Source organism: Salvelinus namaycush, chromosome 30 (assembly GCF_016432855.1).
Source record: "Salvelinus namaycush isolate Seneca chromosome 30, SaNama_1.0, whole genome shotgun sequence".
In the NCBI taxonomy this organism is placed as follows: domain Eukaryota; kingdom Metazoa; phylum Chordata; class Actinopteri; order Salmoniformes; family Salmonidae; genus Salvelinus; species Salvelinus namaycush.
In genome coordinates, this window is record NC_052336.1 from 14597484 (window position 1) to 14831486 (window position 234003).

The following is a 234003-nucleotide window of genomic DNA, read 5'->3' on the forward strand; positions in this document are numbered from 1 at the left end:
GCTAAATATTCTCTCTGATGCTAAGAGGCAGGCCTTTAAAATATTACTTCCCAGAGCCCAAGACTTGATTCATCCAGCCATGCATGCACTGTCGAAGTCATAGTAAACTCCATGTATGCTATTTTTTCTCATTTGAGTTGTGTTCTGATTAATGGGGGGGTCACTGATGAATTTTCTATCACAAAAAGGTTCCTCGCCCCCAAAAAGTTTGAGAACCCCACTTCTAATGAAGAAAAGTTCGGTGTGCGATCAAAATGATAAATTGAAGATCATCCGTTGAACAAATAATCTGTCCCTACCAGACTATTATGTTTTGTTTCCACAGTAAGAAAAGTCAAGAGAAGAGACATGACACTTATGGATAATAGAAAATACTGCTGAATATTGAAAATATCAAATCTCTGTAGCCAGTGATCATCAGTAGCATATGCATACTGGATGTAGATACTTAGAGGAGTTCAAATGCTTTGGTATTATACAGTTAAAAACATTTATCCAATTTAGTACATTTTGTGAATCTTTCTCAGCTGAATTTTTTTCTTGGTAGAATAGTAGTATTTGCCTGGCTGCAGTCTGATAGGCCTACATCACCAGGTATATCTATATAGTTATATATATTATCTATATAATCACAGTGAAATCAAGTTGGGAAAATGCATTAAAAAATGTGCAGTTTGGTAAGACACTGCATCTAGGTTTAAAAATACCCCCAAACAAGGCTAACACTACTTGTTTGTGTCATGTTTTGTCTTTTGATTATCATGTCTTGTCCCTGTGCTTCCCTTCCATTTGTCTCCCTCTGCTGGTCTTAGTAGGTTCTTTCCCTCTCTCTTCCCCTCCCTCTCTTCCTCTCTCGCTCTCTCTCTATCGTTCCGTTCCTGCTCCCAGCTGTTCCTCATTCTCCTAACTACCTCATTTAATCTTTCACACCTGTCCCCTATTTTGCCCTCTGATTAGAGTTCCTATTTCTCCCTCTGTTTTCCGCTTCTGTCCTTGTCGGATCTTTGTTTGATGTTTGCTGTTCCGTGTCCTGGTTCCGCCCTGTCGTGTTTTTGCCTTCATCAGATGCTGCGTGTGAGCAGGCGTCCTGGTTCCGCCCTGTCGTGTTTTTGCCTTCATCAGATGCTGCGTGTGAGCAGGTGTCATCTAAGATATATCCAGGAGTACCGTTTTGTTTAAGTTTGGAATAAAGACTCTGTTTTTGTTAAGTCGCTTTTGGGTCCTCATTCATCTGCATAACAGAAAGATCCGACCAGTATGGACCCAGCGACTACGGATTCTCGCAACACTGCCATCGGGATCCAGGGAGCAATGCTCGGCAGACACGAGCAGGAATTGTCTGCTGCTCGTCATGCCGTTGAGACCCTGGCCGCTCAGGTTTCCAACCTCTCAGGACAGTTTCAGAGTCTTCGTCTCGTGCCACCTGTTACTTCCTGGTCTTCCGAGTCTTCGGAACCTAGGGTTAATAACCCACCATGTTACTCTGGGCAACCCACTGAGTGCCGCTCCTTTCTGACCCAGTGTGATATTGTGTTTTCTCTCCAGCCCAACACATACTCACGAGAGAGAGCTCGGATCGCCTACGTCATATCACTCCTTACTGGTCGGGCTCGGGAGTGGGGCACAGCTATCTGGGAGGCAAGGGCTGAGTGTACTAACGATTATCAGAGCTTTAAAGAGGAGATGATACGGGTTTTTGATCGTTCAGTTTTTGGGAAGGAGGCTTCCAGGGTCCTGGCTTCCCTATGTCAAGGTGATCGATCCATAACGGATTACTCTATAGAGTTTCGCACTCTTGCTGCATCCAGTGACTGGAACGAGCCGGCGTTGCTCGCTCGTTTTCTGGAGGGACTTCACGCTGAGGTTAAGGATGAGATTCTCTCCCGGGAGGTTCCTTCCAGCATGGACTCTTTGATTGCACTCGCCATCCGCATAGAACGACGGGTAGATCTTCGTCACCGAGCTCGTGGAAGAGAGCTCGCGTTAACGGTGTTTCCCCTCTCCGCATCTCAACCATCTTCTCCCATCAGCTCAGAGACTGAGCCCATGCAGCTGGGAGGTATTCGCATCTCGACTAAGGAGAGGGAACGGAGAATCACCAACCGCCTTTGTCTCTATTGCGGTTCTGCTGGACATTTTGTCATGTCATGTCCAGTAAAAGGCCAGAGCTCATCAGTAAGCGGAGGGCTACTGGTGAGCGCTACTACTCAGGTCTCTCCATCAAGATCCTGTACTACCTTGTCGGTCCATCTACGCTGGACCGGTTCGGCTGCTTCCTGCAGTGCCTTGATAGACTCTGGGGCTGAGGGTTGTTTTATGGACGAAGCATGGGCTCGGAAACATGACATTCCTCTCAGACAGTTAGGGAAGCCCACGCCCATGTTCGCCTTAGATGGTAGTCTTCTCCCCAGTATCAGATGTGAGACACTACCTTTAACCCTCACAGTATCTGGTAACCACAGTGAGACCATTTCCTTTTTGATTTTTCGTTCACCTTTTACACCTGTTGTTTTGGGTCATCCCTGGCTAGTATGTCATAATCCTTCTATTAATTGGTCTAGTAATTCTATCCTATCCTGGAACGTTTCTTGTCATGTGAAGTGTTTAATGTCTGCTATCCCTCCTGTGTCTTCTGTCCCCTCTACTCAGGAGGAACCTGGTGACTTGACAGGAGTGCCGGAGGAATATCATGATCTGCGCACGGTCTTCAGTCGGTCCAGAGCCAGCTCCCTTCCTCCTCACCGGTCGTATGATTGTTGTATTGATCTCCTTCCGGGGACCACTCCCCCTCGGGGTAGACTTTACTCTCTGTCGGCTCCCGAACGTAAGGCTCTCGAGGATTATCTGTCTGTTTCTCTCAACGCCGGTACCGTGGTGCCTTCTTCCTCTCCCGCCGGAGCGGGGTTTTTCTTTGTTAAGAAGAAGGACGGTACTCTGCGCCCCTGTGTGGATTATCGAGGGCTGAATGACATAACGGTTAAGAATCGTTATCCGCTTCCCCTTATGTCGTCAGCCTTCGAGATGCTGCAGGGAGCCAGGTTCTTTACTAAGTTGGACCTTCGTAACGCTTACCATCTCGTACGCATCAGAGAGGGGGACGAGTGGAAAACGGCGTTTAACACTCCGTTAGGGCATTTTGAATACCGGGTTCTGCCGTTCGGTCTCTCTAATGCTCCAGCGGTCTTTCAGGCATTAGTCAATGATGTACTGAGAGACATGCTGAACATCTTTGTTTTCGTTTACCTTGACGATATCCTGATTTTTTTCACCGTCACTCGAGATTCATGTTCAGCACGTTCGACGTGTACTCCAGCGCCTTTTAGAGAATTGTCTCTACGTGAAGGCTGAGAAGTGCGCCTTTCATGTCTCCTCTGTCACTTTTCTTGGTTCTGTTATTTCCGCTGAAGGCATTCAGATGGATCCCGCTAAGGTCCAGGCTGTCAGCGATTGGCCCGTCCCTAAGTCACGTGTCGAGTTGCAGCGCTTTCTCGGTTTCGCTAATTTCTATCGGCGTTTCATTCGTAATTTCGGTCAAGTGGCTGCCCCTCTCACAGCTCTGACTTCTGTCAAGACTTGCTTTAAGTGGTCCGGTTCCGCCCAGGGAGCTTTTGATCTCCTCAAGAAGCGTTTTACATCCGCTCCTATCCTTGTTACTCCTGACGTCACTAAACAATTTATTGTCGAGGTTGACGCTTCAGAGGTGGGCGTGGGAGCCATTCTGTCCCAGCGCTTCCAGTCTGACGATAAGGTTCATCCTTGCGCTTACTTTTCTCATCGCCTGTCGCCATCGGAACGCAACTATGATGTGGGTAACCGCGAACTGCTCGCTATCCGCTTAGCCATAGGCGAATGGCGACAGTGGTTGGAGGGGGCGACCGTTCCTTTTGTCGTTTGGACTGACCATAAGAACCTTGAGTACATCCGTTCTGCCAAACGACTTAATGCACGTCAAGCTCGTTGGGCGTTGTTTTTCGCTCGTTTCGAGTTCGTGATTTCCTATCGCCCGGGGAATAAGAACACCAAGCCTGATGCCTTATCCCGTCTCTTTAGTTCTTCTGTGGTTTCTACCGACCCCGAGGGGATTCTCCCTGAAGGGCGTGTTGTCGGGTTGACTGTCTGGGGAATTGAGAGACAGGTAAAGCAAGCGCTCACTCACACTGCGTCGCCGCGCGCTTGTCCTAGTAACCTTCTGTTTGTTCCTGTCCCTACTCGTCTGGCTGTTCTTCAGTGGGCTCATTCTGCCAAGTTAGCTGGCCACCCCGGTGTTCGGGGTACGCTTGCTTCTATTCGCCAGCGGTTTTGGTGGCCTACTCAGGAGCGGGACACGCGCCGTTTCGTGGCTGCTTGTTCGGACTGCGCGCAGACTAAGTCAGGTAACTCTCCTCCTGCCGGTCGTCTCAGACCGCTTCCCATTCCTTCTCGACCATGGTCTCACATCGCCTTAGACTTTATTACCGGTCTGCCTTCGTCTGCGGGGAAGACTGTGATTCTTACGGTTATCGATAGGTTCTCTAAGGCGGCACATTTCATTCCCCTCGCTAAGCTTCCTTCCGCTAAGGAGACGGCACAAATCATCATTGAGAATGTGTTCAGAATTCATGGCCTCCCGTTAGACGCCGTTTCAGACAGAGGTCCGCAATTCACGTCACAGTTTTGGAGGGAGTTCTGTCGTTTGATCGGTGCTTCCGTCAGTCTCTCTTCCGGGTTTCATCCCCAGTCTAACGGTCAAGCAGAAAGGGCCAATCAGTCGATTGGTCGCATTTTACGCAGCCTTTCGTTTCGAAACCCTGCGTCTTGGGCAGAACAGCTCCCCTGGGCTGAGTACGCTCACAACTCGCTTCCTTCGTCTGCTACAGGGCTATCTCCGTTTCAGAGTAGTCTTGGTTACCAGCCTCCTCTGTTCTCGTCCCAGCTCGCCGAGTCCAGCGTTCCCTCCGCTCAGGCTTTTGTCCAACGTTGTGAGCGCACTTGGAGGAGGGTCAGGTCTGCACTTTGCCGTTACAGGGCGCAGACTGTGAGAGCCGCCAATAAACGTAGGATTAAGAGTCCTAGGTATTGTCGCGGTCAGAGAGTGTGGCTTTCCACTCGTAACCTTCCCCTTACGACAGCTTCTCGCAAGTTGACTCCGCGGTTCATTGGTCCGTTCCGTGTCTCTCAGGTCGTCAATCCTGTCGCTGTGCGACTGCGTCTTCCGCGACATCTTCGTCGCGTCCACCCTGTCTTCCATGTCTCTTGTGTCAAGCCTTTTCTTCGCGCTCCCGTTCGTCTTCCCTCCCCCCCTCCCGTCCTTGTCGAGGGCGCACCTATTTACAAGGTACGGAAGATCATGGACATGCGTTCTCGGGGACGTGGTCACCAGTACTTAGTGGATTGGGAGGGTTACGGTCCTGAGGAGAGGAGTTGGGTTCCATCTCGGGACGTGCTGGACCGTTCGTTGATTAATGATTTCCTCCGTTGCCGCCAGGGTTCCTCCTCGAGTGCGCCAGGAGGCGCTCGGTGAGTGGGGGGGTACTGTCATGTTTTGTCTTTTGATTATCATGTCTTGTCCCTGTGCTTCCCTTCCATTTGTCTCCCTCTGCTGGTCTTAGTAGGTTCTTTCCCTCTCTCTTCCCCTCCCTCTCTTCCTCTCTCGCTCTCTCTCTATCGTTCCGTTCCTGCTCCCAGCTGTTCCTCATTCTCCTAACTACCTCATTTAATCTTTCACACCTGTCCCCTATTTTGCCCTCTGATTAGAGTTCCTATTTCTCCCTCTGTTTTCCGCTTCTGTCCTTGTCGGATCTTTGTTTGATGTTTGCTGTTCCGTGTCCTGGTTCCGCCCTGTCGTGTTTTTGCCTTCATCAGATGCTGCGTGTGAGCAGGCGTCCTGGTTCCGCCCTGTCGTGTTTTTGCCTTCATCAGATGCTGCGTGTGAGCAGGTGTCATCTAAGATATATCCAGGAGTACCGTTTTGTTTAAGTTTGGAATAAAGACTCTGTTTTTGTTAAGTCGCTTTTGGGTCCTCATTCATCTGCATAACAGTTTGGATGTGGCCCACCTTGAGTAGAATACTGTAGGTCAAGCTTTAGCCTTGGTATTATGCTGTCCATTGTCCACTCAATGGGCCTCTACTGTATATCCACTCATTACTTTTCTGAAATCCAGACTGACACCTGTTGGACAAACTAACCATAGTCGACTATGCTACTCATCACCAATGTGTAAAATGTATAATTGAATGTAGCTCTCATTAATGACGTTTGTAGACCTATTTAAAGGGCCTACATGGCAACTGGCAATATGTGGGAAGATTTTATAAAAATAACAGGAAACCCAAAGTTTATAACAGGCTAAAATGGATAACGTCAGAGTGTTGATGTTGCTAATCCATACCTTGTCATAGATCATATTCAGACCTTAAGATTTTTCACTTACCAGTGCATCAATGCAAACTTGCATGGAGTGCATCAATTGTTTTATGTTAATTCAATTATAAATATGGGACCCAATCATGCTTGCCTCAGAACCAGAGAAACCTGGATTGGAGCCCCAGCTGGGTTACCCCCGGATGTGCTACACTAGTGGGCGGCAGGCCTAATGAAAATAACCATGCATCACATTACCAGATATTCTTTGGTATTATGCAGAGAACACCCATTAACCCATTAAATGAGTGCTCTGACATTCGATTGGACATTAGTTTGGACATATTTTGCAACTGTTCATACAATATACCACTTTGGCACTTTGGAACTGCTTTGATATTTGAACATGCAGATTTAATGTAGCCTAGCCCATTCAAACCACAGGTGGCCCATTTATATGGAAACAGTCAGTCACAAAATGTGAAATAAGTCAAGCGGTATGAATACTTTCTGAAGGCACTGTAAAGCATTCATACCCTTGACTTATTCCACATTTTGTTGTGTTACAGCCTGAATTCAAAATGGATTAAATATATTTTTTTCTCTCACCCATAATGACAAAGTGAAATCTCCACAGAGGAATAGAGCTCTGTCAGAGTGACCATTGGGTTCTTGGTCACCTCCCTGACCAATACCCTTCTCACCTGATTGCTCAGTTTGGCTGGGCAACCAGCTCTAGGAAGAGTCTTGGTGGTTCCAAACGACTTCCATTTAAGAATGATGGAGGCGACTGTGTTCTTTGGGACCTTCAATGCTGCATAAATGTTTTGGTACCCTTCCCCAGATCTGTGCCTCGAACACAATCCTGTCTCGGGGCTCTACGGACAATTCTTTCGATCTCATGGCTTGGTTTTTGCTCTGACATGCACTGTCAACTGTGTGACCTTATATAGACAGGTGTGTTCCTTTCCAAATCAGGTCCAATCAATTGAGTTTACCACATGTGGACTCCAATCAAGTTGTAGAAACATCTCAAGGATTATCAATGGAAACAGGATGCACTTGAGCTCAATTATGAGTCTCATAGCAAAGGGTCTGAATACTTGTGGAAATAAGCTATTTCTGTTTTTCATATTTAGTAAATTTGCTCAAATTTGAACCTGAACCTGTTTTCGCCTTCATTATTATGGGGTATTGTGTGTAGATTGCTGAGGAATTTGTTTTATTTAATAAATTTTTGAATAGGGCTGTAACGTAACAAAATGTGGAAAAAGTCAAGGGGTCTGAATACTGAATACTCACCATTGCAGTAGGTAGCAGAATACACATATAAGTGTTGCAAACGCCATTATACCGAAGAAGAAGTGCATGAGAAAGCAAGTGAATGTTTTGTGTCTGGAATGTATGGTCAATGAAATGGTGGAGCATTTGTCGCATTTATATCTGGGGAAGGGTATAAAACAATGTATAGAGTGTTGGGCTTCATGGGAGAGTTGACAGACACTCCTGAGAAAAAGGCACATGACAGCACGCCTGGAGTTTGCAAAAAGGCACATGAAAGACTGTATTAAACTATTTGGCCTGAATGCAAAGCGCTGTTTGGAGAAAAACAGGCACAGCTCATCACCCGTCTTAACACCATCCCTACCATGAAGCATGGTGGTGGTAGGATCATGCTATGGGGATGCTTGTCATTTGGCAGGGACTGGGAGACTGGTAAGGATAGAGAGAACAATGAATGGAGCCAAATACAGGCAAATCCTTGATGGAACCTGCTTCAGAGTGCAAACGACCTTAGACTGGGGGCGAAGATTTACGTTCCAGCAGAACATTGACCCCAAGCATACAGCCAAAGCAATGCTGGAATGGCTTTAGCAGAAGAATGTGAAAGTCCTTGAGTGGCCCAGCCAAACTTGAATCCCATTGAAAATCTGTGGAAGACTTGAAGATTGCTGTTCACCACCGCTCCCCATCTAACTTAACAAAGCTTGCAAAATCTGCAAGGAAGAATGGGAGAAAATCCCCAAATCCAGATGTGTAAAGCTGATACAGACACCCAAGATAACGCAAAGTTGAAATGCAGCAAAAGGTGCTTCTACAAAGTATTGACTCAGGTGTACGAATACTTATGTAAATTAGATTTATGTATTTAATTTTCAATACATTTGCTAGCATTTCTAAAAAAAAAAATCACTTTGTCATTATGGGGTATTGTGTACAGATGGTTGAGAAAATATATTTTGAATATAGGTTGTAACACAACAAAATGTGTTATAAGTCTAGGGGTATGAGTACTTTCTGAAGGCACTGTGTATATAAAAATATAAACACAACATGCAACAATTTCAAAGATTTTACTGAGTTACAGTTCATAGAAGGAAATCAGTCAATTTAAATAAATTCATTAGGCCCTAATTTATGGATTTCACAAGACTGGGCAGGGGCGCAGCCATGGGTGGGCCCCACTGGGGAGCCAGGCCCAGCCAATAAAAACGAGTTTTCCCACACAAAATGGCTTTATTACAGACAGAAATGCCTGTGATGACAGAAGAACGCTATCTGCCCCAATGCATAGTGACAACTGTAAAGTTTGGTGGAGGAGGTTAATGATCTGGGGCTGTTTGTCATGGTTCAGGTTAGGCCCCTTAGTTGCAGTGAAGGGAAATCTTAATGCTACAGCAAACAATGACATTCTAAACGATTCTGTGTTTCCAACTTTGTGGCAACAGTTTGTGGAAGGCCCTTTCCTGTTTCAATATGACAATGCCCCTGTGCACAAAGCGAGGTCCATACAGAAATGGTTTGTCGAGATTGTGTGTGGAAGAACTTGATTGGCCTGCACAGACCCCTAACCTCAACCCCATCGAACACCTTTGGAATGAATTGGAATGACAACTGCGAGCCAAGCCTGATCACCCAACATCAATGACCGACCTCACTAATGCTCTTGTGGCTGAATGGAAGCAAGTCCCCGCAGCAATGTTACAACATCTAGTGGAAAGAAGAAAAGTGGAGGTTATTATAGCAGCAAAAGGGGGACCAACTCCATAACAATGCCCATGATTTTGGAATGAGATGTTCGACAAGCAGGTGTCCACATACTTTTGGTCATGTAGTATACCGTATATATACAATATATACACTACCAATCAAAAGTTTGGACACACCTACTCATTCAAGGGTTTTTCTTTATTTTTACTATTTTCTACATTGTAGAATAATACTGAAGACATCGAAACTATGAAATAACACATATGGAATCATGTAGTAACCAAAAATGTGTTAAACAAATCAAAATATATTTTATATTTGAGATTCTTCAAAGTAGCCACCTTTTGCCTTGATGGCAGCTTTGCTCACGCTTGGCATTCTCTCAACCAGCTTCATGAGGTAGTCACTTGGAATGCATTTCAATTAACAGATGTGCTTTGTTAAAAGTTAATTTGTGGAATTTCTTTCCTTCTTAATGCGTTTGAGCCAATCAGTTGTGTTGTGACAAGGTAGGGGTGGTATACAGAAGATAGCCCTATTGATAAGAAATAAACAATTTCAAATACAATTTAATTTAAACTTCCTCTATCGGTTGTCTGTGCGGTTGGTCATTTTGTGTGTTGTAATTTGAGAGAAAACATCCACAGAAAAGTATTATTAAACAAACCTTTCCAAACGCTGGTACTCCCATTGACATTTCTATTACCTGGCACATGCGCAAAAATATACATGTAAACACCTGCAAGACTTCAGTTAGTACGCATGCATTGTGTGCACGTTCTTCCGTCTTGTGCGTATGCTTCAGGTGATGAGAAAGAAAACCGCGATAGCTAACACGGAGACACAAGTTTTGAAGCCGGTTTAATAATACTTTCCTGAGGATATTTTGTCATACATATCTACCCACAAAAGGACAAAATCAGTGGACAACAGGTAGAGTAAATTCAAATGGAATTTCATTCAATATTTGTGACAGACAGGGGACCTATAGGTTGTATGTGACTATATTGTCAAAGGGACAGCATAGGAACGTTGTGACTAAGTGCTACAGTGCTTTCACAGGATTTGTTAGGTAGTTGCCGACGAGTTCACAACTGACCAAAAACAAGTTGTGGAATAGTGGTGAGGTTTTAATGGGTGTAGGGTTAGTTGGTAGGCGGAAACACATGGCTAGATAAGATAAATAGATGGCCTCACACTCCAGTACAATAGGTGGCGGTGTATGCACCCTTCAGTTGGTTGTGATCCTCCAATACACATTTCAAGAAGAAGAATTAAGCTGATCTGCTTAAAACGTGGACAGATTTTGGGCGGTGTTTGTTTGCGAACCGCCATTATAAAATAGAAGGAGATTTTGGGCGGAGTAAACCCTTTCGCTTCGCTTCTTCCTCTTTTTTGTCACTAGGTACCACTTCCACAAAGTCATAAACCATGCCTATTTATATAATTTATCTTCTTAAAATGTGATGTTAAACCAAACTGCCAACTCTAACTAATTGTTGTTTTCATGGATTTTAAAGATATAGCTAATTTTGAGGCAGTGGTAACCTTCCTCTCAGCAAACCCCAAATTTCCCATCAGCCACCACAACATTCACAGGCGCTCCATAGAAGGTATTTCTCATTTTGTACTAAGGACTAACCACTCAGTTAAACGTTAGATTAAAAGGTAAGTGGACTCTGACCTTGACCACTAGTATACTTAGAATGTTGGTATTGTTGAATAGCATTTAAACATCTCTTAGTACTACTGCATCAGAGAAAATGAAGTTGGAACAAAGAGATCGATGTTGTGTTGTCGCGCCAGACGCCATGATTGGTTGCCCACACTGTAGCTATTAATGGCTGACTAGCAGAGTTAGCTAGCTACTGTAGTGAGCTAAAATAGATGGCAACTGGACGTTTTGGTAGATAACTAGAGTATCGCTACTTAACTATGTGGTGTTCTGCATTGTATTTCCAGCTTTTTGATGTAGCTAGCTATGGGTTTTCGACGGGATATAAGCAAGAGGTCCATTAACTAAATAGTCGCGCGGGCGCACGGCTATGAGGAATCAACGTTTCCAGTTTCCTAGCTTTTCCTACTAGCTAGTTAGCCAGGTACGCAAACCATGTTAGCTAACGTTAGCTCGCAGCTAGCTGAAGAAAACATAGCTAACTTCGTTTGACTAACTAGCTAGTTAACAGTTTGTTTCTAGCTAACATTAATGTAACTCATACATTTTTCAGCTTCACAATGTCCGAGCTTTTTATGGAATGTGAGGAAGAGGAGCTGGAGCCGTGGCAGAGACAGACACCAGAAGATAATTTGTTAGGCGACGGTAAACATGATGATGATGACGACGATGAACCTATATTTGTTGGGGAGCTTAGTACTTCAAAGGGCACCATTAACACCAGGCCAAGTATGTTTTCTTCTCTTGGTATGGTTCAGTTAATGTTAGGTCTCCGACACTGTTGTCTGTTTTCTCTAGTTTGCATACACAATATCCTTCCATTGGATGATTTTCCCTTAGTTGCTCTACAAAGTTGGTAAATGTGATTATCAATATAGATTGTGTTGCTTTGAAAAGGAACCACTCTTGTTAATGTATCTGACCTGTCTTTGAAGCAAACAACCAAAGAAATGTGAAGACCACCCCAGTTCAAAGTGGCGGAGTTGGGAGACCAAGAGCCTCTAGGATGACAATGACACACAACTCCCCCCAAGCTCATATCACTCGGGGTCCAGTTCCACAGAACATCATAATTCCAGGGAAAGGGTTGAACAATGCACCTCGACCCTTAACAGCAGTACCACCACAGCCCATCATTATCAACAACCAGGTATATTGTGTTTTGCTTTAGCTATATCCCTTATTTCACTTTGCTATACATTGCAAAAAAAACGCACATTACATTTGAGCCATTGAGCAGAGACTCTTATCCAGAGCAACTTACAATTACTGCATTAATCTTAAAATAGCTAGGTGAGACAACCACAGATCAGTTGTAGTAAGTACATGCTCCCTCAATAAAGTAGTTATCAGCAAAGTCAGTGCTAGTAGGAAAATGCAGATTTTTCCATGATTGTGGTGCTGGGACAGAAGAGCTTTGACTGGGCACCTGTTTAGTTATAGAGATGTAACTTGGTTGTAATGGTGTTGGTGCAATGTTTTAATAAAAACGGTTTGGCTTTTTTCTTAGGGTTACATTATGACCACACCACAGTTACCGGCCAACTCAGCTTTCCTCGCTTCCCTTGGGAAACAGTATCCCCCTGGGACATCTTTCACTGTGGTTCCAGGTAAAAAATTGAAATATTACATCCTAACTTGTTAGCAGGCAAGCAATAAAACATAGCACACTTTTATATTTCAGAGCGGACTAATAATTGGAAATGAATTTAGTGAATCTATGCCCTCAAGTAAACTTTTTGCCGTGTTTCATATTTGTAATGTGTTTTTTCAGCAGGCCAGCAGCACATTCTGCAGCAGGTGACTCCAGGGAAGCCTTTACCTGGGGTTATCCACAGGCCTCAAGTGCACATGATCCACAACAACGTAGTGACCTTGTCCAATGTGCAGGGCCCTGCTGCATTGTCTTCCCAGCCCAACCGCTCAAATTCTACCAACCTCCAGATTGTGTCCCCAGTTATTCAAGCCAAAGGCAACAGCTGGGGTAAGCCAAAATATCTTACTTGTTTGACCCAGAGATATTCCTGGCCAGGTCACGTGGTCAGGAAAACTCCTGACCCTCTGTGTGACCTCATGATCTGAAGATAGCATGTGACTTGTGATAATAAGTATGAATCTTTTTTTCTCCCCTTAAACAGACTATGGCAAACGAGGTTTACCTCAAGACCAAAACAGCACAGCTAAAAAAGCTAAGCAGGACATAGGTAGGGGTTTCCTTACATCAGTTGCATGTTCTGTTATTAGCTAGATTCATTAGCACTGTTACTTTTTTATTTTTACAACTGAAATTTTGTTTTTGCAGGGTCTCCCCACGCCCAGGAGATATTAGAGAATGGGGCACGTTTTTGTAAAAAATGTCCAAAGTGTAAATTTGATTTCTACCAACAAGTTGTCATGAAAGATCACATGGTGGTGAGTTCAGTCATTCTAAAATGCATGCCTTTAGCTATGACACATGGTTTTACATAAATATTCTATAACGCAACTATTCAGGGCTTGACATTAACTTTTTAGCTGCTTGTACTTCGGACAAGGAGGACAGATTTTTTTTGCTGTCCCAAAAAAAGGCTAACACCATTTTTACATCATTGTATGATGCAATGAACTACTATTCAAAATAAATATATATATATATATATATATATATTTTTTACCATAAAAAATATACTTTTTGCTGGGCTACATTCTGCCTATTCGTGTCTTTGCATATTAATTTGTGTCTCAAAATACACCACTGCCCCTTTTAAGGCTAACCTTGAGGATAGTTGGCCATCCTTGGTAGCCTATAAAATATGGCAACGTTACAATTACAACCAAATACTTTTTATGTCTTTTTATATATTAAAGGGTGTCCCTGGGACGATAAAACATGTATGCGGTTCAAAACAGACCCTGGGACAGTTCTGGGATGACATCCAAAAATACAACCGCTGCACTTTTTTTTGTTTGTTGTTGAAGCAATGAGGCTGATGCAACAGATCAGACCGTTTTGCTTAAAATGTTGTTAGTTGGCCTCCCGGGTGGCGCAGTGGTCTAAGGCACTGCATCTCAGTGCTAGCTGTGCCACCAGAGACTCTGGGTTCGAGCCCAGGCTCTGTCGCAGCCGGCCGCGACCGGGAGGCCCATGTGGCGGCGCACAATTGGCCTAGTGTCGTCCGGGTTAGGGAGGGTCTGGCCGGCAGGGTAGCGACTCCTGTGGCGGGCCGGGCGCAGTGCACGCTGACCAGGTCGCTAGGTGTACGGTGTTTCCTCCGACACATTGGTGCGGCTGGCTTCCGGGTTGGATGTGCGCTGTGTTGAAAAGCGGTTGTGTTTTGGGGGACGCATGGCTCTCGACCTTCACCGCTCCCGAGTCCGTACGGGAGTTGTAGCGATGCGACAAGACAGTAACTACTAACAATTGGATACAACGAAATTGGAAAGGGGGGGCTAAAAAAAGAAATAAACAATGTTAGTTTTATTTCTTCATATTATAAGCTCATGGCTGTAGGCTATGTGCAAATGTTCCAACATGCGATTAGTGAGAACACCTTTTTCAAAAGCGCTCCACATGTGCGAGCGGTTTCATATGACAGATGAAAATATCTGTTAGAAATTAAGAAATGAGATCTAAAGATGTATAAACTGGCATGATTTACTCATGACTAATATTATGCCTTTGGCTGTTGGAAAATAATATTGATTTGAAAACTAATAGAACATGAGAAATTCTGGTTTCAACATTTCTGTGGTCATATTTTGCCTAGGCTAGACTACTTTGGAACAAGGTAAGACATGCTTAATTGTTTAAAACCTGGACATGAAACGTCCAGGTTTTAAACAATTAAGTTTATTGTGAAATAGTTTCAAAATGTTGGCCCCCTCCGCTCAGATTCAAGGTGAGTGATGTGCAGTGCGCAACATGCACTGTCTTTCACTCTCCGGTCTTGTGACCATTTGATCTGAACAAAGTGCCTTGAGTATGTTGACAGAATCAAGCCTTCAGACATTAATGTTAATTATCCTTCATTATATTTGTCAAACATGACTGCCGTTTAGCCTGTATTTAATGTAATTAAAATTCTCATTAACGTTTGCCTACATTTTCTGCCGCCTCCCTCATGTCAGTATCGGTCTGGACATGAGGCTGTATCCAATATGCATACAGTGGGGCAAAAAAGTATTTAGTCAGCCACCAATTGTGCAAGTTCTCCCACTTAAAAAGATGAGAGGCCTGTAATTTTCTTCATAGGTACGCTTCAACTATGACAGACAAAATGAGGGGGGAAAATCCAGAAAATCACATTGTAGGATTTTTTATGAATTTATTTGCAAATTATGGTGGAAAATAAGTATTTGGTCACCTACAAACAAGCAAGATTTCTGGCTCTCACAGACCTGTAACTTCTTCTTTAAGAGGCTCCTCTGTCCTCCACTCGTTACCTGTATTAATGGCACCTGTTTGAACTTGTTATCAGTATAAAAGACACCTGTCCACAACCTCAAACAGTCACACTCCAAACTCCATTATGGCCAAGACCAAAGAGCTGTCAAAGGACACCAGAAACAAAATTGTAGACCTGCACCAGGCTGGGAAGACTGAATCTGCAATAGGTAAGCAGCTTGGTTTGAAGAAATCAACTGTGGGAGCAATTATTAGGAAATGGAAGACATACAAGACCACTGATAATCTCCCTCGATCTGGGGCTCCACGTAAGATCTCACCCCGTGGGGTCAAAATGATCACAAGAACGGTGAGCAAAAATCCCAGAACCACACGGGGGGACCTAGTGAATGACCTGCAGAGAGCTGGGACCAAAGTAACAAAGCCTACCATCAGTAACACACTACGCCGCCAGGGACTCAAATCCTGCAGTGCCAGACGTGTCCCCCTGCTTAAGCCAGTACATGTCCAGGCCCGTCTGAAGTTTGCTAGAGAGCATTTGGATGATCTAGAAGAAGATTGGGAGAATGTCAGATGAAACCAAAATAGAACTTTTTGGTAAAAACTCAACTCGTCGTGTTTGGAGGACAAAGAATGCTGAGTTGCATCCAAAGAACACCATACCTACTGTGAAGCATGGGGGTGGAAACATCATGCTTTGGGGCTGTTTTTCTGCAAAGGGACCAGGACGACTGATCCGTGTAAAGGAAAGAATGAATGGGGCCATGTATCGTGAGATTTTGAGTGAAAACCTCCTTCCATCAGCAAGGGCATTGAAGATGAAACGTGGCTGGGTCTTTCAGCATGACAATGATCCCAAACACACCGCCCGGGCAACGGAGTGGCTTCGTAAGAAGCATTTCAAGGTCCTGGAGTGGCCTAGCCAGTCTCCAGATCTCAACCCCATAGAAAATCTTTGGAGGGAGTTGAAAGTCTGTGTTGCCCAGCAACAGCCCCAAAACATCACTGCTCTAGAGGAGATCTGTATGGAGAAATGGGCCAAAATACCAGCAACAGTGTGTGAAAACCTTGTGAAGACTTACAGAAAACGTTTGACCTCTGTCATTGCCAACAAAGGGTATATAACAAAGTATTGAGAAACTTTTGTTATTGACCAAATACTTATTTTCCACCATAATTTGCAAATAAATTCATTAAAAATCCTACAATGTGATTTTCTGGATTTTTTTTTCTCATTTTGTCTGTCATAGGTGAAGTGTACCTATGATGAAAATTACAGGCCTCATCTTTTTAAGTGGGGGAACTTGCACAATTGGTGGCTGACAATACTTTTTTGCCCCACTGTATCAATTACACTTTGACGTGCAGACCTTTTATTTATATGTGTGTATATATATATATATATTTGAAAATTATTTCAGTGTTTGCTTCTCACATCTAATTCTGATCGGCATAATTATTTGATTTGTGATAGATTTGTTGTCCAAATGGACAAGTAAAAACGTTGTTCTTGTCCCAAATATATATTTTTTTACTTGTCCCGAACAAGAGGACAAGCGTTAATGTCGAGCCTTGCTATTAGTGCATGAACCAGAGCCTTTTTTAAGGCATTAAAAAAAAAAAAAACTACAATATCAACTCTGCAGATTGTAATTTGTCAGCCTATTTTAATTTAAATTACTTTAATTCCAGAAATGTTGTCCTCACCTGTTGGAGTGTGTCTTCCCCTCAACCCCGAAGTCTACTTACCTTTTTGCAAGCAAGCGCATCATGCTTGTCACAGACTTCTACTATGGTAGATTTGAGGGAGACAAACTAAAATTGCAGCAGCAGAAGACCCCATTTACCTATAAGTGCCAGAGCTGTTTGAAAGTACTCAAGAACAATGTCAGGTAACTACAGGAGACTTTGCTTGCTATGCAGGTCTGCTTTTGTTTTCAATAAGCCACTGTATTCCTGAATAATACGATTATGGCGAAAAGTGTCTACTGCACAAAATGTGTTTTGTATAAACAAGGTCATTTTCTAATCTAAGGAACTTTTATATCCTATTTGTCCAGTGGTATAATGAAAACAATACATTTGGCATTTCACGTGTTTACATTACACAATTACTGTCACCAATAAGCAGATTGGTGGACATATCTTCTATATTTATATGAACTGCTAAATGTTATTGGTAATGGATGGATACATCAACCAGCCTTTCGTCAATACTTCACCCCAAATGTCTACTGTACTGTTTTGGTGCATGGAAATGGTGTTCATGAACAAGTGTTAAATGAGCCCTCTGCCCATGGAGAGTGATTAACTTCGATGTGAAGAGAGGAGATCCAATGTGTTTCAGCCCTCATCACAGTTTTCTCCCTCAGATGGATGACATTATCAACTCATATTCCCACTTGGGGCCAGAGATGAATAATGGCTGCTAGTTTGGATAGTGTAAGAACTGCTCCTTTGATTAAATAACTTTGCTTCAGAACGTTGCAAGAAAAGCCTCTGTAAGCTCCTTTTAATGGGCAGACGCATTTGTACTGAACCCAGTCTGGCAGCAGAGGTCATAGTTGGTCTGCATAAAAATCCCTATTAGGGGAGCTGAGGTAACAGACTGTGCTGGCTGAAAAATGGGCCTTGCCTGCCTTGTCAGTGCATCGGTTATATGTAGAGGTCGTGCGGCTCGGTGCAGCCGTGGAACACCACATCATTAAGCCAAACAAAAAGCTGTGCGTAATTGGCGGTATTATAATGGCAATTATGCATGCTTAGGAAGGAGTGGTTGCTAATTTCTTTTTTTAAACCATGGGGATCCGAAGCGCAGGTTTGGTGTTGCACATAGGCCACGATCTGTTGAAGTGTTGTTGAATACGGCTTCACTGTAATTTGGCTCAGTACATTACGTTTTTCTTTTTCCAAATGGTTGAAGTAGGTTAGTTATTTATGCATGTATGTATGCATATTTTTTATTATTTAAAGAAACGTCTGACTACAAAGCTAATGAGCTTTTACAATATATTCACAAACATTTTAATGAAATTTGCTCTGAGCGACTGGATAGTAGTTACACATTTTTCTCTTTTTTAATAGCTTGTTTAAAAATAACATTACATTTTACAATGCAAAAAACAAAGATAAATGGCAAAGCTCACACCTATCTTTGTTTCTTTGGCATTTGTGGTTTCTGACGCTACATTGCTATTGCTGTCTTATCTTGCACTTTGCGGGACTCTTGTAGGTTCATGAACCACATGAAGCACCATCTGGAGCTAGAGAAGCAGAACAGTGAGAGCTGGGAAAGCCACACTACCTGTCAACACTGCTACCGGCAGTACTCAACCCCATTCCAGCTGCAGTGCCACGTCGAGAGTGCCCACAGCATGGTTGAATCTTCAAGTAGGCATACCAGTCAATAGCAACCAACATGAAACTTCAGTGAAACCATACATTTCACCTTAACGTATTGAACACCATCTCAAGCAATCATACATTGTACATAACTTAATTTATTTAACTATAATCAATCTGTCCTTAACAAGTTGGGCCCATTTTTAGTAATTTGTTCTTGTTTTGTAGCCAATTGCAAGATATGTGAATTAGCCTTTGAGTCTGAGCAAGTGCTCCTGGAACACATGAAGGACAATCACAAGCCTGGAGAGATGCCATATGTCTGCCAGGTAAATTTTGTTTATCAATCATGTTTTTATATTAGTCTGTTCACAAAGAAAAGTTATTCACAGTTGATAGTAGAGATGCCCTGGCACTACAATCAGGAATTGAAACATGTAATTCAAATTATTGAAGGGATTTGACTTGCAGTCTTCCTGAACCTTTTATGATTCAAACTAATACTTTAATTGTCTCCTTCCAGGTGTGCAACTACAGGTCTTCATTCTTTACCGATGTGGACACACACTTCCGTACGGTGCATGAAAACACAAAGGATCTCCTTTGTCCTTTCTGCCTTAAAGTTCTTAAAAGTGGTCATGTCTACATGCAGCACTATATGAAGCATCAGGTAAGAAGTTTAGTTATATTGGGTACTTTTCTATTAAATATGTGCAACAATCCATGATCAATAAATATGTTGATTGGGTCATTTTTGATTGATGGGGCTCATGTTCTGACTGACCTGGCACACATTGTAATTTCCTGTCAGTTTCCTGATGGTTCAGCCTCTTAATAAAGCAGTGAATGCTGCAAATAGTTTTTCTCAGTTTGACTTTTAAAGCTGGCTGAATTAAAAAAAAAAAAAAAAATGAACACTTGTGTTACCCTATTGGCTTTCATTCTGAGGTTGGATTGATTTGGTTGTCTGCTGAACACCTTGCTGTAATACATAACTGTCTTACAGCAATGTCTGCTTCCTTTCACCTGCCTAACGGGCTCTCTGGCAAAAAACAAAACAAATCAACTCCACAAATCACTGTATGTAGCCATAGAACAAAGAAATAGCTAAACCTATTATCTATCTATATGCAGTCTTGTGTTATCTTGACTCGTGCTTTTCTATTGTACTTGTTTTGTCAATTCGCCAGAAAAAAGGAATTAATCGTTGCGGGAAATGCAGGCTGAATTTCCTCACCTACAAGGAGCGAGTGGATCACAAGACTCAGCACCATAAGACTTTCCAAAAACCCAAAGCTCTGGAGGGCCTTCCTCCTGGAACCAAGGTTTAACTCTTCTTATTTAGTCTAGGAAAACATGTCAATAGCGCTGTACCAAGTATCTACAATATAGATAAAGTCAATGGCAACCGCAATAAATCCTCATTTGAAAGCAAGTTCTATTACAAACGTTTAAATAACGGCATGAATTCAGATAATCTTAATTTGATCCTCTTTTTTTCTTTTTTTAATATTACATTTTTCAGGTGACTATCCGGGCCTCTCTGACAGGGCCATCGCCCAGTTCCGCTCGTGCTGCTGACAAATCCAGTGTCAGTGTCATACCAGAGGTCCCAGGCATGAAGGCAGCCAATGTAAAAGCTCAGAGCCGTACATCTACCACACAGGGCAGCAGTGGGGGGAAAGGCAAGGGCGCAGTGAGCAAAAAGCTCCTCAAGCAGCAGAAGAACAACTATGTGTTGCAGAGTCTCAGGTCGGTACATCACTCAGTCAACTTGTTTTTTTCCTCATGATGCAAACTACATATTTTCTGTTATAGAAACTAAACTATGGTCAGGGACGATTTCTTTTCATGGTTGGTTATGAACAGGGCTCTACATTCAAACGTTTCATTGGTAGCACTGGTGTTCTCAACTTCAAGTTAGGAGCTAATGAGGTTACATGACTGAACATCAGGAAACAAATGCCTGCGAGTGGTTTTGGAACAGCTTGTGAAATGGTTCATGAATGTATAACCAATTCACAATAGAACATTGTGCTGGTAATATGGGTTGTATCTTTTTACCAGTTTGTGCTAGAAACAATGTGTTTTCGGTGTAGTGATCAGTGTAACCATGACAGTAACGAATATGTGCTTGCTTTTATGTCTAGTTCACTCAAACAACGGTACGGCGAAGCCTAATCATTACAACAATTATTATCTGGGAGATTGTATTTATAGTCGCAAGGTGCTCCCAAAATAAAATGTCAGGTCGCACAGCAAAATATTTAGGGGCATATGTGACCAAAATGGTCGCACTTCAGAGCCCTGGTTATCAATATATTACACCAATCAAGTAACTTGTATGTTTAATAATGCACCTCAGAATGTTTTACTGAAGGTAATAGTACTTCAGATATAAATGAAATAATGATGCCTTAATTAGTTCTCTACTTTTTTAGTACTGGAGAAAAACGACACACCTGCATTGAGTGCTACTCGGAGATTCATGACTTCTATAGTCACTATCCCATGGTTGCCATTTGTGGTGCATGCAAGTATCGGACGAGTTGCAAAACTTCATTTGGAAACCACATGATAAGGTAAAAGCTCCTTGAGCATCAGATTCATAACGCATATATATACTGAGTGTACAAAACTTTAGGAACACCCCTACAAGGTGTCAAACGTTCCACAGGGATGCTGACCCATGTTGACTCCAATGCTTCCCACAGTTGTCAAGTTGGCTGAATGTTCTTTGGGTGGTGGACCATTCTTGATACACATGGGAAATTGTGCGTGGAAAAACCCAGCAGTGTGCAGTTCTTGACAAACTGGTTCGCCCTACTACCATACACTGTTCAAAGGCACTTAAATATTTTTTTGCCCAGTCACCCTCTGAATGGGGCACACACACAATCTGTCTCAATTGCCTCAAAGCTTAAAAATCCTTCTTAAACCGGTCTCCTCCCCTTCATCTACACTGATTTGAAGTGGATTTAACAAGTGACATCAATAAAGGATCATAGCATTTACCTGGTCAGTCTGTCATGGAAAGAGTAGGTGTTCTTAATGTTTTGTGAACAGTGTGTATGTCCATTTTTACATTTTAGTCATTTAGCAGACGCTCTTATCCAGAGCGACTTACAGAAAGAAGTAAGTAGGGTTAAGTGCCTTGCTCGAGCACATCGACAGATTTTTCACCTAGTCGGCTCAGGGAGGATGTTTTTTATTGTTTATATTATAAACTATAAAAAATAAAGTCAGTCTGAATCACCCTGAGGAAGGAACAGTGATGCCAAAACGTTGGTAAATACCCATTAAATTGCTGGGAGTTTATACATGGAGTGTGTGACTTTATTTGGATAGTTTATAGTTTATTCGCCGTTAGTCAGCACCTCCACACAAACTATTTTTTCTGGGTGTGTGCCAGCTCATGTTTTTTAATCCATATTAAATATATACAAATATATTTTTGTCAGGTTCCATAGTGCCATCTCAAAAGAGAGATTCCGGAAAATGAGGAAAATCCCAGTTGTCCTAAGGTACGTGTCCCTAACTAAAAAAATCTGGTCTCAAATCAATTCTTTAATGTTGCCATTGTTCTGCACTTTCGTTTTTGGTAATGACTTATTTATGTAGTGTTGCATTTTCACCAAATATTACCAAAATTAAGTACCGTGCTAGGTTATTCTATTCCATTAGGTTCATTATGAATCACATTTTACTTGCTGTCTTGCAGGAATTTAACCCTTGTCTGTCTGAACTGTGACTTCCTGGCTGATGCGCATGGAACTGACCTCATGAGCAAGCATTTGATTGACAGACCACACCACGTCTGTAAGGTCATACTAGAGAAAGGTATAAGGTTTATCACATTCTTCACAACCAGATGCTTAGGCGTCGCATTTTGTTCATATAATAAAACCTGTCTGCATGTCACGTTTTTCTTGTCTTGTAGGAGAAGGTGGTGCTGTAGATGACGGCATTAGAGGGTGAGTAGCTACTCTTCCAATGCAGCAGATAACGAGAACATCCTAAAATAAAAGTAACACCCCTCATAGTGTTGTAATGACAATCTCAGAATTTGATCAAGTACTTGTGAGACTTCCAACTCCCTGACCTATGAGTTTGGAAGCATCCATTATTTTGAGAAATCTTTACCATATACTTTTTACATTAAGCTAATTGGGATGCATATTAAGTGGATTTTTTTTTAAAGACCTTCGCAAATGCAAGTGGGAGCTTTGGCCTTAATTAATACCAGAGAACATTGCTTAATTAATGTGTGCCTAAAGTTGGGTCATTTTGTCATTGGGAAGCTGCTGAAATGAAAGGTCATTGTTGAATCTCTTTTGCAAGAATATCCTCGTCTTGTTTTATTCCTTTGAGAAGCCAAACGCACTAACCATACACATGAGATCAAGTTCAAATGTAATAATTTCATAAATATGTTGTTCCTCCTGAGATTTTAATTTGTACAATTCAATGTTAATTGATATTTATGCTAAATGCCTGTTCGTTTGAAGAATGATTTGTCTGGACAAGGACATTGGTCCTTTTGCTTCATGATTAATTTAACTTTTTTTTTTTAAATAACTATTTGGATACTAATTCTGTGCTGATAAGCCAGTCTTAATTATGCTCTGAAAATGAATTTGAAGTTTTCATTACCATATTCTAACGCTATCTCCAAAGTAGTTTTATTAAAAGGGCTCTACGTTTAATGGATTTGTCGTGATTCTCTTTTGTTCTGTTTCAGAAATAAGCAAGGGATCTCTGCTCTGATGTTCCCTGATATCCAGGTACTACTCTAGCTGGATTGTACCTGAGAAACACACATGTTTGATTTTGAACTGTTTCCTCAACCTAGCACCTCTTTTTATTTTTACATAGAATGCTGAAACTGCCACAGTGAGTGGTGCTTTTGACCAATTCCACAGGTAATTTAAGGATGGTCCACACAAAATAGAACCTAGAAATATTTTTCCCATCTTGGATGGAGTCGATTAGATTGATTTGGTACGTGTCCCCCCCCCCTTTCTTTCACAGCGTTCCCAGATTGGTGGAGACCTCTGATGGCTTGTGTATCACCCCAGCTGCTGAAAGAAGGGATGGGCCAGAGGTAATGCATGTTCAGACCCAAGAGTCAGGAAGAGGTGCTGTAATTCTACTAGACAAAGACGATGCAGCAGTTAACCAGCTAGGAGAGGCAGAAGTGCAAGGGCTTCCACATATCTCTACAGTGGATCAGAGCCAGGGAGTCACACAGGCTACAGAGCTAGAAACACCCATGGAAAGTTCAGTTGAGGAAGAACAGTCTTTGCAGTCAGGTCCCATGGAAAGCTCAGTTGAGGGGGAGCAGAGGGAGGAGCGGGCTTTGCAGTCAGCGACCAGGTCCCCCACTAGTTCTGTGGCCTGTGAGTTAGATGGGGAGACGGTGCGTTTGCATGAGTCATTAAGCAAACTGGAATCTGTGAGCTTTGACGACAGTAAGGTCAGCGCTTCCCTGGAGACCATCCCCTTAAAGGTTGTAGACCAAGAGGTGAAAGATATCGTGGAAGCAAAGGACATCTCATCCTCTCAAAGTCCAGCTGTCATCCCGCATCAGAGGGCAGACGACAAAGACATTCCCTCCAGTCCTGAAACACTGAAGGGATCGGCATCCTCGGAGTAGTGAGAAGTGGACCGGATGTATTTTTAAGAATACTGCATACCATTGAAATGTATTTCTCTTCCCCATTTTCTTAAACTTGACTGTCCTTGACCAGATGGAGATGAGCTGAGATGTGCTATGTGTTTATTAGATTTGGCATTTGGAAAAACATGTATCATTTTTTTCTAACATTAGTGCAAGATTTGACTTCCGTCTGTCAAACTTACAATTTGGTTGTAAGCTTTCAATGAAAGTGAAAATGGTACACTGTGAATAATTTGACTTTCTGTAGTGTCGAAAAATACAAAATCTGAATGTTTATGCTTTCCTTGATCTGAACCTGTACTCAAGTGTGAAAAATCCTTGAAATATCTTAACTATCCTTCCACTGGTAGATATAGGCCTTTTGTTTATTTTGAATACCTCCTCCACTTCCATTGACATTTCATAGGTGCTTTTGTGTATTTTTAATATACTATAATCCATCACTTTCGCTTTGATCATCTGTATGTCTGTAGTTTGAGAGCAGTCCAATGGACTTGAATCATCGAGGGAGTTTGATTCAAAGGAACTGTGGCGCACCGGTCTATGGCCCGTCACGTGAACAGGCAAAAGCAGTGGGGGGGTGCCCTTCTCAAATCGCACAGTAGTCTGCGCCGCTCGGTCATGTTGTCAACAGGGCAGCATGGTGTATCGTAAAGAAACACTTTGCCATAACTTGTTTGAAAATTCAAGCATTTTTTTCATTGGGAAGGAAGATGGTGTTTTGATCAAAAGCAATCACTTTTTCATTTGAAACCAGTATCCTACTCAATACTCCATGTGCTTAACCTACGTCAGAGATGACTTTGCCATCAGCCAGAGCGGGACACTTGGCTCGAAAAAGAATGCAATGACTTTTCACCCAGTGCAAACTCCTCCCACTGTGGGCAACCAGGTAATCTAATCCCCTCAGTGTTTCCATTGCAGTCGTGCTAACATGTAAATAAACTTTGGTAATACAGTATGAAATCTGCTATTGAGACTTGATTAAGAACGGACTGTCCATGCTCATTATGGTTGAGAGAGGTGATCAACTGTAGGCTCATCACTGCCCAGCTTACATGAAAAGTAATGAAATGCATTGATTACCCAGTTACCTCACAAATAGTTGTTAGAAATTAGCATCTTGATAGGTTTAACACTGACAGGAGTGTTGACTTGGCACTGAAATGTCTTCACTTTTGCTATGAATGTGATCATTGTGCCATCTTGTGTTTGGTACATTTTCAGCTGATGGGGAGGTTGAGGATGCAAAAAGCTTGAGGGAGAAGGGTGACATGAGTTGATGTGTAAACAAGCTATAGATGGATTAAATTTTTTTGACAGGTGACAGCAAAGGTGTCGCTCTTGGCCAGCATGTGCAGATAATACATACAGAATTATCCCAAGCAGTGAAGCTAGACTGTTTTCTTGCATCCTTAAAATAGACAAGAATGGGGAAGTAATAATGTCTAATTATTCTGTTTTATTATATCCTGTGTGTAACATCAATTCACCAGAATTGCTTGATAGTTTGTCTTGTGATCAATGGATTGTACTGTACCAGTATTGGAGGACATGACAGTGCAGAAAGGGTACACCACTACAGTAGTAGTAAACTAAAACCTAGATTTATCTGTTTCCTTTGTGGGATCCTCCAGACTGTATGTCACTGTTCAATCTTTATTTACTTTCTTGAGGGAAATTTAACAAAAACAAAATGAGAGCAGAGACTAAATTCGTTCAGATATTATTTCAGCATCTCCTTTACTGACGGGGCACAGTAGGCCCAAAAACAATACTCCGTTGTCACCTCAGGCTAAGTCGTTTTGAAGATTTATGGATGAGGTCTCAGAGGGAGGCACACTTCTGTCAAATTTCAGGGCACCTCGAGGAGCAATGCCACCTTGTGAAGTGAGAACACCTCACGTATGCACAGCCCCCACCCCCAGTAATTTCTATCTGTATTTGTTTGCAAGTGTTCCAAATGTCAGCTAATGATGCTCAATGGGAACAAGCTTTATAGAATGGCTGACAGTATATGACAGTTTCAACCAAGGAGCAAGAGACTTTGAAAAGTGAAACTCAAAGATTGTCTCCCTTTTGACTGCTATGCATATGCAAATCCTGTAAAACCTTCAAAGTCAATTCTGGATGTTGATGCCAGTACCACTGCATTTTTTCATTGTTCCCCTCTAATCAGGGACTGATTTAGACCTGGGAGCAATTAATTATCAGAACAGAAAACCAGCAGGCTCCGGACCTCAGAGTAAGAGTTGAATAACCTTTCTGTAAAGGCAAGATAAAAAGAAAATTACAGGCTTCTGAGTTTGTTTTATGGTCCCTGCATCATTGTGAAAAGGATTTTTTTTTAAATGGCCTTTGGATCACCTGAAATCAAGTGATATCATGACCCCATAATTTTTCAGGCTTCAAGGACATATACCTTCAGAAAGTATACCCCTTGATGTATTCCTCATTTGTTTTATTTTACAGCCTGAATTCAAAATGGATTAAAAACAATATTCTCACTCATCTACACACAATACCCCATAATGACAGTGAAAACATTTTTTGAATTTTTTGTAAATGTATTAAATGAAATACAGATATCTAATTCACACCCCTGAGTCAATACTTTGTAGAAGCACATTTGGCAGTGATTACAGCTGTCTTTCCGGGTAAGTCTCTTAAGAGCTTTCCTCACCTGGATTGTGCAACATTTGCCCATTTTATTTTCTAAATTCTTCAAGCTCTGTCAAATTGGTTGTTGATCATTGCTAGACAACCAATTTCAGGTCTTGCCATAGATTTTCAAGTAGATTTATGTCAAAACTGTTAACTCAGCCACTCAGGAACATTCACTCCAGTGTAAATCTGGCTTTGTGTTTAATATTATTGTCCTGCTGAAAGGTGAATTAATCTTCCAGTGTCTGGTGGAAAGCAGACTGAAGCAGGTTTTCCTCTAGAATTTTGTCCGTGCTTAGCTCCATTCCTTTTCTATCTTGAAAAACTCCCCAGTCCTTAACAATTACAAGCATACCCATATCATGATACAGCCACCACTGTTCTTGAAAATATGGAGAGTGGTACTCAGTAAAGTGTTGTATTGGATTTGCCCGAAACATAACACTTTGCATTGAGAAGGAAAGTTAATTGCTTTACCACATTTTTTGTTCTATTACTTTAGTGCCTTGTTGCAAACAGGATGCATGTCAATTAGGTTAGTATTGTGGAGTAACTACAATGTTGCTGATCCATCCTCAGTTTTCTCGGGGCTTGCTGATAATTGGATGTGTGGGCTACAGAGATATGGTAGTGATTTAAAAAAATCATGTTTAAACATTATTATGGCAAACAGAGTGAGTCCATGCAATTTGTGACTTGTTAAGCATATTTTTACTCCTGAACTTGTTTTGTCTTGCCATAACAAAGGATTTGAATACTTATTGACTCAAGACATTTCAGTTTTTAATTTTTCATTAATTTGTAAACATTTCGAAAAACAATTCAACTTTTATGTGTGTAGGCCAGTGACAAAAAAATCGAAATGTAATCTATATTACATTTAGGCTGTACAACAAAATTGAGTAATTCAAGGAGTGTGAATACTTTAAGGGATTGTAATATAATACTTTGACAGCTTTACTGACAATAACTCTGTCCCCAGCATCGATCAAATTATAACTTTTTTTATATACCAGTAATCTGAAATCAAGTAATATCAGGCCCACCCTTAAGGACCTGCCAATTGGACAAATTATTTTAGAAAAGTATTCAGAGTTAATTAGACCGGGGTAATCCTATTATTGTCCTTTTTTAAATTAAACTACAAAATACATAGATATCCATTGTACAAACTATATTGTATTTAGATAGTTTGGAGGGGGTGTCATAGCATGGGAGAGAATTGGGACTTGTGTGTGGATGGATAGGTGGGTGATATGTTGTCTGATGTTTGTGATTAACTATTGTGTCAATAATTTAACTGATTCTGCACAGTACCTGTAACGTTAGGGAAGACAGGAGGACCAAGCAGACTTTTTAACCAATTACGTTCAAGTTTATTGTTAGGCACAAAGTTACCAAGACGACTGGAAGCAAAACAAATGGAGCAAAGTGATTATTAATTTTTTGACTGGTGAAACATACAAATCAACGAGAGGCTTGCAACAGCTCCACGCAATGATGGTAAATAACTTGGTTGTCGATTATGTTTTCCATGAAAATGTTCTAGCTATTCGATGGTTAACGACGTTAGCTAACTTTAGTTAATTTACCTAGCTAGCTCTAAGGTTCCCAAACTTCAAACTTGTTTGCGTCGGGGACCACTTTTGTGATAGCCTCCTCAGAATATCAGAACACAACTCCTACTTTACAGTGCGATTAAAAAAACAAACAGGATACAAGCAGTTTTACTATAACTGCAATGCACAAGTCTCGGTCACTGGGAAATAACATTTAAGACTCTTTTGGCATCAGATAAAATGTTGCCATTTTAGAGTAAATTTCCTGCAATTCTACACATTTTGCCTTGAGGCAGAGAGAATATTTCAGTTGTAAAGCTTAAATTACAGTGCATTATGTTCAAAACAACATTTGAGGAATGCAAGAAGAATCCAGTTGAACAAATTGATCATTGATGGAGCACTGTGGATACTATATCCCTGTGCCTCCCAGGCACACGTGCATCTGGTTAAGGATCTGACCTTTTTCAATTTTCGCCAAAAATGACATACCCAAATCTAACTGCCTGTAGCTCAGGACCTGAAGCAAGGATATGCATATTATTGATACCATTTGAAAAGTTAACACTTTGAAGTTTGTGGAAATGTGAAATTAATGTAGGAGAATAAAACACATTCGATCTGGTAAAAGATAATACAAACAAAAAACATGCGCTGATGGAATTTAGAATTTGGCCACTAGATGGCAGCAGTGTGTGTGTGCAAAGTTTCAGATTGATCCAGTGTAGCATTGCAATACTGCACAGTATTTTGTATCAAGTCTGCCCAAATGTGCCGAATTGGTCAATTGATACATTTCAACTACATAACTATAGAGAACATACAACATTTAAGTTTACACACTCCCAGAAATGTCATACATGATGGATCATTAGCTTATACACTAACTTTCACACATCTAGATGGCCGGGCGGGGTGGGTGGAGCCAGAGACAGCAGGGGTTCAAACTTCAAACAGTAGAACCCAGTTCCTACATTTGAATATAAAAATGTATTTTATTATCAAAACCATGATACATTTGATCTGAGACCTTCAGGATGACAAATCAGAGCAAGACTGAATGTAAGTACATTATTTACCTTTCAGATGTGAATGTATCAAACCATTTGCCGTGATAAGTTGTTGTGCACTCCTCAAATAGCATGGTATTTTTTCACTGTAATGGCTACTGTAAATTGGACAATGCAGTTAGATTAACAAGAATTTAAGCTTTCTGCCCATATAAGACATGTTTATGTCCTGGAAAGTTTTCTGTAATTTACAACGTCATGCTAATCACATTAGCGCACGTTAGCTCAACTGTCCCAGTATAGGGACAACGATCCCGTAGAGGATTTATTAAGAACATCAATAGCGATTCATGATATTATATTATATTGCACCCTCAACTTACACAGATCCCTTGTCTAAAATTGGTTGATTCTGTGGGTGCTAGTAATATTTATTAAAATGACCCCACTTTGAAAACCCCTGACCTAGCTGTTAGTGCTAAGTAAGCCAGGCTTTCCCGGGCTAGAAGGGACATCTGAGACTTGAACCAAAACACTTGTTGGTTGTGCTTTTTGTGAATACATATTTTTCTCTGACATTAGCGTCTGGAGGCTGATATTGCTCGTAAGATGAAGAGCGACCATGAGCGGGCCTCTGTGGAGCAGGAGAAGCAAGACCATAAGCGCTACGAGGAGGTGGTGCAGTACCAGCAGGAGCTGGAACAGCAGCTGGAGGAGAAAGAGCACAAGAGACAGGAGGCTTATGAGGAGTTCCTCAAGGAGAAACTCATGGTTGACGAAATCATCAGGCAGATCTATGAGGAGGATCAAATGTGAGTGGAGTGGCAGTCTGTTTTCACAATTTGTCTTAAGTTTCCTGCTTGATCAAGTGATCAGTATATAATGAAATCAAATTACCTTATTTGCAGGGAGAGGCAGTTAAGACAGGAGAAGATAACAGCCACTCAAAGGTACATAGGAGTTCAAGAGCCAGCAGACTGAGTGGAGACTGATGGAGCGGGAGAAGATGGAGGCTAAGAGCAGACGCATCCTGAAATTTGCCGGTTACCAGCAGCTAAGGAGAAGAGCAGAATGGAGAAAGTCAGAACGAGGGCAGGCAAAAGAACACCTTCACCAGATGGTAAGAGGGAGAAAAGTCACTTAATTTGCAAAACACTTGGCTATGTTCATATTTAAGAATATGTTCTAGTCTTTTTTTGTGTACAAAGTGAGAAATTATTACAACAATATTGATGGCTGTTGAGGAATGTCTTCTAGCTCACTGAGAAGATTGAAATGGAGAGGCAGCAGCGTGACGAGATTGAGCGTGTTCGTGGAGAGCTTTGTCAGAAGGAGCAAGCCGAGGCTGCAAGGCAGAAACAAATCGTAAGCAAGCATATTCACATTTTATAATTTCCTAAATTTCCAAACCGCCTTTAGAGGATTCAACCCTTTTTAAACAGGTTAACAGGAAGATATGGAGAAGAGAATCAGACAGAGGCTGGAGTTGCAGCAGACCTGCCAAGAGCAAATAGCCTTCAAGGAAATGCGGAGGCAGGCTGAGAAGGTGGAGGAGGAGGCCTTCAGGCAGATGATGATGGCCAAGTTTGCTGAGGACGACCGCATAGAGCAGATGAATGCGCAGAAACTTCGCATGAAGCAGCTTGAGCACAAGAGGGCTGTGGAGAAACTGCTGGAGGACAGGAGCCAGCAGTACCTGGCTGACAAGGTACAGTATATTGCTCTAATCATGAACACACTTGTGCACTCTTTATCAACATCAAAGTGGTGTTATTGTAACTGAAGCTTTTCTGTTTAACACTGTTTTGTCTGCCTCAGAGGTAGGTACCTTAAGGAACATTTGTTGAATGTAAAGTTTGATCTCTCTTCCCAAGGAACATGAGGCTGAAGAAAGAGCAATGGAACAGAAGAGGGAGACATTGCGTCGACAGATCATTGAGGAGGAAAGGTAGACTTCTCAAACTCCATGCCACAAAACTACTGGGCTATCTACCTAAGGTAAAGGAGAGGAGGTTGTCTTAGTTTTTAGTTCTACTGCAAGTGTTTTCTTTCAACTCTGGTAAACTCTGGTCCAAAATCTTAAAAAAAAACAACTTTTGATGCAATGTTGCTCCAGCAAGATTCCACTTTTGAAACTGACTGTTATTCTCAAATGTTAAGGGCATATTCTGGGAAGATGACCTTGAACACTTTGATGAGGACTTCAGAAGCAATTTCCAAAAGCGCCAGGCTGACATCTTTGATGAAGAGGGCTGGGGAGATGATGAATAACCACTTTCTATACTACACCACTAGATGGCATTATTGGGTAGATGCTGTCTGGTGTATCAAATGGTGGATTTCTTATGGCGATGGTGTACTCAAATGTATTAAGTTGCAATGACTAATTTGTATCCCACTAGCTGCATATCACAACACCATAAATCCTATCATGGAGGTGCAGCAATTTTCAGTTGAAGTCATTTGGTAATTTAAAAAAAACACAATTTCCTTTATTAGGTAATGATGCAACTACAGTTTAAATTGATTTAACCCATTATTGTAATAAAATGTTAAACTTTTAAAATCCAACTGCATTACAAATATATTCTGTATAAATGAGCAATGCATACATACACATAACTTCCACACAATGTCAAAGGCCACATAATTAATGTTGTAGCTAACCATAAGAATACATTCAAGGCAAGCACGATTGTATTACATACATTTTTCAGTATTGCTTTATGATTTCCCCCAGTCAAGAGCTTTCATGAATTCCTCTTCTGTAAATGACAACATCTTGGCAGCTTCAAAATGCATCTGCTCAAGCAAGAGGAAAAATATGTCAGTTTGATAATGAGAAATATCAATAATGATACTGCCTTGTATTAATCACTTGCATTTAATATGAAGACTTACTTTTTGCCTTTTCAGTATATCAATCAATTTGAGCTGTTTTTTAAAACCCACTATCAGTTCAGCTTTTTGCTTTTCCAGCTTCTTGTTTTCAGCTTTAAATGTTTCTATTTTTTTATGCTCCTGGTCTGCTGTGTCCTTTTGGAAAGGATAAACATAAAACTATTTAACCTGGGTTATGCAACAAGTGACAGAAGCCAAATTTGAATACCAAACTCTGAACTATACTAATAGCATGGTACTATCTATCAATACAATTTACAGTGTAAATTATGATTGATGTGATCACTAAATGCACTGGTGGTGTGGTTTAATATACCTTGCTCATCTGCTTGATCTTGGTCAGTTGTGTCTTGGACCTCTCAACTTCCTCCAAGGCTCTGTTCAGTCTTACCTCTATGGCACTGTGATTGGTTGCTGCCTGTTTTTGTGCTCTCTTCAAACCCTCGATTTCCTTTGTTAAACACACAGAGGGGGACAAGCTAATTCAGTAAAAGCATTTTGTGTAATGTTTTTATAGCGCACCAACACACATTTTCAAAAGCACTGTAATGATAATGGTAATATTTGGTTAGATATCTACAAAAACGGACTGTCATCACAGTTACTTATTAACTTTATATTTCAGAAATGAAATGCTAATAGTTAATTTAAACCGATAATTGTTGTGACTAAGCAATAGGAAGCCATCAACCATTCATTCTTCTTTTCTTTGTGAGTGGACATACACGAAGTGTACAAAACATTTTGGAACGCCTGCTCTTTCCATGACACTGACCAGGTCCCTTGCTTTTTTTCAAACTTTACTAACGACATGCCACTGGCTTTGAGTAAGGCCAGTGTGTCTAAGTATGCGGATGACTCAACACTATACACGTCAGCTACTACAGCGACTGAAATGTCTGCAACACTTAAAGAGCTGCAGTTAGTTTCAGAATGGGTAACAAGGAATAAGCTAGTCCTAAATATTTCCAAAACATTGTATTTGGGACAAATCATTCACTAAACCCTAAACCTCAACGTCTCCGAATGAATAATGTGGAAATTGAGCAAGTTGAGGTGACTAAACTGTCATGGTCAAAACATATTGATACAACAGTAGCTAAGATGGGGGGGGGGGGCACAAAGAGGGACTTGGGAATATTGTAGTTGGCTCAGAACAGGACAGCACGGCTGGTCCTTAAAAGTACACGGAAAGCAATCATTAATGACATGCATGTCAATCTCTCATGGCTCAAAGTGGAAGAGAGATTGACTTCATCATTAGTTGTTTTTGTAAGAGGTTTTGACAACCTCAATGTACCAAGCTGTCCGTTTAAAATACTAGCACACAGCTCAGACACTCATGCCACCAGAGGTCTCTTCACTGTCCCCAAGTCCAGAACAGACTATGGGAGGTGCACAGTACTACATAGAGCCATGACTACATGGAACTCAATTCCACATCAGATAACTGATGCAAACAGTAGAATCAGATTTAAAAAGCATGTCAAAATACACCTTATGGAGCAACGGGGACTGTGAAGAGACACACAAAGGTACAGACACATGCAACGCACACATTGTGATATTGTTGTATGGTGGTATTGAACATTTTGTGTTGTGGATATGTGGTGGTCTAGGGATGTTATATGATGTACTGTTTTATCTTTAGCACATTCAGTACAAACATAGTTCACTGTTTTATATTTTGTTTTATATGTAATGTAGGTGCTTTGGTGTGTTTGGACCCCAGGAATAGTAGCTGCTGCCTTGGCAACAGCTAATGTGGATTCATAATAAATACAACACAAAAATACCAGGTGAATCCAGGTGAAATGGTCCACTAGCCAATGTATATCCAGCCACCTTGACACAACTGTGGGAAGCATTGGAATCAACATGGGCCAGCATCCCTGTGGAACGCTTTCGACACCTTGTAGAGTCCATGCCCTGACGAGTTGAGGCGATTCTGATGGCAAAAGGGGGTGCAACTCAATATTAGGAAGGTGTTCCTAATGTTTTGTACATTCAGTGTATGTCTCTGTTGTGATCCCTCCCAGTGGGAAATATTATACAACCATGTTTTACTCCACCCCTAGTCAAGGCGAGGGAAATGTCGCTGTGGGATTTCTCTGAATTCCAAAGATATCTGTCACATGAGCGCCGCACTATCGCCAGCTGCAGGAGAGGTTCACCTTACAGGCTGATCATGTTAATGAGACCATGCCAGACATTCCCCTGCTGAGGGGTTGATTTCATCCTTCATTAACAACCTTGTCTAAGCTGTATAACGTCCCCCTCCCCATTCAGCAATAAGACATTAACAGCTATCTCAACTGCTGTCTACACACGTCTAGGTTTCTCTCAGTCACTGTTCATGGACTTTCATGGTTACAATATGTGCTGTTTAATATTACCAAAATGACTAACTAGAAAGAGAATCAATGTAATAACTTTTATCCTTGACACCCACCTTCTGTAGAGCAGTTACTTGTTGCTGGAGCCCATCACCTTTTCTGTTTGACTCCTCCGCTAAAGCTCTGTGTTTCTCTATCTGGGTTTGCTGAATGTTTGTGGTCTTCTGTAGTCTAGCTCGATCCTCCTCCACCTCCTTTATGTTGGTGCTTAAACTACTGTTTGCATCATCCTAGAACAAATAAATGTTTTATACTTGTTTCAATGTTACATTTTACTCAAAAATATAGCTAATTTCCATCTCTCATATTTCTATCATTACCTTTTTGTTGCACTCATATGATAGCCGGTTAAATTCTTCTTGCATTACACAAAGTTTTGCTTTGAGAAAACGGATTTGAGCATCTAAAACAGAGCACACACAAAAAATATTATACTATAGTTACATAAAGAATTATATAATTTTTAGGATATCCGAGATGATATCATTTTAAGGATATGCGAGAAGCTCAAACTAAGAAGGCTGAAACAATTGATATTCTGGAACTCTGATAAATAACTTTGTTATGTTTTTGCAAAGATCCATTCTTGTGCTCTAGATGTGAATGTGTGAGAAAGACACAGAAAGTGTAATAAATGAAATCAGAATTCACCTGATCCCATCTCATCCCCAACACTGGGCATGATATCTTCCATAAGATTGTCATGAGTATCTCCATCATCCAGCTTCCCCTCAATGTTACGTATTGTTTTAGCCAAGGAAAAATCCACAAAATCTTCAAGAACCGCAACATCCTCAATTGCAGCTGCCTTTGTTGTTCTGAAATAAAATAACAAATAAACAAAATACAACTCAAACAAAAAATTGAAAAAGTCAAACATAAGGAACTGATATCCACAATGCTGGACACTCATTAAGCCATAACCTTTCACAATCTTCTAATGTTTCCAATAGATATTTGTGTGAACGTTTGTGATAAGGATAACATTCTTACTGTGCTTTTCTCTCGTTTCCAGGTCTGTTTTGTGAATTGGATTTTGATGTGACCCTTTTCTTTGGCATTACCTGAGCAATGAAAATATGATTTAGGGAGAATTTCAATTGCATTTCCTTGATTCCTCGCCTTCTTCTCAAGACCCATTGGATGAGAAGGTCAGAGGTCCCTCCCCTCTGACCTTCTCATTCAATGGGTTTTGAAAAGGCGGTGAGGGGAGAGGACGGAGGAATCAAGGAAATGAAATTGAGATTCCTCCCCAGTTTTACTAACTGATTGCATTACCTTTGCGTCTCTGAGATGTTACATTTTACCTATCAAACTGAATTGAATACTGCACCTTAGTAGTGGGCTTCATAACTGAAGATTCCAGCATGTTCACATTCCTAAAGACAAATACATTTGTATTATAGGCTGTTCTCATATATTCTTATCCAGTCTACTACACTGAAATGCTATACGTTTAAAGCAATGCAATATTTTATTACTTGAAATCCTCCTCCTCAATGTCAACATCAAGGTGGAAAGAGATTGGCTTTGACAAGACTTCATTTTGGTCACTCTGAAAAAATAGAATGTTTAAATAAAACAAATATGTCTAAAAATGAATGTTTTATGTTGTTTTGAAGAGTGTCAATTGGTCAGGTAGCTAGCTTAAACCACTTACCATAACCTGTTCTGCTTGCCTTACTAGTTCGGCTGTTTTTGCCTCCAGCTCTGCATTTATACGTCTGGAATGGGAGAAATATTATTTATTTTATTGCTATAGCCATCTGGTTACAGCATCTCATATGATACAGTCTACATTGACTCAATAGGTGTTTGGCAATGGGTACAGATGTTTGGGCAAGGAACCTTACTTGTATTCCTCCTCTTTAGCAAGTAGGTCTATCGTGGATGGTTTCTTTGAGGGGACAGAGGCTGGACGTCTCACAGATTTTCCTCCTTGAGACCTTTCTGCCTTGGATGACATGGATCTTTTGGTCTAAATAAACAAATGTAGTAAGTTAGGTAGCTAATTACAAATATAGTAGTTGTTGGTTATTTTAGTCAACAGGCATATAACATTTCAAAGGAACAACGCTTTCGTTGAAAGTCAGGCTGCGTATAATATAGTTTTAGCTAGCATGCTAACTATCTAGCTAGCAGTTAGCTAATTTAGATCTTAAACAGCGATATAGCTAGGACACATAAAGGTGGCTATAGCTAGTTAGTTATTCTTGTATTTAACTTGTGAATGGGTATGTTAACGTTTTTTTAGCAGTATAATACTGTAGCTAGTTGTTTGAAACAATACATTGACTCACGTCATGGATTCTTCTTTCAGACATTTTGTTGTGCTGAATCTGGCGGGTGGCGTTGCGGTTGCATAGCAACAAGTCGTGGCTAAATGTTTTTTTCTGTTGTGCAACCAAAGGCGGAGGAACACGCACTTTTGCTGTGTCGCTGTTTTCCACAATCTTGACTTTGAGACATTTAGCAAAAATATGATGTTAGGGCCCATTGTGGACTAATGAACACATTCATTTGAGTTGTTTGCTAAACATAAAATGTGAAAAGCTGAAATGTGCAAATGTGTAGGGGGACAGTCTTTACTAAGGCTAACATATTCGCTACATGTCTACACATGGAGCATAATGCCATTGACATATTCATGTGTTTACCATTGATTGTAAATAATTGCATTTAAATGAAATAGAAATGTCTAACTGTTATCTTACAAACTCATTGGATTATTGAAGACCACGTCCATAGTACTGCTCATTCATACATTTTTATAAAGCATTTTTACTGTGGGCATTTAAGCCAAATGTTGCCATTAGGCACACAGTACTTGGCTGCTCACCACCGCTGTGTAAAAAAAAAAAAAAAAGTTTTAAAAAAGCACGTAATTCTTCACTAGTGTACGCGGGGGCGCTTGACAGCAGCAGGAGCAGCAGCATTACATTACCGTTCTCCTAGCAGTTGGATATTATGCTGGCAGAACGATCGCGCATTCTTTTCTTCAAAATAAGAGTTCCCCTGCAAAGACATGCTAAACTGTGAATATAGATTTTTTTTAACGTATTTTGTATTTATACCAGCATTTATTTTGAACGTTTGTACAAGTACTGGTATGTTGAAAGCTATTCTTTTGGCTATATTTAAAGAAATGGTGACACCTTACTTCACCCACTCCTTTCACTGCAACTCAATACACGGTGGGATACTTATTGGCTTGTAGAGAGATCTTTTATACCTGTCTCAGCTAAAGTGGGGTTGGAAATACTCAGTAGGGTGTAATTTTGGAGGGGGACTGTGTCGCACGGCCTGCTGCAGGCTTTTCACTCCACTCCTACATAGCCCCCAATGCAATATACTGTAATAGACTGTTCATGGGATACATATTGGCTTGTAGAGAGAGAGAACAAGGACAGGAAAAAAACGTTTGTGGAAAAAAATATATATAATCAAGGCTTCATTGTTCCCTAATACTAATAGTAAAGGACCAGTGCACTACTTTTTGTGATTTTAAAATTGTAATTAAATAGTATTCCAATTTTTCAGTGGGTGCTGCAGCACCCCTACTTCCTGTGTATGTACAACACAGTCCCACTCCAAAACTAACCATATTTGGTTAATAGAGACCCTACTGAGTATTTCCCATCCCACTTTAGCTGAGACAGATAGAAAAGTTTTCTCTCTACAAGCCAATATGTTTCCTATGTACAATCTATTACAGTATATTGCTATGGAGGAGACGGCGTGAAAAGCCAGCAGAGTAGGCCGTGCGACACAGTCCCCCTCCAAAACGACACATATTTGGTTAGTAGAGACAACAAAAATGTTTTCAGCGTAAACATCTTTTGAATAAGTTATCCACATTGCAAAGTTTTGAAATGCGGGCTTTTATTTAGAAGGTTTCCTCATTAACATACAAAGTGACGTCACTGTTCGTGCTGCTAGCAGAATACTAGTTAGCATCACAAACACTTCCACCACTAGTGTTTGCAAACGCACGGGTCGTCCCAAAAGGCTGCGACAGAATCCTGGTGAAAGCGTGCATTTTGTATTCCTCTGTACTTTTTTTTTTTTTTTTTTTTTATAAATACATGTCTGTGCATGGTGTTCGAAATTAACTGTCCAACCATGTTTTCCCGGCACAGTTTCTACCTTCGAACTGAGGCCACGTATATCGCAAATGAGAACGGGTGGGTCCGTAATGTACAGTAGGAAAATAACTGCTTTCTCGAGGTCCAGGTTGAGGCCTGCATGTTAAAGATCCCCTTCCTCCCATCCTGAATCTCATCGTGATGACTGAGGATCAACAACAACATGATCAGCACCCGAAGCTGGGCTCTGGAATAAGCACCTTACCATCCCTAGTTCCTGGACTGCAAGGGACTGAGGCCAGTGCGTTGCAGCTCAAAATAAAGAATTCCATCTGGTAAGAGGACCATTAGCTAGCATTGTGCTACTTTGATTGCTAGCCAGATAGCTAGCTTAGTTAACAAACATTAGTTGAGCCAGCTCCATATGTTTTGCCATTATAGTGTGGCTACATCTAGCTAGCTAGCCCAGATATTTAATTAGCCAGCTCATTACTAACTTGCAGCTACTGAGTGTGTTGCCTCCTTCGCCCATTTTCATAAACGTAAACATGTCAACCTTTGTGATTGGCGTTGACAATATGACAATTTTTACAGTTTTTCGTGATTTTCCTGGTACCAAGAGCTAATATTGTTTACTATAAATTGTCGGACACATCTTCATGACATTAGCAATAAGTTATCGCTGCCTTTTTCGTTGTGGTGGACAGGTTTCGACTAAAACGGTCAAAATGGGTGATTATTAACAACCCGGGTGCTGCAAGAAACCTCGCGGTTGGTAACTAACATTAGCGAGCTGGGCCACTAAGGTATATATGGGCTGGACTTGTGCAAGGTTTCCGTATCCTCATTAGTGCACGCACTCTAGCCAATTTGCGTAATTTCGGGAAAACAATAGTATGTAGCTAGTACGCTTGCCCGCGTTATAACGAAGTTAGTTTATGGGAGAAAGTGCAGGCGTGCACAACTGGCTAACTGGGTTGAAAACCACAATCATTATTTTTTTTTGCATGTCTCGACATGTATTTTAAATCCATGGCGGTATAAATGACTATGGTAATAATAGCACAGCCTGCCCTGCACCTTAGCATATCTTCAGCAATAATAATGACCTGCATGTTGTATCATTACAAACCTGCAAAATATTATAAGCCTACATTCAACATGAATCTCTTCACATATCTGTAGGTAAAGATTGTTGCACTCATTCCTCAGTCAGTTTCCAGAATTATATGCTCAATTTGCACACTGCATAATATGGTGATTTTACTTTTATGCACGTTTCACCTGTTGTCTTATACTTTGGTTTCATATAGAAACTCCCTACATTAATTATGAAGTATCATCAGGAACCATAATATGTTAATAGATGTGGTTTGCTTTTTGCATTTGAACTGTTGTTGACTGATGTTTCAGATAATCATACTTAAATGTTAATTGTCTAACTTTATATCACCGTATTATGTGGTACATAATCATTCAGAACCGACTTGTGATTTGTCTTGGTTGCAATATTGTGTAAATAGTTTTAGATTATATATAGTGGCATGTCAGGAACTGAAGCACACAGACTGTTTGTCTGTCAAATTACAACATTGGGAAAGTCATGACTGGCACTTTATTTTAAAACATTTCTAATATAATGGGCATCATATGAAAAATATAGAACCACTTCAAATCAAATTTTATTTGTCACATACACATGGTTAGCAGATGTTAATGCGAGTGTAGCGAAATGCTTGTGCTTCTAGTTCCGACAATGCAGTAATAACCAACGAGTAATCTAACCTAACAATTCCACAACTACTACCTTATACACACAAGTGTAAAGGGATAAAGAATATGTACATAAAGATATATGAATGAGTGATGGTACAGAACGGCATAGGCAAGATGCAGTAGATGGTATCGAGTACAGTATATACATATGAGATGAGTAATGTCGGGTATGTAGACATTATATTAAGTGGCATTGTTTAAAGTGGCTAGTGATACATGTATTACATAAAGATGGCAAGATGCAGTAGGTGGTATAGAGTACAGTATATACATATGAGATACGTAATGTAGGGTATGTAAACATTATATTAAGTGGCATTGTTTAAAGTGGCTAGTGATACATTTTTACATAAATTTCCATCAATTCCCATTATTAAAGTGGCTGGAGTTGAGTCAGTAGGTTGGCAGCAGCCACTAAATGTTAGTGGTGGCTGTTTAACAGTCTGATGGCCTTGAGATAGAAGCTGTTTTTCAGTCTCTCGGCCCCTGCTTTGATGCACCTGTACTGACCTCGCCTTCTGGATGATAGCGGGGTGAACAGGCAGTGGCTCGGGTGGTTGTTGTCCTTGATGATCTTTATGGCCTTCCTGTGACATCGGGTGGTGTAGGTGTCCTGGAGGGCAGGTAGTTTGCCACCGGTGATGCGTTGTGCAGACCTCACTACCCTCTGGAGAGCCTTACGGTTGTGGGCGGAGCAGTTGTCGTACCAGGCGGTGATACAGCCCGACAGGATGCTCTCGATTGTGCATCTGTAGAAGTTTGTGAGTGCTTTTGGTGACAAGCTGAATTTCTTCAGCCTCCTGAGGTTGAAGAGGCGCTGCTGCGCCTTCTTCACCACGCTGTCTGTGTGGGTGGAACATTTCAGTTTGTCCGTGATGTGTACACCGAGGAACTTAAAACTTACTACCCTCTCCACTACTGTCCCGTCGATGTGGATAGGGGGGTGCTCCCTCTGCTGTTTCCTGAAGTCAGCAATCATCTCCTTTGTTTTGTTGAGGTAACATGTAACCATAGCCTAGTCATAAATTGCAAAATGCAACCATTAACATAGGCTTATGTTAATCATCGGAAAATACGCTACAGTATATTTCTTGATTCTCTGCACAGTAATCTGCTGTAAAGCCAGTGTCCCCCAGTGCTACCCCTGAACCAGTGGGAAGGAATGTGGCTACGGATGACATGGATCCATACGTGGGATGTCAATACATTGACTTGATGTTTTATGGTCAACATCAGAAATTGTTATGGAATAGGCCAAATACATTTAAAACATGGAAATAATTGTTTTGCTTTTTCCTGTTTTATTACAGGGGAAGTGTTGGAACTCCCTTTATGAGATGACAAACTAATGTAGTAGAATTTTGAAATACCATGGAAGATTTTGTAATGGCCATTTCCATGTTATAGGACCCATGAGCACCAACATGTGAAGTTCATAGGAGCACATCAAATGAAGGTTGAGTCTATATATTTTTAATTAAGGCATATAGCTTTTTAAAAACAATTTTCCATCCTAAATTTAGGAATAAGCAAAGCCTTTGATTTCAGGTCAAACAATGGTGTCTTAGAAAACATGTTTTTTTATTTTAAAAATTACCTTTATTTAACTAGGCAAGTCAGTTAAGAACAAATTCTTATTGACAATGATGGCCTACCCAGGCCAAACCCTCCCCTAACCCGGACGTCTTCCAGAAGTCTTAAAAGCTATTAGAATAACATTAAAACACAATATTGTTGAAGTTAAGACCCTTGCCAACTAATATCAACTTTTTGTATTTAATTTTGCTGAAATTATTTGCCTTCTGTAAGTTTAAGAAATATTGCCTAGTGACTTGTCATTCTTTTACAAAAAAACACACGTATTTAAAATGTCATTATGTTACAAAATCTGTAACAGAATGGCTGAAAAATCAATAACAGAACGACTGCAATTGAATTGGATAAAATGGGAAATGATAGTAGTCACAAACCACAGTTGGTTCACCTGCTACTGTCCTTCCTTCCACTGACATACTGTTATGTTCAGCTCATAATTGTGAAAAGTCTAGACAACCCCTCTCTCTTTCACTCTCTCTCCAGTTAATGTCATCTCTCCTGGCTCTTACTGACACCTACCTAATAAGCCCCCTCTGTTTCCATTTACTGTAACCAGCGTCCTCAACCACTGAGCACCGGACGTGCATGAACGTTGAAAAGTAGTTGAATTTTAGACGTTTCACAAGTTTAGACAGCACATTGCAGTACAGTAAAGAAAAGTCACGTCTATATCAATACAAAACAGCACTGTACAGAGATTAAAGCAAACTAGAGTACAGTATAATGTACTGAACGCTACTTTACTGTGCTCTACTATGATGTCCAAACTTGAGAGACTTATATGATTGGTTCAGATTTGGTCTGGTCCGTACCAACCAAATGTGGTCTTGTTTGGGGGGAGCGTATTGGCTATTATTCTAATGTGTAAAATAATACCCAAACATGCAAATGAGGATATTGCATTTTTATACCTTTTTGTGTACCTGTTCAAGATACATCGCAATGAATACATCACATATCCATAATTATTAGGGATGTGCATCTTTCCCTCTCAAGACGAGTCTATGTATCTAGATCCTTTTGTATATATAGTGTATGTGGACACCCCTTCAAATGAGTGGATTCGGCTATTTCAGCCACACCCGTTGCTGACAGGTGTATAAAATCGAGCACACAGCCATGCAATCTCCATAGATAAACATTGGCAGTAGAATGGCCTTACTGAAGAGCTCAGTGGCTTTCAACATGGCACTGTCATAGGATGCCACCTTTCCAACAAGTCAGTTTGTCAAATTTCTGCCCTGCTAAAGCTGCCCCGGTCAACTGTGAATTACTGTTATTGTGTAGTGGAAATGTTTTGAAGCAACAACGGCTCAGCCGCCAAGTGGTAGGCCACACAAGCTCACAGAACAGGTTCAGAATAGGCCCCTTAGTTCCAGTGAAGGGAAATCTTAACGCTACTGCATACAATGACTTTCTAGACAATTCCGTGCTTCCAACTTTGTGGCAGCAGTTGGGGAAGGCCCTTTCCTCTTTCAGCATGGCAATTCCCCTGTGCACAAGGCAAAGTCTACAGTCGTGGCCAAAAGTTTTGAGAATTACACAAATATTAATTTTCACACAGTTTGCTGCTTCAGTGTCTTTAGATATTTTAGTCAGATGTTACTATGGAATACTGAAGTATTATTACAAGCATTTCATAAGTGTCAAATACTTTTATTGACAATTACATGAAGTTGATGCAAAGAGTCAATATTTGCAGTGTTGACCCTTCTTTTTCAAGACCTCTGCAATCCGCCCTAGCATGCTGTCAATTAACTTCTGGGCCACATCCTGACTGATGGCAGCCCATTCTTGCATAATCAATGCTTGGAGTTTGTCAGAATTTGTGGGTTTTTGTTTGTCTACCCCCACCTCTTGAGGATTGACCACAAGTTCTCAATGGGATTAAGTTCTGGGGAGTTTCCTGGCCATGGACCCAAAATATTGATGTTTTGTTCTCCGAGCCACTTAGTTATCACTTTTGCCTTATGGCAAGGTGCTCCATCATGCTGGAAAGGCATTGTTCATCACCAAACTGTTCCTGGGGGGTTGGGAGAAGGTGTTCTCGGAGGATGTGTTGGTACCATTCTTTATTCATGGCTGTGTTCTTAGGCAAAATTGTGAGTGAGCCCACTCCCTTGGCTGAGAAGCACCCCCACACATGAATGGTCTCAGGATGCTTTACTGTTGGCATGACACAGGACTGATGGTAGCGCTCACCTTGTCTTCTCTGGACAAGCTTTTTTCCGGATGCCCCAAACAATCGGAAAGGGGATTCATCAGAGAAAATGACTTTTCAGCAGTCCAATCCCTGTTCCTTTTGCAGAATATCAGTCTGTCCCTGATGTTTTTCCTGGAGAGAAGTGGCATCTTTGCTGCCCTTCTTGACACCAGGCCATCCTCCAAAAGTCTTCGCCTCACTGTGCATGCAGATGCACTCACACCTGCCTGCTGCCATTCCTGAGCAAGCTCTGTACTGGTGGTGCCCCGATCCTGCAGCTGAATCAACTTTAGGAGACGGTCTTGGCTCTTGCTGGACTTTCTTGGGAGCTCGGAAGCCTTCTTCACAACAATTGAACCGCTCTCCTTGAAGTTTCTTGATGATCCGATAAATGGTTGATTTAGGTGCAATCTTACTGGCAGCAATATCCTTGCCTGTGAAGCCCTTTTTGTGCAAAGCAATGATGACGGCACGTGTTTCCTTGCAGGTAACCATGGTTGACAGAGGAAGAACAATGATTCCAAGCACCACCCTCCTTTTGAAGCTTCCAGTCTGTTATTCGAACTCAATCAGCATGACAGAGTAATCTCCAGCCTTGTCCTCGTCATCACTCACACCTTTGTTAACCTCTTGGTGCACGGATCCCTTTACCTTCAACGGGATCATTTTCGTAAACAACCGCTGAATTGCAGAGCGCCAAATTAAAAAATAATTACTAAAAATATTTATTTTCATGAAATCACAAGTGAAATATACCAAAACACAGCTTAGCTTGTTGTTAATCAACCTATCGTGTCAGATTTTGAAAATATGCTTTACAGCGAAAGCAATCCAAGCGTTTGAGTTTATCGATCACTAGACAGAACATTACGAACAGCTAGCAGCAATGTAGATTGGTCACGAAAGCTAGAAAAGCAATACAATTATTCGCTTACCTTTGATCTTCAGATGTTTGCACTCACAAGACTCCCAGTTACACAATAAATGTTCCTTTTGTTCGATAAAGATTATTTTTATATTAAAAAAAACTCCATTTGTTTGGCGCGTTATGTTCAGTATTCCACAGCCTTAGGCATGTCATCAAGGGTTGACAAAAATTCCAAATAGTATCCGTAAAGTTCGTAGAACAGTTGAAGTGTACCTATGATAAAAATTACAGACCTCTACATGCTTTGTAAGTAGGAAAACCTGCAAAATCGGCAGTGTATCAAATACTTGTTCTCCCCACTGTGTGTGTGTGTGTATATATATATATTATATACACTGCTCAAAAAAATAAAGGGAACACTTAAACAACACAATGTAACTCCAAGTCAATCACACTTCTGTGAAATCAAACTGTCCACTTAGGAAGCAACACTGATTGACAATAAATTTCACATGCTGTTGTGCAAATGGAATAGGCAAAAGGTGGAAATTATAGGCAATTAGCAAGACACCCCCCAAAAAGGAGTGATTCTGCAGGTGGTGACCACAGACCACTTCTCAGTTCCTATGCTTCCTGGCTGATGTTTTGGTCACTTTTGAATGCTGGCGGTGCTCTCACTCTAGTGGTAGCATGAGACGGAGTCTACAACCCACACAAGTGGCTCAGGTAGTGCAGTTCATCCAGGATGGCACATCAATGCGAGCTGTGGCAAGAAGGTTTGCTGTGTCTGTCAGCGTAGTGTCCAGAGCATGGAGGCGCTACCAGGAGACAGGCCAGTACATCAGGAGACGTGGAGGAGGCCGTAGGAGGGCAACAACCCAGCAGCAGGACCGCTACCTCCGCCTTTGTGCAAGGAGGTGCACTGCCAGAGCCCTGCAAAATGACCTCCAGCAGGCCACAAATGTGCATGTGTCAGCATATGGTCTCACAAAGGGTCTGAGGATCTCATCTCGGTACCTATTGGCAGTCAGGCTACCTCTGGCGAGCACATGGAGGGCTGTGCGGCCCCACAAAGAAATGCCACCCCACACCATGACTGACCCATCGCCAAACCGGTCATGCTGGAGGATGTTGCAGGCAGCAGAACGTTCTCCACGGCGTCTCCAGACTCTGTCACGTCTGTCACATGTGCTCATGTGCTCAGTGTGAACCTGCTTTCATCTGTGAAGAGCACAGGGCGCCAGTGGCGAATTTGCCAATCTTGGTGTTCTCTGGCAAATGCCAAACGTCCTGCACGGTGTTGGGCTGTAAGCACAACCCCCACCTGTGGACGTCGGGCCCTCATACCACCCTCATGGAGTCTGTTTCTGACCGTTTGAGCAGACACATGCACATTTGTGGCCTGCTGGAGGTCATTTTGCAGGGCTCTGGCAGTGCACCTCCTTGCACAAAGGCGGAGGTAGCGGTCCTGCTGCTGGGTTGTTGCCCTCCTACGGCCTCCTCCACGTCTCCTGATGTACTGGCCTGTCTCCTGGTAGCGCCTCCATGCTCTGGACACTACGCTGACAGACACAGCAAACCTTTTTGCCACAGCTCGCATTGATGTGCCATCCTGGATGAACTGCACTACCTGAGCCACTTGTGTGGGTTGTAGACTCCGTCTCATGCTACCACTAGAGTGAGAGCACTGCCAGCATTCAAAAGTGACCAAAACATCAGCCAGGAAGCATAGGAACTGAGAAGTGGTCTGTGGTCACCACCTGCAGAATCACTCCTTTTTGGGGGGTGTCTTGCTAATTGCCTATAATTTCCACCTTTTGTCTATTCCATTTGCACAACAGCATGTGGAATTTATTGTCAATCAGTGTTGCTTCCTAAGTGGACAGTTTGATTTCACAGAAGTGTGATTGACTTGGAGTTACATTGTGTTGTTTAAGTGTTCCCTTTATTTTTTTGAGCAGTGTATATATATATATATTTTTTTTTTTCTCCAATATTTATATTTTGTCTTTTTAATTTATTTAATATTTTTTAATTTGTTTATTTAAAGTGCATTATGTGCCATGTAAAAAAAGCGAACGTTTAATACATCACTGGGGCTAAGCTGCCAGCCATCCAGGACCTCTACACAAGGCGGTGTCAGAGGAAGGCCCTAGAAATTGTCAAAGACCCCCAGCCACCCCAATCATAGACTGTTCTCTCTACTACTGCATGGCAAGTGGTACCGGAGTGTCAAGTCTAGGACAAAAAGGCTTCTCAACAGTTTTTACCCCCAAGCCATAAGACTCTTAAACTGGTCACCTATCTCGCGTTGGTCAGAGCAAAAGAAATGTGTGAACCATTAATTTGTAACATTTTAAATCAGTTTTTTGACCGATGCATGCTACATTTGGATCAATTTGGGGTCCGAGGACTGATGCACTCATCTTAAACATTTGAATATACATATTGGTGAATCGTTACATCCCTAATAATTATGCATTTCTGTATTGTACAGATCAGGGACCCATGATGTCATTCTGTTATCAGGTGTTAATCCACTTCACTTACTGTAGTTCAATAACCAAAGAGTTTGTTTTTTTTTGTTGCTCAGTGTCATCATAGTTGACACCCCATTCTTTCTACTGACTTTTTTGAATCATAATTCAGAGCAGATTTTTAAGAGTTTTTGGAGAACTTGGTCACAGTTTTCAACTATCATTATGTTACAAAACTTCACATCTGCACTGTTCTTCAAGTAAATGTGTTTTTGTAACATTGTTAGTGGAAATTGTTGAACATCCTTGTGCATAGAGTTGTATGGTTTGTTTAACTTTGCAATCAATGGTTTTTCTTTGGCATGCATATTAAGGTGTAAAATCTGTCTCAGCATCATTCTGTTACCATGGAATTGCCCTAATGTTAATCTACAGGTTAGAGTCCTGAATGGTGCACATTACACATGACTGGGTGAGTACAGCCTGAGTGATAGATGATACCTATGATCTACATTTGGAGAGCTGGCACAAAAGTAAACACTGCCTCCCATTGAAAAGATCTGTCCTTGGCTTGGTTCTGGTGGTGCTGGACTGCCCTTTGGAAAGTTATGATGAGAGCTTTGCATGTCTCTCGAGTCAGTGGGAGACTGAGGATTGATTTGGCAGTTTTTATACTGAACAAAAATATAAACGCAACATGTAAAGTGGTGGTCATGCCTCCCGAGTGGCACGGTGGTCTAAGGCACTGATGTGCTACTAGAGATTCTGGGTTCGAATCCAAACTCTGTCGCAGCCGGCCGCGACCGGGAGACCCATGGGGCAGCGCACAATTAGCCGAGCGTCGTCCGGGATAGGGGAGGGTTTCGCCGCCAGGGATGTCCTTGTCCCATCGTGCACTAGCGACTCCTGTGGCGGGCCGGGCGCTGCACATGCTGACACGGTCGCCAGGTGTACGGCGTTTCCTCCGACACATTGGTGCGGCTGGCTACCGGGTTAACCTCACTAGGGTATGTGGGACACTAGCGTGGGACGCCACCTCGTCAACAGCCAGTGAAACTGCAGGGCGCCAAATTCAAAACAACAGAAATCCCATAATTAAAATTCATCAAACATGCAAGTATTTTACACCATTCTAAAGATACACTTGTTGTAAATCCAGCCACAGTGTCCGATTTCAAAAAGGCTTCACAACGAAAGCACACCAAACGATTATGTTAGGTCAGAGCCAAGTCACAGAAAAACACAGACATTTTTCCAGCCAAAAAGAGGAGTCACAAAAAGCAGAAATAGATCAAATTAATCACTAACCTTTGATCTTCATCAGATGACACTCATAGGACTTCATGTTACACAATACATGTATGTTTTGTTCGGTAAAGTTCATATTTATATCCAAAAATCTCAGTTTACATTGGCGCGTTATGTTCAGTAGTTCCAAAACATCCGGTGATTTTGCAGAGAGCCACATCAATTTACAGAAATACTCATAATAAACATTGCTAAAAGATACAACTGTTATGCATGGAATTTAAGATCCACTTCTCCTTAATGCAACCGCTGTGTCAGATTTCAAAAAAAGTTTACAGAAAAAGCACACCATGCAATAATCTGAGTACAGCGCTCAGACACAAAACCAAGCCATACAGATATCCGCCATGTTGTGGAGTCAACAGAAGCCAGAAATAGCATTATAAATATTCACTTACCTTTGATGATCTTCATCAGAATGCACTCCCAGGAATCCCAGTTCCACAATAAATGTTTGATTTATTCGATAGTCCATCATTTATGTCCAAATACCTCCTTTTTGTTTGCGAGTTTAGTTCACAATCCAAACTCATGAGGCGCGGGCAAGTCCAGGCGAAAGTTCAGACAAACTCAAATTACAGTTCGTAGAAACATGTCAAACGAAGTATAGAATCAATCTTTAGTATGTTTTTATCATAAATCTTCAATACTGTTCCAACCGGAGAATTCCTTTTGTCTGTAGAAATGCAATGGAGCGCAAGCTAACTCTCACGTGAACACGCGTGGTCAACTCATGCCACTCTGGCAGACCTCTGACTCATTAAGCTCCCATTCCCCCCTCCTTCACAGTAGAAGCATCAAACAAGGTTCTAAAGACTGTTGACATCTAGTGGAAGCCTTAGGAAGTGAAATATGACCCCATAGACACTGTATATTTGATAGGCAATAACTTGAAAAACTACAAACCTCAGATTTCCCACTTCCTGGTTTGATTTTTTTCTCAGGTTGTTGCCTGCCATATGAGTTCTGTTATACTCAGACATCATTCAAACAGTTTTAGAAACTTCAGAGTGTTTTCTATCCAAATCTACTAATAATATGCATATTCTAGCTTTTATGGCTGAGTAGCAGGCAGTTTAATTTGGGCACGCTTTTCATCCAAAATTCTGAATGCTGCCCCCTACCCTAGTGAAGTTAAGTGGGTATTGTTTGAAGAAGCAGTGCAGCTTGGTTGTGTTTCGGAGGACGGAGGACGCATGACTCTCGACCTTTGCCTCTCCCGAGTCCGTACGGGAGTTGCAGCGATGAGACAAGACTGTAACTACCAATTGGATACCACGAAATTGGGGAGAAAAAGGGGTTAAAAAAAAAAATATCCCAGGAAAATTTCCATACACACACAGCTTTGTTTCTCTGAAATGTTATGCACAAAATGTATATCCCAGTTAGTGAGTATTTCTCCTTTGCCAAGATAATCCATCCACCTGACGTGTGGTATATCAAGAAGCTGATTAAACAGCTTGATCTTTACACTGGTGCACCTTGTGCTGGGGACAAAAAAAGGCCACTCAAAAATATGCAGTTTTGTCACAAAACCCAATGCCACAAATGTCAAGTTTTGAGGGAGTGTGCAATTGGCATGGTGACTTCAGGAATGTCCACCAGAGCTGTTGCCAGAGAATGTAATGATAATTTCTCTAGCATAAGCAGCCTCCAACTTTGTTTTAGAGAATTTTGCAGTATGTCCAACTGGCCTCAGAACTGCGGACCACGTGTATGGTATCGTGTGGGCGAGCAGTTTGCTGATGTCAATGTTGTAAACAGAATGCCCCATGGTGGGGTTATGGTATGGGCAGGCATAAGCTACAGACAACAAACACCAATTGCATTTTATCGATGACAATTTGAATGCATTGAGATACCGTGACGAGCGCTAGAGCTGCTTGCTTTTTCATGACTCTTGTCTCCTTTTCGGCCAGAAATACAACATCTTAGGAGAAAGAGTGAGATTTGAATTTGTGAATTTTTCCTTGTGAACCAGCTGAGTAAGATATAGTACATCGGATTCAAATTCAGGCAAATAAGGCTGCAATACATTAGTTCAATCTGCCCTTTAAAGGATCACCACTTTATTTTAAGAATGTGAAATGTCAGAATATTAGTAGAGTGATTTATTTCAGCTTTTATTTCTTTCATCACATTCCCAGTAGGTCAGAAGTTTACATACACTCAATTAGTATTTGGTAGCATTGCCTTTAAATTGTTTAACTTGGGTCAAATGTTTCGGGTACCCTTCCACAAGCTTCCCACAATAAGATGGGTGAATTTTGGCCCATTCCTCCTGACAGAGCTGGTGTAACTGAGTCAGGTTTGTAGGCCTCCTTGCTCACACATGCTTTTTCAGTTCTACCCACAAATGTTCTAAATGATTGAGGTCAGGGCTTTGTGATGGCCACTCCAATAGCTTGACTTTGTTGTCCTTAAGCCATTTTGCCACAACTTTGGGAGTATGCTTGAGGTCATTGTCCATTTGGAAGACCCATGTGCGTCCAAGCTTTAACTTCCTGCCTGATGTCTTGAGATGTTGCTTCAAAATATCCACATAATTTTCCTGCCTCACGATGCCATCTATTTTGTGAAGTGCACCAGTCCCTCCTGCAGCAAAGCACCCAGGGGAACATGATGCTGCCACCCCCGTACTTCACGGTTGGGATGGTGTTCTTCGGCTTGCAAGCGTCCCCCTCTTGCCTCCAAACATAACAATGGTCATTATGGCCAAACAGTTCTATTTTTGTTTCATCAAACCAGAGGATATTTCTCCAAAAAGTACGATCTTTGTCCCCATGTGCAGTTGCAAACCGTAGTCTGGCTTTTTTATGGCGGTTTTGGAGCTGTGGTTTCTTCCTTGCTGAGCAGCCTTTCAGGTTATGTCGACATAGGACTCGTTTTACTGTGGATATAGATACTGTTGTACCTGTTTCCTCCAGCATCTTCACACGGTCCTTTGCTGTGGTTCTGGGATTGATTTTCACTTTTCGCACCAAAGGACATTAATCTCTAGGAAACAGAACGCGTCTCCTTCCTGAGCGTATGACGGCTGCGTGGTCCCATGGTGTTTATACTTGTGTACTATTGTTTGTACAGATGTACGTGGTACCTTTCAGGCGTTTGGAAATTTCTCCCAAGGATGAACCAGACTTGTGGAGGTCTACAATTTTTTTCTGAGGTCTTGGCTGATTTCTTTTGATTTTCCCATGATGTCAAGCAAAGAGGCACTGAGTTTGAAGGTAGGCCTTGAAATACATCCACAGGTGCACCTCCAATTGACTCAAATGATGTCAATTAGCCTATCAGAAGCTTCTAAAGCCATGACATGATTTTCTGGAATTTTCCAAGCTGTTTAAAGACACAGTCAACTTAGTGTATGTAAACTTCTGACCCACTGGAATTGTGATACAGTGATATAATCTTTCTGTACACAATTGTTAGAATAATTACTTGTCATGCACGAAGTAGATGTCCTAACCGGCTTGCCAAAACTATAGTTTGTTAACAAGAAATTTGTGGAGTGGTTGAAAAACGAGTTTTAATGACTCCAACCTAAGTGTATGTAAACTTCCGACTTCAACTGTATGGATGATTTATAAAGCCAGGCACATTTAACAGTTAGGCTATTGATTATAAACCTAATTAGGTTGGTTTCCTCTACTCACTTTTCTTTAGACAATTAGGTAAGCGCTGTTTTTTCATATCCTATCTCCACTGCTGCCTCTGCTGCATTGTTTTCATCACCAATATACTGGTTAATTTAGCTATTATGCACATAGCAACATGGTCTAAGAAAAGGCGCCAATTCAACAGTGCACTAATATTTCAGAACCGCGGAAAGCGACTGCTATCAAACGCGGGAGAAAGCGCATTTGATATAAAATAATATTTTTCTTAGTGTTGCACCGTTGTCCTTAACCATATGCAATTTCAGTAACACATGTCTTAGAGTGATGGACTGTTACGGCCTGCACAATGGATTAGTCCACTCAGACACGCGCAAATCGGGCAGTTGTCTTGTACCCCATGTTTTTAGTGTTTGTCACTGCTCGACTAAAGAAATCTTGGTCGACCAACAGCCTATCGACTAAACAATCGACCAGTCGACTAAATGGGGTCAGCCCTAAATATTGCTAAAGTTAATGTAACAAAATATTGTTTTCTGAAGTCCTCGTTAAAGCAGTTGGGAGACTCTGGAGTGGAGCGAAGGGATGTCATGTGGTAGCTCTATTTAACAGTTGACCTACTGTCTTTAAACCTCTGTGAAAGTTATGTTCAATCTGATTATAGGCCAATTGTCTACTTATGAACTGTAACTCCCAGTTGTAGTAGTGCTGCTCCACACTCAATTTGGTGGCTGTTCTGATGGTATGTCAGGCTTCAGTTTAAAAGATTCACCATCACCACTCTAGTGGAAGAATATGAGATAAGAGAGGTTCAGAGAGGCTCGCCGTTGGAGGGTCTCCCCACATTGATAATTCAGAATAGAACAGCTTTGGTGCTTCAGCCTTCCCCAGTGTCAGGCTATACTGTCTGCGGTCGCTGAGGTTTAGAGGTGAATGTCAGGCAATCCAATTTCTGAAGCGGCCATATTGAGGGAGGGTGGCAGACAGTGAGCAGCCAGGGCTGCCCCTTTCTGCCAGCTCTGACTGTTTACGTTCAATAGGGAGGAGTGCAGGAGGTGCCAGCTGGGGGGGTGGGGGAGTCTGCTCTGCTGCCTTTGGAAATCAGGGTGCTTTTCAGGAAAAAACCATACACACAGTCCCTATTAATGTAACATTTTAGTGTTTATTATTTCATAAGATGTGAATTATTTGAACATGTCAGGTCATATTACCAGTTATCTTTTTCGAATGTTGATTTCTGTTTTGACTTAGGCTCTTATCTCTCTCAATGTTTCAGAATGATTTATTAAAAGGCTGAAATAAGACCTGTTGTGTGGTAGATGTAGGCACATTAGTTGATGATCATTCAAGGGTTTCTGAACTGGGTAACTAAGGGTAATTCAATACATGCAGCAGTTAGCTGCTTAGTGCAAAAAGGTTTTTGTGAGACAAAATCCTGCAAATATATACAATCAATCATGTAAATCTCAAGCTGTGGCGGTTGGTGCATGCCACTAAATAAACTAATAGAATTAAATCAGACATGTTGAAGTTTACCTCAGTGACCTGGTGCAGCTTGGATATAGATGAATGAGGCCAACAGGCAGTGTGAGGGGGTTCATCACTCAGAGCTGAACTCTACTGCCAGCCCAGGGTTCAACAGGATGTGTTTAGAAACCAAACTTCCTCAGTCTCAACGTACGTACAGTCTCAACATAGGTACATTGCATGGCAATGGGTCCATGTTTCACATGAAAATCACCAAACTCAGAATTTAGGGACAGGGAGGGATGGCTTTTCTAGAGGAATACAAAACAGACTCCACTCTGACCCACAGGAATGTTATTTTTATGTTTTTTTTTTGTTGTTTTTTTAGGTCAGAGGAATCTGTGCCATTTTTATACTGCAGGTTGATTTACCCCTAAACCCACTTTGTAATGCCAGTCATCAACATTATTGTGTACCCTGCTAAGTGAGGTTCTTGTCCAGACTAAGTGATTCTAGACAGAGCTTGTTAGGTCATGCTCAGTCAGGGGCTCTGTGTGACCAGAACTGGGGCATAATTGCTGCAGAACATTTTAAAACTGGAGTGATGTGCAGTAAGGAGCCGGCAGGGAGAATCTAAATCCTGTCTTTCCCCTCCCAGCTCCCCACAGCAACAATGACTTAACGAGGCGCTCTCTCGGTACCTGCCTGGCCTTACCTAGAAACAGCTTAATGAGAGGAACATGGCAGACCTGCTTATTATCAACACTGAGAAATCCTGGCCTCACCTAGTAACAGTCCGTTAAAGCTTTACTTTCTCTGTCACAGCTAATAACAGTCTCCTGATTCTGATCTGCCCGGAGTAACCTAGTAACAGCCCCTCAGTCTGACCTGGTACCATATCACACAGCAACAACCTGACATCTGAACCTGACTTTTACTTTTACTTAACAAATAAGTAAGTCCTAGGTTCTGCCCCTTCATTGTAATAGATGATCAAATAGAAGTAGCCTGCCTCATGATGACCAGTTCATGCATTGATTCTTAGTTGTATGAGAGGACATTGCATGAGAGCCAAGTTACCATCTCCTACTATGTTATCCAGGTAAACTGACCTGAAAGTGGGCTGTGCCACACAGAGGGATTTACCATGTGGTTCAATTGGAGAAGTGTCATGGACCACACACCTCTTGAGCTGCAGAATGTGTAGGCACAGGCACACTGAGAGTGAGAGAAAGTATTTTCAATTCTGCATCTCTCAATTAACATTTTGAGTTGTGTTGTGGTTCACACCAATGTCTAGGCCTTGCCTCACGTGACATTTCTGAAGGCTATGGAGAGGAAATTGGGTCAATTCAGGCTATGGGAGTAGATGTGTGTTGTTTTTGAGTGGGCGGACTCAGCAAGGGGCCACGAGAATCTCTGACTGTAAAAGCATTAGCAGCCTCTTCGCTCACTTCACTGTGAGGAACTGTAGCAGGTTGGCTGTGAACGATTATAACCAACAGTCAGTGAGTCCGTTTTCTCTCTTTGATTTTAACTGTCTGTCAGAGAGCTTGTCTGTCTCTTATAGGTCCTTTGACTAATATGCTGTGGGATAATTGAATGATTGGTTGACTTTCCTTTCTGTGTTTCTAGCAGTATGATATTGCCTTGAGGTCAAGTCAGGTTTTACAGTACTTTTTATATGGATTAGGCCTAGATACCGGTTTGTACTGGATTGAAGTCCCCTCAATGACTGTCACAGACTTTCTGAGGGAGGTGTTATTAATAGGCATTGAGTGCTATAGGACATTTATGTATTGTCTGTCTCCATTTTTACATATGACAACGTGTTCCTAGGATATATTGGTTACGACCAGGGAGAAGCTGGTGGGAGGGTTGTCTCATGCCTTACGTTACAATGATTTATTAATAAATCCGGTGTATGCATGGTGCTCACGTTACACTTGCGTCATACTAATTTGTCTTATGTTTCTCTTTTTTTCAGTAAATCTGTACAGTCAAAGGTGGACAGTATTTTGGTGAGTCTTCCTTGTCATAAAGCCTTTAACCACAATGTATGCTCTGTTCATAATTGTTACACTTCCCCCCAATGTTTAAGGTAGGTTTTTGACTTGAGTAAGGTAAGGTCAATTTTAGGTTTCTGAAATGTAATCTCTGTGCTTATCTCACCTCTTCGCCAGTGTCGTGAGACTATGTTAGAGGATGAAGAGAAGCAGCATTGCCATCTACTGTCTGTAGTATTTTAACAGGTGGTCCCATGTTTGACTTATTTATACCACACTTGATGTCAGAGCTGAAAGTAGCCCTGTTATGAAACAGCCATTGCTGACCATAAAATACTGCTCAGTCCTGTTGAATGATCTCACTGAAACTCCACTAACCCATTTAAGCTTACTTAATGAGTCTTATAGTTATACTACACAGTAGAGGTCGACCGATTAATCGGAATGGCCGATTAATTAGGGCTGATTTCAAGTTTTCATAGCAATCGGAAATCGGTATTTTTGGACATCGATTTGGCCGATTTAAAAAAAAAAAAAATTAAATATATATATATTTTTATTATATATATATATTTTTTACACCTTTTAACTAGGCAAGTCAGTTAAGAACACATTCTTATTTTCAATGACGGCCTAGGAACGGTGGGTAAACTGCCTTGTTCAGGGGCAGAACGACAGATTTTTACCTTGTCAGCTTGGGGATTCAATCTTGCAACCTTACTGTTAACGTGTCCAACGCTCTAACCACCTGCTTTACATTGCACTCCACGAGGAGCCTGCCTGTTACTCAAATGCAGTAAGAAGCCAATGTAAGTTGCTAGCTAGCATTAAACTTATCTTATAAAAAACAATCAATCATAATCACTAGTTAACTACACATGGTTGATGATATTACTAGTTTATCTAGCGTGTCCTGCGTTGCATATAATCTATGCGGTGCGCATTCGCGAAAAGGACTGTCGTTGCTCCGTGTACCTAAGCATAAACATCAATGCCTTTCTTAAAATCAATACACAAGTATATATTTTTAAACCTGCATATTTAGTTAATATTGCCTGCTAACATTCATTTATTTTAACTAGGGAAAATGTGTCACTTCTCTTGCAACAGAGTCAGGGTATATGCAGCAGTTTGGGCCGCCTGGCTCGTTGCGAACTGTGTGAAGACTATTTCTTCCTAACAAAGACAGCCAACTGCGCCAAACGGGGGATGATTTAACAAAAGCGCATTTGCGAAAAAAGCACAATCGTTGCACGACTGTACCTAACTATAAACATCAATGCCTTTCTTAAAATCTATACACAGAAGTATATATTTTTAAACCTGCATATTTAGCTAAAAGAAATCCAGGTTAGCAGGCAATATTAACCAGGTGAAATTGTGTCACTTCTCTTGCGTTCATTGCACGCAGAGTCAGGGTATATGCAACAGTTTGGGCCGCCTGGCTCGTTGCGAACTAATTTGCCAGAATTTTACGTAATTATTACATAACATTGAAGGTTGTGCAATGTAACAGGAATATTTAGACTTATGGATGCCACCCGTTTAGATAAATTACGGAACGGTTCCGTATTTCACTGAAAGAATAAACGTTTAGTTTTCGAGATGATAGTTTCCGGATTGGACCATATTAATGACCTACGGCTTGTATTTCTGCGTGTTATTATGTTATAATTAAGTCTATGATTTGATAGAGCAGTCTGACTGAGCGGTGGTAGGCAGCAGCAGGCTCGTAAGCATTCATTCAAACAGCACTTTCGTGCGTTTTGCCAGCAGCTCTTCGCAATGCTTCAAGCATTGCGCTGTTTATGACTTCAAGCCTATCAACTCCCGAGATTAGGCTGGTGTAACCGATGTGAAATGGCTAGCTAGTTAGCGGGGTGCGCGCTAATAGCGTTTCAAACGTCACTCGCTCTGAGACTTGGAGTAGTTGTTCCCCTTGCTCTGCATGGGTAACGCTGCTTCGAGGGCGGCTGTTGTCGATGTGTTCCTGGTTCGAGCCCAGGTAGGAGCAAGGAGAGGGACGGAAGCTATACTGTTACACTAGCAATAATAAAGTGCCTATAAGAACATCCAATAATCAAAGGTATATGAAATACAAATGGTATAGAGAGAAATAGTCCTATAATTCCTATAATAACTACAACCTAAAACTTCTTACCTGGGAATATTGAAGACTCATGTTAAAAGGAACCACCAGCTTTCATATGTTCTCATGTTCTGAGCAAGGAACTTAAACGTTAGCTTTTTTACATGGCACATATTGCACTTTTACTTTCTTCTCCAACACTTTTGTTTTTGCATTATTTAAACCAAATTGAACATGTTTCATTATTTATTGAGGCTAAATTGATTTTATTGATGTATTATATTAAGTTAAAATAAGTGTTCATTCAATATTGTTGTAATTGTCATTATTACAAATAAAAAAATTAAATCGGCCGATTAATCGGTATCGGCTTTTGTTGGTCCTCCAATAATCGGTATCGGCGTTGAAAAATCATAATCGGTCGACCTCTACTACACAGTATTTGGCTCGTAATGGTCTCCAGAAGATGGGATGAAACGATTTACCTCTGTGCTTGGTGTTGTAACCAAAACAGTGGTCATGTCCCTTTGTCATCACCTTATATTTTTAGACCTTTGTGGTTTTTTTCTCATAGGTTCTGGCCTTCAACTGAAATTCAGTCAACCCCGGTGTGATTGAACATACATTATCATCTAAAGCCCAACTTGACATACTTGAACATAACTCATCTGCAGCACATGGCTTACCTGAAAGTTCAAGATGTTTACGTGTGTTCACGTGAGGATTTGGCCCTATGTACTGTAATTGAGCAAGTATAGAAATATTTGGCCTGTCAATAGAGATGGGTGCTATACAACACTGAGGTATGATCCAGTGCATTGCCACCAGGAGAGGCAGGAGACTGAGCAGAGGTCAAGGCTACACTCTAGTTACTCTGGGAAACCTGTGTTTACTCAATACTGCAGGCTGGGCTTCAGCTTGTCAGAGGTATCTTACCAAGAGGTATGTTGAGGATAGACGGCTATACCTGTCAAAGCAATCAAATCACCCACCACCGCTGCCACATTGTAGCCTGCGTTTTGCACTCAGGCTACACATATAAGGAGGTCAACGGGTGTTTGTCCTCATTGACCTGCCTTGCCTCTCCTCCTCAGTGAAAGAGGACCCCAGTGGTTAACGTCCTGTTTCGTGTAGTGCCAAATCCAGAATCCCTGGAGCCCTAAAGTTTCACACAAATCTCCATGTTTGTGGCGGGTGCCAGAGTTAGCAATACACGCATGAGCTCCAGTCAGCTCCCGTACTCCAGTCAGCTCCCGTACTCCAGTCAGCTCCCGTACTTCAGTCAGCTTTACGGTGCTAAATGTTGCAATCTCAAACAATACCTTGCATCAGCTGCGCTCATTAAAGGTTAATGCCTTCAGTTGTATTCCACAAGGGTCTTGTGTTTTTCAATTCCGACAGACTTTGTTTTCTTTGCCTCTTAAGGATTTCTAGAGGACATGGGAAAGCACTAGTCTCTAATATTAACCACTCTCAATCAATAATGAAACTTGTGTTGATACACTGTGGTTGTTTCCTGCCTCAGACTGTGTTTTATGGAGTTGTGAGAATGGTCTCTGGGGAGAGGTGGCCGTTTTTAGTCTTTCAGTGGAGTAATCCATCTCTGTGTGTTGAATCACTAATGCCCAGCCCACGCTCCACTAGTAATGTCTTTAGTAATATTACTAGTCTTCCACCATCAGGGTCTGCATGATGCATCTCTTTCTGGTGTCTGGCCTCATATCAAACTGGTTCTGTTCAGATGTCCTCAGTTATAGCTGCCCTTTGTGTGAATATTCATTTGCTGTAGAGCTTTGGGTTTAGTTGGAAGACTCCGAGGTTAGTGGTTCTTAGAGAGAGAGAACACAAAGTAGATCATGTACAGTAGCAGGCCAATGTAACCAGAGGCTTAACCTGTTAATTACCAATTATATCTCCATGTGTGTTATCGTTTCCTCTAATAGCTTTCAGTTTCTCTGAGCCTCAACACAACCAATCTGGGTTCCTCTCACGTCTACTTCATTCTCCTAGATGGTATCAGGCTCGGTAATAAAGTTGTCGGGCTGACGCCATAGCTCAGCTTTGCCGACACATAGCGTAGCTAGTTGTGTAACTGCCATTTATGAACTTGTCTTTCATCCAACAAAAAGCTATAGTGTTGTTGTTGGCGTGAGAATACAACCAGGCTATAACTGTTCTGTTGATGTTGTTGGTACCGAAGGGACTGATATACTATTAGGGATGGTGGTGGATGGGTATTTAACCTTGGCCGTGTGAAGGTGCAGGGGAGTGTATACTGTCTGCTGACACTGACTCATTTAGGATTGTCATCCAAGTGTGGACCCTTGCCCCTCTGAAGGGTGCTGTAGTTTGTAGGGTCTTCAGACCCAGGCCAGTCAAAGTCCAAATTAATTTCAGAGATGTAAGGTCTATAAGTGGCTGAAGTTGAATGACTACAGAAGCAGGGCTGGGCGACCTATATGGAATTCATTTGAATGTATGTTTTAACGCAATGTTTTCAGTTTTTATGAGCATTTGTCTTTTTTGGTCTCGTCTCCTTCGATCCTTCTGTGCTGTGTGCACTGTGCACCTTCCCACTCACACACAGACACCAAGCCCCTCCCCCTGCCTCTCACAACAACAAAGCCGAATGATCATTTCAACCTCTCTGACAACAAGTAGTTTCAACTTTCTATTTGCATTTGAGGTTTGGTCCAACAATTGGTCGATTCTCCTTCTAACGATAACCTTTTCTGTCTCAACTCCCAAAATTTAGAACAGAGCAGACCCTGCTAAAATGAGAGTATCAATGAACATAATTGTGGAAAATGAATGCTCAGTTTTTGTTGTGCGTGGCATTGCGGTACCACCTACTGCTAGCAGCATTTTAATACTGTTATGTGCTAGCTGTCTAGTCTGGGTTTTAAAAATGTTCTACGATGTGATTATTTCTCTCACTATCACTTGCGTGATGGGATAAAACTTTCATACTGAACTAATTACCAGCGGTAATGAAGGTAAACCATGGCCAACAGTGAGGAATCTTGTACACCCAAGCAGTGATGACTACTGGTATCCATATACAGAGGTGGGTAGGTTACTTTCTAAGTGTAATCCATTAGTTACTAGTTTTCGGGCGCCCAAAAATACTGATTTCCGATTGTTATGAAAACTTGGAAGTCGACCTCTAATCTCAACCCCATAGAAAATCTTTGGAGGGAGTTGAAAGTCCGTGTTGCCCAGCAACAGCCCCAAAACATCACTGCTCTAGAGGAGATCTGCATGGAGGAATGGGCCAAAAATACCAGCAACAGTGTGTGAAAACCTTGTGAAGACTTACAGAAAACGTTTGACCTCTGTCATTGCCAACAAAGGGTATATAACAAAGTATTGAGAAACTTTTGTTATTGACCAAATACTTATTTTCCACCATAATTTGCAAATAAATTCATTAAAAATCCTACAATGTGATTTTCTGGATTTTTTTCTCCTCATTTTGTCTGTCATAGTTGAAGTGTACCTATGATGAAAATTACAGGCCTCTCATCTTTTTAAGTGGGAGAACTTGCACAATTGGTGGCTGACTAAATACTTTTTTGCCCCACTGTATTAGCCAGCCCTACTCTGTTTCTGATTTTGTCGTCATGGAGAACTGATTGGGCTCATTGATTGGAGTGAAAAATAAATGCTGCGCTCATGGAATGGCATGCTTTGAGCACTACTGAAGATAAAAAAGCCCCACTTGTATTCCATAGGCTTGGATCCGCACTGTGTAGCTGTTGCAAGAGCACATTTTTCACTCTGTCCTCTGGTTTTAAAAAAAAAGATTGATAGTCAGCTTAAACTTCTTGTATTCAACTGTTATTGTGTTCAAATACACCTTTTAGATTTGTGAACAGCCATCCACAACAACCACAATCCGTAAGGCACAAATAGCTAAATGAGAGAGCTGCAGTGTGATTCACATCAATACGCTATGTAGATATCAATAATAAGGGATATCCGTATCGCCGTAGACTAAACCACTGCTGTCATCCTTACCTCCAAGTGTTTATTCAAGTTGGATAATATTTGGATGCTGACAGCAGTCGCACCATCAGAAGACAGCTTGGACTGTAGCCTACAAAAGTCTATTCCTGCTCTTTTCCCGCGATCCATCAAACACATTTGGTGTGTCATCATAGTGGTCTCTGACTTGTAGTCAGACTCGCTCAGGTGGAACAAACTTGAACTTGCACCTTTTTTCAATGCTGATTTGAATGTCATATAGAAAACAGGTGTCAAGTTTTTTCCCACAAATGTTCTTTCTGAATTTTTAAAAGTAATCATCTAGTTTTTCAAAAGTATCTAATCTGATTACAATATTTTTTGCTGGTAACGGATTACAGTTACTGTTTTTTTGTAATCCGTGACTCCCCAACCCTGTCCATATAAATATAGTTGAGAATTTGTATTGGACTTTGATTGTAGTCTATGGTTTGTAGAGTATTTGAAAAACATTGACTTGTCCTTACTTCCACTTTGGAAGTGTGCTGTGTGAAGTAGTGGGGCTTGTCTGGCAGCAGCAGGGTGTGATGTCCTGTGCTCTGCCAGTGAAGGACCAATAGTAGTCATGGCTCCTTTGTCTGACAGAGGGTGTGTAACGTAGCCCAGCGTGTCTGTCTACTCTCTTCCACTCCATGAGACTCTCCTTCTAAAATGGAGTCCAGTTGGCTCCACGACGTCTGTCTGTGAGCCATTTTTATTTACCCCCCCCTCCAATCGCTAACGCTGCTCAGTGGCTGATAACTTTAGCCATTGGTGAGCTCCCGTTCCCCTAGCAACAAAGAGGCGAATAGAAAAGACAGAGGGGCGTATACTTCTATTCTTAGAAACCAATAGAACGGGGTGGGGAGCTGTGTGTGTGTGTGTACGTATGCAGTGTGTGTACGCTGTGGCTATGTTTGACGGGGGCTGCTGACCACACCGCTAGCAGAGGCCAGTCCAGGAGAAAGGGTTAACGACAGGGGATTTCAGTTTATCTCAGTCTGCCGGCGCTGCGCACAAACACATCCCCCCCCAGAACCGACTATGGCTGTCTGGCTCTGTGCACTCATGCCGTTAAGACACACTTGTCAGCATCTCTGTGTTTGTCCCCTCCCTGCTATGGCACCCAGAGCTTCTCTTTATGGTCATGTGTTGGGTGTTTAGCTCTTTTCCATAATGTTGGTGTCAGAGATGCTGCTCTGGACATTTGGGCAGTTTTGACTGTCCACTGCAGTCTGCACCACAATGTAAAGCACTGGTCCGGTGGTCTGATGTTCCCTAGCGTTGGTGTCCTACAGCAGACACCATGAAAACAAAAGCTTGTTTACGTGAGCTTAACTGCCCGCTCCGCTCTGCTAGCCCCCGGATTAGGTATTCCTCGGATTATTGCTACCTCCGATGACTTCCTCTATGGGGGGGTTGGTTGGGTCATTGAAATGCCATGGGACTGTCTGTATCCCTTCTGCTTTTAGATGTTGTTGTCGTGATCCATCAATCGGTATTGAAATAGTGCATTGCACTCACAGCTTCATATTAAATAAACATTAATTTAAGTGTTTGCCTCTAAATTGTTTTTGTAAAAAAGATAACAATTAGGTGCTAGAAAAAACAATCGTACTACATGTTGGTTACTGTTTTCAAACAGTGAATATTGTGTAGTAGACAGAGGCACCATGGCCCCTTCAGCTCATCAAGAATCCAGAATGTGATGTGTGAGCCTGCTCCTCCCCCTGCAGGGCCCTCCCTCTCCGTGTTGGAGAGTTGTGCCTGGAGCCAAAGTCTCTCATCTGCCGCCGCCTACTCCAGCAGAATTTAAATCCCCCCTGCCCCGCCCTATCGTCTTCCTTATTCCCTTTGAAACAGCGTGGTGGAGAGGACTGTTTCCGTTTGTAGCTCTGGGCCCAGCCATCCTCCAAACACTGAACTGGGTTGGGTTCAACTGGCACCCACCATCCATTGTAGTATTGGGGTAGAGAAAGGGTGAGATAGAGATTGTGCTTTGTTTATTTTTCGCGTCTGTCTATTAGCCAATGTGTTTCACAGCTGAGCTTAGCAATGTGTATTTATTATGGATCCAAAGCTTTTTACTATTGTTCTTTGTCATTTATCTTTGTTTCATAGTGTAGTTTCTTCTTTTTATTCAGTTTAGTCACATGATATCTCAATTTGCAATACGTTTGCCAATCGGTTGTGCAGCCAGACTTATTTGCCATTCCTTTTGCCTCCTCCCTCTCAACCATACAATTTTTCAATTCCCCATCAATCCACGTTGATTTAACTGTGTGTGTGTGTGTGTGTGTGTGTGTGTGTGTGTGCCAGCACGTTTCAAAGCTTGTGTTTATGTGTGATTAAGAGGGAGGTGAAAGCGAGAAACCGGCAGTGAATAAGAGTTCAAGCGTGATCCAGTGCTTGCTTGCTTGTTTGTTAACTGTTGTAAGTTGTACTTATCTGTGGCATATGTGGCCACTTGCTGTTGCATTAGTTGTATTTCTGTTGGTGCACTGCCCAGGCGGGGAGTGGAGGTGGTCACTGAGCAGTGGAGATCAGATCATGGCGTAACACAGCCCTAAAGCCCCTCTGTCACGACATCTGTGAGACCCAGTGCTGCACGTGCCCCACCCCAAAACCCTGCATACACAAATACTAAATTTAGGCTACCTCATCTCCTCTGTTTTGGTGGGGAATTTTTGGCATGCCTTCCAAAGTCTCTCAGTGAAATTGCTTCCAAATACTTAAACCATCATCTCAGTTAATGTTTGTTAATGTTTTGTAAAACATATCATAGACTTGGGTAGCTGGGCTACAGCCCTAAGGCATCTGTCTGTGTGACACCCTAATCATCTGCATTCACATGGAAAAGTCTGCCTCCAGCATTATTTGACTAACTGCAAATAACTGTCTAAAAAGACATAGAAAGTAATGAACTTTAAAATGCATTTTGTTCCACCCCCAAAGACTGTCTGTTTGTTAGGTTAGCAGGTATCAGTGTTTTAAAGTTAGTTCACTGTCCCATGGTAGCTGCAACAACCCCCTCTGGATATTGCAGGGCACCATCACCTCATATTTATCCTCATGTTCCTTCAAGGTCTTCTGTTAGGGGGTTTTCCCACATAGTCCTCTTTAAAAGAACAGATATCATGTCTCATGTTGTCTTCTCACACTTCAAACCCCACAATCTCTTAGCCTGTAGATCACATTTCAAACATATAATCTGAACATAACTCCACACACATTTTGGTATTTCTGTGCATCCTCGACAAGCGCTAAAATCAATATCCCAAAAAGGAAAACCAATATCCAAAAACGGCATGTTTTTTCTGCGAACCTGCACATCATCTACTCTCTTTTGTGGCGCTAATGTAAGGGTTTATGGCAGGGGAAACAGTGTTGCAGTAGTCTAGTGTGTGGTGCGGGGATTTTAGTGTTGGCGTTGCCCTAAAAAATGGAACCGGACTGTCGGATTTCTAGAGAACCGAACTCAGACCACCTTTCGAGATGGTCTCAGGTCGCTTCAGGGACTCTTTTGAGGGGCCTGCGTTCCTTTGGAGTGTTCACACTGCACCAAAAATGTTAAGTGAACTGCGCCAATTTTTTTTGTTGTTGTTGCTAAAAGGGACCAAGTGTGAGAACATCCTTAGGAGCTCTCAATGCACACACACACACACACACACTAACCCTCTCCCCTCGATGGAAACATTTGTTTGATCTCATTAAGAGATTTCCTCATGGCTTTTGTCATTGTGGCAGGGATGAGGGACCCCCTGTGTTGATCTTTAACACCCTGTGGTATTTACTGCACACATGTTTTAGAAACATTCAGAATCCAAGAGGTTTAATGTTTTTTTGTAATTTTGTTTATCCTGACACTTGTCCACATTGATCTTAGCTCGAGCACCGTTTATCAGGATGCATCCAGGATCCTTCTGAACGAGACCTCACCAAGATCGGTGGTTCTCTCTGCCGCAACTTCCACCCCTTTCCTTCTCTTCACGGATTTTGTAATCTCCTTTACATCCCTAATCTCATTTGCAGGATCATCCGTGTTTTTGTTTTCCTGTGGGGGGGGTGTTTGTTCCTGAACATTGTTGTCTTTTAGGGTGTTTTTACACTTTTTGAGCAATAGTTCGAATCAGTTTGATTATTTGTTACAATGTATTTTTTTCATTTGGTCCGGTTGGTTTCACATTGTCAAATGAACTAAAACTCCTAAACAAAAATATGTGTCCATGCACAAAATGTGTTTATTGGACAAAAAATGTGGTGTTCTATGCGTTCCCAGGTGTGGATAGTGTTCAAACTAGTCCAACCAAACTAAAGAGGGTTGTTTGAAATGGTTGTTTTAGGTTTCACTGGAACTGAATAGTCTTTGTCTTAGATTTCATAACTTTTTTTATTAAAAATGTTACGCTGATGGTGCCTCAAGGCCGACATAGTACAACTAAACACTTAGCTTTCTGTGTTACTACAGCAGAAACAATGAGAGCACCAGACTTCACTCAGTGGAGAATAGACTAAGAATGGATCATTTAAACAGGAAACGTTTCTGTATTATTCATGCTCTTCAAACTGGAGTAGAAGGCAACCTGTCAGCTTTTGTGGAATGTATCTTGGTGGATTATTGTAGTAGTGAGAATGAAAAGAAGCATTTCCTTTCTCATGAACTGGACTGCCAGTCTGAGAGAGACATCAGTAGAGCATGTTAAATCAGTGGAGTGATAAAGACACTACCATGAACACTACTACTACTCACAGGGATGACCGAACGTAACTCTTTTTTTGCACTTGAATTATTTTTTTTGCCTGTTTGTTAGCAATGCACTGATATGACCTTTTTGGCCGATATCCGATATTTTCCTTGCCCAAAAAAACGATACCGATATTTGAATTTTTTGCTGCCTTTCAAGCATTCTAGTACAGTTAACACACACACACAGACGCAGCGGTTTAAGGCACTGCATCTCAGTGCAAAAGGCGTGACTACAGTCCCTGGTTCGAATCCAGGCTGTAGCACATTCGGCTGTGATTGGGAGTCTCATAGGGCGGTGCACAATTGGCCCAGCGTTGTCCGGGCCGTCATTGTAAATAATAATTTGTTCTTAACTGGCTTGCCTAGTTAAATAAAGGTTACACACACCACACTGACCAAAAAGTTATTTTGTTGGCATTTACTTGTATTCCCATTACCAGTAAAACATAATCAAAACCTTTTTCTTTCACTTACTTGCTGTGCTCTTTCGTTGTTCATTTGTTAAGTTGTTTCATTCTCAACCAGGATTTCTATGGAACACCGTTTGGGTCTTTGCATGTCAAATAACACTATTTGACCAGAATATGACTGCACGTCACATAATAATTTAACACGTTCACAAATTTTTTTGACGTAGTTATTACACATTGATTACACTATCACTCGTATTTCATATGTCGCAACGATTCATCCATATGTATGCTATGATGCAGGTAAAGGTGTCTCGCGCACCTACAGTGCTGGTCATTAAAAAAAAAGCTAGCCAGCTCATGGATGCAAACAATGTTCTTCCCCAAAAACATAGCAAAACGACGTCTGTTTCAGTAGCTAGGTGTCATTTAAAATGACCCTAATTTGTACTACAGTTCTTATTTGATTAATAGTGGTTGGACCCATGTGAAGCTAGCCACAATAAGGATTAGCCACAATAGTGGACTTTGCGGTTAGCCTTCAAAATAAAAGTATGGCATAATTCTACTATTTGTATACATTTCCATCACTGTCAATGACACTTATTTTGAAGGCAAACCGCAAATTCCACTATTGTGCCTAATCCTTATTGTGGCTAGCTTCACAACACGTAACCTGGTCCATTCGAGCCTCAAAAGCCAGATAAGCAGCCAGCTAGCTTCATAACGTTAAATTTCAATAGGCGAACAAAAAGTGGCAACCTAGCTAATACTTACAAGGATTCCTAAATCATTGCTAAGAATAATGAACATGACTGCAGTTTCTACTGGTCATTGTTTTCACACTGGTTGTATTGGTGCTAGCTAGGTACCAAGCTAAAGCTCGATACCCCAGAAGTTGCGATCGAACAAATGATGCTTTATTACCAATGCGGTATTACATACACATCGTTCATGGCCGGCGTTTGCTTGTTTGCAGACTTTTTTTGTACAGCTTTGACACTGCTACCTTATCTTTTTTGACACGCAAAGATCCAAAGGGCATTCCATAGTATGTATGTATGTATGCCGTGAAGCTAATAGCATCGACACTATTACTGTGTAACTCCGGTAGGGCAACATCTGAAAAATAGCGCACTTGGTAGTGTACCGGTGCTCGACCAGTTGGCAAAAGCCAACATCACCCACGACAGAGAACGGTTGATTGTCAAGGACAATAATTTCCATTCTTGGCTTTAATGGGTTTCGTCTTTGAGTTGTCTCGCTGAAATGTTCTTACTCTTTCAAAAGACTGCTGGACTTGCTGACTGCTCGATCCACACAGCAGACATTGTGGGCTAGGTTAGGAATGCTGTGTGGCACGTGTAGCGCCAAATTTAACGTGGAGCGTCATTACGTCATGTACCTACGTTATATAGGTATGCACGGTAGCTTTGACATCGTTTTTTAACATCGGCGTTAAACTAGACATCTGGCCGATACCGATGTTGGCATTTTTAGCTATTATTGGCCGATTCCGATATGTTCACCGATATATCGTGCATCCCTACTGTTTGTTATTAAATCCCTCTTCCCTGTGCTCCGCTTTTACAGCAAGATGTGGAGACGTTTACAGACATCGAGAAACTCTACCTCTACCTTAAGTTGCCTTCTGGTCCCAGCAACAGTGAAAAAAGGTAATTGATCATTCTTTCATTTGATTGAACATTGTTTGTTTTGTGTCATGTCTGCATGCAGTTCCACGCCATTTGCACATGACTTAGCCTAATGTTGTTCATCTACCCCGTTATCCATTAGCCTAGTAGCATAATATAGATGTTCTGCACCCTATCCTATCCCCACATGCTACAATGGTTGTCAACATTAGCTTGGACTGTGGTTACGTCAAACTCTGCTCGTTATGCCATACTCTCTCCCTTAGAGAGCAAATAGGCTTTGGCTGTAATTTTTTTTTTTTAAATAAAATAAAATCATTGCATTGATTGATTTGATATTGAATTCCCACTTAGGACTACCAGTAAGGGGGGTGGGAGGGTGTGTGTGTGTTCAAACATTCTCTCTTCAATAGCAAATAAGCTTGGGTATTTTTGTTTTAATTGTTGCGTTAGTTGATTTGATAATGATTTCCCACATATGACTATCACCTGTGTGTGTGTGTGTGTTCTGATTGAAAGTCCTTACTTAATAACTTATTAATAACATCTTTCCTCAACCTTTCATGTTTTACCTTTTTGCAAAATATGTGTAGATTTAAGCCTTGTCTTCTCTCTAATGTATATTTGATCTGTGACGCACACATACACACGCACGCTTAATTCCAAATGACCCAAGCCCCTACTCCCTAGGAATGTGTGTAGATCTGAGACGATTGGATATGTATTAGGCCTAAGGAATACTGTAATAGCTTTCCTTCTGATAGGCTAAGATGAATTTCCCCACATTGTTTGAACTTATCCAATCCTCTCATCTACAGAAGTGTCCAGGGGCAGTGGCTTGAAGTTAGTTTAGCATCAGGTGACAAACACACTGCTCATTGATGTTGTCAATATCATGCCTTGATTGAAAAGCAATGATCAATTCCTACTTGTTCTCCACATCTAATCCTCATCACCTCAACACCTCAACTCCCCAACACTCCACACGATGCCCATCAGGACTGAGAGAGGGTCTGCCAGTCCTGGAGAACTGTCATGGTACATAAACCTCTCTCACTTACAACACAGAGACATGGGGGTGATGTGTGTTGGTTGAGTTTGAAAAATGGGGCGGGAAAGGTAGATCTGACAGTAAATGTTTTTTGTGATTGTATTGTAAATAACCTATTTTCTCCTGCTTTCTCTAGCAGTGATCAGAGCTCCATGTCATCAAGCCGCACTCAGCAGATGCACGCGTTCAACTGGATTCGCAGTCACCTAGAGGAACACCCAGAAACCTCTCTGCCCAAACAGGAGGTCTATGACGAGTACAAGTGGGTATCTGACTGTGAGAAAGGGGACATAGGGAAGTGTGAAGCCAATGGGGCTTTGCCCAGCTCGGGTCATTTTCAAAGCAATAGCACTGTTAAATACAAAAAAAAAAACTGTCATCCTGTTTTGATGTTCTGGAAAGGGACACCGCACCAATTTAGAAACATATTGATAGCACTGTGTACAGGTATTTTAGGGAGTTTGGAATACCTGATAGCTTAAATTCCATACCGGGTGGAAATGGATGGATTTACTTTTGAATTTGATTTCCATGAGCACTTGACTTCTAAGAGGTTTCACAAGAACAAGGTACACATTTGTATGGCTGTTTTATTTTATGACATGAGATACATGTTATGAAAGTACATAACATTTGGCATTTGGCTGTTACTAAATAAATAAGCCTTTAACATACACTGCCAGCTATGAAGGATCTACATACTGCCAGCCAACGCACCAATATAAATAGATGCAGAAAGCATGGGGAAAGATGTGCACCATGTGTTGGTAACACTAGAACGGAAAGTCTGAAATGCTATGTGACTGTTACGTAACACACAGTTTGACGTACTCATTCACTGCAAATGAAAGTACTAATAATGTTTCAGATTTCTTTGGAAAAGGCTTCACCCAGATGTCACTGTTTTGATGTGACTGTTTGATATTATTATTTGATATTTAACATAGTTTATTTGGTTTTACTGAGATTTCCAATACCTTGTTTATCTGAACTTTACTTCCCCTGTCCAACAAATGTTTACTGTCTGTTTGTCTGTGTCTGTCTGCCTCTTGTTTGTTTCAGGAGCTATTGTGACAATCTCTGCTACCACCCACTGAGTGCAGCGGACTTTGGAAAGATCATGAAAAATGTATTTCCAAACATGAAGGCACGTCGACTTGGTATGAGAGGCAAATCAAAATATCCTTCACTGGAATGGTTTGTAGCGAACAATCTGGCCTCTCTGGACTCTGGTCGAGGAACATCTGTTGTCTCAGATCATGGAGCCTCTAAATATAGAACTGAAATTAAATCAAATAAAGCGGCCTCTGCCTGGAGAGCAGTATAGTAGGACAGAGACACTTAGGGGAATCACTCTGTTCTTGACCTTCAGGAAACAATTTGTGAAATGTCTTTTCAATGTCTTTTCCATGAGATCACGACTCTTGACTTAGCAAAGCTACAGTCTCCAATGAGATTAGCGTCTGTTAAATTAGTCAAGTGACAAGTGACAAGTGACTTCGTTCTTATTTTGTTGAGGTGGAGTTCGAAAAAAGAATAACATAAAATACTTGCGTTTGAATGCAATTTTTATTTTCAAGCTGAGCCTTTCTGAAATAGACCTTGTTTTTATATGACGGTTGCAATAGCAACTGAAACTCAATATGAGCGCCCAAGTCAAATCAGACCAAATCAGAACATCTTGAGCGGTGGCTTGCGTAGTAATCTATATCTCCCTTTTTAAATGAATTATTTTCTGTTTACAAAGTTAATACACACTCTACAAAGGTACAAGTTAATTCAAGATCACACTCTTGGACCTATTTGTCTGTATTTTATTATTTGTTTTGTGTGAGAGAAAATTAGTCATACATAACTGTGCTAAAACTCTGAGTAGCTCTTTGCCTGGTTGTGTGAGACACCTAAGTGTATGGAAGTGTTCAGCAGGGAGCACCTGCTGTCACACTCTCACACACCAGCATCTGATAAAAGGCTAGCTCTCAGCACAAATCCACAGCGCCTTATTTTGGCAGTGGAATTGGTCACATCTCGAAAGGTTGGAGGGGGAAGAGAAGGTTCAGTGGGAGTGTGACAGGCCTGAGGGGCTGAGGGATTAGTAGTGGAGTGACTAGCAACTGATGCTGGTTGGGACATAGGTCGCAGTTGTAAATGAGAACTTGTTCTCAACTGGGCCAACCTGGTTAAATAAAGGTGAAATAAATAAAAAAAATACCCGTCTCAGCTTCAGGTGAGAAGGCTCTTCCTCAGATCTGTCTGTGAGTGACAACTGACCTGCCCTGAGGCACTTTTCTTACCCTATCCTGTGGAGCAATCCCAGTCTCTTATGGCTAGAATGGTCCCTGAAGCACTAATGCCCGGCTCTTTACAGACAAACAACCAACACATTTTAGCACCTCCATAAATTAATTCTTAAATGTTTGACCGTTCAGTGTTTTTTACCTTAACCCCTGCTCACGTACTGCTATAGTGGACTGAGGAAGAAAGCCTTTGTCCACATGCCATCTTTACCCAACCTGGAGTTACATAAAACAGGGGACGGGGTAAGTTGTCTGTCTGCCTTCCTCTCTCAAGGTCTTTACCTTACTTATTTTCTTGAAAATCTATTTAAATAAGAAATGTTTGCCTAACTGTAGTCCAACCATAACATAACTTTCATTAATTGAATGTGTTAAGAAAAGGACTACATTTTGAGGCTTCATATTGAACTAAAAGTAATACAGGGATATGTACGACTATAATTCCTAACGCCTGTATATGTGCCTATGTTGTGCTTCAGTGTGAGGTGCTGGAGGCCTCAGGTCAGCTGTGCAGTGCGGAGGAGGAGGTGCGCTCTGCGGCCTGTGGCCTGGTGTGTGAGTGGGCCCAGAAGGTGCTGAGCCGCCAGTTTGATGCTGTGGAGGACCTGGCTCGCTTCCTCCTCAACAGCCACTACATCGGCACCAAATCTGTGGCAGCCCTTACTGTCATGACTGGTACACCAACAGGTGACAATACAGTGCATCCGCAAAGTATTCAGACCGCTTGAATTTTTCCACATTTTGTTACGTTACAGCCTTATTTTAAAATGACAAAGGAAAAACAGGTTTTTAGGAATTTTTGCAAATGTATTAAAAATAAAAAAAACTGATTACATTTACATAAGTATTCAAACCCTTTACTTAGTACTTTGTTGAATCACCTTTTGGCAGCGATTACAGCCTTGGGTCTTCTTGGATATGACGCTACAAGCTTGGCACACCTTTATTTGGGGAGTTTATCCCATTCTTCTCTGCAGATCCTCTCAAGCTCTGTCAGGTTGAATGGGGAGCGTCGCTGCAATGCTATTTTCAGGTCTCCAGAGATGTTTGATCGGGTTCAAGTCCGGGCTCTGGCTGGGCCACACAATGACTTTCAGAGACTTGTCCCAAAGCCACTCCTGCATTGTCTTGGCTGTGTGCTTAGGGCCGTTGTCCTGTTGGAAGGTGAACCTTCGGCCCAGTCTGAGGTCCTGAGCGCTCTGGAGCAGGTTTTCATCAAGGAGCTCTCTGTACTTTGCGCCGTTCATCTTTCCCTCAATGCTAAATACTTATGTAAATAAGGTATTTCTGTTTTTTATTTTTAATACAAAAATGTGTATAAACCTGTTTTTGCTTTGCCATTTTAGAATACGGCTGTAACGTAACAAAATATGTGAAAAGTTAAGGGCTCTGAATGTGCACTGTATGTGTTAATAGTCAAACTTCACTTGTCCTTTCACTGCAGTGAAAGGTGAAATGTTTCCATCTAGTGGCAGATACTTCTCATTGACCTGCTATAGTGCATTTACATACCACCTCCTGTGAGTCCCTAAAAGCCATCCCACTAGGCACAGACGTCAATTCAACGTCTTTTCCACATTGGTTCAACGTCATTTCATTGAAATGATGTGGAAACAACATTGATTCAACCAGTTTATGCCCAGTGGGATAGTTACGCTTTCTTCAAAATAGAAGCTGCTCTGCCTAGGAGGACCATGACAATTTGTTAACCCAAAATATGTGTTCACCTGTTTCTGTCTTCCTCTGTCTCCTCTCTTTAGGAGTTAAAATGCCACTGCCATCCTCAGCATTCGGACCAACAGCTGAAGCCCACTCCTTCCAGTCCCAAGTGAAGACCCTGCCCTCTCCCTCCATCGATGCCAAGCAGCAGCTCCAGCGGAAGATCCAGAAGAAGCAGCAGGAGCAGATGCTGCACTCCCCCCTCCCCGGAGAGGCTCAGGCCAGGCGGGCTGACGGGGGCACGCCTGGGGTCGGCTCCATTACCTGTAGAAGCCCAGCCCTGCTCTCCCCACATCCCACCATTGGCATTATGGTAGCTGCAGTCCCCAGCCCCATCACGGTAAGCCAAGCTTGTATTCTACTTCTGTGTTTGTCTAAGCTTACTCTATATATCCCACTGTCTTTGCAGTGTTCCTGTTACGAATCTATACAAGCGATAACTTTGTGTTGCCTATATCACATGTGCAACAGAAGCTATTCATAACTGGAGTTATGAAAGTGTTGCATAATTTTACAGTTGAAGTCGGAAGTTAACATACACTTAGGTTGGAGTCATTAAAACTTGTTTTTCAACCACTCCACAAATGTATTGTTAACCTCTCTGGGATATGTGGGACAGTAGCGTCCCACCTGGCCAACATCCAGTGAAAATGCAGAGCGCCAAATTCAAATAAATTACTATAAAAAAAATAACTTTCATGAAATCACACATTCAATATACCAAATTAAAGCTACACTTGTTGTGAATCCAGCCAACGTGTCAGATTTCAAAAATGCTTTACGGCGAAAGCAAACATTGCTATTATCTGAGGATAGCACCGCAGCTAACAATCACAGACCATCATATTTCAACCCTCCCGGCGCGACACAAAACTAGAGAAATAAAGATATAATTCATGCCTTACCTTTGACGAGCTTCTTCTGTTGGCGCTCCAATATGTCCCATAAACATCACAAATGGTCCTTTTGTACGATTCATTCCGTCGATATATATCCAAAATGTCCATTTATTTGGCGCGTTTGATCCAGAAAAACACCGGTTCCAACTCGCTCAACATGACTACAAAATGTACCTGTAAGCTTTGTCCAAACATTTGAAACTACTTTTGTAATATTTCTTTAGGTATTTTTTTTAACGTAAATAATCGATAAAATTGAAGACGGGATGATCTGTGTTCAATACCGGAGGAAAACAATGTGTAGCATGCTTTCTGGTCACGCGCCTCTAACAAACAGTACACTTCACTGGAGCCTCATTCTGAACATGGCTACTTCTTCATTTCTCAAAGGAAAAACCTCAACCAATTTCTAAAGACGGTCCCTTAGAAATCTGGATTCCCAATGAAAACCCATTGAAAAGAGAGTGACCTCAAAAAAAACTAAATCTGGTTTGTCCTCGGGGTTTTGCCTGCCAAATAAGTTCTGTTATAGTCACAGACATGATTCAAAAAGTTTTAGAAACTTCAGAGTGTTTTCTATCCAATACTAATAATAATATGCATATATTAGCATCTGGGACTGAGTAGGAGGCAGTTTACTCTGGGCATGCTTTTCATCCAAACATGAAAATGCTGCCCCCTATCCATAAGAAGTTTTAAACGGCTTGGAAAATTCCAGAAAATGATGTCATAACTTTAGAAGCTTCTGATAGGCTAATTGACATAATTTGAGTCAATTGGAGGTGTACCTGTGGATGTATTACAAGGCCTACCTTCAAACTCAGTGCCTTGACATCATGGGAAAATCAAAAGAAAGACCTCAGAAAATAAATTGTAGACCTCCAAGTCTGGTTCATCCTTGGGAGCAATTTCCAAATGCCTGACGGTACCACATTCATCTGTTCAAACAATAGTATGCAAGTATAAACTAGAGGTCGACCGATTAATCGGAATGGCCGATTTAATTAGGGCCGATTTCAAGTTTTCGCAACAATCGGAAATCTGTATTTTTGGACACGGATTTGGCCGATTCTTAAAATATATATATATATATTTTTACAACTTTATTTAACGGCCTAGGAACGGTGGGTAAACTGCCTTCAGGGGCAGAACGACAGATGTTTACCTTGTCAGCTCGGGGATTCAATCTTGCAACCTTACAGTTAACTAGTCCAACGCTCTAACCACCTGCCTCTCATTGCACTCCATGAGGAGCCTGCCTGTTACGCGAATGCAGTAAGAAGCCAAGGTAAGTTGCTTGCTAACATTAAACTTATCTTATAAAAAACATTTAATCAATCAATAATAATCACTAGTTAACTACACATGGTTGATGATATTACTAGTTTATCTAGTGTGTCCTGCGTTGCATATAATCGATGCGGTGCGCATTCGCGGAAAAAGGACTGTCGTTGCTCCAACGTGTACCTAAGCATAAACATCAATGCCTTTCTTAAAATCAATACACAAGTATATATTTTTAAACCTGCATATTTAGATAAAATAAATCCAGGTTAGCAGGCAATATTAACCAGGTGAAATTGTGTCACTTGCGTTCATTGCACGCAGAGTCAGGGTATATGCGATAATAATAAACGTCTTGTTTTCGAAATGATAGTTTCCGGATTCGACCATATATGACCAAAGGCTTGTATTTCTGTGTGTTATTATGTTATAATTAAGTCTATGATTTGATATTTGATAGAGGCGTCTGACTGAGCGATGGTAGGCAGCAGCAGGCTCGTAAGCATTCATTCAAACAGCACTTTCGTGCGTTTTCCAGCAGCTCGTCGCTGTGCTTCAAGCATTGCGCTGTTTTTGACTTCAAGCCTATCAACTCCCGAGATTAGGCTGGTGTAACCGATGTGAAATGGCTAGCTAGTTAGCGGGGTGCGCGCTAATAGCGTTTCAAAAGTCACTCGCTCTGAGACTTGGAGTAGTTGTTCCCCTTGCTCTGCATGGGTAACGCTGCTTCGAGGGCGGCTGTTGTCGATGTGTTCCTGGTTCGAGCCCAGGTAGGAGCGAGGAGAGGTACGGAAGCTATACTGTTACACTAGCAATAATAAAGTGCCTATAAGAACATCCAATAATCAAAGTTATATGAAATACAAATGGTATAGAGAGAAATAGTCCTATAATTCCTATAATAACTACAACCTAAAACTTCTTACCTGGGAATATTGAAGACTCATGTTAAAAGGAACCACCAGCTTTCATATGTTCTCATGTTCTGAGCAAGGAACTTAAACGTTAGCTTTTTTACATGGCACATATTGCACTTTTACTTTCTTCTCCAACACTTTTGTTTTTGTATTATTTAAACCAAATTGAACATGTTTCATTATTTATTTGAGGCTAAATTGATTTTTATTGATGTATTATATTAAGTTAAAATAAGTGTTCGTTCAGTATTGTTGTAATTGTCATTATTACAAATACATTTAAAAAATCGGCCGATTTAATCGGTATCGGCTTTTTTTGGTCCTCCAAGTATCGGTATCGGCGTTGAAAAATCATAATCGGTCGACCTCTAGTATAAACACCATGGGACCACGCAGCCGTCATACCGGTCAGGAAGGAGACGCGTTCTGTCTCCTAGAGATGAACGTACTTTGGTGCGAAAAGTGCAAATCAGTCCCAGAACAACAACAAAGGACCTTGTGAAGATGCTGGAGGAAACTGGTACAAAAGTATCTATATCCACAGTAAAACGAGTCCTATATCGACATAACCTGAAAGGCCGCTCAGCAAGGAAGAAGCCACTGCTCCAAAACCGCCATAAAAAAGCCAGACTACAGTTTGCAACTGCACATGGGGACAAAGATCGTACTTTTTGGAGAAATGTCCTCTGGTCTGATGAAACAAAAATAGAACTGTTTGGCCATAATGACCATCGTTATGTTTGGAGGAAAAAGGAGGATGCTTGCAACCCGAAGAACACCATCCCAACCGTGAAGCACGGGGGTGGCAGCATCATGTTGTGGGGGTGCTTTGATGCAGGAGGGACTGGTGCACTTCACAAAATAGATGGCTTCATGAGAAAGGAAAAATATGTGGATATATTGAAGCAACATCTCAAGACATCAGTCAGGAAGTTAAAGCTTGGTCGCAAATGGGTCTTCCAAATGGACAATGACCCCAAGCATACTTCCAAAGTTGTGGCAAAATGGCTTAAGGACAACAAAGTCAAGGTATTGGAGTGGCCATCACAAAGCCCTGACCTCAATCTTATAGAACATTTGTGGGTAGAACTGAAAAAGCATGTGTGAGCAAGGAGGCCTACAAACCTGACTCAGCTACCCCAGCTCTGTCAGGAGGAATGGGCCAAAATTCACCCAACTTATTGTGGGAAGCTTGTGGAAGGCTACCCAAAATGTTTGACCCAAGTTAAACAATTTAAAGGCAATGCTACCAAATACTAATTGAGTGTATGTAAACTTCTGACCCACTGGGAATGTGATGGAAGAAATAAAATCTGAAATAAATGAATCTCTCTACTATTATTCTGACATTTCACATTCTTAAAATAAAGTGATGATCCTAACGGACCTAAAACAGGGAATTTTTACTCAGATTAAATGTCAGGAATTATGAAAAACTGAGTATAAATGTATTTGGCTAAGGTGTATGTAAACTTCCGACTTCAACTGTACATCTTATTAATACTTTTTTGTGTCATGTTTTGCTATGCTGTATATGTAGGTACAAAGGAGCAGGCAGCTGATGTCCCCCAGTCCTGTGGGAACATCGGAGGGCAAGATTCTGCCTGTCAACTTCCAAGTGGTGACCCAGTCAATGCAGCCTGTCAAGTGTCCCAAGACCCCTCAGAATATCCCAGCCAGCCCTGTGGGGGACCGCTCTTCTCGCCACCGCTATGCCCAGATCCTGCCTAAACCCTCAGCCACCAGCGCCATCACCCTGCGCTCGCCCCCCACCCTGCTCATCACCAACAGCCCCATCAAGACCGTGATGCAGCCCACACCCCACATCAGCTCTGTCAACGTGGTCAAGATGACCACCATATCCCTGGCTCCCAACTGCAGCACTACAACCACCCTAACCAACACCACCTTAAGGCCTGCCTCTGCTGGCATGGGCAGCACTGTAGCCCTGGAGGAGAGCAGACCCAGCCCACGGGCCAGGAGTGGCTCTGCAGCCCCCATCCTGTCCCCCTTAGCCAGGTCAGGCCGGGCCACCACCACCCCTACCATCGACATCAAGATGATGGTGGGTGAAGCCATAAGTGAGGGCAGTCCGGCCCTGGGTGCTAGCAGGCTTACTATAACTCAGGAAGCTGCAGGGGGCCAGAGGGCTGGAGGAGCTATACCAAGAGCTGCCAGTGTGCCCATGCCTCACACTAAAGGCTCCCTGGGACCGGAGGCAATGACTGGAACCAATTGCAATGGCAAGTCCTCTTTGCGCAACAACACTGTGGCAGCTACAGCTGGTAGCAATAATAACACCAATAACGAAAGTACTTCATATTTGACAGTCTCCAATCAGAATACCAGCACCACTCTGTCACCCAATGGCGGCACTGTTGCCACATCACTCATCACCTCCAAGAGCCCCAGGAAGCGCCCAGGCGTCGGCCCAGAGTCTTATCCCACGCCTGTCAAAAGGGTCTTCATCTCCCAGCAACCTCTTGGGGGCTCCGATGGTTACAGACATGGGATTGGTGCAGGAGTGAAGAAACTCCCCAGGGTAGGAACCCCAGTCAGACCTGAAAGTGCACCAGCCATCGGAAAAGTTACTTTGAAACTGAACTCTACTGTCCCAACTCGAATTCTGTCACTCTCTGATTCCCCCATCGGAACCAGAGGCTTCCAGACTGTTGTCAAGCCACAGATCTCCGTGCAGGGAAGAGACACTCTGACCACCAAGGACACTAGCAGCATCGGCAACGTTAGTGCCCCGGCTGGTCATGCACGAATTCAGCACCAGCAGCACATGACGGGTAACATGCAAGGCATGCCCAACAGCTCTGCCCTACTGGAGCAGTCTGCTGTGAGTGACCTGAGGAACACCATGTGGGTTGGGGGCCAGCTGGAGGGAGGTAAGCAACAGCAGCAGCAGGCCTACGCCCAGCAGATCACAGACCACAAGCAGGCATCCACACCGGTCATGGAGCCCCTGGCCATGTTGGGCCAGGCCCCAGCCTCTAGCCAGCTCTCCATGCAGACAGACATGGACTACTTCCATTTCAATGATGACGATATGACCCAGGACAGCATTGTGGAGGAGCTGGTGCAGATGGAGGAGCAGATGAAGCTCAACAGCAGTCTGCAGGCCTTCGGAGCTGACGTGACGCTGCAAGGCCATCAGTCTGTAATACAGGGCAACATGATGTCCTCCAACCAGACAGTGACCCATTACTACCAATCAGTACACAGCAGCACCACCCCTGTCCACACCCCCACCCCAACTCCCACCCCCACATCCACCTCTGAGATGATGGGAGGAGGCCAGGGCCTGACTAGGGAGAGCCCCTGCTCCCGCATGGCCCCCACCACCCCGGTGGACAGTGCCCTGGGGAGCAGCCGACACACCCCCATCGGCACTCCACACTCCAACTGCAGCGGCAGCGTGCCCCCCAGCCCTGTGGAGTGCAGGAATCCCTTTGCCTTCACTCCCATTAACTCCAGCATTACAGGCTACCACGACGGCAGCATTGTCTCCAGCAGCCCCGTCAAGCCCATGCAGAGGCCCATGGCTACTCACCCAGACAAGGCCAAACTGGAGTGGATGAACAATGGTTACAACAACAGCGGGGGGAACTCCATCAACGGCATCAGTATCCTCCCCAGCTATCAGGACCTGGTCGACGACCACTTCCGAAAGCCCCATGCCTTCGCCATCCCTGGCCAGTCCTATCAGTCTCAGACGAGGCACCACGACGGACACTACGGCCGCCTGACACCCATCTCTCCGGTGCAGCAGCAGGCAGCCAGTATGGCCAACCTGAACAAGCAGGAGGGCTTTGCTGTGCCCGCCCCTCTGGACAACAAGACCATCAGCACATCCTCAGCAGGCGGGACCTTCCGCTGTCGTAGTGTGAGCCCTGCCGTGCGCCAGCAAAACCTGAGTGGCAACCAGGGTCTGCAGAACATCCCCCGAACAGTGGTGTCCCCCTTCACCTCCCCCGTGACCCCCGAGATGATCAACATCTTCGCCAACAGCCATGGGGACGTCAGCAGCATGGCACAGAGGAGCCAGTCTGTGCCTGTCAACGTGATGATGCAGACGGAGGTGCTGCCCATGCAGGGCCAGACCAACAGCAAAAATATCACCAACGTGCTCCTGAGCAAGATGGATGGGGACAGTGACGACGCGGTGCGGGGCCTGGGTATCAACAGCCTGCCGTCCAACTACACAGCCCGCTTGAACCTCACCCACATCTTAGAGACCACTCCCAGCTTCCCCAGCAGTGCCAACCATCAGACTCTGATGACTTCCAACACTCAGAATGCGTACGAGTTTCAGAAGGCCGGTTACCTCATGAAGAACTCTAGGAACGAACAGATGATTCTCTCAGCAGGTGACAGCCAAGCACAATCAGCTACTGGAGAACAGCAGCATCAGCAGAGCCAGCCTATGCTGCTGGCCCAGAACCTTCAGCAGCAACAACAACAGCTGCAGCTAGATTTCAGCACCACCGTTAAAGACCTCTTAGCAGACGGCTGCCTTACTCCTGGCAATAGGCTCGTGGGACAGGTGTCAGAACTCAACGCTGTGGGGTCTGATTTTCGACTGACCTCTGATCTTTCCAATAGCATCAATGACCTGAACAATTTGGACACAAACCTTCTGTTTGACCCCAATCAGCAGCAGGGACAATATGAAGACTCTACACTGGAGGAACTGAAGAATGATCCGCTGTTCCAGCAGATTTGCAGCGAGACTGCGAATTCCAATGGATTTGATTGGCTGGAAAGTAAAGACCAGCCCACAGTCGGGTTAATGGGTTAATATGGGCTCTGCTTTTATTTCATGAAGGTAAAATGGTTTGTTTATACCTATTGTTTTGTTAAAATCTTCTTTGTAATTATTCACATTGACATTGTATAGCACACTGCAACACTCTGGATACAATGACTTTTGTCCAGTCTGTGCCAGGCTGAACAGAAATGATCACTCTTATAAATATGCTGGTTTTCTCTCACAGCTCATCGCTGGTGCTGACTCATCCATTTCTCCCTCTTCAGACATCATAAAGTCATTCAAGAGCATTTAAATCAAGACCGTAGAATAACAATAACATTATTTTTACATTTTCAGAAGGACAGGATATAAAGAGATAAAGATCTCTTAAAGATTACCAAACATCTATCTGTAGACTATCATTTTGGATAATGATTTTGTTCAGGAGCTGTTGACTAAAACAAGAGGTTTGGCAAATAATTGGCAACTGTTCCTCCCTCTGTAAATAGTTTTACTTCCATTGAGGTAGATCTGAAGATAGACTTTATCAGACAAATCATTTGGAATTGCTTTAGAAGCATACTGTTGTGCAAGAACATTAAATGGGGTGTATGCTCACCTAATATGCCCCTGTACCTCTCAATGAAGAGTTGAGATGCCTTGAGACGGCATTTGCAGTAGCATGCACTGGTACTAATGTTTCTCATTGCCGTTTCAAGTCTTCTTAAGGATTGCAGGTGCAAGATATACCAAAATCAATCAATGGCTAAAAAAAAATCCCCCATAATCTGTAAATAAAAATGTATCGTTGGTCTACTTAAAGAACCATGTTTTATGTATTTCCACACTGAGGTTGGAATAATACTGTGAAAATGATAATGCCCTTTTAGTGTAGGAGCTGTTTGAAAAGACTGCCTGAAATTTCAGCCTGTTTAGGTGAGATGGAGTTTTGGCCTGCATGGTGACATCACCTGGCAGTATATGTATTTAATAGACCAATAAGAATGAGTTCCAAACCTTCTGCCAATAACAGCTAGTTTTTAGGTTTCCCCTCCCTACTCAATCCTAGCAAAATTCTTGCTTGAGAATTTGTTTGTTGCTAAGAAGCTATTTTTGTTACTTTTTGACCATTGTTTTCAATTAAATCACAGTAAGGTACTTAATTTTTACCCAGAAACAAATTATTTGATATTGAGATAAAAACAGCTGCGTTCGACCTTTAACATACACTGTTTGCAATGATCTTGAGGCAAACTAGTTCCATTCTGTCAGAATTTGGATTTTTACAAGTAGGAAAACGGCAGCTGTTTGAAAAAGAATCTGTTTGACTACAGAATATTATTCAAACTATAGATTTAAAGGTCAAGATATGCTGTCTGTATACTAAACTTGTCAGAAGATGTCTGACTGTCCGTTTTGCTGAAATGTTATGCAAACTTTACAAATAAGATATTGACCACTCAAATTCCAGTGTGCATGGTACAAAAAATGTAGGCTATTAAATCGAGATTTGAATTTGGTTGATGTACTATGTCTTTTCCCCTTTTCAAATTTCCCCTCATGTCCCAGTAGTTAATGCACTTTGAGTACAGTGAAACTGAGAGCAGGCAGCTGAAAAACAACAGATGTTATCTGCTAATATTGTCATTTTTTAGGCTTGCTTCACACACATTTTGCCCTGAATGCTGACATTCTTACTGTAGTTGAGCTCCCCTGTCCTTAGTGTCGAAAGGATTGCTTTGTTTGGAATCGTATATGTTTATAAGACTTAAAACAATGATAGAGACCTGTAATGGGGATAGCTTGCACTTTAGTGACTGCAGAACTAAAGGAAATGGGCTTTAAGATGGAGCTCAAAGGACAGTTAAATCTTGTATTTAAACAGTATAATGCAGAAGATGCCCCTTTTCAAGACTTGTGTAGGGCACTGGTGGGGATTGTTTTATTTACGTTCTTTGTGACTATTTGGCGGTTATCATTTTAATTAACAGAAATATATTGATTTAAGGAAGTGGAGGAATATATGAATAGGAATTTAACCTTATAACACCCCTATACCAAAGTGTATTGACTGGAGATGACCCTGCCCTGTTTCAGTCGTGTATCTATTTGGGGGGAAATTACTATTCTGGTTCTGATTTATTTTAACACTATGCATTTTTTACTTATCAAAGCGGCTGCTACTGTCAAAGTAGGCTACTGCAGGTTTATGTAAATGTATGTCGTTTTTCCCTTTTTTTAAATTTGTTTCATGTTACATACATTCAGCAAAAAATGTGATGGATATGAAGTAATTTAGATTATGAAATTTCATAGTTTTCCTTCTACTGTAAATGTAAGAAGTTTCAAGGATTTTGAAAAAAATATTATGCCATTAGATATTCAGTCCTTCCTATAAAAAGGCACAAAAGTGCATATTTTACCGTCATACATTGAAAGCTATTCCCCTTACATTAGTCTAGATCCAGTAGAAAATACAGTATTATGGAATACTGTAATACAGAATTACATAAACATTTGTATAAATTGTAATTTTCTTCCCCTTGAATAAAGTTCATTAATGCACTGCATTTTATTCTAACAGTGAAGGGACGTGTTTCACCTGGAGACAAAAAAAGGCATTTAGTGGTAAAGTACGGGTCATCTATTACAGGTTTAAATAGCTTATAGTGAAGAACAGTGTGTGAATAAGGAATGCAACTCATAAAGGGAATAGCTAATTGGCCAGATCCTGTGGTTTTATGAGCGTTTAATCTTCTGAGCCTTATATCCATACCAAAGAGTAACTGATTAGTGTGAGGGGAAAAAAGCATTAAATAGGCTTTTTTTAGAAGAACCCACAAATAACCCAGTCATTTGCCTATTTGCCTGACATCAGTCAAATACCTTTATATATGGCCATTTGGAATTGTCCTTCTTTCAGGTGGGATGGTTGAAAATAATTTGAGGAAATTGTGAAACTGGCAACTGATCTGTAGCACTGGAAAACATGCTGAAAACCACACTACTGTTCTGGTTTATAAAAACCAATGTAGCAGGACAATATTGGGGTTAATTCAGTTGACTGTTGTAAGTGTTCCTCTCATTTTGAACCCCACAGTTTGTACATATGAAAGCTCTGACACTGTATTGTTATAACTTAAGCTGGTTCTGTGCACCGGCACCCTCTGAAATGCTATATTGGTGATTTTGGATCAGGAGCCAGCTAAACTGTGCTTGTGTGTTTGGCCGCTGGCACCCTTTCTTGTACAGATAATGCTGTGTTTGTTTTTTTCTTAACTTGGTGTTTTTTGTTTGCTTCCTGAGATTTATATTGGTTGGCTTTTTACAGAAGACGTCTGCTTCGAGTGAGAAAATAGCATGGGTATTTAAAAAAAAAAGTATTAGCTATGCAACCTGGTAATATATATCTTTCTCTGACAGATTTTGTGCCCAGAACATTGCAATGGACATCCGAATGTCATGGTTAAAATTTCAACAAGCTTTGAAGGTTCATGTTATTGCACTAAACATTTAATGAACCAAGGCATTGGCACCTCTTTTAGGACAAATGCATTAATTGAAGCCACCCAAATATATTTTTTTAAGAGCTTAACTAAGTGAAAAAATAATTGAAATGTTAATCAAAAAATATGAGAACGATAATTGTCTTGTGTAGCAATGTACATTAATCTCAATGAGATACATTTTTTTTTTACTTCATTCTCATGAGAATATGAAACTCAATTTAAAGAAACAATTTTAACAGAAATATTCTCAAATAAATCATTCACCATGTTAAATGATATGTGTGCATGTTTGTAGAATTCTATTGTACAGAGTATTTGTAACCACTTTGCTGTAATTCAGGATTGGTCCTGTCAATCTGAACAGAAAGGTATAGCGACTCACAAGTTACTTGCATTGTTTGACGTTTACTAATTCAGATTAATATTTGTTCTGTATGTTCAGGTTTTGAATCCGTTCTGTTTATTTAGGTGTTTTTACTTTTTTTATGTAACTCTGAAGTTTTTTTTTTCTTTCTCCAGAAACCATTGAAAATAAGCACTGATGTTTGTACTTAAATGAAGACAAACCCTGTCTGTTCTTTAAGTGCACAGGGGCAGCTGAGTCCTGTACTTTTCACAGACCTGGTATAAGGTCCATTTAATCCTTGTTGTTGTCTAGTGTACAGCAGACCGTAGAGTAATTTGATAAAGTTGCTTTAGCATTTCAGCAAAGTTTCTTCTCTTTTTTTTAATTGAAAGTGCTCACTGATGTTGAGATTTTTTTAAAGGGTTTTTAAAACCAATAAACTTTTTTTTAAAGTATTTGAATATCTTGGTTTCAATTGTTGTTTTTCCACTCTACATCCATTTATATTACGTTCACTTAGCTAGAATCTTCTGGTTTGGTCCCACAAAGGTTTCATCCCCAGAGCTGACTGAAGTGATGATTCAAATAAATATGTATTTACTTTACTGTTAATCCCACTTTTGGTATTCAGTGTCCTTTTCCTCACCGTAGCTTAAGTTATTCAATATGAAGCTAAAAAGATATGGCGTGCCAAACACCACATTCCATAGATCCTATATCTATTCTAGTTGATTAAGTCGCATGAGTGTGGAAGACCATGGTTTGAACTGATCTTCTCAAATCCTGTTCCATAGGGGTTATAGAAAATGTTACAGTACCACAAAATGAATGAAACCGCACTTGTGGGAAGTGTATTCACAATTTCAAATTATGTTATTTGTACGTTTTAGGATTTTAGATGTGAATGTGGTAATGATGTTCCAGAGAGTGACTAATCTGTATACAGTCTGATGCAGCTCATGATAGGGAAACAATGCACATTTGGCATCATTCGCACCATCTGTCTGAGATTTCAAGCCTGCTGATAAGAGCTGGCTAGTAGAAGAGCAGGACAAAATGTCTGCTTCTAGTCTTTGTAAATTGCTTATCGCCCCAATGCTAATTCATATACACTGAGTGTACAGAACATGGCAGACTGACCAGGTGAATCCAGGTGAGAGCTATGATCCCTTATTGATGTCACTTGTTAAATCCACTTCAATCAGTGTAGATGAAGGGGAGGAGACATGTTAAAGAAGGATTTTTAAGCCTTGAGACAATTGAGACATGGTTTGTGTGCCATTCAGAGGGTGAATGGGCAAGACAAAAGATTTAAGTGCCTTTGAACAGGGTATGGTAGTCGGTGCCAGGCGCACCAGTTTGAGTGTCAAGAACTGCAATGCTGTTGGTTTTTTTCATGCTCAACAGTTTCCCATGTGTATCAAGAATGGTCCATCACCCACAGGACATCCAGCCAACTTGACACAACTGTGGAAAGCATTGGAATCAACATGGGCCAGCATCCCTGTAGAACGCTTTCGACACCTTGTAGAGTCCATGCCCCGACAAATTGAGGCTGTCCTGATGGCAAAAGGGGATGCAACTCAATATTAGGAAGGTGTTCCTAATATTTTGTACACTCAGTTCTATTGTAAAAATGGTGAGAGGAGAGATTACCATTTGGCTTAAAGAGCTTGTCTGCAAAAACATTCTCCAAATTAAAATGTTCTGCTGGTGAGAATGTTCCATTATGTAATGAACAGACTACTGTGCAACAGCAAACTGTGTAATTGGTCTGGTAAATACAATGTCCCACTCCATTGTCTGTTTTTGGAGTTGTTAACTAGCTGATACTGAACTGAGAATCATCTAAAATTCCCAATGATGTGGTAGTTCAGTGATTTTGTAAATGTGTGGTAATTGAGGGAGAACAGCTGAATCGAGGCTTGAACCCAGGGCAAGTGAACTAGCCCAAGATCTTTTGGTAGAGGACATATCCTCCCATTTATTATACAGTGCACTTATCGTACTCCTTTCTAAACAGAAACTGGCTGAAGTTGAGAGCTAATGTTACATTTTACAATGCTGCCGCCTTGATTTTATCAAGATGATCATTGTAGAACACTTGCTGAATTAAAAAAGTATAGTCCAAGTCCAATATTTTTTACTGATTTTAATTTCTTGACTTTTTGTACAGGTTCCAGCGAGGGACGGCATGAACAAAAATACTTCTAAGCAAGGTCAGTTGGATCAGGTATCTTTGAATGTGAACAACATCCTATCGTCCATCTCATGGGATGTGGATTAGCCTGTGTGTCATTCAGCCGGTTTCTTAAATTATGATAACGAAGTAATGCTTGTCTCAAGGTAACCCATTCAAAGATGCTAACTACCTTTAGCTCCTATTGACTATAGTATCTTCTGGCCGGGGGAGTTTTGTTAAAAGCCCAGACGCGTGCGGTACGGTTTTGTTAACATATCAGCGAGAAATGATACTTTTTTTAATGGGTAAATTACTACACACCTTTATAGGGTTAGGGTTCCCACACGGCCGTATTTGCATGTTACAGCGCTTGTTTCCGAAAACATTCAATTTGATTTGTCACATGCGCCGAATACAACAGGTGAAGACTACAGTGAAACGCTTACTTACGTGTCCTTTCCCAACAATGAAAGTTAAAAAGTAAGAAAAAATTGTTAAATAAAATATAGTAACACAATAGAATGACAATAACGAGGTTATATACAAGGAATACCGGTGCCGTGGTATGAGGTAGTTGAGGTAATATGTAGAGTACTAGTCAAAAGTTTGGACACACCTACTCATTCAAGGGTTTTTCTTTATTTTTACTATTTTCTACATTGTAGAATAATAGTGAAGACATCAAAACTATGAAATAACACACATGTAATGTAGTTACAAAAAAAGTGTTAAACAAATCAAAATATATTTTAGATTCTTCAAAGTAGCCACCCTTTGCCTTGATGACAGCTTTGCACACTCTTGGCATTCTCTCAACAACAAAAAAATCTCAAAAAGATGATGCAGCACTCGATCACTCTCCTTGGTCAAATTGCTCTTACACACCCTGGAGGTGTGTTGGGTCATTGTCCTGTTGAAAAACAAATGATAGTCCCACTTAGCGCTAACCAGATGGGATGGCGTATCGCTGCAGAATGCTGTGGTAGCCATGCTGGTTAAGTGTGCCTTGAATTCTAAATAAATCACAGACAGTGTCACCAACAAAGCACCATCACACCTCCTCCATACTTCACGGTGGGAACCACACATGCGCAGATCATCCGTTCACCTACTCTGCGTCTCATAAAGAGACAGCGCCTAGAACCAAAAATCTCAAATTTGGAGTCATCAGACCAAAGAACAGATTTCCACTGGGCTAATGTCCATTGCTCGTGTTTCTTGGCCCAAGCAAGTCTCTTCTTATTATTGGTGTCCTTTGGTAGTGGTTTCTTTGCAGCAATTTGACCATGAAGGCCTGATTCACATAGTCTCCTCTGAACAGTTGATGTTGAGATGTGTCTGTTACTTGAACTCTGTGCAGCATTTATTTGGGCATCGATTTTTGAAGCTGGTAACTCTAATGACATTATCCTCTGCAGGTAACTGGGTCTTCCTTTCCTGTGGCGGTCCTCATGAGAGCCAGTTTCATCATAGCGCTTGATGGTTTTTGCGACTGCACTTGAAGTAACTTTCAAAGTTCTTGAAATACAAAAAAAAGAAAAAAAAGGAAAGGAAAGAATTTGTGGAATTTCTTTAACTTTCAACAAGGCACACCTGTTAATTGAAATGCATTCCAGGTGACTACCTCATGAAGCTGGTTGAGAGAATGTCAAGAGTGTGCAAAGCTGTCATCAAGGCAATGAGTGGCTACTTTGAAGAACCTCAAATATTAAATACATTTAGATTTGTTTTACACTTTTTTGGTTACATGATTCCATGTGTTATTTCATAGTTTTGATGTCTTCACTATTATTCTACAATGTAGAAAATAGTAAAAATAAAGAAAAACCCTTGAATGAGTAGGTGTGTCCAAACTTTTGACTGGTATTGTACATGTAGGTAGGGGTAAAAGTGACTAGGCAATCAGGATAGATAATAACAGAGTAGCAGAAGTGTATGTGTCTGTGGTGTCAAAAATATGCATATGTGTTGTGTGTGTGAGCGATTTGTAGTTTTTGTGTGTTGGAGTGTCCGTGTAGTATGTGTAAGTGTGTGGGTAGAGTTCATTGTGTTTGCATAGAGGAAGTGCAAGAGCGTAAGTGCAACAACAACAAAAAAGGGCGGGATGCAAATAGTCCGAGTAGTCATTTGAGTAACTGTTCAGCAGTCTTATGGCTGGGGGTAGAAGCTGTTCAGGAACCTTTTGTTCCCAGACTCGGTGCTGCGGTTCGGCTTGCCGTGCGGTAGCAGATGGAACAGTCTACTACACTTGGGTGGCTGTAGTCTTTGACCATTTTTAGGATCTGAGAGCCCATGCCAAATCTTTTCAGCCTTCTGAGGGGGAAGAGGTGTTGTGCCCTCTTCACGACTGTGCAGTGGTCGAAAAAGTACCCAATTGTCATTTAAAAAAATACTACTTAAGTATACGTTTTTTTTAATCAAAAGTAAATGTAATTGCTAAAATATACTAAGTATCAAAAGTAAAAGTATAAATCATTTCAAATATCTTATTAAGCAAACCAGACTGCACCATTTTTTACATTTACAGATAGCCAGGAGCACACCAACACTCAGACATCATTTACAAATGAAGCATGTGTGTTTAGTCCGCCAGATCAGAGGCAGTAGGGATGACCAGGGATGTTCTCTTGATAAGTGCATGCATTGGACCATTTTCTGTTCCTGCTAAGCATTCAAATGTAACAAGTGGATGTCAGGGAAAATATATGGAGTAAATTTAGGAATGTAGTGAAGTAAAAGTTGTCAAAAAAATAAATAGTAAAGTACAGATACCCCCAAAATGACTTAAGTAGTACTTCAAATAATTTTTTACTCAAGTTCTTTACACCACTGCAACTGTGTTTGGACCATGATAGGTCACACCCCTGAAAGGCCCCCGTGTCGAGGGTCAGTGTGGCGGATGTGCTGTTGCCTACCCTCACCACCTGGGGACGGCCCAACAGGATGTCCAGGATCCAGTTGCAGAGGTTGGTGCTCAGTCCCAGGGTCCTTAGCTTAGTGATGAGCCTGGAGGGCACTATGGTGTTCAACGCTGAGCTGTAGTCAATAAACAGCATTCTCACGTAGGTATTCCTTTTGTCCAGGTGGGAAAGGGCAGTGTGGAGTGCAATAGAGATTGCGTCATCTGTGGATCTGTTGGGGTGGTATGCAAATGTGCAGTGGATGTCTGGGATGATGGTGTTGATGTGAGCCATGACCAGCCTTTCAAAACATTTCATGGCTACAGATGTGAGTGCTATGAAGCAATAGTCATTTAGACTGGTTAGCTTGGCATTCTTGGGCACAGGGACTATGGTGGTCTGCTTGAAGGTATTACAGACTGGGTCAGGGAGAGGTTGCCAGCTGTTCAGCGCATTCTCTCAGTACGAGTCCTGGTAATCCGTCTGGCCTTGTGAATTTTAACCTGTTTAAAGGTCTTACTCACATTGGCTATGGCGAGTGTGATCACACAGTCATCCAGAACAGCTGGTGCTCTCATGCATGGTTCAGTCTAGCCCTTGATCATGACTCTCAGTTCCATTACACAGTCATTGGATGAAGGCGTCTTCTGTAGAGGGGAGTTTTGTTAAGAGCTGCGGTGCTCGGTCTGAACATAAACACAATCTCTTGCGGTACGGTTTTGGAAGCATAAGGACCTCATCTTTCATATCAGAGAAATTATAAAAAAAATGAAAAAAAGTTCAATTGAAACACTTTCATAGTGTTAGTGTTCCCACACTGCCATATTTCCATGTTACAGTGCTTGTTTACGGAAAACAGACGGAAGTGGACTACCTGTGCTAATTAGCTACAGTATCTGCATCTCCGAACACCTGTGTGTAAATGGAAGACAGTCGCCACAAATGTGTTGTCACTGAAAAATACTGTCGGCTGCAACAGTGTTAAAACAGTGTACAGAGAAGTGTGTATTTTGATTTGTGAAATTATTTTATTGTGATATGAAAGCAGAGGGATTTATGTTTCTACAACTGTACCACAATTGAGAATCAATACACGTTTAGATGGAGTATTTGGCTGTTTTGCTGCCAGAGCCAATTCGGCTCTGAACAGAACATGTAAGGAAGGTCCTGGGACTATAAGGAGTAAAGTTAGGCTCCTTTTGTCAATATTGGGCTAGTCTCAGTGGTTTGTAAAATGATGCAACATTACAATATTTGAAATGGGTACATTACTTGTCCTGGTCTGCAATGGAAGTGAAGATGCAAAACTATTAATTACAACCATTTGCACTAACCACCGGATGTTATGTGATAGCTGTTTTGTGTCAACATTTTATAAACATTGTACATTACGTTATCGTGAAATTACTACGTAGGGGTGGAGGCGTGGTAGCAGAGGAGCCAGGATCCTGTTGGTGGAGAACGAGGCACGACACATTTGAACATTTTAACTAGAATTGTGTTTGGTACAGTTCATTAGTTAGTGAAAGGTGAATTGGCGGAAGAGCACCTACAGCGTTATCATTCTGTACATTTTACTTTAATCGAGCTACAGGACAACTACGGCGCTGAGGATATGAGTATGGCCGCACTTCCCGAGGTCCGCGGACTAATGACTGATGAGGTAAATATTTAGCTAACGCTAGCTAACTAGCTAGCTAATTAACTAACTGGCTACGTGGGCAGACAAATTCCGTTATATCCAAGTGTTTAGCTAAATTGTCATTACATTTCTTTGGTTATTGTCAACCAAGCTGTCAGAGATGGACAGTCAAGTCCCAACATACCAATATCCATTTTATCTAAGCAACTAGCCAGCTAGCTACCTAACATTAGTTAGCATGTGTAACAATTGACGGTCACTGAGTACGTCATCAGCTATCTTGTAGCTGTCATCGTTGTAAAGGCCTACTGTTGATCAATTAGCTAGCTAACACACTCTTTTTTTGACCACCTATTGATAATACAATATATTAATTGAATTATCAACTAACCATGTCAGTTGGCTATAAACTCAGAGAGCATTGCCCAAAGGAGTCATGTGAGTTATTATCACGTCATTATTCATGTGGCCTTAATTGATCTTGAATGTTTGAGATCAAATAAGTATCCACGTGGAAAACCACACTTTATATTCCTGTGAGTCATTTACAGTAAGTGCCATTTATGTAGCTAACATCAGACCCCTTGACCTTTTCCAAATTTTGTTACTTTACAGCCTTATTCTAAAATGGATGAAAAAAACATTAAAACTCAGCAATCTACACACAATAACCCATAATGACAAAGCAAAAACAGGTTATTAGATATTTTTGCAAATGTATTAAAATAAAAAACAGAAACCTTATTTACATAAGTATTCAGACCCTTTGAGGTCGAAGGAATTTTCGGTAGAGCTCAGAGTCAGCAATGTGTCGTGGCACAGATCTGGGGAAGAGTACCAAAAAATGTCTGCAGCATTGAAGGTCCCCAAGAACACCGTGACCTCCATTCTTAAATGGAAGAAGTTTGGAACCATCAAGACTTGTCCTAGAGCTAGCTGCCCTGCCAAACTGAGCAATCGGGGGAGAAGGGCCTTGGTCAGGGAGGTGAACCCGATGGTCACTGAAAGAGCTCCAGAGTTCCTCTGTGGAGATGGTTGTCCTTCTGGATAGTTCTCCCATCTCTGCAGCACTCCACAAATCAGGCCTTTATGGTAGTGACCAGACGGAAGCCACTCCTCAGTAAAAGGCACATGATAGTTTGCCAAATGGCACCTAAAGGAATCTGACTATGAGAAACAAGATTGGCAATGTACATGGCAATGTACCGTGAGATCCTTGAAAACCTGCTCAGGACCTCAGACTGGGGCAAAGGTTCACCTTCCAACAGCACAACAACCCTAAGCACACAGCCAAGACATCGCAGGAGTGGCTTCAGGATAAGTCTCTGAATGTCCTTGAGTGGCCCAACCAGAGCCCGGACTTGAACCCGATCTAACATCTCTGGAGAGACCTGAAAATAGCTGTGCCGCGACGCTCTCCATCCAACCTCGCAGTGCTCGAGAGGATCTGAAGAGAAGATTGGGAGAAACTCCCCAAAAACAGGTGTGCCAAGCTTGTAGCGTCATACCCAAGAAGACTCAAGTCTGTAATCACAGAAAGTGATGCTTCAACAAAGTCCTGAGTAAAGGGACTGAATACTTATGTAAATGTGATATTTCAGTTTTTTATTTTTAAGACATTAGCAAAAATTTCTAAAAATCTGCTTTTGCTTTGACATTATGGGGTATTTTGTGTAGATTGATGAGGGGGAAAAACGATTTAATATTTTAGAATAAGGCTGTAACGTAACAAAATGTGGAAAAAGTCACTTTGTACTGTAAGCAGCTAATAATGTGATTTATGTCCTTGTGTTTTTTTCCCAGAATGAGGCTAGAATTCTGAGAGTGAAAGTCATAGCTGGAATTGGTTTGGCCAAGAAAGATATCCTTGGAGCCAGGTCAGTCTTGATTTTGAAGAAAATATGTCTTCAAATTGTTAATCCAATCTATCAGTATCACTTAAACAAATTCAGGAGATTGTTTTTTTAATGGTATTATAGCGAACGGTGGGACAGAGAAGTTAACCTCATATTAGCGAGGATAGCGTCACTGACACCAATTTAAAGAACAGCGGTACAGGGAAGCGAACCTGGGTCATTGGTGTGAAATGCAAAAACCCTATGGATTGCACCCATAGGGTTAACCCACTTGGTTGGAATTGTAACCAGGCTCATATTAGCGAGGATTGCTTCAGTATCTTTGTATAATTCTGGTGTCTCATGTTACCAAAATACGGTGTCCTATCTTTGGTACACTCCCTTTTTAGGAAACTCATGCTTTTGTTCATGTTATACCATAAAATAGAAAATTCTGATTCTACATGATCCTTAGTGTGGACTGTGGACCCTTCCTAACTTATTGGACTCCTAAATCATCTATTACAGTTCTGTGTGCTGTTTTGCCCAAAACACATCTAGAGTTTATAAGCAGGTCTATTGCTCCAATCATTTTACACATCTACCCACTTCATTATAAACAGCAAACTGATTGTCAGTTTATACTGTAAACACTTGGTAATGAACCCATGTGTGTGGAACGTTTTTTATTTAGTCAACATTGTGGACCTAGTGGTGTGCATGCGCATACTATACTATATGGTTGTTGAAGGCGCTGTGCATTTAGAAAAACAAACTTATTTGCCTAATACTTATTGAATACTATTAATCAAACTTGAGCGCAAAACCCTGAGACTTGCAAAATCATCTTCAAACTGTGCTGTTCCACAGACGGAAAATGGTTGCTGTGGTCCTGTTTTGCATTGTTGAATGGAAAGTTCAGCACCATAGCAGTGGGTTGAAAGACGGCCTTGAAGACACCTTGTGTACCCACTTCAAAATATGATATTCTTATTCATATCAAGTAGGCTTATGGCATCTTCCATGCGTTCCTTAAATTGTTCAATTTTTCCTTAAACTCTCTTTAGACCGTAATGTAACTGTCCTGTGCAACCTTAAGATGGCGCTATAATCAGGAGTTCTGTGCCCTTGCATACAGTAGATGCTCCAGAATCTCCAGGCTCCTTTCCCCTAAATAGCCCACCATCATTTCCCCTCAAGTCAGCACTGCCGAATAAACACTTTTTTTCTTCACATGTCCATTGTAAAAGATCAGTCGTTTTTTTTCAGTGCGACTATTTATGGTTCTGATGACATCATTGGTTTGTGCTCCATATGGCCTGTGGGATAAAACTGTTACATGCTGAGGATGTTCCCTCGTTTGATCTTTGGGCACACCAAGGGACAGAGACATCAAGTTAAGCTTTGTATTTTCATTTTCTACCACAGTGATCCATATACAAGAGTGTCCCTTTATGACCCTGTCAATGGAGAACTAACAAGTCTTCAGACTAAAACAATTAAAAAGGTGAGTAACTGCGCTATCTGAATAAGTACGGAGCGTTTATTTGTTTGTTTTGTAAGTATCCTATTTACATTTTAAATGCATTGTCATTTCCAGACATTGGATCCGAAGTGGAATGAGGAATTCTTTTTCAGGGTAAGTCAAATGTATGGTTAAAAGAGCATTGTGAATTCTTGTGAATGTGTGTGTGGTTTCTGTTTTACCCAGGGCTCTGAGAACATTTAAGACTCAACCTTTCTATTTTTTTATTTCTCTTTATCTCATCTCTTTTTGCTGCATGCCTCCATGTCGTATGGACAATTAACTGGAGCCTTATTTCCCAGCCCTAATGGCTCAGTAATATGTTCCCTATTAGTGTTTGAAGCTTCTCCAGATTCTCACTGGGAGGTTAACATTTCACAAACAGCAAGTTAAAAGTCAGAACGCGAAACATTTTATGTTCATGTCTGCAGACATGGGTGTTTTTTAAAAAACAAAACATTTTTTTACAATGTTTATGGGTGTCTGTACATAATGAGCACCAACAGGAAGTCCTCCACTGTGTTGGGCATTGTGATTGGTCAGTAAGACCCACACACCATCCTGTGAGTATTGTTGCCCCTGGCTCCTATCTTGGGCATGTAAACACAGCTTGATTAAATGTTGAACTGAGGGTGTGAAACAGAGCCTCAGTGAGTCAGCTGGTGTTGACGTGAGTCCTTGCTCTGAGGTTTTTGTGTGGAGAGCTGCGTATAGCAAGGTCCTTCTGTCCTGATTTGTTTTTCATTTGGTTGATCCTCTCTGGTGGAGGAGCAGACATAAATATTCACAACACTTTTTTAGTAGCTATGGGAGCACAGATATGAATTTGAATTGTTAGTGTACCTTGAGACCTGAAGTTCAAGGGCACAATTCAAAAGCTGGAACTTTTGCTGACGGAGGTTGAATTTGTTATTTCAACAAAAATACTTTGAAAAGAGTAGGTTGTTTGGGTGGTGGTTTCCTAAGCTTATTGTGGTTGCAAAAATGTAATCTTGATGGAGAAAACCACATTTTCTGCATGTGGAGAAAAAGCAGAGAGCTGAGTAACTTCTACCTGCATCTGGATGTACCACAAAGCAGGAGACTTGGCCCATCTCGCCAGTAGACCGAGGGAGGTATTTGAAATGTTTTCATTTCTCTGGCCCTGGACATTGAGCAGGAAGCTTTTGCCTGTGTATATATAGTTGCACACATTCACTAAAATATCCAGTATGTTTAAGCCTTAGACACTCATTAGCCATGTCTAGAAATGATGGCAGTGTTGCACAATGTCTCATTGCCCTGGACAATGATTCAACACTCTCCCAGTCATCTGAAATGTTAAAAACAATCACGTCACCATGCCAGTTGAGATTTCTCCATCTCCTACAGTCTATTCAGGGCTTTTCTCCATCATGGTTTCTTGGTACAGTAAATCAGTACCTTGGACGTATACAGCTGTTGTAACACTAACAGCTCACTGCACTTTGTAGTACTTGTCCCTATTGTGAATATTATTATGTTTATACCTGCCCTGGAACTCTATATAGAACCTTCTTGATAAAATAACGTGTTCAAACCCATGTCAAAATATATTTTTAAACACCTGATTCCCTAGCCTATCTCTTATCTTTATATTTTGATTGTTCTTTTGAAGTTAATCATATCATAAAGTAAACAAGTTATATTTCACGAACGCACTCTCCCATATACTCTACAGGAGTTGCGGCCTATTTGGCCCACCTTACCAACGTGGCGGTGTCAATAATGGCTTCACTTAGCAAGAGGGCCCGTTTTAACAGAAACACATTTAATTTTCCAGTGGTCATGAAATGCCTGAGGGCGGTGACTTCAGTTACAATGCCCCTGTGCGCCCCTTCCCAGCTCTGTCGGGTGGATTTCTGACGTATTTTAGTTATAGATCATTCTCTCTGTTTTAAGCATTGAGAGGAAATACACCTATGTTTTGAAAATATTTCTGAGAAGTATTTATGTACAAAAAAATGGTATTGTTAGTTCTGTGTTAAATGGGATGGGTTTTGTAATTAAAGCTGGGTGTCAGCAGATGGAGGATCAAATTAGCTTTCATTAGTCCAGTCAGCGATGGATTGAAATAGTAGCCATGTTTGGTGCGAAACCTACTAGTTTTCAAGGACCTGTTTGTGCTTTGTCTTAGCCCTGTGGTATTCTGGCTGGTTGGCTATCTTTGCTTGTGAGTGGAGCTTGATTTTAGCTTTGACAGCTGACATTGGTCACCAGCCATTTGTGGTGCTGAGGACTGTGCTATTGGGGAGTGGGCTTCCTCCAAATATCAATCAATCAAATGTATTTATAAAGCCCTTCTAACATCAGCTTATGTCACAAAGTGCTGTACAGAAACCCAACCTAAAACCCCAATAGCACAGTCCTCTCCTCTTCTACATGATCCTTAGTGTGGACTGTGGACCCTTCCTAACTTATTGGACTCCTAAATCATCTATTACAGTTCTGTGTGCTGTTTTGCCCAAAACACATCTAGAGTTTATAAGCAGGTCTATTGCTCCACTCATTTTACACATCTACCCACTTCATTATAAACAGCAAACTGATTGTCAGTTTATACTGTAAACACTTGGTAATGAACCCATGTGTGTGGAACGTTTTTTATTTAGTCAACATTGTGGACCTAGTGGTGTGCATGCGCATACTATACTATATGGTTGTTGAAGGCGCTGTGCATTTAGAAAAACAAACTTATTTGCCTAATACTTATTGAATACTATTAATCAAACTTGAGCGCAAAAACCTGAGACTTGCAAAATCATCTTCAAACTGTGCTGTTCCACAGACGGAAAATGGTTGCTGTGGTCCTGTTTTGCATTGTTGAATGGAAAGTTTAGCTCCATAGCAGTGGGTTGAAAGACGGCCTTGAAGACACCTTGTGTACCCACTTCAAAATATGATATTCTTATTCATATCAAGTAGGCTTATGTCAGCCTAAAACCCCAATAGCACAGTCCTAAACCCCCAGACTTTGTGAAAATTTATATTTGTGTCATTCTCAAAACTTTTGGTCACGACTAGAAGCACGGCGGCTAGAAAAAACACCCTAGATAGGCCAGAACCTAGGAAGAAACCTAGAGAGGAACCAGGCTATGAGGGGTGGCCAGTCCTCTTCTGGCTGTGCCGGGTGGAGATTATAACAGAACATGGCCAAGATGTTCAAATGTTCATAGATGACCAGCAGGGTCAAATAATAATAATCACAGTGGTTGTCGAGGGTGCAACAGGTCAGCACCTCAGGAGTAAATGTCAGTTGGATTTTCATAGCTGATCATTCAGAGTATCTCTACCGCTGCTGCTGTCTCTAGATAGTTGAAAACAGCAGGTCTGAGACAGGTAGCATGCCCGGTGAACAAGTCAGGGTTCCATAGCCGCAGGCAGAACAGTTGGAACTGGAGCAGCAGCACGGCCAGATGGACTGGGGACAGCAAGGAGTCATCAGGCCAGGTAGTCCTGAGGCATGGTCCTAGGGCTCAGGTCCTCTGAGAAAGAGAAAAAGAGAGAGCGAATTAGAGAGCATACTTAAATTCACACAGGACACCGGATAAGACAGGAGAAATAATCCAGATAAAACAGACTGACCCTAGCCCCCCGACACACAAACTACTGCAGCATACATACTGGAGGCTGAGACAGGAGGGGTCAGGAGACACTGTGGCACCATCCGACGATACCCCCGGACAGGGCCAAACAGGCAGGATATAACCCCACCCACTTTGCCAAAGCACAGCCCCCACACCACTAGAGGGTTATCTTCAACCACCAAATTACCATCCTGAGACAAGGCCGAGTATAGCCCACAAAGATCTCCGCCACGGCACAACCCAAGGGGGGGTGGCGCCAACCCGGACAGGAAGATCACATCAGTGACTCAACCCACTCAAGTGACGCACCCCTCCTAGGGACGGCATGGAAGGGCACCAGTAAGCCAGTGACTCAGCCCCTAATAGGGTTAGAGGCAGAGAATCCCAGTGGAGAGAGGGGAACCGGCCAGGCAGTGACAGCAAGGGTGGTTCGTTGCTCCAGTGCCTTTCTGTTCACCTTCACACTCCTGGGCCAGACTACACTCAATCATCGGACCTACTGAAGAGATGAGTCTTCAATAAAGACTTAAAGGTTGAGCCCGAGTCTGCGTCTCTCACATGGGTAGGCAGACCATTCCATAAAAATGGAGCTCTATAGGAGAAAGCCCTGCCTTCAGCTGTTTGCTTAGAAATTCTAGGGAGAGTAAGGAGGCCTGCGTCTTGTGACCGTAGTGTACGTGTAGGTATGTATGGCAGGACCAAATCGGAAAGATAGGTAGGAGCAAGCCCATGTAATGCTTTGTAGGTTAGCAGTAAAACCTTGAAATCAGCCTATGCCTTAACAGGAAACCAGTGTAGAGAGGCTAGCACTGGAGTAATATGATCACATTTTTTGGTTGTAGTCAAGATTCTAGCAGCCGTTTTTAGCACTAGTTTCTGATTTTTGCAATGTTACGTAGATGGAAAAAAGCTGTCCTTGAAACAATCTTGATATGTTTGTCAAAAGAGAGATCAGGGTCCAGAGTAACTTCACCGTTTTATTTGAGACGACTGTACAACCATCAAGATTAATTGTCAGATTCAACAGAAGATCTCTTAAATAGAAATCAGAAGCTTGATGCTAGCCTGAGTTTGTCCGCATAGACAACTCATGTTTTACAGACCCCTCAAAACATGGCTGGGCTCGTTCTTACTCAAATCTGGTCATGACTCAATCATGACTCAATGCATAAACACTCACCTTATTTACAGTAGGAAGTGCTTGGGATGTTTTTGCAAGTACAAATATATTTTCTGGTCCTCCTTAGCCATTTTAAAAAGAATGAATACACAGAAGCTCCATATGCAGTCTGGTCCGCTGAGCAATGGCACACCTTTCCCTTTGTCCTATTGTACCTTCATTTTGACTAGACCAGGTATTTCCAAACAGGTGTACGTGCAATGCCGTCGGGGGTACGCCAATAATTATTTTTATTTTTTTACCAATTCTTAATTTTCAAACAGTCCATTTATATTTTCCAATGGGGCTATACATTTGGGTGTGTTTTTTTTCTCACCTGAGTAGCCTCGTTTCCCTGCCAAAAATAAAATGAAACCATCCAGTGTTCAGCGAAATAACAACACAATGTCAAATACAGGTAGCCATGTCAAATAATTAACATCCAATCACATTAACCTCTCTCACGGGAATTCCACTAACTGTTTGTATGTAGCCAAACGTAGCTGCTGCTCATTCCATTTGCTCGAAAATTGATAAATGGTATAAAAAAAAGTAGACCTTTATTTAACTAGGCAAGTCAGTTAAGAACATATTCTTATTTTCAATGACGGCCTAGGAACAGTGGGTTAACTGCCTTGTTCAGGGGCAGAACGTCAGATTTGATCTTGCAACCTTTCGGTTACTAGTCCAACGCTCTAACCACGAGGCTACCTGCCGCCCCACATAACAGCTCTACTGGTAGTAGTACTGCTACTACAAGCAGTACTACACGAGCACATCCAATGCTAGCATCAGTAATTCTAAATTTGTTGTTAGCCCAGCTAGCATGGACACTGACAGTTGTGAATCTGATGCAGCCGAAGAGCTACTGCCCCCCTTACCCGGGAAAGCACCGAAAAGACAGGGACGTTGGACCATCGAATAGATGGCAAATATGATAAGAACTACATTGATTTGGGGTTCACTTATATTGGGAGTAATGCCTGTTATATGTGCAAAAGTACTATCTGACAACTCGATGAAACCTTCACTCTTGCGCAGACATTTAGAAACAAAACATTCCAATTTGAAAAATAAGCCACAGGAGTTTTTTGAACAAGATTTAAGATGACTATAAAAGCAACAGATACCATTAATAAGAAGGGTCAAGAAGCGTCTTATATGGTGAACTACCGAATGGCTAGGACAGGCAAGCCCCATACTATTGTGGAGGACTTTATTCTTCCTGCTGCTGCAGATATGGCTGGGACAATGCTGGGGGAAAAGGCAATAAAAACAACACTGTTTCACAACATCAGTGACATGGCATGAGATGTTTTGAAACAATTACTGCTTCGCATACAAGCCAGTGAATTCTATGCGTTACAGCTGGATGAGTCAACAGACGTGGCGGGCCTGGCACAGCTCCTGGTATATGTCCGTTACGTTTATGGCGGGTCAATTAAGGAAGACATCCTCTTCTGGAAACAAGGACAACAGGAAAGGATATGTTTAAAGTACTGGACAGCTTTGTGACATCAAATAGACTTTGGTGGTCAAGATGTGTTGGTATCTGTACTAATGGCACAAAAGCCATGACAGGGAAACATAGTGGAGTGGTAATGCGCGTGCAAGCAGTTGCTCCCGACACCACTTGGGTACACTGCAGCATCCACCGAGAGGCACTTGCTGCCAAAGGAATGCCTGACCGCTTGAAAGACGATTTGGACACTACAGTGAAAATGGTTAACTTGGTTAAAGCAAGGCCCCTGAACTATTTTCTGCACTATGCAATGATATGGGCAGCGACCATGTAACGCTTTTACAACGTACAAAAGTGGGCTGGTTATCAAGGGGCAAAGTATTGACACTTTTTTTAAATTGATAGACGAGCTTAAAGTTTTCTTTTCTAACCTGAATGATCTGAATCTAGGATTACAGACTCCGCAACTATATTCAATGTGCGGGACAAAATTGAGGCTATGATTAACAAGTTGGAGCTCTTCTCTGTCTGCATTAACAAGGACAACACACAGGTCTTTCCATCATTGTAGGATTTTTTGTTTGCAAATGAACTCAAGTTTACGGACAAAGTCAAATGTGATATAGCGAAGCACCTGAGTGAGTTGGGTGCGCAATTCTGCATGTACTTTCCTGAAACGAATGACACAAACTGGATTCGTTATCCTTTTCATGCCCTGCCTCCAGTCTACTTACCAATATCTGAACGAGAGAGCCTCATCAAAATTGCAACAAGCGGTTCTGTGAAAATTGAATTTAATCAGAAGCCACTGCCAGATTTCTGGATTGGGCTGCGCTCAGAGTATCCTGCCTTGGCAAATCATGCTGTTAAGACACTGATGCCATTTGCAACCACGTACCTATGTGAGAGTGGATTTTCGGCCCTCACTAGCATGAAAACTAAATACAGGCACAGACTATGTGTGGAAAATGATTTGACTGAGACTCTCTCCAATACAACCCAACATTGCAGCGTTATGTGCATCCTTTCAAGCACACCCTTCTCATTAACCTGTGGTGCGTTATACACAGTTTTCGATTAACAAATAAGGTTTTATATTTAAGATGGTTAAATGAAGAGGAAAATTATTGATAATTATTTGTTCCCTGGTCCTATAAGAGCTCTGTCACTTCCCACGAGCAGGGTTGTGACACAAACTCACTCATTCTTATGTTTAATAAATGTATCGTTTAGTTTGTGTGTGTGGCAGGCTTACAATGATTGCAAAAAACAACATTTGAGAGTGTGCTGACACTGGTGCTAGAAGGGGGTACGCAGCTGGAGGTTGAATGTTTGAAGGGGTACAGGACTATAAAAAGTTTAGGAACCACTGGTCTAGACGATGTCGCCGGTGTTGATGTTCTTATTTCTATGTGGATTTTCTTTTGACTTTAATCAGTTTGCTTTGAATCTTCACCTAGTTGTGAGACCTCTTAGGAAATTGCTCAGGAGATGTTTCCACTGCCTCTCTGTGGGTGTTTGTGACAGAATTGCTATGCTGTATAGCCTAACTGTTTTCATGGTATGTGAGCTCTGAGCAACATGAGGTCAAATGTCATGTTTCCACATACCAACGCATTGTGTTGGCCACAACAGAGATGTTTAGAGGGTACACCCAATTCTAAAGAAACATTCAATTTGAACTTAGAAACCAATAGTAAACAGGTCGAGTTCTATACCTAATGAAGGTAAACGATTTGTTGTGATTGACAGATACTGGGGTTCTTCAGACTATACCATGTTGGGGAAATTAAGTTGTTGTTGATTTAATTTGTTGATGTTCTTGGACCCATTTATTGAAGTCGATTATTTTCTCTTTCAGGTTCATCCCAGGAAGCATCGGCTGTTGCTGGAGGTGTTTGATGAGAATCGTCTGGTAAGTCATTACGATATTCCTTCAGTATGTCCAGGCCTGTGGTTTTGACACTGCCACCACCGCTGCTGACTCACTTTACTGGAAGTGGAAATGATCTTGAAGGCACAGACATAGTGATAGTTATTATAATCCTGTACATATGTTTTACCGTTTAGCACTTTATGCATCTAGTCCCCCTATTTGGAGGTTCATAAGTATTTGGACAAATTCACTTATGTGTATTAAACTAATCCGAGGTTAAGTATTTGGTCCCATATTCCTAGCACGCAATGATGACATCAAGCTTGTGACTCTACAAACTTGTTGGATGCATTTGCAGTTTGTTTTGGTTGTGTTTCAGATTATGTTGTGCCAAATAGAAATGAATGGTAAGTAATGTATTATCATTTTGAAGTCACTTTTATTGTAAATAAGAATCGAATATGTTTCTGAACACTTCTACATCAACCCCTTACACTCGTGGAAATTGGCCTATATGGATACGGCCAAATTGAAATAAAGAACAATGAAAAGCATTTGCATGACCATGTTAGCAATTGAAAGAGAACACTTTGGAGATTATGGGGAAATGATCAAGCCAAAGGTGAGGACACAACAGTTCACCTGACACAAGACTGAATCCAAACATTACACTGTTGATTTTATGTGCATTTTACATTTACTGTACATTTTTCACAGCCTTTTTCAATAACGAAAATCTGAAAATACTCTGGATACATGCAGTAACATAATAAGAATATTCGTTGGCATTTTGGAGTAGGTGCAAGATATAAAAAAATTATTACAAGGGTTTGAATGAGAGGTCAGACTGGTGTTTCCAAGTGGCCACACACCACTCCAAACTGCACAGTTCCTAAGTCACTTCATTGCACTTTTATGATATAGTTCAAGGAAAGAGCCCTCAACTATAAGGTCCTTTTTTGAGCTCTCCTGGCTTTTCCATTGAGGAACTGAAGCAAGCACACTTGTAGTTGTTTGTTTGGAACACAGCCCTGTGTCCCAACTATCACACATTATGGTTGTATACGCAATCCGAAAACGTTCCATTTATAAATCGCAATCTGGGACAGAGGGCATCATTTGAAAGCTGATTCTATTGCCAACATGTTATAAAGTTGTAAAATATGATCTTAGTGTTAGGCTTTCAAAAGGCACTTCAGACGTTGTAATTTTGGTGCACAGAATGGAGTCATGGGTGCATTTAAGTGTGTGTTCTGCGGCAAATGTTCTTCACAATACGACAAACAGGCTCATTGTGTCCAGGACAACCCAGGGTATAACGCATGTCATCCTGTAACTGTGGATCAAACATATAATGATCATAAACGTTGATAATGTAAATGACATGAGTTTTCAGATATGAACATGTGAAGTGCACATTTGGACTGTTGAGTGTGTGGTTTGCTTGTATAACATCAAAGTTTAATCCTCAATGGTTCAACTTTCAGAACACATCAACGACTCCTGATTTACAGCATTATCCTCACTCAGACAACAAATGTGCAAAAGTAGCCCAATTACTGGGAGGGACGGGGGCATCTGCTTGTCTCGTGCAGCCCTGTGAACTGGAAAAGCTGAGCTCTGACGTCATGTGTAGCATGTTACTGTACAGCCACTGGTTTCCAATTTTGGCGCTTGTCAATTACAAAATCTGCCATTTTCAACAAGTGGAAAGGGTTATTGTGGATGAATGAATCGTGAATGAGAAAGTTACAAAGGCATAAATATAATACCCCCCAAAGTATGTATTGGGGGTATGATGTTTGTGCCTCTAACGTTCTCACTCATCATTATTCATGATTCATTCATGATTATCCATAATCATGGTAGCATCCACATTAATGCTGAAGTGTTCGGAAACATATTCTATTCTTATTTACAATGAAAGTGACTCCAGAATGACACAATACATTGTTTACCATTCATTTCTATTGGGAACAACATAATCTGAAACACAACCAAAACAAATTACAAATGCATCCAACAAGTTTGAAGAGTCACAAGTGTGATGTGGTCATTGCGTGCGAGGAATATGGGACCATGTATTACACTTTTCACTAATTTAATACAGAATTGAATTTGTCCAAATACTTGACACCTTCAAATGGGGGGACAAGATATATGAAGTGCTTTAATTTCTAAACGGTAAAATGGATATGTATGAAAATAAACTCAAATGAAAGGTAACATTTTGTGCTGTCGCCTCAAATTAAACATTTGAGCTCAAATCCAAAATGCTGGAGTATAGAGCCAAATTAAAAGTTTCAGCTTCACTGTGCAAAAAAGTATGTAGGGGAGTGTAAATGTGGTGTGTTATCACTTGATTCATTCTGACAATGGTCAGAATAACGTTTACTCCACGAATAGGACTAGTTTATATTCAAGTACGCCAACACTGACTAGGCCTACCTGTTTGTATTGCTACCTTCCAGGTGTATTTGGCTTTCATTTGGTTATTTCTGGTCTCTGTAATTGTCACATCCACATATTTTGAATGACCCAGTTACCTCTATTTCATGAGGTCTACTGACCAGCATCAAGCAGTGAATGCCAGTTGCACGTATGACCTACAATACATAAAGGATGGTATGTTTGTGTGCATGTTGCTGCCTCAGTCACATTTAGTCTAGATCTAGGTTGTTAGCATTGGTGTTTTGCCCAGAAGTACAGACCTTTGTTTTAACTTGTCATGAATACTATTATACCTTTTTTTAATAGCAATTTGTCTCCATTAAATCCAGGTATTGGAAATAGAATATCCCCTTGGGTCTTATTAAGAGTGAAAGGTAGGCTATCTGGTTCTGAATACATTAAACTAACTCAAGTATGACCAAGCAGTGATTTGTTTTAGTAGTGTTATGGTTTGCCAACGGCCACATAGCTGAATACTTATGTGGGGCTAACTAACCACAGCTCTGGCCTAGCTGCTGTTGATTGCATGGAGTGACAGGAGTACTGCTGACTGAGACCCAGGATAGTCTCCCTTTTAGTTCTAAGTGTGTAAAGTTGTGCAAACATGGGGCCTCGTCCAAACTTTAGGCCTGACTCAGACTTTCATGTAAATTATAATTTATTGATGTCAATAGATTTGCGCAGATCTTAACATACTGTACATGTATACAATATATCAGTGTTGATACTTTAGTGGCTCCTGAGATTTCCTGATACCCCCATGCCCATCACAGGTTGTTGTGGGAATAGTCACTATGTGGCACGTGGTGGGACGTGGGCACCCTGACTGCGTCAGTCTCAACTGGTGAGTCATTATCACATCCAGCCTGTGCCACTTTCATAGCATTACAGTATGGAACTGACCTGCTGCAGGCCAGGCTGACAGTAATGCCCCAGAATAGCCCCAGCCTCACACAATAGCTTTTGGTTGATATGGAGTGGAATGTCAATGACAGCATAGCGGGAATTAAACCAGCTACTGGCTGTTACACGAGGTGTCGAATGACAGGTGATGCCGCATATATCCCTTTGTTTTTCAAAGCTGCTTTATACATGAAATTAAGCTCTCTATAGTTGCATACTTATGTGCCGAGCTACTGAAGGAATGAAGTTTGTTTGTAGTAGGTGTGAATGTTTAAATGTTAAAATGAAGTTGGGATCGATCATGTTAAGAAAAATCGCCAAGCGATAAACACATTCTTTTGTTATTTTTTTCCTCCCACAAAATTCAAATCACAGTGCAGTTACCACAAAACATATTATTTTCTGTAGACGGTAGGCTATAAAGGCCTGGGGAAAGTTAGGAAGAGTCGAACTTTATGAATTTTTATTGTTTTAATGGAAAGTTACATGTTTTTCATTTGTCACATCCCTAGTTTGTAGATAATTTTTTATTACATTTTCCAGCCCTTTGTTCTTTTTCAGTTCTTCGTTTTTGTACAGTGCCATCAGCTGAAGCTTTCATGTCTTTATCCGCGCTTCAAAGTGCTGCCGAGGGACTCAAGCATTCAGTTATTGAGCTTGCTGACTTTTACAGTTTAATAACTACCAGTATCTTCCCTACATATTTCCCCGGCCACGGTGGTTTCCCCGTATGGATGCTATTCGTTTTTCTGCACCTTACATGTGGAACAATCTCCAAAACACCCTGAAATTGGGGGAATTGGTGCCTCTAGGGCTTTTCAGACTGCTGTTAGGGGACCCTTCATTAATGAAGTTATTTGTATTTTATGATTGCATTGTGTGTAAGGTTTTGTGTGGATTCGTTTTTTATGATGAACGTGTATATTGTGCTTTTTTGTATAGATATGTATATTTTTATCTACAGGGCTCATCTGTCACAATAGTAATACAAAAAAAGTGTGTGTGTCACCCATTCCTCAGTTTCATATAGAATTTTGCTGAAACTCATTCCTCTTGATTTCCTGTAATTCAATACCAGTGGGTAAAAATATGTGTGGGGGCACAGCGCAGGAGAAACATTAGAAGCATAGCTGCTGCTGGGAGCCAGTAGCGCCAGAGTCTTGAGTGCGTGACCTGAAACAGAAATGAACAGTTCTCCAGTCTGAGATGCCGAAGAGATTCCTGTGTTCTTGTTTCTAGTGAGGCGACCAGGAGGACTGGGGCTTTTGGAAGAGGCAGGGGGGTGTCGGACACGGTTTGTCTATATTTCAGAAGGCACAGTTGCAACAAGGCTGAGGTTTGGCTGGAATGGGAGTTCTGCCCTTTAAAGCCTTGGTGCAGTTCTCTGTGACTGGGTTGAGTTCAGCTCCATAAAGAGGCAGACCACTGGGGTTACTTCAGTCTGAGGGGCTTGTGCGTTTGGGTCGTGGTTCCACAGAAGAGTGCCTGACCTCCCCTGACTACTAGCCTTACAGAGCAGCCCTGAGAGGAATGTAGGTTGTCACCAGAGCTATTTTGGCTATGTGCAGCCGCTAATGATTGTAATCACAGAGCAGAACGGGACTCTGAGAAGTTGCATTGCCGCCGTTCGTTTTTCCTCCTCAGCAGGTCTCTTGCCATGCCACGCTCACTACTGTCTCCCAGGGATTAGAGCGTTAGACGAATGGCACGTCGGCTCCGCTTGCACTTTGCGTCGAGAAGAAGCAACACAGATCCTCTGTCAGAGAGCCTGAGCAGCCATGGTGAGGAGAGCGGTCTCTGTGTGTCAACCCGCAGCCCCACAGAGAGCCTAGCGCACAGCTCTGTCCAAATGAAGGTGATTCCAGGGCAGTTAGCCTTGGCTTTGCCTCCCCTGTCCCCGGAGTACGGTAATTTACAGCGCTACTCATCCGTATTTATACCCAAGGTGAACACCGGCAGCGTCAGCAAGAAGAGTACTCTGCAGATCTCCCTGCAGCCCCGTGGCAAGCTGAATGGAGAGCTGGAGAACAGCACTGAGGGCGGGGAGCCAGGGGTCGGCGAGGTGGGAGCAGGCAGTGGCTCAGACGGGTTATCCTGTAGCAGCAGCACGGCCAGCGACGCAGGCTACTGCAGCAGCAGCAGCATCTTTGAGCCAGAGCTCCCAGATCAGCGTAGGGCATCCCATGAGAGGAGTCTGCCCCGTAGGAAAGCCAGGGTCCCCCTGAGACGCTGCTCCTCCCTGGTCATATTTCCAAAGAGCCCCTGTAATACACCACCAGCCTCCCCGGTCAGCCCTGTGGCTCTACCCGCCCTGCCTCCAACCAGGGGCTCCTACCAGACTTCTCACCAGCTCCAGTTGTCCCCCAGTGAGCCCCCGCAGGAGGACGAGACGGGTACCTTGAAAGCGTCCATCGCCACGGCGATGAACGGCCTGCGACTCTCTAAGAGCAGCTTTCCGTCAGCGGAGTTCAGAGACGCCAGGCCCATGGTGCATTTTAACATTCCGCTTCCGGATAAACCTAAAGGTAAAATGGAGGAGTGTGAGAAGACTGACCACTCGGCTACCTTAGACCGACCGTGTCGCGACAAGGCCGACCACTCTGCAAATTTAGACCAACACTCCAGTGTGCTACTGCACTTTGCCCAACAGCGACCAATGTCTGGGAAGGCATCTATAAACAGAACAACAGTCAATGTTGAATGTCCTGAATCTCCAACCCAGGCCCCTCAGTCGGAGGGTGAATGTGGCCCTCGCCACATTAAGCTGTTTCGCAGCACCTCGGCTTGCTTTCTCCCCTCAACTAAACTTTCAGAGAGGAGCCACAGTGCTGGTCTCGCAGACAATGGAAATGGACAGGAAAACCATTGTCATCACGCCTTACAAAGGAGCTTTTCTCTGGAAGTCCCCTACCATAATACTGGTATTTCATGTCACGTTTCCAACCAAAAACTATCTAACTCTCCACATGTGCACATCCATGTGTCCCACGGCTATGGGGCAAGGGTCTCTAGCCCTGTCATTGATGTTAACACTAACCACAAAGGGGATCACATACAAAAGAGCCCTGCAAGAAAGACCATGGTGAGTTTTTTTCCTTCACTGGGTGAGGTAGGATAGGAGTTTAGCAAGGCTGAGAATAGAGAGAAATTAGGCCTATGCTTTGGCCAAATGAAGTAGAACGGGTGGTACATTTATTGGTTAACTTATAGAATTGATGTTTTCAACTGTAGTGTGATAGTGTATTGGCTCATTGTGGTTGGTCTGTATTTGTACCATTTCACTTCTAACCTCAATAAATAGAGATTGTGGTGTTCACTAAGTGGGCTATTTATGTTGTACTTATGTTCGTCACCCATAAGATGGCGTATCTGAAATGCTCCATTAGATTCCATTTTAAATATATTGTGCTGTTTAGTAAAGCAGTAAACCTACTCTCTAAGAGAGATGGCTGAGAGTTTGTGTGTAACTTTCAGTGATGTCCATTTGATAATGCTACCTCCTTAATTGCTCAGTCTGTACCCTACATGTTGCTCTGTTTACTTAGCCTTTGGGCTCCCTGCGAGCAAGCAGGAGCTAAGTTCAGTAACTGAGAAGACAGCTACAGCTAAGTCATGCGAGCCCAATGTGGACAAACATTCAAAGGTTTTCAGTTGTATAACAGTAAACCATTAACATACTTGCACCCAGAAAAATGCTAAAAGAGAAAGAAAAGAAAGCCTCCCTCATGCGATACTTGTCTGCGGCGGCCTTGTTTGTGTTTGTGTACACACGTGCTTTGGTTAAGAGGGGTTCTCTGTTTTTATTATTCTATTAACGCTTTGAGTAATCAGTTTAAGTATTTACCCCTGACTAAATTTAGTTGTGGGAAAAGCAAGGCCCCCCCCCCTCTCGCTATAAATAAAGCTCCTCTGAAATATTCCCCCCGACTCCAGATAGTCTGGCCCGCTGTTGCACTGGCCAGCCCTATGAATTCAAATTGAACAACGTGATACTAGAGTAACGCTCAGTTATGCCAGCCATCCGCAGGCCTGGGGATCATGTTATGTAGGTAGATGGTGTTTGGAGACGGAGCCTTTTACAGTAAAAGGATGGTGTGTTCCCTTCCTCGCGGGTCCCCCTGCTAGACCGTGTTTGTAAAGCATCATGTGTCAGTCCTTCTCCCTCTCTATCACTCATGTTCCCTCCCTCCCTTGCTCCATCTCCCTCTTTGCATTTAGCAGCTTGTCAAGTAAGAGCTGCACCAGCAATTAGCCAAAGCTGCTACCTTTATAACAGCTGAACTCTTATATAATCTCATTTAGGACATGAGATACCCTCCACTGCATACCTCTTACTTAAGCCCAGCAGGTCATAAGCATCTGTGCTCCTGTTTTATGACTTATTTTAATCCAGTGATTGCCTCTTAGTGAAGCTCCTCTGGAAACATAATCTGAATAACAGTTGCAAGACATGTTTATTACATTTATTCCACAGGACACTTTTGTTGACATTTTTGACTGGTATATTCTACTTTTATTAGCTCCAATCAGTACTGTTGCCAGGCAAGGACTTGTGCTATTTAAAGAGGGCTGACTGATGCCATATGTTCCTGTATTTTGACGCTGTTAGTTTCAAAGTAAGAGTTATCTCTGATGTAGAGAACTAGATACTCAAAACGCTGGTGTATGTGGAGCCTGTCAGTGGAGCGGGAAGAGAAGGTAGACAAAAGCGTGCTGCCAGAATTGTGCGTATGTGTTTTAGCCACGCGGTGAGAGCTTTGGAGTCAGAGGCGAGCCCTCATGGCCTCCACTGTGGCTACATCTCCTCCCTCCTTACTTACATTCTCTCTCTCTCTCCGTCTTTCCCACTATCTTCTTCCCTCTGCCTCTCTGTGTTCCTTGCCCATTTCTTGTGAGCTGACCAGATGCCTTTTGGACATTGACAAGGCTAAGTACCATCTTGATATGAGCCCTGATACCTCACTGAGCCTGATAAGTGACCATTTCTCCTGATCAGTCGATACACCTTAACCCCTATTTGAGCAAAAGAGTAGCAGCCCCAGAATCATGATCAGCAGCTCAGTGTTGTGGCCAAACACAGAGGATAAACAAGACACCAAGCACAAGAATGAAGGAAAGGAGAATGAGATGAATGACAGTCTCATAATGTAAACATTGAATCTCCCTAATCATGACGATCAGTCCCCAGGCAGTGAAGTTCAACAGAGCTCAAAGGTCATGCTCATTTTTTGCATCACATCTGAGTGTTGTCCTGGATGATGAAAGAATTACCTGCTTTTCCTTCCAAGGTCGTGTAAAGATACTGTACAGTAGCAGAGCTGTTGGCAAACAACACTGTTTTCCAGGACCAAGCTGGTTAACTACAGTAATCAGACTCTATCGATAATGAATAGCAGGTGACCGCATCTGTTGTTCCCTCTAATTTCTGCAGCACTGAGCAAATTTAAGGTCTGCTGAGAGCAAACTTCAATGTTGTGAAAATTCTGTGCAACTTCCGTTGTGAACACTGAGGTTGTACACCCTTTAATTTACTATTTTAATAGTGACCAGGTAGGCTACTGTGACTATTTGATAATCTAGCCCTACCAGGGTGGCCTACCATAAAAAAAACTATGAAGAAAAGGCATCACATAACATTTTAACATGGAAATAGCGGTTTTATCATTCAGCCTACAGAAGCAGCCAATGTGTGGTGTTCAATGTAGGCCTACATTCCTTGAGACTTTTGAAAAAAACATGCAAGCTTGACATTAACCTGTTTATCCACTTGTCCTTCAGACGAGGAGGTGACTGAACATTTTGTTTGATGCAAGAAACCACTTTACTTTATAAAATATATTATTATCCCCATACCGTTATTACAGAGAATCAGACAAATTATGCTACCCTCTGCCTATTGGCTACTTAGCTTATTCACGCCTGTTTTAAAATACAACACTGGCCATTTAAGACAAAAAAAAAGCTCTTTCCCTAACTCGCTTTTCAAAGATGACTAGAAAGGTTCACATTTTGTGCTCTTGTAGGAAGCAATCACTCCCACATTTCTGACTACAAATTAGCTATAAATTGGCTAATAAATCACTAACTAGCAAAGAATATGGCCAAATGTACACACGTGGCTACATGCAGCTCTCGCTTTGATCTCAAAACAAGCGCATAATAATCGTTCATGCTGTAAAACAGTCCAGTTCAATGTGAATGGCACAAATCCGTATATGGCAATGGTCGATTTGCATATAGGCCTACTGCATCTCTGATTGGTTATGGCGCACGTAGAGTGCAGGGCTGAGTCGTGCCTGCCAATGCAATAGAAATCCTACTCCGATGTGCTCTGCCAACAAAATCTCTTGCGTAGTTAGTTTTGCATACTAATTCTTGTGTAATTCATTATGTTGCATTGGAAGTGGCTATTCAATCACAATTCCCATAGTAAAGGCTAACGTTGATAGTGATAAATTACGGGGAGTTCTCTAGAAAGTTGAGTGAAGTTCTATCTCGCGCCTCTCTGTGCAGAGAGTTGCTTGGCAGTTCCGGGGGCACAGTTTAGAGGGAACATTGACCGCATGTATGTTTTTGTGTCCTTTTTTTGTTGCATCAGAGCACCAGAACAGATTTTTTTCTAAATTGCCTTAGTAAACCAAAATGATCTGTCAAAATTGTGTAATTTGTTCCCTCTGAACTCTTACCTTTTTTTTATCTGGCCTGGGATCTTATCGAGATCTGATGCAAAAATACAAATGTGTACAAGACCACTTGCCTTGATGGATTTAGCTTCAGTAGAGAGAATAAATACAAAGTGAGTAGAGAGTATGGATACAGTTTTTAAGATGGAAAAGGATTATGTGATTCGTCTTGTTTTCCATGTTGAGAGGCACTCTTAATGTCCATGGATGCGTGTATGGACGTTTGAGCAGTACAGTATGCCTGGCTGACCCAGTTTTTGTGCAAGCTGTGGTTTAGGGAGCTGCTACAGGAAGGGGTTTTGTTTTGTGGCTGCAGAGCAGGTGCATCCAGACCAGAGGACCCCGCATGCAGACCCAGCTCTGTCCACCTCTGAGGTGGTTTGTTGGCAGGAAGACTCCCTCCATGGAGGAGAAAATTGTCTTCTCCTGCACAGACCATTAACTTACTCCTTGCAGTTGAAACACTTGGCCAAGGCCATCCTTTCCCTTACATAACCATCACAACTGAGGCTTAAAAACAGAGGCTAATTGCAAAGCATTCTTCAACTTAATACATATATTTTTTTACATACCGGTAAGTGGATGTTTTATCTGATAAACCTCATCAAAACAAATCACTCTGGCCTTTCTCTACCCTATAATGGGAAAGGTCTGTTCAGTAGGAGCTGCACTTACTCAGAATTCTACACAGCTTTTTCATTGTTTTCTATTTTCTTTATTGAACTTATCTTTTTTTGAAGGACATTCTTTATGACAAGATAATATATCCACCACACCGGGGCTCCAGAGACCGAGAGAGAGAGAGAATTCCTCTACTTTGTGGTTTGACCTTAATTTTTAACATTTTATGTGTTTTCCTGAGAGAACCAGGGCATGGAAGAAGAGGAAGACTGAGTAATATAGTCTAGTACTTTCACATTTTGGATGGACTGTTTACTGCTCTGTTTTTGTAGAGGCCTTCATACATTTGTGTTTGAAAACCAGATCAGACAAGACAAGAAATCTACATTTAGAAAACAATATACCTTTTGAAGTGGACTAAATGTTTGCCTCTGCACATACAGTATGAACCTTGTTTCTCACCAGTTATAATAATTGTTTTATCCTTTATGTATCCCATTAAATTCTGAGATATTTGAATGACTGGTCAATTGGAGTGTATTTGAGCCAAGCTAGGTCATGGCAATAACAAATGTTCATGTTTTTTATTTTTGAGTGAAGAAATCCGAGATCTTACTTGACAGTTTGAAAGTTACCCATTTTTAAAATCCAAACTTATTTCACCAGCTGGAAACTGTTTTAAAAAATAGTTTTGTTCCAACAACAAAACCTCTAAGTTGGCTTACTTTTGCCTGGCTTTTTGTCTAGTGGCTTTGAATCCATCATACACTTCCTCTCTTTTTGAATACAATTACAATGCCGTACATCCAATATTTGGAAATAGAAATAATGATGATGACTTCGTAAAGATTTGAAAACTTGAGAAAATAACATTATCATTGCTATGACCTGGTCAGAAATACACTATATACAGTTGAAGTCGGAAGTTTACATACACTTGGTTTGGGATCATTAAAACTCATTTTTCAACCACTCCGCAAATTTCTTGTTAACAAACTATAGTTTTGGCAAGTCGGTTAGGACATCTACTTTGTGCATGACACAAGTAATTTTTCCAACAATTGTTTACAGACAGATTATTTCACTTATAATTCACTATCACAATTCCAGTGGGTCAGAAGTTTACATACACTAAGTTGACTGTGCCTTTAAACAGCTTGGGAAAATCCAGAAAAGGATGTCATGGCTTTAGAAGCTTCTGATAGGCTAATTTACATAATTTGAGTCAATTGGAGCTGTACCTGTGGATGTATTTCAAGGCCTACCTTCAAACGCGCAGTGCCTCTTTGCTTGACATCATGACAAATCAAAGGAAAAAAAGTCTGGTTTATCCTTGGGAGCAATTTCCAAATGCCTGAAGGTACCATATTCATCTGTACAAACAATTGTACGCAAGTATAAACACCATGGGACCACGCATCCGTCATACCGCTCAGGAAGGAGACGTGTTCTGTCTCTTAGAGATGAACATACTTTGGTGTGAAAAGTGCAAATCAATCCCAGAACAACATCAAAATACCTTGTGAAGATGCTGGAGGAAACGGGTACAAAAGTATCTATATCCACAGTAAAAACGAGTCCAATTTCGACACAACCTGAAAGGCCGCTCAGCAAGGAAAAAGCCACTGCTCCGTAACCACCATAAAAAAGCCAGACTGTGGTTTGCAACTGCACATGGGGACAAAGATCGTACTTTTTGGAGAACTGTCCTCTGGTCTGATGAAACAAAAATAGAACTGTTTGGTCATAATGACCATCGTTATGTTTGGAGGTAAAAGGGGGAGTCTTGCAAGCCGGAGAACACCATCCCAATCGTGAAGCACGGGGGTGGCAGCATCATGCTGTGGGGGTGCTTTGCTGCAGGAGGGATTGGTGCACTTCACAAAATAGAGGGCATCATGAGGCAGGAAAATTCTGTGGATATATTGAAGCAACATCTCAAGACATCAGTCAGGAAGTTAAAGCTTGGTCGCAAATGGGTCTTCCAAATGGACAATGACCCCAAGCATACTTCCAAAGTTGTGGCAAAATGGCTTAAGGACAACAAAGTCAAGGTATTGGAGTGGCCATCACAAAGCCCTGACCTCAATCCTATAGAACATTTGTGGGCAGACCTGAAAAGGCGTGTGCGAGCAAGGAGGCCTACAAACCTGACTCAGTTACATCAGCTCTGTCAGGAGGAATGGGCCAAAATTCACCCATCTTATTGTGGGAAGCTTGTGGAAGGCTACCCAAAATGTTTGACCCAAGTTAAACAATTTAAAGGCAATGCTACCAAATACTAATTGAGTGTATGTCTGACATTTCACATTCTTAAAATATAGTGTTGATCCTAACTGACCTAATGTCAGGAATTGTGAAAAACTGAGTTTAAATGTATTTGGCTAAGGTGTATGTAAACTTCCGACTTCAACTGTATACAAAAGTATGAGGACACGCTTAAAATGAGTGGATTAGGCTATTTCAGCAACACCCTTTTTCTGACACGTGTATAAAATCGAGCACACAGCCATGCAATCTCCATAGACAAACATTGGCAGTATATGGCCTTACTGAAGAGGTCAGTGACTTTCAATGTGGCACCGTCATAGGATGCCACCTTTCCAACAAGTCAGTTCATCAAATTTCTGCCCTGCTAGAGCTGCCCCAGTCAATTGTAAGTGCTGTTATTGTGAAGTGGAAACGTCTAGGAGCAATAACGGCTCAGCCGCGAAGTGTTAGGCCACACGAGCTCACAGAACATGACTGCTGAGTGCTGAAGCGTATAGTGCGAAATAATTGTGTGCCCTCGGTTGCAACACTCACTACCGAGTTCCAAACTACTTCTGGAAGCAAGGTCAGCACAAGAACTGTTCTTCGGAAACTTAATGAAATGGGTTTCCATGGCCGAGCAGCTGGAGACGAGACTAAGATCACTATGAGCAATGCCAAGCGTTGACTGGAATGGTGTCAAGCTCACTGCCATTGAACTCTGGAGCAGTGGAAACTCGTTCTCTGGTGTGATGAATCACGCTTCAACATCTGGCAGTCCGATGGGTTTGGCGGATGCCAGGAGAACGCTACCTGCCCGAATGCATAGTCCCAACTGTAAAGTTTTTTATGGTTCGGTCAAGGCCCATTAGTTCCAGTGAAGGGAAATCTTAACTCTACAACATACAATAACATTCTAGATTATTCTGCGCTTCCTTCTTCTTAGCAACAGTTGGGAAAGGCTCTTTACTGTTTCAGCATGACAATGCCCTGTGCACAAAGCAAAGTCCATACACAAATGGTTTGTCGATCGGTGTGGAAGAACTTTGACTGGCCTGCACAGAGCCCTGACCTCAATCCCATCGAACACCTTTGGGATGAATTGGAACGCCGACTTCGAGCCAGGCTTAATCGCCCAACATCAGTGCCCGACCTCACTAATGCTCTTGTGGCTGAATGGAAGCAAGTCCCCACAACAATGTTCCAACATCTAGTGGAAAGTCTTCCCAGAAGAGTAGAGGCTATTATTGCAGCAAAGGGGGGGACTAACTCCATATTATCAAATCAAATGTTATTAGTCACATGCTCCGAATACAACAGGTGTAGACCTTACAGTGAAATGCTTACTTACGAGCCCCTAACCAACAATGCAGTTTACAAAAATATGGATAAGAAATAAAAGTAACAAGTAATTGCAGAGCAGCAGTAAAATAACAATAGCAAGACTATATACAGGGGGGTACCAGTAGAGTCAATGTGCGGGGGCACCGGTTAGTTGAGGTAATATGTACATGTAGGTAGAGTTATTAAAGTGACTATGCATAGATCATAACAACAGAGAGAGAGCAAAGCAAATAGTTTGGGTAGCCATTTGATTAGGCGTTCAGGAGTCTTATGGCTTGGGGGAAGAAGCTGTTTAGAAGCCTCTTGGACCTAGAGTTGGCGCTCCGGTACCGCTTGCCGTGTGGTAGCAGAGATAACAGGTTATGACTAGGGTGGCTGGAGTCTTTGACAATTTTTAGGGCCTTCCTCTGACACCGCCGGTATAGAAGTCCTGGATGGCAGGAAGCTTGGCCCCAGTAGTGTACTGGGCCGTTCGCACTAACATCTGTAGTGCCTTGCGGTCGGAGGCCGAGCAGTTGCCATACCAGGCAGTGATGCAACCAGTGAGGATGCTCTCACTGGTGCAGCTGTAGAACCTTTTGAGGATCTGAGGACCCATGCCAAATCTTTTCAGTCTCCTGAAGGGGAATAGGTTTTGTCGTACCCTCTTCATGACTGTCTTGGTGTGTTAGTTTGTTGGTGATGTATACACCAAGAAACTTGAAGCTCTCAACCTGCTCCACTGCAGCCCCATCGATGAGAATGGCGGCGTGCTCTGTCCTCTTTTTCCTGTAGTCCACAATCATCTCCTTTGTCTTGATCACATTGAGGGAGAGGTTGTTGTCCTGGCACCACATGGCCAGGTCTCTGACCTCCATATAGGCTGTCTCATTGTTGTCGGTGTTCAGACCTACCATTGTTGTGTCATCGGCAAACTTAATGATGGTGTTGGAGTCGTGCCTGGCCGTTCAGTCATGAGTGAACAGGGAGTACAGGAGGGGACTGAGCACGTACCCCGGCGGGGCCCCTGTGTTGATGATCAGCGTGGTTGATGTTGTTACCTACCCTCACCACCTGGGGGTGGCCCGTCAGGAGGTCCAGGATCCAGTTGCAGAGAGAGGTGTTTAGTCCCAGTGTCCTTAGCTTATTGATGATCTTTGAGGGCACTATGGCGTTGAACGCTGAGCTGTAATCAATGAATAGCATTCTCACATAGGTGTTCCGTTTATCCAGGTGGAAAAGGGCAGTGTGGAGTGCAATAGAGATTGCATCATCTGTGATCTGTTGGTGCAGTACGCAAATTGGAATGGGTCTAGGATTTCTGGGTTAATGGTGTTGATGTGAACCATGACCAGCCTTTCAAAGCACTTCATGGCTACAGACGTGAGTGTTATGGGTCATTAGTCATTTAGGCAGGTTACCTTAGTGTTCTTGGGCACAGGCACTATGGTGGTCTGCTTAAAACATGTTGGTATTACAGACTCAGACAGGGAGAGGTTGAAAATGTCAGTGAAGACACTTGCCAGTTGGCCAGCGCATGCTCGCAGTACACGTCCTGGTAATTCGTCTGGCCATGCGGCCTTGTGAATGTTGACCTGTTTAAAGGTTTTACTCACATCGGCTGCGGAGAGCGTGATCACAGTCTTCCGGAGAAGCTGGTGCTGTCATGCATGTTTCAGTGTTATTTGCTCAAAGAAAGCATAGAAGTAGTTTAGCTCGTCTGGTAGACTCGTGTCACTGGGCAGCTCTCGGCTGTGATTCCCTTTGTAGTCTGTAGTGGTATGCAAGCCCAACCACATCCGACGAGCGTCAGAGCCGGTGTAGTACGATTAGATCTTAGTCCTGTATTGACACGTTGGAGGGCATAGCGGGATTTCTTATAAGCTTCCGGGTTAGAGTCCCGCTCCTTGAAAGCGGAAGCTCTAGCCTTTAGCTCAGTGCGAATGTTGCCTGTAATCCATGGCAGTGTGGATGTTGCCTGTAATCCATGGCTTCTGTTTGGGGTATGTACGTATAGTCACTGTGTGGATGACGTCGTCGACGCACTTTCTGATGAAGCCAATGACTGATGTGATGTACTCCTCAATGCCATCGGAGGAACCTCGGAACATATTCTGGTCTACAAGCAAAACAGTCCTGTAGTTTAGCATCTGCTTCATCTGAACACTTTTTTTATTGATCTAGTCACTGGTGCTTCCTGATGTAATTTTTGCTTGTAAGCAGGAATCAGAAGGATAGAATTATGGTCAGATTTGCCAAATGGAGAGCGAGGGAGAGCTTTGTATGTGTCACTGTGTGTGGAGTTAAAGTGGTCCAGTTTTTATTTTAAAAAAATTCTGTTTTCACATTTAACATGCTGATAGAAATTTAGTAAAACGGATTTAAGTTTCCCTGGATTTAAGTCCCCGGTTACTAGGAGCGCCGCCTCTAGGTGATCATTTTCTTGTTTGCTTATGGCGGAATACAGTTAATTCAATGCTGTCTTAGTGCCAGCCTCTGACTGTGGTGGTATGTAAACAGCTACGAAAAATACAGATGAAAACTCTAGGTAGATAGTGTGGTCTACAGCTTATCATGAGATACTCTACCTCAGGCGAGCAATAGCTCGAGACTTCCTTAGATATTGTGCACCAGCTGTTATTTACAAAAATACATAGTCCGCCGCCCCTTGCCTTACCAGACTCCGCTGTTCTATCCTGCCGGTACAGCGTATAACCAGCCAGCTGTATGTTGATAGTGTCTTCGTTCAGCCACGACTCCGTGAAGCATAAGATATTACAGTTTTGAATGTCCCGTTGGTAGTTTAATCTTGCGCGTAGGTCATAGATTTTATTCTCCAAAGATTGCACGTTTGCTAGCAGAATGGAAGGAAGTGGGCGTTTATTCGATCTCCTATATTATTCTCAGAAGGCAGCCCGCCCTCAGGCCCCTTTTTTCCGCCGCCTCTTCACGCAAATCACGGGGATCTGGGCCTGTTCCAGAGAAAGCCGTATATCGTTCGCGTTGGGCACGTCAGACTCGTTAAAGGAAAAAAAGGTTTCTACCAGTCTGTGGTGAGCAATCGCAGTCCTGATGTCCAGAAGTTATTTTCGGTGATAAGAGATGGTAGCGGCAACATTATGTACAAAAATAAGTTACAAACAACGCAAAGGAACAAGGAAAAAACACAATCGGTTGGGGACACGTAAAACGTCTGCCTTCTCCGGCGCCATTTTACGCAATTAATACTCATAATGAGATGTTCCACGAGCAGGTGTCCACATGCTTTTGGTCTGTAGTGCATTTAAAAACCTTTTTGGGATTGGGTTGATAGATTTACATGGAAATTAAGTTTATTTTCACCAGAAACCAGTCTTGCTCCCATACATCTCTGACTTGATCAATCACACACTCCACTCTTGGTCATTTTGATATGGCTGGTTTGACAGTTCTTTGAGTGATGTAAGTAAGCATGTGATTAATCCCTTAATGAGTCCCCTATGTGATGTTCCTGAGAGAATGTCACAGAGCTCAGAGTAGCACCTTCACAGGCTGTACATTGTGTCCCACAACCTGGACTCTCCAAAGCCTGCTTGTCTTGGCTTCACTGCCAAGGAAAGGCATGAGGAAGGAATGAGAGGAGGAGGGGAACAGTCTATATCCGTTCAATTGAACCGTCTCCATACCACTGCAGGGCAGTTTGAAGTGCCAAGGGTGTTTATTTGGTCACACAAGACTGTGTTTTCAGCTGTTGTTGATGTTGGGAGGTGGGTGATGTATGTTGCGTAGGAACATGTTACAGTAACTGCGTTATAGCAGTGGTCACATTGGAGCCTGTCTCTAGAGACATCACTCAGTCAGAATCACCTTTTCTAGAATAGACACTGCTCCACAACTACATATTAAGACGTCTAATGCTCTAGCTATACTGTGGGCTGATAACCCCTGAATTATTCAATCCACATGTCTAATACAGTGGTTTCAAAACATGGGGTGGGATCCCCTGAAATTGAAATGGGGTCCCCTGAGAAAATCTGCACTCTTATCAAACAAATGAATAACCTTTTTCTCTTCAAATGGGTGTAGAACACAACCTTTTCATGTCAACCTCTTACAAGAACCTCTTACAATATTAGAATGCAGTTTCATGTAATTATTATGTGTTGGGACAGCCTGTGGGATGTAAAATAGGGAATATGAATACACAGCATTTAATCACTTTGTGATTTTGGCAATGAAGCCCTTTATCTACTTCCCCCTGAGTCACATTAACTCATGGATACCATTTTTATGTCTCTGCATCCAGTATAAAGGAAGTTATAGCTAGTTTCGTGAGCCAATGCCAACTAGCGTTAGTGCAATAACTGGAGGTATATACTAGCATGCTAGCACTGCAGTTATATAGACTTCCAGTCATTGCGCAAACACTGGTTAGAAATTGCGCTTACATTAGTCAGCAACTTCCTTCAAAATGCACACAGAGACGTACAAATGCTATCCATGAGTTCATCTGACTCTGAGTAAGTGGATAAAGGGCTTCATTGCTAGAATCCTGACGTTTCCCTTTAACTAGATATAATTTTTCCACGTAGGGTCCCCAGCATTTTCTGATGTCAATTTGGGGTTGTGTGCAGTGCCATTTTTGGAACACCTTGTCTAATAGAACTATGTGTATAATGTGCCAATAAATACATTTACAACTAAATCATCCATGAGGGCTGGTGGCACGTGCTGTAAAGGTGACTGTATCATAGAAAATTATTATCTATCTAGGCCAGTCATGTGGTATACACTGTGTGTGTGTGTGTGTGTGTGTGTGTGTGTGTGTGTGTGTGTGTGTGTGTGTGTGTGTGTGTGTGTGTGTGTGTGTGTGTGTGTGTGTGTGTGTGTGTGTGTGTGTGTGTGTGTGTGTGTGTGTGACATACATTTTGCACTTGAGAGGTAGGTAGGTGTGTGCGTGCGAGCCGGCAAACATGCCCGATACATTGTAACCACTCCCTTTTTTGATGGACTGACTCATGAATGACTACTGTACATGACTCCCCATTACAATCTCTTATATCCTTCCACAGACACGTGATGACTTTCTGGGGCAGGTGGATGTACCATTACACCAGATACCGGTGAGCCTAGTGCAAGGAAATTGTTTATTTAGCGCTTGCATAATGTATGTGGAAACCAATTCTCCTAAATCAACATGTTTCCAATCCCACGTCTAAAGGAGTAGGATAGTCTCTGCTGTTTGGTGTTCCATGTTCTCCTTTAGATATAATTTGTTGGAGATCTGTACACTTTACATAGTTATCTTCACCCATGAACTGTCATAGGCGCACTCATGTAAACATAAACACCCTCATGTCAGAGTCCGTTCCACAACGTTGTCCATAGTTACGGAAATACAGTCGTCCATGTTTGTTACTTTTTCCTACCTTTACATGGCATCTGTCCACTGTCTATACAGGACTTGTTTACTGTTGATATATTATACAGTTACTGCATGTGTAGATGTTATACAGCAAATATCTTTATAGAGCATTTCAACTGTTTTTAAATAGTTTATTTTTTATTTATTTTTCAGACAGAAAATCCTAACATTGAAAGGCCATACACATTCAAGGATTTTCTACTTCACCCGAGAAGGTTTGCATTATTTCATGATTATTCAAGCTGCTTATCCTTCCTGGTTTAACATGGATTTACTTTGTGACATTTTCCTTTACATTTTTATCACATTCAGCATTGCATAAATTAATTTGAATAATATCTTGAGTTCCATTCCAGTGAGTTTGCCTAACATTCAATACCTTTCTTTCCTGAGGTGTATAATTTAGCTCAAATAGCTACATGAAGTACATATTGGTTTTACCTTGGAGAAAGCTCAATTTCATGTTTGAGTCAGTCACAATGATAAATTGTTTGAATTACATTTATTGTGTATTTGATGCACCTAAGAGGCTCACATTACTCTCATTTAGAAAGTGCACTGTTTTCCATGTCATTTTTTTTGTTAAGTGTTTACTTTTTCTTTTGATGTAGTCACAAATCCAGGGTCAAGGGTCATCTCCGTCTGAAGATGACCTACCTACCCAAAAACAACTCAGAGGATGCTGCAGAACAGACTGAAGACATGGATGTAAGACCGCCACCCACCCAACCTACCCCTGTCGTCCTGCCCTCTGACCCCCTGATATTGAATATTCCCACGCCGTCACCCCCCTCCTCCTTTGATTAGACTGTGTCTAATCTACGTGCCTTGGCTGTTGCTCAGTCGGCGTGCTTCAGTATATACATGTAACAGCATATTGGTGCTCAGAGCCAGGAGAAAAGACACCAGGCTTGTTTTACCAGTGTCAAGCCAAGATGGCTGATTGCTTGCCATCTCCCTCCTGATGTAGTTATTGATAAAACCAGCCTGTCATCATTCTTGAACATGCTTAATGTAAACAGTGGCTAGGAACATCATGTCCAAAAGGCCAATCTATATTTGTCTCACCATGGGTCCATGGCCTTTGATGAATATGCTGACATCTTCCTTAGAATGATTTGAAGCCAAACTTCAATAAATTATGAGTCCCTATGATTGCCACTGAATTTTCTGAGTAGTGGCCAAGACCTTGTTTGACTTGAACAAACGTATGTATAGGATTTGGGCAATGTTGACATCTGCATGTGCCGTGTTGTGTAACAGTTGTTTTTGTTGTGCAGCCTAGCTGGGAGTTTCTAGAGGGCCAGGACATGTCCGGTCCCAGGCACAACCACCTGCTGCCTGCAATGCCCCCTGGCTGGGAGGAGAGGCAGGACAACCTGGGCAGGACCTACTATGTCAACCACGAAACCAGGACGACACAGTGGCACAGGCCCATAGTACAGTAAGTCTGGGGTTCTCCTGTCATGTCCTTTATTCTGACAGCTTGAACTTAATCTAGCACTATTTCAACACAATGGTAGTATTGGAATACAGTAACGCCTGGTTGGTCAAGAGATGTAAAGTTGACTGTGAGTATGTATGTGTGTTTCCCTGTGTAGAGACAGCCAGGTGGAGGCAGAGCAAAGGCAGAACATCCACATGGAGGCCCAGCACGCCTTCACCGCCCGCAGGCAGATCTCTGACCAAGAGGACTCCAACGACAGACAAGAGTCTCCTGAGGTAACTTTCAAGTCAATCGAAATTCAATTAATGTATTGAAAAATTCACATTAAAGTTAAATGACACTTTAAGTTCATAAATGGAATTAGTTATTCTCCTGAAATGGAGACGAGACTCTGTTATATCCTTTTGCGGTCTCTGGTACGATTATCAAACAACCGTACGTGGTGTGCGGTCCAACTATACGACCTACCTAAGGTATATAGGCCCAGACCTAAACTCAGCAAAAAAAAGAAACGTCCCTTTTTCAGGACCCTGTCTTTCAAAGAAAATTAGTAAAAATCTAAATAACTTCACAGATCTTCATTGTAAAGGGTTTAAACACAGTTTCCCATGCTTGTTCAATGAACCATAAACAACTAATGAACATGCACCTGTGGAACGGCCGTTAAGACACTAACAGCTTACAGACGATAGGCAATTAAGGTCACAGTTATGAAAACTTAGGACACTAAAGAGGACTTCCTACTTACTCTGAAAAACACCAAAAGAAAGATGCCCAGGGTCCCTGCTCATTTGTGTGAACGTGCCTTAGGCATGCTGCAAGGAGGCATGAGGACTGCAGATTTGGCCAGGGCAATAAATTGCAATGTCCGTACTGTGACAGCACTACAGGGAGACAGGACGGACAGCTGATCGTCCTCGCAGTGGCAGACCACGTGTAACAACACCTGCACAGGATCGGTACATCTGAACATCACACCTGCGGGACAGGTACAGGATGACAACAACAACTGCCCGAGTTACACCAGGAACGCACAATCCCTTCATCAGTGCTCAGACTGTCCGCAATAGGCTGAGAGAGGCTGGACTGGGGGCTTGTAGGCCTGTTGTAAGGCAGGTCCTCACCAGACATCACCGGCAACAACGTCGCCTATGGGCACAAACCCACCGTCGCTGGACCAGATAGGACTGTCAAAAAGTGCTCTTCAATGACGAGTCGTGTTTTTTTCTCACCAGGGGGGATGGTCAGATTCACGTTTATTGTCGAAGGAATGAGCGTAACACTGAGGCCTGTACTCTGGAGCAGGATTGATTTGGAGATGGAGGGTCCGTCATGGTCTGGGGCGGTGTGTCACAGCATCATCGGACTGAGCTTGTTGTCATTGTAGGCAATCTCAACGCTGTGCATTACAGGGAAGACATCCTCCCTCATGTGGTACCCTTCCTGCAGGCTCATCCTGACATGACCCTCCAGCATGACAATGCCACCAGCCATACTGCTCATTCTGTGCGTGATCTCGTGCAGATATGTCCAGATATATGTCCGGAAACTTGCAGGTGTCTTGGTGGAAGAGTGGGGTAACATTTCACAGCAAGAACTGGCAAATCTGGTGCAGTCATTGAGGAGGAGATGCACTGCAGTTCTTAATGCAGCTGGTGGCCACACCAGATATTGACTGTTACTTTAGATTTTGACCCCCCCTTTGTTCAGGGACACATTATTCCATTTCTGTTAGTCACATGTCTGTGGAACATGTTCAGTTTGTCTCAATTGTTGAATCTTGTTATGTTCATACAAATATTTACACATGTTTGCTGAAAATAAACGCAGTTGAGGATGTTTCTTTTTTTGCTGAGTTTATAAGGACAATATCTTACGACCATGTGTTCTGGTCCTAGCCCCTCTCTTTAGAGGCTGCTAACCGAGCAAATGACTAAATGTCAGGATAGTTCAGAGTGGCCCTTAACAAGATCAAGTTCAGGATCAGGGTGTTCCTCAAAGTCCCCCCAAAAAGTTGCCCTACTGAAGTCATATCACATGTCAGTTTTGTGTAATAACGTCACTCTGTGCCAGAACAAGCAGGCCAGAACTGTTTTCTTAGCTTATAGCCAGATAAGAAGACAGTGACGTAACACTATCAAGACATCCTTCAGAACAGATGGGTAACTCTTCATGTGTCTTGTTTCCTGTCTGCTCCAGAGCTGGGAAATCATGACAGAGGATGAGTCCACCTTGTACAACAGCCAGCGCTCCCCCCCTCCACCCCATTCCCCCCTGGAGTTTCACTCCTTCTGTGATGAGCTCAGTCGCCTCCAGGCCTCGGGTGCCACATCCGGCAACCGACGTACCTCCCTCCAGGTGAATAATTTACTGGCCAGCGCTGACCAGGCTCCCGTTACTAATCGACCGACACCCAAAGCCTCCTGCGGATACGCGTCCTACACAGTTCCAAGAAGGGACTGAAACACACGTTATATCTTGTGTTATAACAACACAGCTATAATCAGTCCCTCCAGGATTTCGCTGAGATTTCTTGTGATATGCAAAAATTCTTGATTTTGCTACATCAATTCTAACATTTTACATGGCAATATGCAAAGTTTTTATCTGTGTGGCTTGATTGAACCATAATATCTAGTAAACGTGCACTGCTGATTGGTTGAAATTGTAAGTCCTTGCATAATATTGTTGATTAAAAAAAAACATTTCAAATGCAATTAAGTAATCTTGGAGGGATTGTAATATTTTAGTGTAAAACGGGTATTAGTGCCTGTCTATAGCTGGAGAAAATGTGCCTATTAACACGTGTATGGGTAATGACTGTGGTTTCTGTCGTCTTGCTCTCTTCAGCTGCAGGGCCCTTCCAGTCATTCAAGTCACTCCAGTCGCAGAGGCAGTGCCCAGACTCTGACCGTAGAGGAGCACCCTGTTCATCCTGTGGTGTGTTGCATTCCCTGAATCCCCTCCGCCCTCACACACACACACCGAAGCACAACACTCCTGTATTACAGCAGTATTTGTGGGATAGGGTCATCTGAGCTCAGGTTTAGCATGTAAGTGTGGCTTCCATAGTTTTCCAAGATGATGTAAGGACAGTGAGAATGCAGTCATCAGGTTTGCGCATGTAGCTCAGTGATTCAGAGGAAGTTATTGTTCTATTCACTTGAGGTATTGTTGTATGGATTGTTTGATGCCTCTCTCTCTCTTTATGTTGTTCAATAGTTGTTAGCAACCTCAGCGGGGCTGCCTCCAGGCTGGGAGGAGAAGCAGGATAGTAAGAGCAGACCCTACTACGTTAATCACAACAGCAGGATAACCACTTGGACACGGCCACTCATCCAGGTAGGCTGCATTCTTCCTTCTTTTGCTCTCACTCGCTCTCAAACCACAGTGCACTAAAGAAGTATTCAAAGTCATGTGAAAAGCCAATCAGGACCTACTTAACTTGTGTAGTTCCAGTGCCTTCGGAAAGTATTTAGACCCCTTTTTCTACATTTTGCTACGTTACAGCCTTATTCTAAAAATGATTACATTGTTTTTTGTCCTCAACCATCTACACACAATTCCCCATAATGACAAAGCAAAAACAGGTTTTTAGAAACTTTTGCTAATTTATAAAAAATACATTTACATAAGTATTCAGATCCCTTACTCAGTACTTTGTTGAACCGCCTTTGGCAGCGATTACAGAATCGAGTACTCTTGGGTATGACGCTACAAGCTTGGCACACCTGTATTTGGGGCGTTTCTCCCATTATTCTCTGCAGATGCTCTCAAGCTCTGTGGGGTTGGATGGGGAGCGTTGCTGCATAGCTATTTTCAGGTCTCCAAATATGTTTGATCGGGTTGAAGTTCCTGTTCCACTCAAGGACATTCAGAGACTTGTCCCGAAGCCCTGCGTTGTCTTGCCTGTGTGCTTAGGGTCGTTGTCCTGTTGGAAGGTGAACCTTCACCCCAGTCTGAGGTCCTGAGCGCTCTGGAGCAGGTTTTCATCAAGGATCTCTCTGTGCTTTTCTCCGTTTATCTTTGCCTCGATCCTGACTAGTTTCCCAGTCCTTGTCTCTGAAACACATCCCTACAGCATGACTGCCACCACGCTTCACCGTAGGGATGGTGCCAGGTTTCCTACAGACGTGATGCTTGGCATTCAGGCCAAAACAATTCAATCTTGGTTTCTTCAAACCAGAGAATCGTGTTTCTCATGGTCTGAGAGTCCTTTAGGTGCCTTTTGGCAAACTCCAAGCGGGCTGTCATGTGCCTTTTACTGAGGCCTGATTGGTGGAGTGCTGCAGAGATGGTTGTCCTTCTGGAAGTTTCTCCCATCTCCACAGAGGGACTCTAGAGCTCTGTCAGAGTGACTATCAAGGCCCTTCTCCCCCGATTGCTCAATTTGGCAGGGCGGCCAGCTCTAGGAAGAGTCTTGGTTGTTACAAACATCTTCCATTTAAGAATGATGGAGACCCAGTCGAGTCACGCGAGCGGTGTCGATAGACCCTATTCTGCAGATTATATACTGCGCATCAGTAGCCGCAGGACTAACCTCCCAATGGGCTTTTACACCCGGCCGACATCAAGTGCCTGCGCAGTACTTATAGGAGACTTAAACCCTTTACCCGTATGTATTACTAGCGTCACCATCAGCCGGGCGTCGGCCACTGTGTTCTTGTGGACCTTCAATGCTGCAGAAATGTTTTGGTGCCCTTACCCAGATCTGTGCCTCAATACAATCCTGTCTCGGAGCTCTACAGACAATTCCTTCGACCTCATGGCTTGGTTTTTGCTTTGACATGCACTGTCAACTGTGGGACCTTATATAGACAGGTGTGTGCCTTTTCAAATCAAGTCCAATCAATTTAATTTACCACATGTGGACTCCAAACAAGTTGTAGAAACATCTCCAGGATGATCAATGGAAATGGGATGCACTTGAGCTCAATTTAGAGTCTCATAGCAAAGGGTCTGAATACTTATGTAAATAAGGTATTTCTGTTTTCACATTGTAGTTATGGGGCTATTGCTGAGGATAATTTTGAATTTAATAAATTTTAGACTACGGCTGTAACGTAACGTGGAAAAAGTCAAGGAGTCTGAATACTTTCCAAAAGCACTGTAGATAATGTTTATATAGGATCCAGTCCACCCTCCTATTGAGTATATCAATAGTGTTAATCTTCATCTCTCCTTCCATGTTCCAGATAACCTCAGAGGCAGCAGCCCAGGCTGTTCTGTCCCAGAACGCCACTGTGTACCAGCCCCCCATGCTCTCTCCTGAGGGCTCCCCCCAGCACTCCCCCGGCTCACAGAGGGAGTGTGGCTTCATGCCGGCGGGCTGGGAGGTCCGCAATGCCCCCAACGGAAAACCCTTCTTCATCGACCACAACACTAAGACCACTTCCTGGGTGAGAGAGCAAGCACCTGCATACCGCCATTCTTAAAAGGACATGCAGTACCAGTCAAAAGTTTGGACACACTTACTCATTCAAGGGTTTTTCTTTTTTTGTACTATTTTCTACATTGTAGAGTAATAATGAAGACATCAAAACTATGAAATAACAGACATGGAATCATGTAGTAACCAGAAAAGTGTAAAACAATTGAAAATATATTTTATATTTGAGATTCTTCAAAGTAGCTACCCTTTGCCATGATGACAGCTTTACACACTCTTGGCATTCTCTCAACCAGCTTCACGAGGAATGCTTTTCCAACAGTCATGAAGAAGTTTGAACATATGCCTAGCACTTGTTGGCTACTTTTCCTTCACTCTGCGGTCCAACTCATCCCGAACCATCTCAATTGGGTTGAGGTTGAGGGATTGTGGAGACCAGGTCATCTGATGCAGCACTCAATCACTCTCCTTCTTGGTCAAATAGCCCATACACAGCCTGGAGGTATGCTTTGGGTCATTGTCCTGTTGAAAAACAAATGATAATCCCACTAAGCGCAAACCAGATGGGATGGCGTATCGCTGTAGAATGCTGTGGTAACATGCTGGTTAAGTGTGCCTTGAATTCTCAATATATCACTGACAGTGTCACCAGCAAAGCACCCCCACACCATCACTCCACCTCCGTGCTTCACGGTGGGAACCACACATGCGGAGATCATCCGTTCACCTATTCTGCGTCTCATAAAGACACGGAGGTTGGAACCAAAAATTGCAAATTTGGACTCATCAGACCCCCATGATTTCCACCGTTCTAATGTCCATTGCTCGTGTTTCTTGGCCCAAGTAAGTCTCTTCTTGTTATTGGTGTCCTTGAGTAGTGGTTTCTTTGCAGCAATTCGACCATGAAGGCCTGATTCACGCAGTCTCCTCTGAACAGTTGATGTTGAGATGTGTCTGTTACTTGAACTCTGAAGCATTTATTTGGGCTGTAATCTGAGGCTGGTAACTAATGACCTTATCCTCTGCAGCAGAGGTAACTCTGGGTCTTCCTTTCCTGTGGCGGTCCTCATGAGAGCCATTTTCATCATGGCGCTTGATGGTTTTTGCGACTGCACTTGAAGAAAGTTATTGACAAAGTTATTTTAAAGTTCTTTACCTTAATGTCTTAAAGTAATGATGGAGTGTCGTTTCTCTTTGCTTATTTGAGCTCTTCTTGCCATAATATGGACTTGGTCTTTTGCCAAGTAAGGCTATCTTCTGTAACCACCCCAACCTTGTCACAACACAACTGATTGGCTCAAACTCATTAAGAAGTTAAGAAATTCCACAAATTAACTTTTAACAAGGCACACCTGTTAATTGAAATGCATTCCAGGTGACTACCTCATGAATCAGGTTTGAGAGAATGCCAAGAGTGTGCAAAGCTGTCATCAAGGCAAAAGGTGGCTGCTTTGAAGAATCTCAAATATTAAATATATTTTGATTTGTTTTACACTTTTTTGGTTACTACATGATTCCATATGTGTTATTTCATCGTTTTGATGTCTTCACTATTACTCTACAAATAAAGAAAAACCCTTGAATGAGTAGGTGTGTCCAAACTTTTGACTGGTACTGTATATGTAGTTTTTTTTGATCAGGTCACATGATCAAGAAATACCCCCAGGCCCTACCTATAGAGTCTAGTCACGCATCATCATGGCCAGAATGACCAGTTATCCACTGGACAATACTGCCATTCTCACTGCTCCTTCCTGTTTGTGTGACTTATTTCCTGTTTATCTGGCTGTGAACAGGAGGACCCCAGGTTGAAGATTCCTGTGCACATGAGGAGGAGACCTTCGCTAGACCCAACTGACCTCGGGCCAATGCCGGTAAGCTTTACAATGATATCATACCCAATAATAGCATTCTAAGAAGGCAATTAGCAGCCCAATGTGATGAGCCTCTTAAAGTTGAAAATTGCTGAGTGAATGGTTGATTTTAAGGGGGGAAATTATGGTGGGAGTAATGTTTGCGCTATCCCTTATCTTAGCCTGGCTGGGAGGAGAGGGTCCACAGTGATGGGAGGATATTCTACATAGATCACAGTATGTATGACATGTACTACAATTTGTCAAATGAGTGAAAATTGCATACGCCTACTACCAATGCTGAATAAATCTGATGTATTTTCAGACACGAAGAACACACAATGGGATGACCCCAGATTGCAGAATTCAGCCGTAACTGGACCAGTAAGTACAGATGATATATTTAAAAAGCTATAGCTAGAGATTTTTATTTATTAGATTCCGGTAGAGTAATTTATGAGCAATGCAATATGACCCATTCTCTTTTTGGAGTCAGGTTCTCCAGGTTGGTCATAAAACCGCGTAATTCATCATGTGTTCATAATTGATTTCCGGTCATTGGATCTCCCATCCTTGTCTATTCTAGGCTGTGCCTTACTCCAGAGACTATAAACAGAAGTATGAATACTTCCGGAAGAAGCTGAAGAATCCGGTAAGCATTGTTTTTATTTCACAAATAGGTCAGATATACAGCACATTCACACTGTAAAAGCCTATCTTGTCTTTCTTTCAATCATCCTCACAATATCTTCTATGACATTTAGTCCAGCTACATCCCCTGACCTGATGTCAACTCAGCTCTTCAGTAGAAAGTCCACTCACTCAGCATGCTCTATCTCTAATTCCAGGCTGACATCCCCAACCGCTTTGAGATGAAGCTCAGGCGGAACGCCGTGCTAGAGGACTCCTACAGACGAATCCTGTCAATCAAGAGGGCCGACTTCCTGAAGGCGCGGCTGTGGGTGGAGTTTGAGGGAGAGAAGGGCTTGGATTACGGGGGCGTGGCCAGGGAGTGGTTCTTCCTCATCTCCAAGGAGATGTTCAACCCCTATTATGGGCTGTTTGAGTATTCTGCTACGTGAGTCTCTTTTTGAATGTGTTAGAATTCCATTTTCAGGCAAGGAAAAATGGAACAGGCCCTCAATGGAGCTGTTAGTGAATAACATCTCTGACAGCATTATGAATCATTTTAATGAGTGGATATGTTCTGGAATGGATCAGAGAAGGATTTGGATGACTTTAGAGCTGTGTTAAGTTTCTCCTCTGCCTGTTCTGTGTCAGGGACAACTACACTCTGCAGATCAACCCCAACTCAGGCCTCTGCAATGAGGACCACCTGTCCTACTTCAAGTTCATTGGCCGTGTGGCAGGCATGGCTGTCTACCATGGCAAGCTGCTGGACGGTGAGTCTCACTGCGGGGATTTCGCTCATGAACTTTGTGTTAGGTAAAAGATCATTAATTCGTATAATCGTAGTGTGACACGAGTGTGTGTAGAGAAACTAAGAGCTGAGGACAGCTCTATGCTAGGGCCACAAGGATTAGGTGTGTGTTGAACAGATCCTGACGTTTTTTTTTCTTCCTAGCCTTCTTCATCAGGCCTTTCTACAAGATGATGTTGCAGAAGCCCATTACTCTACAGGACATGGAGTCTGTGGTAGGTGCCTAATACTATCTAGATTACTCTCACATCTTCCCATCACCTAATCAGATAGTAGAGACATGATAAATCAGACAGCTAAAACAGCAGTCTTTCACCATAAGAGGTAATGGTGTTTGTGTTTTGTTATTTCAGGACAGTGAGTACTTCAACTCCCTGAAGTGGATATTGGAAAATGACCCGATAGACCTGGATCTGAGGTTCACCATAGACGAAGAGCTCTTTGGACAGGTGGGACCTGCTTCCTGTTTGTTGTTTGACACAAGTATTTTCTGTTCTATCTTGTGCCTATTGAGTGAAGAGGTTAAAGTCGATGCTAGGTGGTACTCTGGTATCAGTCATGCTGACATCACATTTCCTCCTCTTTAGACACATCAGCATGAGCTGAAGCCAGGAGGATCTGAAATAGTTGTCACCGATGACAACAAGAAGGAATACATCCAGTAAGCACCAGAGCCCTCTGCTGGTAGAAAGAGGAAACACGCCTCATACACACTGCCATGTAGTACTGTTCAGCTGGTTACCTGTTGGTGACCCACAAGTCACATATTTGGCCTTAGAAGGGTTTGCTAATGGACAGTGAAACCACCACCCACCACATAATGTCTGCATCATTAGATAAATTAGAAATTTATTAGGGCTTTTGAATGCTTCCATTTCTAAGTAAACCTTTTCTTTGTCAGTCTTGTCATGCAGTGGAGGTTCGTGAACAGGATATTGAAGCAGATGACCGCATTCAAGGAGGTAAACACTAGGTTTTATTGAGATGTTTTGATTGAGTTGTGATAAGATTGAAAGAAATGGTTGACTTATTGCTTGTTCCTCTCTCTTGTCTTAGGGATTCTATGAGTTGATACCCCAGGATCTCATCAAGATCTTTGACGAGAATGAGCTGGAAGTGGGTGTCATTCCTATCACTCTGAGATGTATGCATGACTGAGAGCCTGTCTTTCCAGATCGTTGAGTGATGTTCTATCTTGTTTTTTTTGTTTTTTAGCTTCTGATGTGTGGCCTGGGAGACGTGGATGTGAACGACTGGAGGGAGAACACAAAGTACAAGAATGGCTACTGTCCCAACCAGCCTGTCATCCTGTGGTTCTGGAAGGTAAGAGGATACTCCACCACTAGAGCAGAAGCCTCTGGATTCTAGAGTGTTTTTGTTAGGGATGCACGATTGATCGGTGACCATATCGGTATCGGACGATAATTGGTTAAAAATATTATGTCAACATCTGTCTGATGTGGAGACAAAGGACAATGATAGAGACCGCGGTCTGTGGCGTTTTTTTTAAGTGGGTGGAGCAATGTGAAGAAAAACTCTTCCTATGAATTTGGCTTTAGCGTCCAAATGGTTTGAGCTGTTAGCTATTATTAGCCCATTCCTGAAAGCGAAAACTCCCAGGAACGCGTTGGATATCGGTAAATATCTGATATCGGCCCAGAATTTCCACATCGGTGCATCATTAGTTTTTGGGTGAATTCTCAATATTCATTCCAACTATTTGAATGATGTCATTCTCAGACTGTTCTGCTGATGGATGCAGAGAAGCGTATCCGCCTGTTGCAGTTTGTGACTGGCACCTCCCGGGTCCCAATGAATGGCTTTGCTGAGCTCTACGGTGAGTCCTCTTCTCTACTTCTCTGTATTAAGACTAATTTGTATAATACAGGGTACTTTCTGGTTATGTTTTTAACCATTTTGTCATTACATAGATTGATATGAACTTTGAAACATGGATTCTGAGTTGTAACCAGAGGTGTTTGTATATGATTCTCTCCTCCTAATCTTGTTTTATGTTGTGAAATCGCAGGGTCTAACGGACCACAGCTGTTTACCATTGAGCAGTGGGGAACACGAGACAAACTACCTAGAGCCCACACGTGGTGAGTAACAATACAGCAGTTTGGCTAATAGTCCTACCTGATTACTGCAACAAATGTGCATTTGAATTTGGTTCTGTTTTACCGTCTTCAGCTTCAACCGGCTGGACCTGCCTCCCTATGAGTCGTTTGAGGAGCTGAGGGAGAAGCTACACATCGCCATAGAGAATGCACAAGGCTTTGATGGAGTGGATTAGGGGAGTGTGTGGCCTATGGCGCAGATGTTAAAATGGCAGTCACTGCCAGTGAACTGAGGGCTAGCACCAAGTTTTGTGCTGTAGTTCTGTTTAATGCTGATAAAACACCTAATATTCAGGTCCAGACCTGACCTGTCAACCGCCTGAGAAGATGGGGAACAATCACAGACAGCAAAGTCTTTGGTGCTCCTCTCTCCTGCACAGTGGAAGGGATGGATGATGAGTGAAAATCACTTCTTAAATCACTCTTGGTCTGTGAAGTTTACAAATAGTTTTTTTGTTGTGTCTCGTAAACATGTATGTATACTTAAACCAGATCTATATACAATTTATCAAATGCATTATATCATACAGATATTATTGTTCATCTATGATAAACATTCTATCATGAGGAGATTGACATTGGACTCGATATACATTACCGTATATACACTGGTGTCGAAAGCATTTCACAGGGATGCTGGCCCATGACTCCAATGCTTCCTACAGTTATGTCAAGTTGGCTGGATGTCTTTTGAGTGGTGGACCACGGGAAACTTAAGTGTGAAAAACCATGCAGTGTTGCAGTTCTTGACATAAACCGGTGCGCCTGACACCTACTCCCATACCACGTTCAAAGGCACTTCAATCTTTTGTTTTGCCCATTCACCCTCTGAATGGCAGACACAATCCTTGTCTCGAGGCTTAAAAATCCTTCTTTAACCTGTCTCCTCCTCTTCATCTACACTGATTGAAGTGGATTTAACAAGTGACATCATAAGGGATCATAGCTTTCAGCTGGATTCACCTGGTCAGTCTGTGTCATGGAAAGAGCAGGTGTTTTCTTCCTGTTTTGTACAATCAGTGTATGTGTGCGCAATTGACAGTGAATGCACTTTTGTATAGCTTACTGAGGAAATCACAGACTCAACATTAGACTCCATTGAAAAACCATGTTGCCATTGCTTTCTCATTCTTGCACACACACTTGCAAAATATGTGTTTCCTCTGCTGTTTTTTTATTCAGTGATGGATGTATCATTTTTTATTCCGCTATTCCAGGGCTCTCAACCCTGTTCCTGGAGCACTACCCTCCCGTAGGTTTTCACCTCCAACCCCAGTTGTAACTAATTAACATAATCAGGAGCACTAGATTAGGGTTGGACTGAACCTACAGGACAGTAGGTCTCCAGAAACAGGGTTGGAGAGCCCTGCTCTATTCATTACATTTACATTTAAGTCATTTAGCAGACGCTCTTATCCAGAGCGACTTACAAATTGGATTCATGGGTGTTATAGAGCAGTATAATAGTCTATTTTTAGGAGTACATTTATTTTTTTCAAATTGCTCTATGTAATAACTCTATTGAATTAATATCAAGAAATTGATACTATCAATTCTCAAAGATTTCTGCAAATGTTTTTTTGCCTTTGATTTTCTTGAGGGAATTGACACATATGCAGTGGTGTGCTCTATCAAAGAATGTATTGTATGAATGGTAGAAAACATGTTTACACGCTGGTAAGTTTACAGATTGTTGATGAAGGAAAATATGGTCTTTTTCATTTCTCTTAAATCAAAATGTTATACGTGTGCTTTTATAAGGTAAAGCACTTTGTTAAAATGGTTATAAAAGTCTTAGTGTCTTGATCTTTGCCAAACTACCAATTTCAGAATGCATACGTTGAGTATGATTTCATGCTAAAATCCTCTGCTTTTAAGTGCACATTTGACTTGAGTACATTTTACTTGCCATGGAAGAAAAAAGCACATTCTTTCCTTTCACTGGTAATTAAGACTTAAATTACAATGCCTTCATTTGTGATGTATCATAGAATTTGATCATCCAAATCATTTGACATGTTCTTATCCTTTAGTTGAATGGATATATTGTTAACATCCGATTCTCTATAATTCATTATTTTAAGATATACTTAATTTATATATTATGTCAACTGTCATTCTGACAACTGTAAGTGGATTTTCTATCAATGATTTAATGAAATAAAACTTCTGTATCTTGTTGAAAACATGTTTTGATTGCATGCCAAAGTAAATGGCAGCATATTTAGAAAAACGAATAAATAAAAAATGCCACCTACTGTTCTCCTTTCATATTATACTGAACAAAAATATAAACACAACATGTAAAATGTTGGTCCCACGATTCATGAGCTGAAATAAAAGATCCCAGAAATGTGCCATACACACAAAAAGCTTATTTCTCTCACATTTTGGGCACAAATTTGTTTACATCCCTGTTAATGAGCATTTCTCCTTTGCCAAGGTAATCCAGCCACCTGACAGGTGTGGCATATCAAGAAGCTGATTAAACAGCTTGGTAATTACACAGGTGCACCTTGTGCTGGGGACAATTAAAGGCCACTCTAAAATTTGCAGTTTTGTCACAACACAATGCCACAGATGTCTCAAGTTTTGAGGGAGAGTGTAATTGGCACACTGACTGTAGGAATGTCCACCAGAGTCGTTGCCAGAGAATGTAATGATAATTTCTCTACCAAAAGCCCCCTCCGTCATTTTGGAGAATTTGGCAGTAGGTCCAACCGGCCTCACACCGCAAACCGCGTATAACCCATGCCAGCCCAGGACTTCCGGCTTCTTCACCTGCGGGATCATCTGCGACTAGTCACCCGGACAGTTGATGGAACTGAGGAGTATGTATGTCTGTAATAAAGCTTTTTGTGGGGAAAAACGAGTTCTGATTGGGTGGGCCTGGCTCTCCAGTGGGTGGGCCTATGCCCACCCATGGCTGCGCCCCTGCCCAGTCGTGAAATCCATTGATTAGGGCCTAATGAATGTATTTCAATTGACAGATTTCCTTAAATGAGCTGTATCTCAGTAAAATTGTTGCATGGTGCGTTTATATTTTTGATCAATATAGTTGTTCGATATCTACAAGCGAGAGAATTACATTTATTCTGCACTTTTTGATGACAGAATTTGGCTGTTTTAAGACTAGTTAATTTCTCAAGACATGCAGCTCTTTACTATTCACTATGTGTCATGGGCTCTTTAAGTCAACTGTGCAATAAGCACTTTTTTTTTTATATATATATACCTTTAAAAATAGATTTTTCCCGTCGTCACCCGGGATACAGAGGTTTTGCTTGACCACAATGAACACTGGCTACATATTGGCTGTGTTCGAGCGCATCAAATCAGTGATGTAGTGTTAGTCAATTTGGACTGATTCTAACCCTAACTTCATGCACACATCCCAGTTCAACCCTCAACCAAAACCCTAACTCTAACCCTAGCTTCATGTCCACCATCCAGATCAACCCTCAACCACAACCCTAACCGTAGCTTCATGTCCACCATCCAGATCAACCCTCAACCACAACCCTAACTCTAACCCTAGCTTCATGTCCACCATCCAGATCAACCCTCAACCACAACTCTAACCGTAGCTTCATGTCCACCATCCAGATCAACCCTCAACCAAAACCCTAACTCTAACCCTAGCTTCATGTCCACATCCCCAAATAAGTGAATGGAAGGCTTCCACTCTAAAGCATGCAGGGCCCATTCATATGATTCAGCTTACCCACAACTGTCCTATTTTCCCCAAACCCCCAAAGTGCTGGCTAAAGACCAACCCCCCCAGGCCGAAGGGTCAGGTGGTAGGTCACACACAATTCAGGCCAACCTTTTGGATGCTGCTGGGGTCAGTGAGGATGGGTGTGTATATGAGCAGGATGACACTGGGCTTGTCCAATAGCAGAAGGCCATGGAGGTGCCGGATACTTCTCAGCCCCCTTTTAACCTATTGATCTGGCCCCAGAGCTCGACCTCCATCCATGTGCAGCCCTATCTTCACTCCACCCCCTAACAGTGTCGTGTTGGCAGGTGCTCAAAACCAATTTATAATCGAACATCCTCGAGACCCCCCCCACCCCTCGTGAGGGGTCACCATAAATGAGGCTACATATTCACTTTCACATGTTATGTAAGAGCAAAAGCCATAAGGTTAGCCTGGGTCACAAACAAACATCTTTCTAATACAATGATTTGTTAGGACAGTACTGTAGTATATCGCTACGCAGCCTACTGGATGTTTAGTTATCGTGATGGATCACATGGTTGTAGTAATATTACATAAGAGGATCATAGTGTGCCCAAATTGATTGTTCAGACCAACAAACAATATTAGGCTAAGTGATTTTAGAGTTATTACAGTCATAAGGCACTATACATTGTAAATCATGTTAGTTCAAAATTAGCAGATCTTAAATTAGATTTTTTTTTCAAATGAAGAATCATAAGTCCTTGCACTTGCATTTTAACTTGAAATATTTCACGAGTTCAGTTATATTTCCTAAAATAGTTTTGTTTCACCACTTTTACGCCTTAGCTTTCATCCATTTTCTCTTTGTTTAAGTGCACACCTTGATCCTTGACTGTGAGAATCAGCTTTTGGTTTGGTTATATTTTGGGCTGGGGACACTCAAGGACACAACAGCTGGGCCTCGGCCCTGCTGCTGAATGAGAGTCCGGAGCGGGGAGGAAGGTCAAACTCACTCCATAATAAAACATGGACACTGGATCAATATCAGCATTTTCTGCATTTACGCAGCAGTTGTCCTGCTCCTACCAATGCGTTCTGGTAATTGCTGAGCCCAGTTCTCAGTGGTGGAGAGAGTGCCTCATTTCCATAAACTGTTTTTTCTCTTCCAGCGTGACCATTTGCAGTGCAGTTGCCCTGTTTGACATGGAGTGACTTTTACCGGCCTGTGTTGAAACAAACACAAATGTATCTATCTTTAACCATATGCCTTAATAAAGGTTTATGTGACTGAAACATTTTCATTTGTCAATTATGTTTAATTATGTAAGTATACACAATGAGTTCTTTTACCAGTTCTCTATGTCCATGTCGTCACTTTCAAAGTGGGAACATTGGTCAAGATGTTATATAGACCAAATTCCTCAACACCTTCTTTCCGTTGGTCAAGTGTCCCTGAGTTGTCTTAAAACGCATCATACTGGTGTTGGAATACAGCCGTGTCCTTGAGAGCCATTAAAAATAAATGCATGGTGTAAATAGTATATGGCATTGGCAACTGATAGTGTGTAAGGCCAATATGCCAAGAGCTTTTAAAAGTTTTAAGATGTCCATAAATGTCTGAGCATTATGCAATGGAGGTTGCTATTTTAATGACACTTCAGAGTTATGCTGTGGGGTATCTCACTAAGAAAGTTACTGAATTATTGAGACTAACTGGGAAGTGTTATGATGCTCTGTCAACCTAAAGACTTATGATAGGTAATTATCACCACCCTCTATCTTTTCCTCTTGTTCTCTAACTGTGGCTATTAGCAGTCTTAACAGCAACTCATTTGTGTTAGAATACAGACTCGTCATTGAGGGGCATTAAAAATAAATGCATGCTTGGAAGACAACATGATAACCAGTGGTGGAAAAAGTACCCAATTGTCATACTTGAGTAAAAGTAAAGATACCTTAATAGAAAATGACTCAAGTAAAAGTGAATGTCATCCGGTAAAATACTACTTGAGTAAAAGTCAAAGTATTTGTTTTTAGATATACATAAGTATGAAAGTAAATGTAATTGCTAAAATATACTTACTATCAAAAGTAAAAGTACCAATAATTTCAAATTCTTTGTATTAAGCAAACCAGATGGCCCAATTTTATTTTTTATTTTTTCTTTACTGATAGCCAGGGGGACACTCCAACACTCAGACATAATTTACAAACAAAGCATTTGTGTTTAGTGAGTCCACCAGATGAGGCAGTAGGATGACCAGGTATGTTCCCTTGATAAGTGTGTGAATTGGACCATTTTCCTGTCCTGCTAAGCATTCAAAATGTAACAAGTACTTTTTGGGTGTCAGCAAAAATGTATGAAGTAAAAAGTACATCATTTTCTTTTGGAATGTAGTGAAGTAAAAGTAGTCCAAATATAAATAGTGAAGTAAAGTACGGATATCCCAAAAAACTACCTAAGTAGTACTTTAAAGTACTGATGATAACTCACCTTGTCAGGTGTATGCTTTGTTGGACCAATATCCTGTTGGCTATACAGTATCTGAAATTAAATGCAATACCTTGGTTAGAGTGGGAATTTGATCCACAGTCCAGCTAGCTGGTAGAGGATGGTTCTGAGTAAATCTGAATGGACTTTTGAATAGACAATTGTTGGAACAGCCTTGGGATAACCTAATATGAATAAACACACGCACACACACATAAACATTAGGCACAGAATATAACACATTGCCCTGGTTCTTTTTACAGACAGCATGATAAATTATTTATTGCATATCCAAACTATCCACATGAACTACAACTCCAAAGCCATTTCCACACAAACACACTTTTCCTGAGGAACTGATGCTTGCCAAAATTTAAATTCTCAGTAAGCAGTAGACCATAGTCACACCTTGCACATTAACAACTGTGAGTTTCGTGGTGGGTTTACTCTAGTCATGATCATTCAGCACTGCACTCAGGGCATGATAGCTGTGCATAATGCTCTCCAGATCTATGAGGGCATGTGGATCACATTCTCTCAATGATACTCAATCATGTTCCATGGTTGAAACTCTATAGCCTTGTTTATTTAGGTATGTCTATGTCCAGGTGAATTATCATTCTAATTCCCAGGCCTCTTAGTTATCATTGAATTATCATTGATCCTGATGAGTCATCAAAGTAAAGGTCTGCTCCATGTTTTCAAAAGGCATAAGGGAAATTAATAAAACCATATGCATTAACTTTCGTGTATTAACTTTACACTAATACCAGTAACACCTGACCAAAGTATACCTGCTGTGGCACTCATACAAAAATAGAAGTGATTAAGATGTTGGCCTGTGTATTGATTTGCCGACTGATGGTGGCGGAGGAACTCTCCCCATACGTTTACCCCATGAATTACTCAACCGTAGAACGCAGCACTGGGTGGGGTGATGTCCATCTGCCCCCGAGAAAAAAGTAATCCCTGCTGCGATCAGGAGCGCAGTCACTTTCCTCTTGGATTAGCACGTAGTTCGACTGGAGGTAGTGGCTGAGAGAGTTAGTATGCGAGAACAATTTGAATAAATGGAGTCTTTTAAAAGGAAATTATATCAGCGCTTGCTGTTTTTTGCGTTTTTTCTTCCAATCTCAGGTAAGAAAGTTCATATTTTGTTTGAGTTTATTTAAAATTGAAATTATAGCGACTGGTTTAGTGGTGAGAAAATGCCGAACTGGACATTGGAAGTGTGTCCATACTCATAACGTTACTACTATTCTAATAGGGGTTGCTATTTACACTGATAAAGAAGAAGTTCGTTGAAGTGTTCTGTACTAACGAATATTCAACATTGAAGAGTTTAGCCTTAGTTGCGATTTCTATAGATGAATGGACGCACTGCCACTGCACGGAGTTTAGGGGGCAATGAAATGGCCACGCTGACCACTGACTGCTTCGACTATTGCCCGATGTAGGCTACACATTTAGATAAACACAGAACCTATAAACGTTTATGCTTGGTTTTTGCTTGTATCTCGAGTTACATGATAACACAGACGTTCTGCATGAAATTGTGTACGTGCAGCACAACACAGCAATCCGATAGATACACGTGGATTGTACAACATCGTCAGCCCTGGTTTGAGATATTGATAAACGCAAAAAACATATAGGTTTGCCATGTTATGTTCATTCAGTACATACAAATTAATTATTATATCAATAGAAAAACTGGCTACCGATTTTATTTTTCATAAATAATCCACTTTGATGCAGACAATTAACATAGGCAATTAACAATTAATATAATGTTGTGTAAATTAGGACGTGTGAACGTGTGAAGCAATCACATTTGATTTGGAAAATTTATAAAGGCTTTTGCTTCCTGTCTGGATTGTTACTTGTTTACAGCTGGCGGTCTTATCATTGAAAGGGAAGCTACTTATGAATTTCATGCTGGGGAGTGCAATAAAACATTTGTGACTGAATGGAGCCATGGAATCAGTGACTTCACAGCTTTATGAGACACGAGTAATAGGATTCAATTGGAGCAGAAAGAAATGAAATAGGAGTGACCTGCTGTTGGATGGGCTCCAAGCCCCTGCCTGTAGGCACTATGGTGTTAACATGCTTTCAAGTGTAGATCCTACCAATGCAATATGCCTGTGGACAAAGTAGAATAGTTGTAGGTCCTGGCCTAGTATTGTCGCTAATTTCATCAAATTACGTCTTCTCCCACTCCAGCCAGGCACTGACTCTGTTCTCTTCTCTTCCCCACAGGTGTTTTGTGTTTTAGTGAGTTATTTTTTATCAAAGAGCCCCACGATGTTACTGTCATGCGGAAGGATGCCGTTATATTGGACTGTCAGGCGCACGGAGAGTCGCCTATTGCCATCAGGTGGCTTAAAAATGGAGTAAAAGTTGCAGAGAATGACCGCGTCTACATTCTCTCCAACGGCTCACTTTCTATTTCGGAGGTGGAGAGCAGGAGAGGAGACAAATCAGATGAAGGGTTTTACCAGTGCCTCGCTCAGAACAAGTATGGAGCCATCCTGAGCCAGAAAGTCTGTCTTACAATTGCGAGTAAGTATCATACTGGAGATGTGTATAAGCATCACATGGAATAATGGAGAGGTTATGCAGGGCCTCCAACCTTTGGGCCACAGAACATGTACATAATTGGTCATGTTTGTACCTGGTCATGAGAACTTCATAAACACAGTAGAAAAATAGACAACAGTTTACATTGGATGTACATTGTACACTTACGTACTTACGATAAGTAACATAAACCGTCCACATTCTCTTTCGAATCGCTTAGTTACTGTGTAGTTACTTATAATTACAATTTCATGTAACTGCATGGGATCTGTGTGACTTATTTTAATGTGTTTAATGCTTTGAAAGGTTAACCAAGCCTTAGTCTGAGGATGTTATGTCACAACATGTCATAATAACATTTACTTGATGAACAATGGAACTCCTGGGTCACAATTGTGTTTTCATCTTAAAAGCATGGTAATTATATCCACTTTAGAGGTGAGCTTAGTACAAGCCCCACACTATCAGCACAAGTTCTTAACTTCTTAGCAGGTATACAACTGAACAAAAGGTTTCATGTACACTCTTAGAAAAAAAGGGTTCCAAAAGGGTTCTTCTGCTGTGCCCATAGGAGAACCAATTTGGGTTCCATGTAGAACCCTCTGTGGAAAGTGTTTTATATATGGAATCCAAAAGGATCTACCTGGAAACAAAAAAGTTTATTCAAAGGGTTCTCCTATGGGGACAGCTGAACAACCCTTTTAGGTTCTAGATAGCACCTTATTTTCTAAGAGTGAAGAGCAACAATCACTATGTTGAAATTATGATTAAACAGAGTCAGAGATCTTGCTTGTAGTTATCTGCTAAAATGTTTAAATCTGACATAGTCATTGGGGAGTAGATGGAGACTACACTCTTAACAGGCATAAAATAGGCTTTTCCCATTTCCAGGAAAAAGGGGTCTTTCTCTCATCACCAGCAGGGCGCTATAATTTTCTATGTAGTCTGGTGCGTCTAATCTCTCTTCTTTCTTCGCCAGTGTAATGCCCAAGGTTGCGTTTTGGGCATTCCGGTTATCTAATCCACCTAATAGCTGAGGAAGGGAAGGCATTGGAGGCTTCAGTGGTGGCAATGGGGGAAGGGGGGTACAGCCTTCAAAGTTCGAGGCCTGAAGCCGAAAAGATACTCTGAGTGGAGGATAATATGTCCATTGGTGTGCAAATGAGGGAGCTGCAGGTTTGAAAGGTTAGGAGCTGTCCAGGATGCCGGTTACACCAGTGTTAAAGAGCAGATGACCCCTATTCACTGGACTGGGCTTTCATGTCGTTGCTCCATGATCACTGGGAATTGTTCTTTTGGAATGCTTTTTTTCTCCCAGTAGCATGTATATGAGCCTGCTGCCTATTCTTTTAAAGGGCTAGTGGAGCAGCTTTATCCAGAGCTGCTCTTTAGGGACCCTGTTCCCTGGTGTCACCACCCCGAGGCCATGTTTTTTGCTGTGCTTCTTTTGCACAAAAGAATTTCCTTTTTTCCCCCTCCCTTGCATTCGCTTTCACAGGGAAACCTGAGCTTTTATGTGGCACTTAAGACATGCACTCGTCCAAGAATATTGTGATGGTTACTAATTCTAACTGTACATGGAAAAGTTCAGTCCTGATCCATGTAAAATTGGGCAGGATTGTTGTGAAATTATTTAGTTGTTAAAATGTTAAAATGATTTACCGCTGTGAGGTCATGGTTCCTGAAGAGCCCACTGGTTGGAATACTGTTCTTTAGGAGCACATCTCCTGTCTGATATGATCCTGACAATCCACTGACAAGTAGATGTTGAGAGACAGGAATGTGTCAGTCCTGGTTCAGTTCCCTAAGCTGAATTCTACTGAAGACCTCTAAAACAAACAGACACCATTGATAAAATGTTTGCTTTCCAGATAGGCCTAGATTTATATGTAAAAGAGAAAAAGTTACTATTTTGGGGCCTTTACAAGCACTTTTTAAATTACTCTCAGGGTAATCTCTTGTGGACAGATCTACGTAAACATAACCGGTACCATAGCATCCGTTGGGAGGAAGCTTCTCGTTCTGGTTCCGCTCCTCGTTCTAGCATCTCTTGATCCCTTCAGTTAACATGTATAGACCCAAAACTTAATTGAGCACCTGACCAATTACGCAATACTTTTGTTCTGGGTTAATCGAGATTACTATCAGGACAATTGAGTGCAATACAACCTCAATCTTTTTTGTTTTGGAAGATGCCACACAGACTTGTAGATGCTATACCAATAAAATACAGAGTTAATGAGCCTTGATTTGCATGAGGTACATGAAAACAGTGACTGCCTTAAAGCCACTAAAACTACTCTGACCCTCTTACATGCTATATAGCAAGTTTCAGTCCGGTATTACTGTGGCCTGAGTCCTTGTTGTGATTTTTACAGGACGCTGTGTGTTTGTAGTTTTATTAATTGAGAGGGTTTGCTCTTTTATATTATGAACTTAAGAGGTGGTAAAGGCTGCCAGGGGAGTTTATAGGCTTGTTTTAAAGGGACACTTAGACCTGCTTGACGGTCTATCTGGAAGCTCATAAAATTTGCACGTACCTGAGAAATGCTCAGTGGTAGAAAACAAAGGTGGCAGTGGGGGTTGTCGAGAATCACACACACACACACACATACAGTACACACACACATACAGCACACACACACATACAGTACACACACACATACAGTACACACACACATACAGTACACACACACATACAGTACACACACACACAATTTTGAATTTGCCGTTCCCTCATACCACAGCCTTTCCTTGAGTGTCTAAATGGCCAAGCTTTATTGCATGGCCAGCCAGTGAGGCAGAGGCTAGTGGTCTCCTCACTATGGTTTTCAGCTCTGCTACTCTGAAGAATTAATGAAAAGCTTTTCACTCTGGCCTTCTTTGTCCACCTTGCCCCCTGACTAAAATTAGTTATTTGGGGGGCATTTGTTTGTCCAGAGATCAATGGTTAGGGTAGCTGGGCCTATTCACTTCCGGAAGGGTAATTATGAGAATGGCACTGCAGAGTTTTATTAAACTTTTTACATTTTGATTTTGTTTTTGGAAATCTAAAATCAAATGTGATTATCCTAACTTCAATGATGCTTTTTCAATCAATTCTTTTTAAGTTGATAAAGTGACTTTTGGTAAATTGTATGACTTTCCGACATGGCCTATTTGTTTTTTATCTTTAGGTCTTAAGATGCTTTTTATTGATGTTACTGTGCCCTAGGTGGCGTTTATGACGCCCCTGTTTGCATTGAAAAAACACTCCTCATTGAATGCTGTGAAAAGATTTCAGAGTGAGCGTTACTGTGGCTCTGAGCTTTTCATGTGTTGCATCCTTCACCGGGAAGATTGATAGTACAACATGTGGGGACCTTTTGTATCTTCTGCCCAGAGGCTCTTCTCACCTCTGGCCTTAATAGATATCCCTCATTATCAGTCATGCTGACAAGTCCTTTCTGACTCTGGCCTTTAGAAAGACTGTGGCATTATTTAACAAAAAATAACACAAAATTCGGTTCATTGTTTTATGTTATAAATGTGGGAAGACCATCCCTAACACCATCTTAGGCTAGTTCTGGTTTCAGATCTGGTTTCTACTCTTTCAAAATCCCTTTGTCCTCGGAGCAGATGCGCCCACTTTGAAGCCGGGACTTCCTTTTTTACCTGGTATTTTTCTGAACAAGTAAATGTTACAGTGTTGAGTCAGAGATAATGATTTAAGTCAACCATTACAGGCAGGAAATGGAGGGTTTGAGAAACGTTAAATGTCAGTTGCCCTGAGGGAAACGATGAGAGGGGATTGTGTCTTGATGAACGGCCATGTGACTTGGTAGCTAACCACGTGAGTGCTGTCAATAGGCCTCCTCAGATTGATGGGGTTCTCCGTAGAGACAGTCTCATGTGTATGATCCCACCAGGCATCCTAAACCATGTTTCCAGAGGTTCACAGGGCATTACGCAATACACAGACATTGTAAAACCATATCCATGTCCTTGCCCATATCCAGCCTTCGATTTGTTTTTGCTGGTGACCAGCTTTACCTGTATTTTTGCTGGTGACCAGCCTTCTGTGTTTTGGACACTGGTAACCTGCATAAGTTGGTCACCAGCATCAAGTCACATTATGCTGGCTTGCAAAGTGATGTTTCATTCCTAATGGAATCCAGCCAGAGTGGGGATAGCCAACAATTGGAACGTTTCTTCACCCACAACATGCATTCAGAATAACTGCCAAGGTTAGAAATAAGAAGAAATGAGACTACCCAAATAATAAACTGGGACAACCATTTCAGTAATAAGTGCAATAAATCCAACTAACTGATTGGATTAATTTTGAAAAATGTATGTTATTTATCTTTGTGTAGCATAAGATTAAATTAATCAATCAATGTACATGCAAAAAACACAACAAACAATTCTAAAAATCAACTGCAATAGAGCATGCTGGGAAATATGATAATGATGGGCGTGGTCAGACCAGCTAAAACCAGCTTGGTCACCAATATACTAGCAACACCAACATAAGCTGGTATGTGTCCAAAACACAGTGAAGGCTGGTCACCAGCAAAACCAGCTAGACCATGCTGGCCAACCAGCTAGAACATGCTGGTCAAACCAGCTTGACCAACATCTGACCAGCATGGACCAGCTTGAAATGTATGCTGGTCTATGCCGTTTTTTTCAGCAGGGATTTGGGACCATTTTTGACTACCCTGATAAATGCAAGCATGTAGTGCAAAGACACTTGGCCTCTGGAGTAAGCATACAGAATACAGGTTTTAAAAAACGGAGTACATGGTTGTAAGGATTCCTAATGCTGAACAGTTTACTAACTTCATATTGTGGTCCACAATAAAGCACCCAAATGACTATTCCACAGCAGACTTTGTGACTCCAACAAAATGGTTGTTTGACCCCACCAGCTCTCTCCGTGGGTGACCACAGCCCCAGTGTTTATTTTGGTTGCTAAGGAATGTATAAGACCTGCAAAGGCTTGGCAGCATTAGGACCACAATAAAGGAAAAGCAAACCTAAAGGCACAGTAATGGATTAAAGTGAATGTTTGAAATAATTATTTAAGAGAAATAAGTCTTTGAGCCTGGCTTTGTTTTTTGCTCATCAGCATCTGTGGGTGTAACGGCTGTCAATGTCGTTCTCCTCCTCGGACGAGGAGGAGCATGGATCGGACCAAGATGCGGAGGGATAAGTGTTCATTATTTAATGGCAAACCAACAAACACTACAAATTAACAAAACAACAAACGTGACTAACCTGACAGTCCTGTGTGGCCCAAACGCTGACACAGGAACAAACACCCACAAAACACAAGTGAAACCCAGGCTGCCTTAGTATGATTCTCAATCAGGGACAACGATAGACACCTGTCTCTGATTGAGAATCATACCAGGCCGAACACAAAATCCCAACATAGAAATAGAAAACATAGACTGCCCACCCAAAACTCACGCCCTGACCAATAAACACATACAAAACAAGAGAAAACAGGTCAGGAACGTGACATAACCCCCCCCCTTAAGGTGCGAACTCCGGGCGCACCAGCACAAAGTCTAGGGGAGGGTCTGGGTGGGCATCTGACCACGGTGGTGGCTCAGGCTCTGGGCGAGGTCCCCACCATAGTCACTCCCCGCTTCCGTATCCCCCTCCCAATGACCACCCTCCAACTAAACCCACCTAAATGAAGGGGCAGCATCGGGATAAGGGGCAGCACCGGGATAAGGGGCAGCAGCTCCTGGCTGAGGGACTCTGGCAGGTCCTGGCTGAGGGACTCTGGCAGGTCCTGGCTGAGGGGCTGGCTCTGGCGGATCCTGGCTGGCGGCTGGCTCTGGCGGATCCTGGCTGGCGGCTGGCTCTGGCGGATCCTGGCTGGCGGCTGGCTCTGGCGGATCCTGGCTGGCGGCTGGCTCTGGCGGATCCTGGCTGGCGGCTGGCTCTGGCGGATCCTGGCTGGCGGCTGGCTCTGGCGGATCCTGGCTGGCGGCTGGCTCTGGCGGATCCTGGCTGGCGGCTGGCTCTGGCGGATCCTGGCTGGCGGCTGGCTCTGGCGGATCCTGGCTGGCGGCTGGCTCTGGCGGATCCTGGCTGGCGGCTGGCTCTGGCGGATCCTGGCTGGCGGCTGGCTCTGGCGGATCCTGGCTGGCGGCTGGCTCTGGCGGATCCTGGCTGGCGGCTGGCTCTGGCGGATCCTGGCTGGCGGCTGGCTCTGGCGGATCCTGGCTGGCGGCTGGCTCTGGCGGATCCTGGCTGGCGGCTGGCTCTGGCGGATCCTGGCTGGCGGCTGGCTCTGGCGGATCCTGGCTGGCGGCTGGCTCTGGCGGATCCTGGCTGGCGGCTGGCTCTGGCGGATCCTGGCTGGCGGCTGGCTCTGGCGGATCCTGGCTGGCGGCTGGCTCTGGCGGATCCTGGCTGGCGGCTGGCTCTGGCGGATCCTGGCTGGCGGCTGGCTCTGGCGGATCCTGGCTGGCGGCTGGCTCTGGCGGATCCTGGCTGGCGGCTGGCTCTGGCGGATCCTGGCTGGCGGCTGGCTCTGGCGGATCCTGGCTGGCGGCTGGCTCTGGCGGATCCTGGCTGGCGGCTGGCTCTGGCGGATCCTGGCTGGCGGCTGGCTCTGGCGGATCCTGGCTGGCGGCTGGCTCTGGCGGATCCTGGCTGGCGGCTGGCTCTGGCGGATCCTGGCTGGCGGCTGGCTCTGGCGGATCCTGGCTGGCGGCTGGCTCTGGCGGATCCTGGCTGGCGGCTGGCTCTGGCGGATCCTGGCTGGCGGCTGGCTCTGGCGGATCCTGGCTGGCGGCTGGCTCTGGCGGATCCTGGCTGGCGGCTGGCTCTGGCGGATCCTGGCTGGCGGCTGGCTCTGGCGGATCCTGGCTGGCGGCTGGCTCTGGCGGATCCTGGCTGGCGGCTGGCTCCGGCAGCTCCTGACTGGCTGGCTGGTCCTGGCTGGACGGCTCTGGCTGGTCCTGGCTGGACGGCTCTGGCTGGTCCTGGCTGGACGGCTCTGGCTGGTCCTGGCTGGACGGCTCTGGCTGGTCCTGGCTGGACGGCTCTGGCTGGTCCTGGCTGGACGGCTCTGGCTGGTCCTGGCTGGACGGCTCTGAAGGCTCGGGACAGACGGGCAGCGCTGGGCAGGCAGACAGTTCAGACCACGCTGGGCAGGCAGGCAGTTCAGACAGCGCTGGGAAGGCAGACAGTTCGGGCAGCGCTGAGCAGGCAAGCAGCGCAGGCGGCGTTGGGCAGACGGCCGACTCTGACCTGCTGAGGCGCACAGTAGGCCTGGTGCGTGGTATAGGCACTGGCTGCGCTGGAGAGGAGGAAAGCTCTGACAGCGCTGGACAGGTGGGAGCAGCTGGAGAGAGAACCCGGAGAGACAGCCTGGTGCGGGGGGCTGCCACCGGTGGACTGGTACTTGGAGGTGGCACCGGGTATACCGGACCGTGAAGGAGGACACGTGCTCTTGAGCACCGAGCCTGCCCAACCCTACCAGGTTGAATGGTGCCCGTAGCCCTGCCAGTGCGGCGAGGTGGAATAGCCCGCACTGGGCTATGCTGGCGAACCGGGGACACCATCTGTAAGGCTGGTGCCATGTATGCCGGCCCGAGGAGACGCACTGGTGGCCAGATGCGTTGGGCCGGCTTCATGACATCCGGCTCGATGCCCAACCTAGCCCTCCCAGTGCGGCAAGGTGGAATAGCCCGCACTGGGCTAAGCACGCGTACTGGGGACACCGTGCGCTTTACCGCATAACACGGTGTCTGACCAGTACGACGCCCTCTCACTCCACGGTAAGCACGGGGAGTTGGCTCAGGTATCCTACCCGGCTTTGCCACACTCCTCGTGTGCCCCCCCCCCAAGAAATTTTTGGGTCTGACTCTCGGGCTCCCAACCTCGTCGCCGCGCTGCCTCCTCATACCAGCGCCTCTCTGCCTTCGCTGCCTCCAGCTCCGCCTTGGGACGGCGATATTCCCCTGGCTGAGCCCAGGGTCCTTTTCCGTCCAGGATCTCCTCCCATGTCCATTCCTCTTCTCTCCATTGCTTTTGTTCTTGCCGTCCTTCTCCAATCCGCTTGGTCCTGGTTTGGTGGGTGTTTCTGTAACGGCTGTCAATGTCGTTCTCCTCCTCAGACGAGGAGGAGCATGGATCGGACCAAGATGCGGATTGGTAAGTATTCATGATTTAATGGCAAACCAACAAACACTACAAATTAACAAAAACAACAAACGTGACTAACCTGAAACAGTCCTGTGTGGCCCAAACGCTGACACAGGAACAAACACCCACAAAACACAAGTGAAACCCAGGCTGCCTTAGTATGATTCTCAATCAGGGACAACGAATGACACCTGTCTCTGATTGAGAATCATACCAGGCCGAACACAAAATCCCAACATAGAAATAGAAAACATAGACTGCCCACCCAAAACTCACGCCCTGACCAATAAACACATACAAAACAAGAGAAAACAGGTCAGGAACGTGACAGTGGGACAGGAATGGTTTCCATGGTTTCCTTGGACTGAAGTTCCAGAGGTCCACGGTTTCTTTAGATTGCCCAATAGATGTTAGGTACTGAGAGTACTCACGATTTAAATCCTCCCTGCAATAATGCTAGACATTCCTTCTCATTTATCAATTACTTCAACAGTCCCCTATCAGTGTCGACCCAAACTACAGGTATGTCTACCCAGAAAATGTGTTATGCTTTCAAGATCTACTCCATTGGCATCATCTCCTATTGGATTTTGAGCACAAAGCCTTATTTTGTGGTGACTTGTTTTCATTTTGAGAAACAAAGCATGACACTATAATTGATTCAGAGGGGTTGGGTTAAATGCGGAAGACACATTTCTGTTGAATGCATTCAGTTGTACAACTGACTAGGTATCCCCCTTTCCCCTTAATTAAGTAGAAGACTGTACTGATTTGAAATTGACTGTTTAAAACCAGCACTCCGATGAAGAGATTAGACACAATGAAAACACTGTCTCTGGTGGGTGAAGGGCTGATGTTGAATGATTGGAGAACTTTGACACCAGATAAGAGATGGGAGGAGGGGGCAAGTGTCCCTGTCCTAACCCCACTCCCCTACTAACCAGGGGACTGAGAGGTCACAGTGCTCATGGGATATCTGCTTTGTTTGGCCTGGGCCAATGACCATTGGGCTGTTCTGCAGGCTCTATGGAGCTACCTCCAGTAGCCTGCTTCCTGGTCCAGCCCAGCTCGCCCGGCCAATGATTGATTTGTGGAGCTTTTCAGCATTGCATTCTTCCCCTCAGTTGCCAGGCTGAGCATTCTTTTTCAGGAACCCTTATTATTTATTAAAGGGGGAAAAGACAAACCTGGTGTGGGATCATTGCACATTATGAAGGAACTCATCACTCAAGAGTTTCTTGGGTTCTGTTCCATTGGAGGCATTTAATTTGAAACTCATTAAATAGCCTCCTTTAAAGCAACACAAGGAAACAAAGCAAAGGATCGATTTGTCAACAAGCTCCTTTTGTTTCCACTCAGAGTTAAGGTTAGGAGGGAGAGAGAGTAGCCTGAGCTATTCTTGTTACATAGTGTGGAATACCTAGAACTCATTCTGATGTGTGACGCATTCCAATGTACAGAAAAGACCCAAGCACTAAGTGACTCAGTCCCTCTTGACAGAAAGAGAGAGACCTGGGTGTTCCTCTTATCTTTATTTTCTGGGATTCTCAGTTCTCTGCCACCTTTTGACCTTTCATAAAATGTGGGCAGCAAACCAAGGCAGTGTCCATTTACATGAAACCTCAACAGTTTGATATTTACTGCTTGCTTCCTAAACTGTTTCCTCTCAATCTAAGCATTAGGCCATTCATGTGTCATTTGCATATGAAGTCAGGAAAGGTCACCCTCCCATGCTGAACCCTTCACTGCCCAGCTCTGTCCACAGCCCACAACACAGATCTGCTGTCCCTCATTTGAATGAATTGCACAAATCAATATCACCATGTCAAACATTTGTCAGATCATAGTAATTATCACGGAATAGAATGTTTCTAGAAATTGGTTGAAATGAAAACCAAATTCTTAACAGCTTTAGTTGTGTTATGGCTCTTGATGAGCACTCTGACAGGTCTGATGACGTTGAATGCTAAAGTGGTTAAATGTTCTATTGGGTTGAGTATAGAACTGTTCAGAACTGTCAATATTTGGACCTTGAGGTCGAGGCCAAGGATTTTTGTTGAAGTCATAAATAGCTGTTCGCTTCTTCCTCTCTCTTGTAATGCTGTCCAAAGAAATCATCCTTCAGTCCTACTGTTTAACACTTACAGTAATGCTATTTGTTCTGTCACTTATGACTCATAAGGGTGGGAGGAATCAATACTCCTTTATACTTTCACTGATTATGAGTAGGGCCCAGAGGGTTTCCTGACCACATGACCTGACCAGGACCAACTCCAGTCCCTACCTAGTCATGCGTAGTGAAGCTGCAAGCCTGGCCCAGGTCATCTGCAGGATTAGTACCAGTGTTTCCATTCAATTGCTCTGCAGATCGCTTTAGACAAAGCTGCCAGAGCAGATCCCCCGACCAGCCACTCTGGATCTGGCCTCAGTGCTCATCCACCTTGTTCCAATCAGGAGCGAGGAGAAGCCACACACGTAGCCAGGGCCTTGAAGTAGATAGAAAGCTCCAGTTCTGTCCCCTGCTTGACCACTTACTGTGTTTGTCTACTGCTAGGAACCGAGAGGCCTGGAGGAAATTAGTGCTGCAGAGCTCAGAGCAGAGCTCAGCAGCAGCCATTGACCTGTCGACAGACGCCCTGCCTAAACTCTGAGCTCCTCTGCCCCTCCAAAAAAAAAAAAAAAAACGTAGGAATGTTTCTGAATTACAGCTCAGAGAACAACAAAGTAAACCCCTGACCACAGAGGGATGTATCTGAACGCACACGTATACTGACTCTGCGCACTATAAACATTTGCTTTATGGTTTGCTTTACTGTGAAGATATTCTTTGCTTTTTATTATTAGTGGATTATTCATGCTCTTTGGGCATGCTCAGTGGCTGTGTTGAACATGTCCATAACAAAACCTCTCAATACAGCACGTATAGAACACATTCTTCGCACCTCATTACGAGTATTGTTTTAACCTACATAGTAGTGAGATAGAATTTGTGCCTGCAGTGTGATCCTTCAAGCTATAGTAATTAGGAGAGCATATAACTGCTCTGAATATTGGATTCCCATTTGTTAAAGAGCATGTCCTCGGGTAGGGTGAGATGGATAGATTTGGGTTGATTGAGCACCCCTGTACTGTGGAGAGACCAGGGGGAAGGGGGACAGAGCTGGCCCCTGAAGTTTCTAAGGGAACCTTTGTCCGGGCTTGACCTGTCCACTGACCTGCTGTTTACTGAGCTTCTGGCTTCAGCAGGCCTCTCGAAAACAAAGAGATTGGCCAGCTGGGAGGCAGGGCACGGAATAATTCTATAGTTTAGTTCGGACATTGGTGAAGATGTTTTCAGTGGTCACTCACTGATTTTTTTGTTGCTGTCAAACTTGTTTCTGTTTCTTAGGATAAGGGTGCAAAGTCTGCATGCCGCAAAACCTTAGAGGAGGTTTAAATGGTCATTACTAATAATGGAACACCCATCATTATGTTTTGTGTTAGAGATTTGATTAATTGTGAATCCCCACTTTGTTCATGATCAATAGTAACAGATTTTTTTTGCTACTCGGCACCAGAATCCACCAACATCGCCCATCTGCACAGTGACTAAATGAAGAAAAGCATTATGCAAAGCGTTGTTCTACTGTGCCAGTATGGGATGGCAGTGGACAGGGTTTAAGAGAAAGAGCATGTTAGCGGGGGCATTTCATATCTGTAGGAAGGCAGAGTACCCTCCCAGTTTTAGGAGGCTCTGAGTGATTGATTGGCAGTTTGCAGAGAGCCAGCAGGGGAGCGTTAGCATTGCAGCAGTGCTGGGGTGGCCTTGCAGGGCTCTGCCTTGATGGGCGGTGTGCTAGACAAGATTTGTGGAGGTTGGAGGTCAGAGGTGGGGTCACTGCAAGGGGCAGATGGCCAGATCCTCTTTTTTGTGCCGCTTGGCGCGGGCATTCACCCCATCATTAGAAACATCTGGGCAAAACATCCAGGTAAACAATAAATTATTTAACATTTAAGCTAGGTGGGTTTGGTAGTTATATATTCTCCAGGTGGTTGAATGAAATCAAATTAAGTAACAGAAACACATTGTGGAGAATAGTCAAGTCACCTTTTCATTTATGGAGGCCTTGCTCAATAACTGGACACCCAAGGCTCCAGGGGAGAGGTGCATATGATGAGCATTTGTGTGTTTAATGTGTTTCAAAAGTAATCTGGAAGGTGACTGGAAGAAGTAAATGGTAAATGGGCACACAGAGATAATTGAAGGTATAATCTAGTCATTGTAGTGTGAGCCTCATCTGCTTTAATATTTCATTTAGGAGCATTAGGTGCTGCCTCTGGCGACCATCATCACTTTAAGGAGATGGTCAATCGCATATTTTGAGCAACCATGGCAGTGACCACAGCTCGACAAGCCCTAGCAGAATAGATTTTAGACTGAGACTTAGTACGCAATCAATAATCAATACGGATCTCTCTGTTTGTCAATCGAGCATTTTTTGACTGTTCACAGAGACAGAGTATCTGGGAAGCTCAAGCCCCCAGGCCCCGGGCTACTGGGATGGATGCCTCAATGTTGCATTGCTGCTGTTGGGCAACACTTAGGAATGAGTTTGATGTTGATTAGAGATCCACATTCTGTTCCTCCGTGGGAGCGTGTTGCTGAGGGATGGGCCCCTGTATTCGGTCAATGATGCTCCCAATCCAATGCCTGCCTGCACTTCGACCCACAGCAAATATTCTTCTGCAGAAGGCTGCACTGGGCCTGATGCACAAGAGGCCTTATAGCTCAGAACTAATTCAATTAAAAATGCCCAAAGCAAAGTGGCCAGGGGCTCAGTGAAAGGATCAGTCTCCGTGTCTTCAAAATAACTTTACACAAAGAAATGGGCCTCTACAGCAACTGGTGGGACACAACCCATTAGAGAAGTTGGCATTCCATTTGAAAGTCCACAATCTAATACTAGAAGTAAAGCGATCTGCAATTAAAAGTTCAAGGCAAAGTGGCGCAGCTCTGTAAAACTGGTCAGGGTAGACAATGTAGGTTATGGATCCTAAATGAATTGGGTTCATTCTGGCTTTGCTCATGAACGGTACATGCTCTGCTCGTGGCCAGTGGAAAAAACAAGGATGTCTTTACCTTGAAATGGCAGAGGGTCAGCTGCGTTTAGGAGGGACAGAATTCCCCTTGCCACCTTCCTGAAGACGACACAGAGTAGTTGTCAGAGTGCAGTGCGCTGATCAGGATTCACACAGCCCAGTCTGGCAGTTAGGGCTTTCCCACTGTTCAGCACCACGACACCTGGAAACCCAGGTTACGTCCAGCTATCCATGTTGGCCGTTATAGAGGCCAGGACACAACCCAGTGTGTTTATGATGGGGTGGAGTTTACCTTTAGGCAAGGTTTCTCGAGAGCAGTGCTTGAGATTTACGTTGCTTTTAAGTAGTACTCTGAGAAAGGTTTGTTAAGGATACAGCTAGAAGTGTACCACCTGTGCTGTGTGCTGATTGCCAGTGAAATTTGATGAGTGGTAATAGTTCAATTATTCAGACTTAAGGTGTAAGAATATGTTGATTGGGGTCCTCTCTGATGTCAGTGGCAACAGCTGTTCAATCAGAAATGATAAACCTTGCACCTAGTGAGGATTTGCGTCGCTTTAAATCTGAGCTCCTTGTAATCTTTGCACGGCTCCTCGTATGTTTTCTTCATCTGTTGCCCCCCCCTGTATTTTCTCCCCTGGCAAGCCTGCTGTGTTTGATGTGCGTTCAAGGCTTTTTGTGTGCAGAATGTAGAGAAGAGGGGTCATTTCTGTGATAAAGTTAGTGGGGGAGCCTCCGAAGGTAAACACTGGGGAGAGTATATCATTGTTTCCCTGGGCTAGCGAGATAACTGAGCCTAGGGAGGGGGGAGAGAGTTGGATAGAGAGAGAGCCCAGGAGAGGTACTCTGATGCCCCTCTCCCCTCAGACTGCCTCTTCATCTGTGAGTGCTGATAGCTCCTCGCCCCTGCAGCACAAACAGCATCGGATGTGTGCAGAGGTCAAAGAGCAGTGCAGTCTGTTTGTTAATCCATTACTTAAGTGGTGCGCATTGCATTCTGAACATGCAGCTGTTTTGAATCTGAAGACACATGTCACGTGTATCTTTGAATTATCTGATTCCTTTTTCTCTGAGTAGTAAATGGGTGAAGAGGATTTTGTTTTGTCGTACTTGTTTTGGGTATTTCTGATGTAGTCTTCTTTATATAGTCCTTCACTGATGTAGCCTAGTCCGTTGGTTGCACTGGGTCCCAGTTGTGCCAGGAGTGGTTTGATTTGTTTGTTTATTGTTTATGATAATTAAGTTGATGTTATCCAGCGCTGGGGCTTTTTGGTAAAGATTTTATTTATCTCAGTCCTTCCAAAAATGTGATTTAAATTGAGGTCTGTAACAAGAGCAGCAGTACCATCATTTATTTTAAAGTAACTGTCCAGTGTTTCCAGATTTCTATGAAATAAGACGTATTATTAATTACAATATGAGTGAAATAGTTTTCTTTCCAAAAATTGTAATTAAGTGTGTTACAATGCAGCTTTTCTGTGTTGGAATGGTGTGGGCATGGGCCACACTCTTTTCACGCCACTTCGATACAAAGTGATTTTTGTAGCAGGTTTGGAGAGCATTTTCACTAACCCTAACATTAACCCTTTTCCTAACCTTAACCTCAGTCTCCTAATTGGCTATGTTAATTCTCCTAATCTGCTGCGTAAATGCTCCTAACCTGCTATGAAAAAGTCACTTCGGTATTGAAGTGGCATGAAAAGAGTGTTTCCAGTGTGGGCGTACCCCAACAACAGAGTAGACTGCTGATTGGCCATCTCATCGTCCTCAGGAGGATGACATCATACTCCATGAGGAAATAGCAAGCATTTTTGAAACGGTCTGTTTGAGATACAAATTTGATGTGAGGTTTTTTAAGTGTTTTTTCTCCAATTTATGCTTTGGCCACAAATATGAGTATAGGATCGTGAGTCAACACCATTATTTGGGTATAAGTTAACATATTATTAACTTTTAAAAGTAATATTTTCACTGGACAGTAACTTTAACAAACTATTGACCTGAGGCTTCTTTAGTTGAGAAGGGGGATGGGAGTGGATAGCAGTGGATAACCTTAATGGCTTTTGGATTTTTCTATTTCTTAGTGACTGAAAGGGGAGGGAAGCATAATGTTCTAGATTATTTTGTGTTACTTTTTTGAAACGATGAACAATCTATTCTAGACATTGAACTACTTGCAACATCATTCTTAACGGTGGGTAAGGTTTAGGTTAACTCAGTAATGGGACACACATGAAGTTTGTCATGGAGTTTAGTTTCCATACAGTTCAGGTGGTGTCTGACAACCAATCAGTTTCAAGGAAACCCAATCCAAGCAGGATGTTGCCGGATCTCTCCACCAATCATCACCGTCCGGCTGCACTCAGCAGGACAACACTTTTAGATATATCTGTCATCAGGGGTCCTCTTTATCTCAGGGGGATTAAAGTATAAAATCAGTGGCAAATAATATGTTGGTAACACTTGACTTAAAGGAAACAGTTATAATGATGTATTAATTGCTATAAGCATATGAGATGTATTATATCTGTTGTCTCTCTAGGAATAGACCTAGAGGTAGGCCTAATTAGGAATTAGATGCTGTGAAGAGGTAGCACTTTTCCCAAAAGGACTGTGTGTCTGTGAGGGTTGGTTACATGTGATGTTGTCCTTTAATGCTACTGTTAGCAAAGAGCAGTCCCTTTAGGTTCCCACTGGCTGGTCATTCATTGGGCCTGTCAAAGACCTCACTTTCAGTATCATCTTTCACTGACTGATCTTCCCAAACTCTGCTGCTCCATGAGCGGGAAATGAATCAATGATCTCAAACAAAATGGATCAAGCTTCCCCTCCTCCTCCACATGGCCTCATCACCAGCTGTGGGCTTAATGACTCTGTGTTCAAATATAAAGATTTTTACAGCAAGCGTATGAGAAATTTTATTTCAGTTGAAGTATTATCAGTAGTCATTAGGTGGGCCACTAAATTTTGTGTGCATGGCACACATTTCACTGATTGACCTCTGCTCATGTGTGTGGATGTGCATAGTAGAGGAGCTAATTAATAAGATGGGCCTAGCAGAGATTTCCTCTGCTCTCTGATCTCCTCAGGGTTTAATGTGCTCCAGCCAGGATGAGCTGACAGGTACCTGTAACATGCTGGTTTGTTTAGGTTAGTTAGGGCCTCGGGAACCCCATCTGATATCCGATGTCTGGTGCTTGTATAACACCTAATTTGAGGGAGAACTGGAGCTTATGCATTTTCAAAGAGAAGGTGAGAGACAGGGCAATGTTTTGTAAGGAGAAAAAAAACAACAGCTGATTTCAATAGTGGACTAACCAACATATCAGGGCAAAGGGTCTTCCTGTGACTGTCTTGATTAGACGGCAATGCATCAACACATGAACTCTGTCTAGGCTGTAAGGAGAGGAGGTGAGGGAGAGAATTTGTCTTGGAGGGGTAAGGTTGGATGGATTGTGGGGCTCTTCAGATCTTGCTGTCAACAGCCTTTATGATTATTCTTGGCAAATGTTAAATCTCAGTGCTAATGTACGGCATTTAGGTTGATTTTAATAGGATATAGCTTTATTGTTGGGACATGGAAGCTCCTTGGCAAGTAGTTTCATGGACAATTATATGAATAAAGGGGATGGCAGTTGGGGTAGTGATCATTTCGGTATAATTGTGCAGATAGATTTTCCTATTTTCACTGAAAATTCTAAGAATGAGGTTCAGCTTCACAGCACTACAGTCTCACTATCAGGCAGATACTGAAGTGGGTTGGCCTTTGCTGGGTATGGGCTTTAGTGAGATGGTAACCTGAAAGTGAAATAATGTATATTTATAAGATATGCCTGGCAGCTCAATATATTCCCTTATTTCTATAAATGTCATTGATTTCCATTTTAACTGAACAGTGCCCTTAAGTCCTAAGATACAGAGGCTTAGTTGATAGATAGAAAGACATGTAACCTTATCCACCAAGATGAGCTGCCGACCAAGAGAGGATATTGGGCCATGAACATACATTTTTTTGATGATTGGTCTTATAGATCCGAATGGGGGAAAATACAATACTAGAAAAACATAATTTCACAGTTCTTGCTTTCTAATGGCTGCATTGCTAGTAATCATATCTTTGCAAACATGTATTGTACATTAGAGAATGTGTCTACTGTTGTAGTACACAGTGTCTCACCATTTCTTGTTTTGTTCTGTAGGTATCTCCCCCTTTACAAATCAGCCAACTTCCATTGTGGTGACAGAAGGATCAGTCGCCCGTTTCACCTGCAAAGTTACTGCAAGCCCTCCACCCATCATCACCTGGGAGTTCAATCGGGTCACGTTACCGCTGACAACTAAAAGGTATGCATTCTCATTATTTCATTATCATGCCATGTCATTAACTTTAGATGGCGTTTGAGATTATTGTAGAAGTCTATTATGATTCTAAACTGTACATGTCAGAGTGATAGAAATATCAGAGCTGTGTGCTCTAATATCTATGATGTCAGTTGTATTGATTGTCTTTGTGTTCTTGTTTCTCCCAGAATCACAGTCCTGCCCAGCGGCGTTTTGCAGATCCATGGGGTGGAAAAAGGGGATGCTGGGAACTATCGCTGTGTGGCGACCAACATCGCCAACCGTCGCCGGAGTACAGAGGCAACCCTCACTGTCACTCCAGGTGGGAGATAGTGGAGAATTAGCACTCTTTTCAGATTTAAACATAATATATTCACAAGCATTGCATCAAACATTATAAGCCCAATAAAAGCCAAGTTATATTTATGTTGAGTAGTGAAGTGGGCACCCTGGTCAAATCCTGTCTCCCCTCCACAGCTCCAAGCCCCAAACTGCCTCAGAGGCCTCGTATCATCGCTGGGCCCCAGAATGCCACTGTGTCCCTGCACCAAAGTGCCATCCTGGAATGCATGGCTACAGGGAACCCCCGACCCCTCATCTCCTGGAGCCGAGCCGACAGCAAGTCCATTGACGTGTTCAACACCAAGGTGCTGGGCAATGGCAACCTCATCATCTCTGACATCAAACCCCAACACGGAGGAGTGTACATGTGCAGAGCAACTACCCCTGGCACGCGTAACTATACCATCGCCACAGCCAACATCACTGTGCTAGGTAAACACATGTTAGTCGTCTGTGTAGAGCTCCTATAAGTGTCAGTTGTTATTACAGACATCATTGTTGGTGTTTGTTACATCTATGACATTTCCCTTATCCAGCGCCTCCGACCTTGGTGGAGTGGCCGGAGAGCCTGACCCGTCCGCGTGCGGGCACGGCCCGCTTTGTGTGCCAGGCTGAGGGTGTTCCCCTGCCCCACATCACTTGGCTGAAGAACGGAGAGAAGGTCCACTCCAACGGACGCATCAAGATGTACAACAGGTCTGAGCTCTAACACCAGATCGACTGTAGCTAATAACTCTCTGCTCCTGTTTGTCTCCCTCTCAATTCTTAATTTCTATGATCATCCCATTGTTTTATAAATCCCTGCCTCCTAACCACCAACCATATTGTATGTTCTGCTGTATGTTAATTGAATCCCTAATTCCTTTACCCCACAGGTAGTTGTCTTTGTTGATAGTTGCCCTTTCCCACAGAAGAAAGGAAGCTGAATCATTTACAAAGTGCTAATGGCATTTCAGTGGATTTCCCACTAATTTGCTTCCTCTGCTACTACCACTGCCTTGGCTTGTTAACGGTTTCTGATTTGAAAGAGAATGATAGAGCTGGTAAGCAACGGGTTAAGTATTGGTCGGTGAAGCTGGAGGAGGGACAGAAGTCTAATATGGCCATGTGTGTTTTGTCCCACAGTAAACTGGTGATCAACCAGATCATCCCTGAGGATGATGCCATCTACCAGTGCCAGGTAGAGAATGAGCAGGGCTCTGTGCTGTCCATGGCCCGGCTCATAGTGGTGATGTCAGAGGACAGGCCCAGCGCGCCCAGGAACATCCGGGCTGACACTGTATCCAGCTCCGCCATCTTGCTGGCCTGGGAGAGACCACTGTACAACTCAGACAAAGTGATTGCCTACTCTGTGCACTACATGAAGGCTGAAGGTGAGACATGATGGCCAATTCAGGGGGAGCCTCTTCTATGTCTTGTACCTTTTCAAGCAGAAACTCTTTTTGATGTTGGCAGGAAATAGTTAATGTCGTATGTATTAGGGAATTCAATATTAATGGCCTTGGTAGCCCCAGGAGTTAACAGTTGACACTGTTTAGAGTCCTGAATGCTCCACTTCCTCCTTGCCCCCAGAATGGAATGTGGGAGATTGACCATCTGTTGTTAATAGTTGGTTGCTGGGCAGAGGTCAAGGAAAACGATGATTACTGCACCGAAGAAAGAACAGCAGCTTACTCTGTACAAACAGGACTGGCCTTCCATAGGCGATCTCAAGCCCTGTGCATTGGTTTTAAAGGTGCAGGAACCCCCTACACTAGATGAGATGCTGGATAGACAGGAACCAATCACGAGAATACAAGGGCTGTACTGTAGTCACTAAACCCCAGTCATTGACTGCTGGACCTTTAGCTTTCCTGGGAACCTGTATTGTTGATGAAGAGGCACCAAGAGTCACATTCAAACAATGTAACAGTTCAGCACAAATGTTATCCAGTTCATTCAGGCACTGTTGTTCATCGCCGGCTATGGAATACCATTGTATAGGCCAAATGTACGAATTCCATGCAGCAAAAGAAACACCTGCTAGGCTGTGTAAGGATAGGGACGTTAACGGAAGTAAGTTAGAAAACCTGCCCCTTTCTCCTTAAATAACTGGCGTCTGTAAAGGATTTGGTGCACTTGATTAAGATTACGTGAAACATTCTGTCCGGTCTCAGAGAATCGCTGGCCGTTGAGATTGACAGGAGTGGTAGCACCAACGCATTCTGCACCTGAGGTCTCAGACACAGAGCCTTGGCACTAAATGGAGGTTCTAATGAAAGGAGGAACTAATTAGTCTGTGTGTTGGAGTGTGCTAATCCAACAGAGGAGATTCTGTCAAGGCACTGGGACAGTGTGAGCTGGACTGGGAGAGAGGCTTTGTGTGTCTTTTCAGGGAGGTTTAGTGGGCCTTTCAGGCCCCCGGACAAGGCCTTTTCTGTTTACTCTCAAGGATCTTGTTTACCAGGTCAGAAATCAGGCTGGACGATTCAATATGTCCTGGCTACAAGTGAGTCTTTTGCGGGACCTTCCTAATCTGTGCTAATTAAACTGCTATTAGGCTCAGCCAGCAATGTGGGAAAATTGAATGCTGGTATTTGGCCCCAGCAATGTTGATGAAATTGTCTATAAAAGGGGAAGGAACCAGTTTGATTGAGTTGACACTTTTTGTATATTGTCCATACTGAATGGACCAGAAGCCCACCGTTAGAGACAGATGTACATCGTAACTTTGTAAGAATCAGGCGCATCAGACAAGGAGGTTCCTAATGCCAAAGTGATTATGTTCTAATTGCTCTGTATACTGAGAGAAATCATTGAATGATGATTATGGAAAGTTATCAAAAGTTGTCTTTGTACTCAGAATGTACGCAAATCTTCATAGACCCTTTTATGATTAGGTCCCCCTTTAGTGCCCTAAAGAGTTTGCATCGAAGGATCAGATCCCCTCTGAACTCCTTGCCTATGCATGCAGTTTACAGCTCTGTGGGTGGTAATTGATTAATTGATTAAATGTGTTCCTTTTCTTCCCTCAAACCAGGTTTGAACAATGAGGAATACCAGGTTGTCATTGGCAACGACACAACCCGGTACATTATTGATGACCTGGAGTCAGCGCGGAACTACACCTTCTACATCGTGGCCTACATGCCCATGGGAGCCAGCCGCATGTCAGACCATGTGTTCCAGCACACCCTGGAGGATGGTGAGGCCTCGTCGTTAGCTCCCACATACACAAACATACAGTCCACCCTGGCCTTTATTGGGCTGTAACCCAGGGAAACAGAGGTAATGTGCAGCCATAACTGTCACCCCAGGATGAATAAAAACACCCCCAGATGAATAGTAAAGAGAATGCTTCATATTGATCCTGTAGTCATTGTGTAAGGTCTTCTATCACTCTAATGGAGGACTCAGAGGATGTTTTCCAGTGTGTTTAAACTGTAATGAATAGGCTGTAGAGAGTGTGCAGTACTATAGGTCCTGTAATGAATCTAGTGGGGCTGACCCCTGGCTGTCTAATTGGGGTCGTCTCTAAGAGGTGCGCCAGAGGAATAGAGGAGTCTAATAAGGAAGGATTAGAAGGTGGACCACTCGGCTGGTTAAACATTAGTCAGGCTGATATTTAGAGATCAGGAATGACCCTCTCTACTATAATCTAACTCCCCACAAGGGCCCTTTACAGTTCACACCACCCCATTAAATGTTTCTGTACTGTGCAACCGTGACTACCACTTATGATCAAGGAAAATTAAATTTCTTACATATTCCATAGAAAATAACTGGTCTATTGTCCTTGACTAAGGGAACATCGGTCACATGATTGCATACCAGTCTAAATCAGATCACATCTATTAATTGTGTACACTTGCAGACTTACTGAATTGATTTTCCAGTATGACTGAGTGTGACGCACAGTGAGCTGATTTGTATCTCTGGGTTTGATCATTATAGTCTCAGTAGCTAGCTGTTACTTTAGCAATCGCAGCTCTTCCTTTGGTCCCCAACAAAACACGATACAAAACAACCATAAATATAGACAGAAACCAGAGACAGTAATGAACAAGTTGGTGACTGTATAAGCCTCTACATGACCACTCTGTTTCCCTCTCCACAGTGCCCCTGCGTGCCCCAGAGCTCAGCCTCACCAGCCGCAGCCCCACAGACATCCAGGTGTCCTGGCAGCCCCTTGCAGCCAAGCTAAGCCGAGGCCGGGTGTCGGCCTACCGCTTGTCCTATCGTACCAGTGCCGACCAGGCCATCACTCAGCTGGAGCTTCCTGGGGAGAAAACCAAGTATCTGCTGGAGGGCCTGCAGCCCGACACCATCTACCTCCTCCGCATCGCTGCAGCCACTAGCGTGGGCTGGGGGGAACAGTCAGCCTGGACCTCCCACCGTACCCCTAAGGCGTCCAGCGCCAAAGGTACTTACACATGCTCCTCAGTAGTAGCGATGAGTTATTGGCTGCTCCTTGATGGTCCAATGCTAGGTTTCTGCGTGCACATATGATGTTTGTACAGATATGATTACAACTGTATGACTTCTAATCAATCAAAGTCAAAAGACATAAGTAAGCCATAACATCTTTGATGAACTGGAATTTCAACCTTAGATTTGTGGAGCTACCAGCCTGCCACCTCACATAAATAAACATGTAAGGCCTTACTTCCTGCACTGACTTATCATGCACAGTAAAACCATCATGCCTTGCAGGCGCACAGTGAGCGCACACTTCCCTCTACACATAGTCAAAATAGGAGCAAAGGTGCTGGATTATCTCTAAACCTTTCTTCTTCCCAGTCCTCTGCTAAGTGTGTGAGAGAGAGAGCCATGAGAAGAGCGTCCTCTCTAATAATCTTGTTAAGGCATTGCGTTTGTTACTCCATGACCTTTGGCCCTCTCTGTCAGTAACATCGGAATGGCTTCAGTCATGGGTCATAAAAGAGAGGGACCCAGGCCTCTGGGTGGGAGGAAGAATAGTTCTGTTTAGAGCTCCATCTGAGCCTTAGGAGTGGGGGAGGGGGTTGCTGCCCTCTCTCTCGCTCTGTCCCTTTGGAAACAAACAGGATCTTTTCTACAATTCAGCCAGGATCATGTCGGCTGAATAGGCATTCTGTCAGTAGAACTGAGCACCTGACTCATCTCTGCTATTGTGTGTTTGTGCCTGGTTGTGTATCTGTGTGTCAGGCTTGGGCATGGTATGGATGTGCCTCTGGTTGGGGGCTGCAGGCTGGGAGCCGGTTATTTCCATCAGATAAAGCCAGTGAGCAGCTGGGTGGAGAGCATTCTTGTTTTCAAGGAACAAGACAAGCTACAGAGTCAACTTGCTCCCAGCCTGCCACCCTGCATCTCTTGCAATACAATGCTTTTTGGTGACTTTGCCCCTATTTGTCCAGCAAATTATTTCTGGGAAATCTAAATTAGCATGTTTCTGCCATGTTAAGTGGTTTACTCTTAATAATAATTTGGGTGTCCCAAACAAATGTGTTCTTGAACAAGTCTTTAATTTGTTAAGGCTTAGCTAACCATTCTTTATAAATAGTTGTGGACTGTCAATAGTAGCAAGGCTCTGAATGGTATCTGAATATGAAGCAAATTGACCTTTATGAACACATTGGTGTGCCCTGGCCATTGGGCTTAAGGTAAATAATGCCTGATCGGGTAGCAGGGGTTGGGTGTGGGTGGGTTTCATATTCTCCCTTGACTTGGTACTATTTCAGCTGAGCTGGTTAAAATAAAGATATCTGAATAAAAATGAATAGTCATGCAGGTTGAACTCTGTGTATAAGTAGTACACATGATTCTGTTTGAACCTTACATCCTCAGAACTGTACTCAATAAATCAAATTGTATTGGTCACATACACATATTTAGCAGATGTTATTGCAGGTGTAGCGAAATGCTTGTGATAAGAAATAACACAAACAAAAACAATACTGCAAAGTTGCTTGGGAGCTAGAAGCAGAGCTGCCAAGTCTGTCGGCACCATCTTCACAAAATAATTACATTAAATAAATACTCAGATGTTTACAGTGACTCTAACCACAGATCTCTCTTTCTTCGTGTCTCCTCACAGTGACTCTAACCACAGATCTCTCTCTCTTCGTGTCTCCCCACAGTGACTCTAACCACAGATCTCTCTCTCTTCGTGTCTCCCCACAGTGACTCTAACCACAGATCTCTCTCTCTTCGTGTCTCCCCACAGTGACTCTAACCACAGATCTCTCTCTCTTCGTGTCTCCCCACAGTGACTCTAACCACAGATCTCTCTCTCTTTGTGTCTCCTCACAGTGCCTCTAACCACAGATCTCTCTCTCTTCGTGTCTCCCCACAGTGACTCTAACCACTGATCTCTCTCTCTTCATGTCTCCTCACAGTGACTCTAACCACAGATCTATCTCTCTTCATGTCTCCCCACAGTGACTCTAACCACAGATCTCTCTCTCTTCGTGTCTCCCCACAGTGACTCTAACCACAGATCTATCTCTCTTTGTGTCTCCTCACAGTGCCTCTGGCCCCTGAGCTACAGTTGGAGCCTCTGAACTGCACCACCATCATAGTGCGCTGGCAGCTGGCACCAGGAAACTCTGTCAGCGTCCAGGGCTACAGGCTGTTCTACCACGAGGAGAGCCAGGCTGAGAGTTCCCCCATCCAGCTGCGTGTCCAGGACAACAGGCACACCATTGGAGGCCTGGGTGAGTAGACTCCACATAGTACACCCGACCTATGATCTCGTTGTTGCTGATTACATTTGTCTTGATTTTGGATTTCAATTGCAAGATTAAGAATATGTTCTAGTCAATGCATGGTTACACAATGAAAGTCCTCCTTAAATTGGATTTGGATCAAAGATGCTCTTAAAAAAACATTTTCCGTGTCCTCACCAGGCATGTTTAAGGTCTTTTTAGGATCAGAAAAGCCCATTAGTTTGGGAAGGACAAAATCTTTTCATGTGAGTTGTGGGGGCTCATGTCCAGAGATCCAGATAGAAGCCAACCCCCCATGACCTTACGGCCCTGGCCCCCCAACAGCTTTAGAAATAGGTGCTAGCTGGGACTAAGGAAGGGGTGTTGGGCATATGCTGGTTCTCTGGCCTCTGGGTCAAATTCATTTTGTCACGTTGGAGAGTGTGGAAGGAAAGGGAGTCCCACACCACTGCAGTGGACAACTGACCATCTGTGGCCAGAGGAGGACGGCCAGGTGGCCAGCAGCTGAATTTTGAATCAGGAAGCTCTGGTACTAGACCAGGATTAGAAAGCATAGGGGGGAAGGGGGGGTAAATACAGTATGTGTCCCCTTTTACCTTTTTGTTTTCTTGCTACAGTATGTGTTTTGTCATGGAGGGGTCTTACTGTGATAGGGGCGATAATTATGACTGCTGAAACCTCCTCCTATTTGCCACCAGCTGTTGTTTAGAATAACACAAGGCTATATTGTTGAGTAGGTTTTAAAGTGCTGTACTTTATGAAATATATGTTGTTTTGAATGGATAATTATTTTTCAAAATATAGTATTTTTATCAAGCTTGAGGTAAAACCTATTGGAGAGATAAGAGAAAGAACATAAGAAGTCTGGCTTTTTGTGTACATTCTCCTTTTCCTCATGAACCACATTTTCCTCCTGGAATAATGAACATAGTGGACAAACAAGTTGTAGTAATGTGATATAGATAGATATCACAAAAACACACTTACTATGCCTTGGTTTTTCATTAGTTTCTCATTGAAACAGTTTAATGACCTCAATTGTGCTTGTTTGATAGAATAGCTGGCAAAGGTGTATTCCAGGGCTGTCTTTAGAGGAGAGGGAAGCTGTTATTGTGGAGCAGATTTATGGTGTGTTTTATGACTGCTATGAGCAGAGCATTTGGAGGAGAATTTACATCAAAGGCTTTCATTGTGTTAGGCTTTAAGGGCCACAAAAGAGACTTAAATGACCAAGAGTTAACCATATTCAGCCCCTGACCACTGGTAACTGAGCTTTTCTGTAAATACATATCCATGGAATGTGACTTGTAGTATGACATGTTGAAGAGAAGTATGCATCTCATTTATCTTCCCAAAGGTTTCCCCCCTCAGGGGAGAGACTTCCTGTTGGAGAGGAGACACAGCAGTTTAATTTGTCACGTATTACTGTCAGTGTCAGATAGGTTTTAGGTACGATTTCAGTTCCTATCCATGGCACCACATTTTTACAACGTTGATTTCAGTAAGTGGCGCGTTAAACAGAGAGACAGCTTAAGATAAAAATACTGACTTGACTCAGTTTTCCCTTCGGATATGCTTTGGTCAGTTTAGTGTGACATAGATAATAAACCAATACGAGAAGTGTAACATTAAGTATTTATTTTATTTTAGTGGAGGTGACCCACATCTCCAAACAGGGTATTTTAATTAAAACTGGGTGTTCTCATCAATTTTGGTCTGCTTTAATGTCCATGTTTGCCCATAATTGAGTAGTCCCTGTCTTGATTTGACCTCCCAAGGACAGAACAGCAGTGGAAAGGGCATTTCCCTATTGATTTTGTTCACTGTTGTTTGAGTGACAAACCATGACTTATGTTCCTTAATAAACTATACGGATGAGCAGAGGTGGCTGCTCTGCAACCAAGAAAACAACCAGTCACATAACAAGCATAAACGGTGGTATACATATTGTGCCCGATAGGACATTGTTTTCTTACTGACTTTTAATCAGCCTACTTACTATTGAATTGATGAAGTCTTCTATCTATTAGAAAACACTCTGGATACTTCTCATAATAATATTATTTACCCTCCATGGCATGTCTGAAGTAGAGAGCAAAATGGAGCTTCAATTAAAATGTTAATTGGATTTTATCCAGGATAAAGGATTAAGCTGTAATGTCTCTGATAGTAATGCAATAAACAGAGGCTTTAACTTTAACTCTTTACTTCACCCAAGGACACTTGTGACAGTCACACGGGTTTGGAAACCACAACCACACACAGCCTAGAGAATGTGTTCGATCAGTCAGGGATTATGAACAACACCAATCTCACTGAGTGACTTGATAAGTATTTCAGATCCCTGGGATCTAAATTCACTTAGCTTTGATGTGGTAAAGACAACAAGCCAACCGTTACTGTATTATTGAGTGAATGTTGCTCTAAAGTGCACAAATAACATACCTCTCTAACAGAAGAAAAGACATGGTTGAGTTCTGAATCTGTAGTAGAAACAGACCAGCTCTGCTCTGGCAATTACTAAATGATCTCTTAAGACCATTCCACATGACTGAAAGGGCTCTCTAAGTTAGGAATGTGAGAGGTTGTAGCTCAGTGTATAAATGACATGGTGTTGAAATACTGAGGTCCTCCCATTCATGTTTATTCTTCCTGTGGCATAGTCACGGTTGAAATAACTCCCATACCTGTTGGCACCAGGACTGTGTGTACGGTAGTAGATTTATCTCATAGCTTGGGGCCACCTTGCCCATCGTGGAGTGGTCTTTTCTCTGTGAAAACATTAGTTATTGCATGCCTGGTGTCAGATAAAAGATAGATGGGTATTAGTGAGCCCACTACATCAATAAACTGTGTGTGTGTGTGTGTGTGTGTCTCGCTCTCTCTCTCAGAGGGAGATATACGCTCCCCCTATGATATATGCTGCTTTGTGGATCAGTGTGGGAGTTGACATTTATGGCCCTGGCTCAGACCCTTCTTGCTGTGGCCTGGGGGGCCATTCTCAGGGCAGAACAAAGCCTTTGGGGCCTGCAGGATCTGCAAAACGGCTGTAAAAAAAAATCAGGTGACCACAAACAGCTCAAGAATTTCCCCTCAAATACAAACTGGCATCATAATTTATGGGGAGAGCAAAGCCTTCCAAGATTAACCCAACAGGCATGACGGGAAAATGAACCAGCTTCACTTTGGTGTATCTTTAAGCAATGGCAGGGTTAGGCAGATTGTGTATTATTCTGAGGAAATTAGTTATGAACTTTTCTCAAGCAAAGTGAGTAAGGCACAACAAGTTTGAGTGATGTTAGTTTTTGTGATATCTAAGAAGAAACATTTGGCCTTGAATCTACACACAGGGGGATTATTGCCCTTTATTATGTGGCAACTGAAGCATATCTTATCTTTGTGAGGGATTTGGTGTTGTTGAATGAGCCAGGGCTAACACACATTTCCTTTTAGTTAGTGCAAGCATGGGTGACTCCATACAGAGGGGGAGGTTTATGTGGACACCTCTTATCTTCAACCATGGAGATCCCTGATAACCTTACCCAAACCATGTGTATTACTCACAGATTTTAAAATTAACACGTCAAACCATTTCCTTTTGGAAGTTCAATCACTTTTGCAAGTTCTGTATATATTCTAGGTCAGAAAACAAAGTATACCCTTAGGTCACTCCTAGGTTACAAAGAGCAGTTAAGCTGAACAATTGAGCTTGCCATATCTAATCATGCTTTCATTATATCGGCTATGAAATTGGCCATTGAAGAGTTCTGCTCTCTCGCTTCACCATTTCCTCCTATTGGCACTATTTATCATCACCTATTAAGTGACTTATTATTTTTGTCTCTTGGTGTTTTTTCCCCCTTTTCTGCTCAGTTCCCCTGCTTACCCCCCCCCCCCCCCCCTCCCTCCCTCCCTCCCCCTTAAGAGCAGTGTCCATAACCCCTCCTTTGGCAGGATTTAGCTTGCCCAGATTCCATGTCAAAGGTCATGGCCCAGATGTCAAAGCCCCCTCTCGCAGCCCCACTCCTGCGTAATTACTGCAGGCCCATTGTGCTGTGTGGCTGGGCAGGGGTGGGACTGTGAGACCCTGACTGCTCCTCTTCATAGATGGACACTGGAGCTGAACAAAAGCCCCTGGGACTGTCCAAAGCCGGCCAGCCTGACTGTGGACATGGGACAGGAGGGAGCTATGCTAGTGTACACTAATTCATTGTCTTTTACTAGAGAAAGTAAAGATATAGGAACCTCACAAATATGTGCAGTTATTTTCATTAGCATAACTAAATATTTTCTGTAACAAATGACTTCAGTAGCCTAGTCATTGACCCATCTATAATGTCGAAATATAAAGAGAGAAGCTTCGTATTTTTATGCAATCATATGATCAGTAATATTTCCTTTGATCCAATTTTAAGTTGTTGTATCTAATCTATAGAGGATACCACATAGTTTTTAAGACACTTTTAAGTAGTTTTTCTCCCCTCCTGCAAGTCACTTTTTTATCTTTCCCCATTAAGGGTTAGGGCACAGAGAAAGGGCAAGGATTCTGAGAGAGAGAAAAAGAGGCTTAACTCGTATTCCACACCCATGACCTCAGATTCCTTCTGTGTTTTATCTAGGCCTGACCTGCTGGCTCCATTGAAACTCCTCGGGGCTAGGGGTCTTAGTGGCTCAAACCACACCCCTCGGACTCTCCTCCTGCTCATCCCCCTGCCTCCCATAGCCCTGACTCCACCCCCTGGACCCTCCCATAGCCTCAAGGCTCTCAGACCGATCCTAGAAAAAACACAGTTGTTTTAGCTCTGGAGCATAGTAAACATGACGAGATGGTTGTTCAACAAAGTGGTTGGAGTTTTCACAATGACTGTAATTGCTTTTTTAACTGTTCAACTCTTTTGAAGATATAGAGCCTGCTCACCATTACAACATATATTTTCACACACATGCAGTGAATATGATCCTCTAGCAGTTTGTCAGATGATCAACATGGTTTATCCTATGGTTTAGATCATATAATTTAAGGTTTCCCAAACTCGGTCTTGGGGCCCCTCTTGGGTGCACGTTTTGTTTTTTGCTCTAGGACTACACAGCTGATTCCAACTTATCATCAAGCTTTGATTGATGGCAGCATTAGCGCGAAACTGAAAGCTTTTAACCAGGGCAAGGTGACTGGAAACATCACTGAATACAAACAGTGTAGCTATTCCCTCCGCAAGGCAATCAAACAAGCTAAGCATCAGTATAGAGACAAAGTAGAGTCGCAATTCAACGGCTCAGACACAAGAGGTATGTGGCAGGGTCTACAGTCAATCACGGATTACAAAAAGAAAACCAGCCCCGTCGCGGACCAGGATGTCTTGCTCCCAGAAAGACTAAACAACTTCTTTGCTCGCTTTGAGGACAATACAGTGCGACTGACACGGCCCGCTACCAAAACCTGCGGACTCTCCTTCACTGCAGCCGACGTGAGTAAAACATTTAAACGTGTTAACCCTCGCAAGGCTGCAAGCCCAGACGGCATCCCCAGCCGCGTCCTCAGAGCATACGCAGACCAGCTGGCTGGTGTGTTTACGGACATATTCAATCAATCCTTATCCCAGTCTGCTTTTCCCACATGTTTCAAGAGGGCCACCGTTGTTCCTGTTCCCAAGAAAGCTACGGTAACTGAGCTGAACGACTACCGCCCCGTAGCACTCACTTCCGTCATCATGAAGTGGTTTGAGAGACTAGTCAAGGACCATATCACCTCCACCCTACCTGACTCCCTAGACCCACTCCAATTTGCTTACCACCCCAATAGGTCCACAGACGACGCAATCGCAACCACACTACACTAACCCATTTGGACAAGAGGAATACCTATGTGAGAATGCTGTTCATCAACTACAGCTCAGCATTTAACACCATAGTACCCTCCAAACTCGTCATCAAGCTCGAGACTCTGGGTCTCGACCCCGCCCTGTGCAACTGGGTACTGGACTTCCTGACGGGCCGCCCCCAGGTGGTGAGGGTAGGTAACAACATCTCCACCCCGCTGATCCTCAACACTGGGGCCCCACAAGGGTGCGTTCTGAGCCCTCTCCTGTACTCCCTGTTCACCCACGACTGCGTGGCCATGCACGCCTCCAACTCAATCATCAAGTTTGCAGACGACACTACAGTGGTAGGCTTGATTACCAACAACGACGAGACGGCCTACAGGGAGGAGGTGAGGGCCCTCGGAGTGTGGTGTCAGGAAAATAACCTCACACTCAACGTCAACAAAACAAAGGAGATGATAGTGGACTTCAGGAAACAGCAGAGGGAGCACCCCCCTATCCACATCGACGGGACAGTAGTGGAGAGGGTAGAAAGTGTTAAGTTCCTCGGCGTACACATCACGGACAAACTGAATTGGTCCACCCACACAGACAGCGTGGTGAAGAAGGCGCAGCAGCGCCTCTTCAACCTCAGGAGGCTGAAAAAATTTGGCTTGTCACCAAAAGCACTCACAAACTTTTACAGATGCACAATCGAGAGCATCCTGTCGGGCTGTATCACCGCCTGGTACGGCAACTGCTCCGCCCACAACCGTAAGGCTTTCCAGAGGGTAGTGAGGTCTGCACAACGCATCACCGGGGGCAAACTACCTGCCCTCCAGGACACCTACACCACCCGATGTCACAGGAAGGCCATAAAGATCATCAAGGACAACAACCACCCGAGCCACTGCCTGTTCACCCCGCTATCATCCAGAAGGCAAGGTCAGTACAGGTGCATCAAAGCAGGGACCGAGAGACTGAAAAACAGCTTCTATCTCAAGGCCATCAGACTGTTAAACAGCCACCACTAACATTGAGTGGCTGCTGCCATACATGTAAAAAATGTATCACTAGCCACTTTAAACAATGCCACTTAATATAATGTTTACATACCCTACATTACGTATCTCATATGTATATACTGTACTCTATACCACCTACTGCATCTTGCCATCTTTATGTAATACATGTATCACTAGCCACTTTAAACAATGCCACTTAATATAATGTCTACATACCCGACATTACTCATCTCATATGTATATACTGTACTCGATACCATCTACTGCATCTTGCCTATGCCGTTCTGTACCATCACTCATTCATATATCTTTATGTACATATTCTTCATCCCTTTACACTTGTGTGTATAAGGTAGCTGTTGTGAAATTGTTAGGTTAGATTACTCGCTGGTTATTACTGCATTGTCGGAACTAGAAGCACAAGCATTTCGCTACACTCGCATTAACATCTGCTAACCATGTGTATGTGACAAATAAAATTTGATTTGATTATTTGAATCAGCTGTGTAGTGGTAGGGCAAAAAAACAAAACGTTTTTTAACTGACTACCTTTTATTTGTCTCTGAGACATTATCACAGAAACTGTTAGTAACGTAGAACTCATAAATGACTGCTTCTGTGACTGGAACTGAGGATAGGCATGACCACACTCCTGTGCTCCTCTCAACATATGTGTCCTGGAGCACAACCTAGTGGTCATGTTCTACACTGCATTACTGTTCCATGGCGAAAGGGAAGGGGGATACCTAGTCAGTTGTACAACTGAATGCATTCAACTGAAATGTGTCTAACGCATTTAACCCAACTCCTCAGAATCAGAGAGGTGCGGAGGGCTGCCTTAATCGATATCCACGTCTTCGGAGCCCGGGGAACAGTGGGTAAACTGCCTTGCTCAGGGACAGAAAAACAGATTTCTACCTTGTCAGCTCGGTGATTCGATCCAGCAACCTTTCGGTTACTGGTGCTCACTATTCCACTGATACTAGTTATGTTATTAGTACCTGTACTCTGTAGATCTCAGATTCCTCTGCCTACTGTGTGTGTAATGATGGTTGACATATTGAAGAGCCTTGGAATTCATAGGAGGCTGTAAGCCATTAGTTTGATAGATCCTCAGCTATTTCAGCAAGGTCCTCTAGGTTGGAGCAGGAGCTTCCTGTAATTGCCTGTGTAATGATATTTTAATACACTGCAGCCGGTTCACCCAATACAGCTATACTCTAGCTCAGACAATTTTTCTGGAATGAGTTATAATATTGTTACGCACAAAACAGGGTAATAACACATTAATATGATGAAGTATTACCTTTCCAACCCTATCCTCCTTATCTGAATATGTCATGCACAGTAACCTGGTTATTCCAGGATGACAAGAGATCGTAGTCTAGGAGACAAATTAACCAATCAATGCAGATATGAAGTGAAACATTTGGATAGGGTTTGGCCTGAACTTTTTTATCAGTGGCCTGTTGGGTACAGAGAGGACATTTAACTTAGCAGCGTTTGTTCTACCTGGGGTCTGTAAGGCCACTGACTCTGGCCATGTGATTGACCGCTCTGTCTTTCCTAGGGGGGGCATTGTCTTGTGGTTTAACCCCCCTGTCCTGGAACTGAACAGGACTGACCACTGGCCAGCAGCCCTGGGTGGGGGAAGGGTTCTCCTATTCTTCCTGAAAAGGCAGAGTGATGGATAGAGGAGCTCCTCTATTGTGTGCCTCATTGCCCTGAGCAGGGCAGGAACTGACCTAGGGACTGGGCTCCCAGCACTCAGCATCTGTCGCAGAGCTCCACAGCCAAACCTCAATGACCTCTCAGCCATGCTCTTTCTGATCCAGCACTTTCACAGCCCACTGGTTGGTGAGATCACACAGCCTCTGGTTCAGTGTAATGCCCCCCAGTGGTCAGACACACTCACTTCCACTGTAGGTCACATTGGTCAATTTGAGGTGAATGTCTATGATATGATGTATACTATACCCATAGGTCTACAGTGAAAGATATGTAAATGTTGTTATTTTTAGACCCGAGGAAGAAGTACCATGTGAAGCTACTGGCGTTCAGTTTTTTAGGAGATGGCTACCAGGCAGACCAAACTATCAGCACCCCTGGATGTGTCTGTAAGTTCTTCACATAATGCAAGCAACCATTGTCTATAATGATAGATGATAGTTATTATAATGATAGTTATCAATCCTTTGACACATGAGTACCTCTAGCATTATTTTTTTTCTGTGTATATCAGCGGTCCGTGATCGTATGGTGCCCCCTCCACCACCCCCTCACCACGTGTATGCCAAGGCCAACAGCTCGTCTGCCGTGTTCCTCCACTGGGGGCGTCCAGCATTCACCTCCAGCCAGATCGTCAACTACACCATCCGCTGTAACCCTGTGGGCCTTCAGAACGCCTCCCTGGTACTCTACCTGCAGACGTGAGTGTCCTATATAATACCTTCCTCTTCATACTCCATGCACATAGTCATTTAACTGGATAGAGGGTGCTTACTATGGTCATAGAACTCAGGGTAGCACTTAGTACGGATTTAAGAATTTGCAGGTCAATTGCCAAAGTATTGGATCTGATTAATAATCTCCATATACAGTATACAGTTGAAGTCGGAAGTTTACATACACTTAGGTTGGAGTCATTAAAACTCGTTTTTCAACCACTCCACAAATTTGTTGTTAATTAACAAAGTATAGTTTTGGCAAGTTGGTTAGGACATCTACTTTGTGCATGACACAAGTAATTTTCCCAACAATTGTTTGCAGACAGATTATTTCACTTATAATTCACTGTATCACAATTCCAGTGGGTCAGAAGTTTACATACACTAAGTTGACTGTGCCTTTAAACAGCTTTGAAAAATCCAGAAAAGGATGTCATGGCTTTAGAAGCTTCTGATAGGCTAATTGACATAATTTGAGTCAATTGGAGCTGTACCTGTGGATGTATTTCTAGGCCTACCTTCAAACTCAGTGCCTCTTTGCTTGACATCATGGGAAAATCAAAAGAAATCAGCCAAGACCTCAGAAAAAATATTGTAGACCTCCACAAGTCTGGTTCATCCTTGGGAGAAATTTCCAAATGCCTGAAGGTACCACATTCATCTGTTCAAACAATAGTATGCAAATATAAACACCATGGGACCACGCAGCCGTCATACCGCTCAGGAAGGAGACGCGTTCTGTTTCCTAGAGATGAACGTACTTTGGTGCAAAAAGTGCAAATCAATCCGAGAACAACAACAAAGGACCTTGTGAAGATGCTGGAGGAAACGGGTACAAAAGTATCTATATCCACAGTAAAACGAGTCCTATATCGACATAACCTGAAAGGCCGCTCAGCAAGGAAGAAGCCACGGCTCCAAAACTGCCATAAAGCCAGACTACGGTTTGCAACTGCACATGGGGACAAAGATCGTACTTTTTGGAGAAATGTCCTCTGGTCTGATGAAACAAAACAGCATCATGTTGTGGGGGTGCTTTGCTACAGGAGGAACTGGTGCACTTTACAAAATAGATGGCATCATGAGGTAGGAAAATTCTGTGGATATATTGAAGCAACATCTCAAGACATCAGTCAGGAAGTTAAAGCTTGGTCACAAATGGGTCTATTAAATAAACAATGACCCCATGCATACTTCCAAAGTTGTGGCAAAATGGCTTAAGGACAACAAAGTCAAGGTATTGGAGTGGCCATCACAAAGCCCTGACCTCAATCCTATAGAGAATTTGTGGGCAGAACTGTAAAAGCGTGTGTGAGCAAGGAGGCCTCAGTTACACCAACTCTGTCAGGAGGAATGGGCCAAAATTCAGCCAACTTATTGCGGGATGCTTGTGGAAGGCTACCTGAAACATTTGACCCAAGTTACACAATTTAAAGGCAATGCTACCAAATACTAATTGAGTGTATGTAAACTTCTGACCCACTGGGAATGTGATGAAAGAAATAAAAGCTGAAATAAATCACTCTCTCTACTATTATTCTGACATTTCACATTCTTAAAATAAATTGGTGATCCTAACTGACCTAAGACAGGGACTTTTTACTAGGATTAAATGTCAGGCATTGTGAAAACTGAGTTCAAATGTATTTGGCTAAGGTGTATGTAAACTTCCGACTTCAACTGTATGTTCTAAATCCATTTTTATCACTGTGGTTCTCCTCTACAGTGCTGAGAAGAACATTCTGGTCCCGGACTTAGAGCCCAACACCAGGTATGAGTTTGCTGTCCGCCTGCACCTTGACCAACTGTCCAGCCCCTGGAGCCCTGTGGTCTACCAGAGCACTCTGCCTGAAGGTGAGCACCAACATGAGTTCATACAACCGCACATGCTGTATAGATGAATAGAATATACTCTCAACCTTTTTGGGCTCCGATGGTATTTCCTAGCCTACTGAAATAGAATACTTACTGGAATCATTGTGCCGGTCTTAAGTCTGCTTATCTCCCCAGGACTCTCGTAGTCACGTATCCATAAGGCTCTGCGTTCTGCAAACAAATCACAACTAGAGCGCAGCCACTTGACAGATCCTTGCCAATGAGCTCTCATTTCCCCTCTAATGGTGTTTTGCTCATGAAAGGATGAGAAAGACACAGGAGCAAATTCATTGAACTGCACAGTAGTCTATATGCTCACTCTCACTGCATTATTACACATCTACACATCTCTAGGGAAAGGGATCATAAGCAAGGGCCATAGCTTGTGAGATGTAGTTGTCCTTTTGAGTGACATCAAAGAACCTTCTCTGATTAAAATGTCGCTATGCTCTAGGCCCTGGTTCAGACTTACATTTTCAGTATTCCTCAACTCATTACCAGTTATGAAGAGCAAATATAATTTTTTTATGACAGTTGTACATCTTCATCAGCGATTTAGCCTCGGGTAAAACTGGCATTTTTTCTTCCTCAGCTCCTACTCTGCCACCGTCAGGTGTGAAAGTGACTCTGATCGAGGACGACACAGCGCTGGTGTCATGGAAACTTCCAGATGAGCCCAACTTGGCGGTGACACGTTATACCATCCTCTACGCTTCCAGGAAGGCCTGGGTAGCTGGAGAGTGGAAGGTGCTGCAGAGGGAAGGTGAGCCAAAGAGAGAGAAAGAGAGAATGTGAGAAAGAGAGAGAGAGATGAGCTGCAGGCTAAACTGGGCTGCAGAGACAAAGAGCCCTGCCCCAGCTCCACACCATACAGGCCATTGAAAATGAACTAATTTCATCCTCCAGTCCATTTCTGTATTTGTTACTAGTCCTTGTGATCTCTGGTTGTTCTTAGATAACCCCCTCCTGTTGTCTTACCAATCAAAGGATGGATTATATACTTTGAGCTTTGATTTAGCACTGGGGGGGTGTGATCTGTCTTTGTGGCTTTAGGTCCAATATTCTCATTCTTCTCAAGATTATAATCATTCAACCTGAAACACACTGGTCAAGAGAGCTTTAGTCACTATGGACTACTACCATATAGTTAATGTGGCCATAGCAACACACACACATATGTTTTGTGTACCCAAAGGCCTGACGCGTGGCAGTAAGTAATACTGGCCAGCTGCGAGAGTGTCCAGCTCCTGGGTAAAGAACACAGATTCTGGGTAGCATAGGCGTAATTGAGAGCAGATGACTCCAGGAAATGTGAGGCATCTGATCTTTCCTTCTAAGTCACAGGTGAGGGGGTCAAAAGTGAGGCTGTTCACAAAGCCATCCTGCCTTGCCCCAGCCCCCCACCACTGGAAATCAACCCTGTCACCTCAACCGTTACTGCTGGGACCTCAGTGGAGCTGGTGGTACGGGGGGGGGGTTAGAGCCCTCTGATCCCTGACCCTCCGTCCTTTGCCTGACAATCTGGTCACAAATATCCCCCAATATGCCTCAGGTTATGTGTTTTTTTCCCACTGAATTGTAAACCCTTGTTCTTCATGAGTCAGTTGAAAATGGGAGAGGCGCAGAAACAAAATCAGGCCTGACATATTTCCTCCAGTTCATATTTTTTTAGATGAATTTGAACAGCTATATTTATTACCACGTGGCAAATGACAACACCACAGTGTGTTGAAACAATATTCACATATCCATTTCCTTTTATTGCTGAGGCTCAAATTGGTTGACATAGGTCACTAATCACTTATTTCTTGGTGATAGGGAGCATCACCATGGCTCTACTGGAGAACCTACAGCCAGGGAACATCTACCTGGTCAAGGTGTCTGCGTCCAACGATATGGGAGACGGGCCGTTTTCACACACCGTAGAACTGGCTGTGCAGAACGATGGCTCCACCTCCGGTCACAACCCCAGGCGCTCCCATGGCTCAGCTACAGGTTAGTGACTAATGTGGTGCATACTTGGTCTTTCGTTCATTGACTTTCATGACAGGATTCCTCTTGTTATCGTCACTTGCCCTACTAGATGTAATATACATTCAATAGCTTGGCCTGCAGCCTTGGTCTCCTGCTAAATTATTTACACTGTAATACATCTCTGTGAATGTCAGGGGAGGTGATTGCCAGTTGTATTGATTTTGATACACAGTGTGGAGATGTAGTACCCAAACAGAGCCTAGATAGGAGTGCATGTCTCCAGTGGCTGTCTCATCACTTGTGACAACTGTCTTGCAGTGTTCTCTGGTGGCTTCTACCACCTGGACCAGAAGTCGATGACCGGGATCATCGTGGGGGTTTGCATTGCACTGATCTGCATCATCATCTGTGCCTTCATCCTTGTCTGCAGAGGCAAAAACAGGTAACCATTTTAACAGATTCAGTGTGATTTTGTTGTAAGTTGATATGACATTACTTTTCTGACTGCCACGTTGGTTTGGATAGAACCTCTTCTGTTATTTCTATATTAATATTGTATGATTGTTTGACAGGAAATCTTCTGCTACTAAAGCCATCATGCAGGAGGCTGGTCAGGTCCCCTCTGCTTCGGTCCACCTGGGCTCTGAGGGCCAGGCTGAGAATGCTGATGTCATGGTGCCAATGATGAGAGCAGACCACTTCATTGATGCCAAGGTAAGGGGATATGGCTCTGTAACGCCCTTCCTTTCCTCTAACATTTCCTCTTGCATTATGTCTCCAAAGCACATGGAAAATAACCAATGTAGACAGATTCAGAGCACTGCAAATTTAATTTAATTTTCAGGGTGGAACAAATCTGATCATCAATAGCCTCGGACCAGTTTATCCAATCACTGAGAAGAAAAATAAGTGGTTTTCCTTCAGAAATCAGAAAAAACTGAATGCTAAGAAAAGCCAGGTAAGAAAGATAAAACAAAAGTGTTCAAGTAACATAACATTACTTAAATAGAACATAATATGAGGTGAGACCAGCAGCTATTCCTCCTTTTATCCATATGAATTCCCTTCGTTCACCCTTTCTTACTTACTCAGATCCAGAGGAAGAGCCATGGAATCTGCTCGTACCAGCCAGGAGTAACAGTGCTGTGCTACGAGGATGAGTCTCTGTCGTCACCCAACCAGCCCACCTCCCTGCAGGTCCTGTTTGGACCACCTGGTGACACAGAGGGCTCCTCCAACAGCGAAGGCAGCCACGAGACAGGCGACTCGGGCCGTTACTCTCACGACGACATAGAGATGACCAACCTGTCCTCTGGGCCCAGCAGCCGCCCTGCGTCTCTGAAAGAGGAGGAGAGTGGGGGGTCAGGCTGCAGTCCTGCCCAGGAGAGTGAGGGTGAGCTGGGGGAGCAGTCTCACCTCGACCTGGAGATTGGAGATTCCATGGAGAAACCATGCAACCATCACCACGATCAGGCCCCAGACAATTCCCAGCCTGCACTTTCTCTCTAGCAGTCTGTGTGACCTCCCATCAATCCCTCAACCCTAAACTCACTCCACTGTTCTAAAAGACAATGAGCAGTTATCAAAAAATCCAGGTCTTTGGAAGAACTGGGCTCTGGTTTGGGTTCTGGTGATTTCTATCAAAGAATCTTCTTCTAGTGAATGTGTACTCATTTTATTTTTATTCTAAATGTTTATATGTGTTTGAAAGAAAAATCTCACCCACCATGAATGTTTCAAGAGATTGTCAAAAATGTGAAATGTGACTGTTACATTTCTGACATTATTTAAGAGTTTATCACTGGAGCAAAGTGTAGAGTGAGCCCTTCTTTTGCTGATGATCTACCTCAGTTTACCTCTCGGTAAACTCCAACTATATATTTAATAATAACGACTTATACCTGAGTTATGGAAGGAGTCTCTTCCTTTATGGAACAACTAATACGTCCTGATGGCAATTTGTTTTTGCTAGGTCAGACTAGTCCCGTATTCATTTTCCTCCTTGTTTGTAATGAAGTACGGGATTGTAAGGGTACTGCAGATCTCACTTAAAGCTTTGTCATTTTATTTTTATCACAGGTTAATTGGACTATTTCTCAGGTTACTTGGCTATGGTAGATTAAGGGCCAGTACAATTTACTACATAAGTTGCTGAAACTCAATAATAAGCCAGTATGACACTTTTCAGGTTATCCATAGTAATAATGGTTAAGAATGAATGTGCAGTTGCCCTTGCAATTCCTGTTTTATACTACCTCTTTTTAAGCATTATTTTGTTGTGTTATTATTCTCCTGAACTCAGGGAACTAGGTTTAGTACATTTGAAAAGCCATGTGTAATGTTCCATGGTTGACTGACAGGGTATCTTCTTAGTGCTGAGCTGCTCATTGTAGAGGGTAGTTGCCATAGATCTGTATTGAATGTATCTCTAGAACATTGTCAGTTACGGTTCAGAGCCTTGTGATGCCCTACTCACAGGTGGAAAAACCTGTTTGAATTCAGTTGGAATTATGTGTCTGTGGTATGGCAGGCTATCTTTTTGGTTATTTTGGGAAAGAACATGCCAAAAATGCTTGTGTCGACGCGTTTCAACACAGCAGACCTTAAAAACTTTATAAATGGCCTTAATGGGGAAAGAGACCCTCAGATGTCGGAGACAAACAGAAAGGCTCCTATACCAAAGTCCGATCCATCTGAGGTCCAACTCTTTTACACATGGGGATGGGAGAAGTGTGAAGAATGATTGTTGAAAACTAAAAGCGTTAAATCAGTGCGATGGAAGTGAATGGAATGAACACCAAGAAAGCATTTTATCTCTAAAGATATCTATATTTTTGTCTACGTTTATGTACTACTGAGTACAGATTCGAGTTACTTTTTTGTTCTTTAAGTAGTTGATACTTTACCATAGAGTAGAAAAATAAGTTTAGCACTTGTCAGATTAGTTTGATTTGTTGATCACAGCCAATGTGCAGCGGTGACTGATGCTATCATACAAAGTAATTGTTTGCTCCCTCTGTTTGTTTTTGATCTCTCAGTGGGTCACTGGGAAAATAACAATGAGGTTTTTCTCATGTATTAGACCAAAAATCGAACGCAGATCAGCTGAGATGCTGCTTCCAAGACAAAGCCTTGCACATGTGTGCCCCCGTTCTGTGACCAACTGAGTTGAGATGCGGGTTCTCTCAAAGTGCCCCCAGGATTTTGGGCCCTTGTTAATGGTTCAAATGACAATAATAATCAATGTCATGCACACTAACCAAATCATCCTATTATTGGTTTTCTTTAGAGCTTTACTGTTGCAACTAGATGTGTACATTGTAGGGGGAAATTATATGCAGAGCTAAATACAGTATATTATATTGATTCTCATCCTACATTGCAACAGTATTTTCAATCAACGGATTTCTAACTAATAGGATGACAGTTTGCATGAAGTGTGACACAATCAGTTTTACTTTCTTTTGAATGGCAAACAATGTATACCAAAGAATTCAGTTCACTGTTGCGCATTGGCAAAAGATCCATTTAGACGCATATCTTTGCATGATATTTTCTCATTTTATATGGTTCCAAAAGCTTTATCTCCATTTAGGTTTTGATTACTACTTAATAAATTAGTGTCTATTAGACCACAAACCAAGATGAAAGTTGTACACCGTTAGTGCTTTTAAATGTGCATTGTTATTTGTCATTGAAGCAAAAAAATACAGATTTTTCTACATTCTTTTTAACTTTTTCTCACTAGACGAGAAATATATATTATTGTTATTTCTATGGGGTTTCGTATACCCCAGTTTTGAGAAAGTACCAACTGAATTTAGTTTTTTCCTAGATGCCTAAAATGTATTAATCTTTGATATGAATGTGAATACCCCTTTAAACTGTTGTAGATGAGCATTAGTCTGAAAACCTGTGTTAAAATGTCAAGTTCATATTGTATATGGAATATTTTAGTTGTTTTTGCTTTTTATTTACATGTGTAATCCTCTGCATTGTTATAATGCCCGGTGACTGCAATCCAACTCTCTGATAACTACAAACTGGAATAGACAAGTTATTATTGAGCAGTAGCAGTATTGTTTTTGTCTTTTCAATTGTGATAAAGAGTAACCATAGGGTTCTCATTCTTATATATGTTTTCAGAATCAGAATGTTCGAGAGGGTTCTGCATTCTCGTATTGGTTGTGAAAGTCCGATAAGTGATATACCGTCTTCTACCTCAGGTTCCTCTTCCAGCTTTTGATAGAGATGTGATGGATGCTATAGTCAGAGGGGTCAGTGTTATGCAAGAGATGGAAGATCAAGTGATGCAGATCCAGTCCTGTGTCTCTTAAATTTCAAAAGTTGTGTTCTTTTTTTTTTTTACATGTGAATATAAAGGGATAAAGTGGAGGACTTGGTGTGAATCATAATTATCTGGTGCTCTGAGTCCTCTTTACTTCTGCAGTCACGTTTTTCTGTAAAGGCTGTGCTGCTGGCTTTAGCTGCAATGGTGGAACGCTGTGGGTCATTTACAGTTAAACTCAGGGGAACCCACAGCTGCTCCACAGTTGTAGTGAGAGTAGCTTTGGGACACAACATTGGGAGTCCGTGTAACCAATACACAGACTCACGTTGTTGTTTCAAAGTTATAGTAAGAGCAGGCACAGGCCTTGAAATTGAATGTACCTTTTGTCATTATTTTGTGTTAATGTTTTGTTTTCCTTTTTTCTGTTTGCTCTTTGATCACACACCAACAGCTTTTCAACAAGATATTCAGGCAAGCCTTGGTCCTTACTACAACTTTCTTCGTGACGGAAATGTTATAGCCTACTTGTCCAATTAAAGTTACAAATCATTTAAACAATAAATTATTCTCAGAAAGACTGATTCTGAGTTTAAATAAAAATAAACAATGTGAACTTTCTTGCACGTATTGGTATGTCTGTCCTCATTGTTACTCTAATACAGTTTAATAGTTTTATAATGATACTCTAATACTTGTTTGTATCAGTAGTTGTTATAACAACCTTCTTTGTAACTCACACATTTGCCATAGTTGATCACACAATGCATATTGCCATGAATTTTTGTTTGCTATTAATTCTTGAAGGTGAACTTAGTGGTCTCCATTGTATCAGTGTGTGGGGCATGGAAGGGACACATCAGGCTTACCTGGAGGGTCCATGTATGATTAGTTATTTTTGTTATTGTAGCCAATACAGTAAGTTAAAATAAGCCTTTTTATTGATATCGGTATAGCTCATCAACATCCTTTCCTGCTGACTGAAAGGCAGACTCTATTCAATTGTGAACACGGCTTTTGCTACAACAAATTGACCTACATCTCTAAATGTATACAGGTGTAGGATCTTAATTTGATCAGCCTGTTGTTGCAGGAAATGTCCTGAACAGCAGAAAATGCAAACTTGCAATGTATTCAAGGTTTAAAAAGGCTTCTAAAGTTTGTAATTTCTACATTAAGATGTCAGACTTGATTTGCCCTAACAAAAAAGGTATCAACCCTTACAATACTGTCAGTTAATTATAATCAATTATTGTGAGAAAATAAGTTGACTTTCTGTTTTTCACTCTCCATTTTCACTCGGAAATCAAAATAACAAAACGTACACGGACCCTGGAGTGCACTTGTAAGGTCATGTCCTTTGGTCCATTTTGTGACAATGGTTGTCTTCCCCACCGGACATTTGGGGCCAAAGATTGAAGACTTCCTCTTGTAGTCAGTTAAAGGCCCCTCTGGCATTATCTTCAGTTATTACAGTCCATTCAATCATTGGTCTTCCCTTATCTGAAAAAGCAGCAATTAATTACTGTTAATGGATGAGAAAAGTCAATACATGGATTGTTTAACCCCAGGTGTATGACAGTAGAGCCTCTGTTTGGAGAGATATGCAACCTACCAAAAAAATTGTGTCCATAGATGGCTGTGAAAAAGAAACCAAAAAATCTATAGTGTAGCCTATACAACAACTTTATTATTTTAATTTAGCTTAGCATTTAGCATTTAGCTTTTTGTAAATACTGTAGCCTATTCCTACAGTAAAAACAACTTTTGAAGTGTGTACAGAAGTTAGGCCTATTAGGCTGCAATTCATCATGACTAAGGAGATAACACTTCAGAAAATGAATAGCGCAAAACTCATCCAAAGAGAGTGGTAAGTATGTAATAAACCTCAAATAAACAGTTAGACAGACCGATATTGCCACTAAATATCCAGACTGGACTTATTAGCTTCCGCCCCAGTCGAATCATTACATCAGCGGTTCATCACAGTACACCGACACTTCTGACGAAGCGGCAGTGCAGACACATTCAACATGCCAATGTGGAGGGGTCTGTGCTGTCACACAAAGGTTCCGTTTGTCAAAATCTAATATTAACCGTGCTTTACAAGTTCCAGTCATGTGCCACGTGGAGAAATAAGTGACAATGATACAATGTTAACAATAATTTCCCTGTGTGACACAAGATATCATGAAGTTAAATTTGTCTGCTCCTCCCAAACTTTGCAAGCGATTGCAGCTTTCCTCGTCACACAGATAGTTGTGATTGCTCCTGGGGGGAGAGAGCGGTCGGGTACTGTTACCTTTTCAGCACAATTATGCACGTTTAAGTCATGTAAGAAGCTCTGTAATGTCAAAAGAACAGGATAAAGATACCTTCTCGCTCAAAAGAACCCGAGGTAATGCGCGTTTTCGATATTTTTCCCTTCCTGCGCGTGGTATGTTGCTGTCTGTGGGGGCACGATACGCTGCACACAAGTCTCGACCATAATTACGACGTTGAAGGAGCTTATCGGCCTACCTCAAGGCCTTTGAAGTGTTGAATGAAACTCAAAATACATAGACAGCGCTGGCTCTTTCAGTTGAAAAAAATATCGTAAACTATCCAAATCTAATTTACCTTGCTGACGTGGAAAGTTCAACAAAACTTTCACTGTCGGAATGTGTTCGCAAATTTGGAACTGCCACGAAGTTTTTTTTTTTTTATGTAGCCAGCTGACGTTTTCTTATTGCGGTGAACGATATATGAAGTGCATTTAGTTAACCGACTGTCTGTTTTACCTCTGTGGGACAAATTATGTTGCATAAACTGTAGGCCCTATTTATTTATAACAACAAAATATAGGCTACAGAAATTGAAAACATTGATGATCATTCAACACATGCGCCAGTAGTCTACTGTAGGCTATCATACAAGAGCTAGCCTACTGTTTTGCAATTTATTTATTTTTTATAACAATTACACAAACTAGCCCACCAAAGGAGAAGATTTGGGTGGTTTTAATAGCATTGAAAAACTGTTACATGTTTGACATATTTACAGAACTGTGTGTATAGGCTAATAGATAAGAGGCCAGGATGACCCCCCAGACCCAGTAGATAATAGATACCAGGCCAGTATGGCCCCAGACCCAGTAGATAATATAATAGATACCAGGCCAGTATGATCCCCAGACCCAGTAGATAATAGATACCAGACCAGTATGACCCCCAGACCCAATATATAATAGATACCAGGCCAGTATGACCCCCAGACCCAATAGATAACAGATACCAGGTCAGTATGACCCCCCCAGACCCAGTAGATACCAGGCCAGTATGACCCCCCACCCGACCTAGTAGATAATAGATACCAGCCATTGTAGTGGCATAACAATCCAACACTTCTTTGTGATTGAGCCTTTAATGTACCTTTGCATCCTTGAGGAGCCTTTAGGAGGATGTTGGTTATCGACCGTGTATGAAGACTGGGAGGCTGTCAGGAGCTCTATAGACCAGGGTTAGGCCCCAAATGGCATCCTATTGCCTATTTAGTGCACTACTTTAAAGGGGTTAGGTACAGAGTTCTACTGTATTGATCTATTGTGGTAATATACCCTGGAGAGGAGAGGAGGGGAGGCTACTGCTGAGTACTGGTAATTTGATTCTGGTTACCAAGTATACTGACTATACCATACTTAGGTTACATGAGTTTACAGCTTGCCGCATATCATAGGGGCAACTTGGACAACGTGATAGGGGCAGCAAGCTGACAAACATTTTAGATTCTTCTCAATGGAGAAGTTTGGACCATTGAAATTTGGTTAAACTACAAGAAAACAGTGTGCAGCCAGCCTTTCTTATAATTTAGTCCTGACACTGCGTGCACATGTACTTCACGAAGGTGTAGGCAATAAGCCATTCATGAGAAAATTAAACAAGTTCTGTGTTGTTCAACATATTGGCATGCCACAAGTAAGTTTTCTATACAATGTCTGTCAGAGTGAAAAGTGTGCCTTGTAGTTTAATGGGAAACCTGCATTTTATGTGGCTGTATAACGTTTTGTGTGGTTTTCTTTCTCAGGTAGAGATGGTGGGCTTGATGATCTAGGAGGGCCGGGTGTTCTGCTGGATAGCCCAGACAAGAAAAAGTGCAAGTCGAACGCACAGGTAAAATACCAGCACAATAGTCTGACTTTCTGAGATTCCCTTTCTTTGTATAGGTCAAAAATCTTGTGGTTTCCAATATTGACCAAACTCATTCAGTCAAACAATGTTATATCAAGACAAAACTAATATGCTGCTCAATTATTCATCAAACTTTTGAGAAGTTCTCTGAATGGCTGTTGATAGTAAAGTGTTTGATGCTGCTTGCATAGTTCTGTATCAACTACCTTTATCATTGCCTTTTCATGTGTGTCCCCAGGCTCCTTTCTTCGCTCCCCTATCTGAGTATGCTCCACCACCAAACCGAAGTGCCGACCACCTAGTGGCTGCCAATCCTTTTGATGACAACTACAACGCACCATCTTTCAAGCCTCTGTCCTCTGGGAACTCATATTTTGGCCACCCGCACTACCCTGGCTGCAGTGGCTATGGCCCACCCAGGATGGACCACCTTATGCCCAATAGGATGCCCTCTTCTTACAGGGGTCCCTACCAGATACGAAACCAGCTCCACCCTTTTGCCCAGACTCAAATGGGCATGGGGTTCAATCGACCCCCCGGCTTTAACTATGGTTACCATGAAAATCCCAATTATGGTAACCATCCACCATTAAGCAACAACAACAGTATCATGCCACTTCCACCCAATCAATCTTTCAGACCAGGTCCCCGTGACAACTTAAATCAGGTGCATCTGCATAATGTGACCCAACGCACTTCTCCTGACATGGGCCCGAGCTTTAGATCAGCGGTCATCCCAATTGGGAATCCACCTCCCCGACCCGGCATGGACTCTAGTCCCGGTTTTACTCGGCAGCAGCAAAACAACAGCTTTACCCAGTCTAATACACCCACACCTAAACAGGACATGAGTGAGGTGGTGTCAAGCAAAAGTACATCCCAGAATACATCTCCACGGAAACGAAGCCATGGCTCAGAGGAGATCATGGGTCAGAAAAACTCTGTCGACCTGAAATCAAAGAATAGAGGCGCCCTGGTCTGTCAGGGTGCAAGTCAGCCTAACACCACAGAGAAAATCAACGGCATCATCCACCCCAATAATGATTCTCTGAAAAAGTCCCCACAGTCAGGCAGGCACATGGAGGCAGCCCCCCTGGAGCGGAGTAGAAGCAATGGAGGTGGTGGTGTGGCCATCAATAAGACACTGATGCATCCCAACAGGCCTAGCCACTCCTCCATGGAGCCTGTGTTTCCATGTGGAGTATGCCTAAATGAAGTGAATGATGACCAGGAAGCTATCCTGTGTGAGGCCTCATGTCAAAAATGGTTTCACAGGGTTTGTACTGGAATGACTGAGACAGCTTATAACCTGTTGACAGCAGAGGTGTTGGCAGTGTGGGGCTGTGACATCTGCATGGAGGAGAAAGGGGCACAGCTCCATAGAACAAAGGAGCTAACAGGGCAGCCAGCAGGGCAGCAGCCAACAGTTAACAGCGAGTGATATGAATATGAGCCATCAGTAACATTATTAATCTTATGCTGGTTATACTATTTTCTTTGGTATACTTCCTTTGTTGGTGATTTTTCCTTACGTTTTTACGTAGGGTTTACGAAGGGTTAAATTTGTACCATTTTGTTGTTTTATTTGACATTTGGTATAATTTGGATAGCAGTGTCTGTCCTGTGCTTAGACCGATGCAAGAGCTAGACTGAAGTCCTGTTTAATGTCATATGTATTCCCTATTTTTGGGCAGGTACCATTGGCCATATTGACCACAATAATGTCATTCTCTTAACAAGGTCCTTACTGTTTCGCTCAACTTTCCTGGCCTATGGTTTATATAAGTTATTATAACATCAGTATGAGTAAGCTATCCGGAAAGGTTAACTGATTGACGGATGCAAACGTATTCAACGTTTTAATCAGATATTTTTTTCAACTACTGTTATAGTTTGACAGATTTTGAGCAGTATGGTTATCAACATTTTGGGAAACAGTCACAGCTGGAGTGGTGTTCCAAAGCCAAACACCTGGACTGTATGCTATACAACCAGGATTGGATCTGCTAATTTTTTTTAGAAATGATTCGATACATGTGGGTCGTTCCACCAATTCGATGCCTTTTGAGGTGTATAACTTGGTGAGAAAAAAAAACGTTTGAAAGTAACAGGGTTGAAGATGTCATCTTAAATCACCCATAAATCCCCTCGTGACAAGGGAAATGGAAGTTGTGTGTGCAACAGGGAGGGGCAATTGAATGCAAGCTTAAGAAAAAAGTATAAATGTTTAAAAAAAATTGCCTGTTTAATCTATCTATGGGTAACAGGGTTGACGTGTTATGCTCCCACCACAGAACACCAGAAAATGGCCAAAAAGAGTAGAACCAGCTCACCTGATTTTACTATTAGATATTCAATGTTTCTTTTCCTTTTTTTTTAAAGGAATCGTTTCACAATGTTAAAACAAAAGTTCAGTTCACGTAACAGGGTTGACCTTAAAATGAGGGCCAGGTTTTTTTTACCTTAAAATTATTCACCAATCACATTAAATAATCTTCATAAAATGACTTTGTCAAAGCAAAAAAAAAAAAAAAAAAAACTAGGGCTTTACAATGATGGTTTAAACTTGGATAAATCTTAGTGGGTTAAAATCTTCCTGGAAGTCAGAGTGCACGGAGGAACATGTCAAAATGCAGAATTTTGGCACTTTAGCAAGTCTTCATTTATATTAAAAAATCTGATTTGTTGAATTCTCCATGTGGTCTATATTAAAAGGGCACATATTTGAATATAACAGGCTTTTAAAATTCAATATTGGTGCACAATTTCTACGTAAAATACCAAAGGGACGCAAAAGGCACTCATTTTGTGGAACGATCCATGTGTGTTTTTTAAAAACTGTTGATATTGAATGTATTTAGAGCCTTAATGAAGTTACTTTGTAAAACATTATACAGATTAAGCTCATTTAAATGAACCTATTATATAAAAGACATGTAATGCTCTAAAAATGTTTTTAGTATGTGTGCAGTTTGCTTTGCTCTAAATGTATTATTTTTGCGCAAACATGATACATTTAAATCAACATTTCTTTATATTTTGTTTTCATTTTGGAAAGGTAAAATAATATGATAATTAGTACTAAAGAGACATGCTTACTGCATAAAGGGAAAATAACCTTGGTTCAAAATAAACTTCTTTGTCAAATTATAGTTTCAAGCATGGCTTCCATTTTTGCTACTAGGGAAGGCAGTTTTAGAAGTAGCTTAAAGTAAACTAAATATATTTTCAAATTGTTTGCTTTTCTCATGTAGATGTGTCTTATTGTTTGGAGAACTTTTCATTAAGTTCGATATTGTGATTCAACTATTTTCAAAATGTTAACTCAGCAAAAAAATTGTTTTCCCTTTTTCAGGACCCTGTCTTTCAAAGATAATTCGTAAAAATCCAAATAACTTCACAGATCTTCATTGTAAAGGGTTTAAACACTGTTTCCCATGCTTGTTCAATGAACCATAAACATGTCACGTTCCTGACCTGTTTTCTGTTAGTTTTGTATGTGTTAGTTGGTCAGGACGTGAGTTTGGGTGGGCAGTCTATGTTTTGTGTGTCTATGTTGGTTTAATGGGTACCTGATATGGTTCTCAATTAGAGGCAGGTGGTTTTCATCTCCTCTGATTGAGAATCATATTAAGGTAGGTGGTGTCACATTGTTTGTTTGTGGGTGGTTGTCTCCTGTGTCAGTGTCTGTGTATGTTACGCCACACGGGACTGTTTCGGTTTTGTTTGTTCGTTCGTTTTATGTAGTCATTTTTCCTGTTCGTGCGTTCTTCGTGTTTCATGTAAGTTCTTACGTTCAGGTCAGTCTACATTCGTTTTGTTATTTTGTTTAGTATCAAGTATAGTTCGTTTTTTGTCTTGTTTAAATAAATATCATGTCTTATCACGACGCTGCGTTTTGGTTCAATCCCTGCTCCTCCTCTTCGGATGAAGAGGAGGAGGAACACCGTTACAAAACAATTAATGAACATGCACCTGTGGACCGGTCATTAAGCCACTAACAGCTTACAGACGGTAGGCAATTAAGGTCACAGTTACGAAAACTTAGGACACTAAAGAAGACTTTCTACTGACTCTGAAAAACACCAAAAGAAAGATGCCCAGGGTCCCTGCTCATTTGTGTGAACGTGCCTTAGGCATGCTGCAAGGAGGCATGAGAACTGCAGATTTGGCCAGGGCAATAAATTGCAATATCCGTAATGTGACAGCACTACAGGGAGACAGGGCGGACAGCTGATCGTCCTCGCAGTGGCAGACCACGTGTAACAACACCTGCACAGGATCGGTACATCTGAACATCACACCTGCGGGACAGGTACAGGATGGCAACAACAACTGCCAAGTTACACCAGGAACGCACAATCCCTTCATCAGTGCTCAGACTGTCCGCAATAGCCTGAGAGAGTCTGGACTGAGAGCTTGTAGGCCTGTTGTAAGGCAGGTCCTCACCAGACATCACCGGCAACAACGTCGCCCATGGGCACAAACCCACCGTCGCTGGACCAGACAGGACTGTTTTGTCTCACCAGGACGGTTTTGTCTCACCAGGGGGGGATGGTCGGATTCGCGTTTATCGACGAAGGAATGAGTGTTACACTGAGGCCTGTACTCTGGAGCGGGATTGATTTGGAGGTGGAGGGTCCGTCATGGTCTGGGGCGGTGTGTCACAGCATCATCGGACTGAGCTTGTTGTCATAGCAGGCAATCTCAACGCTGTGCGTTACAGGGAAGACATCCTCCTCCCTCATGTGGTACCCTTCCTGTAGGCTCATCCTGACATGACCCTGCAGCATGACAATGCCACCAGCCATACTGCTCATTCTGTACGTGATTTCCTGCAAGAAAAAAATGTCAGTGTTCTGCCATGGCCAGCGAAGAGCCCGGATCTCAATCCCATTGAGCACGTCTGGGACCTGTTGGATCGGAGGGTGAGGGCTAGGGCCATTCCCCCCAGAAATGTCCGGGAACTTGCAGGTGCCTTGGTGGAAGAGTGGGGTAACATCTCACAGCAAGAACTGGCAAATCTGGTGCAGTCCATGAGGAGGAGATGCACTGCAGTACTTAAAGCAGCTGGTGGCCACAACAGATACTGACTGTTACTTTTGACCCCCCCTTTGTTCAGGGACACATTATTCCATTTCTGTTAGTCACATGTCTGTGGAACTTGTTCAGTTTATGCCTCAGTTGTTGAATCTTGTTATGTTCATACAAATATTCACACATGTTAAGTTTGCTGAAAATAAACGCAGTTGACAGTGAGAGGATGTTTCTTTTTTTGCTGAGTTTATAATAAATATATCCCGCCTACTTTCTATGTGAGGACATTGCTCAAGTTTAGGCTTCGGCCCATCAGACATAAATATTGGTAGTTGATATTGTTCAAAGATTAGTTTTCATATTGTCAGTTATTTAAAAACAAAAATCTAAATCTTCTATAAACAAAATCAAAACTACTCAACAACTTTTTAAACTACTCAATGTGGCATTGTGAATGTATACAGTACTGTGCTCAATTTTGTATAATGTAATTGTATCAATGTTTGCTTCCTTTTAGATCTGCTATGAACAAGCAGTTAATATTTACGGTTGATTCGGTGCTAACATCAGGATCAACAGCCTTTAGTGTTTTTGATACATCATCACTTCCAGATATTTTGCTTAATATATCAAGTGAAAAAACTGCATTTGTATGTTGTTGACTGTTCATTTATTAGCCATTTGTGATGAGGCTGAATATTGTGTGATCAAAATATTGATAATGTTTATAGGAATAATATATTATTACCCTATTCCTAATTAATTGATAATGGTTAGATTTAACACAAAAATGGTCACGTACCAAAATTTTATTTCATTTCAGAAGTACATTCCTTACAGAATAACAACTCCACTTACATATCTCGTTGTTTGCAAAGTGCAGTTAGCTTGATTTTCAAGCTCATTTTTTCATACTAGATGATTGACACCAGATGCCTTATTTTCTTGACATTTTCAAATGTTGTTTATTAGTAAATGTAATGTATGAATAACATGTATGTTCATTGTACATGCACATTAAGTATTTGTATTTTCCCACATCGATTGGCCACCAAAAAGGATATCATTTTCAAATGAGCACCTGATTATATTACCTTTAGGATATTGAATGTACCGGTACATGATCTCAAATGTTAATTTCACTCATAGTTACAACAATTTGATTGTGGTTTTATGAAAATTGTGCAGAGGTATAAAAAAATGGCAGAGGTATAAAAAAATGGCAAACAGGGCTCCATTGCGAGGTCTGGTAATAGATTAGATATGAGCCTCTGTAACATGAACAATATGGTTTCATTTCTTCAATGACCTAAAGCTTCATTTGTTAATTTGTTTTGTATTCTGTTCTTTATAAATGAATGTATGCACTAATATTACAAATGCCACAAACTCTTTTTCTAAATTAACAAAGATTTTATTGCAAAACTTATTTTAATAAATACAACTTTGAAATTGTGTCTTCGCTTTCATGTTTGAAAATGTTGGGCTATCAGATTTACACCTTCAAAACAGGCCTTCAAAAATAGCCCCTTAGAGCACTAGGAACACGACATCAGAACATTTACAACTGTCAGATATTCTTTGCTTCAACCCTTCAAGTCGAGCTGGGCTCTCGGATCTGAAAGCAGTTTGGCCTGGCAGTGGCCCTTTAACTGACGATAAACTTTGAGACAGGAAGTACACCAATCGTTCGCGGAAACAACTTTACTTCTTCCTTGGCAACTGCCAAAGTTGTAGCTACCACCACACACTCACAGCAATTTAGCAACTCAAAATTAACTATAAATTGGTTTGAAATGCCTTTGATTGTCAAAGATTACACATGGACACAGACAGAAATGATTGTTTACATAAATGTACCATTAAAAGGAGTAAAGGTTGGGAAAGTAGATATCTTTTCCACAGACGAATATCTGAAGGTAAGTTTTTTGGAAACACCCTAAAGCTAGCTAGCTAACGTTAACTAGTACCTACCTAAATGTTAACAACAGTAGTAGATGGGCAATTGCTTTGGTAATCAGTTTGCTTTGGTTTGCCTCCATCTTAGGTACATTTCCCCCCGTTTTTATTTGAAGCCTTCCTGTCTGAGCCGATAGATGATGACAAAAGCACAGCAAAAATTGGAAATGGAGTTGCAGTTTTCACATTGCAGAAAAAGAAGGAGAGACTGTGGGAACACCTTGTGATTAATAACAGTAAGTCATTAGCTAACAGCAATATAGATATTAGTCTAATTACCTATGTAAGCGATAATCAACGAGGGGCTGGCTATGCATTTCAAAATAATGAATGACATGGAAGACGCGTTAGCAGAGTGGAATAAACCTTCCATGGAGTTGCATTATTTTCAAGAGAACGCATAGATAGCCCCGGGTTGATTATCCCTTTTATACCATGGCTATACCTTTGCTGGAAATGTGTTCAACATCCACTGAAGTAGCTAGTAAGTTTACTAGATAGTCTAGCTACAGTAGTTGCCTTGGTAACCAAACAAACAGACTTGTTAGTTTAGCTAACCAAACCATCAGTCCTAGCTTGCTATTATTGAAATCGAATTCATGCCAATAATGTTTTCAATTCTACTTTTACTTTCAAAAGCAGCTCAAACATAGAACTTGTAAGAATAAACTAAAGCAATTGAATTCTACCCTGCTGATATACCGTGCCTTATAGGGAAATAATGCACGCTCTAGAATGCCCTTAAGATAATCAGAAACAACTATTCAACAACGCCATGGTATAAAGTAGCTGCAATACATTATGCAAAGTAGTCACAGTATTTTACAACTTAATTGTATGTATTACATTTGACCCTGATTGGTATTATTACACAAAGAAGATATTATAAGGCTCTTGTTAGTGTGTGTGTGTGTGTATCTGTTTTAGATGACAAAGACAAATCGAGAGAGATCAGGGAAAGAGCACTCTTGAAAGCCCAGGAAAAGCTTGCTGCTGAGTCGAAAGCCAAAGCCACGAAAACACAAGAAGAAAGAAAATATGCACTGGAGACCATGATGAAGGTGATACACTTGTAAAATATATTCTCTGAAATTTGTGCTAAGAATACATCTTCATTTATTTTATATTGTCAGCTTGAAGAAGAGGGGAGAGCCAAGATCCAGAAAATGAAGGATGATGAATGTGAGAAAGCAACAGCACAGTTGGAGGCATGGAAACTGAAGCAGAGACAAATAGCAGAGGAGGAGGCCCAACTAAAGCTACAAAGTCAGAGAATCAAGGTTGACAAACAAAGCAAATCGGAAAAGATACATGTACCCAGAACATCAGACCAATGCAAGGTCAAGCATGGTAAATAAAACTATGGTACAATCGAATTGTACATTCTGCAATCATACGTTTGTTGATATGTTGAGTATTCCATAATAAATATCATCTGCTTGTTTCTTACATAGATCAGAAAAACAGTGTTCAATCAATCAGCAAGAAAAAACAGGTGGATTTGCCAGCTCCAAGATCCACAGGCAACATTCAAATCAAGTTCACACCACGAGTGTTTCCCACGGCCCTACGAGAATCAAGAGTACCAGAGGAGGAAGAGGTGTAAACTCATTTTTTTCCCTTTCCACTTTCAAGTATTAACCAGGTTTTTTCATCAGTGAATCTTTGGAACTGTGGTTTATTAAAGGGCAATTCCGCCACTTTTCAACCTCATATCCATTATCTGCAGCACCATACCAGTGTATACATACTGTATGTTAAAACAGCACGTTTCTATGATCTGTGGTTAAAAAGATAATAAGAACTGTCCTAAAAATGCTTCTCTGTGACATCACAGGGAGCGAGTTTCTTGCCAGAGGGAAGGTATATTCTTTCTCCCCACATCACTGGGAATCGCATTGTTTGAAAATCAGTTTTTAAAATGTTTTCACTTTTTGATTATGACGTCGGGTAGAACATTTTAACTTAAACTTAGAAATGCGCCATTTTCACTTATGTAAATGCTGGTATTCTGCCGGAGATAATGAAAAGTGGTGGAATTTCCCTTTAAGTATGGGTATTGATTGCTTTGTCTTTACTTTAAGCTATGAGCACGGGATGCGTTTGTCCATTCTCGGTTCCATATTGGGAGGTAGCATCATGTTGTGTTTAATATTTTTACATTTTATCAAGCCAACCCAATCATATGAATGTGTTCTTTTGGAACAGTGGCTTCAGAAGCAGGCCGAGGCCAGAAGGGCAATAAATGTAAACCTGGCAGAGCTGAAGGACCTGACAGAAGAAGAGAGGAACCCTGACTGGTTAAAGGAGAAAGGAGAGTAAGTAGGCTAATCTTGTCAAAATCAGTGATCATAAGAACATTGAAGCATAGCGTTAATATTAAATGTCTTCCCTCCATGTTTTTCAGCAAATTGTTTGCAACAGGTAACTACTTGGCTGCGATCAATGCTTACAGCCTTGCCATAAAGCTTAACAGAAAGATTCCTACCATATATTCAAACCGTTCTGCTTGTCACTTGAAACTAAGGAATCTTCATAAAGCCATTGAGGATTCCTCTTGGGTCAGTATTCATTTTCCTTGTGTAAATGTTTCCTTTTACTCAACAGCATTGGTAAAAGAGATTGTTGTATAGAACATGACATTACAATGTTTCTTCATACACACAATCTTTCATTGCAGGCACTTGATCTGTTGACGCCACCCGTGGCTGGCAATGCAGGTGCCAGAACAAGAGCTCATGTAAGACGAGGCACAGCTTTTTGTGAACTGGAGCTCTATACTGAAGGTCTGTGCAACATCAACAAGGGCATTTCTCAAGCTATATGGCTCCCCTTGGCACTTTCTATTTTAGTTTTAGATCTCATTGTTATTCATACTTGGACAAGTGAAATGCAAAAAAGAGAATACTTTGCACAATACACTGCATCTCAGTGCTAGAGGTGTCACTACAGACACCCTGGTTCGAATCCAGGCTGTATCACAACCGGCCAGGATTGAGAGTCCCATAGGGTGGCGCACAATTGGCCCAGCGTTGTCCGGTGTAGGCTGTAATTGTAAATAAGAATTTGTTCTTAATTGACTTGCCTAGTTAAATTTAAAAAACAATGTAAAGATTATGTACTGTAGCCCCAGAGATGGGTGTTTTGTACTTTACCCTCTGTAACACTGACCTCTGCTGGCTAAAAAGTAGATTCTTTTGTTTGTTCTGCCCAGAATGAAAAGCCGACTGGCCTTGTGACTGAAATAATGCAGCTGTGGATATCCTAGGCTAGGAAGTAGGGATAGTTGGTTTAGCAGCCTATGCCTACCATGGCTGGTGCAGTCAGCTAAACTTTTTTTCTCTTGGAAATATTTTCATAGGTCTTCAAGATTACCAGGCTGCTTTGACAATTGATCCTCAAAATGAAACTCTACAAGCTGACACACACAAAATCAGACAAATCATCCAAGGGAGTGCACCCTGTCCCGAATGAATATATATATATATTTTTTTTAAATACATTCATATATATTTTTGCAATGAGGAACATTACAATGAATGCTGATAGCCTACCTGTTCAGTGTAGCCTAATGTGTTTATAGTGATACAATAAAAAAGTCAAACATTGTAACTTGCTCCAGCTATTAGTGTGTTTATGTATGTCACAAATAACATAAGTGCAAGTAATACTATGCTTTAATTTGTGTGTAAGTAGAAAGATACAACATGCATATTGTATAACTTAAATGTACAGCTTTTATGCATTTTCAGGACACCAATCATTGTCAATGGAGTGAAGGTCCACCAGGTAGTTTAATCAACACTAAGACAATGTTATACCATGTCAATCAAATCAGATAGTGTTTTGCAAATTAGGGCAGTCATATACCCTGCTTCGATCAAGACTTGTATTGAAGGAGTTGTCACGTAACATCCCACAGTTCCCAAGGTTTTCTGTGAATCTTTGTGAAAGTGGGTGGTAGGTACAGGGTGATGATTCAAATGTTGGAGGACTAACGCCATAGTCACTTGAGGTGGTCTTGTAGAAGGGGCTTTGAGGCTTTGCCCATGTCACATGTGAATTGTTTTTAACCACTGGGGTCATCATACATGAGAAAACAGGATTCCCAGGGTTTGCACACAGGGCTCTGCTTTGTTCCTGCTGTTGAGGAGCCGACATTGTTGCCAAGGCCTACCAGTCTACCTAGAATGTCAGGTGATGACAAAAAAAAATCAAATAGTTCAAGGTTTCCCAAACTCGGTTTTCCCAAAATATAAAAGATTATGGATACTGACAAGATACTGGTCTCTCCACCCTAACAATGGGAGTCGTTGTCCAAAAAGCAGCACGCCTATCTCTTTTTTTTGTTGATTGGTTGATACATCTCATTATATTAATACTTAAAAATAAAGTATATGAGGGTTGTTGACGTCAACCGACTGTATTCAATTGAGAGATGTTATGCCAATGTAGCAAATAAGCCATACATTTTTGGAGGGACAAAATTCGACACTCATTATACAAAATCTCCTTGCCTGGTGGGCGACAGACTTTCAGCCGAGTTGGGCCTAACTATCTCTTTGCGTCTTCCTCTCTGAATATCAGCATGCCTTGACTGTTTTTCCTAAACTCGGTTCTGGGCCCTTCCCCTTGGGTGCACGTTATTGTTCTAGCACACAGCTGATTCAAATAATCAAAGCTTGATGATGAGTTGGTTATTTGAATCAGCTGTGTAGTGGTAGGGCAAAAGCCAAAAGACCCAGGGGGTCCCAGGACAGAGTTTGGGAAACCTTGTTATATGAAACGCTACAAGGTTCAGACAAACTTTGTAAACTCCTAAAGTAAGACTTACCTTGATAATTGGTTGGTGAGGACAGACCTCTGTCGTGGATTCAGGATGTTGGTTACCGTAGCTACCCTCCTTTGCAACGGTATTGACGCGACAGTTGAAGTAGATGTAGATGTACTAGATCGGAAGGATCATCCTCCTTACTTCATATCTCTTCATTCTAAGCCTTGTGTGTATTATTATACAAACCTTACATGAAGTTGGGCGTATTGAATATAGCCAACCCATTTACATATATTCATTGCAGTAGACTAAAATCATGAGTTTAGTATGTTGGTTTACATCTACCCATGTATTTATCAGCTGATCAATCACGTGATCCAGAGACCATAGTATACTGGGAGCTGTAGTTTCCAACTTTGGCAAACGACATGTGCTCACTTCACGCAAACTCTAAATTAAAACTACACTTACCCCTCATCACGTTAAACGTTCTTCAGCTTCGCAAAGGTCTGTTGTTATTAGCGTCATGACAGCAGCATTCGCGTCCCAGTGGCAGCATTAAGACTTCCGGTTTTCAAGTTTTTCCTTCAAAACAAAAGTCTGAGGTAAACGCTATCTCTGTATGATTTTTTTACCGCTTTACATAGCCATAGTGAATAATGTATTTTTTTAAATCATAACTACATCAGGGAAAATCTGAACTAAAGAGAATTACTACTCTATATAAGATAAAGAATATGTAATTGTATAGGACTGGTTCTATGCTTACAAGTTTTTCTTGGTTCTTACAGATCCTATCACGGTTTCAATTTATTTCCAGTTTGTTTGAGTTGTATTCCTGGATGATTATATGGCCTTGTGGCTTATAGCCTCATGTGTCTTGTCCGAGTAGCACCCTTTAGTGGTTTAAAGCCTCGTGTCTTATCCTGAACTCAGCAAAAAAATAAGTTTCCCTTTTTCAGGACTCTGTCTTTCAAAGATAATTCGTAAAAATCCAAATAACTTCACAGATCTTCATTGTAAAGGGTTTAAACATTGTTTCCCATTCTTGTTCAATGAACCATAAACAATTAATGAACATGCACCTGTGGAATGGTTGTTAAGACACTAACAGCTTACAGACGGTAGGCAATTAAGGTCAGTTCTGAAAATTTAGGACACTAAAGAGGCCTTTCTACTGACTCTGAAAAACACCAAAAGAAAGATGCCCAGGGTCCCTGCTCATCTGCTTGAACGTGCTGCAAGGAGGAATGAGGACTGCAGATGTGGCCAGGGCAATAAATTGCAATATCTGTACTGTGAGACGCCTAAGACAGCGCTACAGGGAGACAGGACGGACAGCTGATCGTCCTCGCAGTGGCAGACCATGTGTAACAACACCTGCACAGGATTGGTACATCCGAACATCACACCTGAGGGACAGGTACAGGATGGCAACAACAACTGCCCGAGTTACACCAGGAACGCACAATCCCTCCATCAGTGCTCAGACTGTCCGCAATAGGCTGAGAGAGGCTGGACTGAGGGCTTGTAGGCCTGTTGAAAGGCAGGTCCTCACCAGACATCACCGGCAACAACGTCGCCTATGGGCACAAGCCCACCGTCGCTGGACCAGACAGGACTGTCAAAAAGTGCTCTTCACTGATGAGTCGCGGTTTTGTCTCACCAGGGGGGATGGTCAGATTCACGTTTATCGTCGAAGGAATGAGCGTTACACTGAGGCCTGTACTCTGGAGCGGGATCGATTTGGAGGTGGAGGGTCCGACATGTGTCACAGCATTATCGGACTGAGCTTGTTGTCATTGCAGGCAATCTCAGCGCTGTGCGTTACAGGGAAGACATCCTCCTCCCTCATGTGGTACCCTTCCTGCAGGCTCATCCTGACATGACCCTGCAGCATGACAATTCCACCAGCCATACTGCTCATTCTGTGCGTAATTTCCTGCAAGACAGGAATGTCAGTGTTCTGCCATGGCCAGCGAAGAGCCCGGATCTCAATCCCATTGAGCACGTCTGGGACCTGTTGGATCGGCGGGTGAGGGCTAGGGCCATTCCCCCCAGAAATGTCCAGGAACTTGCAGGTGCCTTGGTGGAAGAGTGGGGTAACATCTCACAGCAAGAACTGGCAAATCTGGTGCAGTCCATGAGGAGGAGATGCACTGCAGTACTTAAAGCAGCTGGTGGCCACACCAGATACTGACTGTTCCTCTTAATTTTGACCACCCCTTTGTTCAGGGACACATTATTCTATTTCTGTTAGTCACATGTCTGTGGAATTTGTTCAGTTTATGTCTCAGTTGTTGAATCTTGTCATGTTCATACAAATATTTACACATGTTAAGTTTGCTGAAAATTAACGCAGTTGACAATGAGAGGACGTTTCTTTTTTTGCTGAGTTTAGTTCTGTGAAACCATAACGCTATGTGTTGTACCCAGCAGTTGTCTTATTATCTTTTGCTAATAAATACAAATTATTTGGTAATTCAGAGTTTGTGACTATTTACCCATGCAACAGAACATAGCCAGCAATGCAGTTCTCTGTATATGGAATACATATTGGACTGTATCACTGTAGAGAAAAACGTTTACTGTCTCAGCTAACCAAATACTGTACCACCATTCCGCTCCAAATGGACCCTCTTCCATTCATCACGAGTCAATGTAAACACACCATTATTTGTGGTATGCCTGAACCATCCAAAGTTTGTCTCATCTGACAAAACACATTTCAGTGTATCCCTGCTTATTTATACATCAACCTACCTCTCCAGTTACATGCTGCTCATCTGTATCAGTTGTCATAGAGCTTATGATTTCCTCATCTAATAAACCTGTATGACAACTTGTACCACAACTTTCTGTCTTTAAGGTTTAGTATTAAATCCCAATATCTTGGGTGTCTGAGATTTGATTGAGCAGCACCACTGACACTTCGTCATGTGAATTACTGGCTACATCTGGATGAAACTCAGAAGCAGGTTCCTTATCCTCAAAAGTGTGTACATTTTGCATATTAAGTTGGCAGTCAGGGTCTTCTCTGAACAGTTGACATTCCATCATTTAAACTCTCCACAGGCAATAGGTTTTGAACCTGAGCCTAATTTACATTCTCTGTTTGTACCATTTTGTTTAATTTCACCTTGTCACTAGCAATAGAATGTATAAATGTGTCACAGTCCACTTTAAGACTAAATCCATTTTGCAATGGCTGTACATGAACTCGACATGATTCTGAGTTGCATAGAAAAGTAGCAAATTCTACATCTTTTTGACTATCAAATGGATACCAATTTCACAGCTATCACATGCTAGCATTGCTCATTTACTGTTATTTGGTTATTTACAGCAACAAAACAGTGTTTTGGGTTTCTTTTAATGTGTGACCCATTCCTCACCATATTTAAGTTTCACTGTATTTCTCCTCCCCACTCTTGTGTTTGATTGGTGTTTTTTTTATCAATTAGTGTACTGTCTTTGACTGTGTTGCACTGACTTAAGTTTGTGCTGTCACGCTTATCTCCTATGTCATTACATATGGGTGACAGACTCAAAGAGTTGGTCAACTCAACCTCTTCCTCAATCTCATTAACAAGACTTTGAATTTTACTTATATTCTTGTTACACATATTCTTAAGAATTTTGATACTACGATTAATGACAATGGTTCAATGGTTGTTCCAGATGGCCATTGCAAAGTTTTGTCATTATGCTGCATGACGGCATGTACTGCCATTGAACTAGCATGATAATCTAAACATTTATTATTATTTTTTTTCCCTTTCTGTGGCAAGTCTTAAGTTTCTGGTGCTCCCCAACATCACGACGACCCCGATACAATTTATGTGTCAAATTTGGGGGTTCAATGGCATTTATAATCCGTTGTGTGAACTTATTCTGATCTATGCTTTTATCAGTACGGTCAACTCCATAGTTAACTTTATCACTACAGAGAACAGCATCACTATCAGTACATTCAACTCCTACTATAGCACTAGGTCCACCCTTTACTACTCCTTCCTGTGACTCAATTAATTCAAGCACCTGATTAACACCAGTGTCCGACACAGACTCCACCACTTTACTATCCCTGCCTATGCCTTCCTTTAGCTGCATAACACAAGCACATAGGTCTATATCAAAATTCTCATCTTTCCATTTAAGCAGCCCGACACAAATCCTTTCTGTGTTTTTTGTAGCAGTTGGCCATTGCAGAATTTGGGCAACTTCAAAAATGCATTATCACTCTTTTCATTGTGTTGCATAACATAATTAATTGCAATTGAAATAGCAGAATAATCCAGAGGTCTTTGTGTCCTCTCTTTCAGTGTCTGAGCATGCCCTGAATTTACCCTGCTGCCTGTCCCCTGACCTTACCCTGCTGCCTGCCCCCTTCATTGTTAATGTTTAAACAGTTATTTTTCATGTATCATGAATAAATACAGGTTATTAACACGTTTCTACAATTACGTGGGAGACTTTTATTTAGAACGTTTTCGAAATTCTGTGATCGGAAGTACTAGTTTTAGTGTTGCTGACGAGGCGCTGATTGTGTTGTTGTTGAATTAAAATCGATGAAGCTGTGAGGGCGCAATTGTGACTGCAATATCAAGAATCGTTTGCAGAAATTCGCACTTTCTACGTTGGAAACTTACTGGGTAATGATATTACTGTCTGATGTTTTGTCAGGTTAGAGTGGTTTGTAAGTCATACTTCTTGTCGTTACAGAGTAGGATAAGTTAGATAAACTAACGCGTACTAGTAGCTAACTGTGCGAGTGGCTAGCTATTACTGTTAGGTAGCTAGCAAGAAGCTGTTTAAATTTCAGTCTATCTAGCAGCTGTTTGCAGAAAACACCCCTCAGTTCGCATTTTCACCTGATTGTGTCATTTCTTATGATAATTGTTAATATCGTGCATATAATAACGTTACATAGCTACATGTGTAACGTTAGTTAGCTATATATATATATATATATATATATATATATATATATATATATATATATTCAGACATCCATTTGTTGAATAATCGATTGCGGATTGGACTCCTCATGTGCTAACTGTAGTTGGCTATATATATATATATATATATATATATATATATATATATATATATATATTCAGACATCCATTTGTTGAATAATCGATTGCGGATTGGACTCCTCATGTGCTAACTGTAGTTGGCTAGCTAATTAGCTGGCAACATTGCAATCCTGCACAGTGCAGCTACGAAGGCCCCCATGCATTGAACCGTGCACACCAAACTCGGTTTGTTGAAATAATATCAACAATACTCACTAGGCTTCGTTTTCCTTCACCAGTAAACTAGTTAGGTGGTAAAGTAACAGTATTCCAAAATGTTTTTCCAAAATGCCCCCCACAACCCACATTCTACACAACCACTACTGGGTACTCTGAAAGCTGTATAAACTCTTTATCATGTTCTGCTGCAAAAAGATTATGCCTATACAGAGAAACATACAAACAGTTTTCGATCTCCCCAAAAGTGGGGCATTGGTGCAATCATTCACCAGCAAAGGGGGTCAGCATGACATCCCCTACCATTCATAGACGCAAACTACTTTAGCGCCTATTGACGATAGTATCTTCTTACCGGGGGAGTTGTGTTAAGTGCCCTGACGCTTACTCTAAACATTAACACGCATCGCTTGCGGTACTGTTTTGGAAGTAACGTATCTTTCATATCAGTGAAACATTATTTATTTTAAACAAAATGTAAATTACTACACACCTTTTATTGGGTTAGTGTTCCCACACAGCCATATCTCCACGTTAGAGCGCTTGTTTACGGAAGACATCATTCGCCACCTGGTGTCTAGTGTGTTCAGAACACCTGTGTGTGTAAGCAGAGAGGAAGAGAGATGTCCAACTCCGCAGAAAACCTGTCTCCCTCCTTTAGGTGGTGTTTTTTCACCGAGCAAGGAGTTTTTGTATGGAGGTCAATAATGACTCGAATTTGGTCAACAAAAAAACGAATGGCTTCTTTTTCTCGAATATAAGCATAAGTTGTTCAGAGTGTATGTTAAGAGTGTACTGATATAAGTAGGACACGTGGATATCCCGGTGTTGTGCCGAAAATCTCCTCCCTGGCAGAATACTTCCCCCCTTCGCGTTCTTCATTGCTGCGACTTGTTCTAGTTGAGATTTCTGCTCTCCACACCGTTGTCAATTTAGCCTACATTTCACTGATCTTAGTAGCAGAAAGCATTTTTGTCTGCAGTTTTCAAGTGTATGTGGCGGTTCTAGCTTGTACGGTGCCCTGGGCGAACCCACTCTTCAGCCCGAGTGCGGGCGCCCCGTGCCGCATCGGGCGGCTGCCCATGTTGCCCGTACCTAAATCCGCTACTGATTTGTATTAGTCTATCAATACATCTCTTTGCCAAAATTCGTAATCTCTCCCATGGCTTATTCGACTAGTATCTTTGAAAGTGTAAGGATAATATCTCAGCCATAGTTGTTCTGAAATGTTTATTGCTTGCCAACATTTTACTCCCTCTGTTTAATATAACACACATACATTAATTATTCATTTCGGTTGCCTATCCTGACGTGAAGTTTGTTCTATAGAAAGTATTTGACTCTGATGTGTGCCACAGAAAGTATTTGACTCTAGCCACAAAATTAAGGAAATTAGAATTGGGGGATTCTGTCAGGGGGATATTTTCGACACAACACTGGCAACTTTGAGAAAAAACGCTTTATATCCGAGTTGTCTCGAGATGGCTATGCATAGTCATGGCATGAGGCTAGTAGCATAGCATCTCTCTCCATTGAATACAGGTGGTTAAAGTCAACAACCCTCATCGAATATTCCAAAAAGTATTATAATAATGAGATGTATCCACCAACCCAAAGAACAGATAGATAGAATATTGTCAGTATATCCATAATCTTTGGGGTAAGCTAACTAGTGAGGAAGTGTAGTTCATCAACTGGATGCACACACAGTGTATGAATCTGTGCAAAACTGCTACAGTACGTGTATCTTTTTTATTTGAAAAATGTTCTCACTCACATGAAAGTTAAGGGGCATACCAGCATATGTTTAGAATGACGTTTCTAAACGTTAAAACACAACGTCAAAATTGTAGTTTACATGGATCCAAATGTGAGCGAATGTAATGGCTGAAAACCCTCCATATGGAGATTAATGGTTTTTGAGAGCTAGACATTCCCCTGTCAACAAGGCATGCATTATGCTGCAATGTCTGTGTACTGTTGTTGTGAACTGTCTTATCTCAATGTCATATCAGTGAACTGTGGTTTTATGCAGAATGATACATTTTGCATTTGAGTATTCAAATGTTCCTCTTGTGCAAAAAATAAAAATTCACAATGCATTTTTTTACAGTGTGCTCCATTATTTTTACCAGCTGGCGGAGCCATGTCAGAGAGCTCAAGTGACACAGAGTCCTCCTGTGGGTGGACTATCATAAGTAATGAAGTAAGTCAAGTCTTTCTGACTCTACCTGGGTCCTTATTTGATTCCCCATCAGCCTTAGCACCTCAGCTAACCCTTGTAGGACCAATAGTCCAGTACTAGGAACCAGAGCCCTTGAAATTCCTCAGTGCACTCTAATGGGACTGGCCTATGGATATGACTGTTACAGTGACTTAGTAATTCAAAGTTTCATGTCATCTTAGTTACTTCTTGAGTGCCTTTATGGCAGTCAATGCCATTATGCCGACTGTCTAGATTAATTTGAAAGCCTAATGGTTAATACAGTGAACTGGAGATCATAGTATGCCTTAATGTAGGGTTGTCTAAAATGTGGTAGGCTAATATAATAGACTTGTTTCTAAGGGTTCAGATATTGAGGCCCTGGGGCCAGAGAACGGCCTGGAATGTGGATCTGATCTCCCAGAGAGCGCAGTGCTGGAGCCAGAGCTGCTGCAGAACCAACCCACCTCTCTCTCTGGTAGGAGGAGTTACCATATGCCTTGTTATGACAAATGAAACCACTTTGAAATATCTAGGCCTATTACAAAAAAAACTACCGATGACTGGGATAAAACTGTTACAACATTGTAATATACATGTATCAGAAAAACACTACATAATTTGGTTTAACCATCTGTAATGAAACATTTATACATTTATAGCTGTATTGAGATGTTATGTGCTCACAGTAGATGGCGTGTACTCAACTTGTCTTCAAATTTTAAATGTCCTCTAAATGTGTTTCAGCTGAGTTCACTGAGGAGAGGGGCGAGTCATCTCTTGATGCCACTCTAAAAGAAGAAACCATAGATGAAACATTGTCTGCTTCTGAGGTGAGGGATAAAAACAAAACATTCTTCAGCTGTATATTTGTATGATTCCCATGTCGCTATGTTTCCAGTCCCTATGCCAACCATGTGGAATATCCTCTGCAGGCTGGAGGTGAGGTGGCCGGGGACGAGCAAGTGACTCTGTGCTCCTCCAGTGACCACTCTGACATTGTGACTCTGGTGGACACGAGGGAGACTGAGCTCGGGCCTTGGGATGAGCAGACGGTGGAGGAGGAAGAGGGAGCAGTCAGTGAGGAGCTCTACCTGGGCACCTCTTCCAGCAGCCAGTACACCTTCAGCGCAGCAGAGACTGGTAGGGCAAACCAACACACCCTTTAGGGGATGTTTCAATGAATTCCAATATGAGGTAAATTGGAGAATTTAGATACATTTGTATTTATCTTCACAGTTCAAAGTTAGAGATGTTTCCATGCAAGGTTTGATGGTCTGGTGATGATCAATCAACTTAAGTGGATAAGAGAACAGATAGGGCATGATGACAAACAGAAGAAACCAACAAAGCACTCCTTCCTATCCCCTTCCCCTTGTCCTAAAGCCAGGCTGATGATGGGCCACTGGAAGCTTCCACAGAGTCTGTGGGACTTGGGCTGCCAACTGAAAGGGCAGATGTCTGGCAGCCGTTCTCTCTCAGGTGGTATAAACTGGACTGGTGTGAATATGATAGTGTGCTGCTTGTCTTGCTCAACACAGTGTGGCAGGTCTAAACCTGATAAACTGTTGTCAGGGCAAATGCGGTCCGATGATGTAAACAAGTTCTGCTTCTTTTGAAGGGTGTAGCAACCGCCACTAAATGTGTGAAACGAAATACTTGCGTGGTATTTCGGCATGATGTGTGTTTTTTTAGGCTTAACAACTGGAAGTTGCCCAAGTGATGATTTGGTTAAATGTCATTGGTTTGACTGATATACCTGATGTTTAATTAGCCCAGCCTATAATACATTTTATTTCAGAAAAATTGTATATCAGAATATTTGATTAGTTGTTATTCTGGATCTCCTGTATTTCTCTTTTAACTTTAGGCTAGGGTTCACCTCTGTGATCATGTAACCTAGATTAAACTTGATACTGAGGCATGTTGTTTACATGTTGCTCCTATTACCAGAGGGATGTCTTTAATCAGATTTTGCAATCAATGGTTATTGTTAATCAAAACATAAGCACATTTTCACAGCAATGTGGGTCCGTTTTACAGGTTTGGCATTTCTTCTGGAAGACTAAAGCATTATTTTTGTTTCCCCAGTTGAATGTGCATCAATGTCATGATGCCTAGCTTTACAACAGGGGTCTCCAACCCTGTTTCTGGAGAGCTACCCTCCTGTAGGTTTTTGCGACAATCTCAGTTGTAACTCACCTGGTTTTTAAACCAGCTAATTGTTAGAATCAGGTGTGCTAGACTGAAAACCTACAGGACTGTAGCTCTCCAGGAACAGGGTTGGAGAGCCCTGCTTTACAAAAAACTGTATAAGCTTTAAAGGGGAGCTGACATTCCTGATTTGGCTTAGTTTTTGAACTTGGTCATTGAGAAATGCAGCAGCCATGGCCGAAGCCAAATAAGAGTTGTCTTGGGGGGGGGGGTGGTTTAATGTGTGTGTCTCTTGTGTGTGTGTGTGTGTGTGTGTGTGTTCACACGTGGCAAGTGTTTGTGTACTGTTTTGGCAGAGTGGATGTACAATCACTCACCCTTCTAGATAACTTGAAAGGCTAACCAGGTCTTGTCTTGATATCGCCTTGGCTAGTTAGTGCTAGCCAACTTATTTAGCCAATTAGCTTCACCCTCTGGTGTGCCGCTGTGGCAAAGTTGGTTTGACATTGAATAGCTTATCTCTAGGGCTAGTTAGGGGCCGTCAATAAATGACTGTAAATGGGGACAATATTTTAATGTTTCACATCCTTTAGTTTTCTCATTCAATGCTTTCAATATTTGAATTTCCACAATTTATAGCAGGTTTGAGGTTTTTAAGTAAGTACATTTGGAGCTATTGACATTTTAAAATATTGTCCCATGTACATTGTGTAATTTACTGATGGTCCCTAAATAGCCCCATAGGGATATCACATGTCAAACCAAATTGACCATGGGCATTACGATGGGGTCGCCTGCAGCTGAGCGCTGAATTGATGATTACTTGGTGCTGCCAACTGTGGGCAGGATTGAAATAAACCCAACCCAAGGAAAACTGTTACGGTACCCATACATTTTCTTTCCATCTCGCAAATCATTGTTTTGGACGAGACTGACTTTATGACCAAAATTATCCCATTTACACTTTGTAGTCAATTTTGATAGTAGAATAACTGTTTCTGACTCATATCGATGCCACATAGGCCATTTTCAAAATGAGAAGTAGCTTTTTAGGGGCAGTCGCTCTTTAATTAGAATTGAATGGAGACATGATATATTGCCATGGACCGCACTTTGTAACTAGATCAATGAGGGCAATTAAAACAATATATTTTAAGCAGCAATGTGCTGTTAATTATTTTAGCAGCATAAGCATGGTTTACAAGCATGTCAACCTACATGTCTACCTTGTAATTATGGTTCAGTGCACTAATGATTCTGTGTGGGTGTGTGTATGTTGCAGTTTTCCCTGCGGAGCAGCCTGTGGTTGCAGACTCCAGCAGCAGTGAGGATGAGGGAGGAGAGCAGGTCACCCCAGTAGTGCGGAGGCGCAGGGTGAGGAAGAGCACCACTAGCTCTGTGCCTGAGCCTGGAGAGGAGGTGCAGGAGTCTGGCCACAGTGACCGAGAGGAGACTCGAGAGGACCAGAAGGAGGTACAGGAGGAGGAGGTGCAGCAGGAACCTTGCGTTGCAGCCCGACCTCAAGGCCATGTCAGCAGCACCCTTAACAAATGTATCCTACTAGCCCTCATCATCGCCATCAGCATGGGCTTTGGTCACTTCTATGGTAAGCATCATGGGAAAGTATTGGTACATATGTGATGAAGAATTTCAATGTTGCTCATTATAAGTATGGAATCATTGGTAAAAGGAATTCACGAGGAGGGCTGTTTTAGCAGTTTTAACTTGTGTTGGTTTTGTGTTCTAGGAAAATTTGAAGGTACAGTATGGAGTGGATGGTATGAGGGTAATTGTCTAACTCAACTTGCTTAGGTGCATAAGTCATGTGAATGTCATGTGTCATCACCGCATCGTAGTTTTGAATAGCACAAACTAAACCTATGTGTGTTTAGTGGGATTATGCAAAGCATGTCAAGTGCCTACATAGATATATTTGATCATATTGAAAGGATACACATCCTATTAAGATAGTGAAAAGAGAATTACAGTGCTTCTGTTGACTTCTTGAATCCATCCTCATCAGAATGTTTGTTATGTGTAGAAACAAATAATTTAGTCATGGGGTGGCAGGTAGCCTAGTGGTTAAGAGGGTCGATGTGCCCTTGAGCAAGGCGCTTAACCCGGATTGCTCCTGTAAGTCACTCTGGATGAGCGTGTCTGCTAAATGGTTCAAATGTAATACAGTATCTGGGTTGTGGTCAATAAGCAATCAGTTTTCCAATGTTATTGGCAGCTCAGAGCTGGCTGAAAGGTGACATTCTGAATATGACTGATAAACATAATCATAGAGGTGTGCCACATTTTGTGAGTTGACTCCAAACCAGATGCTCATGAAGGGACACTTGTTTAATGTAAGTCAATTTATTTTCTGTTTTTGTGTGTGGTAGTATATTACTTTCATGTGCCATCGTCTTTGGTAAGGTGAGGTAACAATGGGTTCCTAATTTCCCAAGGGTCAGGGAATTCCAACACCTACATCCCACACATGGAATGTCGGGGGTTTTCTAATTTGCCAGCGAGTGTGGTCATAAGTCAATAACCATACACACAATAACAAATTGCTGTTATTGAGTTCATTTTGCCACTGCTGATCAATGTCACCAAATAGTTTTGAATCTTGGAAACCCTAATTGGGCTGCATGGATAAGTCTTGAAATGTTTGTTTGTCCAAGAATGGGAACCCTTTTTATTGCACCTAACATGACGTGGACATTTCCCACAACTTTTTCTACTTCTGTGTTACTATTCTTGAATGTGTATTATCATCTGGTGAATCATGTCTATGCCTATGGAAAATGAAGGGAATGCCAAATATTTCATTCTAACACAGGCACAGTACAGGTTCAGGAGAGGCAGAAGATTGTGGAGAAGCTCTGTGGAGTGAACGACCTTGGTAATTCGAGAGATCTGCAGCCTCAGTGTCATAAAGGACCAAATGTCATCAGCAAGGTCTGTAAAGAGTTCTTGATGCATACATTTAGGTATCATAAGCCACCTCCCTCTATCCTTCTCAAATAAATTAGCATAATAAAACAAAATACATGTTATTTTCCTGTCTTAGAAACGGATTGTTTAAATAAAATAAAAATCTTTGGTGAACTTTGTTTCAGCTATAGAATTCTCTCATTCTTTTGACTGAACACGTGGGGATTTCAGGCATTAAAGTGCCAGTAGTCCTAATGTCACATTTGGAACTATCAGTATCATATTTTAGGAAGAACTTTTAAGCATTTCAATATTAAATTGATCTATCCACAACTTTTACAGCAATGCTCAGTGAGAACTCATTTCACTATTATTCGTCAAGAAAATCTAACTTCTGTGGTAAGTATGCTTATGCCTCAACTAAAGCACACTATTGCTTCTTCCAGAGAGCAATTTGCTCGCAAAATAATGTATCTTCACCACCAACCACACGGAAGGATGTATTTTATTTTAATTCTATTTTTTTTTTTTTTACAAATTATGCTTCAAAGGAAGTGGTCAAACACTATCTAGCTTTGTTACATTTTCCACTGATCTCAAATAGTTTGATATGACATACAGTAGCAAAATGTTTCTTTAGGCAATGAGGTCCTTGTATTGAAATACATTGCAAGCCCCCTATATTATACTGTGTAGCCTATCCTTGTTTTTGTGGTTTATATTTAGGGGTTCACAGCAACACTGAAATATATTGTTATGTTTAGATTTTTTTTTCTTGACTTGGTCAAATAACTTAAGATTTGATTGGTAACTGTTTTTCTAATTTGGCACACCGAAACCATGATTAACTTAGACAAAAAATGATTGCACCGATTGGCCTAAAGGTGGCAGTGTTAAGCAACCTCACTTAAACCCTCATATCCGCCGCCCCGTTTAACCTAGAGACTTGAAACGTTGTATGTAGGTGTCTTTCTTTATGCTGAACAAATTTGCCTCAAGGACCCATAAAGTCCGTCAGCATAGATTTTTCTCCATCTTGAACATTTTGGAAAACTTAAGACCAAATTCGGCATGTAGGCCCATGGTACATCTCTTAACTTAGTAAGAGAAAAGCTAAGGGATTGGTTACAAGATGGCTGAGTTATTGATAATCAGATTTTACGTGTCCATTTAAATCCTTTGTAAATCCACTTCAAAATTGCCTATCAACTTAACTTAACTGAACCATGTTAAGTTTGGCATTGATATCTTTAAAAATAAGGAAACTTAACAATTAACTTTTGACTATGTAAAATAATCATAAATCTCATGGTCTAAATGTCAAATTCACTCCAAATGTGGTCTTTGGACTCATCAAAATAGTTCCTAAAGAGTAAATAAACATTGATGCATTCAAAGATGGCCACACTATACCAGTAGATTGCTAAAATAGGTTTAAAATACTTCAAAAATCTTTTTCTCATGAACCATAGGACCAAATTACACCAACTTTGGAAAGTAAGCCCATGGTATATGTCTTAAATTACTTTGAGAAAGACGAAGGGATTGGTCAAAATCGGATTATGTGTCCATTTAAACCAGTGTAAATATACTCCATAGTGGTCTAGCAACTTAAAATTTGTCATCGCTGTCATGGACATCCCTAAGATGAACCACACTGAATTTGGTTTTGATATCTCAAAAACAAGGAAACTATTAACAAGTCATGTAATGCTAATGCTCAAAATCATCTGCAGGCATATTCTCCTCATGAACCATACATCAGATTCAGTCCAGATTTTGTATTTAGACATAAGGCTTTTAATAGTTTTTTTTCTTCTTCTCTGCATTCAAATATGGCCACACTGTACCAAAAGATGCACATATGCTAATGATAAAAATTCTTGAAATCTTCTTCTCAATGCTTTCAGTGATTGCACATAAAGGAAGATAGTTCCTACATGATAAAGTGCTTTCTTTGTTATCCAACTGATATTTTCTCCTTTTTCATCCTGTGACCCCTGTTCATATTGCTGCTCGCAGCTATATTTGTGATTTCACATTTAAACTCTTCATGTTACGTGACTATTCTCTACGAATACGATTCTCTACGATTTGTTTTTGATGGCTTTTTGCCCCCTTGAGAACCATTTGACACTCCACTTAACTGTAGAGTGAGATGAAGCTTAAGTGTATTCTCATTTTATAGCAATGCATTTGCTCACTTTGGTGATGCTGTTTCCACACGTTTAGGACGTGGTTAAGAGTCTGAGAGAAGACCTAAAGGACAAGAGTGACATGATGCTGTCCCTCACAGGGATTATGGACAAGCTTACTAAAGAGAACCAGGATCTCCGATCCAAACAGGCCCAGCTACAGGTAACATGCAAGTACAGGTTACGGTTAAAATGTAACACTAGTGGTGGATCTTTCCATATAAATTGAAGGTGGACTAATATCTACAGATAAAGATTCAAATGCTGCAACAAAATTCACCATTAATTGATTTGTCGTTTATTCCTCTGACTGTGAAGAAATTGTATTTTGTCATCGTTTCACAGTTAACCATCTTCATTATTAATTTAAGCCCAACTGTTCCCCTTGTTGTTCATATGTTAAGTGTTTTGCTAATACTCCTTTGTGGATGCATAACAAATTATGTATTTTTGTTTTGAACCAAGGCCCAGAAAGAAGACTTGGTCGTGAAACTGAAGCAGACTGGCGAAAAGAGGGTTAAGATTGAGTCTAAGCAGAGTCACCTGATGGTGGAGAACCAGCTGCTGAAGAGCTCCCTGGAGCGTGAGGAGGAGTCCCTGTCCACCCTTCAGGAGGAGCTGAGGAACCTGCGCTCCCAGATCCGAGAACTGGAGGAGACTGGGGCCGGGGCAGACTCCATACTGTCTGAGAACCAGAGGCTGAAGGACCACCTGGAGGAGGAGACGCAGCGCCTCCGCAGCTTCCTGAGCCAGAGGGAGGCCCTGATGGCTGAGGCCCAGACGCTGAGGAGGGAGCTGGATAATGAGCGGAGGGTGACTGACCAGCTTAGGGAGCAGCTGAGCAGCCGCAACACCAGGGCTGGAGGAGAGGCCGACCCGGAGACAGAGGAGCTGCAGTCACGGCTCATGGAGTTGCAGAAGAAGCTGAGCTTTGAGCAGCAGCGCTCTGACCTTTGGGAGAGGCTCTATGTGGAAACCAAAGAGGAGCGGGCCAAGGGAGACGAGCAGGCCAAAGTCAAGAGGTCCAAGGATGGCGTGATAGGGAAGGTGAAAGACACTTTTGATGCGGTGAAGAACTCCACCAAGGAGTTTGTGCACCATCACAAAGAGCAGATAACGAAAGCCAAAGAGGCTGTGAAGGAGAATCTGAGGAAGTTCTCTGATTCTGTGAAATCCACCTTCCGCCACTTCAAGGACTCTGCTTCGCGTATGATGGACAAGACTTACCGGCCTCACGATCGGAGGTTTCACGAGAGGAAGGAAGCCAAGACAGAGCAGCAGGAGTATCATAGAGACCATGGAAACAAGCACTCAGAGGAGGAACCATGGCAGCCCATAACCCACAAGCCCCTGCATCGTCACCCTCGTAAATCCACTGATGACTCTTTCCAGGCACACCGTAACACCCGGAAGTCAGGGGGTAAAGTTGAGGAGGACCCAGAGGCTGAGCCACAACAAAGAGGAGTGCCCAAAGGTTGCTCTGGGGTTTTCGACTGTGCCTACCAAGAATCCATGAGCCTCTTCAACAAAGCCATGGACCCCATAAGAGCAGATGAGTTCAACCAGCTGCTTCACAGCTACCTCCAGCAGGAGGTTGACCACTTCCACCACTGGACTGAGCTGGAGAGCTTTATTAACAATTTCTTTCACAACGGCGTCTTCATCCACGATCAGATGCTGTTCACAGACTTTGTTAGTGGTGTGGAAGGCTACCTGGAGGACATGGATGAGTACCATGGCCACAACGATGACGTCTTTGAAGATCTTGATGAGTATGTCTACAGGCACTTCTTTGGAGATACCTACTCAAAACGTTATGGGTCAAGGTAAGTTTATAGTTTTCATAACTGTTTTTCCAATAGGATCTTGTGAATGTTGTGCTTTACCATATTCTGACATTTCTTTTTGCCAACTCACAGTAGACCCTTTGAAGTGCCAAATACGGATACTAAAGAAGAAAGACTAGCCAAGCAGCAGCAGCGCAATCAGAGGGCCCGGCCCCGGTCACAAAGAGAGAGGAAGTGGAGCAGAGCAGGACGGAACACAGACAGACACATGGCTGATGTAAAAATAGAGTTGGGTCCTATGCCCTTTGATCCCAAATATTGAGAATAATCTTACCTAATGAATCCGTTTTAATAATGGCTGATATTGTAGTTGCAAAGGCTATTTAGGATGTGTTTGATGGAAAGCCTTTTCACTTCTTATTCTTCTGTTTTTGTGATTTTGCACAATGTTCTTTTAACGCTGCCGAATGTCCCCTTGCTTCCTGTGTTGTGTAAGCAATCCTTAGGTTAGTGTCAATGGTGGTGTATCTGACTGCATCTAATCTCATGCGCACAAAGAAAATTATTGCTGCAATGATTTAGCCATGAATTGTCTTTAAATATGACTAACTACAGCAATTAAACATGAGAATACAGTAAGTAAATCTGACAGTAGCTAACTCTAGTACACATTCATTGTCATCAGGTCAGCTGTTTCATGTTCTTTTTAAGAGCCATCACTGACTAATTTGCACAACATTTCTTATTTTTGGGCCTTGTTTAAAAAAAATAAAAAAAATAATCTGTTACCATTTTAATTGTCTAAATGTAGGCCTATTGCGAATGAATAATGATTCATTGGATGGATCCAACAATGGAAAGAAATATAATTTTTGTCAGTGGCATTGAGAAGTTATGCACTGACAAATACACTTTAATTTCCATTCCAAATTAATAATTGTGAGATGATAGCCTAAACAATTGCTGACAATGATACTGTTGTGTGCAGTAAAACTTTAAAAGTAGCAAAACCACTGAGAAATACTTGCAAGAATGCAAGCTGGTTCCACAGTCGATTTCTATAATTTGCTGCTACGTTACATATTTGTTTAAAATGGTGAGATAAAGTGCAACTGTGTTGTCGTTAAATTGTTCAGTAACATTCCAACTATGGCTTGTTTTATTAAGGCTGATTTATTTCCTTTCATTTACAGATGTGCTGTTAAATTAATTGCAGCTTCCCAATAAAAAAAAAGTGAATATTAATTGCTTCTCCCCCCCTAATATAGTGGACTGTCTGGCTAGGTGTTGCATTATTTTCAGTGTTTAAAAGATCAATCTGTTATTCAGTTTTAATTATAATTTATTCCTCTACATTACAGATCCATTTTGATATAACTTCCCAATGGCTTGTGCCAATGGTCAAGATGGTTCTGTTCAGTGCATTTTCTAAACTAGGATGCTTCTTCAAACTCGTCCTTGAGATACATGAGTAAGGGAAATCTTTGTGCTTCTTAGAAATGTATTCTCATTCTGTTCAGTGCCTTTGATAAACTAGGATGCTTTTTCCAACTCGTCCTTCAGGAACGTGACTGTGGAATATTTCTGTACTTCTCATAAATCTATTCTCCTCCAAGAATGCAGAGATCTCCTGAGGACAGAAAAAGCTAATAATAAAAGTGATTGTAACAGTGAAGGAGCCATTAGTCATTAGTCTTGAATTACAAAATGCAGAGTATCTAACCTTCTTCAGAACATCAAAGAACACCAGGTGGGTTGGCAGCATTGACGTATAAGGAAATGAGGTCAACCAATGATGAGGATCAGCGAAGAATCTCTCAGCTTCATCGACATAGCTCTTGTCTCCTGTGAGATCTGGTGGACATTCTAGGAAATACATCTTCATTGGACAGTGGATGTGACTACAAAAATGTATATTGAATATTTACTGCACTGCCTCGGTAGCTATAAGCATGTCACAGTTCTTACTCATGCAAAAGCCCCCAAAAATGGACTACCTGTAGAAAGGTGTAGAGTGACAGGGCATTAGAAAGAGGACTTCAGGCAGTGGCGGGGTTGAAGGATCGCTGTTGTCACACAGGGTCTGGAGGTGACCCATGACATCCAGTGTGCCTCGCTGGTGAAGCAGAACTGTGTACAGGGCTGGGACTAGGTTGGAGACCAATAAGGCACATGCGGTAGGCCGTCTCCAGGTTCTCAGATTCACCAAAGCTATACCTGCAATAAACGAGGACCCCATGTCGTGCATAGGGTATGACTGTATGTTGCTAGTTTGGTTACTTGCAGTCATTGGAATCTTTCAGGAAATTGTAGCACTCACCACAAAATACCATGCAGAAAGGCAAAACAGGGTAGATGAATCTGAACTCCTTGTGCGCAAGACAACTGCATTGAGAAGAAAAACGTGCAAATTCTGAAATTCCCTATGATATGAATTGTCTAATGTAAGGATGTTTTTGGCCCATACATTACAGTAAGTGCATTTTACACAACACAGAAAGACAAAAGACCATACCTGTAAACCATTACTGTCCAGACTATTGTTATTAACATGATTCTGTATCTTTTTGAAGCCAGTGTGCATCCATACAGGAAGAAAGGAAGATGAGGGCCAATGACGACCACAAAACCCTGAGTAAAGTACCAGTGCCATGGATGAGAGCCATAGAACTCAGCCACGTTGTGAAAAACATTAAACTTAAGGAAGTTGTACTGCACCAGGGTCCACTGCTAGAGAAAATGGTTTTAAGGCACTTGTGTTAATTAACACAAACATTACAGCTTGTGATTTATAATTACCTTTACTTTATTATTTTTTAAACAATGCTTTTCCTACCTTTCCATAGAACATGCAGTCAAAACCTCACTCTGCAGCTGAGGCACAATGGTCTTTCTCAAATCAAAGCACTCACCCAATGGGAAGGCAAAGGTGAGTTATGAGTTTCAGCTTCTTATCTTCCTGCCAGAAGTGGTACACCAACAGAGGCCACACAAGCAAGGCTGTCGGACGAACAATGACTGCCAAGGCAACCAGGATCAAATATTTTGTAGTGCGAAAGAAAACAAGCAAAATCTGTTTTAAACAGAATGTTATTAATGGAGCGTTATTAAAAGGTATAACTTTTGTAAAGGTATTTTGTAACTTTCCGTGTAATGGGAAATACTTAGATGCACAGTAAGTGAAATGGTTTTATGTTCGAGTTGTGTAGAGGTGTAGGTCCAACCTGTTGTGTGTTTTAAAGCCAGGCAGAGGATAGTAATAGAGAGCCAGAGTTGTGAGTGTGGTCTCCATGGTGTTGGTCACGGTCCGAGTGCAGCAGTGCCATGTGAACCAAGAACAGAGCTGGCAGAGGTACTAGTAACAAAAAAAGAGAAAGAGGCTTTGTCACATGGTTTCAGCCCATATTACCCAGAACTGGAATAAGTGAAAAGGTTATGAGAAACAAAGTAGTCCATGTTGTTTTTACTGTCCATTTGGCAACGTCAGAATGCTCCAGTGATTGGATAAGACAGTAGAGTTTAATATCAGCCAATGCAGAAAGCAGTGACTGCACAACTCGAGGTAGCCATACATGCAGAATCCACAATATACACTGTACAGATTTTGACAATGGGGTCACATGCAATGCATTTCGCATCAGCACTATAAGTTGCTGCAAAATATGAAGATGTACTCAATATGACTTACCAAGAGTTGAACTGCGTCATAGGTGAAGAAGTGCAATATCTTATATATAGCTGCAAAGAAGAGAGGGTAGGAGAACCCTCTTATATCTGCTGTCCACTCCCACGTCAAATAGCTATAGGTGAAGTTATTAAGGATTTAGCAGAATACACAGCCTATTGTCCACAAAAAGGTTATTAGAAGGGTACTGCTTAAACTCAAGAATATTGTTGCAAGAATATTCAAAAACCATAAGATGTGCGATTTCGAGGGACTGCCAGTACTCATCCGGGACAAAGCTGGTCTGGACCAGGAAGCAGTTGATGAGACGAAATGCCACAGTGAAGACAGTGACATGGACCCCCAATACACCTGAGGAGAAGAAGAATAAACAAAAACACGTCAGATTAGGCTGCTTGTGTTAGATGTGCATTGGTAATTACATCCATTATCAACTAGTCATTTGAAAGACTCAAGCATTCTGAAACTGCAAGTACAATTGCATGCTCCTGGATCACCTGTTGCGTACTTCAATTTAATTTGCATTTATTTATTTAACCTTTAATTAACTAGGCAAGTCAGTTAAGAACACATTCTTATTTATGTTGATGTAGCTAGCTAAACTTTATTTCCATTCTAACTTTTATCATCAACAGCAGTTTGACATTTGTTCAGTCTGCTAAAAATATGATAGCTGCTATAACAAAAAGGGAACATACAGTCGTGTCCAAAAGTTTTGAGAATGACACATATTAATTTCCACAAAGTCTGCTGCTTCAGTGTCTTTAGATATCTTTGTCAGATGTTACTATGGAATATTGAAGTATAATTACAAGCATTTTATAAGTGTCAAAGGCTTTTATTGACAATTACATGAAGTTGATGCAAAGAGTCAATATTTGCAGTGTTGACCCTTCTTTTTCAAGACCCCTGCAATCCGCCCTGGCATGCTGTCAATTAACTTCTGGGCCACATCCTGACTGATGGCAGCCCATTCTTGCATAATCAATGCTTGGAGTTTGTCAGAATTTGTGGGGTTTTGTTTGTCCACCCGCCTCTTGAGGATTGACCACAAGTTCTCAATGGGATTAAGGTCTGGGGAGTTTCCTGGCCATGGACCCAAAATATCGATGTTTTGTTCTCCGATCCACTTAGTTATCACTTTTGCCTTATGGCAAGGTGCTCCATCATGCTGGAAAAGGCATTGTTCGTCACCAAACTGTTCCTGGATGGTTGGGAGAAGTTGCACTCAGAGGATGTATTGCTACTATTCTTTATTCATGGCTGTGTTCTTAGGCAAAATTGTGAGTGAGCCCACTCCCTTGGCTGAGAAGCAACCCCCCACATGAATGGTCTCAGGATGCTTTACTGTTTGCATGACACAGGACTGATGGTAGCGCTCACCTTGTCTCCTACGGACAAGCTTTTTTCCAGATGCCCCAAACAATCGGAAAGGGTATTCATCAGAGAAAATGACTTTACCCCAGTCCTCAGCAGTCCAATCCCTGTACCTTTTGCAGAATATCAGTCTGTCCCTGATGTTTTTCCTGGAGAGAAGTGGCTTCTTTGCTGCCCTTCTTGACACCAGGCCATCCTCCAAAAGTCTTCACCTCACTGTGCGTGCATATGCACTCACACTTGCCTGCTGCCATTCCTGAGCAAGCTCTGTACTGGTGGTGCCGCGATCCCGCAGCTGAATCAACTTTAGGAGACGGTCCTGGCGCTTGCTGGACTTTCTTGGGTGCCCTGAAGTCTTCTTCACAACAATTGAACCGCTCTCCTTGAAGTTCTTGATGATCCGATAAATGCTTGATTTAGGTGCAATCTTACTGGCAGCAATATCCTTGCCTGTGAAGCCCTTTTTGTGCAAAGCAATGATGACGGCACGAGTTTCCTTGCAGGTAACCATGGTTGACAGAGGAAGAACAATGATTCCAAGCACCACCCTCCTTTTGAAGCTTCCAGTCTGTTATTCAAACTCAATCAGCATGACAGAGTGATCTCCAGCCTTGTCCTCGTCAACACTCAGACCTGTGTTAACGAGAGAATCACTGACATGATGTCAGCTGGTCCTTTTGTGGCAGGGCTGAAATGCAGTGGAATTTTGGGGAGGGGATTCAGTTCATTTGCATGGCAAAGAGGGACTTTGCAATTACTTGCAATTCATTAGATCACTCTTCATAACATTCTGGAGTATATGCAAATTGCCATCATACAAACTGAGGCAGCAGACCTTGTGAAAATTAATATTTGTGTCATTCTCAAAACTTTTGGCCACGACTGTACTGTACCATTATCAAGAGGACATGTTTCTTCTTCACTATATAGTTGGGATTTTCGTTTCCTCAGTTTAACAGGCTCTGCTTTGTTTCCAATATTTAAGCGTGCACGAATCTTTTCCATTACTTAAACTAAACTAAAACTAACTACATATAACGTAGCTAATTCGAGCAGCACCAAAATTCACATTAGTTCCGTGTTTGTGCTCTGAGGTAGATGACGTCAGACGATTCCTAGGTAGATGACGTCAGACGATTCCTAGGAAAGTAAATGCTATTGTCAAGATATCATTATTGTGTTACATATCGGTGATGTAAAATTATACAGCTTGCAATGTTATCTGTACCACGTATAGAACATACAATTGATTGAATAAATTATGATATGCATTTTATGGGGATGAATCATACAAGTCCCAAATCGCATTTTAAGTTTATTGTCCTTTATCTTGTCCCGTTTCATTCGCCGTAGATGTATGTTCGACCTTTGCACTCAAACTAAACGACGCTTTCTAGCCAGCGTTAGTTGTTTAATTGTTAGAATTGTAGACGGTTTGGTCTAAACACACTTCATAAAAGATCGGGGTGAGTTATGTTAAAGCAAGAAAAATTATGAAAACACAAGATTTGTGTGTCATTTGTCTCTCACTAGCTAGCTATGGCTAACAACCTACGGTTTTGTCTAGAGGGATACAGTTTTTGTGAAAGTTGACTTTTTGTAGCAGGTTAGAATTTATACAGCAGGTTAGGATAACCAATTAACATTCGTGTAAGTGTAGTAGCGCAGGATCTGGTTGAGTATGAGTGGAGAGTTTTGCAATGTCGCATGTTTACAAAGAATCTGACACCACAGGGACGTACAACAATTCATGTCATTATTATTCATATGCTGTATGTAGCTGAGGTTCGCGTTTACATCACTAATGCTGTATCATGCACACAATGTTTTATAAATGCTTACATTTCCTTCTCTGCATATGTAGCAGCTTGGTAATGTCACATCATCCACGTGATTTAAACTTTTGATAGGACATTCTACTGCACAATTGAGCCCCATGAAGAAAGCTTTGTGTGCTTCCTGCAAAAACGTAATGTACAACATCAGTGTGACAATACAAAGCAAAGCTTTTGGGTAACCTCTTCTATTCTTCCAGGATCATCGATGCAAGTGTAGGTGGGACTCCTGATCCAGAGAGAACATGTTTCGACGAAGGATACCCTTTGCACAGATAGCCTTTGCCACTGTGCTAGGAGTTGCTGGGGGAGTTTATATATATAGACCCATGTTTGAGCCCCAGCACAATAACTCTGTTCCAGAGACTTTGAGTCAAACTGAGGACAATTGGATGCCTGAAAGCCAAGGACAGTCTAGAGATAGCAACAATGTGCCCGAGGGGCCTGGACAGTATGAAATCAATAGAACTGTGTAGGAGAGTGTGGGACAGTCAGCGGCCTATGCAGAAGTGGCTGTCAAGGAATCATTTCAGTTAATTTGTGGTTTGGTGTATAAATTAGATGTGAATTTTAATGTTAAATAAAATCCCTTCTGCTACTGAAAGATCTCACAAATCCAGTAATGTGTCAGCAGGGTTGGGTATGTTACTTTATAATTGTAATCCGTTACAGTTACTAGTTACCTGTTCAAAATTGTAATCAAATTAAAATCAAATGTATTTAAATAGCCCTTCTTACATCAGCTGATATATCAAAGTGCTGTACAGAAACCCAGCCTAAAACCCCAAACAGCAAGCAATGCAGGTGTAGAAGCACAGTGGCTAGGAAAAACTCCATAGAAAGGCCGAAACCTAGGAAGAAACCTAGAGAGGAGCCAGGCTATGAGGGGTGGCCAGTCCTCTTCTGGCTGTGCCAGGTGGAGATTATAACAGAACATGGCCAAGATGTTCAAATGTTCATAAATGACCAGCATGGTCAAATAATAGTAATCACAGGAGGAGTCATCATGCCAGGTAGTCCTGAGGCATGGTCCTAGGGCTCAGGTCCTCCGAAAGAGAGAATTAGAGAGAGCATACTTAAATTCACACAGGACACCGGATAAGACAGGAGAAATACTCCAGATATAACAGACTGACCCTAGCCCCCCAACACAAACTACTGCAGCATAAATACTGGAGGCTGAGACAGGAGAGGTCAGGAGACACTGTGGCACCATCCGATGATACCCCCGGACAGGGCCAAACAGGCAGGATATAACCCCACCCACTTTGCCAAAGCACAGCCCCCACACCACTAGAGGGTTATCTTCAACCACCAACTTACCATCCTGAGACAAGGCCGAGTATAGCCCACAAAGATCTCCGCCACGGCACAACCCAAGGGGGGCGCCAACCCAGACAGGAAGACCACGTCAGTGACTCAACCCACTCAAGTGACGCACCCCTCCTAGGGACGGCATGGAAGAGTACCAGTAAGCCAGTGACTCAGCCCCTGTAATAGGGTTAGAGGCAGAGAATCCCAGTGGAGAGAGGGGAACCGGCCAGGCAGAGACAGCAAGGGCGGTTCGTTGCTCCAGTAACTTTCCGTTCACCTTCACACTCCTGGGCCAGACTACACTCAATCATAGGACCTACTGAAGAGATGAGTCTTCAATAAAGACTTAAAGTTTGAGACCGAGTCTGCGTCTCTCACATGGGTAGGCAGGCAGACCATTCCATAAAAATTGAGCTCTTTAGGAGAAAGCCCTGCTTCCAGCTGTTTGCTTAGAAATTCTAGGGACAATTAAGAGGCCTGCGTCCTGTGACCATAGCGTATGTGTAGGTATGTACGGCAGGACCAAATCGGAAAGATAGGTAGAAGCAAGCCCATGTAATGCTTTGTAGGTTAGCAGTAAAACCTTGACATCAGCCCTTGCCTTAACAGGAAGCCAGTATAGGGAGGCTAGCACTGGAGTAATATGATCAAATGTTTTGGTTCTAGTCAGGATTCTAGCAGCCGTATTTAGCACTAACTGAAGTTTATTTAGTGCTTTATCCGGGTAGCCGGAAAGTAGAGCATTGCAGTAGTCTAACCTAGAAGTAACAAAAGCATGGATACATTTTTCTGCCTCATTTTTGGACATAAAATTTCAGATTTTTGCAATGTTACGTAAATGGAAAAAAGCTGTCCTTGAAACCATCTTGATATGTTCGTCAAAAGAGAGATCAGGGTCCAGAGTAACGCCGAGGTCCTTCACAGTTTTATTTGAGACGACTGTACAACCATCAAGATTAATTGTCAGATTCAACAGAAGATCTCTTTGTTTCTTGGGACCTAGAACAAGCATCTCTGTTTTGTCCGAGTTTAAAAGTAGAACGTTTGCAGCCATCCACTTCCTTATGTCTGAAACACAGGCTTCCAGCGAGGGCAATTTTGGGGCTTCACCATGTTTCATTGAAATGTACAGCTGTGTCATCCGCAAAGCAGTGAAAGTTAACATTATGTTTTCAAATGACATCCCCAAGAGGTAAAATATATAGTGAAAACAATAGTGGTCCTAAAACGGAACCTTGAGGAACAGCGACATTTACAGTTGATTTGTCGGAGGACAAACCATTCACAAAGACAAACTGATATCTTTCCGACAGATAAGATCTAAACCAGGCCAGAACTTGTCCGTGTAGACCAATTTGGGTTTCCAATCTCTCCAAAAGAATGTGGTGATCGATGGTATCAAAAGCATCACAAAGGTCTAGGAGCACAGGGACAGATGCAGAGCCTCGGTCTGACGCCATTAAAAGGTAATTTACCACCTTCACAAGTGCAGTCTCAGTGCTATGATGGGGTCTAAAACCAGACTGAAGCATTTCGTATAAATAGTTTGTCTTCAGGAAGACAGTGAGTTGCTGCGCAACAGCTTTTTCTAAAATTTTTGAGAGGAATGGGACATTCAATATAGGCCGATAGTTTTTTATATTTTCTGGGTCAAGGTTTGGCTTTTTCAAGAGAGGCTTTATTACTGCCACTTTTAGTGAGTTTGTTACACATCCGGTGGATAGAGAGCCGTTTATTATGTTCAACATAGGAGGGCCAAGCACAGTAAGCAGCTCTTTCAGTAGTTTAGTTGGAATAGGGTCCAGTATGCAGCTTGAAGGTTTAGAGGCCATGATTATTTTCCTCATTGTGTCAAGAGATATAGTACCAAAACACTTGAGTGTCTCCCTTGATCCTAGGTCCTGGCAGAGTTGTGCAGACTCAGGACAACTGAGCTTTGGAGGAATACGCAGATTTAAAGAGGAGTCCGTAATTTGCTTTCTAATGATCATGATCTTTTCCTCAAAGAAGTTCATGAATTTATTTCTGCTGAAGTGAAAGCCTTGGGGAATGCTGCTTTTTAGTTAGCTTTGCGACAATATCAAAAAGACATTTCGAGTTCTTATTTTCCTCAATTAAGTTGGAAAAATAGGATGATCGAGCAGCAGTGAGGGCTCTTCGATACTGCACGGTACTGTCTTTCCAGAAACATAACTTTTGGATTACCCAAACTAAATAACGTAATATGATTCCATTCTTTTACTTTAACATTACTTTCCCCTTAAGAGGCATTAGAAGAAGACGAACATGTATGTTACCAATTGAACGACATCTATTGCAGGATAAATCAATCTTAAAGTTTACATAGGTGGCCATATATGGATGTTCAATTTTACTTTATGGGTTGGTTATGTAGGCTTCTTCTAACCCATCGCTTTCTACTACATATAATAATACGATTAAATTATATCTTTACAATAAAAACCAGTCTATCAGAATTCCAGTCATTCCAATAAATGTTATACCCCTTGATCTTGAAGAATAGGACTTGGAAGTATAGATTAGCCAAATTGTTTTACCTGAGCATGACCCCAAAACTAAGGACTTATTAGCCAGCCCTACTCTGTTTCTGATTTTGTCATGGAGGACTGATTGGGCTCACTGCGCTCATGGAATGTCATGCTTTGAGCACTACTGAAAGGTGCTATTTACATGTGACAAATGAATGCCATATGCTGCATTTGCTATAGGCCTATTGTTTACCTTTTTTTTGTGACACTTGATATCTTGATGATATGCAGCTGTTTTAAAGGGCAAATCCACAGATGAAACAATAACAAAACGGTTGCCCCGCCTCTTTTGGTTTTAACCATGTTATGAGGCTATACAGTGTTTGTTTACATTTACAATGTTTACAAACATTGGAGTAAAACAAGCTTATATTTTGGGTTTTCATTGAGTGTGACAGTTAAACTAAGCTCAGGAGTCATTTATAAATGATATTCTTCAAGAATCAATGATATACAAAAATGGATGTAGCAACTATAGTACAGATTGCCCTTTTAAGTCTATCAAAAGTGTGCAAGTTTGAGCATGTGTCCATTAGGCCTATGATATTTTATTTTTTATCAGCATGAATTAGATTGAGCAATAAAAAAACACTTTTATTCCATAGGCTTGGATCCGCACTATGCAGCTGTTGCAAGAGTGCGTTTTTTACTGGCTGTCCACTGGTTTCAAAAACAATGATTGATAGGCAGCTTAAAGTAATTGAATTCAACCATTATTGGGTTCAAATACAAATTTAGATTTGTTAACAACTATCCACAGCAACCACAATATGTAAGGCGCAAATAGCTACATCATAGAGCAGCAGTGTGATTCACATCAATGTGCTATGTAGACATCAATAATAAGTGATATCCATATCGCTGTAGACTACACCATTGCTGTCAACTTTACATTCAAATGTTTATTGAAGTTGGATAATCTTTGGATGCCGACAGCAGTCGCACCATCGGAAGACAGTTTGGACTGTAGCCAACAAAAGCCTATTCCTGCTTTTTTCCCGCGATCCATCAAACACATTTGGTGTGTCATTGATATCATAACCGCACTTGATAAAAGACAGTACTGTGCAGCCGTCTTCATCGACCTGGCCAAGTCTTTCGTCTCTGTCAATCACCGCATTCTTATCTGCAGACTCAACAGCCTTGATTTCTCAAATGACTGCCTCGCCTGGTTCACCAACTACTTCTCAGACAGAGTTCAGTGTGTCAAATCGGGGGGCCTGTTGTCCGAACCTCTGGCAGTCTCTATGTGGGTGCCGCAGGGTTCAAATCTCAGGCCGACACTTTTCTCTGTGTGTATATCAATGATGTCGCTCTTGCTGCTGGTGATTCTCTGATCTACCTCTACACAGACGACACCATTCTATATACCTTTGGACACGGTTAACAAACCTCCAGACGAGCTTCAATGCCATACAACACTTCTTCCGTGGCCTCCAACTGCTCTTAAATGCTAGTAAAACTAAATGCGTGCTTTTCAACCGATAGCTGCCCACACCCGCCTTCCCGACTAGCATCCCTACTCTGGACAGTTCCGACTTAGAATATGTGGACAACTACAAATACCTAGGCGTCTACAAATACCTAGACTGTAAACTCTCCTTCCAGACTCACATTAAGCATCTCCAATCCAAAATTAATTTAGAATCGGCTTCCTATTTTGCAACAAAGCCTGTTTCACTCATGTTGCTAAACATACCCTCATAAAACTGACTATCCCTCCGATTCTTGACTTCGGCGATGTCATTTACAAAATAGCCTCCAGCACTACTCAGACTACATCTAATTTGCTATCACAGTGCCATCCGTTGTCACCAAAGCTCCATATACAGTTGAAGTCGGAAGTTTACATACACTTATTTTGGAGTCATTAAAACTTGTTTTTCAACCACTCCACAAATTTCTTGTTAACAAACTATAGTTTTGGCAAGTCGGTTAGGACTTCTACTTTGTGCATGACACACGTAATTTTTCCAACAATTGTTTACAGACAGATTATTTCACTTATAATTCACTGTATCACAATTCCAGTGGGTCAGAAGTTTACATACACTAAGTTGACTGTGCCTTTAAACAGCTTGGAAAATTCCAGAAAATTAAGCTTCTGATAGGCTAATTGACATCATTTGAGTCAATTGGAGGCGTACCTGTGGATGTATTTCAAGGTCTACCTTCAAACTCAGTGCCTCTTTGCTTGACATCATGGGAAAATCCTTGGGAGCAATTTTCAAACGCTTGAAGGTACAATGTTCATCTGTACAAACAATAATATGCAAGTATAAACACCATGGGACGCCGTCATACCGCTCAGGAAGGAGACACGTTCTGTCTCCTAGAGATGAACGTACTTTGGTGCAAAAAGTGCAAATCAATCCCAGAACAACAGCAAAGGACCTTGTGAAGATGCTGGAGGAAACAGGTACAAAAGAATCTATATCCACAGTAAAACGAGTCCTATATCGACATAACCTGAAAGGCCGCTCAGCAAGGAAGAAGCCACTGCTCCAAAACTGCCATAAAAAAAGCCAGACTACGGTTTGCAACTGCACATGGGGACAAAGATTGTACTTTTTGGAGAAATGTCCTCTGGTCTGATGAAACAACAATAGAACTGTTTGGCCATAATGACCATCGTTATGTTTGGAGGAAAAAGGAGGAGGGTTGCAAGCCGAAGAACACCATCCCAACCGTGAAGCAAGGCGGTGGCAGCATCACGTTGTGGGAGTGCTTTGCTGCAGGAGGGACTGGTGCACTTTACAAAATAGATGGCATCATGAGGAAGGAACATTATGTGGATATTTTGAAGCAACATCTCAAGACATCAGTCAGGATGTTAAAGCTTGGTCGCAAATGGGTCTTCCAAATGGACAATGACCCCAAGCATACTTCCGAAGTTGTGGCAAAATGGCTTAAGGACAACAAAGTCAAGGTATTGGAGTGGCCATCACAAAGCACTGACCTCAATCCTACGGAAAATTTGTGGGCAGAACTGAAAAAGCGTGTGCGAGCAAGGAGGCCTACAAACCTGACTCAGTTACACCAGCTCTGTCAGGAGGAATGGGCCAAAATTCACCCAACTTTTTGTGGGAGGCTTGGGTCAAACGTTTCAGGTAGCCTTCCATAAATTAAACAATTTACAGGCAATGCTACCAAATACTAATTGAGTGTATGTAAACTTCTGACCCACTGGGAATGTGATGAAAGAAATAAAAGCTGAAATAAATTATTATTCTCTACCATTATTCTGACATTTCACATTCTTAAAGTAAAGTGGTGATCCTAACTGACCTAAGACAGGGCATTTTTACTAGGATTAAATGTCAGGAATTGTGAAAAACTGAGTTTAAATGTATTTGGCTAAGGTGTATGTAAATTTCCGACTTCAACTGTATTACCCACCACTGCGACCTGTATGCTCTCGTTGGCTGGCCCTCGCTTCATATTCGTCACCAAACCCACTGGTACCAGGTCATCTGTAAGTCTTTGCTAGGTAGAGCCCCGCCTTATCTCAGCTCACTGGTCACCATAGCAACACCCACGGCTCCAGCAGGTTTATTTCACTGGTCATCCCCAAAGCCAACTCCTCCTTTGGCTGCCTTTCTTTCCAGTTCTAATGCTGCCAATGACTGGAACGAATTGCAAAAATCACTGAAGCTTATATCTCCCTCACTAACTTTCAGCATCAACTGTCAGAGCAGCTTACTGATCACTGCACCTGTACACAGCCTATCTGTAAATAGCCCACCCAACTACCTCACCCCCATGTTATTTATTTTTGCTCTTTGCACCCCAGTATCTCTACTTGCACATCATCATCTGCACATCTATCACTCCAGTGTTAATGCTAAATTGTAATTATTTTGCCACTATGGCCTATTTATTTGCCTTACCTCCCTAATCATACTACATTTGCACA

At 42.2% G+C, this 234003-nt stretch overlaps 10 protein-coding genes, 2 long non-coding RNA genes and 1 pseudogene across 20 annotated transcripts; 9 read left to right on the top strand and 4 right to left on the bottom strand.

Moving 5' to 3' along the window:
* The first annotated feature begins 10715 nt into the window (after positions 1-10715).
* On the top strand, positions 10716-25374 carry LOC120024898 (zinc finger protein 280C-like). Of its 4 annotated transcripts, XM_038969255.1 has the most exons (21): positions 10716-11000; positions 11295-11431; positions 11561-11736; positions 11943-12157; positions 12518-12617; positions 12782-12991; positions 13146-13211; positions 13310-13419; positions 17084-17283; positions 18624-18781; positions 18962-19062; positions 19257-19403; positions 19924-20058; positions 20259-20485; positions 21175-21315; positions 22195-22257; positions 22455-22573; positions 22674-22707; positions 23475-23517; positions 23609-23655; positions 23765-25374. In XM_038969255.1, the coding sequence occupies exons 3-21, from the start codon at positions 11568-11570 to the stop codon at positions 24387-24389; spliced, it is 2910 nt and encodes a 969-aa protein (XP_038825183.1). In that variant the 5' UTR covers positions 10716-11000; positions 11295-11431; positions 11561-11567; the 3' UTR covers positions 24390-25374. The 4 variants fall into 4 exon arrangements, with proteins under 4 accessions (XP_038825183.1, XP_038825182.1, XP_038825181.1 ...); XM_038969254.1 differs by lacking the exon at positions 11295-11431; XM_038969253.1 differs by lacking the exon at positions 10716-11000 and having other exon boundaries at positions 11177-11431.
* LOC120024813 lies at positions 25189-32632 on the top strand (annotated as a pseudogene).
* On the bottom strand, positions 31876-37295 carry tex9 (testis expressed 9). Its single transcript, XM_038969635.1, has 12 exons — positions 37244-37295; positions 36797-36921; positions 36604-36667; positions 36425-36498; positions 36277-36322; positions 35937-36007; positions 35595-35761; positions 35264-35346; positions 35000-35173; positions 32864-32998; positions 32548-32682; positions 31876-32448 (listed from the first exon to the last, which is right to left on the bottom strand). The coding sequence occupies exons 1-12, from the start codon at positions 37265-37267 to the stop codon at positions 32371-32373; spliced, it is 1176 nt and encodes a 391-aa protein (XP_038825563.1). The 5' UTR covers positions 37268-37295; the 3' UTR covers positions 31876-32370.
* A 1807-nt stretch (positions 37296-39102) lies between these two features.
* On the top strand, positions 39103-83114 carry rfx7a (regulatory factor X7a). The gene is made up of 9 exons (XM_038969540.1): positions 39103-39363; positions 56325-56358; positions 69188-69270; positions 70440-70562; positions 71363-71479; positions 72756-72840; positions 73077-73284; positions 74358-74656; positions 78957-83114. The coding sequence occupies exons 1-9, from the start codon at positions 39230-39232 to the stop codon at positions 82221-82223; spliced, it is 4350 nt and encodes a 1449-aa protein (XP_038825468.1). The 5' UTR covers positions 39103-39229; the 3' UTR covers positions 82224-83114.
* Positions 83115-92535: 9421 nt separating this feature from the next.
* On the top strand, positions 92536-136934 carry LOC120025022 (E3 ubiquitin-protein ligase NEDD4-like). 3 transcript variants are annotated; one of them, XM_038969451.1, is made up of 29 exons: positions 92536-92775; positions 94558-94631; positions 96018-96096; positions 96190-96228; positions 104202-104255; positions 123499-123549; positions 124005-124066; positions 124463-124559; positions 125132-125295; positions 125453-125573; positions 127498-127656; positions 128149-128238; positions 128521-128640; positions 130494-130697; positions 132484-132561; positions 132723-132777; positions 132866-132924; positions 133127-133192; positions 133389-133618; positions 133822-133943; positions 134126-134196; positions 134335-134430; positions 134569-134642; positions 134883-134943; positions 135038-135097; positions 135197-135304; positions 135722-135818; positions 136011-136083; positions 136175-136934. In XM_038969451.1, exons 1-29 carry the CDS (start codon positions 92728-92730, stop codon positions 136275-136277), a joined length of 2715 nt encoding a protein of 904 aa, XP_038825379.1. In that variant the 5' UTR covers positions 92536-92727; the 3' UTR covers positions 136278-136934. The 3 variants fall into 3 exon arrangements, with proteins under 3 accessions (XP_038825379.1, XP_038825380.1, XP_038825381.1); XM_038969452.1 differs by lacking the exons at positions 92536-92775; positions 94558-94631; positions 96018-96096 and adding an exon at positions 106997-107041; XM_038969453.1 differs by lacking the exons at positions 92536-92775; positions 94558-94631; positions 96018-96096; positions 96190-96228; positions 104202-104255 and adding an exon at positions 107460-107511.
* A 6710-nt stretch (positions 136935-143644) lies between these two features.
* On the top strand, positions 143645-184090 carry prtga (protogenin homolog a (Gallus gallus)). Its single transcript, XM_038969141.1, has 20 exons — positions 143645-143730; positions 144084-144094; positions 144540-144842; positions 162293-162437; positions 162623-162756; positions 162912-163208; positions 163313-163472; positions 163902-164149; positions 165796-165960; positions 166873-167178; positions 169262-169450; positions 178307-178402; positions 178528-178714; positions 180459-180586; positions 181200-181370; positions 182426-182602; positions 182900-183023; positions 183154-183295; positions 183426-183539; positions 183680-184090. The coding sequence occupies exons 1-20, from the start codon at positions 143645-143647 to the stop codon at positions 184088-184090; spliced, it is 3594 nt and encodes a 1197-aa protein (XP_038825069.1).
* A 5035-nt stretch (positions 184091-189125) lies between these two features.
* LOC120025313 (pygopus homolog 1-like) lies at positions 189126-194187 on the top strand. The gene is made up of 3 exons (XM_038969807.1): positions 189126-189267; positions 190932-191017; positions 191274-194187. Exons 1-3 carry the CDS (start codon positions 189219-189221, stop codon positions 192474-192476), a joined length of 1338 nt encoding a protein of 445 aa, XP_038825735.1. The 5' UTR covers positions 189126-189218; the 3' UTR covers positions 192477-194187.
* Positions 194188-197796: 3609 nt separating this feature from the next.
* On the top strand, positions 197797-201643 carry dnaaf4 (dynein axonemal assembly factor 4). Of its 2 annotated transcripts, XM_038969800.1 has the most exons (9): positions 197797-197991; positions 198120-198267; positions 198959-199092; positions 199165-199381; positions 199486-199631; positions 200240-200349; positions 200439-200592; positions 200712-200817; positions 201393-201643. In XM_038969800.1, the coding sequence occupies exons 1-9, from the start codon at positions 197869-197871 to the stop codon at positions 201503-201505; spliced, it is 1251 nt and encodes a 416-aa protein (XP_038825728.1). In that variant the 5' UTR covers positions 197797-197868; the 3' UTR covers positions 201506-201643. The 2 variants fall into 2 exon arrangements, with proteins under 2 accessions (XP_038825728.1, XP_038825727.1); XM_038969799.1 differs by having other exon boundaries at positions 200712-201496.
* A 46-nt stretch (positions 201644-201689) lies between these two features.
* On the bottom strand, positions 201690-203154 carry LOC120025306. Its single transcript, XR_005472983.1, has 2 exons — positions 202866-203154; positions 201690-202216 (listed from the first exon to the last, which is right to left on the bottom strand). It is a non-coding gene; the product is annotated as an uncharacterized LOC120025306 (long non-coding RNA).
* Positions 203155-207344: 4190 nt separating this feature from the next.
* Positions 207345-220118, top strand: ccpg1 (cell cycle progression 1). 3 transcript variants are annotated; one of them, XM_038969942.1, is made up of 11 exons: positions 207345-207460; positions 210177-210269; positions 210630-210744; positions 211014-211099; positions 211202-211409; positions 213703-214026; positions 215251-215369; positions 215688-215744; positions 217578-217703; positions 218006-219366; positions 219460-220118. In XM_038969942.1, the coding sequence occupies exons 2-11, from the start codon at positions 210210-210212 to the stop codon at positions 219647-219649; spliced, it is 2646 nt and encodes an 881-aa protein (XP_038825870.1). In that variant the 5' UTR covers positions 207345-207460; positions 210177-210209; the 3' UTR covers positions 219650-220118. The 3 variants fall into 3 exon arrangements, with proteins under 3 accessions (XP_038825870.1, XP_038825871.1, XP_038825872.1); XM_038969943.1 differs by having other exon boundaries at positions 210199-210269; XM_038969944.1 differs by lacking the exon at positions 215688-215744.
* Positions 220119-220561: 443 nt separating this feature from the next.
* On the bottom strand, positions 220562-222178 carry LOC120024816 (GPI mannosyltransferase 3-like). Its single transcript, XM_038969142.1, has 6 exons — positions 222164-222178; positions 221843-222054; positions 221648-221712; positions 221325-221544; positions 221051-221193; positions 220562-220957 (listed from the first exon to the last, which is right to left on the bottom strand). The coding sequence occupies exons 1-5, from the start codon at positions 222176-222178 to the stop codon at positions 221151-221153; spliced, it is 555 nt and encodes a 184-aa protein (XP_038825070.1). The 3' UTR covers positions 220562-220957; positions 221051-221150.
* Positions 222179-222435: 257 nt separating this feature from the next.
* LOC120025391 lies at positions 222436-225466 on the bottom strand. Its single transcript, XR_005472996.1, has 3 exons — positions 225283-225466; positions 223016-223363; positions 222436-222682 (listed from the first exon to the last, which is right to left on the bottom strand). It is a non-coding gene; the product is annotated as an uncharacterized LOC120025391 (long non-coding RNA).
* A 278-nt stretch (positions 225467-225744) lies between these two features.
* LOC120025202 (protein PIGBOS1) lies at positions 225745-226829 on the top strand. Its single transcript, XM_038969666.1, has 2 exons — positions 225745-225855; positions 226425-226829. Exon 2 carries the CDS (start codon positions 226470-226472, stop codon positions 226698-226700), a length of 231 nt encoding a protein of 76 aa, XP_038825594.1. The 5' UTR covers positions 225745-225855; positions 226425-226469; the 3' UTR covers positions 226701-226829.
* Positions 226830-234003: the final 7174 nt, after the last annotated feature.

What these genes read in the sequence shown, in the direction of transcription:
- LOC120024898 (XM_038969255.1), top strand. Translation starts at nt 11,568, where the DNA reads ATGTCCGAGCTTTTTATGGAATGTGAGGAAGAGGAGCTGGAGCCGTGG. An exon ending in GTACTCAAGAACAATGTCAG is followed by an intron (nt 17,284 to 18,623) that starts GTAACTACAGGA and finishes GGACTCTTGTAG; the next exon opens with GTTCATGAACCACATGAAGC. An exon ending in AGCACTATATGAAGCATCAG is followed by an intron (nt 19,404 to 19,923) that starts GTAAGAAGTTTA and finishes TCAATTCGCCAG; the next exon opens with AAAAAAGGAATTAATCGTTG.
- tex9 (XM_038969635.1), bottom strand. Translation starts at nt 37,267, where the DNA reads ATGTCTGAAAGAAGAATCCATGAC. An exon ending in CTGAAAGAAGAATCCATGAC is followed by an intron (nt 36,922 to 37,243) that starts GTGAGTCAATGT and finishes TTGTTTATTTAG; the next exon opens with ACCAAAAGATCCATGTCATC. An exon ending in GGAAACGAGAGAAAAGCACA is followed by an intron (nt 35,762 to 35,936) that starts GTAAGAATGTTA and finishes ATTTTATTTCAG; the next exon opens with AACAACAAAGGCAGCTGCAA.
- rfx7a (XM_038969540.1), top strand. Translation starts at nt 39,230, where the DNA reads ATGACTGAGGATCAACAACAACATGATCAGCACCCGAAGCTGGGCTCT. An exon ending in CCCAGCAACAGTGAAAAAAG is followed by an intron (nt 69,271 to 70,439) that starts GTAATTGATCAT and finishes TTTCTCTAGCAG; the next exon opens with TGATCAGAGCTCCATGTCAT. An exon ending in GAGGTCTATGACGAGTACAA is followed by an intron (nt 70,563 to 71,362) that starts GTGGGTATCTGA and finishes TGTTTGTTTCAG; the next exon opens with GAGCTATTGTGACAATCTCT.
- LOC120025022 (XM_038969451.1), top strand. Translation starts at nt 92,728, where the DNA reads ATGAGTATGGCCGCACTTCCCGAGGTCCGCGGACTAATGACTGATGAG. An exon ending in CTGTTTGAGTATTCTGCTAC is followed by an intron (nt 133,619 to 133,821) that starts GTGAGTCTCTTT and finishes GTTCTGTGTCAG; the next exon opens with GGACAACTACACTCTGCAGA. An exon ending in TCATCCTGTGGTTCTGGAAG is followed by an intron (nt 135,305 to 135,721) that starts GTAAGAGGATAC and finishes TGTCATTCTCAG; the next exon opens with ACTGTTCTGCTGATGGATGC.
- prtga (XM_038969141.1), top strand. Translation starts at nt 143,645, where the DNA reads ATGAATGGACGCACTGCCACTGCACGGAGTTTAGGGGGCAATGAAATG. An exon ending in CGCATCAAGATGTACAACAG is followed by an intron (nt 163,473 to 163,901) that starts GTCTGAGCTCTA and finishes TTTGTCCCACAG; the next exon opens with TAAACTGGTGATCAACCAGA. An exon ending in CAGCACCCCTGGATGTGTCT is followed by an intron (nt 178,403 to 178,527) that starts GTAAGTTCTTCA and finishes TGTGTATATCAG; the next exon opens with CGGTCCGTGATCGTATGGTG.
- LOC120025313 (XM_038969807.1), top strand. Translation starts at nt 189,219, where the DNA reads ATGTCAAAAGAACAGGATAAAGATACCTTCTCGCTCAAAAGAACCCGA. An exon ending in CTCGCTCAAAAGAACCCGAG is followed by an intron (nt 189,268 to 190,931) that starts GTAATGCGCGTT and finishes TTTCTTTCTCAG; the next exon opens with GTAGAGATGGTGGGCTTGAT. An exon ending in AGTGCAAGTCGAACGCACAG is followed by an intron (nt 191,018 to 191,273) that starts GTAAAATACCAG and finishes GTGTGTCCCCAG; the next exon opens with GCTCCTTTCTTCGCTCCCCT.
- dnaaf4 (XM_038969799.1), top strand. Translation starts at nt 197,869, where the DNA reads ATGCCTTTGATTGTCAAAGATTACACATGGACACAGACAGAAATGATT. An exon ending in ACACCTTGTGATTAATAACA is followed by an intron (nt 198,268 to 198,958) that starts GTAAGTCATTAG and finishes TATCTGTTTTAG; the next exon opens with ATGACAAAGACAAATCGAGA. An exon ending in GAGTACCAGAGGAGGAAGAG is followed by an intron (nt 199,632 to 200,239) that starts GTGTAAACTCAT and finishes CTTTTGGAACAG; the next exon opens with TGGCTTCAGAAGCAGGCCGA.
- ccpg1 (XM_038969942.1), top strand. Translation starts at nt 210,210, where the DNA reads ATGTCAGAGAGCTCAAGTGACACAGAGTCCTCCTGTGGGTGGACTATC. An exon ending in GGACTATCATAAGTAATGAA is followed by an intron (nt 210,270 to 210,629) that starts GTAAGTCAAGTC and finishes CTTGTTTCTAAG; the next exon opens with GGTTCAGATATTGAGGCCCT. An exon ending in GGGCTTTGGTCACTTCTATG is followed by an intron (nt 214,027 to 215,250) that starts GTAAGCATCATG and finishes ATTCTAACACAG; the next exon opens with GCACAGTACAGGTTCAGGAG.
- LOC120024816 (XM_038969142.1), bottom strand. An exon ending in TGGACAGTAATGGTTTACAG is followed by an intron (nt 221,713 to 221,842) that starts GTATGGTCTTTT and finishes TTCTCAATGCAG; the next exon opens with TTGTCTTGCGCACAAGGAGT. An exon ending in CACTCTACACCTTTCTACAG is followed by an intron (nt 221,194 to 221,324) that starts GTAGTCCATTTT and finishes TGTATTTCCTAG; the next exon opens with AATGTCCACCAGATCTCACA.
- LOC120025202 (XM_038969666.1), top strand. Translation starts at nt 226,470, where the DNA reads ATGTTTCGACGAAGGATACCCTTTGCACAGATAGCCTTTGCCACTGTG.